The sequence below is a fragment of the Onychostruthus taczanowskii genome, unplaced genomic scaffold (genome assembly GCF_017590055.1).
Source record: "Onychostruthus taczanowskii isolate IOZ18803 unplaced genomic scaffold, ASM1759005v1 scaffold59, whole genome shotgun sequence".
Taxonomy (NCBI): domain Eukaryota; kingdom Metazoa; phylum Chordata; class Aves; order Passeriformes; family Passeridae; genus Onychostruthus; species Onychostruthus taczanowskii.
The window spans coordinates 2,141,072-2,384,864 of NW_024503568.1; the positions used below are offsets into that span (position 1 = coordinate 2,141,072).

Sequence of the window (243,793 nt, forward strand, 5' to 3'; positions counted from 1 at the left end):
AATTTTCTGGAATATTTTTTTAAAGTGTGGGTGGTAATGATGATTAATGCAAAAGACACAAACAGCATTCTCAAAGTTTTTCTCTCATAGATTTAATACTTTCATGTCCAAACATGTTCACTGACGGGAAAACAGCAATTTATGCTGGCTATACCAGAACAGCTACAAAAGTTCTGTAGACTTGTTGCCCTAGACCAGCAACTCTAGAGGAATCACTGAGAATACAAGATGTGAAGAGTGGATATGAATTTCAGTGCCTGCTGCACAAAGCTGCATTAAAGTAGGTTAAACTGTGAAGTCATCTCCAGGAGTCAGGAAGAACATGTTGGTCACAGGTAGGGACAAAGGCAGGGCTGGAAAATGCAATTATTGTGCCAGGCAACTGTAAAGTGCCAGAATAGGATTGTTGGGTGAGCAGGCATGGATGGTCTTGCCATTTGCAGTCCCAATCCCTTTTGCCTCAGGCATGATGCCTGGGTCTGGCCACTGTATCAGAGCTTCTTCCTCAAGGAAAGCAAGGTGCAGAGCAGGAAGGCTGGTGCACTCACCCACACCTGCCACTGTGGATCACACCCAGGTCCCAGACCCTACACAGGGCATAAGAAGAAACCACACTTTTACAGAACAGAGAAAATTTATTCCCTGTTGTCTTGAGACTGGAGAAGTGAAAAGTGCACTAAAGGTTTACCCATACCTATGCAAAGCATGAGTTTAATGGGAGCTGAAAGCTTTCAACATCTTCCCAGAGGCAAGTAGAAAATGCTAGTTTAGAATGCTTGGCAGGATTTGCCGAAATATAAATAAATGTGACAGTGGAGGGAACTCTGTTTACCAGTTCAGATGGGCTTGTGCCAAGACTAGTCAGGTTGAGCCCTGACCTCTGGGCCATGCAGACCATTAACCTCTTGACCTTTACTCTGACAGCTCCTGCTCCCACCTCTGTGCCTACAAACTCCTGTGCAATGTAGAAATTGAGCTTCTTCCTCAGAAAGGCAGGATGGGGGCTCACCCAGCACATCCAACTCTTGCAGTCTGAACAGCACCATGATGGTGAACACCTCTCACCAAGTGCCAAATTATTTGGGCAGCCTAGGTCTGTTCCCACAGGGAACAGGCATGGCTTGGCTCTATAACACAATAGAGGGAGAGTATCCACAATCAGAAACCCAGCAATGACTAGCACTGACTAGCATGAATTGGACTCAGCACTAGCTAAGCCCACCAGCTTAGGCATCTGCCCAGCAATGAGCCAAAGATTCATCAGGACTAGAGTCTGAACTAGAGATGTTCATATATATGAAATGGGACTGGGCTTTGTCAAGGACAAATGTCTGGGCTATGCAGTGGGTGTGCAGCAGATTTACATTTTCTGTTTGTTGGGACTGGTAGTGTGCACTGAATTATATAGGAACAATTCTATTTCTCAGATCCTTTCTCACAGTTCCACCAACAATATTGCTCTTTGTTATTAAAACAATTCTCAAAATTGTGAGGATAATGCATTTACTCATCTAATCTGACATATTGTCTAATAAGAAATGAATCAAATTTTGCATAGTTATTAACCTATGGCCACCGCCCATCCCAGCTTGACTAAGACAGTCCTGATTTTGGTGGGAAATATCTTCAGGGCAGAGAGTAAAGGAACAAATATTTAAATGCTGCAAACATGTAAAACACATGATAGTGAGCACCACGTGTACCCTGGCTCGGTACTTAGTGAGACACTACTTCAGAGACTGAACTTCATTCAGGACCTGTACATTTAAAAAAGGCAAATAAAACCAGAACCAAACTCATAATTTTTGATTGAGCAAAACCAGGGAGAAAGCCACTTGGGATGTTCCAACAAGCATCTGGAGACACCCCTCTCACAAGTGACTATAGAACAATTTCAGAGAATTAAAAATAGTTTCAGTGAAAGTTCATCTGCAAGAATCACTGCCTCTATCCATATATTTGAAACCTCCCAGAAAGAATCCACTCTGAGCAGTACTCTCCAGCCACAATTCTAAAATCCTGCCCTGTCTTCACTGGCACTTCACTGGCACTATATTTTTTTTTTTCCAAAAGAGATTATTATCTTCATCATATTAACCACAGACATCTCTCATGGTACAAACTGGTTTCTGTTTCACCCAAAATCTCATTGCCACTACACCTTATAACACACTGCCCAACTGTAATAGTGTATGGTGTCTGTTCTTAATATTTGTCCATTTATATATTTTTGGACTGTTTTCCGTCCTTGCTTACTACAGAGACAGCCAAAGAGTTGATGTAGCAAGGACAAATCTAATAACACTCTCATAATAAATTATCTTAGTAATTAAAAATATTTTTGTGTCTTAAATATTGATGGTACAAAAATGTTTAAGAACATATTCTGAAAATGATTTTGTTACAGAAATACATTGCATATTGTTCAAGATGTGGTACTGGGCAGACTAACCTGATTGTTCCTGCCTTTTCTGAGCTATGTAATATGGGAACTTGAGGCACTCATAACCCTGAACTTCAAATAAATACTATAATATTTAGCACAACTTCACATACCAAAATATTTTGTATTTACTCAATCTGTAATGATCAATAGTGTAAACTTATGTTTTAGTTTAAAGCTGTTAACCTGTAAATCGCCCCAATTTTTTAAGCTGAATAAAGGTTGAGACCAATAATTTCAAATCTGATTGCTTATCTATGCCCTGGGCAGTAAACCAAATTTGTTTAATTTCATTTCAGTCTTGAGAATTTTGGTCATCAAAGTTAGCTTCAATATCATGTTACTTTTGCTTCAGAACAGATGCTCCTAATTTTAGGACTAAAGTCCTCAGATTAAGCCTTTACTCCAATGAAGTCTTTATGGAGACAAAAATTCAATTTATTATTTTAAACACAAGGCAGCATACTTTGTGAGAGTTCTGAGGGAGGAATTAGAGACTGAGCTAGCATTCTACACTGGAGTTTTTCCTGCTTGTGAATGGATGACATCCACTATCTAAACAGAAGGCTCAGTAATGTTTTAAAATATCTGAAAAAAAAAGGTAACAATTTGCAGGGCTGGGATTAATATCAATTCTGAGAGTAACACGTTAGTGTGGAAAGCCTGAAGAGTTTTTTTCTATCAATTCTGAGAGTAACTCAGAATTGATAGAAATTGACAGAAAATTGACAGAAATTGATAGAAGCTGAAACTACTCTTCAGGCTTCCCACCCGTTAGTGTGGAAAGCCTGAAGAGTAGTTTCAGCTTCTTTCTTGATTGCCACTTTAGTTGCATGGGTCAGATGTGCAGAGGAAAAAAGTTAAGATTTGGATGGGAATAATATAACAGGAAATAATAAAGATGCCATTCTAGCAAGACAGGTTCTTATTTGCAGAAGGTTAGAACCACAAGGTGCAATCTTCACCAAGTTCTCAGTCTTTCCATGAAAATGAACCACCAAGCCAACACGACAGTTTTCAACCACTTTTGACTCTTCTTGTTTTGCACAGCGTTCATATCTGCAGTGCACATCTGGCAAATCACTTGCACAATAAATTGCTATTGCACCAACCTCAGTAATAGTTTTCTCTCAATCACAAGAATCAGTTGCTCATCAAGAATCAGTGTCCCACAACAGTTATTCAACTCAGTTGCTCAGGCTTATAGTTTGACATTACAGGTGAGTTGCACCCAGCTGTATATTGTATAGTAAAAGCTAATTGGGACATAGTTGGAGTTGTCTTGGATGCAGCCTGAGAAAGGATATCTGGAACCCAGTGCCCCCTGGTATGTTCACACAGGCACAATCACATCAAAATATTACAAATATAGCAAAGTCAAGTACTAGGAAATATGGAAAAGATACAGATAATCCTAACCTGTATTTGGGTCCTTCCTATGATGAAACCACTTAATGAACAATTACATAGAAATCTGACAGCATAAGTAATTTGCTCTTCCATAAAAACATTGCACACTGTAGAGTGACAAAGTCTGCTTCACGTGCTGAACAGCAAATGCAATGCTAACAGTGGTCTTCCAAGAGAGGTTCTGTGCATGTAACAAGTTGAGAAAACTGGTGAGGATGAACTCCTGTATGAACAGCAGTGCATCAGCTAATAGTTAAAATTAATGAAAGCAATTTCCCTCTCTCAATGCTGCCTTATCACGAGTTAGATAGAGTATGATAGTTTCAGAAATTATGTTGGCTAGGATTATTTGCATAACCCATGTCTGCCTCAAAATGAGTCAATTCTATTGAATCAAGGTTATGCTTGGTTTGATTTTAACTCCACAAGGTACAGTTCTCTTTTTAGGTCTGTCTGTATTTTAACTCCCACACATGACTGTTATGGGATCCACCTATCACGTACCTTTCTTAGATAAAAGTTTTCTGCAGTTAAGTCTTTTTAGTTTTTCCATTCAGGTATGACAGGTCAATACCACAAGATAGTGCTTCAAACAATCACATTAAATGTGAAACCGTATGAGAATAATTTTCTGAGAGATCTTTGGAGACATATATATATAGGCCTAAAGAAATCCAGCTTTTGACTTAAAGTGAGAAAGATCTAATTTCCTGAAAACTGTGATGTTCTGTTACAGTCCTTATCTCATCACTCTTGTTCTTTTCCAAGAATAGATATTAGACATCGTTTGATGTGATAATGTGTTATGTTTATAAGTCTGATATGAATCATCTTCAAGAAAAGCTGTGGCACCACACTGACTGCACCCTGTACATGATCTGGCATACAAATAAGTCTGCTGCCATAAATTTGGATTATGTCACAGGAAATACCAAATTTACCCACTTACCCATTTGTAAAACCAAAATACTTATCTGGATTATTTGCCCTTAAGTCACTGAAGCATGGCAAGTTTTAACTATGTGTTTTATCCTGGACCTGCTCCACCAAGAAAAACTAGCAGGCAAGAAAAGGCACTTTCTGAGGAGCTACATTCTTAAAAAGATTTAGTGCAAGCCAGTTAGAAATGCTTTTTTGTCTCATGCAGAAGTTATGCTTATCGCCGTGTGTGCATCAACTGTCACACTTAGGGTTCAATGGATGGCTGATCAACACCTATTGCTAGGACCAAACAGGCAGTGAAAATGCTGGAAAGCCACTTGAAACACTTAAACAGTGTAGATATCAGAAAAATCATCAAAGAAAGGTTTCACATGTCATTTGCTAGCAGCAGGTGCCTTCAAAACAGGGAAGAGTCAGAAACACTCCAAAGGCAGTTTTTATTACAACACTGTGTCAAATGAAATTTTCAACAGATTTTTATTAATAAGGAGCTAGATATGAGATTATACTGCAGCAAGTTGAGTGCTGTATTCAATGTGAGAATGACTTTTAAAAGAAGATGGGGGCGGGGGAGGGGAAAGGCTTATATCTGGCTCCCACAACAGTTATTCAACTTACTGGCAAGACCAGTTTGATATCTGTTAGCTATTGAACACTGTACACTTTCACTATGGTGACTGGTGGCACCAGAGTGGTTCACTTGACCATGGCCCAGCTCCAGCCACTGTCATGCAGATCTCCCAGCACACATGCACACAGCAGGCAGTCCCCTCACAAGGAAAGATGGTTAGAAATTGAGTTAATAAGAAGGTAGGACAGAATGAGCTGGCCAGGGACAAGGGATGGCCAAAAAAGCCAATGACTATCAGCCTGGTTACCTACAACCAGCCTTAACTCTATTTTCCCAGACATTTCTTCCTCCCCAGCTTGCCTTTATCCCTCTCTTTCCCTTCCCTAAACCTCCCGTAGTAAACATTGAATGATCCCAAAGTACTCTTCCCGTGCCTGCTGTAACATGTCCCATACCCCTAGGCAGTGTCTCCAGAAGTCCAAAGAGTGGTCTGGGGACCAGCCATCATCAGTGCTGGGTGTCATCCCCAGCACATGGGAATGGAGGCCCTGCTGAGACAGCCCTGGGAAAGCATGTCCCTTTCCCTGACTGGGTTAAGGGGTTCTCCTGCCTTCCATCATGCCCCCAGGCTCCTTTGTGCCTCTCAAAATGTGGGTTTTACCACATAACCTGGAAAAGGAGTTCTTCCATATTGAATCTGATCATTTTTGCGGCTCAGTTTTGTGGCTGACACATGAGGGGACCCTGTTAATAATTCCTAGGAACTGAGGACAAATACTCACCTGGCTGGGCTATGGCAAGCCCTGAAATCAGCCTTTACAAAGCAACTGGAATATTACAGGCAAAAAATTCACGAGTTCAGATTGAATCTTGAAAGGGGCTCTGTCTTTGTGAACACAATGAGAAATCAAATATACCACAAGAGACCTGAGGCAAAAATGTCCAAGGCCATGCTCTCACACAAGGAGTCCCACAAATTAGAGCAAAAGCAGACAGCAAGATGACATGTGATGTTTGAAAAAAAAAAAATACAAGAGGCTTCATAGTTTATATCTCTGTGCCTGAATTTGCATTACCATTCAAGTATGCAAAACTTGGGTAAATAAGAAAGGCAACAGAGTTGCTAGGTCAGGACAATTACTCCCATAATAAAGAGTAAGATTGCAGTAGGAGATTGCCAAACTACTTTTGCCTGAAAGCAGAAGGGATTGCATTAATTTTGGCAGAGATCTGTAGGCCACTGTTGTAAAAACCTGAAAATTTGGATTAAAACACTGGGAATCAAGAAAATCTCTCTGCTCCAAAGTCTAAATAGCTCAACCACATGAGCCATTGTAGCTGGTCCCCAGAATATCCCTCTGCTGCCCAGGCCACAGAGATGGTAACAACTTTTGGCTCCTCTGAGGCGAGCACCACATGCACCAGATATTTCATGCCTCCAGCCCTTAACTCCATGCCCTTAACGTGGAGACAAAAGTAGTAAACAGTTTTGGCTGCTTTGTCTCAGGCTATTTGCAAATGCATACAAAGGCACTTCCTGTTGGTGTCCAATGGCCCTTCCACATCTCCTTGCAATGGCATCCATAGGCGTTTTTTCCCAGACAGCTTTGGGCTGCTGGACACTGCTCTGGGTCATAGATATCTTGTAAGTATTTGAGATTCCCTTGCATACCAACATCCACTGCTAGTTAATAATCCTTTTATATTTTTTGAGAGAAAAGAATGTAAGGGGAGGAGTACCTTCTTGGGAGGCTCTGATGCTTGGAGCCACGTGTATCATGCACAGCCTTTGTTATACAGGAACACTCAGACTGTGGAAAATGTGAGGCTACTGCATCCTGCAGTATCCCTCTTCCCGATATCCCTACCCTCCAACAGGCTCCTCAGTTGTCCAGACAGCATGTGGCATGCCTTGGCACCCCTACAGCCTCTGTCCCCATGGTTGTACCCCATGGATAGCAGGGACATCTTGCTGGGGCTGGTGCATGACCAGGTGTTGCTGCAGAGTGAGAGGACAGCCAAGGCTCCTGGGAGGAGCTGAGTCATGGAGAGAGAGACTCCAAGGTGCTGGTGAACAGCACATGCTGTGGCCCTAACCACCTTTCACACTATAAAGGTAACACACTTCCATTGAATTTTGCACACATCCCCCTACAAATCCGTCACAGTGAAAGCAGTGGGGAAAAGCTCTCCACTACTTTGGCCAGTGAGATATATCAGAAGGAAAATTAATATTCCTTCTGTATCCTCTATTTATGTAATAACTTTACCATTTGCATAGAGTCTCCTGAGGAAGAAGAGATTCCTCCAAATGGCAATGGAGGAAAAAGTAAGGGATAAAACTGCATTTTTTTTTCTCCAGGAAATATATAGTTTCAATAAATTCTTACACAAAGTATTTCTGTATCATTAGTGCTAGGGAAAAAAGGAATCTTGTCTGTTTTCAAAGTAACCTCCAATTCTGTTATTCTGGGGAGTTTTCATGTAAATTATTGTAAAATACAGTTGCTGTTGTAAATTCATCTTTCTGGCTGCTCTGGCAGATATCAGCTTGGGGCCACCAGAACTCCTCTGTTTGGAATGCATTACTCTCCATCTTGCAAAAGGATTTTCCATTATTGTAAGGTACATTTGTGTTGCAGTTAAAGCATTTCTACCCTGAGGTAGTGTCAGAATGGCATTGCCCAGAAATGCAGCCATGACACAGCGATGGTCTTGTTAAATGCTGAATAAAAGATGTTAATATGCTGGAGTGCTGCCTAGGGAAGGGGAAAGAGCTGCACCATCTTGTACCCACTGTACGGTGCACTGTCAGCAAACCCTCTCCTTGCTGTACTGCTCTGCTCTGCCTCCAGTGGTGCCTTTGTGTGCCCTTAAAATCTTTTAGCCCAAGGGGCAAAAAGGTTCTGCTGATTTGGATTCAGTATGATCTTTTGTTTTCAATAGTCAAATGTTCCAGGAGCATTTTTTTAGCACATCTAAAATTATTTTCAAAAAGTAGCTCACAGCACACCATTTTTAGGTTCCTTTTTAGTTAAAATACCAGAAAGTACACCCCGAAGTGCTTCCACTCATGAAACACAAGTGAAAATAATGTAATAATAACCCAAGAAACTGTGCAAGAAACTTTCCATGCCTGTATACCTCTTTGAACAGGGGAGCTGAAGTGGTCACCAGCTTTAAAGTCTCACAGATCCCTCAGATCCACAAGGAAGGGTATAAAGAGTTCCCTAGGAGAGTTTTCTTTCTTGATTGTTGCTTCTTTCTCAAAACTGCATGTCCAGCTTTATTAGTGATCAGTAATCACATCTAAGTCACTACAGAAGGTTCACTTCACTCCTACAATCCCAGTGGCCCATGCTGACATCAGAAACAAAAACTTGAGTCACATGATGTAGAGAGGCATGGATACCATGAGCCACTGACCAGAGGTAAGGTCTCCTGGTGCTGTGAAGTGGAAGAAACAGCAGTGAATAGGAGGGTGTAAGAGCCCCAGGGAGAGCTGGCACTCTGCTGCTGACACACAGAAAGACACTGCACCTGCCTCGGGGAGCCCCCGGCCCCAGAGAGCAGTGGTGCTGAACTTCAGCTGCCAGAAAGCAGAGAGAAAATAAATGCAAGGTTTGCCATTGGCCAAGCCATTGATAAATGCTATCTTCCTGCATAAGAGCAAATCACAAGAAATATGAAATTCTGTACTGCAAGAGACTCACGAGGATTTTCACAGCCTCATTCAGTGACTCTCTTCCCTCCCTCCCAGCTCATGAGCTGCATTACAGAAGGACAGTTTCTGTACCTACACTATGCTTTATCCTCTTGCTAAACATTCCCTGTTAGCCACCTTAGCTTACAAAGTACTGAATTAAGCAGATCAGAGGTTTGACCGACTGTGGCTGTTCTTATGATGCCTTCTCACTCAATTTGTATCACTTGCTCAAAAGACAAGGGTCACCTCTCCCTGGCTCTTGCACTTGACTGATTGTGTGCCCCTTGCTAAGTAGTATTAACTGACCTGTCGGTATAGCAGAATTTTGCACTCACATTTTCGCAGAGCAAGACACAAAAAGTTATAACAAAGCCTTGTGAAATCAAGCTGACACTTCCTACAAAATCCCCTCTCAGAAAGCACAGTCTATTTCCTGACCCTCAGAAACCCACGACAATGGTATTAAACTAAATATTTTAGTATTACCTCTATTAAATTTGCTTTTCACATTTTGTGTTACAGTACCCATGGTGATGCATCCATTTGCTGATGACTTTCCAGCACAATTTTAGCATGTTTCCTGTAATTTTAAGACTACTCAGCTGGCAAAACACATGGCCAAAAGTACCTTTCAGGGAGATGGACTGAAATGCAGAGGGCCCATTTCTTTGTATTCATTCATCTAGAATGATGTCTCCCTGCGGACCATCACACTGACTGCAGCCTTACCTTGCCTGAAGCCCTGGGGGAAAGACACACAAAAATCCCTCCGACATCCAGATGGTGCATTGAGAGGCTGGAGCGAAGAGGAGCTCCGGAGTTCCCTGCCTGCGCGGAAGCAGCCAGAGCCACTTCCAAAAGCTGCACAAAAGAGCCTCTGTCACTGCTGATGAGGGATCCTTTTGAAGCTTAGGAGTCGTGACTGGCAGCATTTTATATCTGGCCATCTTTAGGTTTGGAGCGATGAAGAATGGGAAAGAAGAAAAAGATGGGAAAGGAGAGAGCAGGGCAGAAAAAGGTAGGATCAGCTCAGAACAGCTCTGGCTAAGAGCCTGTCACAGCCACATGCATTTTGCATTTCCTCATGTATAATATTTTTTGCTTTCAGGCTTTCTTATCAACATGGAAATTTCCAGTTTACTTTTGACCCTTTCAGCAGAAAGTGGGCAATTTCTCTCAGCTAAGAAGACATGTTGTAATTCACTATTAAGAAACACAAAACTTTCTCAATGTGAAGGTACATTGTAAAATATAATAAGCCTAAAACAAGAGCATGCAGTTTCATTTTAAAGAATGTATGCATTGCTGCTTTCTGTAGGAGGTTACAGATAAACTGCAAATAAACTGATTATGTTTGACTATGAATATTGTCAGGTTTTAAAAAATTCCAATTCACGTCTTAGCTCCTATTGTGGTATGGTTACAAAATATTTTTACCTCTTTATGTCTTGTTTTTTTCATTTACAAACCATACAATTTTCTTGTTGAAAACAGTAAAAATGCTGTAGCTGATTCTTACACAGCAGTAAGCATTTGCTCTTTAAAGATGAAAAACATTCTAGAAGTTAAAATTCCAATGTTAACAAATCCATTCCCTTAAGAAGTTTTCCTTCACGACTCTCAACTTAATTTTTCCATAATACAGAGAACAGAAAACCTTTTTTATATGTCTGTGAGCAACTGTTCTTCTGGGTATTTTTGTTATTATACATTATTCAAATAAATGCTTTTTACTGTGGCTGCAGTGGCACAAAATGACTCGAAAAATAAATTAAGCTTTCATTTTCAGGTATTTGAATACAAAAATAATCAACAATTAATTTTTAAAAATATTTTATTATTATTTATTCTGTTATTTTTCTCTTCCTCTCCTTAAAATGCATAACTTAGTTCTTATGAGCTAAGAAAGAATCTTAATATTCTATTTCAGAGGGAAAGTAAGCACTAAGTGATTGCTTTTAAAAGGATTCAAGAAAATACTCTCCACATCTAAAACAGGGATGGGGCATGATTCACCCAAGCCAAAGCAGGAATGGTAGAGAAAGAAAAAAACCTCAAGAACTTGTGATTCCATCACAAGTTTTAAAACTTTTAATCTTGCTTTTTGGAAAGTGTCAAATTGTCACTTTCTTCCAAGTGTGCTTCCCAATGCCTTCAACACTTTCACTTTTGTCATAAACTCGTAGGAATTCAAAATCTTATTTATTACTTTACTATTACAGGCTCTCTTGTGAAAAGCTGAGCACAGGGACTCCGTGGCCATAGTATCTGATCTGCATGCAGCTCATAGGTGATGATATACGATATATGATGATATATATACCAGCCACAAAGCCCTGCTGGGGTGCTGCTGTGCTTAAATACCCACACAAGGAGCCCGTGCAGGGCTCAGCTGCCCTCCATCCCACCCACACCCTGCTGGAAGGGTCCCAGGAGACCACTGCCACACTCCCCTGGCTATGAACCACCCTTCTGGGAGCTGCTGGTCCGCCCCATCCTCCAAATAGCTGATGCTGGTCTGGCTGTGAAAAAAAATGGGTGTGAGGGGAGAAAGAGTAAGGAAGGTTGGCTATTTCTAGATTAGTGCTTTCATTTCACTCCAATATGTGAACACCTCAAGACAAAGGAGAAAAAAGGAGAAAAATATTTCAGCAATTTCCTCTTTCTCCTACAGTTCAACACAGGAAAGTGAAATAAAACCACCTGGTAATTAATTTAATGGGTGGAGATATAGAGATTTTTATTTTACACACTTAAGTAGGTGACAATGAATGCTGACATTTTTCTTTAAGGTCTAAAATATGCCCTCAAATTGTTAGGATTAGAAGGGTGAAATTCTTGTTGTGGGAGAGACATAGGAGACTGAATTATCACCCCTGTTAGCCTCAGGAAAAAAAATAATAAAATATTTAAAGCCTATGAATATATTTGTGACTTGCCTACAACTATTGTGTTCACTGATTTCACTTAATGTGCGCTGGCAGAGTACGTCAGCCTGGCAGAAGTGCTGCTGCATTACGGTGCACTGACTCCATTAAAACACTGCACAGCAGCTAAACTGGGGCAGCCCTGCCCTCCTGAAATCCTCAGCTGGCCCCCATGAGCCAGGAGAGAAGTCAGCCCCAGCAGAGGGATGCGCAGGCAGGCTGCCCTCCACTGCACACCTTCAGGAGACTCCGTCTGCCGAAAGGAAGCCCCAGCAACTCCTCCTGCGAGGGGACTGGCTCCTACCCTGCCAGGGGTATTGTGCCCCTGGGATCAGCACCTCTAGCCCTGAGCAGAGCCACCCTGGTTGCACTTCGGTTGTGCTCACATGAACAAAACTTCTTGGTTGCATTCGAACGATCAGACAAGTGAACAAGAAAAACACAGCAGTCATTGAAAGAAGACTTGACAGGGTTCAAACACACCCACTATCTCTGCCACAATCCTCTTGGTGAGGACAAAGAGCCATGACTGAAATCCACCTCATCAGCACCAAGTCAAATATTTGCCATCTTTCCAGGCAGATCCCACCTGGCGTCCGATCTGGCGCCAGCCAGACTTGTGGATATCAGCTGATGAGACATCATAAAAACCCAGAAGCAGCAATTATCTCATATGCAAACAGGTACTTGTTAACATCTGCCTGTTGTGTCTGACACAGTGTAACATGTCCTGTATTCTTTCTGAAATAAGCACACACAGGCAGAGAGAGAGAGCTTTTGTTAAAATTAGCATTACTGTTAGTAGCTAGGACCATTAGGGCACTTACCACCAGCCAATTGCATCCCACCCCGGAACCTCTGCTGGGAGCACCAGGTGGGTGGCTCACCCCTCCTCTTCCTCTAGGACTTTGCTCTTCCTTCTCATGACTATGCAAAAATCACGTCATCATTGCAAGGTTCTATTTCACGCTCTTTTTTTTCCATTTTTACAATGAGGGTTTTTTTGGGTTTTTTTTTGCCTGGACTCCTATGGTACACTTGCTAGATTCTGCTGCTCTGAATAGTCAGACAGAAATTTTACCCAGACAATAATAGCTCCCAGTTTCTGATGAAAGTTTAGGAGGCAAAGATAATTAATTTCACTTAAACAGCCCAGGACCTTTCTCTTGGACTCACAACATTTATAAATATTAATAAAATTCATAAAAGCAGTATTGATTTCTTGCTTCTATCCTGTATCAAAAATACAACCTAGCTTTTATATAGTCTTTTCAGTCACAGCACTTTACATTGCAGCAATTAGTAATGCTTTCTTGAGGTGCAGGAAAGCTCAGTGCAGAAAAGCCAAGTTCCATGCCCAGGATAGCCAAGCTGCTGTGACACATACAGCAGTGAAACCCAGATCTACAGCACGCAGGAGCTTTTCTCTGCAGCACAGCAGAGCTGCAACAGGATCCCACTCCTGAAGGGCTCCTTTAGGATCTTCCACAGAATAAATAAATACAATTTCCCACTAACACTCCAGGCATTTCCTGCTATTAAGCTGTTCTTTGGTTAGCGTAGCAATGTCAAGAGATCAGTTTAAAAAATTTTGGCACCTAGAGCCACAATCAGGCTCAAAAAGATGTTGCCCAGATTGTCAGAGGCAAATAACACAGCTTGCTTTCTCTTGGCTTGCCCAACTGCCTAGATAAAAGTTACATCCTTAGCAGATGTCACCCAAGTCAAAAAACGTTGTTCTTTACTCTAAATTCACATTATTCCTAGCATATGGGATTAAGAGCTATGATAAAGAGCTTTGAGTCTGACTGAAGGAAGCATATTTTTTTGGTCTGATCTGAGCAACAGCTGACTTCTCTGGACCTCTCTCTATTTCATCCAAGCACCTAATTGTCTTGGGAAAAATGACCTGTTATCAACTTAAACAAAACAACCGCTGTCCAGAACAGACCAATAAAACAGAATTTATATGAAGAGCTGTGGGTGTAGTGGCTATTGGTTTAAGCTGTTTGTCCTATCTTAGAAGAGTATAATTTTTACTGGGGGTTTTCCCCCCATTTAAATGGCTATTAACTCCATTGTCATAAATAAGGAGCTGCATTGTTTAATGTGGCCATTAAAAAGGAGGTTTATAGACCACATGACCACAAGGGTTCACTTGGGTCTCATAGTAATTAGTAGAAATGGATGTATAGCAGCAGTTCACAACATGCTCTTGTTTGACCCTTTTGCCCTATATTTTCGACCACTTTGAGATTATTTTATGTAACTTTTCCAAAAACTGACCTTCATTGCCCTCTGCTGGCTGTTTCATTCCCTCAGTGCGGGGCTTGTCGCAGCGCGCAGGAGGCGGGATGTGCCGTGGTTTAACCCCAGCCAGTAACTGAGCTCACGCAGCCACTCACTCACCTCCTCCCACTCGGTAGGACGGGCAGCAGAATTAAAAAAACACAAGTAAAATCTCGGGGGTTGAGATAAATCCAGTTTAATGATTGAAACAAAGATAGTACAATAATAAAAACAACATTAAAAATAATAATTATAATAATAGTGATGGTAATGGTAATGATAATTATATAATGATAATGCAAGAGAGGGAGAGAAATAAAATCCAAGAGAGAAATAATATCCAAGAAAGACGAATTCTGCACAAGACAATTTTTCACAAATTTTCACAATTTGTCCCTGAGCAGCAATTGGCTCATCCCAGCGACTTCTCCCAGTTTATATACTGGGCATGACATCCCATGACATGAATATCCCTTTGGCCAGTACAAGCCAGCAGTCCTGGCTATGCTTCTTCCCAACTTCTTGTACACCTGCTCACTGGCAGAGCATGGGAAACTGCAAAGTCCTTGGCTGAGGGTAAGCACCATTTAGCAACAACCACAGCAATAGCGTTATCAATAATTTTCTCATATCAAACCCAAAAACACAGCACTGTGCCATCTGCTAAGGTAACCAACTCAGTCCCAGCTGAAATCAGGACAGATATAGCTGAACAAATTACAGGGCACCTGAAAAAGGCTACCAGACATAGGAGCTGTCTCAGGGATGCCAGCAACAAAGTTATGGCCTAGCCTTGCTGTTTACTGCAGCCACAGTATTGAGCTTAATGCACAGTTACCTGTAGGTATATCATAGCAAGCACAGTACCACTTAGAGCAGAGATATTTTCTTAGGAACAACCAGTAAATATTTTTAGAACAAAATGAAGTTGTTTAAAAAACCATGTTGCTTCAAATCTGTACAATAGAGCCTTCTCTGACAATCCAGTTAAAAGGCAATCACTGTACCTCACCAATAAATGTGAAAAACCTTTCTTAATGCCTGCATTTAAAACAATTGTATTTCAGAATAAGTGTAAAAATAGTCCATTTCTGCAATACCACAATGTACTTGATGGGGCTTCAACGGAACTGGCCAGGAAACACTGCAGAACTCTAGCCAGACCTGGGTGACTGATTGGTGTTTTGTCTCATGTCAACACTGAATGGCATTTGTGGTAATAAGGTGATTTACGTGAAAGATAGCTATGGGGAAATCCAGCCTCATACCATGCATCTTCATGAATCCAGGGAATTCCATAATTGGGGTTTTGGTTGACAGGGAGAGCTAAAGGGCCAGAGCAGTAGTGAGCATTGAAGCAGAGCTCGTCTCCTAGCAGTAAAGGGCATTATGGGCACCAGAGGAGTAGATACCTTTACTTCCTTTGTGGTTGCCTTTACTACACATAATTCTTGAGCAAGTACATCTTTGTTGTGCCTCCTCTCATGAGCAGCCAATTCACTAAACACTGAATAAACTCTTCCTTCATACAATCTCCATGTGCTTAGCAGGTGGTGATATCACATTCTGTAGGAAGCTGGCTTTGAAAGCGTGATGAAAATCCCCATTCTCACAGAGATCATGTAGCTCATGACACTCTGGCTCTTTTATTTTTTTCAGCCATATCCTTTACCCTGAAAATAGTTCTAAGATTTTTTCACCAAATAAAAGATGGCATATGTGTGCATTTTTCATGAAGCGGTATGATTATATAACAGAAGTTGAACTCTACAGGTACTTTGTGTAGGAAAAAGATTTTACATTAGGAGAACAGGACCTTCTGGGTAGCTTGGATTTTCAGCAATTAAAAGAATATCACAGTGCAGTGAACACAGCCACCTGTGTAGTGGGGTTTTATTTTTTTATATTAAAAAGAAAGGATTACATTCAATAATAAATATAATAAAGAAAGAAAGAGGGGACAGAAAAGAAAGTTATATGAGTCATGTCTTAGAATGGAGAAGTGGGTATTTCCCTTGTTCTGCCTGAGTTCTCCTTTAAAATTAACAGTGACAGTACCCTGTGTTTTTCTTTGAAATTGTTTGAAGACACACAGGACTGCACCCATTTTCCCACAGCTCATCAGTCAATTTTACCAATGCTGTCCATAAATTTCAAGCAAGTTACTGGAAACTCTCGAGACTCTTCTGGGTCTTCCAGGTGAGATAAGATTTTCACACGAGATCTCCAAGTTCCTTGTGCACAAGAAAGTAGGAAAAGTCTCTCTGTGTAGCTGTCATAGGGTCTTTTAATGCCAGATACACTATTTCCTTTAAAGGAAAGAGAGAGGCAGAGATTGCTCTTCTATTAAATTCACTTTTCAGTAACAAGTTTATACAGTGCCCTGGTTCCTGTTCCTTATTTATCGTCATTGAGACTCAGACCATTCTCAACCCATTAGTGGGTATTATGCCATAAGACAAAAGACAGGTTTTTGGTTGGAGCAATAGATGAGATATGAATGACGGTTTAGAGAGAAGGTACTCAGCCTGCAAGGACCTTCCAGGCTTCCCAAAGTCTTTTCTGAAGACCTTGTGAATGGGTTCCTGGAGAATAATAAAAATCTCTGTTGGCTTCCCAACATGTCTCCAGTCAATGAGCTACAAAACTAAGGCCCGAGGTTAAACCTTCATTCATCTGACTCCCTATGGTCTAATTTGGCTGTTAAATCTACACATCTTGAAGGAGAAAACAGCTGTACTCAGTCCTGAGAGCTATATGTGCCTAGAAATGTGAAATATTCTCTGCTGTAGTTCAATAGACTCCCAGGTTTAATCTGTCTGAGGATGAGTCAGAAGTGAACAGCACAGTGTGGGCAGAGGAAGGCTCCTCAAAATGAGGCAACACTGAAAGTGGCCACAGTCAAATTCTTCAGTATCACGATGGTTTCCCACCTATGACTCATCTGTCTGTCTTGCCCTAACCACGTATCTGCTTCACAGAGTCCCAGAAGGGAACACTTCCCATCACACACCTCCTGGGTTTGAAAATAAACAAGCAGCGTGACCTAATGCCTCTTACCCAGGACAGCTTAACCTTAAGAAATTATGTGCTCCTGGAGATTGTTATGAAAGGCATGTTAGAAAGCTAAACAGCTCTCCAGCTATCTGACATTCTGTCTTTACATATTCAGATTCTGAACACTGACTGGAGTTAAATGCCAAAATTGATGTAAGATGCATTAGGGACTTTTTTTTTTAAGAAAACTGAAACATCTTGAAGAGTTAAAAGTAAAGCATTAACACTCCCAGGAGATAAGACAGAGAGACTATAAATTCTTCCCTGTCATTAGAACTGAACATTAGAATATCTGTCCTGTTCAAGAAAACCCACAGAAGTGGGAAATGTCATTTATGAATAATTATCCCTTATTCTTGGCTCTTACTCACATTACCAAACCATCTGTAAAAATGGCCCCACCCCCATCAAAGCAAAGGCAAAAGAAAATTTATTTTTGACAAGATGACAAAATGTCAGGAGGGGTCCTCAGCAGGATCCCAGGAAACTGATTAAAAAGAAGACAGACTTCTTTATAAAATTGTATGAAATCTGATTTTCTAGTGGTATCCCATGGCTTTTTCCTATTCCCCATTAGTCTGGAATGGAAAATGTTCAAAGGATCTTGCCATGAATGCGTTTCCTATAGAATAATGAAAAATGCTGCTTCCATCTTGAAAGCAACATGAGCCTGCAGTACATTAAAACAACAGACAAGGAATGAAGTTTGCATTCAAGTTCTGGAAAAGGGAAATGTAAACTCATACTCATCTCTCCCTTGTCCCTTTTAATGTCATACATACATTCTTGAAAGAAATGTAGAAAAAAACGGAGTGGAGGATAACGAGTCTGAGGAAAAGTTTCTGAAAGTTCTGGCTTCTCTTTAACAAACATCAATTCAGTAACACATCATTAGTTCATGAGAGATCTCATCCAAATCAGTGAAATCAGTGGGAAAGCTCCCAGTTGGCTTCAGCAGGTCTGAGTCAACAAAAATGCAATTAAAATGCTTTTTTGCTTATTTCAGTGAAATCACTTTTTAAATAAAACTTGTTTTTTTAATGAAAAATGGCTTTTTACAACAGTGAAATTGCATTGGGACCCTTTGTTTTCATTTATGTGCTTTTCTTTTTTGGCGAAGCAGGCTAGTTATAAATATATTTCATCTCACCTATCCCCCAAACTTTTTAATTTCACTTCTTTATCTTTTACTGGAAAACAAATGCATGAAATGACAAGAAGTAGAGGTGGGCGCAGGAAAGCAGTCCAGATCAGAGAGCTGGCCCATCTGGAAAGCTGGATGTCTACCAGAAATAGGGGACAGATGATCCCAGAGGAAGTGAGCTTAGCCAGTTCTCTTACTTTTTTCGTTGTCTCAGCAAGTAACTCCACTCTCCATTGCTTTTTTTGATGTTGCACATGAGTGGATTACAGAAGTGCAGAAATCATACTACATGGAGTCTAAAAAAACTCAGAGAGACTTCAAATATGTTGGCAGGATTGCTAGTTTGAAACAAATACTACATTTGAGCAGAAGGAGAAAGCATCAGCTGTTCCTTGGTCAGTTACACATATATGAGGACAACACATGGTCACTCATGACAGCCTGAAGAATTCCCCTTCATCATTCTTCCCTTGTCTGTGCATTCAATTTTGTGAAAAACATGGAAATACTGGAGGATCACCTTGCTGAGCTTCCCTGTAATTTTCTTCTTCAATGGAAGGCACCACGTACACAAAACTGACCCATCTTCAACAAGGGAAACACACTTGCAGAAACGTTAAACGCCTGGTTTCCTGTGTTCAGACAGATACAGGGGTGCAATTTTCTGTGTGCTTTTAGACATGCTCTTATTTAGAGGATTACCAGTTGAATTGTTTTATTTGGTGTCCATACTGCAGCCCATGGAGCACCCAATTCCAAAGTCAGAGCATATTTTCTGAAGGAACAGCAGTCTGTGGAAAGGCCACACAAAAGTTAATTTATCTGAAGGACTGCAGCCAACAGAAAGGACCTGTGCTGGAGCAATAAGAAAATTGTAAGGAACAAGAAGCAGCAGAGAGGGGAGCAGCAGAGAGGAAAGCTTCTGGACTGTCCACAAATTCCCATTGTCCATCCTCCCTGTACTGCTTGAGGTGAAGAAGAGGTATAGGAGGTAGAAATGAAGGAGTGAAGTCTGGGGGGAAATGGGCAAGCAGGGGGGAAAATGCCGATTTATTTTTTGGTTTTGCTTTTCATCATATAAATACCTTCTCATTGGAAATAAATGAATTTTTTCCAAGTAAGGTCTGTTTTGCCTGAGATGTTAGCTGGAAGTGATATATCTCAACGAGAATTTTAATTCTATTTACTCCCCCTGTACTGTTGAGAAAAGGAAGTGAGTGAGCAGCAGTGAGTGGGAGGGTGTCTGGCTGCTGGCCATGATCAACCCACCACAACTGAACATTTTTCTGTTGGTACTGGCTTTCAGTTGCACTGCATGGCTGTCTCAAAGCTCCAGCTGAAACATGAGTTCCTTTATTCAAGATGTTTCACACACAAATCTCTTCTCAGTCTCTGCCAGCCACAAAAATTTAATAAGGTATAATCTAAATCACTAAGAAGTCATCTCAAAAAATGCATTAATGTCATTGGTTTTCACTTTCTTTTCAACTCTAATAAAGTGCTGCATCCCCTTAAGAACATCCTTTCTAAAGAACAGCCATCCCCCAAAGAGCAGTCTTCAGCCTTGTGTTTAGCATTACTAAAATCTGGAGTAAGACTGTCTTTCTTTTCTTTTTCTCCCCTCCAAATGTGCTTTAATTAGCAAAGTCTTCAAGCCTTGAGAAGAGATTTACTGCATGTCAGCACATGAATTCATGTTATTTGAGTCCATAACACTTTCTCTGTTATTTCATAGCCATAATTTACCACATTCAAGCATCCTATTTGTTTTGCTAACTACTGATGCATATTGGCCAAACACATTTGCTAAGATCTCAGTTTAATGACAGGGTTCACGAACAGAGCTGAGAGTTGGGAAGCTCTGGTGATCTGCAGCATCTGAAGACATTATAGCCACAGAAAGCAGGACAGATCCTCAACATTTTTATCACACTCAATATGCCTCTGTTCTGAGCTGTGTTTATAAATCCACTTAGCTGAGTAGTTTTTACTGCAAGAGCTAAGACAGCAGTTAAAGCCTCACAACTTGACCACAGTAAACCAAATTAGAACTGGCTACCTGCCAATCACTTTGGAAGGTCAGAAGTGACTGTACTTAATGCCAGCTGCACTGCCCCCTTATGAAGCTATGACCTGCATAAATTATTCTGTTCCCACTGCCTCCTCTTTTGCACTCCTGTAATAATCCTTTATTTCATGGGAGGAGAAACAGCTCTCCATCCAAACTGATATGGACTTGCTGATTGGCACAAGGTCTTTGTCCCTTTTTAAGTAAATAAGTTTCTCAGCTTAAGACACAGATCTTGAGACTGAATGGGTTGTAGAGGTAACATGCCAGTATATACTGGAAATTTCTATATTTATTCAACACTCTAGTGTTATGTTTCCTGAATACTGCCATATGTCTTAAAAAATATGCAAGATGATTATACTTTCTGTGCATAGAGAAGTATGTGGAAAAAATGTTTGTTTTCCATATGCAAGAACTCTATGAACTGTTTTTCTCTAAATGCCTTCAGAGTTCCATGACCACATGTGAAAATGTTTCCTGTCATCCCTTCATGTTTCCTATAAAAATCCAGTATGCTACCACAAATGTCAAGAATGAGGCCATATAGTTTCAATTACTTGTTTCAAGAAGATGCCTTTTCAATCACAACTTCATACTTAAAGGGCAGCTGTTTGGGTCACATTACACGTCAAGAGGCAGACTTCATGATTATTGAAATTTTCTGTACGTGTAAAGCCTCAGAAGGCAAGGAAAACCACACTGCCTACATAAAAGAGCATTTCATTGTGAGAATTACTTCAGATACATGGGCTACCACTGAGAGGATGGACATCTTGATGAGAATATCCCTGTACTGGACAGTTTCTTTTCATTTGATATGTATCACTGTGGCTAGAGCTCCGTGGATCTGCAGTTACACCATGCCAATGTTCCCAGCTGAGTCAAGGGAGGATTAATAGATGTGATTTCTTCATGGTCAAAGGCAGAACCTTCTTAATTCAGTGAAGGCGCAAAGACAAAGAAAAATTTAGGATGAAGTCATTGTTTTCTGTGATTTAGCTAAGAACTTAAACAAAATGTAAGCAGCAGGCCTTGTAGATAGCCATGTACATGTAATTTTACTTTTTCAGTTTCTTCCCTTTCAATCTAAAAAAAGATTCATGTACATCATGTACTACATTCTCTTCCAGGGTCTGGAAGGCATGCATCACATTATAAACATGAGACACCAGTGTGGTAGAGCTAGGAAATCTTGCTGAGGTACACCATATAAACCAAATCTGCCAGGCAGACATGGATTTGTATTACTTAACCTCTGTTAGCTCATTAATAATCTCCTGAAAAACTGGGATAACACAGCCTGGCTGCAGAGCTTGCTGGTGAGGTGGTTACAAAGGAAGGAAGGCTCCTTTTCCTGCCTGGAGTCTCTAACAGAACTGAGGGCATCCATGAACAAAGGCTCTCCTGCTTACTCAAAAGTGTATGCCCTGTAGACCCACAGTGGACTTCTCATCAGCCGAATAACCCCACAAGCAGAACTCTTCATTGTCTGTTTCCAAAATCTCTTTCTCGCTCTGCCTAAATGTAAGGTGTTTCTGTGAAGCTGAAATCTGCCCTAAAGGAGCAGGTACAGGCCTCCTTCTGTAGGTTCCCTTAAAACTGCTCATTCATTCACACAATGACCTAAACCAACAGCAGTACCTGTGAAGGGATGTGAGAGAACTGACAGTAACCAGTGGCATTAACAAATCAACTCCAACTTTTAATCATTTGATTAAAATAATCCTTCCTTCTCTTGTAATAAAAATTTTTTCTAGAGCCATAAAAAATTTTGCTTTTTGCATCACAATACTGCCATAGTTCTGGAAAAGAAGTCCTGTCTAGACGTTTTCAGACATACCTATACTTGATTCATCGCTAAAAAAAAATAGGGCACCTTGTGGTAAATGCAGTTTTGTTGATACATGTAGTGGTTTGTAAGACTTCTCTTGCACATCCTGTTCTCTGAACCAAAGAAGAATGAAGCAAAGCCAGCTATAAAAAAACTTCAAACAAGTTAACTTTTTGTAGTAGGAAGCGTACTTCTGTCTGGGGTGAGGCAAAACTGACTGCACACAGAACTTCCAGGCAGCACTCTTTTCCAGAGATTTCTGAAAAATACCTTGTCAGTTAATCTCCATCTTGTTAATTCAAGAGATTTCTTTTCTCTTTGTCTTCTTGTACAGTTCCTTACCTGCATTGTATGCTAGAAGTTCGTATCTTTATACAGTTTGTATTTAGACAATTGTTTTTATCACAGACATTGGTCACAAAAACACAAAGCAACCATTCAGGATGAAGTTTTCACATGATGAGGGGACAAATGCAATTAATTAAACATTTCACATGGAGATCTGCTACTTCAGTTAACCTGTTATAATAAACAGTAATAGTGAAAATTTTACTGCTAGGTTTTTTTCAACTTTCCAGGAGTTTCCCTGAAACTGAACTACAACATAATGTGCCATAAAAACTCCCATGGACTTTACATCTCTGTTTCAGAACTGTTCAGTGAAAGATCTGATGGTCATAGCACTGTCTGCAAAACAAAATTATAACTGGAACTGATAGATACTATCACCATGGCACGCAATATTATGAATGTATTACAATTTCCCAGGGGTATAAACATACCAAAAATACTGTGATATAAATGGGTATTTCCAAAATAATTTATGAAAGTGATAGTTCAGAAGCAGCAGAAAATGCAGTTTCTGAGACTCATAGTGAGCATAACCAAAAAGGATCACCACAGAGTCACAGAAAGGATAGCTCAGGCAAACATGGGGGAAATTATTCAAGCCAATATTACACAACAGAAGATATATCCACAGAAATGATAAAATATTGATTCATTGGTAAAATGTGACATGAATATTGAAAGATTTAGTCAATTCCTTGGAAAGCAAAATATCAAAGTCACAAGGACAGAGATTCAAGAAGTATTTCAGATGTCAGGGATAAGAAGCATGTGAAGCAAATGGTAAATATGATAAAACACCATTAAATATATTAGGCAAATGAATTAAATAAGGGATTACAAGAAATCTACATAGTTTTTTGGTATGCTTTTTTTAAATTCATAGAATTGGTCATAAGTAACCTACCTTGAATCTTTACTTTTAATGTAGAGAAGATGAAGCATTATCATGATGTTATAGAGAAGATATAGGAAAAAATTTAATTTTGTAAGTGACCTTCCCAGTCATTTCTTCACTAATGCAAATTATATAAGAACAGTAAGCAGAGGAGGCAGGGACTTTCTTCAGCGATAATTACCATAGAAGAGGTTCACATGTCTGCGTTCACAGCTGTAAAAGATATCGTTTTATGTAGTAATCCTTTCAGATTGAGAATAAAAGAAAATATTTTCCCTTCTAGTCCTGCCCAGACACAAAGGGAATGCAGAGCCTAATCTTTGCCCATTGTGCAGTTGACTGCACCACCCATGCTTCTCTCAACCCACCAGCTTCTCCTCGTCTAGGTTATTCCTACAGTGTCATGTGATGGTGAATATGTCAGCACTACATGTACTTCATCAATCTTCACCTCATGGCCTCCTCCACAGCACAGGCGACCTCCCTGGTGCAGGATGAAACCCATACTGAAAGAAAGAGGACATGGGTAGAGACTGGGGAACAGGAACCTGGTGTTGTGTTTTGGTGTTGTGGTATTGCAGGCATTTCAGAGTTGGGAGTGTTGTGCAGAAAATAATGTGATTGGGAGAGCATAAAGAACCCCTGGAACATTTTTGCATTCCAGACTTCTCTTGTGCTCATTTTTGATAGGCCTGGAGAGATGGCTTGAATAACCTGAGTCAGCTTAACCTAAACCATCATTTTTGGAATTAATTACTGCTTTTGGGGAGGAAATATTATTATTCATGCCTCCAGAACAAAGAAATTACAGAATCATAGCATAAATTAGGTTGGAAAAGACCTTTGGGATCTTCTAGTCCAGCCTGTGACCTAACATCACCTTACCAGCTAAACCATAGCACTGAATGCCTCACCAAGTCTTTTTTTAAACACCTCCAGGGACAATGACTCAACCACATCCCTGGACAGCCCATTCCAGTCCTGAACCACTCTTTCAGTGAAGAATTTTTTTTCTAATATCTAACTTCACCTGCCCCTGGTGCAGCTTGAGGCTGTATCCTCTCGTTCTGTCACTGGTCACCTGGGAGAAGAGAACGATCCCCACCTGACTCCAGCCTCCTTTCAGACAGTTGTGGAGAGCAATAAGGTCCCCCTGAGCCTCCTTTCCTCCAGGCTAAGCAGCCCTGGCTCCCTCAGCCGCTCTTCATAGGGCAGTTGTGTTAATTCAACACTGTACTGAGGTACTGTGAGTTTGTTTTCTGAATTATTTAGGAGTCTCTGAGACAATCAGGTTATCAGCAGGGTATTGGCACCCCAGCAGTGAAACACCATGCAAATCTGCAATTTGGCTGGGGTATTTGACATTTTTGTTCTCTTCAAGACCTTCCACTATTTCTTCTGCTCTTTACTTCATGTAATAACATTATCCAAATGTTCCCCTGTTTATTTATCCTTTATGTAATTTCTCAGTGGTTTTGAAAATACTCATTATTTGCTGCATGTAATGATTAAGAAACAGATCAAGTTACATTATTGTCCCTATTTCACTGAGAAATAAATAAAATTCAGACACAAAGCTCACCAAAGACATTATGGGCATTATTTTTATAAAAAGCAAAATCTACTACCAGGCAGTAGTAGACTGGATGAAAAATTGCCATGGAAGACCAGTAGAGCTGCAAAAACAGACCAACTGGATATTTACAGTAGTCTGAGATGACTAATTCTACATAAAATTCCTTTTTTTTCTTTATAATAAATGCATTTAGACATTTGCAATAGCATTTCTCTCAGTACAGTTGCTTTACTAGCTTCAGTTATGCCTGCTGAGGGGATTTTTTTCCAGATTTTCTGTTTTTTGTCATGTCAAAAATGCTTTTGAGATTTACCTCTGGAACAAATTCTGACAGATATATATATATATATACAGACACAGACACACACACACACACATATATATATATACAGTGATTGATTGATTTATTTATTCACAAACTCATTTTCCATGTGGGAGACATGAGAATATCACAGGTAATTTTAAGAATTGCTTACATGGACAAAACAGAAAAACAGTTTGGTTCTTCACATACCCAAAATCTTTTCATATCTTTATGGCATGGTTGTGAAAAGAGAATGTTTTTTGATTTAATGTTGCCATCATGAGCTTAAAATCTTTAATTGTGAGCTGAAAAATCAAACTGAGAGATTGCCTCTAGGTTCCTGCCTGTTTTTTTTGGTTTTTTGGGTTTTTTTGGGTTTTTTTGGTTTGTTTGTTTGTTTTTTTTTTTTTTTTTTTTTTTTTTTTTGGGTTTTGGTTTTTGGTTTTTTTTGTTTTTTGGTTTTTTTTTTTTTTTTTTTTTTTTTTTTTGTTTTGTGTTTTGTTTTTTGTTTTTTTGTTTTTTGGGTTTTTTTTTTTTTTTTTTTTTTTTTTTTTTTTTTTTTAATTGCATAGTTTTAGTCTGTGGTTGTCCTGTTCTAACGTTCTAACCATTTCTGCTTTTCCACTCTGAGCATTTCTGCTGGTTGCTGTGGGGTGAGAAACTAGATATGCTTTATGCTGAGTATAATTTAATGTGGTTATATTTCTGGAGTTTCATGACATTAAAAAAAAAAATGCAAACTGCTGAACCTGGGATGAGCTAACAGCCTGCAGTGGGGTAGTCTGGAGGCTGAGCAGCTTTAATAGCAGCTCTGGTGAAAAAGACTGGGGTCTTTCTTGGCAATATGCTCTACATGAGCCAGCAGTGTGCTCTGGCTGGAAAAAAAGGCCAACAGCATCCTGGACTGAATTAATGAGTATCCTGCTACTGGTTATTCCCCTTTGCATGGCATTTATTAGCCAGCATATGCAAACCTGTATCCAGTTTTGTACCACCAACTACATGAAAGATGAAGATAAACCTTGTCAAGGGTATGTAGAAAGATTCTGCCGAGAGTCAGGAGCTGGAGCAACTGACCCATAAAGAAAACCAAGAGGATTTGGGCTTGATTAGCCCAAGGAAGAGATGTGTTAGGAAGAACCCAAGAGAAATTGTTGAGGGGTTGGAAAAAGGAGGCAAGATTTTAATTGAGGGAAGAAAATGTAAACTGGAACAAGGAAGGTTCTGTCTGGATTCAAGGACAAAAGAAAAAGAAGCTTTGAAGATAATTTAACATTTAATTAAGTTACCAAGAGAAGTAATGGAAATCCTTTCCTGGAAGGTTTTCAAGACTCAACTGGACAAAGTCCTGAACAATGTTGTCTGAATTCAGTGTTAAATCTGCCCTGAGCAGGACATTGGACTAAGGACCTCCCAAGGCCATTTCCAAATTGGATGTTTCTGTGTTTAAACACCACTAACAAATTTGGAGTAAGTTGGGAAACAGGAAACACATTTATCTTTAAATAATTGAAGAAAACATTGATTTCTCCATTTTAAAAAGCCTGCTTTGGAAAAAGTCAAAATACCATGACCTCACAGCCAAGAAAGAGACTTTTATAAAGATGAGAGGAAGATAAACAGGCAAGAAATTGCTAGGTTTTAGAGCATCATCCTGTTACCCAAATGCAATCTCAGAACTGTAGCTAATGTGGGCCCTGTGAAATGTGCTTGCTATGGTACAGGCACTAACTGATTTTTGCTGTTGCTGCCATGACTGTTGCCTTTGCTTCCTTTTTAATTTGGTGGATATTGTCAGTCTAAGAGACCTCCCTTCAGGAAGAGTCCAGGATCAGTTTTCTGTCCTTGAGGATGGTTTCATCCTGGTAGATGGTTGCTTCAGAGGCTCCTCTGCCCTGCTCTCCCTCTGCCATCCACAACAGAAACATATGGGATAGATTTCCCTGCACAGCTTTAGTACAGATGTCCACACTGCACACTTCCATATCTGAGCTGGTCAACCTCCATCAAAGTGCCTCATTATCAGTAGAAATACAAAATCATGAGATCCCTACAAACCTATTTTAGACTTCTTTATTAGAAGGCACCTAATCAGAGTGCATTTGCCAGAGGGAAAATCCCCATGACATTTGCATCTTGCTCATATTAGAACAGGGGTTTTCCTCCCACTTGGAATAAAAATGCATGGTCAGTTGTGCTGTGGCATCCAAATAGCACTCCCATGCAATTCATGGCTACTGGCAAGCTAAGCTAGAATTAAATCTACATACAAGAGAAGGGGAAATTATTTGTAAGCCACCAGCCCTTCCTCACACGGTCCAGGTCCCACTGATGATGGGCTCTGCCCATTACTTCTGCAGTAACTCTACACTGCAGACCTCGCTCAGCCTTTGTTGTAGTTTGTGCTCGTATGACAAACAACAGACATTCTTTTCAACAAGTTTCCAAAAGTTCACTAATTTCCTTTTCATCATGGAAATGCAACGTGGTAGAAGCTGAGCAGAACCCCAGGGTTGTTGCAACCCACACGGCACCACAAACCACGCTTCCTGGCACATTGCACCAAAATATTTCAGCCAAATAACAATTACAATATTTTACATATATATGCAACAATAACATATTTTTCATTCAATCAAGGGAAAAAGATGAAGTCACTGGAATCTCTAACATCATCCTTTGTGCAGCATCACCATCATAAATAACAAAGAACTGTCAGGTTACACCTGTCTACTAAGACACCTCACTAATTCAAGCAAAAGATTAGCCTTTATTCTGAAAAAAAAAGCATATGTGGGAATGTACCACAGCTGGAAGTTATTATGCAAGCCTTGGAAATGATTGTCAGGAGAATATCAGTTAAACAAATGTATGGTGATAGCTAGGGAATATAATAGATTCACTAAGGTTAGCTTCAGTATTGGTAACACAGAATTGTTTCAGATATCTAGATCCTTGGGCTTAAAATCTGTTAAGTAGGTTTTGAGTTTGGGGATTTTTTTTTTTTTTTAAGATCTAACATTTTGATGTTATTTTGATGTTCGTGCTAAAGAAGAATGCAGATATAATGAGATCTTCCAAAGATGTGACTGGAAAGATATCTGAAGAAACTAACATCAGCTGATAGCAGCCAATCTCCTAGGGTGTCTTTATCTGGTACCTCCCATCCGGATCCCATCTGGCTTCTCCAGATGGTGACTTAGAGTAGACTTAATCCATATGTTTGTAGTCATCTCTGTTCCTCTCCTTTGCCTGAAGAAGTGGCTTTGGGGAGACCAATTGCTTTAGGCTAGGCATAGCCTGAGTGAATACTCCTAGAGAGGAAAATAGAAGATGTTCCAGTTTTCCCCACAGGCCTCTAGGCCAGCTCATCCACATCTTATAAAGACTGTATAAGATGGAAAAGGCACTCATATAGAAAATTCTTTTCACAGAGGTCAGTGACAGATATTTCTACTCAAAGTTTGAGCCTCAGAAATTGGAAACAATTCTGGAAGGAAAAAGATGTGGATGTCATAGGATAGATCATATTAAGATTAATCATTAGTAATCAGTACATTAAAAAAAATCTGTAAAAGATGCAAATGTGACTCAAGGAGAAGTAAAACAATATATTGTCAGAGAGAGAGTATTTGCACAGGCCCATGTGTGGGACCATATCTGTAACATAATCGTACACCTCTGTTCAGGAATTCTGAACTCCTGATGGAATAAATGCAGAAAAGGGCAACTAGATGTGCTAAAGGAAAAAACTCAAAATCCTTTCTTTGTTCCATCCAAAAGAAAGAAGATCAAGCTGAGATATGATTTCCCTGCAGACATACTTGAGAGCAAGAAAGAGAGAGAGAGAGAAGCAGCATTTGGGTCAATGCTGGCAAAAGAACACTTGATCAGAAGTTGCCAAGTGTAAATTCAGGCTAGTTAAATCAGAGTTTCTCCAAAGCAGTCAGTTTCAAAGACAGTCTTGAGAAAGAAGAACGGCAAAATCACTAAGTCATTTAAATGCATATATAAGCAGGATATTATGATGTGGCTGCCTCCAGGAGTGGAGGACAGAAAAAAAAACTGATGACTCAGTTCTATGTTTCTGTCTGTCTCCTATTAATCCTTGGCTTTATAAAAGCAACAGCAAGAAAATACTGTAGCTAGAAGCTAATCTGAAGCTAAAATTTTTTCTGCGTCAATTATGTGGGCTATAAATGTAACAACAAAATAGCAAAAGGTTATGCTTGGCCAGGCTAAAAATATATTCCACACTAAAAGCAAACTGTTACTCAGTGGAAACCATACTGTGATAATTGCCAGTTTATAAAGGCCATGGAGATAAAGAAAAGCAAGACCTTGGATACCTGTCAGCATTTCAAGATAGTCCCACGTATTTTTACATGTTTGCCATCTCCATCTGTGCCACTCAAAGTGAAATTGTTTTCAGTTAGGTGATGCTGACTTCATCCTGCTTCTCAGACGTGAATTGTTGAAAGAGGAGGCCATAGCAAGCCATAAAGTTTTTGTTTGCTTTGGGTTTTATAAATATTATTGTCCAAGTTTTCTGAATATACTAAGTATATAAATAAATATATAATAGTGAATATAAAAAATATCTGTCTGGACAGCAGTGAAAGAGCTCAGTTTTAGGAGAATGGCTGAACACCACCAAAGAGGTTAGTGCAGGCACCTCAGGCTGCAGCTCTATGAGCTGCTCAGGTGCCTGCACTAACCCCTTTGGTGGTGTTCTGCATTGAGGTGGCCAAAGCCAAAGCCAAAGCCAAAGCCAAAGCCTTGCTGTGGCTACAGCAGCATGGTCTGCTCAGTCAGGGAGGAATTATCTGCTGTAGTCCCTTTTTAGCAACTGGCTGCTGGAGATAAACATTACTGCAGCATGACATGTCCACATCAGAAGAGAGGCTTGTCTGGCTTCTTCAGGAGAAGTCTGCCTGGACACTTGCCAGACACCTCAGTCCCATATTCTCTGATCCAGCAGAGACGCTCAAGAACATGCCTAACTTCTAGCATATGAATGGCCCCATGGACATCAGTGGGGTTGCTAATGTGCCTAAAGTGAAATATGTGTCGAGTGCTGTGCTGGAATGGGACCAAGGACTCAGAAGCTTGCAGGATCAAGGTTTGGCCAAAGAACAGAGAGTACAAAGGGAGACAAAAGCTGAGAGATACTGAGTTGCTCTCATGCCCTCTCGCGTCAGTCTTTCAAGGAAGCAAACCCTGGAATAAACCCCTTCATGTAGTAAAAGGAATACCTGTGCAGAAAGCCAAAACACTGCAACTCATTTTGCAGCACACAATGTCTTTTGCTTTTTAGACGGCATTACATTTTAAAGCAGATATTGTGATGTCACTGCAGGAAAACATTGCAAAAACACTGCAGCAACAGGATTTCTTTCAACAGAGGCCTGGTTGACTCACTCTCACAGCTGCAGCAAAGTAGTCCAATGTGTTTCTGGAGAGCATTCTTGCTTGTGAAGTCTTTATTGGGACACTCTGACTGTAGGGAAATGCAGCCGCTTTTCATTTCTTGTGGCAGTCAGAAAGTTTCATTGAATATTTCTGAGCTCTCAATCTCTTCCAAAACACATGCTGGATTTCCTGGCTCTCTTCCTTAAAATCTGGTCTGGGTTTCTACCCCTGTCACCTCTCAAATTACTTGGTGAGCACATATATTTAAAAAAAAAAAATTAAAAATTACTTTTTCAAACTTTGTGCATTTTTATGTGCACTCATTTTTATGTTTAAATTATCTGTATTCTGAACATATCACTAGAATACAGCAAAGCTGAAACAAACAGAAAGATTTGTCCTTTTGCTATTAGTAATGCAACACTGCCAACTAGAGGCACTGGTAATGATCAAATTTTTGTCATGTGGACCAGATGGATAAACTTCAATGGATTGCATACCTATAAATATTAAAATATCATATTTGCACTAGAGAAATACCACCCAAGTCCTTAAACTACATATAATTTCCTTCAGTACATCATTTATTGAGTCCAAGCACCACATCACATCATCCAGAAACAAATAAAATCAAGTCAGATAGCAAATTACTTTGGGTTCTTCAGAGAGTTATGGAGACACTTTAACAGCTTTTGGAAATACACCTCCACGAGACATTGCAGGCATTTTAAGAAAATTTAAATTGTAACTTTCACAGCAAACTGAATTCTAGCTATTTTCTCAATGCATAATTTCAATAAGGCTTCATAATTTAAAGAAATCATAGTCTATTCCGGTGGTCTAACACACAGTTTTTGTATAGGTTTTCAGCTCTGTAGGGTGGCATACACTTTGAAGACAGTGTTCACAGCTGAAGGAGCAATATTGAAAATAGAGAAAACATCCTTGACCAGAAAGATCAGCTACTGCCTGTCCCATGTGGTTCCCTGACGTGTCTGTGGTTGTTAATTCACTGTGTGAGAGGGGCCAGAGCAGAGCTGTGGGTGTTTGTGCTGCAGCCCCTCCTGCTCCCTGCCCTGCCCACCATGGTCAGGCACTGCAGCCCACAGCTGGGCAGTGCATGCAGCAAGAGGCAGCTGGAATGGAGAAGGACAGGGACCTTCTGCAGGTCCCCGTGCCAGCCCAGGTCCAGCAAAGCCTTGGGGAAAGACCCAGAGGCATGGAGTGTGCTGTACTCCTCCCTGGGCTGCACCAGCAGCTTGGGAGGTCGCAGTGGCTTCCCAGACTTTGCCTGGCATGGCTGGAACCATACTGTAACAGAAAGATCTGCTGGTAGAATAGAAAGAAGTCCTGCCTGCCAGGCTCTCACAACATTAAATAAACAGTCCAGAACAGCTCATACTTTTGGACTGAAGGAAGGAGCCAACAACATCTAGAGCTGGTTTCCTTTTATTTACCAAAACACATTTATTCCGTAAATCTCAGCAAAATCCATGAAAAATAATAAATTACTTTTTTCCACTTATAGTCTTCAAAGCTTTGTATCTATAAAAAGTTCTGGGAAATCCGAGAAGCCCAGAGGGCAGGAAAATAATCTTGTTGAGAAGTGGGAGCCAATAGACAATAGTGACTCACAGAGGCACAGAGCTGCAGAGCCGCTGAGAGCGAGGTGTCAATGAAGCCTGGAATCAAGTTTTCCAGGGGCTGTACCACAGGGCCATTTAAGGGTGGAGGGGCCAGCTTCCAAAAAATGCAGAGAAAACCTTGGAGGGGTTGGAGGTGACAGTACTGGAAGAAGTTGAAGGCTTAGAAGTGAAAACATGGACACTGGCCTGGAAAGCAGGGAACACTGTTTGCAGTCAGTACAAACCACTGAAAAAAGTAATTCAGTAAATGCTTTCCTGGTTATATTATTATGCTTATGTTCCATAACAATGTCTTTACAGGAATACAAAGCTAAAAAGGTGCAATGGGGAAGCAAAAGCAAACAACTGGCATGCAGAAAACACTGGAGTAGTTTGTTCACTTGAGCAATACATAGAACCCTGCTTTTAGGGAAGGGGGTGGGGAGGAAAGTACATCTGCTGTGAATCAGCTTCTAGTACCAGAAGAATTATTTCCACAATTATAACTATTTTGAAAGACAGACACAGAAAAAAAACACCATGCCATATCTAGATTTCTTTAAATTTCTTTATTGAAATTATCCAGAAATTGATTTTCGGCTGTCCGTCAGGGCATAAGCCCAGTGAAGATTTGCACTAATTCCTTTTACTGTTTGGCAGTGAAAACTAATGCTCAGCATTCTAAGCCCCAAGAGTAGTTCTCTGCTCTGGTACCATGTGCTACTTGAACGCACACTGAGATCCAGACTCAGTCCACACCAAATGCCAGTGTTAGGAGCCAGAAGTACCTCCCACCCATGAAAATATATGTTCTGCAAGTTTTTCCCATATTGTTTACTGTAAATTTGTTTGGGCATTTGTGGTGGTGCATCTCCACCCTCCAGGCCACATTATGACCTCTCTTTTTGATCTCCTAATTAATTTTGTATTGATTTGCAGAGGCACATTGATCACATGTAAAATTCTTTGGCAGAATTGCCCATAGAGGTTGCAGGAATGGTGCTGAATTGCAGCTGTCACAGGAGCTGTGATCTCATCCTTTGCTCACACAGGAGCTAAGGCAGAGTTGGGCAGAATAAGAACTTCATCAGCAACCTCATCTGTGCAGCATTCTGTAAAGTAAAATTTAAAAGTCAGTCTCACTTTTCATAAATAGGCTACATATATGAATACTTACCTAGATCCGCTGCTGCATGACTCAGACAAAAGCAGCAGCTTGAGATTCCAAATGCCAGTTATCCTGCAACATCTTTCTCTCTCTAAAAGTCTGTCTTTGACACATGCCTTATTGCTGCCTTATTGTGCCCTGCTTTTAGATAGTTATTACATTTCCTAATTTTGACTTAGATATAACTGTGTATACACAGTTAACCCATAGCTGTATCTCCAAAACTGATCTTTAGACTGGAGGAGAAAAATGGAAAGACTTTCCACCACCATTACCCTGGAGACTAAGCTGGCTGAGTTCAATGAGTGGGAGCACACTGGTTCCATGAGGACTCTGCAGAAGCTTGTGCTCTACATTGCAGAGATTGAATTGAACATTTGGCTGGTAACTGCTGCTGCACAGGTCACTGGTTTGACTGCCAGGCAACACAGATTGTGCTGGGATGGAGCTCTGGCTTCACACTCCATTCATGTGTGGATGCTGAACAGAAGAAGTCAAGGACGGGCAGCTGATCAGATCCACTTAGCAAGCAGGGACTGAATAGCAACACTGAAGGTATCCAGCTTGGTTTTATAAATTATAACAATAATTTTCTTTCAGCATTAAACCTTAACAGCATCTTTTTGACCAGGGCTGGCAATATCTCTAGCAAAATCAACCTTCAAAAATTCTGACCTTCAAATATAGAGACAAATTGCTGAACATGATCCTGCTAAAGGGAACTCTCAGGTAGCTCAGCACTAATTTCAGTCTATTTCATTGAATATAGTCTATCCCTTTACACCTTACAATAATAAACCTGTTCCATGAAAAACACAATACCTCAGAATTTAAGAACACAATATCTCAAAATTATTTCCATAATTTTTGAAAAATTTAATATTTCTGAGAATGGTAACCATACAGTCCATATAAAAAAATACACAGAAGAAGAAGCAAAAGAGGATTTCTTCCGATTCCCCTGCAAAAGCTATTCAAGGAGGAGATAAAAGGTGATCCAGTTCATTCCTTCTTTATGCAAAGGTGATGAATAAAGGACTTTGCTTGTATTCATCAAGTTCAGTAAAATTATATCAAGTATCATATCCAAAAAACCAGATATTTTAAAACTACAACTCCCAGGAGCAATACTCAGGTAGTTTAAACCATAGTTTTTAAATAAATAATTTTATTTCCCTGTCAAAAAAAAAGAGAGTTTGTTTTATTTGTTAATTACACTTCTCTACACAAAGTAACCCTTGTGTCTTCCTATTAGGTTCATTCCTATCTTCAAGCACCAGTGAACTCTGCCATTCTTTGGGAACAAAAGCACCTCCAGTTCCAGCTTTCATTGGTGGTTTCTTTTTTCACTGGACATAAGCCAGACTCAAACTGTTCGAGGGGGTGTTAGCAGACACACACAAGCCACTATTTATTTCCAGTCCTCATGCAAGACACCTGATACAAGCTAAGATGAAGAGAAATGCAAGGATTCAGTGCATAAGCATGGGAACTTGCAAGAGAGAAAGTTGGAGGCAAGGCAGAAAAGCAAGGGGGAGGGTAGAAAAACATCATTTTGGTTTTCAGCTCAAAGGTTCCTCTCATTTTTTCCCAGGTGAATGTGGTGCTGCTGCTACACAGAGACCTGGGCAGCTCAGGTGTTCTGTGCTTCAATCACTGGGTTTTTAACTAGCAAATTCCAGGAAAAGGACCTTCAATCAGGAGAACTGGTCGCCGCTGGTGAGCAAGTATTTCTCATTCTTAACTCTCCTTTAGTAAAGCAATGAGGTTTTGTTCACAAATGCCTTACAAGCCTAGTTATACAAAAAGACAAGTGATAGATGCCTAGAGATTAGCTAGCAAATGTTTGTTCTGGCAGGCAATTGAAGGCAATCTATGTAGTGTTGGCCGTCCTTTTTTTATCTGAATCAATTAAATAATATTGGAATATGCAGCATCAAAAATATGGAATATTAAATTTAAGCTGCCTCCACTTGCAGTTCCAAAGTCCTCTTAATTTTCAATAGGATAATCCATTATTAAGCTTCAGATGATTTTACCTGTGATTTAAAGAGATTAGCACTTTCATTTTTTTATTAACACATTGTGAAAGACTACTTCTTACTACAAAATTACAATTTATTTTTAATAACTTTTACATATTTTAATGTACAACTTCTTCTCCAGCCACCTGAATAGAATGAATTTCTCTAATTGAGATTGCCAGTTATTAGAAATGGAGTTTTAATTTGTTCACAAGATATTTAACTGCTAACAGTGATTCTGTGATGTGAAGATTCATTAAAACAGTACTTTTCATGCCTCTTTGTCCTTAAATGCATGAAGCATTTTCTTTTGCCAGTGCTCAGGGTTGCAGTTCCATACTAACATCAATTTTAAATGCAAGTTAGAGATTTTCTTTATCAGTACAGGCACAAATGTCTTGGGGTTTTGGGTTTGTTTTTTTTTTTGTTTTTGTTTTTGTTTTTTTGGCAAAGCAGGGAAGGATGGTCATTGTTATTATTATTCATTTGGTTTGGGGTTTTTTATTCAAGTCAAAGTAATTTCTCAGTGGAGCATCCTGGTAGCTCCTAAAGCGCAACCTCTGAAAAGTGGGATCTCCAGTAAATGACTGAGACAGGTATCCTGACCTACATGCATTACATTTTTTAACTCAGTTGAAACCATTTGATATCCACCTGAAGTATCAGATCTTTAATGCCTAGAAGTGATTGTACTGGAAGAAAGTAAACTTATCAATTAAAAACAATTTGGCTTTGTAATGCTTTTTCTCAACTCTTGCTTCTGTTCTCTGACTTTTATCAAGGTAAGAAGTTACTGAATTTCTAATGTTGATCTGGGCCAGGAAGAGAATACTGAACCAGCCAGAAACACTGATGAATTGTTTTATTCAGAAGGAGTTGAAATTCACTGTAAAAGATGCAATGAAGAACGGGAAATTTTTTAAGTGGAGACTTTAAAAACTACCACAATTTCAACATTTTCGATGGATTGGACAATTTAAAGATTATTATACTTGGGGCAAATTCTTGCCAATCCTCCTACTTAATTGAGAAGGATATTATGAGACATCTTTTGATAAAAAGGGTCCAATGTAAAAATAAATAAAAATCCCATGCTGTTACATTTCACTGAAATGAAAAAACCTTGAGCAGGGTCTTGAAATTGTTATGATCCAGTATTACAACATTGTACTAGTTCATGAGAATCACATGAGAACAGTACCCTGCAGCCTCATTTGGACTGCTGAAAGTAGCATTGCACTGTAAAATTAAGCACCTCCAGTTTGCATTTTCCTCACAAAGACAAGCATTTCTAGAAAAAAACAGAAGTGTCTCTGAAGTACAGATTGTTAGGATGCCATTAACATATTGATCTACAGCGCACCAGGTGATAAATCCATGTGACTAAAGCTGTTTCTTTGTTTTCCAGTTTCCTTGCATTGGAAGGGTAATAATGCTCCATTCCACACTGGCCTTGTCCCTCCTGCTAATTGCAGTCACTTCCAACCTTGCAATGGCAATTAAAAAGGAAAAACGAGCACCTCAGACACTGTCAAGAGGTATTGTGTGTTCACTGAATGTAGTTATCTCCTTACCTCACCACACAGGCCAGCAAATATGTTTATTTTGAGTGTACATTTATGGAATGTGTATCTATATACATGCACACACATTTATAAAACTTACCTAGAATGCACATATATATTTACTGAGGTGTGTTTTCTTTAGTGTTAACTGATGCTCTAATTAATATATATTCTAATTTCACATCACTTGACTCCTACAGTTTATTAAGCATATGACTGAGGGTCTCATATAACCTGCATATTTTAGATAATTCACAGTGACCTAACAGAAGCAAATAACCTAAACTGAGTCTCTCAAATCAAGATGTACATGTAGGACTATCAGTGAAAAAATATTCTTTCATAGACCATTCAAAATATATGTTCTTATTGCAACCTACCATAACATCAGTTGCTATGGAACAAATTTTCTACAGATTCATTTTTGTACACAGAACAGTTTGAACCATTGATGGGGTTTCCTGCATGATTTTTTTTTCCTGCTTTTCATCAGATATCCACTGCAAAGCATGACTGTGTGTAATTCATTTCCCTAGGGTGCATAATTTTCAACCTGAATGTTAAATAAAGACCCTGTTTTAATTTATTTATATCTAATCAATCCTTAGAAATACAAGCAGAAAAATAGCTTAGCAAGGTCTTTTTCTCTTCCCCATCTTTCTACTCCTTTTGGGCCTATCCAACAACAACAAAAAAATCTTCATCTCTCTTCCTAATCTCTTCTGCAAGCCATGTAATGCCTGCAGATCCCACAGGATCTGAGTTTTCCCTATCCTGGCAATGTTGCACATCTCTCAGACGTTCCATCTGAGCCTAATTGCTCAGAGATCATTTGACAAAATCATTCACCACCTGGACTAGCCTAAGAAAAATTTTTGCACAAAAATACTTTTTGCAACCAGTGTCCTTGGGGAAAGGTTATTATCAATATGGAACGTGTTGCCTAGTTTGCCTAGATCAGGATTTATTTTTTCCCAGTAAGCCTAAATGAACAAAAAAGATTAAAAAAATCTTTTACATTATGTCAGATTTGGAGGAGAAAAAAAAAAAAAAAAAAACCAACCCCAGCAAACTACAAAATAGTCACAGAAAACAGATGTAACTTTTCTAATTCTGATTTCAGGCCTATTGGGATGCCTTGAGCACTTTACCTGTAATTTTCACAGACCAAGGGGAAATGCTTAAACATGCTGCAAAATGCCCCCAAATTGCTGTCTCCTGTGTTCAGTTACCTGCATCAGGAGCTGAAGCAGCCAGGGTTGGGAAGGCACTGGTCAGCATGCCAGAGTCCCACCACCAGCCAGACAGAGCTGTGTACTGGAAGAAGACATGATCTAGAAGCATCACAAGCAATTGTCCTGTGAGAAATCCAACAGCAAACCTGGGCTGGTCAAAGTACTGCACAGAAGAAAAACCTGGTCCAGAAATTGTTCTACAATTCCCATGAGAATTGTCATGAATAGAGCCACACTGCCTAGGATACAGGGATCTACTATGCAAGGGCTGGCATCCTTTGGACCTGAAGGCATAAAACCAACTGGACAATTTGATTTTTGAGATCTGCATATCCCCAGCTATGATGAGCTATGGAGCTGATGTTTGTTAGGATTTTGTTTCAGCGGATATTTTTATTTAACAGCCATTCCTTGACTGAATTCTTTAATTAAATGAAGGGCTTGCAACTTCAGGGATTGAAGTTACTTTGGAGTTAAGTGTATATTCCAAGACTGTTCTAATGACATTCATATTAAAGCTGATCTTATTTGAGCTGTCATATTTTCTTTTTATCTTATGATATGCCAGCTTCTCTTTAAGTCCCAGGGTCTACGTGAAATACTGAACAGAAAATATGAAGATAGAAAGGACTTGGGTGCTGATTTAGGGACCTCTGAGCATTTAGAAAGATAACTAAAAGTCTGTCAAAGGACTTGAGCTGGATATGCAACCAGCTGAGATTTTTGGGAGGCTGGGTTGTTTGGTTGAGGTTTTTTAAACTTTTAGTGTATCTATTAGGAGATGTAAAATTAGCATATCCACAATGTTAGAGAATCTTCAACTAAAAACCCCAAATCTTATGTGCATACACAAGTTAATACACATAAACAAAAAAGAAAAAAGAGAAAAAAATGAATTTGTTATGAGTTACTTGCCTGGTCAGCAGCTAGTCCTTTTGTTTCATTTCTAGGGTGGGGAGATGAAATTACATGGGTACAAACTTATGAAGAAGGGCTTTATCAAGCAAAGAAAAGGTAAGAGATTAAAAAGTAGCATGAAGACAAAGTTGTTAATCTGTCTTGCTGGAATACACAATAATGAGACAGAGCAAAGAAACACCATGAGAGCTGATCTGCAGACCACCCAGTTAAATAAACAGACTCTGTCTATAAACAAAAGGACTTCTAGGACTCTTATGACTCTGAAGAAACATCGTGGACCAATAATGTAATGCTGGCATTTCTTTGCCACAAAAGAGTTGTTATTTAAATTATCGCTCATAAATGGATACCATAATTTTTAAATTACCATCTATTGTCTTTTAATATCATGTGATTCTGATTACTTCCTTGAAATCTGTGACTTCTTCTGTATGGTAATCTACTACCTTTGATGTTTCCCCCAACATTTTATTAGCTGAAATATGTTCATTATATATTTTCTCACTATCTTGATAGAAAAGGAAGTTCCAAGCTGTCTTCTCTGAGACCCAGCTGCAAATATATTTGAGAATTCATAACAATACTTATTTAAATATCTTTTACAGCTTCTTGTAGATGACAATAGTGTAGCATGAGCTATTGCTAAATTGAAGACAAATTATTTGTAAAACAAAGGATAATTAATTTAATGTACCCTGTGTGAAAATGGTTAGAAATTAACAACTCCTGATATTGAAAGTAGACGCAGCATTAATAACTGACCTGCTGAACAGTAAATATAGTTTAAAAAGTATGGGAGGAAATGCACATAATTTGTTTATGCTTTGACATCCAAAATATAAAATTTTAACACTTTATCAAGCTATTTACAGAAGATAAGTAATATGCTGAATAGCTGTTCAAGAAAGCCTTAAAACACAAGAAACTTTTCATGGAAAGTATTTGATGATAAGGCCAATCTTATAAAATCTATTTTATTCTAATTCATATATATTATTTTTATTTTCTTAACCCTGGAGAAATTCACACCTAAGCAACATCAAATACCTATTCAATCTGATTATTTAACCTGGGAATGAAATTATGGTGGATCTGTTCTTTCTTTCTTCTAGAATCTCTTACTATAGACAGCCTATTTAGTCATAAAAATTCTGTTTCTCTATCTCTTTCTTTTATGAAGTGCTTATACTCTTTTCCCTTGCTCAGAAATTTCTGTAATATTTTACAGAATATCTACATGGTTTTACTGTGGGTTAACATATAATTAAATGCAATTTACCTTTTTCAGTCTGCTAGTAAAATCGTCCATTTAAATACATGTCAAATGACCTAACTACATCTTTTATTATTATTAATAAAGTAACAAGCCACTGATGGTAATACATCATTTGGAAGACTGTCAATACTGCCAAGGTAATTTTGATTTTTTGTGTGTTAAAATTTTGTGAATACTTTTATAAAAAACTGAACCGATATTTGCATTGCACTTATTGAAAATTATTCAGAAAAACAGGTAAATGAAAAGTGAAAAATTTATTACCATTATTTACAAAAACTCCACTATGAAACTATGCAATAAAGAACATGAAAAATTCTCACTGCTGTTGTGCTGCTATCCCAAATGCAGCACTCAGTTTAAATTAAGAGGCACAGATTGGCTACTGACTCATTGAACAGATTTAATATTGTTTAGCTCTCCTGAAATGGTAACTAAAGAAGGGGGCAAGGACAAGGCTGCTGAAATTGATCTAACAAGAATTTTTTGAGAATAATGCACTTTTGTCAAGCCAAGACATGGTATCCATTGAGACAACAGGCTTCATAAATAACAGAAGAGAGCTTCCATTTTCATAGCCAGAGGTTGCACTGCCACAGGCCAAAATGCCCCCAAAAGCAGCGATAGAGGCCCTAAGTGTCTCCTCAGGAATGTGAATCAGCAGAGAGAGGAACAATGTGGCCCAGTCTCTGGCCAGTGTGGTGACCAAGCACAGATGGAAATGCAGCGTTTGAGATGGATTTCAAAGTGATCCTGTCTTTTCTAGCACTGAAGAAAGCTTTCGCAGAAAATGAAGAAATACAGGAAATGGCCCAAAATAACTTCATTATGCTGAATCTCATGGTATGAAGGGTTTGGGGCGATTTGACTGGTATTGTTTCATGGTCTGTTTTTTCTTTTTCTTTGCCTTGTTTTTTCATGTCATTTTAGATAATATATCTGATATTTTAGTTATTTAAGTAATGCAACTGCGCATGTGTATTCACACATGAGTAGTATTTGGTTTTGTCTTCTGCTACAAGGTTATTCACATGCAGTACTATTTCAGCAAAATTTACTGAAACATTTTAACAACTAGCCTTAATTTTTATACCAGCATGAAACCACAGATAAAAACCTGTCACCTGATGGACAATACGTGCCTCGAATCATGTTTGTAGGTATGTAAAATATTTATGTATCATCGAAGTTGTTATATCTGAATTATGCCACTGTTGTCCTGTGGGGACATCAAAGTGATTCATTTTGCCAAAAGAAAATCTCTCTGCTTCTGTTGTATACTTTGACTCTTGTAAACCTCCTCACATTACAGATATGTCCTGGAGGGTACTAATTTGGTCTTGAGAGCAGAACATTTAAAAGTCTATTAATATCTGGTCTTTTGCTCTCTGTGCTTCTTGCTAGTGCTGTTACAAGACAAAGTTTACTGAAAAAGTCCAATATCTGACTGAATGTAGATGGCTATAAAGTGGACTTTATCACAGAATAAAGCAATAGTCAGTGGCATCTAAGGATTTGTCCCCTTTTAAAGCTGACTTCTGGAATGGACCAAATTAATTATGCCTTGGAGTTCCTTCTCACTCACTGCACAGGGAGCCTGGAGTGACTAGCTCTGTGATTGCATTCAGAGTTCAGCCCACACTCAGACAAAGAGCAGTGTAGTTTCAGCAATCAGTAAATTAATAATAAATTGGAAGGGTAACTGAGAGAAGAGAGGTTCACAACAACTTATTCCCACTTTGGGAACATTAGGAATCAGATGTTCTGAAGGCTCTATGTAAGTCATGATATCTATTGCCATAGATAGGCATGACCCCCACTATGTGTGCATCTGGTCAGATTAACCTTCTGATGTAAACTCAGAACCTGTAAAACAGGATATTTTTCTTTAAACATGAATGTGTAACCTAGCACTTAAAAATAGCTGTGTACTATAAAAATGAGTGTTAGCTTTTGTTCAGGATTTCTCCAAGTAAAGAGCAGTTGCTTGGAACAGAGCGTAACGGCCTCGTAATTGCTGCACTGATGAAATCAGAAACAGGGCTGCCAAAGTAATGCCAAGCCATCACCCTCAGTTGTTGTGGGAATGGAAGGCAGTGTTTAACCCAAACACTTTTTCAGACCCATCTCTCACGGTAAGAGCTGACATCACAGGAAGATACTCCAACCGGCTTTACACTTATGAACCGCAGGACATGATGTTCCGTAAGTGCCCTTGGCCGTGTGACTGTATTTCACGTTGTAAGCAGCCAGATACCCCCCATCCTGATCACTTGGGCTTAAGAATCCATTAGGATCTCCAAGTAAAGAATAAATTCCTTGTGAGAGCATTTGCAATAAATTATAATGGCCTAGCCTGTTCTAGCGAAACAACCACACGCATTGTCCCATTGAATTTATTGGGACTACTCAAGTAAGAAAAATTGAAAGATCATGGGTGAGAACCTTCAGGATCAAGACCTGAGCAGTTTTATGGAGAATGGTGAAAGTCACTATGCTCAGAAGTATCTGACTGTACAATGTAAATAGCCAGTGGTGGGAGGGAATCAGTAAAGAAATGCAGGTGGTTTTGTCCGTACCCCTAACAGCCATATATCAGAAAGGAATGTGATTTTTCAGGTTGAGCCAGTTCTTACTCTATGCCATCTATTTGACACCAATGCAGTGTCTCACCACAAATACACACATCACATCTGATTACCAGCTTGCTGTTGAGAAATGAGGGAGTTGCAAGGATTCTTGTCAAATCCTTTAAGTTAAACATTTTGATTCATGAAATTTTTTACTTTCTGTTTTAGTATCAATCTCTAAGATAAAATGTGTGACCATTAACCAGTTTCATTGTGAATAATTTACTAAACCAAACTAGGGAGGGTTTTTTAATTGTACAAATGTACTTCTAATACATTTTCACAGTTCTTATTTATTTTTTATTTCAGTAATAGAGAACATGAAGAAAGCACTACGCCTCATTCAGACAGAACTGTAACCAGTAACAGTGAAATGATCATAACCTCTACGAGGTGAAGCTGCACCTCTCTGTCTCTACTTGCAAGCTGAACTTTTACCAAGCAGATTTGGTATATCAGATTTCATACGAAATGTATATGTACGACTAGGAGAACAAAAATAGAAAGACTAAAGCACCCATTTGGAAAACATGAGAAGAAATACAATAAACACTTTGAAATTAATTATCTAAATGACTGAAAATTATGGTTATAAGTGCATCAAATTCAAGCTGTATTTTAGCAATCCAATTGTGACTGTTAGGTGAGCTACGACTTCTGAAGAGGAATTATAAACAATCTTTTTGATGTCTATTTGCAATTTATTACATGAGTTAATATCTACATCTTGCCTCCCCATTTTAACTTTTATTGCAAGAAATTTATTAATTGTTAGTGTACCCCTGCTTTATACAGTCATTTTTCATTAAAGGAAACTTTGCTGTCAAATCAGATTGGAAAGCTCATCCTATAAATTTTGGAATAGCTTACATAGGAGAAAAGAAAAAAAACGAAACCAAACCCACAAAAACAAACAAACAAAAACCACAAAAACAAAACAAACAAACAAAAACCCCCACAACAATAGTGTTCTGGGCTTAGCTTTCCTCTGTATAATCCTTTAACTTTTGTTGTGGTAGCTGAAAATGGAAGAGAGGGAGCATACAGTCTCAGTGAGGTGATAATAATCAAAAGGCAGCTACATGTTTTGCTGCAATAAAGACACAGTGAAGCAAGACAGATGGAAGGAGATAGACCCAGAACTCCAAAACTGAGGCTAAGTGATGTTTGTAGATTCTGGCATGAGAAAAATGAGGAGGTTTATCCTAGCTCTTGGCATTTAAATGTCATTTCAGTCACGGGAAGCTCATCCCAGGTCATTCCCTCTTTTTCTGCAGAATTTCCCCATAAATTTGGCAGCTTATTGAGGGAATCTGTACATACAAAATCTTGGCAAAATTTTCACAGGATTACTGTATGCAAGGGTGGACACCTGTTTTGAGTAAAAAGCTAAAGTCAGTTGAAATGGTTTACTATCCCACCAATGTGGGTTTTTGTTAGAGCAAAATTGTCAGCAATTCACCTGCAGCAGGAGCATGTATGTTATGTTACATATAGGAGATGAGAGAAGGATCCCTGCAGGAAAGCTTTACTAATTCACAATACCTAGTATTAATATGTCAGGAGTGAGTTATATTGCACATATCCATGTCTTCACAATTATGTAAAATTTGAATATAGGCATATATTCCAACAGAGTGGAGATAAATGACCTGTACACTAAGAGGAAAAAAAATAGTTCAGTAATTAGGAATGTATTGTCTTTACAATCAGTAAGATCTTTTTAACCTATGGGAAAAATGCTAGAAGTAAAATTATACTGCAAATCTCATTACTTTGATTTGTGCTGAGCTCTACTCATTTATATATTTATCTGTTCCAGATTTGGCAAGATTTCCCTGTCTGTGGTCATACCCTCTTTTGAGCATGCCAGAGATATTCTGGAGAAAGGAATGCAAACTAGCTGCCAGAGATGACCCAGGGTACCCACAGCAGCCATTCATCTCCCTTTTCTCCAGGCTAAACAACCCCAGTACCCTCAGCCACTCCTCATGGAGCTTTGTGTTCCAGACCCTTCACCAGCTCCATTGCCCTTCTCTGGACACACCCCTGCCTTATTGGCCTTCCCAAACTCTTACCCATAAACACTCAACCCTGCCATCACCATCACCAAGCTCTAGGCCATCCAAACTCCCGAACATACAGGGCCACCCCACTGCCTCCCCTCCCTTGCCTGTCCCTTTTGAAGAGTTTATAACCACCCAGTATGGCACTCCCGTTGTGCCTGTCAGCCCACCATGTTTCCATGATGGCAACCTACACCAGTTTTCCTGATTCCCAGTGGCTCCCAGTTCCTTCTGTTTGTTGCCCATGCTGTGTGCACTGTGTAGATGCACTCAGCTGGGCTATTGATCCTGACACCATTTTGAGGGGAGAAACCCTAATTCCTACATGACCATTCCCAGGGACTCTGTGGTTTCTTAATATCAATAACCCCTGTGTCTCTGCTGCCACATGGCTCCATCCCCTACCTCCACTGAGAGAACAGACCAAAGGACCTCATTCGCACACTGTCCCTCAAACATCTGTGTGACACTGCCAGTCTTAACTCCAGGGAGCCTGGTTTTATCCCCTTCCCTCTTCAAATCCAGTTTTAAGTTCTTTATTCCTTTAGTGGATCAATTCATAAGCCAAGAGGTGACTGTCAAGAATGCACAAAGATGGAATCCAAAAAGATTTGTGATACAGGACAACAGTCTAGATCTTGCTTGACCTCAGGAAAACCTAACTTCATAATCTCACCTCAGTGCTGTAAAAGGAAATATATGGTAGAATTACCACTTATTGAAATTGTAGAAGAAACAAGTAATTCAAACCTTAGTTCTGGAAGGCTATGGTTGTTCTGCTTATTTTGGCCTCTGATATTGAGCCAGCAGACAGGAAACAAACTATGTGAATTAGACAAAATAAATAACCAAACTTTCTGAACAATGCAATGATCACTGATTTAATTGTCAGACAAAAGCTAGCCTTTAGATTTACACTGCAGTGAATGTTATTTTAACATCTGAAGAAAATCCAGGTTCATTTCCAAAGGTGTTATTGATAATGATTGCATCTGCAACCTTGAACAGTATTCGCTGCTGTGGAAATTTGCAACAGTTTTTACAAACCACTCATTCAAGCAGAGTAGCTAATTTCTAGGGATGTCACAGGCACATGAGTTATGCTGTGTCAAATGAAATCTCTTTGCAAAGTCAGTAAAGGGGATTTCACCCTCTTCTTTCCCTTCTCAAATCCCCATAAGTACCATGCTAAAATCTGTTCCCAGTCGTAGCCTTCAGAAATGGGACTAAATCTTTGAGATTCTTAAAGACTCAGATCAAGTCCTTTTGGTGGAGCTAGATATTCAGGTAAAAGACACCCTGCATGCACATATTTTTTATTCACTACTCAGTTCAACACTTATCCCTAATTTTAGAGCTGTTACTACATTTCTGCCTTCTCTTTGAAGTCTCTTTTGCCAGGTAATATTTCTGCTGATGGAACAGAAACTCATATCTCAGATTATAGTCTCATTGCTCTGAGATAAGAGAGTAAGCCTGTAACCTGTTCAGTAACAGACTTAACACGATTCTTTCCCCTCTTTTCCTCTGAAATAAATGGCATGATAATCTGCTCTCTTTTATTCCCTGCTTTTCTGTTTGCTTACCACACAAATTTATTCACAGTATTAGTGGGCAGATTTTTATTTATAGTCTTTACTTTCCACTTTCTTAAGGAAAGAGTTGGGAACTGTTCCTTTTGTTCTTAGTTATCTGGAACTAAACCAACCAGGTTAGAGCTGAAAGAAGAGAATAAAAGACTGAAAATGTGAATGTGAGAGCAGTTTTTTACACAGAATAAATTCATTCACAGTAAAAGGGCCAATAGGTGAGAAAACCTATCTGTGCAGACTGTGTGCTTTTACGGAATTCATAACCTGTATTCTCTATGTTTAGATGTTAATATTCACATGGGCATAATGCGGCATCACCTGTAGAAATCCATGTTTTATACAAAAAGATTTCTCTGAGTTTTGCCTTTGGTATGAACACAACATATTCTGGGAAGCAAAATTACTGCCACCTGCTCACATATCCGTCTCTGCTTTACTGTCTGGACTTATCTGGTGTAATCAGACCAAGAGTAGACAAACAAACGTGGACTTAACGTCAGTGAGGTGAGGCTCAGGAATCTGAGAACTGACAGAACAGGATCCTCCCCTGTGTATCCGTCTCAGAGCAGAAAGGCGTTCCCTTTTCCAGGCAGATGGCTGATCTATTGGTCTGTGGAGCTAAAACATTTTCCCATGTGCAAATATTTGCACCTGACCAGAACAAAAGAAAAGGCACCATACCTTTGTGTACCCTGGAGGCGAGAGACTGTGGGACACCTCAGCACTTAAAATGCAAAAGTAACTTGATCTTGCAGAATAAGAGTGATATAATTAGGCTTGTTTCATGTACTACACGTGTTCTTGCCAAAGGCTGACACACAGAAATTTCCAAATGCTGAGGTGTCCTCCACAGGATCAACCAAGTCACTGATCTGCTTCCTTTTGTTTGTTCCTTTTTTCAAATGGATGTAGACATCTACAGTGCAAGTCAGAAGGAAATGAATAGTCTCCATGGCAATTAAAAAGTCCAAAACCACTGAATGGAAGGGGAAGAATACTTACTTTTTTACCAGAAAATCTACAGAATTTGCAGTCTATCTGTGAATTCCTTTTCCTTGCTGCTTAAAGTGTTTAATGCTTAAAAGTGTAATTCATCACTTCCATCTTTGGTTGCTACCATGTATTGTAAATAACTGACCCCTCATCACTAAAAGTGCATCTATTTCAGCAGACTATTTTCTTTTATGAGGTATCAGATATTTTCTGATCCCTTTAGAATCAGAGAATACACACAATAACTACTGCTTCCCCTATTTTTGTGTAATTAGAAAAAAACCTAAATAAGCAGAATCATCTTTTAGTTCACACTGCCATATCAAGGACTGCATTTTGAAATTTCCCTATAATGCCAACTCCAGCAAACATTCATCAAGTCACCCTTTGTACACCCTTTGTACACCCTTTGTCTGACCTGTGAGAAAAAGTGCTATACACAATAACTCTTCTAGTTCATAAGACTCAAAAGACAACACTCCACATGGAGTGTGTTGGTGCTTAGACTGTGTTCTTGGTTTAGGAAAGAGCCTAAAATGGCTTCAAAAAGATCTACTGTGTCTTCTGTTACCTTTCTCAGGTCTCAGTCATTACTCCTTAGCACACCCTGGCTACACGTCCCCAGGTGATTTTTTGTGAAAAGCTGGCACACAAGAACCCACCCTGCTATTTAGCACTCAGCCAGCTGCAGAGAGACAAGTGCACGGATGTATAAAAACCATTGGCCTCATTGCTTATGTTCTCATGCAGGGAAGAGAGCAGTGACTACCTGGAGGAGAAGCTACACCCCATGGTGAGGTGAGGAATATTGCACAGGACAGAGAGAAAAGTAGCTCTGCTCTGCTAAGGGATTTTTTTGCTTCAAGCCTACAAGTAGCTGGGGCTGTGATTTTATACAGCTCTTGAGCATTTTTATCAGAGCATAAGAGTAGAAGAAGAGCATTCATCTTCCAGATCTCCACTGGAAGACAACTCCACAACCGATATATCAAACTATTATGTTATTCTCAATATTATTTGTATTCTCCAACATTTCTGTATATATATTCCTACTGAGGAGCATTCTTGCCCTAATTAAAAATATTCCTCATGGCCTCAATGGCTTCATTCTCAGTAATTCGTATACTCTCGACCTTGACAATTAAAAAAAAAATCCCAAATTCCATAATGAATTCCCAAAAAAGGAATTCAAAAATTCAGAGCAACAGTTGCCCTGGACCTGGAGATTAAATCTTTCCTTCCTTGGAAAAACGCCCTTTCTTATTTACTGACCAAACAAATGAATACAGAGGGAGTCATAGTCCAGTAAAAATGTATTACGGGCTGTCCTGCATTCTTGGTCTCGAGATATGAGATGCGGAATAACTCTACTAAAGAGAAATAAACCTTTAGCATTTGTTTGGTTGTTGTTTATAAAAGCCAAGGAACAGCTCTGTGGATATCTCACAGAGAATTTTAAATTAATAAGCACTATTTCATACACTATTTCTAGAAGGCAACAGTGCAAAAGTGAACCTATCTGAAGTGTTTATGTGGCAGCCACTTTATGAACACCATCAAGAATGACCTCTGGGGATACCTTCAGGCTGCCTTTCCTGACCAAGTGTGTTGACTGCACAGATGGTGAGCTGAGCTTGTACAGCCCTAGGTACAGCTACAGGGCATCTCTGGAGCACAAAGAACCAAACACCTTAAGCACTAAGCAAAGCTGTATCCACAGGCAGCTGTGCTGCCTGAAGGTGTCCTGCCATATGGAGGCAGCATTAAAGAGGCTGACAGCTCCTTTGGTTACTTACCCTGAAGCGAGTTACAGGAGCTAAGGATGTTTAGCTTTCCATATTTTTATAGAGAAGGAACTAAAACACAAGAAGGTTAAGATCACACAAAATGCATGAGGCAGGTCAAGGAACTGAGGGTGCCTTTAGGTAGCTAATATTAATGGGAAAAAGCACCAACTAATTAGCACTGCCTCTTTCTGACTGTGGAATCTCTTTTATCAGTCATTTGAATTCCTGAAATTAAGGGAGAAAAGGCATTGTGCTAAGACAGATGAAAGAGAGCATCCACAATTTTGTAACCAACACATAAACCACAAAACCTTTCCTTCCTGCACTGAAACAAATCAAAGGATACGTGTCCTTTGAGAGGATGACTCACCAAGAAAGCTACAGAAAAGTCTTCCTGCTATATAGTTTCATAACATGGTCTACTGAGCCATAAACCTAGAAGAAACAATGTCTTTGAGAAAAAGTGAATTCCCAAAATACTTTTGGTAAACATAATTCCACAGTTCTATCTACAGTGCTCGAGGTTTTTCATAGCTACCTTGTCTTCAGGTAAAGCTGAAATTCACTTAAAGAAGAAACTGTGGCTCCAAGTCTGACAACAGCAAGCATTCCCAGTCCCAGTAAATACTTTGACATTACACTAGATGTATATTTTAGTCATGTAGGCTCAATATGTTTGTAGCAGTATGCTGATAAATCATGGAAATATTCAAACTACATAGGGACTACAGGGGCAAGTTGCCAAAAAGATGTCAGGCTCATAGCCACATTTTGCAGCAGCAAAGATGAAAAACAAGCAAAATCTCCCATAAATGTAATTATAATAATTTAAAACAGTGCAGAGAAAAATAAAAATATTATATATTTATATACACAATTTGTGAAGGTATTGGCTATGCTTGCTAAATCAAGAATAAAAAATATACTTCTAGAGGTATTTCACTTATGAAACTGTAGATTGCTTTGCACCCTGATACAGGGGTGGAGGGAGGACAGGTGGCAGGATTATGGCTCCCATCCCCTTTGTGGATAACCAACATAACTGGGTGCTTCTCTATACTACCTGCCCACAGACACACACGGCAGGGGGAACAAACAGGAGGAATTAAAAATCAGCATGCAGTTGCTGGGCTTACTAGAACTCTAATGGAAGTGCTCAAGGCCAGCTTGGATGGGGCCCTGAGCAACCTGGTGGAGTAGAAGGTGTCCCTGACATGGAAGGGGGTTTGGAAATGGATGATCTTTAAGGTTCCTCCCATATGGTATTGGTATTACCAAACTACAATGCTGCAACACTCCCAGCCCAAACAATTCTCTGATTCCATGGAGTGAGGGCAGAACTCAGTTCCAACAGCAGCACATATTGCTGACATGAGCACACTTTCCCATTTGGCCATTATGCCCCTCACACTGTACTTGAGATGAGTGATTACTGCACAAAAATGCGCTATTCTTGCTCAACAATACTGGCTCTGCTTGATGAAGGGAAGCAAGGGTAGCTGTCATCATTGTTCTCCCTGGTTCATTTTGACACATGATTAAAGAAAAATCATAATCCCTTGACTGTTACGAGCTTATCTGAAGTTTAACTAGTAGCTAAATGCTAGGTAGCCTTGTACAAATTAAGGGGAGAAACTTGTGTTTCAAGGGTTTCAGAGTATCCACTACAGCCTAAGGCAGGTGGCAGGAGAAATAAAGGCTTGGCACTGTATCTACTAAATATGAAGCTAACTTCTATTTGGAGAGCAACAATTGCCTCAGAGCAGAGCCCTGGCCTTCAGTGTGCAGCTAGTTATCGTGTTCTGAAGTTTCCTTACAAGTTATTTTCTCTTATTTTAGGAGTGTTACTCTGAAATCAGATAAACTGCTGGCATGAAGTGCTTTGGTTTGAACAGATGCCTGAATTCCCTACTGATACCTGAAGGGAAGTGTGCACAATCACTTCCTGTGATTTACCTACACATCAAGTGCTTTCATGCAATGCTAGTACATATTTGGAACATGTTGTCTCTCCTGTATTGGGTTGTATTTTTAATGACTGATTTTATTACCTATAAGATGAATATAGATTTACTGCATGAAACATCAAACATATTGCCAGTGTGTTTCTACAGTTACATTGTGAGTAGTTATAATCTCTTGTTATAAAAAGCTTGATATAGAAAGGCTGCCTCCTCCTGGCATATGTTGGTTCTAATCACTTCTTTATGCACCTCTTCAGGCAACAAACAACATCTCTAATTATCCTCAAAGTTACCAAGGCACTTACTGTGTGATCATTACAGAAAATTTTCAAACTCATCTCCTATATAAGTTAGACTTTGTGAAACCAGAGTAGAACAGCAGATAGAAATTAGCTTGTTTAATAAAGAAAGGCCAGCTTTTACACAGTTGAAGGGACAATGCTAGGCATGAGTAAATCCTGAATAAAACACTGATTTCTTTTTTAATTTTAGGTGCAAATTGATGAAGCAAGTGATAACTTATATAAGCAACTTACATAAGTGTAGCCATTCTACATCTTAAACTTGAAAAACGTATTCTCTGTCTATAGCTGTGTTATTTCCTTTTCATGTTGACAAAATCACTTATACCATATGGACCTAAAATTCATCTTTATGCTTCAACTAATTATTTGGATAAGACAGCAAAAGGGACTATAGGTGGGGATGAAAATTTAGCAACCGGCATTACTAAACCAATTTATTGCAAGACATTGCATACTAGGGAACATAACAGCAATGCACTTCTTTAATTTGTTTTTAAAATGTGTACATGCATCTCAATTCTCCTGGTCATTGTTACCTTGTCTGCAAAAAAATGTTCATCTTCCCTTGATTTAAGAGGAAAAACATGACAGAAAGCAATGTCAAAAGTAAGACTGAATTTGGAAGACAGTAGAGAAAGAAAGGATAAACTATTCACTCAAAAATTCCTTTGTACATCTTAAATGATATTTTCCTGAACTCGAGCCAGAATTAAGCCAAAAACTAAAGCCTTGAGGCTGTCATTCTCTAGGAAAAAACATGAGTCAGCTGTCAGTGGCTGTCTGGGGAAGGGAGGGTCATCACTGACAGGTATTTAAGACAAATATTGTAACATACAGTCTTCTCCTACTCAACAGAAGATGGACTGACACAGGCTGTAAAGAACAACAGTGCAAATCATGCCTTTATAGGTTCTTTTCTCCAGGAAAGAAAAAAAAATGCATCAAAGAGAAGCTGGTCTGAGCTACTTTAAACTGCCATTTCCCAGCATGGATTTCCTAGGGAAGGAGCTCTGGAATCTGGCCTCCTCATTTACAGGGATTACACATTGCTCTCTTTCTCATATTTCCAGACCATGCAGCTTCCTTGTGTAGGCAGTTCGTGCCTATGTCTTGGTCCTTCCTGGAAGGAAGAAGGAAAGGAATTGTGGACATGACCAAAGGAAGGCCACCTGGATTAACTGAGCTGGTAAATTAATCAAAAAAGTCAAGAATGTAGGTTCCACAGCATGGGGTATAAATAAGGAAATACTTCTCCAGTGAATTTCTGTCATAACCGATTAGAAAATTATTTTATCATCAGGGCATATCATATAATATATAATATATATTATATATATAATCTAATATATATAATATTTATAAGTCAAAGGAATTTTCACAATCAGAGAAAAAGTGTTATAATTAAAATAATTATTTTTAGGTAAATCTATAGGTATTATAGGGGGTTTTTTTCACCAAAACAGCACTTTGTGCTTCTCTGAAATACAAATTCAATTGCACAATTAAAATAACCCAGAAACAGGCATGTATCCATGACAGCAAACTTCCAGCTCCTGCATGGAATTTTGATTGTTGCTCAACATTTCTTTGTCATTGGTTTATTATATCACTGATTCTATTTATCTTCATTTAGAGATCCCTCTTTCTGAAACACCTATGAGAACAGAAGGGAGCCCAGCCTTTCACAATGCGGCTATTCACCGTGGACTCTGCTAAGCAGTCACTCAGAGTTAGTCATGTCAGGAGTGGTTGCAATCGTTCCTACAGGGTTTTGTGGGAGGTTTTGTGGGACAGCATCCCTTCCTACACTACAGGAAGTTCACACCATAAACGCATATATCACCATCCTGACTTCTCATTTCCTCCTCCAGCACAAAAGTGCATCCAGGCAGGAAGAGCTGCCAGTGACACCCTCCCATTTTGGCACAGAAAGCACAGGGCAGTTTTCTTCCTTTTCCACCACATGATGACTCCTGTGTTTCATCGAGGACCTTGTGCATGGTGGGCAAACCAGCCCAAGCTCCTATCCGACTTCCCCTTGTCTCCAGCATCCACCCAGCTACGCAAACAGGGCAAGGCAAAGCTGTGTTCAGCTGCAGCAGCTGCCAGCCTGCACAGCAATGCCACTCCCTCTGCAGAGGCACAGCTTAAACTTGATTTCCAGAACACATCTATCCTCCTAGGTTGGTTTGCACAAAGCACTCTGTGTCCCTTCATTCTTTTCAACAGATACAAAACCTTTACTGAATGCACAGCAGGGCCTCAGCCTGAGTGAACTTAATGTGACCAGCTCAGGGATCAAAGGTCTTACTGCACATTTACAACACAAAAAGAGTTGTCAAACAGTATGACAAGAATGATCAAGCATTTAAGAATCATTCTCTACCACTTTATTTGATAGGATAAGCTGTTTCCTATGCTCCCTCAAGACCAGAATATTACAGGGGCCAAGAAGACAGAATATTAATCCTCAATAATCATGCAAGAAGGAAACAAATAGCCTGGGTCAGAATGACAGCCATGCCCCAGCGTGGGTATATTTAGGGGCTTTGTTGAACAGGTTACCATGTGAGAAACCTCTCAATAGTCCTCCCAGCACAACAGCTTAGTGCAGTTATTTAGTCTCTCATTTCTGAGCTCCTCACCACAGAAGCACTATTAGAGCCAGCACGGAGGCATTCCTCAGGCTGGGCTGGCAGCGCTGACCTCCTGCCCTCCCCTCCACCAGAGAAGGTGTGATCTCAGAGGGCACCAACCACATCATTGACATCATTCTATGCACTGTAATGAGACAGCGTGTCCTTTGTCAAGGGGCAGATTCCTCCAACTTGGCAGTCCCCAGTCCCAGGCATGGATTACTGGTTCGGAATAAATTCACACAGAGAGGAACAGGGTTGCCTGATGACCGCAATGGAAAGACCCTCTGATGGACAGTCTTGATGTCACTCCTCACAAAAAAAAAAAAAAAAAAAAAAAAAAAAAAAAAAAAAAAACAGAAAAGTCCATGAGGCTTTTCAATCTTGCAACAGTGAGCAGTAGTCTTAATATCTTAATAGACATCAAATGTTTAAAATGACCACCATGAAAGAAGATTGTTTCCTGTTCCCAAATATTAATTGAAATAGAGGCCTTCTGCATCACTACTCTGGCAAGATCCTTTATCCTGTTTAGAGTCTGCATGTATATAGAGATGATAGATAGAAAGATAGATGATTGATAGATAGATAGATAGATAGATAGATAGATAGATAGATAGATGTTTTTAAAATGTAGATTTGACAGACAGACATGGCAATTTGAAATCTATGGATCAGATTTTAATGATATATAGAGATTTTCATTTATCAAAACAGTAAACAACAAGTATAAAAGTACACAAGATTTGGGACCGGTCTGAGATTTAGGACAAATTATTTAAGACTAATCAACCTATAAATAATTGCTTAATACTAAAGGAAGTTCTTTGCAACTTCAATTAGCAGCGGCTTGACAAATTGAAACCATCATGGATAAATATAGCATGGGTATATTTCTTCCCTGAAACTCTTCTTGAAAACATCAAGTCAGTCAGGAATAGGCAGGCAGCCACTCAGAAGCTGACACGTTTTCTCTCCATCAGTAAAAGTGATTTGAAAGGGATTTGCACTACAAGAATACTCAACAGATTTGCTATTGCTTAGCACAACATACTGCAAATAGAACATTTGCAGCAGACTTATTATCTGACCTAGGTCATCTCCTGATTAAACATATATAGATTGGAAGAGATTAGTCATTAAACAAAGTAGAAGTACAAGTCAAGCTACTGCTTACAAGAAGAAACTATATCCAATTAGCTTTGCAAGTGAGCTAAATGCAGGAATTAAGAGGAAGGTAGTTCCAGGACACTTCCGCCAGCACATCCTGTTCAGGATGCCTGAACACACACCTGCTACACCCCTGCATTATATTGACTTATATTTCCATATTCTATGCCACAGGGACAGTATTTCAAAGATTATTAAATACTGGCATCACTATAATTGGAAAAAATTAAGGATTAATTTAAAAATTTGAGTCAGTAACAAAAAGTGGTCCCACCACATTGTTTTCAAACCAAGACTTATAATCAGAACACATATATCATCATGCCCCCAGGTCATTCAGGGAGAGGGCAGAGACCTCACTCTAAGCTGGTGCTTCTGTTCAAAGCCAGTCCCCAGGAACTGGACAGGAACCAGAACAGAAATGAGCACTAACACATGACACACAAGCTGTACGTCAGACAGCTTAACCTTAAAACCGTGTCTGGCAGAAGTGAAACTCTTCATATAGAGCTAGCAAAGGAACAGCTACTCAGCACCATGGCAAAGCTTACCCAAGAAGAAAGGGGAAGTTCAGTGACTGAAAAGGACTTTAGGAATGAAGGCACTCAGCTAAGCAGTTGACTGATTACCCATAATGGTGAGCCCAGTGCATTTCATCTGTCAAAATGACAGGATGATCACTCCTCTGTCCCAAATAACCCCAGTAGAGCTTAGGTCAATTTTTGCACAGTATTATATCAGATAAGCTAAGATTTACCACTCAAAAGGAGAAGCTTTTCCAAACATTTTTGTGGCTATGCTGTGACCTGCCAATTCCTCCACTGCTGTGTCTACTTACAACAACACTCTGCTCCAGTAGCTCTGGCACAGGGGACTCCATCAACCTCACAAGCACCCTGTGGTTTCACATCTCCATTTATACAATTTCTCTTTTTGTTATTATAATAGCAACAGTTTGCCAACACAGTTTCACTGACAAAGTTCCATAACTGCATTGATCTATGTAAATAATTTTAGAGCTTTCCAGTTGATTATTTGATTTCCTCTTTGGAGATATAAATGGTAGAGCCCCAGTGAAAAACTGGGATTCAAAGTGTAGATGTCATATTAAGATGCCCCACAAGAACTCTGGAATGACCCAAGTTCATATCCAAAACAAACTCCTTCAGAATGGTAAAAGCTGTAGTCATTGTGCAGTGCTAAACTCCTAAACCATGTTTAACAAAGTGTTTCTAATCAAAAAGAACATCAGGGTGACTTAGTAGAAAGTCACAAGTAAATTTAGTAATGGTAGGCTCAAAATGCAAATCCGGGTTGTAGATTCAAGAGTTGAGTCCAATATTGTTCAGATTTCAGGGGCATTTTGTCCTGAAGTTGCAGCTTGAATGAATAGCAGTTTCAAAATTTTGAATCTCTTGCCCTTAGAATTTTTAAAGCTTCTCTACACTTCAAGGAGCATTTAAATCTCCATTTTACTCTACAAGGCAAAATTCTACTATCTGATTTTCTACCAGGAGTGGGAGACTCTATGGAAAATTACAAATTTCATGTGTTATGCTACGTCTTACCCCACCATCTAATTACAATTAAAATTATTTCATCTTACCAATCTCCCACCAGACTATTCAACTCGTTAATAATTCAACTTTCTAAAACATAGACTTTGTAATGACTCATGCTTTCACTTACAGAATTATTCACACTGTGGATCTTCACAAGTAGAATCATGCAAGCAATTCTCTGTGACAGTCTCATTTTGGGAAGTGAAGCAAAAATAATTACTTTTTCTAAATAAATATTTACTTCAATGAGAAATTTTGCAAAAAATCTTACTTTTCACATCCAAACAGATTTTTCTCTTTTTTTGCAAAATGACATCTTGGCACTTGCAAAAATGCAAGTCTTTGATCAAGCACTTCTTTTTTAAAAAATTACCTTTTTTTGTTTAAAATGTTTGGTTAAATGTTTGGTTGACAACAAATAACTCCCTGGACCCCCAGTCACCCTTCCCAAAAATCTTGGCTAAATCATGGTTTTCATCCTTCTGCAGAAGCCTGAGAAAAAAAAGATTGAATGAATGAATGAATGAATGAATGAATGAATGAATGAATGAATGAATGAAAAAAGAGTGGTCCGAATCCGACTCCACTGTTATTTTGAAGTTGCATGGTGCAGAGCCTATGAATAGGCCCAAGGGCAGGGATAGCTTCACCAAAACAAAGAACAAGTGTTACTACTCTAGCCTCCAAATATCTTCCAAAATATCAACCCTGGCACCTGTAGCAAATGGGCAAAGAGATGTTGGTGAGTCTTTCCTTAATATCTTTGCTAAATTCATGACTTAGCATGAACTGGAGAATAAGACAATCTTGAAAACATAGAATAATACAACAAAATCCCCAAAAATGTAGGGTGGAGTTTTTGTTTGCACTTAGTTTTATATCCAATTCACTTCCTGTTGGAAGAATTGCAGTGATATTTTTGGTACAACTTAGCTGCAAGCTCCTGTTCAACCAGCAGAGTAAACCCAGCATTAACTTTCATCCCTCTCAGATTTGCTGACTGGGAGCTGCATTCCTGCATTAGGATGCTGTCTCCAACACATTCAGAATGCAATACCATCTTGCATAGAACACACAAAGAGAAAGTAAAAGGGTATCTTCCTTCATGCATAGAATAAACTCTTTGTCATTTATCTCCTGTAATATTAATCCTCATTAATGTTATATGCCACAGGTAGGTTTGCTCGCTTTCTCTCTCTCTCACTCCCCCTCTCCACTTCCCTATTCAAACTAAAGGTAGCAAGTAGGATATTTTGATTATTAATTAAACAAAGCCACTCCCAATTGCTATGGTGCCACAGAGCAGAGAACCAACACCCAGGGCTATTGCTGTTAGAGATTCCTGCTCGCCAGCTCTGCGAGTCGTCCTGGGCGAGACTCGTACACAAGGCAGATTTCACTGAAACCAAGCAAACTGGAGAGCAGCACTGTTCTGGAACTTGTTAGAAGGTTTTACAGAATTCAACTCCAACACAATGTATCTTCCACTTGATGCAAAGCATTTTATCTAGCAAGGTTTCTATATAAAGCAGTTTGCAAGGCGAGCTGGATTTATCATACCAGCTGATGCAGTCAGAAAAAGCAAAGGGTGCTCAGTTTGAGATTCACTTAAGGGCTGACTTAACATTTACATTCCCGTACAAAAATTAAACAATGACCTTTTGACAAGTGGCCAAGAATAGCGCTTGACTTTAAATTTTTAGAAATAGCAGTAAGACAGATGCACATAGAATTTGGAAGCTGAAGTCTCTCTGCTGAGTGTGAACCAGATCACTTTATGAACTCACAAAAGGTTTGTTTGCTCACCAAACATGCCACAGGAAAGAAACATGGCAACATGGTGCATTCTCATGAAGGCAAAACTCTTAAGACTTTCCTGGAGGGGTCTTTGCTAATAAATTCACCTTGCTAATGGAATCAGGTGCTGCAGAGCAAAAGGAGTAATTTTTCTTTACATGAGCAATGTTAGTGACAGGAAAAAAAACCTCATGATTTTGCAGTACGAATAATACCCCGGAACAATTTTGATTTGAAATTTAAATTATCTGTAAACACAAATCAGTTTCATTTTCTTCAGACTTTGTGAATTTAACACTTCTTCTTTTAAATTAACATCTTTATTCTTTTAATCTGACCATAGAAATATAGAATATGGTGAGTTGGAAGGGACCCACAAAGATCATCAAAGTTCAACTCCTGTCCCCAAACAGAACCCCCCCAAGATCACACCATTGGATGGTGTGCCCCTTTAAGCATCTTCAGTCTTCAAGGCATATGTCAGTTATCTGAAAAAGATTTGTTAAATTAAACTGTTTTTCCTCATTTCCCAAATCCAAAGGAACTAAAAAGTCTGTGAGTAATGTAGACCCAAGCTCTGCTGGACAAATGCACATTCAACAAGAAATGGCCCTACTAACTTTGTTGGAGTGCCTCACAATGGCATCTCCCAGAAACTCTTACAGCCTGCAAGTGAAATAGTTAAAAAGTAGAGCTATTTATATGAGGAGTTTTATATTCCTACATTTTCTGTGTTTAACAGAATAAAATGGGGTGGTTTTATTTCACAACCAATCTGACTGAGTCAAGGAGACAGTTGGAAAATTCTTATTATTATGGTTCATTCATGCTTAAGTTTCATTGACATAGCAGTGTCAATCACCAAAAGGATGGTCTCAAAGTTCAGGATGCAGCTTGCTACTTCTTACAGTAATTATTAGGCTTTTATGATGACTCTACTTTAATTTAACAGCTATAAGAATGTTATTTATTTTTTGGGCTGAGCCAGGACAGTTAAGACCAAAAAGTAGAACTGGTTCTGTGTTAACAGCTACATGAGCAACAAAATCAAGCAAGCTAGATGCTGACCTCATGCACACATCAACCAGGAAGTTGGCAAGGAAATACAGGTGTGACAATCTTACTGGTCAATAGAAAGAAGAAATAGAAGCGTAAGGAACAACTCTCAAAACTATGAAGGCATCCTTAGCTGAACCCAGCATCTGATAGATTCTTTTTCTTCTAAAAGAGGAGGAAAAAAGAAAGATTTTATAGGAGATCATGCAAAAGGTCTCAGCTCCTAGCCACAGAGAACAGCTCTGCACGCACAATGTAACATCTGCAATATCCAAGTGTCCACATGAAGCTCATCCAAAATAATGCAAACAATTTTTAGCTTTTTACGATCTTTAGTTAGAAAGTACAGGGATCTAGAACAGATAGTGGAGCTTATAAGCTAATTACAGTTTATTATGCAATCCTCATATGAACCAGGTGAAAGTAGTGCCTACCATACAAACCCGTAATGAGAATAACAGCAAAAATTACTGATTCCCTTGCTTGTGGTCTTTTAGCATGTTGCAGCCACATGAATATAGCATTGAATAATTGCTCCTCTCCAAATAACTGACATCACCTACATGACTGCCATCCACTACCTTCAGTTTGCCTTTTAACTTTTTGATAAGATATTTGTCATTTAAAACTTAGGATCACTGGAGGGATCAGCACTGTGTCCTGAGCTAGCAGCTTGGATTCAGCCCTGCTAACCAGCCCACCAAAGCAGCAAAGAACAGAGCTCCACAACAGCCAAGCAAAGACAGGCATTTCCTCCATTCTTCCTCTGCTGCTGATTTATGTTCTCTCCATTCATTTCAGAAAGGAGGTGGGTGCTACCAGCTGGTCTCCGGGTACTTCTGCCCAGCAACGCCTGCAGAATGTAGGAGGCTGATGGTTGCAGGCAGCTCTCCACCAGCTGCCTGTTTGCTCTGCAGCTCCAGCAGCTGCATGATACGAAATAGGAGGGCAGGAACGGAAATCCCAGCCTGCTGGTGTTTGTAGTGACTCAATACATTCAGCTCTGAAAACCTAGCAGGATAGCTACAAGTCTCTCAACACAAAACTAGAAATTATACCTTGCTTTTTCTTCTCATTCAGACATGTTAAAAGCAGAAATGGCTCCTAACAGATAATTGACGCAGGAACTCTAGTATATGCATTTTTACTTATGTATTGCTCCTCAGGTAGTGGTCTACTTTTAACTGATCCACCTTCAGATCACACTCACATCTCCATCTTTTTCCACACAATTTTTTGGCACACAGAGACTAGACTACCTTTGACTTGACTATGTGGGAATTCCCTGCCTCCTACAGAATCTCCAAATGATACAGCTAGATACTGGGAACAGCTGGATGCAAAAAGACCACACTGCTTACGCTTGCTTCTATTTCAGACATTGCCAGCTGCTGGAATGACCTTGTGGAGAAGGAGGGCAAATGAGAGAAGGCTGCTCTGTCCCAGCTCCTCTGCACCAAGCATTGCTGAAACATAAATCAGCCTTTTGACCACAAAGTATTTCACAAGATTTGGGATAGCATTGCTTATGCCACCTCCAGAAAAAACATTTTTTAAAAGAGAATTTTAAATTAGCATTTTGCATTTGAATGCCAAGATGGAGCCACGTTATCATCAAGCCATCAGCTGGAACTGTGCCAGCAGGAGAATGGGAACACCCATCCTCTATCAGCTCCCTGTGACTGATACTGCTTGTTTAGTGTCACCACCTGTGGGGGTGTGCTTATTTCCAGCCCAAGACGTTTAAACAGAAATTTAAGTACACGTTGCCTAAAGTCACTCCAGTTGGCTTGAACAGCCAGCTAGCAATCCTGACAAGGACATTACAACTGTGCTTGTACAGTGGATGACCCACACTGTGGTGAAACACGAGCACCTCATGGGTAAAAGTTAATAACCATTCATTACTGTTTCAGAAATAATATTCTAACCTGTGACCATAGTATGGCATTTATCCATTAATTTAGCTTATACTGGGCAACAGATCAGTTGCAGCTGAGAGTAGGATATGTGTGGGTTCAGTTATAAGTTCACCTTTGTACTGTTTAACCTTTCTTTTATACATACTACATATGTAGATTCACCAAATAACAGACTTGTTGAATTTGGCAGGCACCTATGGAGACTGTCTTGTCCAAGTCACCAGCTCAAAGCAGGGTCAGCTACAGCAGGTTGCTCAGGGCTACACCCACATGAGTTTTGAATGTGGCTAAGGATGGGGATTCCACAACTTTTCTGGACAGCCTGTTCCAGTCTTCAATCATCCTCACATTACAAAAGGAAAAAAATTCTACTTCATATTTGCATGCAATTTCTTAAATTTCAATTGACTCTCATCCTGTCACTTCATGTCAGAGAAGAGTCTGGCTTTTCCTTCTTTAATTAGAGTCAAAGAATCATAAAATGGTTTGGGTTGGAAGGGACCTTAAAGACCTTCTAATTCCAACCCTCCTGACGTGGGCAGGGACACCTTCCACTACACCAGGCTGCTTAAAGCCCCATCCAACCTGGCCTTGAACACTTCCAGGGATGAGCATCTACAGCTTCTCTGGACAACATGTCCCATAGCTTTACCACCCTTTAAAGGATTTCTTTCTAATATCTAATCTGGATCTACTCTCATTCAGTTTAAGGCCATTACCCCTTGTCCTATTCCTACGTGCTTTTGAAAGAAGTCCCTCTCCAGCTTTTTTGCAGCCCCTCATTTAGGTACTGGCAGAGGCTGTAAGGTTTCCCCAGAGCTTTCTCCAGGCTAAAAGCCCAAATCAGTCTCCTGAAGACATGGTCCAGCCCTCTGATCCGCTCTGTGGCCTTCTTCTGGACAAGGAGGTCCCCACAATCAGGTATTGACACAATCAGGTATGAGATCCCCCTGAGCCATCTCTTCTGCAGCTGAACAGTCCTAGCTCTCTCAGCTCCTCCTTGAATGACAGACATTCCATCTTTTCACCACCTTTGAACTCTTTTGATGGACTTGTTCCAGTATGTGCATATCTCCTTCACTGGGGAGCTCAGAACTGGACCCAGCACTGTGGATGTGCCCTGACTTTCTTTGTCCTGCTGGTAACACAGTGGTCTGCAACACATCATTAGAATACTGTGTAACAAAAGGAATTAAATTATGTCAATAATTGAAGACAAGGATTGTAGTGAGAAGCTTTTAGAAGTATGTTCAACATTCTGCATTAGGAAGCACCTCACAGCATGAGAGCTGAAACTGGGTGCTGTGTTATTTCAAACTTCATCTTACAAACAGCTGAAGGTCAGGCAGGATAAAAGTATTTTTTCCAACCCCATCCCTATGCATGACCACTGAATAATGGCATTAATAATCAAACAAGTTTGTTAAACTCTGAAACTTGACTGAAAGTTATCCCACCACTTCTTTGGGTAACTTGTGGTAAACTATTCTCACAAACATGAAAAAACAATCCCCACACTTCCCCACAAAAAAAAGAAAGGGGGAAAATTTTAAAAAGTAAAATAAGAAGGTGAAAACATTGAGGATTTTATACCTGGTCTACATTTGGAGAGTTAGTTCTACAACTTTGTGGCTGAGACACAGATAAAAACATAATATTCAGGATGTGGAAAATCCAGCTCAGAAATGAGACTGCTAAATCCCACATTTAACCTTGATAAGGCAACTAGAACTGCCCAAGAAAAGACCCCCATTTCAGACTGAAGCAGAGAGAAAAATGGTACCATGGCATGGACACAGTGAGGATGTGGTGGGAACATCTAAGACATGGCAGCTGTGAGAGCTGCTGCAGAAAGGACTCAGCTCTGGAGTCCACTAAAACTGTGCAGTCTGTGTGGCTGACCAAAACTGCACATTCTGTGATGAATACACAAACCAAGGCAATGTCAAGAACTTGGGAGAAGATGGAGAGTTCTATAGAGCACATCATGCAGGCCAGAGAGCGTCAACACCACGAGGGTCTACACAGCTTGGAGAAAAAGACCAACACTACCAGGAAAGAGAGAAACTCAGCAGAGCATATACATACACTCCATTGCAGAGGTTATGCTCAATATCATGGGATATTGGCCCCAAAGTAAAAGCAATGTTAAAAAAAAAAAAATACATTACCATACAAGCAACAGTGGGGCTAAGAAAGCAACTGTATCAGTGGTTTCAGCTGGAATTTCACTGAGATGTGTTTACCGCTCATTGAAAAAAAAATAAAAAGAACAGGAGGAATCCTTCATCTTTATCTTTGCAAACTTTCAGGTAAGTTAGCAAGAATAAAGAGAATAAAGAGAGCCCCATCCATTATTACTTAAGGACCATGAATTCTGGAGTCAGACTTGGGACATCAAGTCACAGATACTCACTAGAAGCCAAAGGTTTCAGATCTTTGCAGCAAAGCACTAGGAAAACTAAGAGAATCTGGGTTATAGATAAACAGACATAAATTTGAAATAAGAACAATGAATAAAAAGGAGGCCTACAGAGAGATCACAACAAGGTGGCAGCTCTGGGAGACTGGCTGAATTATGAATATTGTGGATCAGCTACTTGCATGTAATCAAGTTTAGCACCCAAGGACCAAGGCAGGCCAGAAACAGAAGGGTTTGTTTAATCAACAGAAAGGGGCTTGTTAAAAAACGCCCATGTCATACTAAATACAAAAATAAGCTGTTCAAAACATGAAGTTTCCCCCACCATTCTCAAATATTACAGTATAACAAAATAGGAAACTGCTGGCTCACAGATTTCAAGTTATACTGAAAATTGGGTGTCAGTTACTCAGACAGGGAAAGTCATTGGCTTTAATTTTGCAGTACAGCAAATTTTCTGGTTTTAGACAGAGCCAGTTATTTTAATTTATTAAAATGCATTTACTTCAGTATAAGAATTTCAGACATGAAATGCTGCTGATCATAACTGACTCGCCCAGTTAAGATGACCAGATATACTTTCTTCCAAAGCTGTAGTACAACCCCAGCTTTCCAATCCCCCTCATCACAGAATTCCTCTTTACTTAGTCACTCCTTTCCTGTGGGATGTAAAAAAAATTTTCAAAGTTAAATCTAAATCCTACCAGGATCAGGCTTTCTCTTATCAAACACAACTGAGCAATTTAGTTCCACATATGCTGAAAACCTTGAAACTCCTTGGTGTAATAGACCATGACAGTTTCCTTATTGTTGTGAAAAGGGCATTAAACAATACAAGAGCAAGTGCATTTAATATGGGTCTTCAAATGACTTAGTGATTTTAAAATGTGTCATTCACGAATGCCTTCCAGACATCTCATCCCATCAAGACTCAAAATCAAGTATGGCAGAAGAACTGGCTGCATGACAAACCCACATCTTCATCTAAAACCATGTAAGGGATGCTCCATGCTTTTCATGACATGCTTTTCAGCTTGTATCAAGTGCTGGTGACTTGTATTATAAACATCCACATGTAAGTGGAAAGAAACGCCTCCAGAGATATCAAAATCCTCACAGATTCTCTTTTGTTTTGCAAGCAGTAATTAAAGATTATCTTATTTTAAAGCCTTAGCATCTCTTCTGCTAGTGAATTTGAAAAATATTACCAATAACTGCAGATAGTGCAAGTTAATTGAGTAATTTATTCAACTAAAAAGAGGAAAATGTTGGGCTGATGTATTTTGGAAAACCATCATTCTTTAGGATAAATCATCAGATTCCTAGCAAAAATTTACCTGAGCTCCAATTACCACCTTTAAATGTTCAGCAACAGAAATCTGCTGAACTTTTGTCTTTCCAGCCGTAGATTGAAATGTGGCTTTGTAATGAAAATAAAGTAGACAGGGAATGGTTGAACCATGGCCTTCCAACTTTCAAGAGAATGTCTGGACCACTTCTAAGACATCATTTCTTCTTTAGTAATGCTTTCCATTTGCAAGTGTTAGCAAATATTTCCTAAGCCAATGTGAGAAAAATCACTGTCTTACCTAACAGATCACAACTAGGTTGGGATTCAGTGCCTTCTCCAGCACAAATGCCTATTACACAAATAAACAGTCTTGGCATGTGTGACCAGGGACATCGATCATCAGGGCACATCCCAATCCAGACAACACCTACATATAATAGTCATGAAAAGATTTGAACTATTTCAGGGCAAGAAGGAAACAAAATGGAACCTGCATCTGCAATAGGTGTAAGAGGGTGTCTCAGCTCCTAAATTTTGGGTATAAGGCTTTCTGGAAAATTTTGGTCAAATTTCCTCCAAGGGGCTTTCAGGTAATAAAAAAACCTGTATGTGGTTAAACACTGAAAACAGAAATTTGACCAGTTCTCAAATTTTGTTTGCTTTCAACCACTACATCTTACAATATACTTCAACGTTAAGAGCACTGGAAGACTGATGATTTCCAGATCTGCCTGTCTCTGGCTTTTTCGCAGAGCATTGGTAATCTGGGACTGAGTACACATCTCCTTCATTACTTCTCATTCTCTATATAAATTTCTGATATTTATTCTAAGCAGTAGATCATAAGTCTTGGAAACATATTTATTATGAAATTAGGATAAATGCCTGAATTCTCAAACTTACGTATTACAAAACACAAGCAATAAAAAAACACATCAGAGAATGCTTTCTGAACAGATGTAACATCAGCCACCTGAATCTGTGCAAATTTCTGTATAACATAATGAACAAAGGCACCTCAGAGCAGGGGAACCAAAGATATATTAAAAATCTGATGACTAGTTTTGTAAAGATGTTAAATATTAACAGTAATAGGGTCTACCAGATCTTCATAGAAAAAGAGGAAAAACATTCTGGAATAGTCCTATTTGATTTGAAGTTCTCTGGGGCAGCCCCTGCAGGAACTGAGGCAGAGAAAGTAGCCCATTATAAAAGGCCAGGAGAAAACTTGGCAGCTGGGTACTGCTCAGTCTCAGGGCCCAAGCAGGGAGCTGTGGGAAAGACTGAGCTCCCTCCTCTCTTCAATAACAAGGCACAAAGCTGGTTTGGAGACAGGTCTAACTACCTGCATTGAGGTCACTGGGTTTGAGCTGGCAGGGAAGCCCCTGTGAGTAGCTGTATTTGAATTACTGAGATTCTTACAGGAGACAGTTCTGTCAGAGTAGAACAAGGTTATGTGGAAACAGGCTGAGATATATCCATCCCCTGAAAACAGGAGAAAGCAAAGGTGCAAGTGAAATGGAGATACATCTAAGGCTGGTGCCAGGAGAAGGTAGGGGCTTAGCTTTGGGGATGCGTTTTTAGACAAAACACAATGTTATTTATAAGGTGTGTGAGTGAGAACCCACCTGCTTATTATCTCTTCATAGCACCAGAGAGCAATTAGAACTTCTTTTACAGGCTTTAAAACTACCAAATGGTCTTACGTGTGACATGAGAAGACAGTCAGCAAGAGTGTGTTAAATTACAATTCTGAATTGTCTAAGCTGAGACCAAAATGGGTACCCAAGGTTAACTTCTACATCTGGACTAAACTGGATTTAGAATGTAACTTAAGCTGTCCAAAGTGAGTGGTCCAAATACAGACCTTGGAGACTTCTTTTGGTGTATGTTTTGGAAAAAAAGCTGAGTGGATGTCGTTTGGATGGACAATATAGAAGCAAACAAATTACATCTGTAAATCTTCAGGGACAAGTCCTGGAGGAGAAAAAGAAATTTATATGCAAATTCTCTCAGGAAAACATACTTATTTGATGAAACATACAGAAAAGGCAGTTAAAATGACTGATATGCCTGGGAGCTTTGGTTTCACCCTCCTAATACATCACGCAGCTAAGCAAAGCATGGTAGAACTCAATAAATTGTTTTGCTTGAGTTCACCATCTTGCTTCTGCATTTTGTTTTCCTAATTACTATTCATTTAAAAAAAAAGAAAGAAAAAACAAAAAACAAACCAAATCCACACTAAGATCCAAAGCTCTTAAATCTCTCAAGTATATTTGTAACAAATTAGTGCTTTTAGCAGCCATCAGGCAGCACTGTGAATTTCAAACAGGAAAATCCATATCTGATGGATTTCATCTACCCAGCTAAGAAATGTTAAGCATTCACTGCCCATGAACACATGATTTTAATCTCACTGAAATACATGAGGCATGCAGCAAGGAGAACATACCGTAGTTTCAGCATTTATTGCTGAGGACAGACTTGCACTGACCTCCGCAGAAGGACTGCGTGCAGTCAGTGCAGCAGTGGGAATGACCATCCAGGTCTCATTTTCCTGGGCATTGCACTGTATTATATGTGCATCTGCAACCCAAGATGATTGGGGCTCATGTTGTAGTTAAAAAATAAATGTCTACACAACTAATTAGTCATGGAATTTAAATTAAATGTTGGCTTGGATCTCTGCTTATGAACATATAGTTTTTTAGTACAGCTTCCAAATACATTTTTGTGGAGACCTTGACAAACATTTTTTCGGTTTGATTACAATTCTATGTGCTGTTATATGTGCATATGTGCACACATATCTGTATAATGTGCACAGTTATTTATCTAATTAACATTCAGAGTTCTGAGTCATCAATTTAACTTTTCCTAAGGAGTAAAAGAACAGCAACCCATACAGATTTTCCAACCAATCAAGAAAAGACAAATCACTCTTCAGGCAAATCAGGAGTCTTGACTTAAGCTTACCTGTACTTGGATCTTTGCCAATCTTTTAAAATCACCTTTCATGAAATACCCCAAAAGTCTACAGAAATGTCTCTGAGCTTTAGATACAGTATCTGACAGGAAACGGTAATGTTATTTAATTACAAAATTAACTCTGAACGTTTTGGTGGGGAAAAACTAGAAAGTTTAGCTCTTTGAAAGTAGTATTCAAATTCAAAACTTGTGGGTGGAGTTGGGGTGTGAAGGTGCATAAATAGGCAGTAGGAACAGCGGCATTCACACTGAAACCAGGAACACCTTCGCATCCTGGCAGGCGTCTGGGAGAGTAAACAAGGTAAGGCACTGCACAGTCCCTGCCCCAGGAGGTACCCGGGGAGCTGTGAGCCCGAGCTAGCTGGGCACGGGGAACCTGATCAGCCGAAAGAAAGGACTGCAGCAAAGCAGGCACAGTCCAGCACAGCTTGTTGTGAAGGGAAATGTCTAGAGAAAGATTGGCTTTGCAGGTTAAAAAAAAAAAAAATACAGGAGAAGAGGGGTTATTTTGGAAAGCTTCTTAAAAGTGCACATTGTCTAACAGGTGCAAAGTTTTTAAGGAGCAAGTTTAATGTTTCTCTGTCTTTCCTTTCTGCATGCTGCTTCTTGTGCCTGATCTTCAATTTCCTGGTTGTCCCTTACTTTTTTATTTTATTATTTTTCTTTTTAAAGAAGCATTGCTTCTGCCATACAACTCTAGCCAAAACAATTCTTGAGGCAACGCTGACAATCCAGAGTTTAACTGAACTTCATGCAATTTTCCTCCTTGCCAAGGAGGCTTTTCTTGGGGCAGAAATGCAGTCTGCTGCAAAAGTGGTATTTCATACCCATGAAAAAGGGACTCTTTGGATGTTTGAGCTCTATTGGACATCCCAGTAGCAAAGAGCATTGTATCACTCATGGAAACTCAGGTTATGTCTCCTCCTGCAGTTCCTACCTGGAAAAACACTTCTGTTTTCCAGGAGTTTAGTTTTCATTGTCTGAATTTTAAAAACAATCAGCCTGTTGGAGTAGGCGTTGTTATGTAGGCTTGGTTTTCCTTTTTTCCCTTTTTTCCCTTTTTTTTTTTTTTTTTTTTTTTTTTTTAATGAATCTTTTCAATGTTCTGTACTGCTTTTAGAACATCTTAAATTTTCTTTTTGTACCCATTATATTGGTTCTAGTTTCTAGGAAGAAATGTAATGAGAAAACATAGGGTCATTTTGCTGAAATTATTTTCCCCTTCAGCTGAAATGCTGAGGAGCTTTCCATCAGACTTGTCTCATCTCCAAGGCCCAGCCTGGCTCAGGAAAAGCTCTCTGCTTTGTGCTGCTTCCACCCTCAAACTCCATCTCAGTTTTCACTGGGCCACACGTCAGCTCCTACCAGCTCCTTTTGTTATACCTTCTGCTGGGTTTAAAGATTAGGTGATATTTTAAGGAACAAAAAAAAAAAGTATTGGAAGTTTCAACAACACCATTAAGCTGTGTCTATGCTAATGTCCACTGTAAAGCCTAGCTTAAACATTCTGACTTCTCATTTGAGTCGCTCCCACAGCGAAAGGGGAGAAGAGCTGAGACAAGTCTTCGTCACCGCAGGTGGGTTACTCTAGCACTGGGAGATCAAGGTAGAACTGTGAACTTATTAGGACTTTTGTAATTGCTGTCTCTCTGTTCTTTTACTGAGCATATTCAATATATGTAAAAAGAAGAGAGGGAAATTAACAAACACAGACATGCACATCTTAAAAGGGCCAAGCCTTCCCGAGCAAACCTCGCCCCGTGCCCCGAGGCCTGCCCGGAGCTGCTCCCCCAGGCCTGCCTCCCCCGCTGCATGTTTGTGACCCGAGCCGCTCCCTCAGCGACCCCGCCCTGCCTGCGGCGTGCCTCCGCGCCAGCACCGCAGTGACCCCGCGTTTCCCTCGCCTCTTCCAGGAGCAGCCATGGAGAAGAGTTACGTGTCCATGTTCTTGCTGCTCATTGTCATCTCCTGTGCTCTGGCAAAGGATGCAGGCAAGAAGGATTCAAAGGACACTACCGCTAAGCCAAAACTGCCTCAGACACTCTCCAGAGGTAAAAAACAAACAACTGAAAAAAAAAAAAAAATCTCCACCAAATGTTTTAAAAAGTGCAATCTTGTGAACATTTCAGCTACTACGCTGTTCTAAAAAAATTAATTTTCTCGTAACTCGTTCTGCAAAACCTTTTCTGATGTTTCCTCGCGCCCTCTCCTCCTTCACTCCTGATTTAAAGCCCTCTGTCAGGGGGTTTGTTCCAAGCCCCCCGGCAGAGGTGGGCAGGGGCAGGACCCTCACCCGGGGTCCCCGGCCCCTTGTAAGGCGCTGTCTGAGGGTGTGTGTGTCCCCTGTCCCTCCAGGCTGGGGTGACCAGCTCATCTGGACGCAGACCTACGAGGAGGCGCTTTTCCGAGCCAAGCACAGGTACCCGCCCCGCCGCGCCCACCCTGAGCCCCCCGTGCCTCCCCGGCTCTAACCAGGGCTCTTCTTTTCCAGCCAGAAACCCCTGATGATTATCCACCACTTGGAAGACTGCCCACACAGCCAAGGTAATCTTTTTGCACTTGGGAGGGGAAAAAAAATAAATGTTGTTCTGATTTTCTGAAAAAACTCTGCTTAAAAAAATATAATCAGCCACCGTTCTGCTTAAACCTTATTGAAGTGCTAGCTTGCACAAGCATGGGGAGCATTCTTCAAGTTACTGTACCACTAAGGTGTTTTCCAATGTGTAGAAATAAAAATGGTAATGCACTATTGCATGAAACAGAATGGATGTGGAAATGAGCACAGGTCAGTAGAGTTTGAACTTTGACAAATCTGAATTTGGTTCACAGCACAATCAGCCAAAATCAATAGCAAAACCAGCAGCAAGAAATAACAATTTGTCAGAAAGACCATATTCAGCCCTTGATATCATCAGTGATTGAGACTGAATCCAGCCAGGGACTAAATCAATCCAGGCTGAAACTGAGCTCTTCCAGGATTTCTGGTAACTGAGACTGCTCTTTTCCCAGTGTCTGAATTTATCTGAGGGCCTCCTTCCTGCAAGTCAGTCCACATGGCAAGATCTTGCAACCATCCAAAGCACCAAAGTAACTGCAGAAGGGTCTTTGTATAAGCATTTACACCCTTCCAAACATTTTAGAAGCCCTACATGCTGTATTATCAAGTGCCTTAAGATCTGGGGACAGAAATCACAATAGTAGAACAGGAGGTTTGAAGGGTCAAATGCTCAAATTCAAACCTAAGCAGAGAATTTGAGAGCCAGCTATACTCTCTGAAGGAAGGTGGGGACATTTTGCACTATTGTAATTACTCTTTAATGCAGAATAGAAATCAATGGGTCATGTTCCAGTGGAATGAACTGAAAATCTTTGTTTGCTGCAGTTGTAAACTGGAAATTCTCATTTCGTTTCATCTGTTTGAATTTCTTTTTGGAGGACAATATATTCCAAAGGCATCTTTTAAATTTTCTTTCCCATTTGTTTCTACCTTAGCACTCAAGAAGGTCTTTGCTGAACACAAAGATATACAGAAACTGGCTGAAAAATTCATTCTCCTGAACCTTGTGGTAAGTTTCCCAACTACACTTAATTAAGTGAAAGCACCAAAGTTCTGCTTTTAATTATGGGTTCTCTAACTTGAGTTTAATAGCTAGGGTTGGCTAGGAAAATGGCCACTTGCTGAAGCATAACAGATTTCATAGTAAGTCTTTTTCATTTGTAGCTATCATAAACTCAGAATGTGAGGGAACGTGAAGTTTAACAATAACACAAACTCTTACCAATTTGCAATTCCAGCTGTTCAAAAACTGCATCCCAGACAGTGTATCTCTTAAACTGCAAAATGTATTATTTGAGCTGTATTTCATAATACAAAGTACAGTAAAGGAAAAAAGTATATATGTAACGTGCCCTCCTTGACTAGGAACCTCCTCTGTTTTCTTTAAGTATGAAACCACAGACAAGAACCTTGCACCTGATGGCCAGTACGTCCCTCGGGTTTTGTTCATAGGTGAGTACCTCAAGCATCAAAGCTGATCTCAGAACAGAGCCCCTGATTAACAGGAATTTATTTCATGGGAATTATAAAGGTTTGGGTTGGTTTTGTGGATCAAATATTGACTCAATACCACCCAGTTTCACAGGTCCAGCATTTCTCCCTCAATGGCTGATGCCACCCACAGTCACTGGAATGGGTAGCTCATCCCACTCCTAATAAACCTGCAAACACAACAATTAAAACTGAAATGTCAGTGACCCTGTTAGAACAATCTCTTAGTCAGCAGAAGCAGACATTCTCACAGAAACATTAAGGAAGCAAGCAGGAGTGCAGAAAGCTTTATTTCCTTTTATTTCCTTCTGCTTGAAGGTTAACCTCTACAAATCCTCTCACTCTTTTTTTCCCCCAGATCCTTCCCTGACTGTGAGAGCAGATATTACTGGAAGATACTCAAACCGTCTCTACGCATATGAGCCCTCTGACATTTCGTTGTGTAAGTAGAGTGTTCTGACACATTCTGGAAATATTCTGAAAGCAGTCACATTTTTCATACGATAAGGAGTAACACCAGGCATTACAGATTCTTGCAGTCAGTACTTGCTGAAAGACATTTAACCAGGATTAAAATGAAACAGGATGCCAGACTTAAACTTGGTGAGATGAAGAAAATGATGGCAGAGCCCTGGAGCTTTAAGCATCCATCTGTTTTAAAAGCAAGCATACGTCAGTAAGAACTTGCATAATTCAGCAGCGTTCACTGCAAGCAACGGTGAGAACTCACACACAAGTCCCAACAGACCAGGTCAGGAAACCTGGGAGCAGGGAAAGTTGTTTGCTACAGCTATCCCTCACTGCTGCACAGCTCCGGTCTCTGCCTATGTGTTGGCATTAATGAATGTTCTCACCAGTAAAAATTAAATCCATGATGTTCACAAATTGCCTGGAAGAGTAAGTGCATCTGAATCCCTATAGCAATAGGCATGTGATTAAAAGCTTTAATAATAATGACATTTTCTCTGCAGCATTTTTGGTTGCTGGCAGAGGAAGTTGCAGCAAAAATAACATGCATGAATATTTCATTTCTAGTGTACTCAAATATGCAGAAAGCGCTGAAGCTCCTGAAGACTGAACTGTAAGGGGAAGAAGAAAGCCCTTAAATATTATGAAGTCTTATCTTCCATCTCTTCTCCACCCCTTGATACTGGTGAAGAGCTATTTAGAGTGATATTTAGTGATGTGTAGTGATGGTTTCTATACATAAACACTACAGTTTTACATTAGCACTTTTGTACTGGGAAGCATTTTTAAAAGCTGGAGGCTTTTATTTTAAGGCGTACAGAAGAATACTGTGTGATTCAACTGTAAAAATGATTTTTTAAAAAATAAATTCATTTCAAGTGTTTACATACAAAACATTGCTGTGTTTCAATTTTTTCCCTTATCTTCATCTACCATTATTAGAAATAGTAAAATCACAATGTTGCTTGAGCCCACATTTTACATTCAAGCACTTTGGGAGGAAAAAGGCTGCTGTGGATCAATCCCAGCCAGCAGCCCAGCCCCACACAGCTACTTGCTCTCTCACTCCACTCCAGTGAGATGGGAGAGAGAATCAGAAGATTAAAAGTGAGAAAACTCATAGTTTTTGATAAAGACAGTTTAATAGGTAAAGCAAAAGCTGTGTGCACAAACAGAGCAAAACACAGGAATAATTCACTGCTTCCCACAGGCAGGCAGGTGTTCAGCCACCTCCAGGAGAGTAGGGGCCCACCAGTTGTAATGGTGACTTGGGAAGACAAAGACCATCACTCCAAATGTGCCCCCCTTCCTGCTTCTTCCCCCAGTTTGTATGGTGAGCGTGGTGTATCCCCTTATTCAGCGGGAGTCAGCTGTCTCAGCTCTGTCCCACCTCTCTGGCACCCCAGGTCTACTTGCTTGGCAGGGCAGTGTGAGGGAGCAGCAAAGACCTCGACTCTGTGTCAGTAATCACAGAAAACAGCCTTGTGTTATCAGCACTGTTGTGGCTGCAAATCCAAATTCACCACACAAGCTGCTGAGAAGAGAATCAACTTTACTCAGCCAAACCCAGCAGAGGAAAGCAGCTTTTTATCTCCAGTTTCAGAAGCTAGCTAAGCTCTCTATTACTCAGCCTACTTTATCTCAAATTATTTTCTAGTAGCACCAGCCTATGTGGAGCTTTCATTACCAGCCCTTTCTTTACAGCTACGATAGCAAGAAGTGAAAATCTTTCACAGGGAAGTACTTGAGACTAGAGAATTGGATTGCTTGCATACAGAGCTTGTTTTTCTTTTGAACTGGCTGCATTCTGACATGATTTAAGATAAGACTGCTTCCCTTAAAATGTCCCTGCTTACATCAGATTTCAGTAAAGCCTTGAGATGATTAAGAAAGGGATACCACATTAACTATTGGCTGGTTTCATGATTGCTTATTTATAAGCCCAAAAGGGACAAGAGAAGTCAGAGCTAAAATAAATGCTGATGATGAACACCATGAGAGTATACATTACATAAAGACTTACATAAAAAGGAGACTTTCCAGCCCCAAATATCTGTTATCTCTGAAGTCAGCAGCAGCATCAGTGAGAAACACTTTGGCCAGGACCATGCCTCCATTATTTTCTCAGCTCTTTGGTATTAACAGCATTCTTACTACTTCTATTACCGTTACTGCCACAACTACAAGAGGAAAACGCTTGGGAAGGCAGGACAGGTAAGAGAAGCAAGGGTTTCAGCTCAAGGGAATCTCTCAGCAAAATCAGAAGGGAGGTACTTGCTAATAGGTCTTTGGCAAGCTGTGCAAACCCCGCCTACCAGCAAACCTTAAGAGCTACCTGGAAAGGGTCCCAGACACAGAATTCAGCATTCCTTCCGGACTTCAGTAAGATGCTACTTTCTATTGCAGCATCCAGAAGACAGAGGAAAAAGAGATGCAGTGGGGGGCAGAAACAGTCTCTAGAATCACTTATCAGTCAGAAAAAATGTGATCATTTAGCAGAGGGACAACACCAAGGGAGGCCAGAGCAGCTGCTTATCAGAATCATCTTTACCTACTTAAGCCAAAGTACTCTTACTAGAGCTATGTGACATAAAACAAGGGCTGCCTGTGCCATCATGTTTTACAAAGCTGTTTTTATAACACTATGGAAGTAGCACCATTTTCTTAAGCAGAGGTGCTGATGCTATGTATAACACCCAGTAAATGGATATGAGGCACAACTACAAGGGTCTACTAATGTACATGCCTAGATGCAAATACACAAGTTAGTCCAGCCTGCAAGTATCAATAAATGCTTTTGAAACTGAAATTCTTCTTTCTGCATTCAAGGCTATGCTTTTCTCATCTACTTTTCACCACAACCAAATCTGCAAGAATCATAATAAACAAACAGCTAACTTAATCCTGCTCTTTTAATCCTTTCTCCTAAATACAGATTTTTTGGGGGGGGCTTAAAGAGGCATAAAGCCAAGCTGAGATACCTAAAAAAGCCTCTTTCAATGTCTTTGGAAAACTTGGGAAATCATTGCTAAAATACGTATGATCGTTAGATAACCTGAAGTACACAGGATGGATATGGGGGATTTAAGAATTCCACTAGCATTCAGACAATCCTCTAATTAATTAGGTCTAAAATAATAATGCCAGAACACTAACTCATTCCTATTCACTTGTCAGCTATTTTACAGATATCACTTCAAGTTATACAAGCCTTCCCTTTTGTAATAGTTACTTTCATGTGTAAGGTGGCAGATACTGTGCAGTTAGTCAATATCTGGATACACTTTCTCACATAGATGGAGAAGAATTAGATTGCTTTATAGCCAATTGTTTTTATATTACAAAAATGCACATGCGTTTTGAAAGAAGGCATCTTTCTACATTTTTCCAGAATAACCAACTTGAAGAAAGCCAAAAGCCATCTAATGTAAGCAGTAAGAATGCTCCAAGTTAAATCATTCCATTACTTTGACACTGTGCTGCTGTAAATAGCTTCTACAAAATCTGGTTACAATAAAGTCCAAATCTCAAGCAGTCAGGTGAAAATTAAAATGCATCTCTAGAAAACAACAAAAAGTCTTTGAGTGGTGAAAACGCTTTTCAAGAAGAGAAAGCAATGAAGTTCAATGAAAAAATGAACCAAGAATAGGTATAAATAACTTCTTTAAGTGCTCTACTTTGGCATGTCAGAATAGTATGGCATTTCTTGGATACTCAAGTGAGTCGGACTTTCTCTGAGAGGCAACACTCTTCACCTTCCAAAAACAAAATCAGACTCATTGTGTTTTACTATCCCCTTTCAGAATCGGGTCTGAAAAGCAAATCCACACCTCTGATTGGGAATTTCAAGGTTTGTGTGGCTGGATGGGTTTGTTTAACCACAATCCCAAAGAGACAATGTATTTTTAATACAATAGAAAAACTTTAATCATTCCGTACAATCCACTGATCTATCTTCTGACTACTGAAACAAATTCACATTATGAGACAAGAGAGTTTTGGAAGAGGTAATATTTTCAGTATTTTTGCATTGGTGCACATTTACACTCCAGTATAATTTACCATATTTATGAAACCAGATCCACCCAAAACTAAGCACTACAAAAACAATCAGGAAAAAAGTCAAAATTGAAGCAGCAATGTGGTATTATTTTAAGCTTCATTAACCCTCTTCATATGACGACTCCTTGGATTTATTACTGTAATGCACAAAACACAGACCTTGTGCAGACCAGGAAAATGAACTGTTCCTAAAGGCAGCCATGAGATCATCACTGTCCTCTTGACACATATTGGGAATGGCTGGAGAGAAACTGAGGGCAACAGAACAGCAACTGGGAGAAGAAAAGCACTCGATACATTTTATTAGACTTCAGCAGGCCTGAAGGCTCTTAAGGTGTTTCAGCACACAAGTGGGCTCTTACCCTGGATCTACAGGTCTGTGTTTGAGCCAGACACAGCTGCTGGGTAGGCACAGCAGCAGCTCCCAGAGCAGCCCCAGAAGAAGGTGCTGACCACAGATGCTGAAAATTCAGCTACACCTGAAGAGAAGCAGTTCTATAGCAAGTTCTTGACATCCCTCTGCTTTCAGTTTCTGCTCTTCCCCTTCAAAACATCAAGATAATTCCTTCTTCAGAAGCACTCAGCTTGTGAAAGGCTGAAAGTGCTTTGATGGGCATGAGTTTCAACTTCTTTTTGCCTCCTCTGCAGGAGTAAGGAGGAATCTCTCTAATAAAGGGCGACTGACTGTATGAGAATCTACTTCTGTCTGCCTCCAGATTTCCTTTCCACCTTGCTCAGGTGCTGTACTCCTCAGCACTGGGCCTTAATACTCTTCCCCTTTTCTTCCTGTAGACTTGTCTTTCAGGCTACAGCAACTGCCTACCCTGCCAGCAGCAGCAACTGAGTGAAGAATGAATGAAGAAAAGGTGCAGTGCAGATCTGAAATTCAGTAAGATTAGAAACAAGTGGGACATTGTGCACCTTGGGTGTTTAGATGCCTGCTGTTTCAGCTGATGCACCACTTCTTTCACAGGCAGCAAGAGGGACCACACTTCCCTTCAGCTCAGACAACACTTTCTACATGGATAATGTACCATTCTAACTTGAATTCTTTGTTTTCAGAAAACAAACTACTGGAAAGCATTTTTTTGTTGCTCTTTTTCTTTTTTTTTTTACATGTCATTCAATCTCTCATGAAATCAAGACTGTTATCTGGATGACACAGAAATTTACACTGCTGAGTTATTACAACAATGACTTTACACCATCTAAAAAAAAATAGCTGTACAACAACTTTCCAGACATCAAGCTTCTTATATCAGAGATGACAGACATTGAGTGTGCAAATACCAAACCTCATTCACTTGTCAAGGGAAGAAAGTTTCAAGTTAATCAGCTGCAGATTACATTCTCCTGGTTTTCTTAATTCGTTCTTCTCATCATGACAATATTTATTAACATTGTTTTTATTCTCAACAAAATTCTAAAACTACCAGACAACCAAAACAAACAGGAAAAGGGAGGGGTGAAGAATACAGTAGTTATTAACATACACTTATGTGCACTATAGAAAATAACATCTCTAGCTTCTATTTTTACCTTAACAGGAAAGTGGGAGACAAAAAAGTTTACTAGAGTACATCCTAAAACCTAAGCAAATCATACCCAACCATCCACCGTAAATTTTTATAATTTTAAAGAGAATTCATGTGAATTTTTGTAATCAATGAATACAGCAGAAAATATCTCTAGGGTTTTGTTTTTACAGTAGATAACCCAGTAGTGCTATAAAACTCATTGTATAGAGTTTACCATAACAATTAACAAGTCTTAACCAGCAGTTCAACTCTGCCCAGCTACTGAATGCACCCATCTACTTCAAGATAGAGATTCTTAGAAGAAAAATAGTCAAAATTAAATATGAAAACTAAGCATTTCTTACAGGACTTGTGTTTTATTTTGAGTACATGTAGAATACCTATTATGGAGAAATACCAAACTATGGAGAATCAGTATTTTTAAGTAGAGGGTGCAGAGAGAAGATTTAGTCCATTATAAACTCATCAAATAAATGCACTAGGGTTTGCACGGGGATCCTTTTGGTTCCTGTATCTGTAAGTCAGCCAGACTCCCAGAATCTGAAAAAAACCCCAAAGATATTATTAAGCAGAGGGTCTTCATCCCATCTTCTAGTTTTACAAAATTTGTTTTAAACATGAAATCATGACAAAGAATTTTCAGTTGAGGATACAAGTTTAGGATATTTTAATGTTGTTAAAATTGTACAACCACACTCCATCTTAATTAGAAAAAAGAATGCACCCTGAGAAAAATCATATCCTAGCAACAGAGAGAATAAAACAAAAACCACAAAACTATGAACAACAAAAGCCAAATTCACAGCGCAATAAAAAATTTCCCATTGTTATAATGAAAGTAAAATTATTTTTCTCCCCTTCCCAAATGATAAATACTCATAAAGCTGCTTTTAATATAATGATAAAAAAATCCTCCAAATTGTTTTGTTTTACCATTACCACTTAACTATATAGCTATTTTTGTGCATTTTCAAATCTTGTCATTCCCCCCAACTAACTTCTACCCTCCCAGCACCTTCATATTTTTAGCTGAGATGGCTGAGATCAGTGTGATTCTGCTTAACTTGCTGTATTCTCTCTTCTTGCTGTCATATGTACACACCTTCTCAAAACTGCACTTAAGCAGCACAAAGAGCACTTTCACGTGCTCTACTCTGGGATTAGAAAAGACCTACTCTAAAAATTTTTATACTCCCAATCAATAAAGCAAGTTATGCATCATCATGGTACTGAAGAGCCAAAATACCTTCTTAATTTTAACCTACTGTTTAAAATACAGTTCACTCCTCGTGCAACTCTATATTTGCACTACAGGTGGCACCAAAAAAAATCCTCAAAGACCTTATGTGTGCTAGAGTGGGTAATAGATGGGAAGACAAGGGAACAAGGCAAAGCAACGGCACTCTTTTAATACTGTTGGAGAATGGTACTCTTGAACAGATAAGTTTCTGAAAAGCTTAAACTTTACAGCACCACATTTTAATGCTGAGGTTTGTTGTCTAAATAGCAAAGCTGCAAGAAAAGCCTTCCTTATGACAGACATAGATCTGTCAGCAAGGTCATAGCTTTGAAAAATTTGGCCTCATTAATTATGTGATTCCTGAGACTGGATTGAGGTTTCCTGTAATAAACGCCCTAAAATTGTGTTTCACAAAGCAAAGCTTCAAAAGTGGGGAGAAAAGCACTTGATTTTCCAACCACCCACTCACCTCTGTGAAACTGAAGAAGAGTCCTATCCCTCCGACAAATCTCAGCACCATTCCAGAATATTCTTCCATTATTGGTGCACATGGTCTACAGTGCAGAGTTCGAAGACAATCCTGCAGCAGATACAGAGAATTGCTTTCCATTTGCTGATGACACTTTGTTGTTTGAAAGCATCTAGTTTTGCCTAGAAGAGACTGCTAGCCATGGACAAAACCACAGCAGTTTTAAAAGACTCCAAGAGCTCAAGTGTATATATAAATGACAGTGGAGTATAAACTTTGCAGGGTGCCCTGTAATTGTCTTTCCAGTAAGTTAAGAGCTTAGTATCACTGTAACAACTACATTGCACATCTGTTAAAATGCTGCTTGCTGCAACTATGGAAACATTTTTGAACAAACATGGTGTGAAAAAGTTATGATTTATCACATTTGAAGGACTTACAGCGGCGCAGGTTTCATTCGGATAAAAAACTCTGAATCCACAACAATTCAGATTTCTCTCAATATCTGTTCTTGCACTGTTGGTGTTACTCCATCCCACCTCTAGAAGTTCACTCTAGAAGCCATAAGCAAATACATATTACATTAATTGAACTGTTTTACACTGCAAGCCAATACACAAAATCTAGTTGATAATGCCCTAACTAAAGCCTTCAAATCTTAATGTTTAACAGGAGAATATAAATATATTAAAGAATGACTAGAGAGTCCAAAGAGGTTGTGTAGCTAACAAAAGAACAGCACCTAACAGCAGCACATTCATGGGTATAATTCCTTTCCTTCCTTTGTTTTTGCTCAACCCAACAAGATCACTAGTAAAGGGACATGTGACTGATCAAGCTGGGACTGCCCAGGCTACACACAAAAAGCACCCTCCCATGCAAAACCCGATTGTTAGTCACTGTGCCCTTACCCATTTCTTATGCAGTAAGAACTGGTCTCCATACCACATGGAAGACTATTTTACTTTCATATGTAACTAACTGCCTAATGTAGTTATGACCTCTCCAGTTTCAAAAGAACAATTCCATTACTTTATCAAAGTTACACCACGATTACTGTATATTTCATTGGCTTATCTGAAATTGCTGAACATGAGATATAGTCAAAATATCGTGCTGCTACACCTGTGATCATAAACCTAGAAAGGAAGCTTAAAAACAAATTAAATTTTTTTAGAAAGTCATTTTAGGACCCAAATGTATTCCTTTCTAGCTACCAGAGCCAAGCATTGACCAAGGTCTACTCTTTAATAAACAGGACAATGCTGATTTTCTTAAAATATGCTCTCCCCATTTTATGGAGGACTATATACAAATACATGTGCCTGTGTACCTATATTTATAGTGTTATGCTATAGATTAACTGAGAAGGCAGGAAACTCTTCTTACCTGCTGTTCCTCATTTAGTGCCAAACAGGCACAGGAGACAGAAAACTGGACAATAAAGACTAGCAGAAGAATAATCATGTACTGGAAACAATCAGTAGTTAAGGATATGCTCTCAAATTCATTTTGCTTTTATAACATATGCACCTAATGGTATTATTTATTTCACCAGGTAACAGTAAGTTAGTAAAACAAAAGAACTATGGAAGCAAATTCTGACTGGATGTGGAAAAGATGACCTAAATAATGTTCCCAAAACCCAATCACCATATATTATCTCTTTTTGACTACTACTATACATAGGTGGTATTTCCTTGTTAGGTATTTCTTGCCTAGCAAGAAAACATGAGCAGAGAGGTCAATAAAAAGAGCTTTGAGAGCAAGATCTCCAGCCATTTTCTCCAGCTTTAGGGACTCAAGTAATTTCAATATACTTTGCTTAAATAAAGTAGTAGAGAAAATATTTTTCTGGGTATTGCATATTCAGATTACTTTTTTCAGTGACAAAGTCCTGCAATTAATTTAAACAAAAAATAACTTTAGTGTAGATTAAAAAATAAAAAAGGTAAGAGTTGCTCTTGGAACACAGCCTCACACACTTTTGGACTACTGCATCTGAAGATGGTATAAAACAAAAAGAATAAATTTTGATACTAAAGGTCATGTTTTGAAAGTTGGGGAGTACTTTCAAAATTTGGCTGCTGTGTTCAGAGGCAGATACTTCACACAATTTAGCTGTTTGTAAAGTGGAGGTCAGTTCTTATTCACAGACCACAAAAGTTAAACATTAATAGTTCACCTACTTTAGCCCCGTGTACGGCTGAGCACACAGTAAGAGGCACCTGTGACACACTGAGCTACCATAAAAAGCTTTCAAAGAATTAAAATAGTCTTATTTTTAAAAAGAGATGTGAATACTTGTATCTTCAGAGCACAAACAATGGAGGGAGAAAAGGAAACTGAAATAAAGTTAAATGGGAAGGAAGTCTAATTTAGACTGCACTTGAGCAAAGTAAGATTGTGAGTTTCTGTTGTTTCTGAAGCACCTCCCCCAGCAGTCTCAGCTGACATAGGAGGTTGTTTACACAGCTCGGACCACACTGCAATCAATGCAGTGCATCACAAGGATACAAAGAACAGCAATACTTGATGATGTTTCACTGCACCGATCAATCCAACTAAGGCAATAAAGAAGAGGAAGACTCCTACTGCGATTACCACTCCAACAACTCTGAAGCTAGAGATGAGGCCAAAGCCAATTCCCCATGCTGCAATTCCAATCAGCAGCAGGCTCACCAGCTGGAGGGAAGAGAAAACACAAAGTCAGACTGCATATTAAAACATGCTCCCACGCACAGGTAATTTTTTTACATTAAAGTTGTTTAAAAAGGTACAATTTTTCTTTCTGGTGTAAAGAGAAGAAACACAACCCTAAACAAACCAATCCACCACATCATTGTATAAGTAATTTCAGTTCCAGATGTTTTAAGGCATACATATTCTTCCTCACTGTCAATGTGGAACTGTTACAACTCAAACTACCTGTAAGTCAAGCCATGTTGTACTATCAGTGACTGACTTAGAGACACTAAACTGTAGATCATAACATAACTGACAAATAAGCTAAAAATTATCAGCTTTAATTCAGAGTGGAGTAAGAACCAAATTTCAGATCTTTTATTAAACTGTGGCAGTATATTTAAAGAAAATAGAATATACAGCCGCACAGCTCTGAATATGTAAAAAAGGGCACTTTGCCAAAACTTACTGTAATCAGCTGTATTAATTAATTAAAGAAGTTTCTACATACTTGATAATGTAACACAACAGTTAACATGGTCACAAAAAAATACAATTCAGATCTGAATTTCAAGGACTTTATACAGTAAAACAATAAAGGCATCCTGTCTCCTCTGCATATTTTTTCAAGAAAATAGCTCTACTATTAAGTGAATCCTATTTCGATACCCAAAACACTTATGCTGTTTCCTTCCTTTGAAACATGGTATTCAGGGAAGGCAGGCAGGAATCTATCCCAGTTACTTCACAGAGATTTGTTTCTATGGGCAGGAAGCTCCAGCCTTTCCTGTTTCCACACCAGAAAAACACAACCCCAAGAAAAAAGGAATTCCAACATGAAAAGCTGCAGAGAAATCTGCAATGAAGTCCAGCAGGAGGGAAGTAGCAGACACAGCCAATCCAGATGTCCAAGGGACAAGATGCCCAAGACTCTGGTTTGAAACAAACCCATGTGTAACATTGCTCATTATATTTGTTAAATATTTGACACCAGTTCAACATGCAAGTTTTAAATTTCCAAAACTCTGATCAGACAAAGAAATACTTGGCTTTAGAGCTATTTTTAAAAAAAAATCCAAACCAACAATATAAAACACTAGGCACTTAGTCTAGTTCAACTACTTGGCTTTGTTTAACAACAGGTTTAGAGCAAGCACTTATACTTGCTCACCACTTCCATTCAAACAAGGCACATTCTCATGAAGCACATTTTACTGCTTACCCAGAGGCAGGAAGAATTTTTATAAAAAAGGAAATTTCCAACTTAATACTTTAGTATACTTACCCTACCTCTGGGAATTCTTGTTGGTATTAATGCCAAATACATCTGTATATTTTTTCCATTTAAGAACATTTTAGAGGACTACCTATGTAATGCAGCTTTTAAAACACGGAAATCTAAGATAACATCAAGAAAGCTTGTAAAACAACTAGAGATGCTCATCAAGATCTAAACACAGCAGGTGGATTTTTTTTTCTTTTTTGTGTTCCCACAGGAATACATGTCGAAACACTTTTTACCAAAAGCCCAGTAATCCACACAAGAAGTTCAAGAGCCTGCAAGAACAAAAGCAGGATATTTGTCATACCTACACTTCTCTCTTAATGCAAAGATACAAAAAAAAAAAAAAAAAAATTCAAAGGAATTGTTCAGTACCAGCAGAGTTTAGGATGATTTCACATTTGTCTTTGTTTCTCTTAAACAAAAAGCCTAAATTACCTAAATTTGGTTTTAAATTGTTTATTTAAAACCAAAACAACAGGCCAAGGTGTCATGAATCAAAATTACAGAGAGGACTGAAGAAAAAATATAAAATAAAACAAAACACCTTGGCTCTTACACAAATTTTCTGCATCCATGCTGCACAAGGCTATAAACTTCCCAATACCAGAACATTAAAAATCAGCCTGGCTAATCAGACAGTTCATTCATTGCAAGACCTACCTTTTCTGATCTACGCCCACTCACTTTATTTCACTATCTCATTTCACTGAAAACATTTATTTTTCCCTGTAAGTACCAGAAGCAAGTAACTAAAGAAACCCCATAGCCCAAATTCCAATCAAAAAGTGCTGTCTGACATCCCATGCTCTGCATCAGTTTCTAAATACTGAACTCACACTTCCACTACATAGGTCTTTTAAAAAAAATCTCAATTTATTTCACAAAGAAGAGCAGATGAAACTTTGTTCCTAATAGTTTTCACCAATACTTTTCTGTCTGAGGCCTTATCTTTCACCAATCTGCCTCCAGGATACAAAGATATGTGTTTGTTCAGTTCTTTGCTCATTTAATAAGAGGTCCAAAAGCATGAGATTAAATTAGTTTGTTCTTAAAATACTGAAATCCAAACAAGTGACAAAATCTGTGCCTCTACAACCTCCTGGATAAACACAGTCTGTGAGGTGCAGGGTACCAGTTGCTTCTTGATGCCATTACTGATCTCATCTTAATTTTCTGCACGTATCATCAGATTAATGTATCTGCGTGACACCAGAACTGTCCTGACACCCTGGCACAAAAAGCTTTTTTGGTAGAAACAGCCACATTTTGAATCTAGAAAAGATCCAGTTTTTCCCAGTTAAGTGGGGTAAAAAAGCCTCTCTGGATTTTAAACCATTTTGAACCATTCAAGTTTTAGAGCGATCAATCAAGTGTTTCAAGTGTTACCTCCATAATACCAAGGCTCTATTTTCTTTCACTTGACAAAATTAGGAATTGTCCAATTCCTTAAAACATCTGGAAATTCAGTGTGATCACAGATCCATGCTACTGGGCTCTGGCTGACAAACCGTATGAAAATGCTATATCCAGTCAGACAGATCCATGATGTGATAGAAATCATTACTGGCCACTCCCCTCTTGCCACTTTAAATTGTGGAAAATTGACAGTTTCAAAACTGAAATGGAGACTACAAATTTACTAATCACTCCAGAAACTGATTTAATATTAACCTTCTGTCTCCTCCACATGTTTACTGAAAGATGAAATTATGGCTATTCCTTCATATTCAGGTTTGGCATAGACTATCTGAATGAGAGGAATAACTTTCTCTATATAGTTTTTTAGTGCCATAATGCAAAAAACTCAAGTAAAAGCACACTACTACAAAAAGGAAAAATAACTTAAGCTGTTTTGAGAAGAGTTTTTTCAAGTCTGTAAAACAATGCAAGGCTCATAGTGCTACGTACTGTTTAGCCACTAGAAATGGCCACTCAACAGTGCTTATTCCAGTGTTTTGAGATTAAAGGATTTAAATGCAATATGTCTAAAATTGAAGCTGCTATGGCTTTAGAGTACAATGTACTCAAAACAAAATTAGTGACCCTAACCACTTAAAATGAGTAACATGTACATTCTAAACATACAAGCTTCAACTACATACAAAAAGACCAAGTATTTCTGTTTTATGAAGGAAAAACTCTCCATGGAGATTCTGAATGTCACATTTTATTTAAGTGAGACCACATTTCACGGCAGCAGAAGCCTTCCAAAGTAAATAGTGTCATCCTTGGAAGACTGAAGTATCTGTGAAACTTCATTTTACCTGTATGAATTTACTGACACAAAGCTAGCTTTGGTTAGTAAAAAAATTAAAAGCACTTAAAATATTTGCTTGATGACTTTACCACAAATATCTGAAATCACAGTCCAGTTTTTAGTGATTAGGCCTAATCCAGTTTCCCACAGAAAGGCTGGACAAATGGCCTGTTAGACTGAACTGCCACAGGCGAGATTGCTGAACTTGAAGAGCAGCAATTGATGGCTCAGCATCCTGCCGGCAGCCGGTAAGCACCACCACAAAGGCTGGAGCCAATATCACACAGTATCTTCATCAACAACCTGAATATAACACAAAATGAATTCTCAGAAAACATGTGGATGATACTAAACAAGGAGGAGTGGCTGACTCTCCAAAAAGAGATTTAACTCAGATATACCTTGATAAACTTGAGGAATAAGCCTCAATTAGGAACCTTGCAAAGTGAAAAATTGTGCTCCTGGGTGCTTCAGTGGAGCCTGGGATCTGACCAGTTGAACAACAGCCTTAACGAGACAGATATGGAAACCAAATTGTTTGTCAGGCTGAATACAAGCCAGGAGTCAGTTCTCACGGCAAACAGGGAAACCAAGAGGAATGCAATCAAAGGAAACACCATGCTGGGGAGACTGAAGCACAAATACTGTGTTCTATTTCAAGTCCCCCAGGCAGAAAAGGAATGTGAGAACCTGGCAGGAGTGAGTAAAATGGCATGGAGCCTTGATAATGAGAGGTTTGAGAAGAGGTGATGGAGCTGGGTTTGTTTAGACTGCCTAGGGGTAATCACATACTAACTAAAGCTGAAGGCACATCACACAAACATGGAAGCAAACTCTTCTGGGCATCATAAGTAACAGCTCGGGAGCTTCAGACTGGACATTAAAAAACACACCTCCAAGGCGGTTTGGTGATGATTTTTGTTCTCGGGGTGTCCAAGTCTCCGCAGGCTAAGCCAGAGTCAGCAAGCTACTGTTACTCATAATCCTGATCAGGGGACTGGACTGATGAGCCCCAAAAATGCCTTCCAACCAACACTGCCACACACCACAGCCAGCATGCCACTTTCTCCACAGCAAAATCAAAGTTTTAACATGTAGATGTAGATAAGAGGTGGATTTAGCACCTACCAAGGACTATCTTCTCCACTAGTTCAAATCCTAGCTACCTTACTTAAAGGCACACACACAAATATAGGCTTAGCATAATTCAATATATAAACTAGCAATTTTGAAATTAAGTAAATGCTATAGCAGAACAAACCTTACTTAGTACAAATTCTAGGTGAAGATCAGTAGTTTTCCCTATGAGATAAGAATATTTCTACTTTGGAGTAAAACAAATGGAAAAAAAAATCAAGCATATTGTTAGTAGACAAAACATTACTCCAATGTCAGTATCTGTATAGGGAAAATTTTAGGGAAGATTTAAGTTCAAGATCGGTGGAAGAGATCAGACTCCAGCTTAGGCAACTTCCCTTTTTTTAATACACATACATACACACATCTGAACTTCAGATCCATTCCAAATATAAGTTTCCTTAACAAATCTCCAAATTTGCTCTGTTCTTTAAATACAAGTTCTCCTGTGCACATAGCTGCTCATTTCCCTCCTTCCTGTACTGGAAACAACATATTTCTTTCCACAAGTGCCCCTTCTGTACTTATGTGCAAGTTTATAGTCCGCATTACAAAAAAGAAATATACTGACAAACTATTTCTCTGTACAATGCCATGAGAAAAAAATCAGATGCTAAAACCACTTCCTCCTTCCTATAACAGCAAGCCACCAGCAAATCTGCTGTCTTGACTAACTGGCAACTTTTTGGTATTTCAACTAGCTTGTACTGCTGGCTAGAAAGGAAGTCATACGCAGAAGCTGCTATTCCCCCTGCTTCCTTACCACCTCAATACTAACAGGAGATGGTAAAAACTACATGTCAGAATTTAAATTTTAAAAACCACTGACTCATTATTCCTAGGTAAAAAGATTATATAGCATTTATTCTCGTATCAGCAAGGGAAATATTTACAGAATAGCTGTCAAAGTGAATATGGAACAGGAACTAAAACCAGAGAGATTACACAAATGATGAAATACATCCTCCCTAACCTCTCTCCCCGCATATACTTTAAGGGTGCTTTAAAATTTAAATGTCAGATGGCTTATATACTTAATCTGGAGGTTTCCACCACTCTCCCCTTCCACTTGGGCAACCATTTCTGCACAGCCACAGAGATTCTAGAAGACAATTCTGACTCCTGGCACTTAATTTAAAAATACCACATTAAAACAACAGGTGGTACATAGCGGTGTAACCACAACCTTTAGCAAGTTAAAATGAAGCTAAATTGGTTTCTGTCACAGCTGTAAGCAACTCAACCTGTAAGTAACTTTATTTCCTTACAGTACTACTTCAGCTTTACTGAGAGCAAAGGAAAGCTCTGGGTACCTCCACAGGATTTCTAACAGAAAGCAAAATCTTCCACCTTTATGAGACTCACTTAAATGAAAAGCGATCAGCAGTCTGATTACTGAACAGCCTTGAGACAGGTAGTGTGGCACAAGCAATCTATGTGAAAGGCAGCATTCCTGGCTCCTATCACAAAAGCCAGTTCTTTCAGCTTCAGGCCTGGTAAAGAGTTATTCACTTTATTGGTCATGTAACAAACTATTTACACACTGAAATGTCGGTTAGATTTAACCCCTGCTTAATACTCTCTGGTCTTCGGAAATGGAAGATTTCTGCTGTGAAGCAGGAACAATTATGTTGTAAAATGCTCACTTTTACTTGCATGTTTGTTCATTGTTTGCTAAGAGGTTAAAAAATGTTTTCACAAAGTCTGGTGAGCCCACAGATCCTTCTTCCACACATCATATATCCTTCAACACAAAAACAGAAGTACAAAACCCCACAACTAATGATGTAAGCTACAGGCTTCTGCAGGACATTCAAAGGGGTTCTCAATAATTGTGCTGGTTTTAAAGTGCCCACCTGCACCACCAGAATGGCAGAAAAGACCAGCAGTATCAAAACACACCGTGTTCCATATACCCTCCTCCTCTGTGCCCTGTCATTCTCCTCTTTCCCTAAGAATAGGCTGCCCTCTCAGCTTCACATGCCACTGCACACTCTGCACAAGACAATGAAAAACCAAAACCCTCTCCTGGCTGCTCTATGGACCCAGCCCACAACTCCATTCTGACCCACCACCGCAAACCACTGTCACTTTAGCTATAAACTGATACACAGTATAGCTGAGGGTCTTTTCAAGCCCTGGAAACATATCTTTAAATATCTATCTGTACTTCTGCTGCATTCTTGTGTGTTCTGAAGCGTGAGTATAGAAACCTTCCCAAAATGCCAATGAAAACAAAAAGGCCATAAGACTGACAAGACCAACATTAGCTTCCCTGACCAATACCTGGGAGCTTCTGTATCAGTTTTATTTACATGTCAAGACTACACAGCCCAGCTTATACTGCCATCTTCAAAATGTTCTTGAGAACAACAGAAATGGCTCCAAGGCAAACTGTCCCATTTACTGAGCATCCAGGCGTGACAATGAGGGAGACCAGCACAGAGCAGGCTGGTGCTGGGGCAAACTCTTGATGCTGCACACCTAAATGCTGACCAGAGCCTGTCAGACAGGGCAAGCAGTGAGTTTTTTATCTTATTTATCTTACAGCTGAAAACAAACTTAGGACAGACCAAAATGGACCTGTGCTCAGAGACTGCAGGTTCACTCATCAATGTGAAAGAATTTGCCACTTGAGGCAAGAACTGTGCTTCTCTAACTTTTGTCTGCTTGTACCTGGCTCTGTGTAGCCACTACGCCAGTCAGAAAATATCAGAGAACACGAAGACACATTCCCTTTCTCAAGGGAAATCCAATGTTCACCCTGCCTCTAACAATAAGTTTCCCCTATGCAGCCAAAAGATGAAACAGACAGATTTGCATGAAAGTTGATCCTGATTCCTCTGCATCAGGAACTCTGAAAGTAAGACAAATATTATTATAAAATACCTTAGTAACTAAAAGCCCTCTTAAAATCTTCAAGGCCAGGCTGGATGAGGCTTTGAGCAACCTGGTCTAGTGGTAGGTGTCCCTGTCCATGGCAAAGAGGTTGGACTATCATGATTTTGAAGGTCCCCTTCCAACCCAAATCATTCTATGATTCCAAGCACACACGGTCCAAATCTGAGAATTTCTATACTCATCTTGGCATGTTTCCATAATACAGAGAAACCAAGTTTGATAAAGAAGGCAGAAAGCCTAAGCACAACTCCAATAATTAAAGCACCCAGAGAACAAGAGACAGTGATAGGAAAAACAAAACACAAGCCCAAAAACTCTTTCAAACACAGTGCTTTGAAAATGGATGCAAAAACCACTTAATAGGCAATCAAAAAATGAGATTCAGAGAATGACATAATATAAAAAGTGAACTATTTTGGTACGGTACTTTCTAGTGTTACAAGTAAATGTGGATGCTTTTATCGAATAAGCTTTGTGCTACTAAAAAAATACACAATTCTAATGGAAAAGGTACTGTATATTTTAACTGAAATCAAATGGCTGCTCTAGGTGTAAGAAAACATAAAGGTTGCTCAACAAAATGTGAGATGTTTACATACTGCCAACAAACATTTCATGTTTCCTGCTGCAGCAATAATTAAGTAGCTGCTTGGGTGACAAAACCAGCACACATCACCCAAATGAACTGTAAGTACTTTTTTATTTGAATATTTAATCTCGTGGCTCACCTACCACTTCAACCTTTCACCGCTAGTTAGGAACTTTCCTTTCCTCTCCGAAAATCAGGTATGAACAAAGACATTGACTGTTTGCACTTCAATACAAACACTGAAGACATCCTTGGAAGCTTAAGTTTTAAGCTACAAACACATCCCTGAATTTGGATTAATTCTGTGGACAGGCACTTTAAACAGTTTGTATAGATTTGCCATTTGATGGGAAATGTAAATATGACTGACTAAATAAAAACTCAATACGCCAGATACCCAAAATTAGTATTTTAAAGGTTCTTGCTTTCAGTTCTTCCATATAAGGCTTTATTCTGACAATATACATCATCATGTACTCAGAGTCAATAAATACATCATCATGTACTCAGAGTCTCAATTATTTTTTTCTACTCTTCCTCTACCCATAAGGAACCATACTGAAGTCACCAAGACTCAGCATAGATGCCAAAATTACTCATACAAAATAGACTGAAAAACAGAATCAAGGCCTAAGGACACTAACTTAAGTCAGGAGAAGAACCTACAGTCATCAGCAAAGCAACATCCGAAAAGAAGATTAAGTGAGCAGTTCGGTTAGTGGGTTTCTGGTTTCTTGCCTTAAACCAGTAACTGATTTATTACTGCCAGGACATATATTTTTCTTGGTGTACTACTACAAAAAAACAAAAAAGGCAGTACTAAAAAGAATTAAAAATAAATTAAGCTCCAATATAATATTTTATCTCAGAGTGTTTTAATGAAAGGCAGAATGTAAATTGAAACCTCCAATATACAGTTTTCAAGGTTAATTCATGTCATAGAGACACATCCGTGCTGGCTACAAAAACATCCAAGAAGTGTCACCTATCCCTTTTTAACACCACTACTCCCTCTCACCATTTATTAGTGAATCAACATTATTTTAAAGAGACACTCATTAAGTATTGCTCTGATTTCCTGTTTTCTGTATTTTTTTTCAGCTGGAAGGAAATAAGTCCATCATTCACTGTGCTGCTTCAACCCTTTATTTCAGGTTTCTGAATAACCAAGAAACAGAGAAGAGCACACATTTTACTAGATCAACTCTACCAGGCCAACTAAGCACTTTAAGTGTTATTTGTCCAATTATGTATTTAAAAGCATTAAGTCTTGCAACTTGTCTATAATTAATAAACAATACTAGCAATAACAATTGGACATTCTTGTAACTATCATTTAAAGACGTCATTCCTTCCCTTCAGCAGAAACAGATGTTTTGTATAGGTCAAGTGACAGAAGACAGAGTGACACCCACAAAGTAAAGTCTACTCAAGCAGACATCAGAGCAGAGATTAAGGTCGTAAATACACTGTACAGGTACCACAGACAATACTACAGAAGTCCAAAAGTTAACCCACCCTTACTAAGGCCAGATATGCCCAAAAGACCTACCAGACTCATGACACCTGGTTAATATATGGCTATATGACTGTAGAATTAATGATGGAGTCATTAGGAAAAAAAACACCTGCTGTCCACATGACAGTATGTACATACAGTATGTATGGATGTAATATGACATTACATTCCTCTGAGAATGATCCAGATTTCTCTCACTCTTCTGTCACTCAAGGAATAATAGCAATAATAAAGAAGTCATGCATTAACTGAAAAGCAAAATTGGGATGGGATAATACACCCATAACCACTTTCTGGCGCAGGAAAATCTCATTGAAAGTTGACCACAATGATCTTCTGGGGACTCTTTCAACCTCAGCTATCTTATGACTCTAACTCAGCTGCATCACTCTACACCCATTAAACTTACCTTCAACTACAGATACCAAACACCTATGTGCTCCCCTCTGTTCTGGCTGGGTGGAGCCCAACAACACGAGGCATCACAGGGATTCAGGGCAACTTTCACTGTGGGTAGGCCGGGCTGCCTAAGCATGCTCCAGACTTTTTCAGGGACATATTTCACTCCTCAAGCTCCTCCAAGGATGGAGAACAAGTAATAGTGCAGCCTCTCTACATAAAGTTTTCTCTTCTTCTCTTTCCTGAGGAAGGGACCTTGTACACCCAAGAATATCAACCAATTCTGGCTTCAGCACAGGTGCGTCCACATCCCTTTGTGCTCCATCAGGTCCAGTTACTGCCAGCTACTGTTTGTTCTGATGGACAGTGTTAGACCCACTTGTTCTCCCATCTTGCTTTCAGCCAAGATCGGGCAGTGCTTTCGGAAAAGCACAGATACAACAGCCCAAAAGCACTGGCTGACCTCAGTTTCAGTCTGCTGAAAGTCACTCCCAAGCACAGTTGTTAAACTTGAAACATTAGAGGACATTCTACCTCTCCAGATGTGCCGTGAGAGGAAGCCACTACACTTACTCCCGTTTCTTGTTATTTCTGAGCCCTTTAAAAATAGATAGCGAGGAAAAAAATTCCTGTAGCTACACCACAATTGGAGACTTTTTCTTCTCTGTTGAAAACAAGCCCTCCAACATGATGGAACAGAATCAGGCACCTGCCTGGAACTCCCCAGCAAAGTCATTTATTTCAGTTTAACATCCTACTTTTTTCCCCCTCCTCACGTGCCTTCCCAGCACCCCAGGCAGCCCGGCTTGGTAACTCCCTGCTTTATCCCAGGAACACCGGGGGTGCTGGGGGCCTCGTCACCGACCGAGCTGCGCTTATTTGGGCGCTGATGCTTGGCTGAGGAATAACACAACAAACCCTTCCCTGCTTCACGCCTGAATTGGTGCAGCGCCCTTTGCAGACGGAGAAAAAGGGCACGGGCGGGCCGGGCCCCGGGGCCGCTCCTTGCAGGAGCCGAGCCAGCCGCCCCCGCCCCGGGCGGGCAGCGCTCCCGGGCCTCCCTGGATTTTGATCCCGAGCAGCCACGTCCGCGCGGTGACAAAGCCCGGCCTAAGCGCTGTCACCTCCTCACCCCTCCCACCCCATCCTCCCGAGACGGAAGCCGCGACCGCCCAGCGGCCGCAGCGCGGACCCCCCCCCCGAGCCCCGCGGCCACATCCCGCCGGGAGAAGCGCAGCGAGCCCCGCCACGCCACCTCCCCTCCCCATCCCAGCCCAGCCGAGCTGGCGGCGGGAGCAGCGGGACGAGGCAGAGCCCGCGGCGGTGGGCGGGCGGGCCGAGCGCGGCGGGCACGCACCGTGTAGAGCAGGTTGAGGGCGCACAGGCAGTTCTTGGAGCAGGCGAAGCCCCCGCACGCCATCGCTCCGCCGCCGCCGCCCCGCGCGGCAGCCGCTCCGCCAGGAGGCCGCGGCCCCGCCCCCGGCCACCAGCGGGTGCGGCCGCAGCAGGTGAGCGGCGCCCGCTGATTGGCCGCCGCGGGGCGCAAAGGTAAATGTATGCAAATGAGGACTGTGACGTCAGCGCCGTCAGCCGCTATCCGGCGACTCGCGCTGTGCGGGTGCGGCCCGTTCCGCTGTCCCCGTTCCCGTGATGACCGCGTCCCCGCTGCTGTGACGACACGAGCCCCGTCCCCGGTCCCCGTTGCCCGCTGCTGTGACTACACGAGCCCGGGCCTCGCCCCCGCGCGCCGCCGCGCCGTTCTGCTCCCCTCACGAGCGGCGGCGCCTTGCCGGTGACAGCGCACCCCTGTAGTCCGTGGCCTGTGTAATGCCAAGGAAAACATCCAGGGATTTGCTTGTACGGACGTGGAAGTGTTCGGAGTGCCGGTAGTTCTACCAGCGCTTCATAGAACCATCAGGGCTGGAAAGGACCATCAAGTCCAACCATCCACCCAGCACTGCTGCTGTCATCTTGTTTCTATTTTTAACATATTTTATTTATCTATTTATTTATTTTTACTAAGTCATCTTTCTACTGTGCCTCCTTACATATCTGTATATTTGCTTAGTTTGAGGGTTAAATACTTTCAATTACAATTATTCTGCTTTACAAACCCTTCCACCTGTACCGATAACTTCCTGCTATTCAGTAGCTAGTTTTTATTAAATGTTCGTACTTGGCTTGAGTGGTGTCCTGGTTCACTCCAACCATCCAAAATCCTGTCTTCACAGTTCCCGTGGGCTGCAGCCTGCTGAGTGATGCTTTATAACAAATACAATAGGTCTAACATCTGCCAGCTATTCCAGCATGGACATGTGTTGCAGGTTTAGTGTCCAAGATAGTTTCTTGTCTTTTTTGCTGGGTTTCACAAAGAGACAAGGACATGCTTGTTCCTCCCTCGGGATGTCTGTAAGGACACATGGCACAGTAGTTTTACTCTGTCAGGTTTTGGTGCCAGAGAACTTGTGATGGTCAGTTCCTAGTAAGAAAAGGAAGCTGCATCTACTTTCTGAAGAATTCATGACAATTCTTAGTAGGAACTTGTCATCAAAACAGTTCAGGGAGGAAATTCCAAAAGTGGGGGTTTTTTTCTATAATTTGGCTGGCCTTCATGTGTTAAGGAAGCCCCAGCAGGCGAATAATCCTTGCCAGCAGTGAGACATTGAACAGCAGCACACTTTGTCTTTCCTAGTCTGTCCCTCAGATCTTTTTAGTTTTAAACATCTTTTTTTTCCGTGCTCTTTGGTATTTTGCTAGACTTCTCCAATTAAATACAATACACTTTTTTTTTTTCTCATGCAGTGACAAAGAATTGTTTATTTTCTATTCATGTATATCTACCTTTCAGCTGCTAGATAGACATCACATGGACATCAAATTCTGCAATATTTAAATTAAATCTGAATGCTCAACAGGTGCTGAAGCTTTATGTTTCTTTGGTTCTAAACTTGACATGCCTGCTGCTGAAGCTTTGTGAAGTGACAGGAAGCGTTAAAAATCTGTGGAGATTGTTTTTCTCTGATAATTAAACTGCCTTAGTGTTGTGGCTAATTTGGCCTATTGGGAATGCAGATTACTGACTGGAGCTACTGCATTACCTGGCCATGCTTCTGATCACTTTGGCCCAACTCTGGCAGGGCACAAACACAGTATAAAAGTCACTTGTTGCAGTGTAATTTTACTAGCAGCTTTATTAACCAGTAAAGACTGGTTTCAGAAATTGTCCACTTGATAGAAAAGTGTATTTTGGATGTATGCCCTTTCATGAACACAGGGAGCCGTCAGCATATCAAATGTTTTTGTTGGATTTTGTTGCAAATGCCAACATCTAAAGTTACTGTGCCATTGTTGCTTTGGTTATAGTGCTGAATTATTCAATAAGATCATCCACTGCCCTTCATTTTAGAAGATCTCTTTCACTATTAATTATTAAAAGCTGTACCTCCACTTTCTTAATTAATGCTCGTGTTTCTTGTTAAAGGACCCATCTCCTACATCCTGTTGTGGGTGGGAAGTACCTTTTACACGTTCACTGCTTCACGTTCAGGTAGGCTTCTAACCATGTGTGGTGCAACATGATCTATGACAAATGTAGCAGGGGTCCTCCCTCCATCCCCCTTCCAGTTTTGTTCACAAGCTGTACTACAAACTTGGAATAATATGGTTTGGATTTAACATAACACTTCTGGTGATAGAGCAGTTGGCTGTGCTGATGTCTGTAATTTCTGATGGTGGTCAGCAGTGTGTCTGTGCTCCCATTTCACATCAGGCTTCAGCACTCAGATTGTATTCTGGCTAGAACTAAATTGACTCTGTACTTTTAAATGGCTAATTATGACTTGCTAGTTGTGAAAGGACTCTCCTGCAGTTGGAGGGAAATCTGTCATTCTTTGTAGGGAAAATATAGATAGCGATACTTTGGTATTTTTAAAGATTGTTTAAGTACCTGGTCCAAGTGAGGATCCTAGGTATTTGTCTTCTCAGCCCTTGTCTTTAGGGGATAAATTCTGCACTCCCATCTGTTACACAAATCTTGAGCTGCCTGACATAACCAAGAGCAGAATACGCCTTTTCCTTTTCTTTCCTCACTTTTTTGTCTTTCTGGTGCTTATTCTCTGCTTCCTTGCACAGTCTTTGTTCTCCTGCCCTTCTATGGTGTGTTTCAATGGCAGTGCTGGCAGCAGGAGGAGCTACAAACAGTGTGGATTAGTTTTTCTTTCATGGGAAACTGCAGAGAGGGGAGAGTACACTGGGCACTTGTAATGCTGCTGACGTGCACTTACAAGACAGTACAAAAAGTAAATGCTTCTGCAAAGGGAGAGAGGAGTGGAAACACAGAGTTACTGGGGCTCAGTGCTGGTGCACTCCTTACCAGTCCAAAAAGCTTAAAATGAAGCTGTTTGGATGGTTTACTCTTAATTTCCCCGTAAACTCGCATCGGCTGGATTTTGGAGGATTGCTGCATGAAGCCTTTTACTGTACTAAATGAAAACTCAGTTTGTAGCCAAATCTATTCTGTTTCTGAAGACTGTGGTCTCACGTGGGTACTGCTGGTTTCTGTTACCTATTATGTGCCTGAAATCTGAAGGCCTGTGTCACTTCTGAGGCACAAATTTGAAAAGTGAAGGCTCAAGTATGTACAAAGTTCTCCTAAAGTGTACACTATTGTCTTAAAATTAAGACAGTGTGACCTTTTTTGTTACTCTCTACTATTATGGAGTGTCTAAAATGTTGTGAGTGAAGCATTGTTTGCAGAAATTGATTTTTATCGCTTTATTTTTCCCAGATTTACAATAAGTCATTGACAGCACTTAGGTATTCATTTCACTCTTTGTCTTGTAAAGCCATTTTTCTTCTCCTCATTTGTATAAAGTCTCTCATGCACATCAAAATCAGGGAGGGGGAAAATAGGGTTTTAGAAAGCCAGGTGTTTCCAGGAGTATATTTATTGTGTACAGTTGACATATTTAGATGTTAGTCTTGAGGTGAATAGTGTACATGCACAACAAGACAGGGTTTCAGCTGGCTTTACTTGGAATAAATAAAGTGCTTATCCTTCCTTGGCAGTTGACCATTAAAACCTGTTCCCATGCCAGTTAAGTATGCCTGAAGTTTGGTGATGACCATAGAATCTGTCAGCAAAGGCTGTGAAGTAAAATGTTGCTTATCATCAATCATTTTTCTCCATGGAGAAAATGAGTAGAGTTTCCAATGTCCAGTCATTTCTTGTGTCACTGGACAGGAAAATCTGAGTCATCTCAGTCACCTGAACTGCCTCAGTTGTTGAGTCACATCAGTTAGTCACCTTAGCTGCCAGTACCCTATGACTGAACGTATAGAATCAATCAAACATACACGTAAAATGTTATCTGCTGTAACAATCAAGTTGTTGTTTTTTTTTTTTTTCCTCAAATTCAGCACAAATGCCCTGTGGACATACCCCAGTTATTTCCTGAGGTGTTAGTGATGAATTGGCTGTGCCGTGGTGTTTGATCGCAGTCATGAAATTCTCCCTGCTTCCTGGAACAAAACCAGTTCACAGCAGTGCTACTGCACTTGTGCCATTCCATCACCACCCATAAAGAAGCCCTTTCTGGCACTAGGCAGTGAGGAATAGCATGAGTTGCATGTTGCATGGATCTTTGCTGTCTCACAGGTTGACACACAAGGTGTTGTGGTGCTGGTTTCTTGTCCATGTTCATTACGAGCTAGACACGGTGGAGAGGTGAGCCTGGCATACAGAATAAATTTGTCTGTGTTCTTTGGAATCTTCTCTGTGGAGAAAAAAAATGTACAAAACTGTTTGGCATTTTTATTTATTTCTTTAGTGAAGTGGAGCACTGTAGATTTAGAAAGAGAAATTAGGACAGGAAAATAGGCCATTTAAGTAGTGTGGCTAGAGTAACACACAACTAGGTCAGAAATTAGCTCCTCCAAAAGCACAAAGACATATCTCCTGTTCAGTTTAATAAATCTAACAAGTGGTTACAAAGGAAGAAATGGTTTGTTCATCTTTGCTCTTTGAGAGACAGATAATGAGTGTATTCTTTAACAAACTTTCTGACCAAAATCCAAATGGCACACAGCTCTTGGATCGAGCCTGGGAAGTTAAATTGCTATTAGGAAACTACCTAGAAGGGACACTTATTCAAGCAGAAGCAGCTACAGGCAAGTGCAAAACTGTTGTTCTAGATGGAGTGGCTGTATGCCCAGCTTAGCTTTTTGAGCCATCCTTTATGAGTCCCACCAGATATACCGTGCAGTGGTGGAAAATAACAGTGCAGTGTAACAATAGCATGTCTCCTTGTTAACTCAGTTGTTGCCCATGTCTTTTGAATTGTCTCATGAATAGTGCTTGCCAGAGAAAATAGGCTTGGTAAAGTTTGTCCCTCAAAAGTTTGTGAACAGGTGAGGGGGAAAAAAAACAAAATTACAAAACAAAGAACTAAAATAGCCACAGGAGACACGCTTTAAAGGGAAAGTGTATTTCAGAGGCCAGCCTGCTAAAAATAATAAAGGACGTAAATACCTATAAGTTCAGAAGCTATGTCTTGGGATTTGTAAAGATCTTAACTGTAAGAATTACCTTTCATCACATTTAAAATCCATTCTGAATTCAGCTGATAGAAGATTAGGATAAGGACAGTTTGTTACATCTAATGTATTAAAGAAACAACCTGAAGCTGAAAATTGCAGTATAATGGTATTTTGAATAGCAATACATAAAAGACTTGACTGAATGCCCAGTCCTTCTATTCAGGACTAGGATTCAGAAATGTTCTGAAATTGGCTGGTTTTAGTTAAGCCTGGAAGAGAAAAAGGGAGAATTCTAGATCCTGGAAGTCAAGTGGTCTAGGGCTTCCTTCAGACAAATCCAAACTTACTTGGCCTGTTATGTATAAGGCACTCGTGTGTCTCTCTGGAGAGGTGGATAGCTAGCAGGAAAGTAGCCTCTGGGAGACTGTGTGTATCATACTTTGTTTCCATGGGAAGGGGATCATGGCAACATGCTGGTACCTGACCCACTGCCACATCTGTTCTTCAGGTCTGAAGCAAACTTCAACAGCAAATATAAGTTAATAACTCTGTGATTAACAGGACATTTTAATGCTTGTGGACTAACACTGGGGTGTAAGCTGTGGGAGGGTAGATAGCTTTCAGATTAATTGCAGGTTTTATTGGCTTTATTTTATGTCTGCTGTGGGTTCTCTTTACCGTTGCATTCTGAAGAGTTCCTATTTGTCACATTCAGGTGGCAACCATCACCTCATCAAGGGAAAATGGATACCAGCTGCTGGACGCCCTTCCAGGTGATTCCCTGGGAGAGTTCCAAGAAATTTTAAGCAGAAATCCTTTAATAAGTACATATCAGAACAGAAGAGGATTGTTTGACCAGGACCTTTTATGGTGGAAGTGTAAGGGTGGGGAGAAAAGATGGGCATCACAAAGGAAATTTGAGCACCAAGGTTGGTGCTGAGGTAAGTTGATTTGCTAAGTGATCCTCATTAGGGGTGTGTGTTGGCTGTGTCACCGTTCCTCCTGTGCACGTGAACTGTGTGACAAGCTGTGTTGTGCCTGTCACGGAACCATGGAGAACACAGGTTGGAGAGGGTTCCTGGGGGTCATATAATCCAACATTCAGCTTGAAAGCCAAAGCAGTTTTCCCAGAGAGACATTCAGTCACATTTTGAATAGCTCTAAGGATGAAGGGCAACCCCAACAATTTCCAGTGGTTGAGTACTCTCACTGTGAAAACCTTTCCTTTATCAGAATTAACCTTGCAACTTGTGGCCACTGTCTTGCTCTTTTGCTGTGTCAAATGAGAAGCTTGGCTCTGTCTTCATTCTAACTCCTTTCTGGAGTCAGAAGAGTCTTCAATTTTCTGGAGTGAAAGACTTCAGTCAAATCTACCCCCAGCCTTCATCTATGTAGACTAAATAAACACAGTTCCATTGTCATTCCTATGTCATTTGTCCAGGAGCCAGAACAGTAATTTTTTTTCCCTGTGATATCACAACCAGTACTTTCCTTTAATATCCTGCTAAAGAACAGAAGAGATATAGAGACATTTCATCCAAATCAGCAATCCCCTGGTGAAAGAAATTCACAGGGCAAAGAGGAAGATAGAATGCCAAGTTTTGGTGTATCTGTCCTTTCTTTCTGTGGTTTCTGTAAAGCACAGTCAGTGTTCTCATCCTGCTCTATTAGCATGGCTTAGCTGTGGTAAAGTTAGCTGCTGTGCTCCTTTGGTGAATCTACAGAAATAGATTATTAGGTTATCAGCAAAACCTTGAAATCATAAACAGTAAATGGCTCAAAATTCAGAAGTAAAATTTAAAGAACCCAATTTCTTTCCTAATATCAAATCTTAAACCAGTGTCATAAGTAATTTAGACACATGACATACTTTTTGAAGTGGCTGGTCCAGTGATAATGCTATATGCCTCTAATGAGTCATCTTTCTTTAAAATATCTCATTAGAATGGCCTAACTTCTTTTCTTGCAAACAGAAGACCTATAGCTGTGAGCTGCCAGTAATGTGAGTTCAGCATTTCTGAGCATGCGTGAGGAGCGTGTAGAAAAAGCTACGGCCCTTTAGTTAAGAAAATGACCTGCTGCTGCCAGCCAGCTCTGCTGCATCACCAGCATCATCTGTGCACAAGCTGGGAACAAGCTGGGAAGCAATTTCATCCTCTGGTCTTTTCCCCTGACGACACTAAAAGCGTACCAGGTCCTCACATAAAAATTTAAAGCAACAAGAGAGCTCAGGAGTATGTTCATCTATAAGAACAGCTCTTTATTTTCCAGTAGTCTTCTTGTAAGCAGATGACACTAACAGCAGAATGGGTATCTAGTAACATGGAATAGAAGAAACAAACCTTGTTTGTTACTTGAAGTGTCAGATGGTAACCCAGGGTTTGACAGCGAAACCCTGGATTCTCATGCTTATTGTGAGTTCTCTGCTTTGCTCTTGAGCTATATAAATCCAGCTCCAGTACAGTGGCAGACATATCACTGTGAAAATCAGCCCATTCCTATTGGTGTGGAGTGCATTTCTGGCTTTATGTAAGCTAAGCACTATATAGGCTTACACATTTGAACTTAGCTTCCCGTTTTATCCTACAAGTTAGCTGCTTATGGAGTCTACTGCCAGTGCTTTTTGCTATCAGTGCCCAAACAGCTGCATTAGGGACATTACACAAGCTGACAGCCAGATACTGGTATCTGCAATAAGTAATTAATCCCTTAAGCACACAGGAATTTTCTGTCGGTCAGAATTGTCTTGGTACAATTTCTCTAAAATAAAGATAAAGCTGATAGGTCATGGCTTATCTTTCACCAAAGTTTCTTCTTGGTGTCACAAGATTTGTCTCTTTTTACCATCTGGCTTCCCAGTTTAGAGTTTGCCCTTTTGAAACTGTGGGTTTCTGTCAGTGCTGATCAAGACAGCCATCAGTTGAAAATGGTTTTATATTAATTGGCCAGGTATTAGCTTTGGTTTGTTACTTTTTTTTTTATATGCAGTTGTTTTTACTATACAGTTTACACAGACAGAAAAATTGTTCTGCTGATGTGGTAATACAGTTTCCATTTAATTTTGTATTTCACATAGGTCAAGAACCCCTCTGTAAGAGGGTTGGAGAAGCAAACAGGAATGAAGGAAGAATAAAGTGGGGTTTATACTGTTATATATATTTTTTTAAGAAAGTAAGTGAAGAATCTGAAAATAGAGTATTTGCAGTTACTGTGCTTTACAGAAAGTACACTGAAATCTAAGCAAATCTAAAGGTAAATCTAAATTTAATTTTGCAGACAATACTGATTTTAAATTATGGTGGATTTTCAAGTTTAAAATAATAAGTTTACTTTCTAGTATCAGCTGGAAAGTGTTTTTGACACCATCTTGTGTTTTATTTCCACCTTCTATATGTGAGTGAGAGGTGGCAGCTCAGGGAGCTGCCAGCCTGTTGCCACAGGAGTGGCTTTTCTCCCAGAGGTGTATTGAGACTTGGTGGCACAGTTTCTCTGGAGCAGCCCAAGTCATGGCAGCTGGCAGTGTGCTTGGTGCTGCTCCCTTGTTGATGCCACCGAGACAGACACAGCTGCTGACAAAGCAATAACTAGGGTGCTGATGGAAAACAAGGCTGCTTCAACAGTAGGAAACCATTTTAGATATGAACCAATCTTTTTAGAGGACTCAGCCTTAAATTAATACATACTCTGAGTAAAGTGATCTTGAAGGCTGATTTTCCCCAGGAAATATACCTTCCTGTGATTTAGGGAGAGCAAGCAGTCAGTCATGTTAGGAGGGGAGAGATGTGGAGCACTGGCACCTCTGGGTGCACTGTGGTGCTGCCTTGCACTCGTTCAGTGGGATTGCTGGCATGAGGGATAAAAGATTGCTATTAGGTGATACAAGTGGTAATAGAAACATGCTGACAAAAGTGGGACAGACTTTATGGTCCTCTTGTCAACAGCAACAGGCTAAGGTTTGTTTCTAGTCTCAATTCTGGCTATGGGTGCAAAGAAGCTTTTCTTTGAGAAAGAAAGGAATGGAGCTCAGGTCTCTTCCTGCTTTTCATTGCTGTACCTGTGACAGCACCCTTTCACCCTGCTAAGTCTCTGCTGTCAGAACTCATCCAGCATTTACAGGCATCTTAATGTCTTCCTTAAGTATCATGTCCATTTCTGAGTCAAAGGACAGTAAGGTCACAGGTCTGACAGAACAAAGATCCCTTAAAGGATTTACTCCAAATACTGGGTAAATCCTTAACTACTGAGACAGTTCTTAATTTCATTTTTTTGTTTGACACTCTTAGTCAAAGGCACGTGCCCTTCACTAACCAAATGCTGCACTAACCAAGGCACCTCTGCATTTGGGGAGTAGAGCACACTTGATATTTTATTCAGCAGTCAAGTTTTTTTCACAGTGCTGTATCACTTTATCTGTTTAATGTTATTTTCCTGAGCTGGATGATTTCTTGGAGTTTTTTTTTGCCTCTGAAGAATATATTTCTCTCCATTACAGATTAGCACAGCAGTACAAAGTGATTGGTGACAAGTGGCTGAGTAATATAATGATGTGTCTCCAAACACCTTCTCCAAACAGGAAAGTGTCTCTGGCTGTGATGAGAGAATCTTGTTCATCTGGGGGGGTTACTGGATTCTTCCATTTTGTGGGCTGGACTAAACCCCCTTGGGAATTCAGAATATCTCTGAATTAAGTGACTTCTTGTGAGAAAAGTTAACATGAATTTCAGTATGGAAACAAAATTCCAGCTTAAAGGTCATCTACAGCATGCTTCAGACCTCCCATTGTTGCAGGACTGGCAGGTTGTTGCTTTGCTGTCTGTTATGTTTGTAGAAGGCCATGCTTTTGTGCTTTTCCTCTAGTTTACATTCAGGTTCCTATCTATACTATTAAAGTTGTCCCTAGTGGATTCTTCCTTTGATATGGGAAGATGCTGTCATTTTGCTTCCTCTCTGAGGATTAGTGTTCCCCAAAAGACCGCACTTTTCCTCTGTACTTTTTTCATGTTAAAACTCCAGGGTTGCTTTGCAGCATCAGCACCACCATGTGTTTCTCTTCAGTCAGCTGCCCATACAACTTTCAGACCTCTTCCCACACCCTGATGAAGCCATTTGGAGTTTGGGGTCATGAGAACCAGTTGCTTTAGGACTTCTTTAGTAAATATATCCATGTCTTTGATTTATCCAGGCTGATTCTTCTTGCCTACATCTGATTCTTGCATTTCATCCATCCTAGTCAAGTTTAGTAACGCATAAAGGTGAAGTCGCACACAGGCAGAGCACAAACAAACATTTGGTGTTTTAGTACTTGAAGGGAGGATAGTTTTATTCAGTTTAAATAAATCATCCAGATGTGTGCCTGTATCATCTGAGCTGCATTTTTCCTGAAGAATCCTTCAGTTTAAAGGATTACCATCAGCTGCTATTTCTAGAAGGTTTCTTTAAAAAGAAATTAGTTGCTGTTACAGCGATTAAATGATAGCATAAATATGACACAAATGATACAAAAATCACTAAATTATAGCCAGTTATTATAAAAACACTAAAACTCACCCCCACAAAACAAACAAACAAAAGATGTAAAGAGAACTGTGGGTGTGATTATGCATAAAATGCTGTTAAAAGCTGAAATAGAGAAAAAAAGTAGAAATAAAGCAGTCTCTGTTCATCAGTAACAGGGATCTGGTGTGACTGTAAGAGGGGCAACACATGGGAGTGTTACATAAGTGCTGTTTAGTGCAAGAAGGGACAACACGTGACCTTGGATGATGCAGGTATTCTGAATTATCTTTCTGTCCTGCTTTTTGCCTCCTGTACGTCTGTTGGGATTGCTACATCTCTCACTCTCTCTCTCTCTCTGACTCTGTCTTTGTCTTTGGAGTGTTTGCTGGCATTTCCCCTGACAAGCTACTGGCCTATTTGGGATCTCTAGGGACTGCATCTCTACAAATCTGGCTGCTGTGATTATTTTAGTACTCGCCGCACATTTCCCCGTGGAGCAGCGGAACTGCGCCAGATGTGGTTCATGTGCTTTGCTTCCCCTGGGCCCTGCAGGGAGGCTGTGTGCCAGCAGCAGGGACACCAGGAGGGGGCTGAAGCAATGGCTTTGGTGCATGCCTCAGCCCCTGGAAAAGGGTGGAATCCCCTTTCCTTCCCCCAAGTGAGGAGCTGCAGGATGTGTCTCTGCACAGGCTCTTCAGCAGTGTAGGAGAGCAGACAGCTCTGATTGCAGGTCCAGAAGTTTAGCTGAGTGTGACAAAATGCTTTCCCAGTCTTTCTGGAAATCTGGGCCAACCTGTGAGGTCGAGGGAAGGTAAGAAACCACAGTAAGTGAGAGGCGATCTGTCTGGGAGCAGAAGACATTTCCATGTTGGATTTATTGAATTATGTGGGGCTTGTGATGGGAGAGAGAAACCAAGACTTTCTCAGCTGGAAACAGGATGAGATACCCTTTCATTAGAAATCAACATTAATGGGTTCTTCTGGAAAAGCTTTACAGGTTCAGTTTTCTGGATTCATTAATTTCTTAAAGCAAAATGCAGAAGATAAAAATTCTGTGATAACGAGAAGGGAAAAAAATGTTGTTTCTATTAATCTCAGAATACCATTGTCTGGATAAAATCACAAAAAAACTGGGGTTTATTTTCAAAAGGTGGGAGAAGTATGATCTTCCACTGCTTCCACTTCTTGACACCAGAAAAATTTGTGGTTGTGGAGTAGAGGGTCATCTCCAGGTTCTTTCAGAAGCTGTCTTTGCTTTGCTGTTATCCCAAGGGCCTGGATCATAGAAACTGAAAGGAACAGAGTTGATGTAGGGATGGGCCCACAAGCCTCATCATAAATTCACCTTCTCTATCTATGTCATCAGTAAAAGACAGAGATTCTGTGACAATTTTTTACCTTTTCTTTCACTGACTGTCCTGCTTATTCCAAAAATAGTAAATTATCTTTACAAATCTTTCTCAAATCACTTTAGAATCTCCTTCAGTGTCACAGATACCATCTATTTTCTCTCGGGTGGTCTTACTGATACAAATCTAACTAAATTTTAGATCAGTTTTTTGCAGTCGGTTTTTATTTTTTCAAGGCTGCTGCTTCTATTTTGGACCTGGGCAAGGAAGTATAGTTGAAAGCTTATTGATTTTTCCCAGCTAGATTAGTGGATTTATTAATGTAGGTAGGTCTGGCTAAAAACCTTATTTTGATCATATCTTGGGATACATCAACAATACTGTTTTGTTATTTCTTCTAGCATGATTTATGGCTGTCAGTGCTATGCAAATATCCCAGCAATAAGTAGTAATGATATGGAGAGTGCTATGTTAGCCCATTTCATCAGGGAAAAATAAACAGGAAAACCTCAGGCAATTGATGCACTTTGAGAGACTGCAAAACAAATGTATCTTGTTGTTATTAAGTTGCCATGATACAGTCTTTTGTTCACTGTGGATTGAATTAATTTCTTTTTTATTCTTGTGTGTTCCTAAATCAGCAGAACTGATGTTCAGGATGTTTCTCCCTGCTGGTGATGTTGCAGAGCAGTTTGCAGATTCCCTGCAGTCCTGTGGGATGGAGGGTGCTGAATAGCACTCAAATCTTGTAACACCATCAGTAGAAGAGCTGTGGTGAGTGTAGGACACAGCAAGCAGTTGTTAACATTGAACTCTTATCTGAGACACTTGGGCTGAGACTCTTGAGTTTCTGGCAGCTGTGGGAGGGACAGATCCAGGTACCAAAATGTTACCTGTCAGTCTGCAGCTGTGTCATATTAGCAGCTCCAGCACTGGCCTCTTCCCTCCATAATGTCCAGCAAAGCCTGTCCGTGGGTGGGGGACACATCCTGTATGTCTGTAAAACAGAGCCAGGCATGGGTGCTGCTTGCTGATGCCTGAGACTGACAAGTGCAACTCTCTCCTTCACCAGAATGGGACAGGCAGCAGGAAAACAAGCACGTCCCCTTCGCTCCCCTAATCCGGATCTCCTCCGATGAGCACTAAGGACACTGCTCTCCCAGCATGGCCTCTGGGGCCCCAGGGCAGCAGGGAGCAGTCCTGAGGTGAGACTCCAACCTGTACAGCTCCTGCTGAAGTTCCTGAGGTTTTGTAAGCTCAGGACTTCTTTCTCATCAGGGAATAACGTTGGTAAACTGGAAAGGAGCACCTGAACCCCCTGCTAGAGTGCGGCATGATGTGAGCTACCAGGCCTCTGTGGGAGGAAACTGAGGCTGTCACCGTGCTGTTAATCAGATTCCCGCCAGGAAAAAATAGCAAGTGAGCTATTTTAGTCATCCAGGACACCAGTGCAGTGGCTCTGTGACATGTACCAAATATAGATTACATGCACAGCCCAGAAGTGCTCGCCTGCCTGAATCGTGTCTTCTGCAGGTGTTGGCATAACTTCCCCTCCTGGGATTTGTTTTCATTTACATGAAGCTATAAAAGCCAATGTGGTTGGTAAGGAGCAAGAACTAACTTTTACTTAAAAAATCATAGCAAAAACAAAACCAAAAGCCTGGTGGAAAAATGGAAGAAGAAAATTCTTGGGGTTTTTTCCCCCTTCAAAATCAAAATATGTGGCTTTTTTGGGAAAATACATACTTATGTAATTTGCCCTAATTTTGGCTCTTAATAACCAGCATAGCTCAGTGAGAGCTGAATGGTTGCTGCAATTAACCCATGTAATGTTATTTGTGGCTCTTTTTGAGAAAGGACTGCTTTGTCCCAGCCCACAAGACTTATTTTAGATAATCACCATTTTTAAGTGCAAATGTGCTTTTAAAGGTAGTTATTCTTGTCCATGAACATGACAGAAGCTTAAAAGCCTGTGGCAGTTCACCAGTGCCTCAGTTAAGGGCATGCTTGGGAGCAACAAGTTTTATTCTCCAAATGCTGTTCAGACAAACCTGGCACGACTGATTCACCACGTGCCCCCCACCTGCAGCCACTCTAGGCTGAGCCCACTGCTTCTGGTAGGTCACATTTTGAGGAAGGGGTTCAAAGCAGAAATCAGAGTTCAGCAACCCCACACCCTTACATTAGTGAACATAAAGGATTGGGTCACTTTTTCTTGCTCCTTGCTTGCCTTGAAGGGTTGGCCTGTCACTGCTGAAGGATACAAGCTGCCCTGAAATAATGCTGTGCTGCTCAAATTCAGACACGAAGCAGCTTGTTTCTTGCTGCTGATGAAATACCAAAGCTGCCTGTCAGTGCCCTGCCCCAGGCACCACCCCTGGGGAGCTGTGCTGGGAGCAGGAGCCCCACAAAGAGCTGCAGCAGCCACCCTCAGCCCAAGTGTTACCTGGAATGGGGAGGAAGGGCCTCCAACACTCCCTGGTCCATCAGTGCTGCTCGCTCGGTGCATGGGTGCTTGTTCTGATCAGAGCTCTGCCTCTTGAACTGTGGATTATGGCAGCACTGAAGGAAAACACGATTCCCACACCCACCCACTTAGGAGGCATTGTTTAATGCTACCTTGTCACTAAATGGACTGGGGAGGGGGAGGGCTTTTAAAGACTTGAGAAAATGGCTCTATTTGCTTTAAGAGCCACTTTTGTGGAAAAATATTAACTGTACACACACACAAGACCACCTACATATCCCTCCCTCTCCCAAGTGTGGTCATGGACTGGACCCTGGGATCTCATAGGGGTTCTCACCTGGCAGATGCTGGTTTCCCTGGGTGTCAAATGCCTTCCTTGCTCAGCCAGCCTGCAGCAGCCATAGGGATGAGGTTGGAGTTTTCCGTCACTCCTTTTGGCACGGGTCTGGCTGCTGGGTTTGGGATGTGCTGGCCAAGCAGAAGTGGGGGATGCTGGCACAGCAGGTCATCACTTTCTTGAGGGTAAATCTTAAATCTCTATCAGCCAAAGCATAGTAAGGGTGAAGCTGTTGAAAACAATGCAGCGAGCGTCAGCTCCTGATGGTTTGTGACCTGTGGGATTACTGACTGCAGTGGGCTGGAAACTCCCTTTGCACAGGGCTTGACATAGTTAGACAAGCCTGCAATGCAGTAAGGTAGTTACTTAAGGTAGTAAGGCAGCACAGAAATAGGAACTTTGTCAGATTCATAACCAGCACTTTAACCAACCTCACTGTTGCATCATCCCAAGGATGACGTGGTCTCTCTCCTGGAGAGCATTTGTACACCAGAGGAATGTTTTAAAAGTAATTGGCTTTCTTAGTTAAAATCTCAGGGAAAGGCCAGAATAGAAGAATCGTCTTCAAATTCAGCAGTCCCTATTTTGAAGTGCACCCTATTGCAATTTATTGTGAAGTAAAAGATGTTCAGTTCTGACATTAAGATTGCAGTTTCAAAATTGAATGCAATATGTTATGTGAAGCATATTTTCTATGAAGTATCTTATTCTTTTTACAAGACAACTGATTCCATATTTAAAACATGTATTTGGTGCTGACTGTAGCTTTGATTTCTCTAGCAGAGAAACAGTAATTCAACAGCTGTGTTGAAGAAATGCTTTGGGTTGGGAACATTTTTAACTGAAATGTAGACTCTGAAGGCTTCAAGGGATGGGCATTTTGCCTGAAGGGTCACATCAAAAGCTCTGACCAGCTTCTAATCTACAGTTTTCCTGAAAAACCTTATCATTACACACTTCTGTATTGATATTCAGTCTGATGCAAACCAGATCTATTTGTACTTGTGCCCCTACCTAGTTCAGCTACCAGCATATATGTGAAATACTGGATGAAAAATACACATGTAAGTTCCCATCTGATCTCAGAGATTAAATTCCTGAAAACTAGACTAAGAAACTGTTAGTGCCTAATAATTTTCCTGGGGGAGGGCAAGCTGAGAGGGGCTCCCAGAAGCTATACATTAGGCATGATATGAACACAGACGATGTAGGGGTTTGGGCATTGCGTGACTGAAAAGTGAACAACTCCTGTCAGCCCAGAGTGCAACTCCTCACCATGCTCTAAATCACAAGGCTCAACTTGGCCAACAGCCCTGTGCTAAAAACCCCCATTTTCTCTCCAACACAATGTCTATAAATGGAGCTAGGACAACTGTCTCAGCAGTCACAGAATATCTCCACTTGGCAGGGACCTGAAACCATCATCGGGTGCAACTCGGGTGTCTGGCTTGGAGGCACCTGAACTTCAGTGCAGTGGATCCACCCAGCTCTGCTTGCACCTGCAGTGTGCTGGGGGCACAGCTGCAGCAGGCACCCCAGATCTGCTGCCTTTGGCCTCGCAGTGCCTCTTGCAGCCGATGAGTTGTGTCTCCAGCAGATGGCCCAGGCAGCCCGCAGCCAGCCGTGCCTGGCTCTCCCTGGCAGTCTCAGTGCAGGAAAATGGGATTGTGATCTCTGCACACTACTAGAGACTGGCACCTTCGACATCAGCCTAAATTTAAGGTTATACAGAAAAGTGCTTTTACCTACACCAAACTAAATATTCATTAGTACCTCAGGAAATAGCAGTTTTGAATTTAAGATGTTTTTAGCATTAGTGGCTGCACATCAATGACTCAGTACTACCACGTCACAGCTGCAGAGTTTTGTGCATGTGTTTTCATGCCCAGCAAATTTATTTTTTGTAATAACAACAAGCAAAAGGGAAAGAATGCAACTAATGCATATGTTCTAATTTTTAACATGACTGGCTCTGGTCTTCTCAAACTTACTGGAAACATCACCATGACATATTTCCCCTTCCAAAGATCGATTCCTGTTAGGAAAATAAATGCTGTACTGGATGGAAAGCTGGCACTTGATTTCCACTTGCTAACTGCTGTTTACAGTAAAGCTAGATACATACTGAGAATCATTTGTGATTTATATGAAGTGTTGACTTTGCCTCAGAAAAATCTGTACTAGCTGTTAGCTTACTGGTTTCTAATGACAAAATACAACCCTTCATTAATTGATTATGCCCTGTCATGCTTTTCCCCCTGTAAGAATACAAGCTTGGCTTTTCTAAACCTGATGTAAATAAATTTCAGATTTCACATGTAATGACTTCTAGTCATGCATGTTTTGAAGCTAATTCTTCTAAAATGAGACAACTTCTCTTTCTAAATTCAGCAATCACCAATAATTGAGTGTAGCTTGAACTGAGCAGAACATATTATTCTATATATCATTTGCATAAACTGTACCTGCAAAATTGAGACTCCACAGATTTGTTCCTGTATATCTTCTTTGAATTAAAGAACAGAATCAATCAATATTTGCTATGGAATATGGTTAATCTGTCCAAAGTTGTATGAAAGGATGGGAATAAAGATTTGGCAGTGATCCCTATACCAGTTAACTACAGCTGCTGATTTTTTGAGGAAGAAATATGAAAATGGTCTGTTGGCATTATCATGTAATTTTTACTTGAAGAATCATAAAAACTTTGGCAAGCCAGAACTTTACATACACACTAATACCACAAAACTAAGATATAAAAGCCATTTATTCAAAAAAATGTGGTGGTGTCAAATCACATACACAAGCCAATATTGAGCTACAAACACAGACCAAACAGTTCTATAAACAGAAATTGGAGTGTTCAATATACCATAGTACCTGAAAAAGACCGTTAATAAAAAGGAGTCCATAAGTATTCATTTCACTTTTTCTATATGGCTCCTTGCTGAATGTCTTTGCCTAAGTTAGTGTACACTGAGCCAGAGGTAGAGTCCCAAGTAAAGCATCTAATGCCTCAGGGCTCCATTAAAAACCTTTATTCTTCTAAACAAAAGGAAAGTCTAGTCTACAGTTTTCTGTATGACACTGAAGTAAAGCCTCTTTGCTTGAACAGTACGGCATTCCCAAGCGCATTTGGCATTAACCTAGATTGAGACTGTGCTTTGTGGAACCACCTCAGTTCTCCTCCCCTTCAGACTCCGACTCTGGAAGAGAAGACAGTGAAACACTTCATGTAGGTTGCACAAGGACACTGATGTGAGTAATTATATAAAAATAACAAGATAACCTTCCAAAACGAAAATGAAAATTTTCACCACACCTAGTACTTCCTAGGAAAGGTTGGCAGATCAAACAGAGAAAACCAGAAAGAAACACACAGCTTCAGGAGATGAAGGTTGACTCTGCTGCCCTCCATGGTGGAGACCTTCATTTACAGATCTGTCATTAAAATTTTCACCATGTTGCTATGAATGATTCTGGTCCTCATCTACAGAGCCACAATGTGTACTGGAGCTGAGTTTAATAAAGGATCAGCATTATTTGCTCACTCTTCTAATCTCTATGAGTAGACTGTACTGCTCTCATCCAGGAAGCACCCTTAAAACTATTTGCTTTGCAAATATCAATCAGCATCATCGTCCACCCTATCTATAAAGGCTAAGTGGTGTTACCCTGCAGGAGGTATGAAACATGTACAAACCAAATTTTTAAATGCTTTTTATAGCATAAGATAAAGTTCATTTAGTAACAGAAGCAGAAGAAGTAGAAGTAACCTACAAGCAGGAATACACATGCTGGTTTTGTAACCTAAAGCTACTTTGCATCATATTGCATTTCAGTGCTCACCTGACAGGAAAGGGCTCACTGCCAACAAATATTACACCACAGATCAGATTTCTGAGGGCAAACATGGGCTGCGTGTTTTTACAGAAACATTTTGTCTCCGTTTGTACTGGACCTTGTAATTAAGGACATCTGGCAGAGGGGACACGCAGGAAAGGATAAAAATAAAGAGCAGCCAAGGCACACAAGCAGAAATTTTTTTAGAAAAGACCAAGCTTTTTTTAGAATTAGACCAAGCTTGCCCATCCAAAATCTAAGCGTGAAAGCAGCTGCCATTTTTATACTGCTACCTGATCTGTTCCTAGTACATATTCCCTCCAAGTTTATAAAACTAATTACATTAAATGGATGCAAATGAACTCTAATAATTCTATCCATATCTGTTACGCATGGATTTATCTTCCCAACTGATGAGAAATTGTTTTTCCACGTAAAAAAAGATAACTTATTCGGTAGAAGTATTTTCCTATCAGGAACATGAGGAAAACCAAGTTAGGGACTAAGGAAACTAGTTCCCCTTCTAAATAACCATTTTAAAGCAGCAAATACAGACCACATAATGTTAACCTGACCATTCAGCTAAAGCCAGTTTCAAGAGCCAGGGTGCAGGCAAGCTCATGCTCTGTGCCATTACACATGACAACAGCAAAAAAGGCACTGAGACAGAAAACTGTTTGGCTGCAGGTGTTAGCACCAATGTACTTGATGCTGTCATCAGTGCAGAGCTCCTCCCTGCAGAAGCTGAAAGAGTTTATCTATAGACAAGTGGTACCCAATGAATAAAGGACTTTACAGAGGCACCATAATCATAATAAAAAAGCAGCAAGTGTTGTTAGGCTTAGGCATGCCTGGAAACAATTGAGATGGTCATGCCTGCTGTTTTGTATTTTGAGTCCTCAATACTGCATATCCTGGTACAACTAAAATGTGGAAAAAAAAAAAGAAAAAATTGTTTTGCAAAGAGACTACCATAGTTCTTCAAAAGAACCCATACCTTCTTCAGCATTTTGCAGCCACTCCACAAATTTCTTCATCTGGTCAAGAAAAACACTTTTGCCTTTAGCAACATGTGCTTCTTTATACCACTTGAGGATAGCTTCTTCACTCAGAACGTCAGCTGAAATACAGATCAGTGTTTGTAAAAAAAAAAAGTATTTTTTAGAGATTAGCAGATTTTGAACATGAGAAGAGAAAGATTTTTTTAAAGGCAGCATACAGCTAATATGATTGCAGTGGAACAAGCTTTGCATGATCTATATTAGGCTACAAATATAAAATATTTGATGCAGATAACGGGTTCCAGATGCAACAAAATGTGTAATGTATGAGGTTTAAAACAGAGTATCAAATATTGTGCTTCTGTCAAGTAGAGTTATTTATTAATCTGTTTTAAATATACCACATAAATTGCTGGATAAAAGAAATATAATAATCAGCCTGCACATCTTGGAAGTTACCACACTAAGAATTACCATGCTTTTTCTTGCTGTTGTGTCACAGAATTGTACACGGTTCTATAAGTCTGAAGTGACAGATACCTCCTGACTGAACACTTAAGGGACAGCCAGTAGGAAAATGCAATCATTTTCCCCTAAAGGTCTTACATTGTTTTTAGCTAATAAGTTTTAAGGTCACTATTCAGACCACCCATTTTAAGGGATTGGCTTGGAGGGACAGCACAGCTGACATTTTAATGTCAAGAATCAGGAACAAAATAGCTGTCAGTGAGGACATGTGAGGCTGAGTACAATTCAGAATAAAGAAATAGTAATAAATAGCAAGGACACTTATTGTTACCAACACATGTAAATTAGGTCTAGCAACAGACCTCTAGCCCCAGGACAAAGTTCCTGTGATCCAGCCAAGCCAAGTATCTCAGTAATTGATGGCTGTAGAGGCAAAATCTGGGATCCACAATGGCATTTTGGCAGTTATGTAATACAAGAGGCAAGAACAAACAACAACATCAACAACAAAAAAATCAAACTGTATTTGTTCTATAAAAAGACTAAAGACAGCTTTCTACACCTCATTAAAATTTCCATTCTTTTTTTCTTTGAACAAACTATCCTCCCTGCTCAAAATCAACACATGTATGTACTTATATGAGCTTCTTGGTGCTGTCCCACCCACTGGGTATTTGCTTGCCAAGGCACCAACCCTGACCATCACCTTCTGCTTCAGCCTAAAGTTAGAGCAGATGTGGCAGGGAAGGGAAGAAGACAAACTGAAATAAATGACACTAAAACCCCAAAGCATCCGATCAAATGAGACAGAGGAGACACATTTCACATACGCTGTTGAATAACAAACAGATGGAAGCAACCAGGGATACGTTTGAACTTAATCAAAACTATTCCAAGACATTGAACAGTAACTGAATGTGAAATCTCCTTGAAAATTAGGAATTTAGTATGAGTGTGTGACTGGAAATTACCTTGTCTCTCAGGCACTTTTCCAAAATAAAACCTCTTCTGCAGTTTACTGCAGCTGACAGTAGTGCTGAGAAAATGCAGGGAAAAAGGGCCTGAGCTGGCTCTAGGCTTTTTTGCATGCATATAACTTGTGCTTAGTGAATCTAAGGGATTCCACCATCTTCCTGAAATCACAACCTGCCACAATGAACTTTTCTCTAATGTTACAGAAATGCTGGAGACAAGAGAGAGATTTTGAACATGTTGCTTTAACTACTTGCTGGTAGTCCTTAGTAGCAGCTCAAAGGCATCACAGTATTTAATGAATCTGGATTTTAACTTAGCAAACCTGAAAATATTTCACATGGACTCATGAACCTGCAGTTTAATGTAACAGTGCATGTTAAAAGATTACATTTACCTCAGAGTCCTTAAGTTCACACAACTACATCTGCAAATTTACTCAGGGTATGATGCATAGGACAGGCAAAGAAAATCAGGAGAGATTTCAGAAAAAAACAAACAACAACAACAAAAAAAACACCCAAAAAAATAACAAAAAAAAAAAAAAAAACAACCAAAAACCCAACAACCAAAAAAAACCAAGTACAGCAACCCTGTCCCAAGCTCAAGCTCTAGGGTACTGTGGACATTCACAAGTATGAAGCTGCTGCATAGAAGGGTTGAAGCTCATTGCTTCATGACAGGTGACATTATGATACTGTACTGTACAAGACAGCACCTTCAGGTAGGCACATAGCTCAGTTCAAAAGTAACAAGACTCAAGTCTGGTTTGTTTTTTTTTTTTATTTGAAAAGCCTGTAAGCTCAATGGTTTTGTTGCCAAAGGGGAAAGTACAATTTCTTTCTCCCTTTCCAAAACCCCAATCTGATAAAAGCAGCATGTAATCTCACTGTGTGCCTCAAAGATTAAAACATTTACAAGTCTGGAAGATGAAAAATTTGCCTGTATTTAACTCCATGGCAATAAATCTCCTACCCTAACAGAGAAGAAAAAAATGCCCTGAACTACCAGAAGGACAACTGCAAGGCTCCTTTAATTTCTAAGGCATACTAAGTACTCTGTATAATACATTCATGCCTCCAGTGCTCATAAGGGATGGCATTCTCCTGCCCGCACAAAGATGCTCAATTCAACAATCATGCAGGACAGGGTGCAGTTAATCATACCTCTGAGTTGCTTTGAAGCAGTGGGAAGGGAAAATGGAAGGAGGAGGAAAGGAGTGACTCATTTTGTATATATATAGTTATTCCTCATTAAAGTTGATTATAGATATATTTTAATGGCTGAAGCAGAGCACTGCGGTTTGTGGGCGTGTGCACATCATTTTCACTGCAGTCCCAGGTGGTGTCAGCCCCAGAGAGCTGCTTTTCCTGCAGGTGCAGCCAACTGCCACTCAAACCACCCACGACCAGAGTCTCCAGGGATGTCCCTCATGAAAAGGAGAAGCTGCAGAGCAGAGAGACTGAACAGCCCAGTCTCTATCCTTCAGGGTTAACTGGAAAGTTACTTGAAGTTCAGGTCTCAGCTTTGCACTCAATCATCCGGTCCAAATGAATTTCTGCTTTTAACTCAAACCACATAGCCACGGGCGGTAAAGGGAAAAGCACACCCTGGCAGCTGCCAACACAGTCAATCAATCTGCAAAATTCAACTCTATTGCAGCTAACTCAGCTGGGAGAACAAAGCCGTCAGACAAGGCTTCTTTCAGTGCAAGGAATGTCACCCACAGTACATTTAAGGCCTTTCTGGTTTGTTTTGGGTTTTTCCCAGGAAAATTTTGCATCAAGTACCACAAAAAGTACTTGAATAATGAAGATATTTAAAGATAATTGTAATCCATCAAAAAACAAAACCCCTGTATGAAGTGAAACTTGAAGATTCATTTCTTCTAAGCATTCCCTGCGGAGCTTGAGAATCTCTGTCAGTCTGCATCATTTGGTTGCTGTATCTCTGTACTGCAAAAGAATATCTCTGAGGTCTAATTATGCCTCAAACTTCACATGCACTTGCAATCAGTTATTTCTTCTTCTATTTTGTAAATGTTGTCTTGAATTCTAATGAAAAAGTACACAGAGGTTTTGTGTTTGCCATTCAAAGGGTGAAATTCTGATCCTCATGAAAGGAACGATCATTAATTTCAATGTCAAGATTTCAGGTTTGAAATTTCAAGGATATACACAAACTAAAAGAAAGGGATTAACAGGTGAGCATGATATATATAGCATGTATTCCAATAACAACAGTGCTTATTTTACCAACAGTGAAGGTACACACTGCAACACAGAAAGAACTAACACACAACATACATCTTACAATGCAAGCAAGGAAGCCAGCAAACTTACTGAGTGCCACTCAGAATTCAGCAATTCTTATTCTGCAACTGAATTTTAGATCTTGGTTAAAATGCAGCTGTCTGATAAACAATTGTACTGACTCAAAGTGAAAACCAGAGAAGCAACATCATAGCTGGGGATCAGTAGAGAACTGGACAGTTTATTTTTCTCTATACTGTCTCAGTAACACAAGGGTAGAGTAATAATAATAATAATGATGATGTTAACAAGCTTTAACCAACTACAGAACTGTTTTTGCAAATTATACCTACAAGCCAGTAAGAAGCTGCTGCTACTTAAAGGAAAATAGGGCTTGGGTTTACACTGGGGAAAAAATGGACACTTCTTGTTTAGAGACAGAATAATAAATTAAGAAAATCAACACCAGAGACTTCAAGATCTTCTAGGTGCTAATGAGTCCCAGCTGCTGTCAACATGTTTAGGTATTTCCAGGTAATTCACAGGAAAGTAATCCAAGGACTATTTCATGATGGAAATATGGAAAGCATTGAGATGCAAGATGCTGGACATCCTGATGATAGTAGTCACAGAACTAAATTAGTCAAAGCGTGACTGGCATTAGGTGCCTATCATCACTGCTGACTATTTTTATGCCCAGGAAGCACTCCCTCGTAATGAGTAATAAGCAACAAACTGTCCACATTCATGCTGGTACAAAGCTGCATTTTTATCTGCCCATTCACAGATATTCAGATACCTTTATTTGTCACTAGATGAAGCTCATTAGGGACCCTGAAACCTCTCCAGATCTTGTGCATGTTACATTTAAGAACAACAGAAAGGGGAACAGGGGTGTCTGCTGCTCCCTCACCACTGACACAGCCAGTAACAGCTTTAGAAGGCTTTTTTCCTCAGCTACTAGGAAACAGAAGATACATTGTCATTGGGAAGTTACCTAAATTAAGTGTATGTCTCTAAAACTTGATGGCTTGTTTTTAGCAGATAGACATGAACTGGGGAGGAGAAGAAGGTGAAATCTACCAGCACTGAAACAAAGAAGAAAGAGGCAGGCAGCATGGCACTGCACAAACCACACCATGAGCCACTAAAGCTCAACAGAGTCATGCAGAAGAAACAGGAATTGAAGGCCTAGTGCTTCCAGAATCTTCTCTGGTTGACAAAGTAGCATGTCCTCACCTAATGGATACTGTTTAACTCCAAGGCTGCCAAAACCAGATGGAGCTGACGCTCCCTGCATCCAAGGCCTAGAAGGGCCCTATGACAGTGGCTGTAAGGTCAGGCTGTAAGTTGCCAGCAGGCAGCAGGTCTGTCAAACAGGGAAATCCAGCTCCAGCCTAAACAGGGCCAGGAAGGGCTGGCAGCTGTGCTGCCACATGACTGCATCAGATGGCAGAGGCAGGTGCTGCAGCATGCCTGCCCCAGATATTCCATGCAGGAACACAGGCACAGCACATATTGGGCATATAGTAGCTCCAAACACTCCTCTAGACATCCAGTGAATCCTAAACAGTATTGAGGCACGTGTAGTGCTGAGGCTGAAGTCTTCTCAGCCCTCCAAACAAGCCTGCCCAAGTAATCTCCTGCATCAGAACAAGAGCACCTGGGGTGAGCAGAGTAGATGGGAACTAGACTCTTCAAGCATAGTAAGTTTAATATACAAGTCAGTGATTAATTTTCTTTTTGATCTTAGAATGCTTTGGAATTTCAGGACTGCTCTTGCAGGCTAACACAGTAATGAATCTACAAAAATTCTGAAAGCAATCCTCCACAAGACTATTTCTGGCTTGACCATCAGTTATGCTCTTAGTGCACAGCAATTATGCCTTTCATTCACCATGTCCGAAGCAAATGTTCTTTTCCAAAGAAAATTGAATCAAGTGATTGCTGCAGCTTGCAGGTTCAAGTTGTTCTACGGTCATTAATAGCATTTACAAATTGTAGAATTTGAGGGCAGAAGGTGCATTGCTTTTTCATTTATCATGGAGGCCACGCTATATTGAAAGAAGGATAGAAATAAATCCACATGACTCACTTCCTTCTGCCTTCAGAAACCATGAAATTATTGCAACAGTTGGAACTCCTTTGCCTTGAACATGTACCTGGACTCAACAGGGTGAACAAAGATCAACATTAGCTTTCTACTCCTGCTGATTTTTCTCCTCCAACTATTTATAGCAAGAACATCAGAACAAACCGTTTGGCACCCACCCATCACATGCGGTGCAAGACCATTAGTCTCTATGACAACCTGATCAGAATAAACTTGTGAAGAAGTCAATTTCACAATAAAAATGAAATCCATCAAAACTATAGCACCTGCAAAAAATTGGCAGGAAAAGAAGAATAAGAAAAGCTCCTTCTGGTAGGGAGCAATTAAAAAACCTCCAACTCCAAACCCCTGAAATATATTCTTGATAGGAGGGTTTGCACTCTCAAGGTTTCTTAAAACCAAGCCCTGATCTACTGTTGAAATCTGCCAGAAATTTATAGAAATGTCTTCCTAGGACTGATTTTATACCAGGACTAAACTGCACTTGAAATGACTGGACAGCGCTTGATCCTGCTCACACTTCTTGAACGAGATGAAAGCAACGGAGGGAGACAAGGGCTTGTTTTGGCTTTTCCTGCTGCCACACACTCCTTTGAACTCTCAAAGCACAAAGTATTCCAGAGTTCAACACCAACACAGCCTTCTCATATGCACTACTAGGTTAAACATCAGAAGAGAGTGGTTGACACTGAGAATCCAAGCACAGAATACAACAGAGGATTCTACACTTTTACCTTTATAAAAGAGTACCACTATCTTCTGAAAGGCTTTCATGAAGTGGATGTTGTCATAACAGTACTCCTGCACCTTCTGGAGTAGGATCAACTCTGACTGGCCTTGAGTGCTGAACACAGCAAGTAGGGGGGCATATTGCTGAAAGGAAGAGAGGGTAAAAAACAAAATGCATGTCAGTAGACTTAAAAACAGATAAACTTTTTTAGAATAAACATCATGAATTTCATCCCTGAAAATGTTTCACTGAAACCTTGTGATTTACTTGCACACTGCGTTTTCTAAAACACATACAAGATATATACACAAATATCCATGATTTTTGTAGCATGTCCTGCATGCTGTAAGCTAAAATGCAGTACCACTTAGTTACTGAATTCTGTAAAATCAATTTATAAAGCCCACAATCTGGCATTACTTCTGTCATACACATTTCACAATACAGCATTCTGTTCATTCAGGAGTGATGCTTTACAGATGTTCATAACGTAAGACAATCCAGGATGAAATACATGAAAAAAAGTCTCTAGTTTCATAGGGGTTTTAGAAGTCTCAGAAAACTGAAATAAAGTAAATTATTCCAAGTTAATTGTGATCAACTCTCATTTTTTTCTCATTACTACAATCAAGAATATCATGACAGCCTTTGGTAAACAGCAACATTTTCCAAGCACAGTTTTAACTGCTAATGTTACTCTGACAAGACAGTAGTGGTACAATTCATAGTTTTTTCCTGGCGTTTATTAATATAATAAAAATAAAGCAAAAACTTATTTGTTATGCAATTTTCCCCTCTTATTTCAGATCTTAAAACTAAAAATTACACTGAAGGACCATATCTTTCCTTAAAAGCTAGTGTTTATACCCACATCTCTCTAATTTCCTGTCATCTTAGCCTCTGATGAGTTCAGCCAAGACTACAATCTTAAAATTAAGATAATATTAAAAGCACTTTTCAGAGATGAAGTTTAATTACCTTTGATCTTTAGAGACCCTAGCCAAATATACATTGCACATTAAAATTTCATCTGCTCTTGCACTAATCAGCTCAGCCTTTCTTCCAAGTTTTCAGTAACCCCCAGTTTGGCATTCTCCAGCTGGACTTGCAACGGCCTGAGATCACAGAGCTGTAGTCTGAGTGACCAGGGCTACTGCTGGTCTCAGTCAGGTGACAAACCACCCATCACCCACAGCACTGATGGGCATGTTTAAAAGTACACTTCAGCACCTCTCCACAAAGGGCTAATCCTGACGGTTTTATCCAATACGGTCCATGGAAGTAATTCGTAAAGCACATGAAAATCAACTGAAATTTGAAAGGTTGTTCCAAAATGGGTTTTGCAATAATTATCAGCTGTTTAAGAGAGCATGAAATCACAATAGCCACAAGCAGCTCAGCAGGCTGGAGGTATTTAGTACTTTTGGAAGAAACTCCCTTAAAATGGCTAGATATATCTAACACTAGAGGCCAAGTTTTCCCACTCCTGGCAGGTATAGCCACATCTTTAGAAACAACATCAGTGCTTTGGTAAGAACTGAAAAACTTGTGCAGGCTGTGAGTAGCTCTTTTTCCCCTTTTAGCCCTTGTAGCATTGAGCTGGTATTTAGGCAAATTGTAGGAAGGCAGGGCAATATACAGTGCAGTTGGTTTATTTAATACCCTCAGCAGAACTCACTCCCATCCACATGTTTGTGAAGTGCTGCTGTCTATAAACATTAACAACTTCCAATAAAAATCCTAGGTTTTCAGTTTGGAAGTAAATTGTCTTCATTTTGCCACATTTGACTTCATACCCTTCACATTCTTTCCTCACTTCTCAACTGGTACAGGCTCACAGTTATGAGTTTCCCAAATGTCTAAATGACTAAGGAACCTTCTTATTGCTGGCTGAGCAGGTGGCATTATTTTCCATTTACGTCATGCACCCACACTGCTGTACAGTTCACCAGAACCTTGCCTGCAGTGAGAATTGTTTGGAAGGTTCTCCTCACCCATGGAGAACATCTCTTCTCTTCACTGGAGGAGGCCTAGGCACTAGCCCCAGTGTCACAGTGAGGTTACTGGGACAATGAGGAGCTTATTCTGTGAGATCCAGCGTTGAACAGCTTGCCCTGTCTCCTCCTGAGGTCAGCTCCTGCTGGTCCTGCCATATGGATGGCACACATGACTCTAACTGCACAGTCCAAGTACGCTGGTTCATGGCTGCCAGCCTCAACCCTGCTATTAGGTAGCCACCCACCCAGTAAGGCTTTTTAAGATCTGTGAACTGGTTCAATACTCTGAGTTCTGACCCATCTCATCTTTTCACCAGGGGTGCCTTGTGTACAACTTACTGAAAGAATCTGGGAAGTTAGAGACTGGTTAGAGACAGATGTCAAAGCTCTGGCAAGTTTGTGAAAGTTACCTGTCATACAAGAATAGGGCCATACAAGCATAAATTCCACCATCTGACATGTCACACATCAAGTATGTATCACATCAAGTATGTATTTATACAGGTTCTGCCATATGGATGGCACATATGACTAACTGCACAGCCCAAGTATGCTGGTTCATGGCTGCCAGCCTCAACCCTGCTATTAGGTAGCCACCCACCCAGTAAGGCTTTTTAAGATCTGTGAACTGGTTCAATACTCTGAGTTCTGACCCATCTCATCTTTTCACCAGGGGTGCCTTGTGTACAACTTACTGAAAGAATCTGGGAAGTTAGAGACTGGTTAGAGACAGATGTCAAAGCTCTGGCAAGTTTGTGAAAGTTACCTGTCATACAAGAATAGGGCCATACAAGCATAAATTCCACCATCTGACATGTCACACATCAAGTATGTATCACATCAAGTATGTATTTATACACATGCTGAACACAGCACCAGGTCAAAGCAACTCCCTGACTGTTTCCTAGGACAGTGACACACAGAAGGGCATAGAACTGAGCTCTGCATCAACCTAACACTGTTAATACACTTTCTGGAGTTGGCTCATACATTGAGGTAGCTGAGAGCCCTTAGAGAAGGATCCAAGATCTGTCTCCACCTATCCTAAGAGGAAGGATGTGAAAAATGCTGTTTCATTTTCAAAGACTGAACTGTAAAGAAGCAGTTATGCAAGTCTAAATTTCTATTTCTATTGCTTCTATTAAAATCTTACCCCTGAGTGCAAATAGTAAATGCCCCATACAAACTTACCTTTGGTTTTAGAAAGTGGATGTACCTAGAGAGATGCCTATCTTATATAGGCAAGATACCTTACATAATTCATTGGGGTGATGCATAGGACTAAACATCCAGTCAACAGGATTTGTACAAAGCCAGCTATGTTTCTCTTTTCCCAGAGTTCAAATATTCCAGAAAGTGTTTGTTAATTTGCCCTGCAGTACTAGACAATAAATCTCAATGGATACTTTGTTACAACTCAAAGAGAGATAATCAAATTTTACATCAAAAGAACAAGAAAAACAATGTCTCTCCTTCTTCTGGAAACTATCTTGTCTTCTCCTGCTATTTGAGCCACTTGAGAAGACTTGAAGGCATTCAGTCTTACCATCAAAGACTACATAATATCCCAAGTGACTGCATTTCTAGGATTACTGATTGGGAAACCAAATTCAGACAAAAGGACAGCAGCAGTAGGAGCGAAACCAGCATGGGAACACCCAAGTATGGGAAGACATCCAATATGAAGAAAGATCTATTTTACCATAAAGAATAAATTCCAGATTGTTTCTGTTCCAAGGCAAACCTCTGAAGCCCTGGCTATGAGGGAGTATTCTTCTGGTCACAGATTACCTGCTTAAAAGACTAAACCTGCTGAAAAGCTTCTGCTCTCAGATCCAGTCTCTTGCACTGCACAATAACTTCAGACTTAGATGAGGAATACCAATGACGTCAGTAATTGATGCTTCTGCACTGGTATGGTGTTTATTTTCTATCCTAAGGTCTTTAGAGTTTTTGTACCAACATGCAGTGGTGGTACTGCAATACTGCAGCCTGTCTTTCTATATATCAGTTCCCTCATCCTCAAGGACAGTAGCTGGATCAGAGAGTAACCACACTGTACGTACACAGAGTCCCAAGCCAGCTCCTGGCTTATCACTTGACAAGTCACTGAGTATCCAGCTACCACAACCAACATTGGCAACAACCAATTCACAGTTCTGGCCTCGGCATTCCTGCCTGGACCTATCCAGCTCTCTGCACACCCAGCACAGGTGCTGCCTTACCATGCTCCCAAAATGTCTTTGCTTCTGGCAAAGACATTGCAAAGGCAGTTCCTGCAGGCTTAGTCAGGTTCACTAGTCAGGTCTGAGCAGGCTGAGTCCCAACAGTCACTCAGCCCTGCCCCAGTGCAAGGAGCCTCTCAGGGACCTGGCACCCTGGGAAAGCACAAGGAAGAGATGCTCAGGCTGTGAACACCTTGGCTTGCCCTGGCACTGTGGGACTCAGGATACTCAATGATCTGCATTACTTCAGTCCTCAGCATCCATTTGACAGTAGTCAGACTATACACAATGCTTGGTATGCTCAGCATCAGCCGTCAAAAATCTGTATCTCCTTAAACAGGTCAACGCTGACAAACTTTGACAGCCAAAGAAACGTATTCTGTAAATTCACAGCGTTCTTCTCCTTTTCACCCATGCACACACCTTTAGATGTTTGAGGGCCTGCTCTGCAACCAGCTCTTCTTTCTTGTTCCATTCCACAGCATTCATGACACAGGTCCAAAGGAGACCAATCACTGCTGGCTCTGGCAGCTCATTTCTTTTCATTTCCTCTTTTACATAAAGCACTACCTGGAGAAGGAAATAAGGGACACTTCCAATGAACCAGAAATGATGCTGACTTTCCAAACACTTGTAGTAATTTACAACATCATGGTGTAGAAGTATTAAGAAACAAAATTAGAACAAGATTTTGACCCTCCCCCTCCAACCTAACAGTTAATGCAGTTAAAGGAAATACATTCTCAAGGATTAATTAAGGAAAACCACCCCCATCCCACAGACAACTACACTTGGAAATACAGAGGATATTTGGTTGCTTTAGTCATAAGCACAGAGTGAACAGATGAATAAATTAAAATAGTTTAAATGAAAACAGAGGCAATCTGTTCCTCTCTACCTAATGTTGATTTAAGTCTTTGATTATTATTATATAAACAAAACAGTTCTAAAAAAACACTTTTACCTCCTTAATTGGGCATTCCTGAGAGAGACGTTCTTGTAGTTCTTTTTGAAGTTCTTTACGAGTCCCCAGTGACTGCTGAACTCTAAGGAAATCTGAGAGCTCTTTCAGACCTGCTTCAGTAAAATACTTGGCAAAATGGTCCACATTTTGCCGGTTGGCTGGAAATAGTTCCTAGACAGGAATGCTCTCTGTTAAATAACTAACTATGACTCTTGACAGAATGGAAAGAACATTTTTTAAGAATGAACAGTAGGAATAACCTGTTACTTTACTGAAAACAGTGCTTGTATCCACACTTGAAAAGTCAACACTTTCATACTGCAGTGTTTCACTGTAGTGGAGTGAAAAAATGATGTCCAGCTACACAAATAAGCTAACACCCACTCCATGTGAAGTGCATGTACTTAGGAATAGCCATGAACCAAACATGTAGCTCAAAGCAGTCCTAAGAGGAACTATACTTTTTCCAGATTCCAAGAGTTGTAGAGAAAGTACAAAGGAATAGATGGCAAAGCACATTTATCATGCCCTCCCAGTGCATCCACACATTTATCACTTAAAAAAAATACACGTAAGTGGCCCAGGCACCCTGGCCTACCACTAATGCATCATTTAACATAAATCACAAGATCCACTATGTACTGTTAACATTAACTCCTGCAGGCATTTCTAATTAAAAGGCATTGTCAATTCATGAAAGTCCAGCTACTTAGAAAAGTTAAAATTATTCTTAAGAATCACTATAGCAAATGCCCCATCTTGGAAAGCATTCAATGGCATTTGCTTACCATTCATTCTTGATGTCTTCACAATGATCTGTGGGATGGATAACACTTTTTTTTTAACAAAGAAGCTGGAGACTTTCCATCTATTTACTTACTGACTAATGAAATTACGAAACTTTCATGAAGGCATCTATGCGAGGCAACATCATCTGATACTTTACAGTTGTTTAATAGAGTAATGAGAGTCAACAGCTGAAAGTTTAAGTCAGTCAAGCTTGAAATAGAAATAAGACGCAGTTTCCTTCCCTGCCCTCCCTGCATAAAAAACAGTGTAATTAGCCCCTTTCCCAGTTAATGGCAAATTATTTATGACTTGGACACTTAAATCAAGTACAAATTGAAGAGATGGAGGGGCATGGGAGGCTCCTTACTTTTGAAAGATACTTGTTTAATTACATATTATTGAGGTAAAAGAGCAAATACTGCTGAGTCTCCAGGTACTGCTACACGGGATGTGTATTTGACTGCATTATCGCAGCAGCAATCTTTCTGAAGGATTAAAAAACCCCAAATGATCTTCAGAAAGACACTGGAAGGAAAAGGCACATGAAATTCCTACATATTCATATATTCTCTGAATACCTTGCTACAAACCCAGAACACAGGTTTTGAGTCCTAAGGCTGAAAGCCTTCTGCACTGTACCTACTAGCTCTGCTGCCACCACTGCAGGACCATTTATGCTACCTAGATGGCTACTGTGCAGAAAATTAGCTTACTATTCATTTACTGTACTATTTAAACACTGGTGCTTCAGAAACTTACATTCAAATCTAACTCTTTATACTTTATATACCATTTGCAAAAGGAAAACACATTTAAAGAAATAGAGCTTCTCATGCCCATTTGCTGGTATGTTTTGTTAGCAGTGGTTAGAAAAAAACCCCATCTATTTAATTCCCAAGCCCCATATATACAGTCTCTCAGAAGGCATCTGACTACAGGAAAAATAGAGACAGAATGTAAAAACATGTGATACTTAATATTCCTGAACCTGTATCAGTGCTACAGCCATAACAATATTGCTGTGTTTCAAAACATTTTAGAAACACTAACAGAGTCTGAGGGGGAGTTAACGTGCTTACAGAAAACTACCATCTGCATTTCATTTCCTTCTTTTTCCCTGGGAGAGATAAAGATTATTGAAAATATATTGTACTTACTAGCAATCTCTTATCGAGGTTGGCTTTTCTTAAAGCAGAGGTAACAGAATTGGCATCTTTCTCTGCCATCCATGCTTTAAAAAGCTTTACAGCGAAAGAGGCTGCAATCCCTATTAGAGGCAAGCACAAAACATGCTCCAGCAATTTTCAACAAAAATTAGAGTTGACTATAAGAAGTTCAAGGTTACAAAAAAGTTACAAGATGGTGGAATGGAAATACATTTATGACAACAGAAACAAACACATTGAGCTGAAATGCCTATTTTCTTCTGTAATGCAAAATTAGTTTCCTGAATTATACTAGATTGAAAATCTTTTCATTTGGTATTGCCCATCTCTGTTCAGTTGTTCAAAGATTTTCTCTGCAATTATTTTTCCTACATTTTCAATTCACAGACTGAGTACAATGCAAAAGGAAAAATTATGCATTAAATGGGTAGGAAACAAAGGCAGAAAGCAATAAAGGATAATCAAGAACAAGAACTAAAAAAAAAAATGTTCAAAATTTTTTTAGCAAATCCTGGAATAGGGTTAAATATAAACTTTGCAAGTTCAAGGTGACTGATTGTACTATGTCCTCCTAGGAGGTATTTAGTAGCCAGTTGTACCAGGCACAAATACTATTTTAAGTGAAAAACATTCCTTCCTCGAGGCAAAACTTAGTAATGTGTGTATTAAATCAAACTAACTATCCCTCCACTAGCTGTGGATTTCCCAGGGGAGTTAATAAACCATTAAGCCCACATCTCCTATTTCCTAGAGCAGCACCACCACCACGATTGCTCCAGATTCTGCACTGCAAACGCAGGGAGCTGAAGGGTCTCAGAGATGGAGCTCATCCTTAAGGAAGGTTGCCATAACTGTAGGTCAGTTATGGTTCTCCATACTACACTCATACCAGTGATAATGGTAATGCATAACAAATAGCACAATCCTATGCTACAGCTGGCCACTGTAGTTTTTGTTTCACCTCCAGATAGTCCTGAAGCTCTTAGAGCTAAGTGAGACCTACTGGTGAGAAGGAACTTCATCACTCTTAGCCACTTTTTAGATAGATATTCTTGATTTTTATTTCTAGCATACTTTGACTAAATTGGTCATCAAACATGAACAGAAGAGACTATTCCCAGACCACTGTAAAGTTCACTGACAGTCTTTACACATCTTCACTGTTATGGCAGTTTTAGCAAGCTTATTTCAGAAGCTTAGTGGTAAGACATGCTCCTTAAAGAAGTACTGTACGGAACCAGGGATGCACAATGCCAGGCCAAGAGAAGCCTACAAATACTTCTTTGGGCTTGTTTTACATGTTGGACATTGTGCAGCAATCCTAAGTGCTGCAAGCTGACTAACCAAGACTAACAAAGCCTGGTCAACCAGTAGAGGACTTAGGCATAATTTCCACTGCAAACACACTCCAGCATATCCATGTGCTTATGTGCTCAATACCAAAATTAAATGGAATGGTCTCTGTCACCAAGCATTATCATATTGTACCAAATTTTTCTAGTTTTAGCTTAAAACAAAACAAGTTTTATGCCAGTGTCAGTATTAGAGGGTGTGCTGTTTTCAGCTGGGGTAGAGTAAATTTTTTTCAGTGGCTGTATGGGGCTTTATTTTGGATTCATGCTGAACACTGGGTTGATAATACAGATACATTTTTGTTATTGCTGAGAAAGGCTTACAAAGAGCCAAGACCTTTTCTGCTTTTCCAACTGCCATGCTGGCATGGAAGTTGGGAGGAGACACAGCTGGGACAGATGACCCCAACTGACCACAGGGATATTCCAGACCATATGACATCATGCTCAGTATATGAAGTGGGGAGAAGCAAGAAAGGAGAACATTTTAAGTGTCTTCCTAAGTACCCGTTACGTGTGATGGCGCCCTGCTCTCCTGGAGGTGGCTGAACACCTGTCCAGGGGAGGCAGTGAACTAATTCCTTGTTTTGCTTTCCGTGTGTGTGCACCTTCTGCTTTCCCCATTAAACTTTATCTCAACCCATGAGTTTTCCAGATTTTACCCCGCCCATTCTCTCCTTGATCCTGCTGGTGTGGGAGTGAGCAAGCAGCTGTGTGAGGCTTGACTGCTGGCTGAGATTACACCACGACAGGGGGAGGCTGTTCCAGGCTTCACTACCCACATATTTTCAAACTTACTTCTCATTTACAGCCCAAATTTATCACTGGCCTGTTCCTGTTCATGTATTCTGTGCACGTGCTGCCACTCTTTTCCATTAAATAGCTCTTCTCTTTTTGTTTGCTTCATTATTTTTCCTCCTTATTTGCAGAAAGTAATTTCAGTCATTTATTTTATTGACTAGTCCCATTAGCTGCTCTTTGCATTTGCATTACTTTGCCAGCACAGGAGACAAGAAGGGTACGCTTGACTCTGGCAAGATTCCACCACCATCTAGACCTTTCTCTGTCTGTATATGAGTATGTCAGCAATCCACAAAAGAATATTTAGTTTTCCATCTACATGTAACAGTAAAAGTAGTGACAACACTGAAATAAGGTAATCTAAAAATAAATTAGCTATTTCCACTCAAACTTGACAGATCTCCTGTCCACACACAATCTACCCTTACCTCACTTTCAGCCATTTCTTAGCCAATGTTACAAGTCCCATGCTGATCAACAAGTCCCTCAGCTCACCTGTTCCCTCGTGTATTTTAACCTCACCTGCCTGCAGCACTGTTTTTTTGTAAATCAAAGAAATCTCTGAGTAATAAAGTATGATCTTTCTTCATGTATGATCTACTTGTTTTGCCTTGCTTTTATCCCCATTTTTAAACTATCTTTGGATCTTCAATTACTCTTGCATAAAATATCTACCCCAGGATACTGACTGAACAATCTTTCCTCAAATGCTGTCCTGGATGCATTTTCAGTATATATAAACCAAGAACTAAAAGTATATGTAAGCTCTGACAAAAGTTTAGGGCTCCTAGAAACCTAAGTTCATAATGCAAATAAGAACTGTATCCTTAAAATGCTAAACTTAAAATATAACAATTTCCATGATTTTTAAAAATTTGGGTTTTCCAATGCCTCTTGTCTTCCCGTAACTAGGAAGACTTTCATTTAAACGCATTGCAGACAATCATCCTAAAAACATGGATTAGTGCTTTTGTTTGAGATTTTTCCTAGTTTAATTCTGATTTCAAAAGCCATGAATGATGACAGAGCAAAGCTGCAGCTGTGGCTTTTCTTTCTGCAGCATTTAGAAAACAAATGTAATGGTTAGCATGCTGCAAATGAGAACATGAAGTTAAAATATTTTTTTTTCAAATGAAAATTAGAATACGTTTTAGCTAATATATAGCTCTTTAACAAAACCAAAAAAAGGTCATGAAAACTGTTCAACACTACCAGTACATTTACAATGGTGCCAGGTAGTCAGAACTGTCAGAGAAAGAAATTGTTGGGCAAGCAGTTGTAAAATCAGGACTACATGGCTATAAATATACAACAAAATCCTTAAATAAAGTAATCTCAAAAAGGCATTGTACCCTAAGACTGAAAGAACTCATTTACTCATCATATAATAAACACAAATTCATGAGAAAGTTCATCAGTCACTGATCACTGTTAGTATGAAGGCAAAATGAGGGACTGATTTTTCTTCTGCAATATCCCATTGGCCTACATGGGATCTGTCTCACTTCTCACTCACAAGATATTAGCAACACTTGAAGAAATGCCAGATCTATCTCAGGAACATATATTATATTCCACACCTTTATAGTACCACAATAATACATAAATCCTACAATTTTGCATACACAAGTATGACTTTCAAAAAACCATGAATCATTTGGGGTTTGCAATTGCTTTGTGGTTTTTTTTCTGTCTGATTGGCCTCTTACAAGATTTCACAAAGTATGTCGGGCACTGCTGTCTGTATATGCTTCTGCTTTAAAATACTGCTTCTGCTGTACATTCACAAGTTTCCAACTTCCATTTTACTGCAACATACATAATATGTTGCAATAAAATACATCGCCTAGAAAACAGCTAAGATAAGAAAAGATATGGAACATTACCTTCTTTGACTATATTGTCAGTGAAGAGGCTTGTTAAAATCGTAGCAGGAAGAGTCCCATTGGCTAACAAGATGCCAGAAAGCATTGCCAGTTTTGTCTGCTCTGTCTCAGTAAAGGCTTTAAGAAACAACAGGAGCTGTGAGCCAGACAAGAAAAAAAAAGTATTTATTTGAGGCACAGGGAGACAACAGGCTTTATTTCTTATTTCTTGAGAAGTCTCAATACAAATTACAGCAATCACATCAAAATCTACCCAGAAGCATGACAGTGTCATTTCACTGATCCTTGTGATTTCACTTTCTCTAAGAACACAAGACAGTACCTGAAGGGAGCCTACAAAAAAGATGTAGAGAGACTATTTACAAAAGCAAGTACTGACAGGAAAATTTGGCTTCAAACGGAAAGAAAGCTGGTTTAGATTAGATATTAGAAAGAAATCTTTACTGTGAGGGTGGCAAGGCTTTGGGTGACAGCAAAAGCTGGCTTCAAACGGAAAGAAAGCTGGTTTAGATTAGATATTAGAAAGAAATCTTTACTGTGAGGGTGGCAAGGCTTTGGGATAGGTTGCCAGGGAAGTTGTAGATGCCCCATCCCTGGCAGTGTCCAAGGCCAGGCTGGACAGAGCTCTGAGCAACCTGGTCTAGTAAAACATGTCTCTGCCCACAGCAGGGGGTTTGGAGCTAGATGGTCTTTAAGGTCCAAAACCATTCCATGACTAAGGTCCAGCCTAAGCCATTTTATGATTCTGTGAAGAATACAGCCTTGGTCAAGTATAAAACCTGTCTTCTCCAAATATATGTATGCACCTGTAAAAATAAAAGTACTGGCCACAGGCGTAAGACACACAGAAGTTACAGGACCACAGACAGGACCCTGCCTATTCACATCTTCAGACTTCCAGCTCTGCCACACAGAGTTAAAATTTCTTTTCTAGCTTCCGAAAATTATTGCTCATGGAAACAATAAAGGATGGGAAAATTTCCTGGTTTTATTTTAGGGAAGGGAACACAGCACAATTACAACAGATTTTTTTACTGGCTATAAAAAGAAATATATTTCAAGTTCAGACACTATTGATAAAGCTGAAAAAGGACAGACATGAACACAGGCTGATTTAAGACCTTGCCATTCCTAGTACTAATTACAAGAGAAAACAAATAGCTTGAGAAAAAATTACAAATCTCATCATCTTGGAAGATCTGAACTACATATACACCTTCTAATTCTAAAACTGGCAATTAAGTCTATTTTTAAAATTTTAATTTCCTATGTTAAAATTATTGACTTGAGAGCATATTGATGAAGTACATAGTGCCCTTTTTCTTTTATATCAGAAAAAAAAGCCATGCAGAATGAGATTTTGTCAACGACATTACTGCTAACAATAATTTTTCCTTAATGTGTTGTTAGTGATCACAATACGGGTGGTGGGAAAAAAAGAGGTGAGACAAAGGACAGCTTCATTCAGTGCAAAAAGCTGCTGATTCCATCAGATGCTAGCTTACAAATTTACCATCGCCACAGAAGAAGGGAAAAGAAAACGTACTGCAGATACAATTTTGCACAGTTAAAAACAATACTCATTTTTTTCTTCATAAGATGGCACCCCTCCAAAAGTATGTCCTGAACTTCTGCTGTCAGGACACCCTTATTTCTTTTCTACATGAGCAACAAATGCAATTAAAGCAAAACAGTTTGTTTTGATAGAAAATTCTCACCAGGTTTCCACATTAGGGTATTTCTTAATTATCAGATTCTACCCATACAAAGGGACAGAATATGATCAATGTCCCTGTCCTTGTTTGTTACCACGGACAGTGAGAGATCCTCTCTGAGATATCCAAGCAGTTTGTCAACAAATGTAAAACTTTCTGAATGCAGTGATGTTTTAAAAGTCCAGGTAACTAATGAAGTTATTAAATCTCATGCAGTGTTTTATGAATAGCTCTGCTCTGCATCAGTGAACAGAACTGAAAAAAAACCTCATTCATACAGTAGTACTTACATAATAACATCAGCTTTAAATTACAGCTTACACAGGACTGAATGACTCAGCCACAGACAAATCACTCAGAATTTTTATTTTTTCCAGTGGGCTTCAGCCAAATGACTGTAACACACACTTTTAAAGAACAATTATGAAACTACCAAATCTCAAGGTGTAATTTTACTTGAGCAAACTGTGCTCAACCACAAAATGCATGAAACTTCAGGATGCAGAAGAATGGAGTTACTATTTCTAAATATATAACTGAGAAACAAATGGTGTGGTGTATTTCCAAATATAGCAACTAACTGGTGTATATGATGGTGTAGGCAATGGAACTCCAGGGCCACATTTAATGGAAAACAGAACATTCTTAGAGAAAATCAATATAATCCTAGTGTATACTGGAAGCCTATGGATTTAAAGCTTTCTTTATACATGCTTTATCAATAATACTGTACTAAAATGAGATCTGCACAAGAAAAAAAAATAATCAGAATTAGACTTCTTTCCTGGAAATAATGAGACTTAATAAAGAGGAAACAGCTTCAGATTTCTGTGTACCCCACTTAAACATTTTTTCTTTTGCTTCTAAATAACCAAGAGATGAGGATTTTGATTAGAAAGTGGTCACACTGACCACTTTAACATAACAGACCAGGTTTTGATATACTTCTGAGCTCCAACCTCCATCCTTTTATCAGTAATGTGTAGATCATGAAAAGTTATACCCATTTGTGTAAGAGTCTGTTTTAAACAGAACCTTTATCTTCTACACATTCCTTGCTAACTAAAGTATTGTTGGTGCTACTTGCCTAATTTTTGTTTAACTAATATTTTGCAAAAGCAGCTCAAAGCTGGACTTGTTCTTTTCTGCTGCTTAAGGATACTATTCTATACTTTCCAGCAGTTCTGAAACATAGTTTAGAGGGAGACTGGGTGATAGGAAAACCCAAATCTTTCATAAACCCATTTTAAAAACCATGAAACAGAACCTAAATTTCAGTTCAAAGTTGTTACTTCAGATTTTCATTGCTGATTAATTGAAGCACTCTTCTTTTAGCATCACAATTAGAAAGCTCAGTAGAGAAGTCACAAAACGTCCAAGACACTTCAGAATAGCTCCCAACCACCCACAGAACATTCTCCAAGCTAACACTTCCCTGCTGTTAGCCAAGCACAGACATTACTGCTTTCATTATACAGATACAAACTGATTCCAGGCATAAAAAGGGCAGCTCTGGCTCATTATCTTGTATTTCTGTGATGTCTATAAGAACTCCCAACCATACAAACAGAAATTCAGAATACCTAATAACACAAGACCAGGCCTCATGCGCTGTTCCAAGTTGTTTTTGTCATTAAAGAGAAAGTCTTTTAAGCACAATTTCTGGGCACAGAAGATGCACACAAATAAACACATTCATGCAACATTAAAAAGCACACAAGAAAAACAAGTGCTTCTGACCACCTCTTGTGATCCAGAAATCTTAAATGGTGAAAATTGAGGAACTCTACCCACACAGGGAGTGTGGTGTCTTTTTATGCCTTCATTATCTGAAATGGTCTGTTGCTGACAGTTTGTCACATCTGCAGACAGCTGAATTGTCAGCAATGGAGAAGGCCGAAAATATAGCAACAGATATCTACTGGCTGAGTCTTGCCTTTCATTTGGCTGATTTAAAGCATTTCTGCTCACTCCCTATTCAATCTCAGAATGTTATTCTCCTCTTATTTCCTAATTCCTAGCTTAATTTACAGTTCTTTCATTAGGAAAATAGGAACACGAACAGTGAACGTCACAACATCTCCCAGCATTTCAGACATCCTCTTGTGACTCAGTAATATTTACCACTGTTAAGACAAAAAAAAATTATCTGTACTTTATCCCAATTCTGATATTAAAAAGTTTATACAGAAAGTTACCTAAACATGCAAACCTACTAAGTAGAAAATAACTACACTCTTCATCCAAGGAAATACATATGTAGAGAAAGAAGAACACAAGTTTGGAATTTAGAATTTTACTGAAATTATTGCAAAATGTCATGGGCCTAATGCCAGTACATTGGGCCATATTCATATGAACTTAAGATGCCTACATGAAAACACAAGCAAGCGAGCAATGCATCTAAACATTGTCTGTCGAAATTGGTTGCACAAAATAATTTAGATGTAAAACTTTACATACATGGTTTGCTGATGCCATTAGAAAAATGAGTAACTGGCAATTTTGAGGAAAGAGATTTAAGAAACAACTGAAAGCTAGAAGCAGAGAAAAAGGGAAAAGATGGTAGAAAATAGTGTCCTAATGAGAAAGTTGTGATCTAGAAGACATAAAGCAAATACTTGCACAGATACTGCTATCTAAGATAATCTCTCTTGAAAGAAAGTCCCACTGGCAGCATCTGCTGCTTTAGTGTGAAACTGCTGGTATTGCCTTGGTTTTTTTGGCATGCCTTTTTCTATGAGAAAAGCTAATTTTCCCCCAAGTGCTCCATCTGCCTAATCAGTCTGCCAGAAACATCACTTTTATTGCTGGGACAATGACCCACAAAAAAATGTCAACGAGTCACTCTCTTATATATCAAACCACTGACTAACTGCAGCCATCTTGGTCTAGCAGAAACACCTTCTGGACACCAGAAGGTGTCCACCTTCTGGACCTCCACGGGCAGCTACTCTTGTACAAATTACAGCATGCAGGGAAATAAAAGATTAAGTGGTTAAAAACCCTGCAGCCTCATAAATGAGAAAACAGCCACTTTGTGGATTCACACAAGCAGGGGAAGGGAGAAGGTAAGGCAAAGGCACCTATAAGTAGTCCTCAAGGGCTATGTGGGCAACGGCAGTGAAGGTGCCACAGTCTCATCTTGTCACTAAGAGAGCAAAGTGAATTTTTGGAAGCTTAAGAGGATGCAAAGCCAAGCAAGTTACAGAAATGAGCGGAGGCGGTTTGAATTGACATGGCATTTACTTAATATGCTGAGCACTCTCTGAAACTTGAATGCTGTGAGTCAGCGCTTCTCATGTCAGTGATTACAGTAATTAACAGCAGGAACATTAGATTTCTGTGGGGATAGAGGTAAATTTAGGTCTTTAGAATGATGTACTGAGTAATCAGCATCAGTTGATAGGCATGCTGGCCACAAGTGTAAAAATAATTTCCTGTATGAGCAAGAATATATAAATCAAAGCCAAATTAATTCAGGCACAAGAAGTGCTGGAGAGCTACCAAGCTCCAAATGAGCCCTCATTTGACCCTTGCAGCAACATTTCTAATGTTTAAATAATATGGAAACACATTTTTATGTGTAACAAACATGATACTTTAGTCATGGGACACGTTTCACCACTACCGCATGCCTGTTAAGTAACAGAACAATACAGTGTTTATTACTTATTCAGGCCATTAGAAAAAGATATTTACATCTCTTACTAGGAGCTCAAAATAGACAAAATAAATCTGTACGTTGTTTTTCAAACATTTTTACCCTGGCTTTTCCTGTCTCCTTAGAATTCAGCATCACAAAGCAAAACAGTATCCACAAATAGCCACTACAGTCTAACAGCAAATCCTGAGCACTCTGCCACTGGTGAGGACTTTCTCTTACACATATCTGTGGCCTCAAATATAAAAAACTTGTGGTTAGGATTCATTCCACAGTGCAGGAGTGGTTTAATACTCATACACCAAGAGACACTCTGCATAGCAGATTTGCATTTATTCTCTGGGAAAAAACAGAGAGATGTTCTATTTGCAGGACAGTAATACCACCTCTCATTAAGAGGTATACCCCAAAGTGTATCAAACTTTTGCACAAAAAAGTCTGGAAGAAGAGAGTGAGTTTGGTCACAGCAACCAAAAGATTCATTAATTCAGAAATATGCTACATCAAGTGCTTCCTGCAGGATTCCCACAGAGCTGAATTTGCAGAGTAAAGCTGCCTCCTGTAGATTCCATCCTCTTTTCCAGTAGATCTAAATAAAACACCTAGCAGCATCACATTTGTACATATACAATTATATGAGAAACATAGTAAAAAATTATCATTCCAGTAAAGACTGCATCAACATTACCTTTTTGATTTCATCTTCAAATGCTTTCTCCAAATATTTGTATCTCCTGATAAGTTTATTGAAGACCTAGAGATAAAACAGATTAACTTTAAAAGTCTAACAATTACAGCCATCCTTCTTTACAAAAAAATTAAAGGGAAATAAGCAGCTTGCAGAATGGTATTTTTCTAGTGTTTTCTGCCACGTGGAGAGCACGAAACACCCTTCTCTCAATTTTATGATTCTTGCTTCATAGAGCAATGCTTGAATGGGAGAATTTACTGCAGTTTCAATCTTTTCATATTTTTCAAGATTTTTTCCCTTCTCTGCTTTTCACCCCATTCATAATAAAACCAAGGGAGAGGAGGTGAAGGAGGGCAACTGCACCCTTCTCCCAATAATGCAGGCCTGGGGAAGCCCTCAGCTGCAGGCTGATGGAGTAAGGATGCTGGGTATCTTCAAAAGATGCAGTATCTTGGCAAATTAACATAAATGTTTACAACAAAACTCACTACCGTCAGAGACAGGAAGAACACTTGCCAAAGCTTCTAAAACAATTATATTATTGGAAACACTTGTTCTCCAGTTTTGACCATTTGTTTCCCATCATGCGACCACAGATTATGAAACCAGATGCAGCACAGGTGCAGAGCTCATTCAAGGTGAAGAAGGAAGAGATAAGAAATTAAATAAACAAATCATCACTGCTGTATGAAGGCACAAAGCACATGACTCACTGTCACAGGTAAAAAGGTTTATGTGGGGAACGAATTACATTATTGCCACACTTGATGAGGGAGGAAGAAAAATTAGGTTTAGAAAGCTTCAATTCACTGTCCATAATATAAAATATATCCAAACATCCTAACTGGTAGTATTTTGGCTCAGAAAAGTGGAAAATCAAGTGTGGCCATACTGAGAAGTAGAGACACACAGAATCCTAATAAAATAAGATAAAGATGAAAAAGTAAGATTCTTGTTAATATTTCCAAACAAAATTCTGCATACTTTTTAAGTCTCTGTAAATGACAGAAGCATGACTTCATATGCAAATAATCTGCTAAAATATCAGTACTAACTTCAGTCTTTTGACTTGAAGACTTTTCGCTTTTAATCATTTCCTTAACTAAATCCACAAAAAAAAAAAACAAAAAAACCAGCCACGCTACTTGGGAGACAGAATAAGAAATTACCTTCTAGGTATCTTCCAAATAAAAAAAAGATCGAACTACTATTTTAGACTAACTCCACATTTTTATAATGCAGTAAGAGCTCTATTTTTCATCATGCACAAAAAAAATGGCAAGGTCAATAAAAGGACACAACTCTTCAGGCAATAAATACAAAATGTTGATTTATTTTGGTGGCTTTTGGTTTGAAGTGCAGAGAATCCATTGAAAAGTCCACTCCTTCAAATCCTGAGGTGAAGCCTTCCTTTCCATTTTTCAATATACAATCTTTTACTTTAAATTTCTCCTTGGAGGACTGGTAGTGCCAATTTTTGTTCAAAAGATCGTTAAAATATTAAAATTCAAGAAGACAGAATCAATGCATTTACTGATAACAGAGATCTTCCTGAAGGAGAATACACTGTTTTCAAGAGATGATAAAGTTGATGTGTAAGAAATATTGACTCCCTTTCCAAAAATAAGTACATTTCACTAATTTAGATTATTAATGATGTTTTTTAAAGGAGCTTTCTGCTATTAAGCAAACATTTTTTACCAATCCAGATTTTGATCCCAGCACTTTTTAAATCAACTATGCACCTTTCCAGAAACTTATCACCCTAAACACCTTAGCAGGGACAGCAGCTTTTATGCTTTTAGTCACTGTCTCCAGCATTCCAGTAATACCCAGTGATTTAAAAAGATAAATACATACCTAATTAACAATAAGAGTTTTGACATATGGGAGTTGCAAGGGTATTGCATTTTTACGCAATCCTACTGGTATCCAGAATTGCACGGTGGCTTTGAACTTTCCATAGAATTCTTACTGTACTTTTTCATATAATTACTACCTTCCATTAATAAGTTATGGAAAGTTAGTTTCTATTGAAGAATCTTTAGGGTTCACTGTTTTTTTGTATTAATTTCACATAGGCCTACTTATGCAAGTCTTATTCCTGCAGGAAGAAATTTCATACATCACATATGTAGGAGAAATGAAAGCTCTTGGAATATATGCTCAACTCCTAACAAGTTATGCAACCAAAGGTTGGAGGCGTGAGCTTTATATTTTTTGTCATTCATGTAACTCATGGAATTGTTTAGGTTGGGAAAAACCTTTAAGACCAGAGTCCAACTGCCAACCCAGCAGTGCCAAGTGCCACTAAACCATGGCCCTAGGCTACCATGCCTACAGACCTCTTAAATATCTCTGAGACTGGTGACTCCACCATTTCCCTAGGCAGTCTACTACAACGTCTGACAACTCTTTCAGTGAATAAATTTTTCCTAATATCCATCTAAACCTCAACTGGCACAACTTGAGGCCATCTCCTCTCATCCTGTGACTTGTTATGCAGGAGAAGAGACTGACCCCCACCTGGCTACAGCCTCCTTTCAGGGAATTGTAGAGTGATAAGGTTTCCCCTGAGTCTCCTTTCCCCCAGGCTAAACACCCCCAGCTCCCTCAGCTGCTCTTCGGGGGGCTTGTGGTCCAGATCTTCTCCAGCTCCACTGCCCTTCTCCCCAAAAGTGAACACAGGATTTGAAGTGTGGCCTCACCAGTGCTGAGTACAGGGACATGTACACTGCTCTGATCCTGCTGGCCATGCTTATAAAAGCTGAATTTCTGATACAGTGCATGTGTTTCTTAAAATATGGTCACATAAATATTTCAGTCTGCACACAGAAAAGGTCAACAAAATTAGTAAGGGTGGTGTCTAGAAATAGATTCAACCAATGGTAGACTGGGATAAGCAAGACTGCTTTTTGTAAAGAAAAAATTCCAACTGTGATCAGATTATCTTAAATATCCTATTTCTTTACCTAAAATGTGTATGTTAGGGCAGATTAATGATTAATGGGATTTTCAATTGGTCTGTAGCTAGCATAGTGCAGCCTAGACAGTCTGCAGATGTTCCACTATAATCCCTTTTGACACATAAATGGAAAACAGTAATCAGCTGTGCCATTACTGACCTGAGCATAATTTCGGATGGCATCATGATCTTCATCTGCAAAAAATACACAGTGGTTGGTCATCTTGGTCTTGTCATTGTCATCTATGCGTGTACCTCCAGGAGCTGTAAGAAAGGAGAAAAAAAAAGGCAAGGAATAATTTCTTACTTTAAAGAATGTAAGCTATAATAAGTCTAGTAAGTCTTACATTAATATCACTGAGGCAAAAGGCCACAGTAACAGTTAGCAGGGGAGAAACAGAGACAGACCAAACTTTGCTAAGATGAGGTGGCACCTGACAGAAGGAATACCTGGCAGATATGCTGCACTGTAGATCACACAGTCCTCACAGGACTGAGTGATTCAGCTCACCTAAGGAATCTCAGCTGGTCTTGAGAACACTGAGCGTCATCAAACAACTATAGGTTGGAGCACAGCCGTTACACATTATTTTAATTCTTATTTTAAACATGACAATAATGTAAATCCTTCCCAAAGAGAAAAGTATTAGCATTGTGTTAGTAATCGGAGCACTTGGAACATCCTGCTAACCCCTCTAATGGGTCAGCTCATGTAAAGCTCATGTAAACATTCAAAACACTGGCTTATTTTGCTGAGAGTTTTTTTCCTAAGTATTTCCACTACCTGCTGCTTCCTGCATTACCTCAACTTTTACAAAAACATCTTTTCTTCTTACATACCAAAGACCAGGAGTCAAAGCAATGTGACCAGTAAAAGGAGATAACTTACTCAAAATAAAGAGGAAAGTGAAAACTATGTTTCAGCCAGAAGCTGCCACTGATACCTGGTAGAAAAGCCCCATGAACATTCACAAAGCACACCTCATTATCCTTCATTTCTCTGAGCTACCTTTTGTTGCAACACCTATAAAGCAAGATTTGCAGCAGCTCTTAACCTGGAGTGCACCTTTTATGCTAATAAATCTTTCTGTTTCCCCTAGTTAGCATCTCTCATTCTCTTAACTGTTCCAATTATATGCTAGTTTAGCTCAGACTGAAGGCTTCTCACAGCAGTATCCAGAAAGTACTGAGGTGTTACTGTATGGCAAACAACAAACAGTGCTATGATATGAGATGCAAGCAGTGAAAATGTAATACAGGCTATAATTTCCACAGTAGAGGAAGATAGCATCTCAAAAGAAGCAAGCAAGGCTGATCATCAAAATTCTGTCAGATATTCTGCAGGTTACCTAACATGCTGCCAGCTACCAAAATATCAAAGAGTGTGTCAGCATAGCGGCGATAATCAAGTCGTGAGCCTGCTGCATCCAGAAACTTGGCTATAGCCTCCAGGTCATTCCCAGCTTCATTGAGGCCTTGGACAATTGTATCCCTGAAGACTGTGGGTTCAAATTTCTCCTTTTCATCTGAAACACAGAGAAAGAAGGAGAGAGTGTCAGTTTTAATATTTGTTAAAATCCTGTATCAGTCAGCAATTGAAAGGACCATGGCACCAAAAATACTCTTCTCATACTGGTCAACACAGCTGAAGTTTGTTTGGCTTGCATAATTTCTGGAAATTCTGCAGTGTTTACCCTTGCCTCCCCTCTCCTCATCATCTCCCAACACCAAAACACACATAAACATATGGGAATATATAAATAGAGGAAAAGCAACTATTGTTTTCAACCTTCATACACTTCTCTTGCTCTGAGAGCAGAATAAAGGGAATGCCAAGCTATGAGTCCATAATCTCACTGTATAAACATTTAATTTTTCATCTCTTGCTATTTTTATTTTAAAAACTATAGTCACATAACTATAATCTTTTCAAAAAGAGTCTTCAGGAAAAATAGGAGATTGAGTTATTAATAAAACTAGTTTTTGTATAAACATTTAAGGCAACAGAATGTAACCAAGAATTTATCTTTTATATTCACAGACCTAAGCAGCACTAGGAACACAGCACTCACATCGCATTTTCCACAGCTGTCTCTTGTTGAATTCAATTAAGGCCCAGCCTGACTCCCAGAAAATGTCCCTGTTTCAAGGTCATTAGTCACAACTGCAACCTCCAGATAACTCTTATGCAGATTTACCCATACCTCCTGCTGCCTCTTTGCCCACACATTAACAGCTTACCCTGGCCACTTGAAGCTTCTTAAGAAAACTCACCCTGCCTTTATATAAGGGTACAAATGAAATGCCTGTTACTGTTAAAACAACTTTGAACTTCAGAAACAAAATTGCAAGCTGTTCTGTGCACCCATACCCGGGATTGTTATCACCTTGTGACACAAACACTGATACAAGTTCTTGAAAAACTGGAAAATACCCAGAGATTTTTATTTACTAAAATAATTGAGGATTGGTTAAATTTCTGTCTAAACGTGCTAATGCAGTCTGAAACATGCCAACTGCAACTCTTGCAGACTTTTTGTGAGAAGTTCTGGCCTTTTTGCATCCTCTGGCTGCAGGCTTCTGTTCCCTGCTACTCAGAGTGCAGCTTTTCATCCCAGGTCTTAAACAAGAGACCTTAGCGTCCCCTTATTTTCCAGAAATCCCCTGATATGCTGAGCTTTTTGTGACTTATTAAGTCTACTACCAATCTCCACATGGATTGCTTCCCCATCCCCCAAATCTGACCTCCTCAGACCAAAACTGAGACAACTCCATGGACACCCATACATATGCTCAAGCCCATCTGCTCCCAGCTCTGGCTCACCCTTAAGTGATGCACACAAACACAGGGCCAACCTAGATTCTCCACAACCACGCTCTCACCACCCTTGAAAAGTAAAAAAAAAAATTAAAATATTTGAAAAGTAAAAAAAAATTAAAAATGCTTGATGACACATCAGCAAGAAGACAGACCTTTGTTTTCAGAGTAGAAAAAAAATCCTATTTTATTTTTTCAAATATATTTTACCTAAAAATTTAAGATGTTCTCATCTAAACTAGAAGGTATTATATGCTTGGCATCATGGGTACACAGTGCTCAGTACAAACACAAATACCATGATTAGTATTTCTTAGCTATTTTAAATAGATTCTTCCCCTGCCCCAGAAGTCCTCCTCTTATCTGTAGTATCCCATTATTTTCTTGTCTATCACAATCTAAAAATTTACATAGGAACAGGAGGTGAATTCATTGCATAAAAAATGATTTATAATTTTATTGAAACATTTTCCTACCAACCTAATGTACTGAAGAGGAATATGCTGATGTATTACAAGAGGGTGAGTAAGAAGCCATCACCAACAAGGGGTGACAGTCTGTTGAGCTGTCAAGTGCACAATTACTAAACAAGCACAGCTCCAATCATGGGCTAGCAGAGGCAGGTGTAGCTTGCAGATGTGATGCACACAATATCCACTGCAGCAGTGCTATACACAGCTTTTCATTTTCAGCATGTTCCTAGGTCCTTATTTCCTATCTTTTGCTTCTAAGAAAATCACAAAGCCTACATTCAAAGCCCTGTCCTTAATTAATTTTATCCCTTCAACAGAAGGCTCACAACTGTAATTCTGTGGAAGAAAAAAGATAACATGAAGTAAGAAGAGGGGCCAAACAAGGTAACATAAAGGTACTAATATTGACTTTTTGTTAGATAATTTTCTTATTTCCATAAATATAGCTTCATAAGCACAAGTATTGGCCAGACACCAACTACTGCAATTCCTCTCTAAGCTTCATGATCATCCTAGATCTCTAGACACTCCTCATTCAGCTCTTCAGACTTATGATAGAATTTGAAATTTTCTGAGAAAGGTTACCAACATTCCTGTTTCTCTCATCCACACTAAGAAAATGCAAATATTTACATTTTCTGCCACAAGACGTTTAGATAAGCTTTTAAGAATGTTAGCTTTTGATCAGAAACAGGAAAGTCAAGATGGAAAAAGTCTGTTTCATGACAGATAGGAACCCCACCTGTGTCTGCTGTAATAATCTACTATTATACCACCAAAGAATGCAATCCTTCTTTTCACAAACCAGACTTCTGGTTTTGCTTTCTTAGTGGGGGAGCAGGAAGGGAATAAAATAATTGCATGTTTTTTGTCACTCTGCCTCAGACTTTTGGGTATTTGTCCCAGCCACCTAAACTGCAACAAATGAATTCTGAGTGTGGCATGAGAGAGCATGTGAGGATAACACCTGCTGTGCCACAATACCTGGATGGTACAATCAGCACCACTCAGCTTTCTTTAAAAATGGATGCTCTACTGCACTTAGTGAAACAAAGTGTTGGTCATGTTTACAGAAAATCAGCATCACAATGAGTAAATTGGGACTCACACACTTGTTTCATTTAAAAAACAATTGAAAAAAAAGACTACACTAACACAGGAGAAACAAATATTTGTGAAAGAGGAAGTTCCTGACCTCCTTCTGACCTGAAAGCAGGGCCAGTGAGATGATCTGACCTCCTCATGGAGAAGGAAGGGGAGAAAATTCCTTTTTAGATATGAAAGGTTCACTTACAGACATAGCATTGATTTGAGTCAAAGAAGTAAAAATGAAAATCAAACCAAAAAATCCCAGGTCCTTTTCTTCATACAACCTTTAAATAAAAGCTCATGTTTTGCTTTCTTAGTTGAAAAGGACATTTTAAGAAACTCCCAAACCAAACATCTAACAAGTTTTCTTTATATAAGCAAATATATTATAAATTCATTCAGCATCTAATATTTAACTGAAGCCTCCACAGGACTTCACAGCTCATAAACTCAAATTTTAAATAAAGTCCTCGGGTATATAGTGAAAATAATAGAATTCAGAGAGCTTAGTTAAAAGTAACATCTTCAATCTTAACACGGCTGAAAAGAAGGGGGGAAAAATCTTTTAGCTGAACTTTCAATCATTCTACCTGCTCTGTTTCTAGTCAAAGAAGAAAATAAAGCAAAAAACATAATGCAACCTACCCCTCTTCCGAGTTTTGAACCGCTGGCCTGTTAGCACCGGCTTCTGATTCTTATTCATAAAATTTCTGGAGAAAGAAAGAAAGGGAAAAATATTTATACTCTACCATTTACAGCAACAGTTTAATCTAAAGGCAAAATACTCAAGTGTAGCAAAATCCCAACATATGACAGGTAAAGAAAGTTCTTAACACATTTTGCAAGAGTAATTCACATTATCTTTAAGATGAAGAGCACTACAATCCAAGGATAACTTCAATGAGATGTGATTCTCTTAAAACCTGGCTGTTGGCATCTCTGTAAAAAACTGTGAAGATTCAAAACTGACCAGGAAGGTGATGGAGTCACTACCCTTACTCCTGGGGCAGGGGTACACAACCACTGCCCATGCAGCTCATGGGGATGCTGGGGGCACAGAAGCCACTAAGGCAGAGGACTGGGAGCCATCCTGGGGAGGCTCAGCATGGCACAGGTCTCACCCTCTGGTCACCAGGCAGATGCATGCCCAGGGTTATGCACTGTCCAGCTCAAGACAAGATTTTGTGGTCTAACTGTAAAGACAGTGCTGTAACCATTAAATTCCAATCAAACATTTCTTACAAGATTCACTGTACCTTAGCAACTTTCAGTTCTGAAAAGCATGTGGGTGTTGTAAAAATAATAGAAGATAAACAAATCTCTCCCCATCAACTTTGAGCATAAATAGAGAGTTAAGGACCTACATGGCAACATCACAGAACAGTAAAAAATACTGAGCTTGTATTACTTCAGACCTTTACAGCAAATCTCAACACACAATGTCAAAAAAATTGGGAAGAGATAATATATTAATGTCATTTTATCTAAAGAAAAAAAAACTATTTTTAAGCTTTGGATATAATCAGTTTCATTGCACAAAACACAGCTTACGCAAAGAGCAGCTAAACCAAGAGCTGCATGCAAACAGCAGCAATTAAAAGGAAGCTCTGCAGCACTAGGAATCACCACAGGTCATCACCCTGTCCTGCCCACAGCACCTGCCAGCCCTGAGACTTAGAAGGGACTACTCCATACCCTGCAGACCTTTAGGTCACTGTTACCTATGAGCTGCTTGTCCAAAATTAAGCCTTCTCATGCAAGATTTTGAGCATGTTCTTCTAATAATTTTAGTTTTACAGAAATCTGTATTGTTTGTATTTTTTCATTGTGGACTCTGCAGGTCTAGTTTAGAAGTACACAGTTTTGCCAACATGCTTCCTACCACAGATGAAAAGAAACTCAAGCTCCATGGCTGAGAAAGAAGCCATCAGTCACACATTACTATCCAAGCAGTGTTTTCTCTACCCCTGAAAGTTCATTTAACTCTCTTAACAATGCTCTAGCTATACAATGTATTCCTGTTCACCAGACTTCTAGTGGCAGCATCCCTAGCTGGTGACTTTTGCAGCATTTCAAATGTTTTACCTGGCAAATCACTTCCTTCTAGTCTAGGTTTACCACTTATCCACAGTCAAAAACTCTGCATGCAGGCACATGAGCTGGAAATAGCCAGCACAGTTCAGAGTCAAGGTTTGCTTCCTGTAAGTCACACAACCACAAATACACAACAAGCAGCTCAACTGAGATTCATACTCATCACTGAGATTTAAAGCTGCAGTTGTAACAGACCAAGGAACATTTCAAAGCAACTGCAACACTTAACAGCCTCCTGTAAAAACATTCTGCTCATCTGCAAAGAGTTAAACATGGCAAACCAGGATATCATGGGATCTTTCAGAGTGCTGTAGGATCCAGGAGTGCCTTCACAGCAGAGCTCAAAAGGCTCTTTCCCCTGATGAGACAGCTCAGTGTTAGAGGAACAGGAGGTGCTTTATAAGTTAATTAGGCAGATAATCTAACAGTCTACAGGGATAAGCAACAGCCCAGCCCCTAGCCAGCGACTGGCTAGATTTGACATACTTATCTGTTTTATCTTTCTGACCTTCATTTATTTGTAAAGGGAATGATCTATAACATTCACCTAGATATTTAAGACTTGTTTCTATGCTTTGCCTGAAAAGCATATTCTAAAAGCACCTTATTCTAAAAACGTTCATCTCAAGAGATGGCAAGAGGAGCCCAAGAGGTGAGCCATACAGCAGGTAAGAACTGTAAGAATCCACTTTTCACAGCTCTTCCAGAGCACAAACACGCTGTCAGGCTGGGGTCACAGTGCCCACTTCCTTAAGGAACACACAAAAGCCTTCAACCCAGCATACTGGCACAGTTTCACAGTTTCTATAAAAGACAGAAAGGCATACACCAAATTTCTAACACCAGACTTCTTTCCTTGGATGCAGTGTATTTTTAACCTGCAAAAACACTTGCATGCACTGAAGCTTGACCATGGATTTAAAATGTTGCCTGTGAACATAAAATATGTCCTTTAAGACAGCAGGGAAAAATATTAAAAAAAAACAACAAACAGTTAAAGCAGGACTCGCAACTTGTGGCAGATTTAATGACTAGAAGTTCAGTGCAACAGAAGAGACTCTTGAATAGTTAATTGCTAGGAACACAGGATATGCCTTCTTCTATATTTAGCTTTAAATGTACTGTGCTTTAATCTGCTCGAGTGAGGGTCTGGCTTTATAAGGCACTGCCTCAAGCAATGGCCCAGGATCCTTCATTAAGAAACAGCATCTTGAGACTGAGCAAAACCAACCCAGTGATCTATACGACAATCAAGAACAGCATCAGCTCCTAAAAATGAGATTTTAAAGTGCTGTTGCTACCACAACAGATGCCTGAATAATAGTTTAAAATTTATAAAAGTGAATGCAATGCAAAACCTTTTTTTTTAATCAATAAGAAATCAACAACAGCACAGAAGTGGTGGCTGAAAGTTGTAAATTCAGGGTGGAAGCATATAATCTTGCCCAGCACATTTGGTTGCATCAGAGAGTGCAGCCTGCCTCCCAGGTGTCAGATAGCTGTAAAACCTTGAAACCACTGAACACCTTGAACTATTACATATATTCTCCAATTTGAAAGGTATAGCACCGGGGCGGCTCAAAGCCAATGGCCAATTTTGAAACAGCAGCTAAAGAAGTCATCCTGGTTTCAGTGGAGCAAGGATCTTAAGGATAGATGTGGGTAGGAAGGGAATAGCCTCTGAAAGAAAAGCCAAAACACCAGCCAAACTTGTATCTTGCAGCCCAACATCCTCCAGGATTCACATGAATTGTCAGCAGGAAAGCAAGCAAGAGATATGGAAATGACAGCTCACTCCTTTCACAGACTCCACTCTTCAGCAGAAGATGGGAGAGGCTCAGCAATAGAAGCTTTACTCTCAATTCACTGCCCAGTACTCAAGCAGATGTCAGAGCAGTACAGAACCTGGCACTACACTCCACAATGGGTTCATTTTCCACATAAACAAAAAAAATATCTAAGCCTGCCAATTACTAACTTGCAGCTACAAAATTCATCAGAAAAATAAAAAAAAAGCATGATTTTAAAGTTTACCAAATTCCACTCCCACTCTTGTTAGCAGGCTTGTATAAAAGAGATTCATACTTAAAAATTCATAAATTGGTGAGTTGGCACATTCTCCTGAGATTGCTTGAAGTCCAGGAGCTAAGCTTTCCCTACAGTTGCTCCTCATTTTCATGCTGAAGACCCTAAACAGTTAAAATAAAACTGAGGGACATAACAGCTGTAGATATACAGACACATATTATACAGCAGTTACTCTAATCAAGTGATCCTCACACAATTAATAAAAATTCTAACAGTTTTAACTCATAAATCCAGCATTAATTAATAAAATTAATTTATAAAACCTGCAACAGACAAAGTAAAAGTTTTTCACCGCTTCAGCAAGTATGAACTCGCTTAATAAGTTAGAAAAATGTAGTCTTTTATCCACACCACAGGGAAATTCTTATGATGATTAACTCCTGAATTATTTAAAGCCTTGGTAAGGCTGAAGTTTCTACCATTTGTTCTTGGAAACATTTTGCTCAAATTGAAAAAAAAAAAAATACTGAAAACCTTTATTCAAAGCAACAGTATTTTTCTAAGCATCATTTTGCACTTCCTTTGACCAAAATACCAGAATCATCTGAGATTCTTCAAACATTAACATGCTCGGATGAATCTGGGAACAGTTGCTTCACATCAGTGAAACTTCACTGCCCTAGTTACAGAGAGAAGGGAATCAATGCCAGACAGCATAAGAAAAAGAACAACATTTTAATAAAAACTACCAGGATTTTATGGCTCTTTGTGTGCAGGGCACAAAATACAGCCCCCAGGGCAGGCAGTGACCCTCCAGGCAGCCCACTGGATTGGAGGGGTGGGGAGGGGGGTCAAGCAGCACAGCTCCACAGGATGCTGCTGCTGTGGGGACTGGCGCCGATGGCGTTTGACTGACAGGGCGATGGAGAGAGCTGCCAGAACACCACCAACACAGCACCACCAGCTTTCACAGGAACAGATGCTTGGCAGGAGTTATTTCCATCTCCTTCCATTGCTCAGATATCACGTAAGACAGGGGCACTCTTCACAAAGGAAAATAAAATAGAAGCATAGAAGGGTAGAGTTGCTATGAAGGAAACATCCCAACCCACATATCAAAGGCAATCTTTTCTTTCCCACCAAAGAATATCCAGGACATTAAAAAGCTTTACTGAGCCTTTTTTATCCAGTAATGTCATTGGGTGTTCTCAGACCCTCACAGTTACAGTTCCAGGTTTGGGGTAAAGAGAGTTTTCCACCACTTTCAGCAGCAAGCCAAGAAGTTTCATTAAATGCAAATCACTGAACTTGAGCAGCACAGAGGAAAAGCTGCCCTTGCACTTTTGCCAGAGAGGAAACATGTCAGCATGCAGCCAGCATCTGTCTCTGCTCTCTGAAAAGAAGCAGACAGCCATATCATGAGCTAACAAAATCTGTAGGTGGAAAACTTATAAATCATTACCAGTAGAGAGGAACAGAGCAAAGTAACGGGACAAGAAGACAGAGCAGATGCAATCCAGACACAGGTTGTCAACAAATCCTTATCAGGTTTCCTGCTTTCCACCAGGACACTGTGCCTTTTGTTCCTAAAACACTGGGATTTTTTGAAGAAGTGGCTAATAAGCTGGAGATATGTAAACTCAAGCATGGCACAAATCACCAGGAAGTGCAGCACCAGCAACCAGATTTATCTTGCAGACTTGCCACAGAGGCACTAGCACAGCTGCCATGTTTATGAAACCTTTAACCCAAAGGTGCTGTTCATTAGGAACAATAAAGCCAGAGCCAGGCTCTTGCTGCATTAAAATCCCTTCCCTGATTTTACAGCCTCACCAGCAACATGCAGGGACAAAACAGTAACATAAGAATCTGCAGGGTAAATACAATCAACAATGGGGTTTTAATGTTTACATGAAATACGAATATTGCTGAACCACATGCCCTGTCTTTCCCTAAACAGCCTTCCAGAAGCTCTCAAGGCACTTCAATATTTAAAAAATGTTTATTTTTTAATCACAGAACAGTATTGGTCCACAGTAAAAAGTGTATCTACTTCAATAAAAATATTGGCCCCTTATTAGCATGCTTAGTGGGAGAGAGAAAAAAAGAAGACGAAACAGAAGGAATTGATTTAATTCTGCAGCAAAATGAATACTTGAAGAGAATGAAACTTACCACACATTAAACAATAAATAAAAATCTGCGCTCATGCAAGGTTCTCCAGGAACAAAAAAGGCATGCAGGTTGTGAAGAGTTATCCTGGAGAAGGAGGGGGAAGGGAAGACCTCACTGCTCTTTGTAGACACCTGAAGGAGGCCAGAGCCAGGTGGAGCTGGTCCCTTCCAAGTACGGAGCGGCAAGACGAGCAAATGGCCTCTCGTTACATCAGGAGAGGTTTAAATTAGGTAGTAGGAAAATTTTCTTCACTGAAAGCATTGTAAAGCACTGGAATAGGCTGCCCAGGGAAGTGGTAGAGTCACTGTCACTGGAATTATTTAAAACACATGTAGATGGACTTGGTAGACATGCAGATGGCACTTAAGAACATGATAAACCCAGAAAAAATGAGAAGACAAGACTCACTGAAGTCTGCACCATAAATCACATCACCTAACAGCTAAACTGGGATGCACAGGAAGATGTTCCTTGAAAAACAGTCAGAAAAACCCCAGTTCCCACTGCCACTTATAAATGTACAGCCACACACAACACCAGAGAGCCACCTCGCTGCACTTATTTCAGGACAGCAGGTATTTCTTAGGTCACTAACCAGGAATTTCTACAGAAGTGCCTCAGATGAGTAAACTACTGAAGCACTTTCAAATGCACTTCATGGTGTCAAGAGAACTGTAAACTGAGCACTGAGACAATGGACTTCTCTGTCGTGTCATCAGGTATCATATAAAAATGCATGAGTCATGGCATAATCAGTGAAAGAAAAGAAAAAAAAAAAAATTCCTAATAATTGGCAGGCAGAAATACAAGAAAATTAAATCACACACTAAGGTTGACACACAAAAAATGTTGTCGTTCAGTAACAAGATTTCTTCCAGCAACTAAAGAGGAGGAATTAGATGTAATTCTTTAAGAACAAGGTATTAGCAGGAGCTTTTCTCACTGTTAAGAGCTCTCTTAGGTGCTATACTCTTAACTGGAATAGGCTGCGATAATGGAGATGGTGTATTGCTACAAATCAATTCATATCCAATTAACATTCATTTGAAGGTAAAATGCCAACTCCAAGCTTGCATTCCTTGCCAATAGGAAAACCTCTTAGAAAAAGAAGGGGATAAACAGCACCAGGCAGAGACCAGGGTCAAGTGAACTGATAAAACAAGTGGAAGAAAGACAGAACTCTTCCAAAGCTAACAAAGTTCTTTCCTCACACAACACACCACTTTCAATGGATTATGTAAATGCTAAAACAGGGCTCTCAAATTTAGTGGCATTACATGTCCTGATCATCCTGAAAAATACAACTGTCTTAGCAATTGCCATAGAGATATTTTGTTATAGGAAAATGGCGTAGCTGAAATTCTGCAAACATGACTGTAAAGGTACTGCAGCAATTTAGTTCAATTCTTCATTAACGTTTGGAGGAGAACCACAGTAGCCACTGTTCATAGCACATTTGCAAGAAATCATTAATGGAGTTACTTTATAGGGTTCCCTTGAACCAGACCTCTAATAAACCAATAAATACAGGTATTTGGAAGAAAACGTGTTAAAAAAAAACTATCAGAGAGGCTTCATTCCCAGAAACAAAGCTTGTTAAGACACAAGCAAACACTATAACAGTTCTGTAATGAAGGCAAGATCACCTTTCTCATATAGAGCATCACTCCTCTATTCAAGTCCATCCTGCTTCTGTTTTTTTAATGTATCAGCCCACTGGAAGTTTTTATAACGTTGATCCTACTCATACAATTTCAGTATCAACAATAAAATCAGAAGATGTGCCTCTTCCATTCTTCTTGCTACCTCAAAGCTCTGAGAAGCAGCAAAAGCACAGGACATCACTAGTGCCTCCAGGACAGCACTGCAACACCTGAAAACTGATAAACTAAGGGGCTAAGATTAAAAATAAAAATAAATACAATCTGTGCATTCTCCAGAAAGCAATGCTTCCCTGATGCTAGCAGCTCATTATTTCATGAACTAAATACAGTAATGGGAGGAGGGATGTATTAATAGCCAGCACCTCCTACACACCTGCAATTGGTGAAGGCCTTGATTTTAATAGAACAACTGCTTTGAGCATTAAAGCAAGTTTCAATTCAGAACTCCCTAATTATTTCTTCAAAGCATGTGCCAAGAGTTCACCAAGATAATGCAGGGTTTTTTTTTTTACCTGAGGGAAAGTGAATCAGCTGCTAAATATCTGAATTCTGATCTTTCTGGCACAAAGAGCCAGCAGTGAAAACATACACCACTTTTCACCATATCTAGTATTCCAAACATACCAGCTAACACTGATTATGCTGTTAGCAGTATTCCCTTGGACAAAAATAGGAATCTGTAACTGACTTGTGTCACTCTGCATCCCAAAAGCAGTCCCATATTCCCTGAGGCTGCTTCTTCCTCCTCAGAGCAGGTGTGAACTAGAACACACTAGTTCTGGTAAATAAATTCCTGGAGCGGGGAATAGAAGCAATCGATGCTTGGACTGCTTCAACCTGCAAACAGTTACTTTCTAGGCAATAGTGGGTACAACTCCTCTCAGATCAAGCTAAAATAATCCCAAGGCAATACATACCAATCCACATCCAAGTTATGTGCTGGGGGGGAAAAAAAGAAATAAAGGCCACCCATGAGGTGCCTACACAATCAACTGTTATGCTAGGTGAGTCAGAAAAACAGCTATTACAGACTGAGCAGACACTTGCTATCCTACCCACTGCTTGGCAGCTCCCACAGTGGCACTCTCAGCCTTACTTCAGAATGCCATTTCTTCACCTCTGTGTGGAAACCTGAAAGCTCCTAGATTAATTAATGGAAGAAGAGTCTACCAAGGGCTATTAAACACATGAATGATACAACCTTCTAAGCTTGAAAATTGCTGTGAGTTTGACAGGACATGAAAGAGAAATGTAGCATTCCCTTCTATCTCTACTGGGTTTGGGTTTTGTGTGTTGGGGTTTTTCTTGTTTTGTTCTTTTTTTTTTTCTCACCTACCAACACTACAGGCCACTTCTAGAGATGAGACTATAGACCCAAGGCAAATTTCTTCCAGTAAGCCAAGCTTTGGTATGAGAAGGCTGTCTCTTAAACCCACAAACACACAAGACATTACTCACCCATGACAGCATACCCCACCCAAGTATTAGCACAACAGCACTGAGAGCTGGGTGGCACCTGAGTAAGGTCAGGTTAGGAGAAGTAAACAGAAATCCCAAGAGGACTATCCTGGGTCAGCTTGTTGTATTGCTAATTTCGCAGGAGGACTTTAGTTGCTTTTTGTAAGAGGAGGTAAAACATTCAAACCAGTTTTCTTCAGAGAGCAAAAATCTTTGAGACATATTGTGATTCAAGCCACATATTTCTTCCCAAAAACTGGGGTGCCCAGAGAGAATACTGTCAAGACTGGTAATGTGAATCACATTGGTATTGTGATTGAATTGTGTGATTGCAGCTGTTTTACTTTGTTATGTGTAATTTACATTTGTAAATGACATTCTCAGTATAATTTGTGTTACTCTGCTAAATCGGAAATCCCACATAATCTCAACTATCTTCAGGTGGGGAAATTAGATATTAAACATCACACCCTCCACATGTAGAATATCTAAAAGAGGCTGATCATAGAGTATTGGACTCTGACACTATTCACATATGAGAAATGGGAGATCAGTTTTGGTTTGGTAACCTAAAGCTCAAATACCAAGCAATGATGTATGGCAGAGTTTCCCTTATTTTGGAATATCATACACAAACACAGTCCTGAAAATTCTCGAAGCACTGCATCTTCTCTCAATTTTGACAGTTTAACTTTGCTTTTCTTGATCTTCTTCCATCATGTATTTAAACATAAATGACATTAAATGCAAGACTTACCTAAAAATATAAATGCATAAAACCAAGAATATGTCTTTGATGGTAATCTATATTCAGGAGACTCTGAAATACATCAAACTGAACCCAAAGAATTCACAGTCTATCTACAAACACAACACTGCAAGCAATGGCTATTATGAATGCTTCTTAAGTTTTGCTTCTCAAAAAGTGGTAATTATATGCAATTTTGATCATAATTGCAATCAGATGCAAATTCAGTTCTCAAAAACACATTTATATATACAGGTGGCCAAAACAGCAGAACTAAGAAACACTGCCACAAAAACAAGTCAAATAAATCAACAATATAAATTACTTGAATTAGGAAAAAAATAGAGCAACTAGCCTGTTGTGTCACTAATTTGTATCTGTTTTCCAGCATTAGCGTCATCTCCTAACAGCTTAATCATGTTACAAGAAGGTAGTAGAAGTTACTGAGACATCTGTTTCACCCAGATGTAGATCAGAGCAGGTATATAATATTTTTCTCCGCTCCACCACAGAGGCAGCAGGCAGTGCTGAATCCACTGCAGTGCTTTGTGCCCACGCACTGGTAATGGAAGCACAGAGAGCTGTCAGTCAGCTCAGTTCAACGCCAAACCCAGCAAGTTAATTGATGCTACTGGTTGTGAGGGCCACTCCCTGTTTCACTGTCGATCACTCTAGAAGGCAATCAGATAAGCAACAAGCCCTATCGACTTTTCTTGACTAAACAGCCAACTGTCAGAACACAAATATGGGGTGCATTTGACTTGCCTTTAAAACTGAATTATGACACCTGGTCTGACCCCGCAATTCTTGCCTATTTTCACCATAAGGAGAAACAAACATTTCCAGAAAATAGCTTATCTAAAATATTCTGCTTGCCCATCTTAGAGTGAGATGGGTGAACAGCTTCACAGCTTCAGATTTATGGCACTTTTTAGGTATCTGAATCAGATCAAACTTCGCACCTGCAGATTGGCCATCTGTGTGAAAGTCTACAGCTCAGTGATACCTCCAAACATCTCAGGCAGAGTTAGGAATTTAGTTACCCACCCAAAATTAACAAGAAGGCCATTACTGTTTGTATACTAATCAGTTCTGTAGTTAATTCAGTAGACCTGTTTATATTTCTGAAATAATTCTCAGAACTTTCGTTGTTGGCTGAGAAGTTTCAAAATCCAGTGTCCCACAAACAAGTTGAGAGCATAGCCTCAGCATCAGACCACAGCCATCCACCCACTCCCAACCCAGTTTCTGAAGCCAAGCATTACTGCAGGAGTTATGGATTTCTAGCCAAAATATGTTTAGTATCTTTTTTAAAGGGCACAAAGCATCACTATGCTAGACAGCCTTGCTTCCTTCAGACAAAGCATGCATCCACTTTGTGGTTGTTTGGCCTATGTCAACGTCAGCTCAGCACAATGACATTTGACACTATTAATAGGGAAATCTATTTTCTTGTTTACAACATCACTGTTCATGCACTGGAAAGACCAATATCAGCAACCTACTTCAGCAGATAACCTAACAGGGGCTCGCTCCATGGAATGTGTATCTGTAGATGTATGCATACATATATTTGTACAAGAGAGCAAAAACACCAGTAAAAGCTACATTAGCTTTCTACAACTCACTTCCTATGAAGATTCAAACTATGAATAATTTAAAAGGTTTACTAACAAGACAGCTAGAGAATTTATTTTTTTTTTTTTTTGCTGGACTGAGAAACCACAATGAAAGAGACAGCTAGAGAATTATTTTTTTTTTTTGCTGGACTGAGAAACCACAATGAAAGGCTTGGCTGGTCCCTCGAGGCCGCAGAAAGACATGGCAGTTAACCTAGCTAAATCCTAGAATGCAGAGCTGCTCAGTCGCTGCACACAGTCAAACTCTCCAAGCCAGTGAACTGACTGCTGAAGGCCATGCAAACTAACACATTTGTATCCCATCTCAAATGCTGCTCTGCATAGTTTGATACACTCCGTAGAGCTGAATAACTACTAAAGTTAGCACATATTCTTTGCTAAGGGAGGATAAAAATGCAAAGATAGAAGTGACAATCTAAATTAATTTTTTTTCAATTCTAAAACAGAAGAGAGCAGATATTCAACATGACTCTCACCTGGATGCTTTGCAATAACTGGGTTTTTTTGCTATTCTTGACAGTGCTTCAAAAATAAAATTGATACTTCAGATAAAAATATGTTGATATGGACCTTTACTAACCAATTGTTATGAACATGAATTAAGGTACTTTACTCAGTAATTTAGTAGCCTAGTTTTTAACATAAATTAAGTAATTTATCTTGGGATTACAAAAAAAAAAATGTAATAAGTATGTTGAAAACAATAAATGAGGAACATGGCATACAGTTCTTGTCCCTATCACCAAGATCTTGCTCTCCCTCAGCTTCAAAAGACTTCATGTTGTCTCCTCATACCGTAACACTGGTTTTGCAGTGATGGTACCTACTAAGAAGGTCAACCATTATTTAAATTGACAGGACAAAAGAAAATGGGGGAAGAATGAGGCCTTCCTACACCTCAACAAAATATAGCTTAGGGAGGGCACTAAGATACTAAACTAATCCTAGCATCCAACAGGCTACCCGTGAAATGCTTTGGCTTGACACGTTTGGCTTCAGTGAGCTGGGAAGCACCGCTCACAAATGAAAGTTCAAGAATCACACAAGTTCCTCACAGGAGAGACCTGAGAGTCTGATGCCTTGACAATTTGGCAGTGTGACTCACCAACCAACCAGTCCACTGTCATAATGAAGAATCTCACAGGCACGACAGCAATGCAAATTGACATACTGATGGCAGAGTACACTGGGAAAACACACTTTTCAGCATACACCAATAAACAATTCAACAGGAAAAAACTGACAAAGTAAAGCCCTTCCCTTGGCTCTTCTAGAGAATTATGTGCATCCTTTCCTTCTTCTAATTCAAGAAGCCTTTTAAGAAGGCCCCACAAAACAAGATAGCCAAAGTCAAAACCTGGCAAAAGACCTGATGCATGTGCTTGAGCACAGAAGTAGGTGTTTCCTCCTGCTGGGAAGGCAGCTGAGACCAACGGGGAGGATGATAAATTTGAAGGGCAGAGCCAAGGATTCATGTGGCCCAGGGGGCACACTGACTGGGGTCTCTTTTCATACAAAATGCAAAGATCTTGGCAGAATATGGTATTCAACAGCACAATACTGGATTGTCATAGCACTGGCTGATGATTTTGGGATCCTCAGGTCACAGTCACAAGAAACCACACATTAAGAAAATAGCCAAAGCAGACCTAATACAAAAAAGACTTAACACAGGCTTCAGAAAGGTGCAGAGACATAGAAAAAACCAGCAACCAGACTCAAACCAAACTCACATCAACCCTGGTGCACACAAAGAAGGTTGTAAATTGAAAAGAATCTCACCAACCCCTCTTCTAAAGGGCTGACTTCTCCTCAACCATTTAAAAGCAACATACTTTGTTTTTCTAATTTTCTGTTACTCAAGGCACGAAATGGTAGGGAAAATAAATTACAAACCTTATATCCAATGCTCAGTAATACATTCCCAAGATTTCACCCGTGTCTTATCAGAAGAAAATGACTAATGTATAACTTGAATGCACTGAATGTATCTTCCCTTTTAAAAACATTTCTAGAGAACTAGAGGATTTTATTTATGAAAACAAAACCTAAAATGAAAGGATTGCTTTAGCTTGCAAATTACAAACTGTTGAACTGCTTAGACTTCTTTTCTGCATGAAAACACATCTAAGGAAAACACATGAGAGAGTAGTCATTACAAGCAAGTACAACCCCAAAGTCATATTTAATTGTTCTGCCTGCAGTAACTGAAGGAATTGTAGAAGGGTGTAACTCATTGAGATTCAAGACATCACAGAAGATGCTTCCTTTCCAATGTCCCTGGCCAACCTGTGTCCCAGACTGTGTCTAGCACTTCCTTTTCCTGATCTGTCTGTCCACAGTCCTAATTCTCACTAGAGGTAATCCATCGTCTTACAGGCTGAATAAAAGCAGTAATCTTTGTCTGCCACTATGAGCCTCCAAAAACTGTAAGTGATCTCTACACAAAACTTCTCCATCCAACCTAAGAATAGCTCAGATTTTGCAGAGCAAATCCTTATACAGAATGACAAAACATACTTATGTATGAAGGACTCGGTGAATTTTAAAATTCATTCTATGATTTCTGTAGTAGGAAAAAACCTAATTTCTAATTTCAAAAACTCTTCGACACATAGCAACTAAAAGCAGGAATAATTACTGACTTACTTCCTGGAAGTATTTTCCTGACTTGCTGCAATTTAAAAACCAAAATAGTGATTATTTGTTTTATGTATGTGTTTTATATATTAGGAAGACATTTTTCTTTATTAAAACCAGCTTAGCCAACACAACTGTATCTAAAGATGGAGAGAACAGTCCTACAATCTGATCTACAAAAGCTGCCACATTTGGACTTAACCATCACTATCACAAACAGTGATCCAAGTCAGAAGTTTTACCAGCAAATTGTTACAGAAGTATGAGCTCCCTGTATTGTGTTTGCACTATACAACCACACTTTACAGAAGACCAAAGCTGTTAAACCCTGAAACTCAAGTGTTTCATTCTGCTCTCAGCTGTACAGCATGTAAGAATGGTAAAGAACACTTCAGTGCAGTAAAATGGCCACCACACCACTGCACGTGGGTACTGGACTCTGCTTGGCTTTTTATTTTGACTTTTGCAGTCTCTTACAAGATGTACAGCTACATTTAAGAACTATGGTACATTAAGTTCAAAAGGGTTTTCAGGCAGGGTAGAAGATTACTGCACTTCACAGACTTTTCTCTAGGGAGAAAAACCAGATTTTTTTCATTTGTCAATTTTCCTCTCACACACCAGCATTACCTCTGAGTGATCCTTGAGTATTTTATCTTTCAACAGGTAGTTACTACTTTAATATGTAAGTACTGTTGCAGCTGAGGAGAAGAGTCATTTTTAATCAACACTGGATCACACAGAAAAATAAACCATTTCAGAAATCAAATCTAAAGTTTAATGGGCAGCCATAGCAGTCCACAGGTGATTTATTGCTCATAAAATATAAAAATGGAATTACTTCACCTGTAAGCTCAAGCAGAGAGACAGATGCAGGTGACAACCTATTGCCTTATGAGCAACACAGATGTAGGAATTCTTGAATTTGCACAGGAGGAATGAGGACAGAAAATGAGGAATAAAAGATGACGCCTCTTAAAGCAACCTGAATTTAATAGCACACATCCATTCAATGCATGATCTAATTCCTCTGTCCTAAACAATAACCTTAAGCCTACAAAGAGGTACATATATCTGAATATGAGTATAAGCAGAATTTAAATAATCCTGTCTGGAGGTTAAAAAATTACTCCTTAATTAGATCTAATTAAATGTTTAACCCAAGTGCCTCCACCATTCTTCACCAAAGAAAGGTTTGATTGTCACCGACTAAATGCTGCTAACACTTTTTCCCAGTACTGCACTCATGAATCCCTAAAACCAATACAAATTCTTTATGTGCTGTAATTTTTCAATCTCCTCCTACACACAGATATATTTCCTTTGCACCTTTATGTAATTTTATTTGCTTTATATCTCTGAAATATTGAATTTATTTTAGGAACAGCTGTCTGAAAATTAATTGTGAACCAACTCTTACAGAAGCTGTGCTCATGCATTACTGGGTTATTGCTACCACCTGCAAAGTTAAGAGGGAAAGAATTTAGTCGTGCAAAGGTGCTCAGGCATACTCTGACACATACTGCTCTGCTGTCACGAAACACATCTCAGTCTTTAACAGCAAAAAGCTGCTTGCATGCCATCTCTTCCAAAAAAAATGCAAATACCTAACTACATGGAATTCATAGTATGAAACAATTTGTTTAAAGCTTAGATTTAATTCAATCAAACCACAGTGACTCAGAGCTACACATGAAAAGCATAAAGCATGTACTGTCTGAGCAAACCACTCACACCAGAACCACCTAGAACAAACAATTAAGAGATTGTGAATTCAACCTGAAAAAGAGCAATTTATTTTTTTCCTGTGCTAGGTATATAACAGAATAGAGATACACATATCTGCTTTTGTTATGAAAGCAATGCTGACTTTTTCAAAGGAAGGCTGTATCCAGGTTGTACAAATGCACATTCATCTAAGGCACTTACATTGCCCATGATCATCATCACAGTAACTGAGCACCTTGAAATTTCTTCTTTGCTCTGTTAATCATCATTCCCTTTGGGAAGAGTCTGGTTGCCCTGGCATGATTAGCAGTTAAAGACACACAAAAATAAAAGCATTTGCTCAAAAATGCACTTTGCAACATATACAAATATGTATAAACATGTGAACAGCTTTCTTAGAAGAAAATTCTACAGGTGACTGCTATTCTGGATATATTTTAGGTGCAAAACCACCAAAGCTGGCTCTGCTCAATCAGGTCAAGTCTTGGAGGAAACCAACACCTAAGTTAAATCGGACTACTAAGCCCAGACAGGAGTGCCTCACAATTATACAGACGTTCAAGCCCCAAACTGGTATTTTCACACTGTTCTGACCTGTATTTCCTGCCAGAGAACACTGCTCACTTCAACTGAGCTCATCTTATAGTCAACATCAGATAATGTTTTGGAAAACACTTTAGTGTCCTTCTGTCCCATATAAGTAAGAATCCTTCAAGTCAGGATTCAAGAGAAGATGAAAGAAGCATAAGCCTCATCTTGCCAGACTTTGGATACAGCTAGAGTCAAGTCCTGGGATTTGTTTCTGAAGTTCAAAGTGTAGAGAAAGCCTAACTTTGTGCAAGGTCTCACAAGGAATTGGTAGCAGGTGGAGATCTCTATGGAGGTCTCAGATTAGCATTTTAGCTACATGAATACCTTGTGTGTAGCTACTGTGGATACACCAGTTGTGCTCAAAAACATGTATCAGTGCTCGCCAGTTTCAGTTATTTTTCTATGTTTTTATAATCTACCCTCTAGTATAAAACAGGCCTAAGCAACACTGACAGATCATAACAAAGATGAGTGACTGCCCTGAGATCCAGAAACAGGTGAAAGTTGAAAAAATATCCCTTACAATATAATAAAAGCACTTAAAGACATCTAAGAGTTTTACAATGCCAATCAACTGGGCTGAGGGGGCACGGAAGTAACTTATCCACAGATTACTATTTTTGAGATCTGAGAGGAAAAAACAGGATGTTTCTAGCAATAAAAACCCCTTGAACTTGCATGAACTTGAATTGATCTAAGTGAATAATCCTATTAGATCCTCTTAACTTTGGCCAGGATATAATTATAAGGATTGGAGACAGCAGGACCAAAACCCAGTGGGGGTCTGTCTGCAAGGCTCAACTCCACTTGAAGGAGATTTCCTATTGCCCAGGGCATGCAGGAAGACAGAGCTAGTTTACAGAAATACACTTGGCAACAATATGTAATGGATTTTACATACATCTAACACTTCAGCTCAGTGAAGACAATGGCAGGGGACACCACAGGTCTGTCAAGGCCTGATTGCATGTCAAGGCTGAAAAGGAACCAATTCCTCATTGGCTCCCAAAACAGGAACTGAGGGCTGGGGATTGAACAAAACCATGAAGCAGCAGCTTCAAAAACAGGAAAGAAGTCGTCTTCTTTCAAGCAGTTGTGAAAGTTATAATCATGGGATGCTGCATACACACAATTTACCTAAATTTAAAAAGCCAACCAGCCTGCTTTAGACTGTCAAATGTAAAGGCAAACACAAAGACACCATGTCTTGCAGAGGAAATCCCTAGCACTGAGCTAGGGAATAGGTCATAGAACTATGCATACTTGTTTGACCTATTATTTCATTTTCCCTTAAGACAAAATGGAGTGGGTCAGACAGGTTTCTAACCCTGCCAGGCCCAGGCACTGAAAGCCACTATGGGATCTCTGACCCCTGCAGGGTACACGCCCAGAATTCAGGCAACCCTCCAAGACAGAAGTGAAGGTAGGTCATTTGAGAGAGAACAGAAACCAGTTCAGCTTTTCCTCTCCCTCTCTTCCATGTCCAATGACTGAGAGTTTCATGGCACACTCTCCAAGTCATAGGGCAGTCCCTTCTCCCCAAACTGTCCCAAGAGAAAGGTTATTGCTCTGTACATTCTCCCAAAATGAATGTTACTTAATTAAAGAAATCCTTGTTATCTTCTTGCATGAATCTTACCACTGACAATTGCACATGGGCCCTTAGGATCACCTACACATTGGTAACAACAGCTGTCACAAACCCCCATGAGCACACCTCCATGCAGTAAAACTAGCAAACTGCTGGGGAAAAATGTCACCACTGGTTCCTGCTTCACAAATCATAAGTACCAGATGTATCACCTGATGAGGAAATAGGGAATTTTTAATCTGTAAACATCTAATTCAAAATCGAGAAAATATTCTGGATCCCAGTGAGGTTAACATTTCCTTCTCCCCCTGTAATAACCAAAATATAAATTATTAATTACCAAGCAGTAATGCACATATCTTAAATATGTGAAACAAACAGATACAGCAGATAAAAGAAAATGCATTAAAGGGAAAGACACAAAGGCACAGAACCTACATTTTCATGTTCCAATTCTCTACTGAGACAATGACTCCCTACATTGCCTTAAAAAAAATCACTTGTTGCCTCCATGCTTCAAACTATGTTCATAAAATGGAGGCAATGCCACTTCCTCACACTCTCACAAGGATAATCTGAAGATTGTGAAATATCGGCATATTACAGGATTGAAGGTCACACAGAAGCCAGGTAAGAGTGAGAAACATGTTTTAACTAGCACTGAAAGTATTTTATTACCCTTGCAGATGGAACACTCCTGTAGCCTTAGTCACCAAGTGAGATCCAGTGAGGCTGCCAAGGAAAAAACTGCCTGCTCACTCAGTGAACAAGGGCACGATGGCAATAATGACATTCTCATATTAAATAAAAGGAATGTCATATGCACACTTTTCTGTGCTGAATGACAGTTTTTGTGGTTTTTTATTTTAATGCAAAAGGAAGCTTGAAGGCTGTTATTTAATAGTGCCACAGAGATTATTGGGGCACTGTAGTACCACAGAATTTGTTCACAGCAGGTAAAATTCACACCCTGCAGCGAACCAACAAAAGACCACTTAAATACTAATTTCAGCCCTCGTGGCTGAGCCAGTGACATACTTCTGCTAGCACTACATGGGGATCGCTTTCTGGATCAGAATATTAAAAGCACTCGTGCTTCAACGGCATTGCCTTCAAAACACTTTTGGTTTCCCACAAAAAAAGTCAAGGGAATCTGTTATAATCTGAAGTCCAAATCACTCTCTTGTTTACACTAATAAGTAAACTTACTTTACTTACAAATAAAACTAGATGGTGGTACACTCCTGTACTTCCATGATTTTAAAATCATGGCAACGTACACAATTTGGCTGTTTAGTTAAAATAAAACTGTATCACATTTTGGGTTTTTTTACCCGAATAGTTGCAAAAATACACTATATTCAGAGAGCATGCTCGTCTATGAGAGAGATTTCACCATTTCTGCAAGTCAGTCAACAAGTCACCAACACGTATCAAAATAGAGAACACGATCAGTATTAAAAAGAGAATTTAAAAATGTATTTAAATATTTCAATATGAGACCTGCAAGTACTAAGGAATGGAAAAATTCGGCTTGCTGATAAAGCCATGCCTTCAAAAATTAGTTACAGGAAAAAAAAATGGGTTCCTTAAAAAGAAGGATACAAAAAAATATACATTTAAGAGTAGGGCAAAAGAGAGTACAAGTCAACCAGGGTCTCGCTCTTTTCTCTGGTATAAACACAGGCAAAAATCAAAGATGGTAAACCTCAGTCTCTGTCCCTTGGAGGGAATCGGCAGGATCGTCCCCGTGCCTACCGAGCTTCCGCTGGAATAGTGGAAAGTTGGATCTGTAACAAAGATTATTTTTCCACCAACAGTTTAATTTTAGAAAGGCGCCAACAAAAGGCACGGCTCTGAACACCCTGAGCGCGCTCCTTCCCCTCCCGATCCATCAGCGCCCGCTTCCTCCTGGAGACACGATGCCGTGGCACGACCACGGCTCCATTCGGCCGCTTTAGCCGAACAAAACGCTCTTCCTGCCTGGAAAAAATAAAACAACAAAAAGCCCAACCACCCAACCAGCCGGTGCCATAAAAAGGCAGGAAAGCAGGAGCACGGAAGGAAGGGCCGGCGCGCACAAGAGCCCGCACCGCCGCCCTCCCGCAGCGGACCCGGCGCCGCCGGTGCTCCGCAAACCCGCGAACGGCGGCATTCCGAACCCGGGCTCGAGCACCCACACCGGGGCTGTGACGCCGCCGCCCGCCCTGCCCCGCCATGGCCGTGGCCGCCGCGCCCGTCCGCCCGCCCGGCCGGAGCTGCCCCACAGCAGCCGCCGTCGGCAGGGCTGGGCAGCGCGGCCGCGGGGCTCCGGCGGGGCTCCGGCACGGCTCCCGCCCGGCGCTCTCCCCATCCCGGCCGCACCTGTCGGGTGGTTGCGCGGTCCGGGGCGGGGAGGGCGAGCGAGCGCGACGGCAGCAGCAACGGCGGGAGACAATGGAGGAGTGAAGGACGGACACATTGACACACGGGCGCCTCCGCCCGCCCGCACCACTCCCGGCACCTCCCCGGGAGGGAGAAACGAAGGAACCGCGGAGAAGCCAAAAAGGGGAGACAAAAGAAAAGAGTAACGCATTTCTAAACTTGAAAACAAGGGATAAAAGCGGACAAGCTCCTTCTCTCCGGCAGCACCGTGTGGGAAACTGGCAGAGGGCAAGAGGCTGGCACGCAGTGACCCCCATCCCTGGGCAGCAATGGTTCGCCCCGCAGTCGGCCCCGGCAGGGCGGGGCTGCGGGCGGAAGGCTCCGAGAGGAGCGGGGCGGGGGCGGTGCCGCGGGAGGGGGCGCTTGGGGCGCCGTCCCGGGCTGATTCCGCCTTACCCTGCGCGGGGGCTGCGATGGCTCCCCCCAGGAAAGGCGACCTGAGCGCGGAGGAGAAGGACTTGCTGGCAGTGATCGCCACAGGTGAGCCCTCCCGGCCCTCGCCGCTCACGGCCCCGGGCCGCAGCTCCCACGGGCCCGCCGGCCGTGCCCCGGGAGGGATTTCGTGTCCCCGCACGTTGGGGGCGGCGGGTGAGGCGCCGTTACCGGCCGCTCGCCGCGGGCTCCCCTCGCCCCCGGCCGCGCTCCTCCGGTCACGGCGCTGAGGGCCGCCTGCCTTCCCGCCCCGCCTTCGGGCCGTCACCCTTCTCCGTGCCGGGGAGAGCGGCTCTTCCCGTGCGAGAGCCGCCCTTCCCTCCCGGGCAGGCCCGCGTCACCCAGGGAGTGCGGTGGGGGCGCGGTGCGGTGCGGTGGGGCTGGGGAAGCTCAGCTGGGCGGGTCTAACTCTGCCAAGGAAAGCTTGCATCTTATTGGAAATGTCTGTTTATATTTGCCCAATTACTGGTGTTAATGTCAGCTGAAAAAAAAAAAAAGTTTTCTTGGGGGTAATCCAGTCTTCTAGTGTGTTGTAAGGTTTTTCCCATGTACTGTTGCCAGACCATGGCATCTTTGCAGGCGTGTTATTCTCACGTTGCCAGCACGTGAGCTTGTTTGGGGTGTTGTGCACCTCTTATCTCTTATAATGTTTTGTTTTACTATTCCTTATTCTATGTTATATTGTCCTCTTAGAGAGAGGAGAGGGGATCAATGTCAATGTGAAGGAAGGGTGTCAAGATGATAGGGCCAGGCACTTCCTAGTGGTGCCAAGCCACAGGACATGAGGCAATGGGCAGAAACTGATGCACAGAAAATTCCACTTGCATAAGAGGAAGGACTTCTTTACTATGTAGTTGACTATGCACTGGAACAGATTAACCAGGGAAGTTGTGGAATCTCCCTCACTGGAGATACTCAGGAACTGTCTGGATGCAGTTCTGTGCAATGTGCTCTAGGATGAACCTGCTTGAGCAGGGAGGTTGGACCAGATAACCAGACTGCTGTGGTCCCTTCTAACCTGACCCATTCTGTGATTTTGCATTTCATGTGAGTGTCACAGTTTCATTGCACTGTCTGTCACGCCTGCTTATTGCCAGGGGAACTTTAACTCATTTGAGTTTCCTGGTCCAGCAACGTCAATTTCGTAACCCCAACTAAGTAGTTACCCTCCAACTGGTATTTTGAAAATCATGAGCAGCATTCATTAGTTGGAGGCAAACTACAAACACCTTGTGTTCTCTGCATTTCCATATGTAGTTTCCAGGCAATTTGAACCCATGAAAGTTTTGCTACAGTTTTGGTCCTTTACTCTCACTTGTATTAAAATGTTCCCCTGTGCCAGAGACACAAGCGTAAGACAGCAGTGAATTTATTGTGGACCAGAACCAGTTTGATTGACTCACTTTAATAAGAGTTTCAGACCTTGGTCTTGCAGAAACCTCTGTCTGACTTACCTGATGCTTCTGATTAGGGTCATGGGATAATTCAGGTTGGAAGAGGCCTCAGGAGGTCTCTAGGCCAACCTCCTGCTCAAAACACATCAGCTGTGAGGTCAAATGTGATTGCTCAGGGCTTTATCCCATCAGGCCTTGAAAACTCCCAAAGAGGAAGGCTGACAGTGTCTCTGGGCAATCTCTTTGCCTTACTGGGTTTGTAGTGTAAATGTTTTTCCTTGTCTCTAGTCTGAAGCTTCCTTTCATTTCAGCTTCTACCTGTTATCTCTTGGCTCCCTACCGTGCCATCAGGAGCCTGCTTCGAACTTTTAGCTCTGGCCAGTTCTACAAGTCTGACTGCCATCAGTTTAGTGTCTTGTTTGAAAATCCTTCAAATACAGAACTCTGAGTTTATAAATGCAACTTTGCTTTGCTTGTGTTAAAATTTACTTGAAGATCACCCCTTGAAGACTTTCTTTTACTGATGTTTGTTCTTTGGCTGGGATATTCTTCTGAAAACTGATCCAGTTCTTAAGAAGCTTCTGACATGTTTAGAATATATGTATGTCTGGGGGACTGATGATTTCCCTGACTCAGTCAGAAGTCTGTATTAAGTGTGTGAGATGACTCAGGTGATTGTCTTTTTTTCCTGAAATTAATGAATTGAAAGAAAAACAGTAAAAGCCCATGTAGTGTAGTTAAACCACACCAAATAAATAAAATAAATTATTACTAGTATTTCAGTGGGATTTCTTTAGCCAAAACTGAAGTTGCAAGAGCTTCTTTTGCTGAAAAAATTGCTGGATGACTTCTGAAAGAGTGAAGATAAACATGAAAATAATTAAAATAAGTGCTTATTTTTATTAAGCACATCACTGCTGAAAGAGCGTTGCTGATGATTGAATCGGTAATTAGAAGTTTCTGTTAATTTGCAATAATATTCTCTGAACTCAGACTCTTGGAATGTTCTTTTATTTCTTTGTGCCTCTAGAACCTGTGTTGGCAATATCTGAATAGTTCTCCAATGGGCTTTAAATCAGGTTCTTAGACCTGTGGCTTAGCCAAAAGGATTTTGGTAATGAATTGAAAACTAGTAGGACAGTAGAATTGAAAAACAGGTATAGCCTGTTTTTTCTGGCACATTTTTTTTTCAGACTTCACTCTACTTATGTGTTTGGCAATTTTTAGAAATGTCAACAATCGATCAAGCTGGGTCCTTGTCCTTTCTCTCTCTATTCTCTATTACCAAAAGCAAATTCATTCCACTCCTGTGAATGTGTTACATTGCAAATTTCAAATAGAAACAGGAAAAATGATGTGAGTAAAGGATAAGGCATGTGTCATTCAAAGCAATAAGTCTTTAAAGTGAGGTAATTTCTTTTTTTGAGAATGTATACAGCTCTTTTAGACAAAAGATATGAAAGCACAAAATGTGTTAAAATACTCAGTATCGTGATCCTCATTTGGAGCTGTTCATGTGCTGCTTGAGTGTCCCATTCTTGTGTGTGTAGGTTGGTTACTTCACAAAGAATGGATGTTTATTTGTAGTTCATGCTTTCCAACTGCTCTTTGAAGTTGTGAGTTGTTGGCTTTTAGCTTCTAGAACATAACACTGTTCATTCATAAGCTTCTTCACTAAGTGCAATTAATTTATTGGTGGTTAATCTACATCCCATGCAGTTAACATACAAAGATTTTGATTCTAATGAGAAATTGAAATGACCATTTTCCTCCAGATTCTCAGTTTATTTTATTTCTCACCCATTTTCTCTCTGTGTCTTTTTATTTAAAGGAAACACCGAGGAGGCTGGAAGGCTCCTGGGGAGCAAGAATGTCCGAGTCAATTGCCTGGATGAGGTACTGCAAAACTGTGCAGGCATTATGCTGAGTTTAATAAGGAAAATGCTAGGTCTGAAGGCCTTCATGTTAAATAACATTTCTTTATTAGCAATTGCTGTAGCCCTGAAAATCAGAGTTACTCTCAAGATATTTCCAGCCTGCAGCTAAATAATGAACCTTTGAAGAGTTCTTACTGTTTCTTAAAGGAAGTTTAAAGATTAATGTTACCTAAAGTACTACACTGTATTTTGTCTGAAGTTCCAGGCTGAGCTTTGTCTGTAAGGTAAGATAAATGCTGCAGCAAAACACATGGGGGTGCTCCCTGACTTCTTGTCACCTTCACAAGCAGTAGTCCCTCTGCTTAGTCCATCTGTGGCAGACACAGCACCTGTCCCCATCCCATGCTTGGGTCTCACACACATATTTGGAGGATGAGTAGCTCGAACAGAAATGGAACCACAGCCTTCTATACAGGTGGGTGTGGTAAACATGTAGAGGATTAAATCCTGAAGTGCTGCCTGAAGATGGGAATAAGTTTGTGGAGAAAGGAACCTTATGTGATGTTCATGTTTCCTCTTCTTTTTCTTTTTAAAATGTTTTTCTAAAGCATGCAACATTAATATGAAATGTAACATGCAAGCAAAACTAATTCCCCATCATACATGTTAAATCTATGTATAATTTATCAATTTAAATGCTAAATTTGTGGTTTTTTTCACAGCTTTATAATTTCATAGGAATCACTGGGAAATTCTGGCAGGATGTCTAATTCAGCCTCTGGCTCAAAGCATCTTCAGCTCCAGGGTCAGATGAGATTGCTCTGGGTTTTGACCTGTCTGGCCTTGTAAATCTCTAAGGATGGCGACTGTCCAATATTTCTGGTCAACTTGTTCTACTCTCTTACTGTGATTTTGGTGGAAAAGTGTTTCACTTATATCTGAACCTCAGCTCAGGCTCAGTGTCTCTTGCCCTCCTACCATAAGTGAAGAGTTTGTCTTGTCAGTGATCTCCCTGTCAGCTCTGGCTGGCTGCTGTTGGGTCCCACAAAAGCCATTTCTTCTCCAGGCTGTGCAAGCCCAGCTCCTGCAGCCTGTCTTCACTGCCCAGGTTCCTACCGTGTAGTGGTGGTACTCCATTGATTTTGTTGCAGTTTATCCATTTCTTTATTGCACTGGAAGGCTCAAAATGGGACAGGGTATATTGTAGATGTGGTCTCCTGAATCCTGAATAGAGAAAAATTGCCACCACTTCTACCAGGTATCTTCATGGGATATTGTTAGTTTTTTTTTTCTGCCAACAGATCCATTTTCTGGTTGTTCTTAAGTCAAATAGTAAACCTGAATTTCTGTTGTATGAATTTCAACAAGTTTCTGTAAAACTAGTCAAACTAAGTTTTACAGTGAACTTCAGGAACCTGAGACACAATATAAATGTTCTTGCAAGTGTGCTTTATTGTATGGACATCAAAAGGTTTTCCTTAAGTGTAATTGCTGAAGTCATGCTGAATGATGGCAGGTTTGTTGCAGTATTAGTGCAACATCCAGGATTACTGTTGAGAGAATGTGGCTTATTCAAAGAAACCATATCTGAGTTATGCCTCAGGCTATTGTTGTAGAAGAATTAGTATTAAAAGTATTTACCTAAGGCTCACATCTGACTAAATACACATAAGGCCCATAAAACTTTAAAAGTTGATGCAGTGGACTTCTTGCAGACTCTTTTTTTACCTCCAAGAGTGGTGTGTAATCATGCATATTAAACAGGAGAGGGTTCAGGTTTGTTTAGGTTTCTTAAATCCATCAGCTATGTGAGTGTTACAATTTTTCTTATATAACCCATTTTCACTCCAATGTGTTATTCTAATATCTATACATAAGTAAGAGTGTGTGAAATCCCAGTTAAACATCAGCTTCATCTGTTACTCACTGTTGCCACAACTGGAGACTGCTCTCAGTGCATCAGGTCTTTTTTTTTTTTTTCATTGTTGCCTTAGTTGCTTATCTTGACATTCACATTTACATTACTATTGTTACTTATTTTGTTACTGTTAAGAAGTAAGGAAGCCCTGAAGATGGAATGCTTAGATAGTAAAGTGGGAGCTCAATTCAGTCAGGAGCTCATTTCCATCCTTGAAAACTTTTTTACGTGAGAGAATCCACAGAACGAGCACAGGTTTAATGTAATTCTGTCTTCTAGCTGTGGTACAGCAAGCATGCAGTCACAATGTAATGATTTCAGGCTGAAGAACACACAGCATCAGAAGCAGGTTGTTATATAGTGCACTTCCTAATTTAAAAAGAACCCGCACATAATCTGTTCCTTTCATTTTTGGTTTGACTGTATATTCTAACTGCTTGGATCCACTTTCTTGTAGATTAAAAACTACTAACAATCAGCTATCTTTTCTCTATCTACCTTTAAACAAGGACCAAGTCACAGTTTATCATCTTCCAGATGCAGTGACCTTTAAAGTCTTGCCTAAAGTTACGTTTCTGCAGCAAGTGAGCTATAATAGTGGCTCTTTTTCAAATCTTTTCCAGTTGTTTTGGCTTCTTTCTTTAAAAATGTACACATGAGCTGGACGCAGCATTTCAGCATTGCTTCTGCTGTTGGTACATGCATTTAAAAATTAAAAAATACTTCTCAAAGTCTATTTGCTTTTCCTGCCCTTGTTCCAAGACTCCCTCATACCCTTCACCTCCTGCTGTCTGCTGAACTCTGCTGGGAGTGTCAGCACAGAGTAAGATCCCTTCACTCAAGTGAGTTTCCCAGATGCCCATCTTCAGAAGGTTGGAGATATCCAGCAGATACAGTCCTGGTTTTTCTCAGAACCCTTTCTGACCAAATCAATTGTTTTGTTGTGTCTTAATCACTGTCTTTATGAAAACAAGTGCAGTGGCTTTTCGGCAGAACTGGTCTTTAACAGTTTGGTGACTTTAAAACTTCAGGGGCATTTAAGTTCAGGTGTTCTCAAACATTGGGACAAATAGATGGGCTGTAGTAATGGATGTAAAATAAAAGCAAATATATTTAACTTAAATGCTTAGTCATTTTTTAATGGAGTGTTGATATTTTGGAAACTTAGTATGGGAGAATGTGTTCAGAACTTTTCTTTCCCCTGAGAGCACAGAGCTTGTAAATATTGTGACTTTGTCAGCACTTTGCTGACTTGAACTCCATCTGCAGCATGTGGCTCAAATATTTCAGATTGTTACAGAAAGGCAGGCTCAAGCACATGGGCTTTCCAGCTGTGGAAGTTTCCTCCAGTCACGTTGGTAGTTAAGGTTGCAAAGGAGTACTGTAGTACTATATCCCCTATTTTCTGCAGATGAAGCCAACAGACTTGACCTGAAAAGTACATAATTTTTCTCTATTTGAAATAACTGTAAGGTTGTTCATAATCTTCTTACATATAGAACTATCATCTGGCATTAGCAACATTACTTTTTTCCTCTAGTTTGGTAATACGTCATTTAGAAGCAGTCCACTTCTCTGTTCTACAGAACTGAACACTTCCTGGGAATTACAGCAGCAGCCTGCTTATTCATGGCTGAGATGTGTGTAGCTTCACTCATACTGAGTATGTTCAGTGGAGGGTTCCTCAGGTAATCTGTCTTGCTATACTAGTGTGAAAATGCTATGCTAGCAGAAAATGCCAGTTCCTTGGCCTTTGTTGAGGAGGAAGGGTTTTGTCTTTTGATGTTTTTTACATAATACTTCAAAATACACAAACCAAAGAAAATTCCCCTGCTAGTTAGAATGATCTGGTTTCAATTCAGGTTGCTGGTTGATGTAGACTTTAACTTTTCGTCACTACAGATGAACTGAAAGATCATCAGAGGAATCTAATGTGTTACATATGTGAAACCAACAGCTGAGCCAGGATGACTATAAAGGAGAACTATAGCTGTGATTGACACTTACTGAACAGTATTTCATATTCTAATTAGTCCATACTTAGCTACAGCTAAAATTATTTGTGCGTGTAGCTGTTGACCTCCTTCCAAATCCTGCTTTTAGGAAATTTAAGATGTATAAGAGCAATCTTATTCAAAAGCTTGAAGGGCGAAATTTCTAGAAGCTTTCATCCAGTGAAGAGTCAAGTTGTATTTCTAGACTAACAGCATTCAGTACAAGAGAGTTGATTTTGAAGAGATACATCAACATTTCTGCCTTGTAGCACCTGTTCTTTTTATATCATTTTTAGCAGTGTCCCAAATAAAAGTAAAAGCCAAACCCGGAGTTATGTGTTTTGTTTATAATTTTCTGACTTGAACTGTTGCCTCAACCTAGAGGGTAAAATAAGACACTCTTTTTGTGTTAATATGGAGCTGCATTCCTCATTGGAGCAATGATTCCAATTCTCCCTGGAGAAGGGAGAGATGGATGCCTTAATATTGCTGACATACAAGTGTCTACAGCAGTTTTTCAGCTAGGGTTTTGATAGCCCTTTCACTTTCCTTTTTTTTTTTTACTTTTCCCACTCTATTTAAATAACTGGTACTCGCATGTGCAGTGCCTTACTGTACTCCAGTACCTGCTGAGGGACTGCTCCAGTGTAATCCAGCCTGTATGCCACATCTTGACAAGGTTCCATGGTTGAGAAGAAGGGTGACATGAGCATGGGAATGTTGGGAGCACTTGGATTGTGCTTTTCACTTGAGTAACGCAGGTTTATGTGGCTACTTCAGTGGTGAATTGTCATCCTCTTAGTCACAAAACAGTATACATGTGATGTCTGTGTTCTTACACAGTCAGCATGAGCGTTTAAGTGTTCACAAAATGGAGAGGTTTTGTGCCAAATATGCATATGTCTCTGGAGTGGGAGATATTGTGTATTTTTTGTTTGTTTGTTTGTCCCACTTCTTGTTCCCTAGCTGGCCTGTGTTTCCCCATTCTTCTGTTGGTGAAGGTTGAGCAGGAGTTTTGTTGGAAACTTCCTTTGTAGGTCCTAGGAGGCAGAAGGTTGCTTTTCCATTTTATTATCTTCATAAATTTGTTTTTATTCATCCTGTTCAAGCACACCTAAGCTGGATGCTGAGAGATTGATCTGCTTTCTTCTTCCTCTGTGCTGGAGGTGGAGTCCCACCCCTCCCTGGTTCTGGTACTCATCTGCCTGCCCCTCCACTGACCCCACAGTTCATTGGTTGGGGTTTTTTTAGTCAATTGACTTCCCCACCATGGTAGCAGTTCTTGGAATCCCATTCCTCAGTCGGCTTTTGGACTATTTTCAACATGAGGAACAGGGAAGATGGTCTGTAATGGCTGGGCTGGCTGTGCCAAGAGCCCTGTTGTGCCAGGGAGGCCCTGTTGGTTGGTGAGCTGGAGAACCCAGTCAAGAGAAGTGCCAGCTAATTTTTAGAGGCACTTAAAATGCCTCTAAAATTGCCTCACCAGCAAACTGTTCCTCTTGAATGGTGAGACATACAGGAAATGCTTGCAGCCCTGCAGAAGAGAAGTTACCATGTAACATACCTACAAAAAAAAGAAAGCTGGGAAGGATTCACTTTTATCCTGGGGAATAAGATTAAAAAGCTCGATTTTTTGGTCAGAAGAATGTTGCATGGTAACAGCTAGAAAAAGGATCCTTCATCTGATGTTTCATAGTGGAACAAAAATTTGTTTCATCTGTATGCTTAATAAGCCATGTGCAAGTTTTGTCTTTTAAGTTCATTGCATTGACAATCCACATGTCATCTGTGAGAAAACAGACTGTTGCTGGACCTGTCTTTGGCATTCAGGCTGAGAAAAGTATTTGCAGTCAATCCGGTTTCAGTGTAGGGACATAATACAGGATACCAAGCATTTCCAGATACATTTGTGTCTAGCCTGACCCTCTTTTGTTTGCTGTGAATGTGAAAAACTGATATGAATGTGAGTTTAAATCCAGTTTTATAGCAACCATCTGATATTTTCTGACTGATATGTTTTTTTGATCCACACCACAGCCTGATGCTTCCAAAATTAAATCAAAGGATTTTAAAAAAACAGTTTTCTGGGAGGAGAGGATAAAACAAACCCAGTTCTTTACTTTGTCATATAATTTTCAGGTCTTAATTGGAACAACTGACTTTCAAGATAAAACCAAACTTAAAAGTAATTGTTTTCTAAAACCGTGCTGTGTTTATATTCCCTTTAGTACCTTTCTGTGCTGCTAAAGGAGACAAATCCCTACTGTGACTCCAGACTGGGATTGGCCTGTAAAGTTACTTTTGATCTAACATTATGAAATGTAATATAATAAAATGTATTTTATATAGTGGGACAGAAAGTCTTTATTCAACAATTGAGACACCCCAAATGAAATCTAGAAAAAGCAGTCTGTTTCATAGTCATGAAGTCATAGTAATTTTCTTTCTTCAATGGCAGTTTATATTGCAGTTTACCAAAATTTGTGGGTTACTAAAATATAATGCATCAAGTAAGCATTTCTATTATTTTCAGTTAGGATGGAGAGTAATGAAACTGTAATACTTTAAAATTATTAACTTGTAACTTTTCCAATTTTTCTCACCTTTAGAATTTTTTTTAAATTATATTGGTAAAATTAACTTACTTGGGTTTCACTCAATCATAAATTGAAACAAGAAATATGTTAAGGCTCAAACTGACAATTACATTGTTTCAGAGTATCACATTACCAGGCATTTGCAGAGCTGCAGTAATGTACACGAATGTACTCAAGCCCACAGCCTTGACTGGTAAAGAAAGGAACAGGATGCCATTTTCATTTTCTTGAGGGACAAGCTAAAGCACTCTCCCTGGTATGCAGTGTTGGAGAGTGTTCTTGGACAGTTAAAGTGCCTTGGCTGATAATGTGAATCCTGACCTGATGTTAAGTGAAAATAAACAGCATATTGGAAAAAGCATGCTGTATTCTGAAAATGGAACGTCATGCAATTTTATCAACCAGCAGCATGCTTCTTCCTGCCCTTGAAGAGAGATAGAGAGAGAGCCTGCACTAACAGTTCACCCTAGTTCTAAAAATTTCCTCTGGGGTTTGCCCAGCTTTATAATCACACCTCAGTCCTCCCATGCTGAAGAGATTCCTTTTTGTACTGGGGCAGTTGATCAAACCATCCAGGATTGTTAAAGTCTGACAAGAGCTGTGTGTCTTTATGAGGGCTTTCAGAGCTCTTCCTGATCATGGACACAGTGCCAAAAGGGTGGAGAAGTGGGAGAGAGGCAGATGGCAAAATTACCGGTAATCAAAACTAAAAATGAGCAAGATGGGTTTCAGAGACTGAAAATCTTTGTAATGTTTAAAACAACAGCAGCCTATTTCTAGTTTTCTTGCTGCTTATCATATAAGCCACAGCAGGTGAGAAAACAGTAACATAGGAAGCTAACCAGTTTTCTAAACCAAGCTTTTTCAACTAGCAGAAGCATTAGTTGTCTTCAACACTAATGTCTTACATAAAAGGACAATGATAAATTGACTGTAAATGGTTTTCATTTGTTAAACCATGCTCTGTTTTCAAATCTATAGCACAGCGTAATAAGAAAACTGACATGGAAATCTGCTGCATGTTAGTAACCATATTTTTTCATTAAGGTTTTGTGAGGTTTTTTGGTAAATAAAATACTACATGCGGCTTTGGTAGTTATATTGAATATGTATTGCCAAGTAAAATGATCAGTGGTATGAAGATCAAGAGATGTAACATTCTTTTTTGTATGCTTTTCTTCTCCTTTCTTTTGCCAGCATGGCATGACCCCTCTGATGCACGCAGCCTACAAAGGGAAGGTGGACATGTGCAGGTTGCTGTTGAGACACGGGGCTGATGTAAACTGCAATGAACATGAGCACGGCTACACTGCCTTGATGTTTGCTGGACTTTCAGGTAACTTATTGCTAGACTCAGATCACTGATTTTTTTGACATCAATGAGTACAATTTGCCATAAGTTAATAAATTAAAAGTAAGTGTTGACATGCTTTTATTGTTCAGGTTTGCTGTTATTTATGTGAGCCACGCAACTACGTCATGACCAGTAAATTCCTGGGGGCAGTGCAACAGGAGAGCCTCTGTTCAGGCTCATGTTAAAATTGATTTTCTTCAGACTTTGAGGCATTCAGTCTACTCGTCCTGTACCTACTTTTTCCTGTTCTAGATCTCAATATTCACTTTCCTAGGGTGGTTTTCTTGTGCAGTGGGATAGATTCTGTTTACTTAGACTGTGCTACACTGAAAATGATGCTGCACCAGTAACTTTTGGTAATATATGACACTTTTCAATCCAGTATTTTTCAAATTTTGTCTTTTTCCTACATTATTTTTTCCAACAGTCGTATGGGCTTTTAAAAATTTATTTAGCAAGTTTTAAAACCATGTTTTCCCAAAATAATTTTCACTCTTCTCCTGCATTTTTTTTTTTTTCATGAGAATGCTTATAGCTGTATATATCTCCTCCTGTCTCACGTGGTGGTTTGCAGCTTTCCTCTTGCTATTCTTTTCCCCTAATGGCTGGAACAGTAATTTCCTTGAGTGAGAAAAAGACACTACATTAAAACATTGTTCCTTCTGGAGAAAAGATTTGATTTGGGAATATTAGGTTATTTTAAGTATCTTTTTACTAGGCCACTTATGTTTTGCCAAAAATGAGATTCTAGGGGAGTCAGGGTTCTTGGCAGGTAGAGTTTAAACTGCCTAAGTATTTAAAAAAAGGCTTATGTATGTACATGAACCTTAACTAGATAATCAAGATTGTTTTTCAGCTGCAACTTGGGTAAAAAGATTTGTGAAATTCCAGTGTTCTGTGGTATTGAGCAATATCACAGCTGCAGCAGATAGATGAGAACCAACTCTTAGAGGCTGTTAAATGATTGCAGCTTTATATAAAGTGCTGTATTTTTACCATTTTCTCACAGCTGAGCTTTTAGCCTGTCATCCTGAGTGTGAAAGCTTCTGAATGTTGACTTTTAGAGTCTAGTGTCTGTGAGCACAAAAGGTACATGAGCACTACTGATGCAGTGACTTTGTTTTTAAACATTCATTTTCATCCACCATCCCCTTTTTGTATTCACTTTTCTGACTTAGCATGTGCACAAAAATGAATAAAGTGAGAATACCTTTGAAAGCAGAACCAGCAGGAGTGGTGACAAGTGTCCTTTTTTAGTCTCTGAAGGGCACCAATTAAGTAATCTAATCTTCCTATCAAATTTTATCTTTATTTTACTTGGTATTTAGCCCAGTCTGAACACCCAGTTCCCACTGTGGAGAAAGGAACAATCTGTTCTGTTCACGGTGTTCCTGCTACATCGTAGTGCTGAATGTGTTTTTCTTCTTAGAATAGCAAATGTAGTTGAACTGTTAAACTAGATTAGTAGAATTTCCTTCTATACTGCTGCCCAGAGGGACCAACCTCTAGTGTAGCTACATGAGTATGCCTCCCATAAGCTCCATGGGAAGCTGAATGTGCATTACAGAGAGCAGAGTTACACCTATTGGAACTCTAAATAAGCACATCTTTCTCTTAATCCATGCTTAAAATAATGACATTAAGAGCATTCATTTTCCTCAGTGTTGTTCCTGGTCTTTAAGAAATTCAGTACATCTTTTTCTGAAGCATAGAGAATTACATGTTCTGATTTGTCCTTGCTCATTCCCCATATCTTTCCTGCAAATTCAGGAAACAAAGAAATCACCTGGATGATGTTAGAGGCTGGAGCAGAAACTGATGTTGTCAACTCCGTGGGAAGGACAGCTGCTCAGATGGCTGCTTTTGTGGGTAAGATGAAAATTATTATCATTTTCTAAACTCCTAAAGAAGTGGAGTGCTAGAGTCTGATGCTTTTTCCTGGAGATGCTTCTTGATGATTTTTCTTTTCAATTACTTGTTCTGAACTGACATGTTATTGAGCTTTGTTTTCCACATCTCATCATGTAACAGTCAATTTGTGTCCTATTCCCATGTTTGATTTCCTAAAAACACAGATGATCTTACCTGTGAGAACAGGTGCTGCACAAGTGTGCAAGTTTTTGCAATGTCACTGCTTTGGAAACAGTAAGAGGAAGCTGGTTGCATTGGAGGGGTCCAAAGTGCAGCACCAAGTGCTAATTGGAGCTTCCCTTGTGGGAAGGGACGACCGTAGTGCCAGGAGTCAGGAACTCTGCTGAGCCTTGCAGCTGTGTGCTGGCAGCGTGCCATCCCCTGCCCTTTTCCCTGGCTTCTGGGAGGGGGAGAGGTCTTGGAACCTCTTCTGAGGTAGTCACTACTTACTGAGCTGAGCTTCACTAGAATAAGGTAAAGATTTATCATTCCAGCATGCAGAATTATCCCTGGCAAAGCATGCAGCAAGCTTTTTTGCTGTTGTTTCTTTTTTCTTTTTTTTTTTTGGTCTTGTTTTTATAAACCCTTTTTAATTTTTTTACCCTTCTTTACAATGCTAGGTTCCTGGCTTAGTGTGCCATTTCTTCTCTAGGAAGGAGAATTGATGAAATATTGTGTGGTCAAGTGGAGTCATTTCCAGTGGCACAGCTATTGCTTCCCAAAAACAAGGACCTGTATTTTCTTTCAAACACAACCTTCTCATGGTGTTTGAATGCCTGAGAATTCCCTTTCAAGTCCTTTTGGTGTTCTGAATTCAAGGCTACCTTGCCATTTAGATTTACTTCCTTGAATAGTGATTTAGTGCTGTTTTAAAGAAGAAAAGGCTGACATTGCTCAAACTTGAGGTTTGAGCAGCAAAACCTTAACTATTCATTTAAGTATCAGAGAAGTCTATTCCTATTAATTATCCTTTGGATTTGGAGTCTTTTCCAATGTGATGGTGTATGGAGTGAATGGGGAATATTATCTCCAAAATAATTTTTGAGAATTCTTGTTTAAAATCTTATCACATCACGAAGGTAGCATAAATATTTTCAGGCATACTGAGATACACTGCTCTCTAAAAGTTTGCACATTAGAATCTGTTCCTGTTCCTTTTTTATTCTTTGTCCAATCAACATTAATTCATCTGCCTGTGTGTAGGAAGTGAGGATACTTCTTCCCCTGTCATTTGTCTCACGCTGTGCTCTATTAGCTCAGAACTGTCTCTTCTAAAACAGTGGAAGATTTTAAATGCTGGAATTTGGTTGGCTATGTCTTCTACTGATTATAGGATTAGTGCCAAGACAAATCAATCAATTTAAAGAATGTGGTTCTGGACTAGAAAAGATAAGTTTTACTTTCCCTTTAGTCAAGTAATCCATTGTATTGTCAGATGTAGAGAACAAGAAGTTGGTGTAACTTTTCTCATCTTGTTACTTTCATTACAGTCCTTTTATTTTTGGTAAACTTTAAGCATCTTCCATTCTTATAACTTCTCCCACTGCAGGTTAATACAGTAATACCTGCTTCAGGTCTGGAAACTTATAAGTCTCAATGCAAATGTCATTAATTTCAAAAGTACAAAGTGGAAAAATCTTACCTTGAAAAATTATAGCAGCAGTATGAGACTATTGGTATAGTATAATCTGGGGGGTTAAATAACTGTTCTCTTAGTTGTGGCTTATCAGGGAAAGAGAATGGAGGAAGGGGACAGGTTATTCAAAATGAATTTTCATGAGGGCATTCCCTGCTGGGAGTCACAAGTTAATAGCACTTACTGAAGATTAAAGCTACATGCAAGAGAATGACAAGAGTTGCCTCTTTGTAGTGCAAAATATATCATGCAAAGCTCCTTTGCATATTAGATTTGGGTTTAGGGGTTTTTTTAAAAATTATTTCACTGGTGATTTTTTTTCTTGTGTGCTTTTAGGTCAACATGACTGTGTGACTGTCATCAACAACTTCTTTCCACGTGAAAGGCTGGACTACTATACTAAACCACAAGGCTTAGACAAAGAACCAAAACTACCAGTAAAATTAGCTGGGCCTCTGCATAAAATTATTACTACAACCAACATGCATCCTGTTAAGGTGGAGTAATACATAAATTGTATGTGTGTGTTGGTGTGGGAGCGGTTTCTTTGTGTCAGAAAGCATTCTGCTCCTCTGCAAGTTCATCTGAGATCAAAAGCATTATCTGCTAATTCAGCTACTTCTGAAAATGAGGAAGAAGCAGGCTCAACATTTAGATGTGATAAAAAAAATTATTTCAGTATTTGTATACACCAGAATTTTGAACTAACACCTTTAAGTACAGAGATTCTTACTTCCTATATCAGTCACCATAAATAGCTGTCTTTTTTGGCTTTATTTCTCAGCTCCACTTGAAGTGGAAACATGCAACAATTTCCTATCTTAACAAAATCTCATTGTTCTCTCAATGCTTTTCTCAGCATGTATCTTCCTACCTTCATCACTGGTTTGCCACAGTAACATCTACCACTGCTGCTGTTCCTGAAAGTATGTGCAAGAGAATGTTTATTTTACTTCCCAGGATATTGCTGACAATAATGTCTTCTATGGTTTGCTGCCCCAGTGTAGTTCAGAAAAATGAATACAGCTAAATTCAAATACAAATTCCTTGGGTTTGCCAATCAAAGTCCAGAATTTGTTAACAGTTTCCAGCCAGGTATCTGCAGTACACAGAGACAGTAGTGCATCAGTGGCAGCTAACTGAGTGAGTGGAGCATACAGTTTCCTCTTAGAATATTTTATTCAGTGACTTACTAGGCTACAGGAAGTACTCCACAATTATGTGAGGTTGATGTGTTCTGTGAAACTGCTTAAATCGTACAAGTCCTTAAATCATACAAGACTAGTGTTCAAAAGGAAAGAGATTTTAATGTATAGTGTAGGTAGTTTCTATAACTTTCTTTAGAAGTAGTTTTGATTCTTCAGATTCTTATTCTAAAAAAACAAAACAAACTTTATATTTTTAATACCAGTCTTAGTTGTAAATGTTTTCTTATATGGGAACTGTGAATTACAGTATATGGAATAAGAATGGTAAATAATGACTGGAAAAAGAGAGGGAAGACTGCATAAGAAGGAAGTAGAAGAATATCAGAAACTCCACTGAAATTTAGCTACAATGAGCTATATAAGCTTTAATGCCAATGCACAAATCTTAACTGGATTACATTTTCTTCAATCTTCTAGATCGTGTTGCTGGTGAAAGAGAACCCTCTGTTGGCCGAAGTAGAAGCACTGCAGAAATGTTACAGGGTTCTGGATCTCATTTGTGAGAAATGCATGAAGCAGAAAGACATGAATGAAGTTCTTGCTATGAAAATGCACTACATCAGTTGCATCTTCCAGAAATGTATTACATTTTTAAAAGAGCGAGAGGATAAACTAGATGGGTTTATCAAAAGGTGAGTATTTCTACAGAGAGGTCTGAAAGCACACGTATGCCCTGGTGTTACAGATACCAGGAAAAGGACAACTGAAGGAACAAATTGAATTGGTTTGGATAAAGGCTATGACAAACAACTTGTTAAATAATCCCAATTGCATTTACTTCACGGTGGCACTGTCTCTCTGTTTTCTGTGTCTGAAGTGACACTGTCCTTCCTTGGGTACAAAGGAATCATACCTAGAATTTCAGCTCTGCTGGAACTGGTTAGAACTTGGCATTTACATATGCACCATGAAGCAGCAGACAGCAATGTGTGATTGAAAAAAAGGGGAGTGGTAGGCTTGAAAAAAGAACTTCTCAGTGTCCAGTATGGTTCTTCTGGGAACATTTCTTGTGCCGTTTTGCTCTCCAGCAGTCATGCAGGTTGAGATTTTTTTTTTCAAAACACTTAAGCAAGTGAGAACTGCAAATCCCACAGACTCTGGATGAGACTTATCCTCTTAAATAACTTAGATCTTCAAAGTCTACTGAGTTACAAACCTGATCTGCCTGATCTTACGTATCAAAGTGAGTGACCTGACGTTTAGAAGGATCACGTTCCCCATACACCACTGTGGATTTTTACTGAAACCCTCTGTGAGACTGAAAATAAATTATGAAGCCAGCTTTCACATAATGAAATTGAGTAGTTCATCAGTGATTCACATAAAAAAATAGTAGCCAAAGAGGTGTAAGGACTATAGCATGTTATTATAATAAAGTGGAATTTGTGTTTTAAGGTATTGTTCATTTATCAGTTTTTATTATTACAATGATCATTTTTAAGCAGTACAAAGCATTTTGATATTTTAGTCAGGTGTAGATAGTAGATGCTCTTTATAGGTATATAGTATACCTATAGATTATTATTTTTCTCTGTGGCTGAATTAGTAAGTCCTGGTTTCAGAGCATATGTTTATATATTGTGTATTTCATAATGATTGTGCATTAGAATGAAAACACTTTCACTTGCATTTTAACATATGAACTTAACTTATGAATTAAACAAATTATTATGAATTCTTCTCTATAATCTGAAAGGGGACAAAGTATAGCATGCTGTATGTGTTTGTTCTTGAGTATTTACTATGTGATTTCTTATTTTACATGCATTTTAAAAAATTTAGCCTCTTGAAAGGGAGAGATAAAGATGGTTTCCCTGTGTATCAAGAGAAGCTAATTCGAGAAAGTATCCGGAAGTTTCCTTACTGTGAAGCCACGTTGCTCCAGCAGCTTGTGAGAAGTATTGCTCCTGTTGAAATAGTAAGTTTTTCCTGTCAAGAAAATTCTTTCTTAGTAACTTGCATAGTAAATCCAGATTGAGACATCTTCCTGTCCTCAGCTTCTGTAACATATTATATTAAGCAAAGGGTTTGATGTCCCTAAACTCTTTGGAGCTGTATTTTACATATTGCAGGAAAATGCTCTAAATTACTTCATCTAGTATTCTTTTCATGTGCCCATAACAAATGCTGAAACACCTCAGCTTTTAAAGAAAACTGATGCAATTTTTTTCTTGTCTCTGAGCTTTCTTTTCCTCCTCTGTTATGTCTGTTCAGTTTTTCTATGCCAGTTCACTTATTGAAATGGTAGGTTCAGATTAAAATGAACCTTAATTTGCACTCTGTTTTCACAATGTCTAAATTCAGTTTAAGGTTGAATAATTTCCTAGATTTAATGCATTCATTTGTTCTGTTGTACACAAGAAGTTGGTAGTATATGATGGTAGAAAAAGGAGAAACATGCAGTGGGGTTCCTTTTATCACAGAGAGGGAGAGGCAAGATGATGCAATGTACAGCAAAATTTATATCTAAATTAGGAAATCAAAATTACAAGTTAAAAATCTAACCTCAGTTGTTCTCTTAGGTCTTTGCTAGCACACTCGTCATTTTAGGACTATTTATTGCTTCATAATAAATTTCACACAAGAGTTGCTGTTCTTTTTTAAGCATGTTCTTTCTGGTCTCTGAGAGCGAGATGTTGTACGCACAAACACTGGGGAATTGGAACAATCTTGTGACGTGTTTGGATTATTCAGAGCCAATTAAAAATAGCCTCCATCTTAAGTGGCTCCAGGTCTGCTAAAATGTCCTGAGGCTTAGTGCAATCTCTACTGTTTGCCTAAGCCTGGAAGATAAACACAGTGTGAAAACATAAGCCATTGTGATGCATTACAACTTGCTTTAGAGTAAACATTTTCCTTCCTGTTGCTTTTTTCTTAGGAGAGCCTGCAGTCTTTCATGCCTTTAAAGCAATGATGGTTTATTCCACTGGATTTCTGTCCATTATGCAGAGCTGGAAAGGAGGAGATATTGGAATTTTTATTTATGTGGAAGCCTTTGACTTTTGTCATTGCCCAATTACTTGGATTCAGTCTGGGCATCTCAGTATTGTTGTAGTAGTTATGATTGTGCATATTCCATGGTTGTCTGGCAGTTTAAGGAATTACTTAGAGCCAGAACAACTTGGCATTTTTTCTTCAAATATTTACATCATTGCCCAAAAGAATAGTTTTAATGTATGGTTACCTAAACCTTACTGCTTGCATTGCATGGGAAGGATGCTGCAAATAACATCTAAATAGATATGCAAATAATTGAAAATTTCAAGTTCTGACCATTTGGTCTGTAGCACCTGTATGCACTGAGCATAACAGTGACAAATGAAACATTTTTTTTTTTATGTGCCAGCCCAGAAACTGAGCTGCAAAAGTCTGCTGCATAGGATCTACAGATGTAAAGAACGTGAAGTTTATTAATAACTTACAGAGGAAATACTACACAAGCTCAGGGCTTAAGTTGCGTTCATATACAAAAGTTTATCTAAAGATAAATCTTAAGTTGTGCATGTTAGTTGAAGTTCTGTGATTTGGTTTTATGTTTTTACTGCTGCAGCAGCTTCAGCGAGACCAGCACTTTGTTCATCATTTCTGGTCTTGCCTTGTGCTGGCTTTTAATCTCGTTACCACCTCTTGTCTTTCAGGGCTCTGACCCCACAGCTTTTTCTGTGCTTACACAAGCGATTACTGGCCAAGTGGGTTTTGTGGATGCTGAATTCTGTACAACTTGTGGGGGAAAGGGAGCAGACAAAAGATGCTCAGTATGCAAAATGGTAAGAATTAAAAAAAAATAGTTGCACTGAGGTGCTGAGGATTTTGAATGCTTCCCTATTTACTGTGTAGACTTAGAAGGAATGGCATTCATGCGTGCACTGAAGACGTTCAAACATGTACTTCTGAGAAAGATGCCTGAAATTCACAAGTAGGAAGGAGCACTTGGATTTCCAAGTGTGTACTCTTAAGAATGAAGAAAGAGCAAAAATTCTGTATGTTTAGAGTTAATAAAAACTGCTCTTTATAGATTCTTATATAGGTTAGAGTCACTCCATATAACCTTTAAAATTGCTTAAAAATAACATTAAGTGCTATACATAGGCATTTAACTTGCTGCACTAAGAAATGCAAGGAAATTCTTTTAGTACATGAAAATGAATTGGTAACTGTGATAACTTTCAGGTTATGTACTGTGACCAGAACTGCCAGAAAATACACTGGTTTACCCACAAAAAAGTCTGCAAGATCCTGAAGGAAATTCATGAGAAACAAGAACTAGAAGCTGCCAAAGAGAAAAGGAAACAAGAAAAGAAGCAGAAGAAAGGTTAGGATCTGTTGTTCCCTTGCTGAAACTAGCGCTGTGTTAACTGCATCACAAAGAGCAATTTAACAGACCTTAAAACTGTAACAGCTGAGGCTGGGAGAAAAATCTTTGGTGAAACATAACAGCAAAGCTAAGTTTGTTGGGATTCTGGCTTTTAAATTGACAAACGCTGTATACTTTCCAAATGTGGTTTTTAATGATGCAGTTACACAGATTTCTACAATGGAAGCATTCTGATTTACACTGCACTGTTTCAAAATCCAGATCTTTAATCAAGCCTAGTGCAGAACTTGAATGCTGCTCTATGTTTGGTTGGAGGTGCTAAGACAAGTTGGATAATAAGCAAGCAGCCTGCTCCTTCCAGTTGCAGAGGTTAACGTAGATGTTATATTTCCCATAATACTTCTCTTCATAACCACAGCATCAAGTTAATTGTGTTGTGCACTTTGAATGTGAGGAAAGCAAGCAGTAGTCTTTAAACTGTTGATGGTGTTTTTCTGCCTTTGAGAAACAAGTAATTAAAACATAATAACCTAATAAACACTGTATTGCCCCTTCTCATGTTTCTCCAAGTGAAATAATAGGAAAGCAGGAGATGAAATCACTTTCTCTCTTTTACAACTTACTAGATTTCCCTTCCTTTGTTTTAAGGATTGTAGAAGTGCACTGCAGAAATCATGGTTGCCTTACAATGGTAATGTTGTTCACTTCAGCTGTACTCAAAATGGCAGGATATAAATCAGTAATAATTAAAGTTTTCGACAGTTACCTCTGTTGATCCTGTTACAAGCGTTGCTGTTGCATGGGATCAGGATGATTGTGGAAGTTGGAGGCAAGCATGTTAGAAATTCCTGGATATGTTGCATACCAGTGCAACAAAACATAATGAGCCATGAGCGGTGATGCCTCATGTGCTGTCCTTTTCAGAGGGAGAGGCAGGATCTTGGTGGATGGCTCTTCTCCCTTCCTGCCTAAAAAGGGAAGCTGTCGTTTTTTGTTATGTTTCTCCTCCATTATCTACATGTTAATCTTCATTAACTGATTCAAGTAGACGGCCAGTACATTACAGACCTTATCCAATTATGCACTGTTAGTAAGACACTGAAGTCATCTGAGCTTCAGGTCACCTTGTGAGTGGTGTTGTATCAGAGCATTTCATATCAACAGCTGTTTTGTTTCAGAAAGTTAGTAATGCCCCCTACAAATCCTGTACATCAGGAAAGTAATAATTAAAAAAACAAATGCAACAGCTGCAACTACAAGCAAACTCAAGAATTTAAATGTTTCTGCTATGCAGGGATGAGTGTCAAGAAAGTCCACGTTTCAGCCTGTGCTGAAGGCTCTTAGCTCAGACCTTGGCAGGGCTTTGCTGGGTTGAGGCTTGCTAGCTGGGACTGGTTTTGGCTGGCTATCAATCACAAGAGAACAATAAACCAAGATATAACTACTTCTCCCAATTAGGCTTTCCCCTCCTTTTCAGAAGTCCTAGCATACAAGCCCTACTTAGTAGAATCAGGTGAAAAAAGTTATTTAACAACTACTCTTTTCTTAGAAAACATTGCTTGAAGAGTAAAGGTGCAGTAGCTTAATCTGTTCCATGTAGTCAAGTTACAAATTTTAGGATGACTCATTTCAACCAAAGTTGATTGTTTTTAAGTACTTAATTTCTTCAGTCTATTTTATGCAGAAATGCTTCCTATGTAGTTGTGTCCATGGCTTTTTGATTTAAAACAAACCCCACCTGTACTCAGTGTTTAACTGGCTTGCAGCCACTCTTTGAAAAGCTGGTGATAAGAATAGTGTCAATACAGCATGTCTGAATTGAAAGGTAAAATAACTATAGTATCCTACTCTGCTCCTCTCTATTAAAAAAAAAAAAAAAAAGTAGTCTGGCAAAAGTGGAAGATAAATTAAGGAGAGCTAGAGTTAGTTCCAGTGTAACCTTGTACCAACTTAAGCAAAGCCTTAGCATTTTGAGTTTTTACAATGAAGATTTTCTAAATAAATCACTTCTGTAATTGATACAAAGTATCCTAGTGTTACTGTTTTTCAACAATAAAAATGTTTGCTTGTGGAGGAGTTCAGTGTTTATTAATTGTGTGATTTCTCTTTTGTTTAGATGAAATGCAGCTAGTAGAGGGTAGTTCTACAAGTGAACAACAGTCAGATCCTGGTCCAGATCCTACAAAAAACGTGGATCCAAATCATCCTACTGATGGAACAGAAGAACCTGAATTTACCAAAGAGATGGAGGCACTAGCCCTGCAACCTGACAGTCCACTGGAGAGTGAAACTGCCTTAGATGACATTGATCTTCAAAAAATTCAAGATTCTGAGGAGTAAGAAGAGGGTAGGAAGGGACTGAGAGTTCTCAAGGGTACTGAAGAATTTTTTATGCTGACCATGTCTGAGTTCTTGGAGCATGGCTTATGCAAGACTTCTTTTAAAAGACACAATGTCTCTGTTCATCAAGAGATAGAATATTGGCTACTTTGTCTATAAATACTCCAGGTTTTGTTGTAAATTGTCAAGATAGGTGTTTATTATCTGCTACAAATTAGTGGCATAGACCCATCTGTATGTATACCAGTAAGCCTAGTGAAACTCCGAGTTTCTGTGGTTAATGAACCACATAGTGAAAAATGAACAGCATTTGATTCGGATTATTCATGTTTTCCAAACTTAAAACTTACTTTAATTGTAATTTAAATTTTTTTTTTCCTGCAAGTACATAGACCTGTAGTTAAAAGCACTGAAAGGCCAACTGTTAAATTGCTTTTTTTTCAGCACTTTATGAAGCTTTACCTGAAGGAATTCAGTAGCAATTAAGTTTCTGAAGATACTCATCTGAACTCTCAGTTTTACATGACATTACTGTAAATATTTTCGACTAGTGAGAGCACAAAAATAATGTCTATTTTGTGGCAACTGTAGTAAATTAAACTGCTGTTTCAGGTGTCTCAAGCTGATGGTGAAATGTGTATTTCACTATTGGTTTGGTCAGAAATATTCAAAAGTCTAATGAAGGGAAGACCAGAATGACTCAAAATATTTTGACTGACAAGAATAATGCATTCTGAATTTTTCAGGTAAAGATGCCTTAGAGCACAGTGGGATCTTGCTTATGAATTATTTCATAAACAAAAAATGCTTAGTATTTTTCATGGTGAAGTGGTCACAGTCAATTAGATGAGAAAGTTCATGTGTGCGTTGATACAACTGTGATTTCACTTCGGCTTTCACCTAAATACCAGATCCAGAAAACGGCTTCCCTCAACTTTGTTTTTCACTCAGATTTATTTCTGTGTCTCATGAAATCAATGGGAATGCCACAACTGAAAATATCACTTGCTGCATAAGGATGGCAAAATTGGAGACTGTCTTATTGTCAGCTGAATCAGTGGTGTTTTAAACAAGGCAGTGTTCTTCTAATTAGAGGAGGAGTAAGGAGGAGTAAGGAGGATCCTCGAAACAGAGAAAACACTATTAATTTTTTTACTATTTAATATGTGGAAAGTTTTTGTTTAATATTCTCAAAACTGTAAGAGTGAGGATACATAAATCCACCTGTGCAGGGAATGTACCTGTGTTTTAATTTCAAGGATTAGTAGATTGTGAAGAATAAAGGGAATTTTTTTAAAAGAAAGGGGCTATGTGGCAATTGTGTTTCCTGCGTCTGTGACATTGTGACATTCTCGTGTGACATGCAGGGGACTCCTGTAGCTTGAGTGTACAAATTTAACTTCATGACAATTGGCAGGCAAGAAATGCCTGCCTGGAGCTCAGATCTGTAGTCATGCTGCAGTCACCCTCCACTCTGAGGTCTGGGAATGCAGAAATGCTGCTGCCTCCCTGCTCCACTCGCAGCATTTGGGGCTCACAGGGGTGTGCTGCTCTTCAGGGATTCTCTGAAAATGCCATCCCCTCAGGGCAAAAGAGTCAGAGTTTTGGATGTGTGCTAAAATACCAATCCTGCTTTCATTCTCCCAGTGGTGGTGCCTTGCTCATTGGAAATCTTTGATTCCCTGACAGGCCACCAGACAACCTCAGGTTTTGGATGTGTGCTAAAATACCCAGCACCAATCCTGCTTTCATTCTCCCAATGGTGGTGCCTTGCTCATTGGAAATCTTTGATTCCCTGACAGGCCACCAGACAACCTCATCTCCACCCTGCTTCCAACAGGAAGGTTGGACTAGATAAGCTCCAGAGCTCCCTGCCAACAGAGACCATCCTGTGGCTCTGTGCTAACTTAGGAGAGAAGGAAGGAACTCAGCAGACAAGCTACAACCTGAAAGGGCTTTGACATGTTTAGAAAGCAGCATTGACTTTAAGCCTTGTCAGAATGGAAGGAGAAATATGTGAGGAAGTGTATTATAAGAAATAAAAGTATTTATCCTTAGTTTCCTAAAAATCAGTGTGCAGTTTAGTACTTTTGGATAACAAAATTATGGTAAGGGTTCCATTTCAATCAGCTTTGATTATAACATTGCCACTATTTATCATTTGTTGTCTTAACTCCTTCACTCTCTATACAACATATGGTGAAAGAAACGTTACACTAACATGTTTTTTCTGGAAATTCACTTAATTGTTTTATTGAGCTGTTAACCTACTTATGGAGTTAACATTAGAGAGAGAAATAGGGGTTTTTTCATCTAAACTGGACTGTCAGCTTCTCAAAGGGCTCTCCTGCTTTGTTTTGAAGCAGTCTTTCTTGACAGGTGGCTACTTTGTTCCAGTCCACAGAGGAAAATTCCATTAGAGATCTTGAGGTTGCCCGTACTAAAACTGCATCTTCGGGGTCCTCAAATGGTACTCTGCAAAAAGAACAAAGCAAGTCCATTTCCTGACCATTCCCAAACCACTTCAGAACTAATTTACAACACACACTCTGGAAAATGAAAGTAGCAGTCATGATGACACTAAAGAGCGAGGATTTAAAAATTTTAAATTTTCAGAAGGTTTTCTTCTACCAAATTTAAGAAAGCAGAACAAAATGAAAAAAGGTCAGTCATGGGATTCTATTTGAAAAAATCATGCTATAAATTATTTAAAAAACATTTATAATAGACTTAAAAATGTTTCTTTGTTTTCAATTTTTTTCCCTGACAAAAGTTGTATTTGTATATTTTTAATGCTCTGATTCAATGGACATGATTCAAGTGACTTGGTACCCATTAATGGAAATGCACATTTATTTCACTGTGGATCTCTTAACTAGCCCACGGGCCAATATCCATTCTCCAAGCTCTGAGTCCAGATCACTGTGAGCTTGTGTTCATGTATCCTGCCACAGCTGCAGTCTGGGAGAGAAAAGCAGCAGATTCACACCATCAAAGCAGCAGTGACAAGGAACCAAAACCTTCCAACTCACACACAAGATTAGAACTTTATTTTATAAGAACTCATTTCTTAAAGATGTCCCTGTAGTAACACACCTCATATAAGCCACAGGACTGTCTCCACTGAGTATCATGCGCTTTGTCATGAAAGCCTCAGCATTTCCATGAATAAGACTTCAGACAGCTGTATATCCATCCTAGCAATGAGGACAGCTAACTGCACTGAAGGCAGGTAAGGTTAATGTTTCAAAAGAAATAACTTGATTTTTAAAGAGCTGTGCTCAGAGTACTGTTAAAGGATATTATATGTAGGCTCTTATTATTTCCTTCAATGCCTTTTTCAAATCTTCTCATGTGTAAAGGTAGAAAGTAAAGCCAAGCCTGATACCTAAAGTTTGTAAATCTGCTCTTACAAAGTTTGTGTCTAAAACGTCATCACATTAAAATGCAACCTTTCTCCTGCCTCAATCCAGACACAGAGATAAAAGTTTTACATTTATTTCTATGATTTTGAAACTGAACAGAATAAAAACAACATCATGTACAGAATAAAACTATTTCATTCTACAAGTCATAATATTTTCCAGAGTGTTTTTGAACAGCCAGTCAGGAGAACATTTTCTGGGACTTAATACAGAACAGCTATTCTGATGCTCTAATACTTTGAGCATGCTTTTTCTAGTGATCAGTGTTTGATCTTACAAATAAATGGCATTTTTATGTACCCATTTCCAAATGTGGAATACCTTTCAATAGTAAATTTTAGACAACAAACCTAGTGTAGAGTTGCAGCTATATTGAAAACAAAGACCTGAAACTTTCAAAAGCTCACTTTTACTGGACATTTTCTCTAGTTAGGGTATTTTTTAGGCATAGGAAGAGGAACTTAAATGGTTCAGAGATGCAAAAGGAAGAAGACACTGAAAACATTACTTACTTATTAGTGTTATTTCCAAATTCATGACCTATAAGACAAAGTTCAAATTACAGCATTAATGGCTGTACAGCAATTTGAGTAGCTGAGAATTGATTGCTTTCCTGATCCTAAACTGCTTGTTCAAATTAATTGAAAACTACCACATGATTTGAAATGTTTAAGATAATGTTTTATTAAATTACTATGGAAGCAAGTATTTGCTGGGTTTTAAGTGTAGGTAGTTTTAAGTTTTTTGTATTTTATTTCCTGTAGACATACACATCCAGGCTTTTTTTTCTTTCACAGAAAATGATGCCACTGTAGGATGTGTATGATTACAGGATAGAGATAAAGACAGCTCTCTACCTGCTTTAATAATCATCAGCAAAACAAATTATTAAATATGCTTAAACTATCCTCCTTTTCCCAGCCTCTTCAAAATCATTGTTAAATACAGTGCTTTCAGTTTTACTACTGTGATATATGCATTTAAAAAAAAACTTGCAGGTATTTGATTACTTTCTTAACTTTCATCTACACTATATAAAGTGCTACAGTTTCAGTTATCTATGCACAATGGTGGTTTTTCAGCTTTAAAACATCAAAAAAGCTGACAAGGTTGTGTGGGATTTCAGAGTTGGTTCTGGATTGTGATACAAGTCTCATGGTTCCAGGTGGTATTCACCTGCTTTCTTGTGCCAGGATCATGCTGCTTTCCAAATCTGGATGTTTTAAGAACTCTAGAAATTGCTTTATATGCTGTTATAAGACATCATTAAAATATTCCCAGCTTGGAGAGCATAAAGAGGAATCTGCTTACAAAACCAGATACATAAAATTTAGAACACTAGAAGAAAATATTTTCTTCAGGAGATTATCTTGTAAAAGCACTAGAGGGCATCAAAACTCTATGATGCTGAGACTGAGAGTCAGAAGTCTATTGAGATGTTTTAAATATAAGTAAAACTAAACACAAGACTCATACTGACAAAAAAAATTTCAGTTATCTTTAAGGACAATTCTGTAATTACAGGGTGTGACTAGAACTTATCTGCCACAATACTTTCAGTAGAAGGGTTCATTTGCTGCTGCTACAACTACTTACTTAATGAAGCAAACCAGCTGAGTTCTTCATGCATTTATATTCTATTAGTAAAACCAATAATGCTTTATCAGATGAATAAAGGAAACCAAAACATTTCTAATCCAAATGACCTAAAAATGTATGCCTTCCTTTGAGTATTATAAATACCTGAGGGCATTATCGGTCTTGTGGCTGGTTGAGTGCATCTGCCAGATCCCACTGCAGTCCCCAGGGATGTGTCTGCTCTCTTCCCAAAAGCTATTGACTGCATGACCCAAGCCCTTTTGGGGTTATACAGATGAAGTGCTGACTCCCTTTCTTTTTGTGTAACTACTGTTAAAAGGAATGTAAAAAAAATTAATTTTATTTCTATCAGTTGAAAAGGCAGCATACAAAAGGTGATTAATATATTTTCTCTGCAGTTTTTTAACAATAATAATGTTAATTACACAATTTCATGGCAATTCAAAATGGGAACATGGAGTGATACTTTCTAAGACTTCAGGGTGAAGCCCTGTACAGTAAAGTATTTTCTTCTGAGTGCAGTAGGGTCAGAAGTTTTAAATGAAGATGCTAGAAAGGAAGATTTTTTTGTGCTGCTTAAATGAGATCTCCTGCAGAAGTAAGTAAAGATTTGGAAGTGTCTTTATGAATAGCAAAAACAAGTCTTGGTTTAAGGCCAGTTCAATTCCCATTGGTCAATTACAGAGAAAACCCTAGCAGTGCAATCAGAAGAAAAGTTTAAATTTTTCCTGTTTTGCACTTCAAAAGAAATAACTTCAATTTTTAAGCAAATAGTTTGAGACTGTTAGATTGGGGGTGGTGGCTTCAATTTTATGAACCTTATACTAATCTAGTACTTCAGCTATGGAACAGAAGTCAGCTACACTTATAGAACAAGTAACTGGCAGAAGCATTTTCAGTTCAGGGAAGTTTTGGAGTCATGGTGTCTAGGGGACCAATTAGGAAGGAACTGCAGTAGTCATGCCTGAAGGTAGCGGAACATGAGCACATGTCTTGTGTGAAGGAGACAGCCAGGACTATGCTGGTAATGTTCTACAGATGGTTAAGAAGCTTTGTAATGTATTAGAGAAATATTTCACTAAATAGAAAGTCCAGGATACAGCTTGATACAAATTACTGCCTCAAGTCTTAATCCAGGACTGATTACAGTAGAACTGTATTTAGGAGATGAAGTCCAGGAAGTTTTATGGAAGTGTTTCTAGACATGTAAATGCAACACGTATTTTTCAGCGCATTAAGCATCAGTCATCACTCCCCAGTCAAAAAGTGATGTTTTAGTAACAGCCTGACGGATGTGTTAAGCACAAGGGTAACAAAAGAGCAAGTGCTCGGGAGGGTGAAGGTACCTGTGCAAAATGACCGTGTGAGCAAATGGGCACCTGGTCAGGTCCAGCAACTCCTCATCAGCCCCTGGCACCTGCTGGGGCCCTTCCACCAGCTTTCCTACAGGACAGCTGCACAGCTTCCCAGCACTGCAGATGTCCTGCATCTGCCTTGCTCAGTCCCCTTTCAAGAAGGTGCTGAGTTTTCCTTACTACTTTCTTCCAGAGCTGAGGTAGGAATCAGCTACCTTCTCAGTGCTCTCCAGTAATTTCCAGTCCTGTCAGTCACACAGTTCTCCAAACACCAGAGATAAAAATCAACAAAGATGATTTTCTGGGTACATTGTGGCATGTTTATGGATTCACTGATTCAAAATCTGACTATTTTTAAGACGATTTTTTTTTCTGTAGAATTTACAGCAGACAAGCTGTGAAAGATCTCTTGATAACTTCTGAATATTTATTATATTTGAACGCTTGTTCTGCATTTACCTTATCAAGAAATGTGCATACATGTACTTAAACTGTACAGAAACATGTACAAACCTAAGTAAGCACACTCACCCATGTGAATATACCGGTCTGAATGCACAGAGGTAGGTACATGTTTCTAAGCACATGTTTTTATCTTCACCCAAATAGACAAAGATACAAGAAAAACCACCACAATTCAAAAAGAAAAATAAATCAAAAACATTTGACAAAGTGTTTATGCCATGCAAACTCTTTTTGCTTGATAAATCTTAGAAAAACCAGGCATCTTGTTCATTAATCCTCTTTCTCTATCAAGAAATGCATATAAAAGAACACATAGGATAATTTCACCTATGTTTCCAAAATGGTTAGAAACAAAAGCAACTGTCAATGCTTTGTGAGAGAGGAAAGCAATCCTTACACTTCCTGTCAAGGAGCTGAACTGAAGGAAGGAAGTATATCACATAAAGCCGGTAGTCTGGATCATATGCCAGAGGGTTTTGGAATAGGTCTGCAAAACATACACAGAAAAAAAAAAGCCCCAGTGTCACAAAAAAAAAGCAAACCCAGCAAAACAACAACTTTGCAAGGCAGGAAAATTAAAGGTCACTAGGAGCCAAAGATTTTGTACAAAATATCAAATTCAAATTGTTAGGCTGCATAAACACATTACACATGTGAAATTACTCATCTAAACATGGACTGCAGGAACTGGCTTACTGCAGAATATGCAAAATACCACAGGCAAGGTCTGAGTAAAGGTGTCATCATGCACTCCAAACCTTACAGCAAAAAACACTGAAATGTTTGCCTTTGATTTTCTTACGTACTGCTAGATAATCCCTATTTTACATAGCAATGGTCTTTTAGGCGTGACAGCTTAAATGTAAGACACAAAATTTGTAGGAGGACGGAGTTATTAATATCAGATGAGCTTTAGGACACCTAAGACTTTAACAGAGCTGATAAGAGGCTGTTTCTCACAGATACGATATAAAATGCAAATACACAGCCTTCTGATATTTTGACAGATGATTAGTTTGAAAACTCCAGAAAGGTAGAATAATGTTTCAGAGGGCTTAAATTCCTAAGAACCTGGGTTCCAGTTGCTTTCCTCAAGGCTGGAGATACCAAGATCCAAAAGCTCATTAGCAAGTTGGCTAAAAGGTTTATGTTCAGGTTCACATTACCTGCCTAACCAAACCTTTGCAACACAGAGAGAGGTATCAACCCTGTGCTGCCTCTTTGCCAGGTGTGGAACATTAGCCTAGCTCACGTGCCAAATCAGTTTGTTTAGTGACAGTGATATCTGAGCTGATTAAAATAGAAACTGGCTTGTTCGCAGATGAGCTAATAAACAAGTGAGTGTTGTGGGGTGGGACCTCTTTTCTAAATAAAAAAACATAATAATGCTTTTTATCTCCTTATACAGATGCTGTTCTTCTAAGACAGTAAAAATAATCAGAAGGCTGTCACCTTGACATGAGAGCAGGGGAAAAAAATCATTTTTACAACTACTGCTACAGTCTACAGTCATCTGTTTTTCTGAGGAGAGGCTGTGGCTAATACTCGCTCTAGGGTAAAAAACTTACATCATTTTAGCAGTTAGGGAGAGGAAGATGGTATTACAGAAGCAAGTAAGAGGTAGTAGACGAAAAAAGTCAGAAAAAATTCCACACAGATTTATAAACTACAAGATGCAATTTCATGTTTTTCGGGACTGCTCAGAGGGCTTAATGCTTGGGATTTAGCAGGTATTTTGAAGATGCAACAAGGCTGGAATGAGCATTTGGACTCTCCTTCATAGAAAACACCTGTTCATGTATTCAGAGGAGGATTTTTTATTTTAATTATTTAACAATTTTTTTAAATTGCTGTACTTAAAATTAGTAAGACACCCACAAGGTGGCAGCAAAAGAAAGTTCTATTTTAACTGAATGAATTTTTTTCCTAGAAAGTGGTAATCAGAAAGAATATTATGTATGTATCTGATAAGTCTGTTCTTGAGTCAAGAAAATATACTACAGCACTCCAAAGAGAAAAATGTTTCAGAAAGATCTCTAAAAGCAGGTATGTTTGGTAGTGGAATAGAAAAAAGATTCAAGAGAGATTTTTCCAAGGCATAAAACAGGTCTGACATTAAACTTGTGAATCTGGGTGCTGCTTGGACTATGTCCCTGCTCAACAACACTGACCTGTAGGTTTGTTTTAGAGAATGTGCACTTTTCTACTACTCATTTTTACAATAAATTCAGCCATGGTACAGTTCAATGTGGTTTTGTTTTACAAAACATCTGGGATCAATTCCTGGCTGAGCTATCTACTTTCTTGTCAAGGTCATGCAATTTTAGTTGTACAAATTAGGATAATGCTTTCTTCCTCCACAGTTTTGTCTGTTTTCTCTATTTGGAGTGTAGGAAAACAGTGTGCCTCTGCCACATGGGGCAGAAACACAGTGAACAAGAGAGTTTTCTGAGGTCTAGCAGCAGGATGTTATCAGCTGTGGACAATAAATCAGTTGAGGCAATTTACAGAGTGTGTAACAAAAATCTTGGATTCCAAAAGGGAGATGTGAGCACAGGGTGAGCCCATAAAGAAGCACTCTGAATCTCCCAAAAGGCTGCGGTTGTAGGCAGCATGTGCAGTAAATCTTTTGAAGCTGAGTGTCTTCCCTAGACACCTGATGAAGGATGGTTGTTATGCTACATATCCAGCGCAGGGCAGTGGCTAAAATCACGAGAGAGCCTTCAGGAAGAGAAATGCAACATTTTGGCAGCTGGAAGCTACTTCTGAAGCAAACAATAACACTGTGTTTTAATAGTTCTATTGTCCCCAAGAGCTACAAAATAATAAAATGTTGTTAAGTATCCAGAAGCTCTGTTGAAGGCTGGCAAGTGACTTCTTTTGTTTTTTTAAATCAGATTGGCAATAAAAAAGATCTACCTCATAACAGTGAGAAGTCTCACTGGTTTTGTTTTATAAAAGCGAGTTATGGGCACAGCCCTTTGCAAAGCTACACAGTGCAAATTCTGCACCCATTTAATACTTATTAATATTGCAAGAAGGCAGATAAATTATACAGTAATACGATATATATGATATGACTTTTAAAATTTATTTTGTTCATTTACTGATTTAATTTACTTCAAATATGACAGGGCATTTTACTAAACCAATAGAGACCTGTTAATTTAAGAATTCATTATTACAAAATCTCCTTGAAGCAAAGACACTGACAATTTTTTTCATGACTGCAAAGGTCATGTAGCAATGATTCTAAAGTTTTGGTTATTAAGGTTGTTAAGCTTCTTCCACTGATTACTGTTTATTCTTGTAAAAATATTTGAACTAAACAATTTTTTTTTTAAATTAGGGTAGATCAGTATATTATATATATATATATTGTTTGGTTGTTTTTTCAAACACTTCCTTTTCTATGGTGGTGGCTGGTCCAATTTGCATACAATTTTCACTGTGCCTTTGTAACTGCCATTTATAATAACTCAGCAGCACTTTAACTATCTGCTATGTATTTCCCACAGATGGTTGCAACAAGTACAACAAACTTCCTGTGCTTGTTGAAGCTCCTTATTAATTTGTAGAGCAAACATTAAATTCAAGTGACTGCACCATTCATACATAGGATGTCTCTCCAGACACTGCCTAATCACTTCAAAAAACTGCATTCTTAAATGGATTAATTTTTCTATCTTGCATGTAATGAAAGACCTTCAGTAGTTTGGCTGGCATGTTGTCTTCCTGAACACTTGATTTGTTTTTCTTAATTTTGGTTCAGGGTCAAGTTGAATTAAAATTCTAATTTTTTGTTCATATTTTCCTTTCCCACAATCAGACAATCAGTTTTCTGAATGCTTAAGGAGGTGTTACGGCCTGGTGACATTCTGACATTCACCTCCTTAACCATATCACCAAGGCACAAAACTTGTTTACTGTCTTCTCCAAGTACCAAGCATTTGGCATGACCTATGTTGACATTCCTTTAGGAATCATGGGAAAAGACTGCTTATATTTCCATTTTCAATATCTTAATAGCATGTAATCCTACCTCCTTATATTGTAACTTCGTGGCACCAATGCTGTCTTGTATAATTTAATTTGAAATTTCAGAGATGGTGCAAATTTCATTTTCAGCCAGTGTATCAGAAAGTATGCTCCTTAACAGACATTGTTATGAATAATACCTAAAGTGCATTTATTCTTAGACTCTAGAAATCCAGAATCTAGAAAGGAAGTTCTATAAGCAAGAGAATTAATGAGGCAAGAATTTGGGCCCTATAACCTATCACTCACAGTCTCAACAGCAGTAACACCCATTTTTCAACTCCTTTCACCTCTATGATAATCTCACCCTACTCCTGTGTTTCACTACAGAGAGGCAGCTGTAAACTGCTTAGACACCCTCCAAGCTATTCACCCAAGCTACTGGCAGCCAGCAGCCAAAAAGTTAACTTCTGAAGTCACTTAGCAGTTTTTCCTCATTTGAGGTACTCTTTGTGGAATTTTCATGTCTTAGAGACCTCTTTCTTCTGTCAAATTTGGCTGAAATTGCTAATTAGCTTCAAAAGCTATTGGCAACTGATGCAGAAATAGTCAAGAAACATCCTGAAAGGAAACTAAAAAGCTACTACATGTTGTTCTGCAAAATAAAAATAAAGTATTACTTAGAGTCTGCAAGCTTATCATTCCTTTCAATTCCTTCACTGTTTTGCCAAGTTTTTTTAGCTCGTTGTTATGAAGAAACAGAATCTGTAATGAACATAGGTGTTTCAGAGCACCTGAAATAAAATGAAAAATAATTAATCATTCTCACCATAGCTGCCTTTATTAGAACATTATTTTGCTATGCTGTACACTGAACTTGGTATTTTAGTTATCTATTTATGCCTGTCTTTTGGTAACACATTGCATGAGATGTTAATTAAGCAATAATTAAAGATATTTCAATATCCTTCTCACCTCTCTAGTCACATCCTTTAAGCACAAGCCTTTCTTTCATTCCAATTTTTTCCATTTGTCCACATCACCCTTGCATTAACAAATCAGCCTCAATTGCAACCTCTCTTCTACCTCCCTTCTACCTCCTCCTATATCCGTATAATCTTTGGTTAATTCACTTCCTTTTAGCTTGATCTAATATTACCTTTGCCTCAGAAACAATAGTATATCCCTCATACTACTTTTGTCTCACAAGTATTAAATAGTGCATTCCTTGGAAAATAGTTCTGTTTCAAGTAATTAGTGATGTATTAAAAAGCTATTACAAAATATTGTTTTGACCCAGACTGTGTTCACATCCTCACACATCAAGATTAGATATCTCATTTTCCAAATCATATACAGTATTTTATTTCTCGACTAATGATATACCCTTCTGTTTATCCGTATTTTGTTATCATCTGTATTGTCTCTTGTATCCATGTTTATGTTCTTCAAAGATAAAGTTTGCTTAAAATATCACAGAAATGAATCAACATCATGTCTCATCCAGCATTTTACAGGGACAGAAAAAAAAAATTTAGCATTTAAAATGTCTAAAATGTTTAGAAATATGTTATGCTCTGGCCTGTTCATTCACAAATTTACAAGTCTGGTAATTTTAATCTACAAGGATAAGCAAAACTAAAATAGAAGTATAAGACAGATTTTTAAAATAAACCAAGTTTGGCAGTAACTTTGCAAAATACTTCTGGTTATAAATTCTCAATATTAAATATGGTCATGTAAGATCAAAAGTATTTCACAACTGCCTGACATAAAGTGAATGACATTTCATCCCTTAAACCAGAATAAACACATCACCTTACTGTCACTCAATTATGTTGGAAAAATTAAATATCTAATAATTAACATGTATTAATTATACGTACATAGGAGCTTTCAGCTAATAAGTTACTTGCTGTAATCCAGTTTTATAACTTTGAATGCCACTACAGAAAAAAGAAAGTACAGGCCTCTGCTCAACAACTTAAAAAGGGAAGATTGGTACCTGATATATCTGTCAGCTCGTTATTGTTGAGATAGAGTTCAGTCAAGTAATAGCTTTTGATCAAGAAGGTTAAATCCTGGATCTGAAATCAGAGTTAGGCAAACTGTTATGTGTCACTCTGAATGTGGTGTTGGAGAATTATAAACGTGGCCTTTTGAAAACTGTTTAACCACAGGTAGTTTCTTAAATTTCTGTTTAAGACTCTTGGTTTAAAGATTCTTTCAACTGAACCTTCATTAGAAGTACTAATTACAAATCAAAACAAGCAGTAGAGCCTTACCTAATTTTTTGAACTACACATTTAACATTTGTATTTGGAAATAGATTTCTTTAAATGACTGATCTCCATATTTTCTCTTCCTTCTATTCATATTTGAAATAATTTTTATTGTTAAAAGACCCTTTTAGAGCATAATAATTTTATGTTGGTTTAAGAATATTCCTGAAATATATCATTTGAATAAACCCAACATTTTGTTTTTAAGTTGTTTTTTCACCAGCAGGTTCAAAGAGCACAAATTTGTTCTTATTTACCAGAAATGTAATCTAATCATATTTAGAGAATCAATTAAGAGTTATAGAAAAAAAATCAGTATGAATATGGGTGTATTCCCAATAAAGAGTTATCTTCAGTGGAAGATATGGAATCACACCTCCTTGTTTGGAGAAGCTCAATTCCAAAACACTTTTGACTCCAGTGGAAGGTGAAGTATCTGCAGTGGGACAGCAAGCTGACCTTTATAATCTCTGAGAACTGAGACTACTAATGGTGCTGAAGTTTTTATCCTAGCAACAAACAAAATTTTATTCCTGACTCTGTAAATTCTGTGATGAAAAGTAATTTGTTAGGAAAGGAATTATTTCAGTCCTTGAATTTTGCCACTGACTCTGAAATAAACGTGCTTTGCTCTGTGTATTAACAGTACCTAAGAAAGAGCCTAAGACAGAAGTTTTTCCACTCTCTTGTACAATGGTTTTCCCTATTTTGGGCAAGTTTTGTTTTCAGAATCATCTGAAGTTTGCTTTCTTTCTGATAAAATTATTGAGTACAGATAAATATGCTGCTCCTATTGAGGCATTTCAGTAATACTTTTCCTATGAAAAGCCACTGTGTGACTTCTCCACATAAGTTATATAGAACAACAAAAGAATGTTCTTTGTTACTGCTTAGGTAGAAAAAGTGAGAGTTGTGCAAAACTCCAATTTATTTATCTTCTTTCATCAGCAAGATCAGTTCTGCTTAGTCATCAGGACATTTCTTTGTTTCCTTTAATGTCCTTTCACTATACAAGGAAAAGCCCTATTATACCTGTGATTTTAGATTAACATTTTAATAATATCTATACATTTGCTCTTTCCAAAAATAGATAGTAGAGATCTTTTGATGAATTGGACATAAGATGCCATATAACTGATGCTAGCCTGGGGCAGAAGATATACATGTGCTCTGAAGTGACATGGAATGCAAATTTATTTTTTCTGCTGCTCGCAGATCTACTTATTTACCTGAGCAAGCAATTCTGGAGATGGAAGAATTTGGGCTCACTGTGGAAGTCATGTAAACTACTGTACAGTAAAAGTTATACCCTGTCATCCCTAGACCTGCAGTGCTGCTTCCTGTGCACAGGGAGAAGCTCATTCCACAGAGTTTTATGTCACTCTTCTGTGCATGACATCAAACAAGAGCCTCACCTCAACCACGAGCCTGCCAGGAAATAAACTATGCATGTCTGCCAGTACATAAAGAAGAGCCATGCATTTCCTGCAATCCAGTCCTGTCCTATAGCCACATCACCCCTCAGTCTGCTCCAAGAACTGCCTGCTCTAATTACACTGGGAGCTCAGGAATTAGCACAAAACTTCAGCTCCTTAAATAAACAAGATTTACAAATGTGATGTGAATCTAAAGGAAAATACATTAGCTTATATTACACTATATATTATATATACTTTACATATACATTACATATACTATATATACATTAGCTTATACAACACTCTGTATTGTAAAAAAAAAGTTTTCTTCAAATCTGTTATCTTGACAGTTAAATTAGCCTGGAAATTAAAAATAATTTATTCGTTTGACAATATATATATAATACTTTATGCTAGAAAAGAGCACAAAATACTAATCAGGGAATATAGATGAATTGTTCTGCTCTTTAAAGGAATAACTAATTACCTTATTGTTGTTAATCCACAAATACCTTAATCTGCGAAACTGTGATAGACTTGGGATACTTTTTAGTCCTCTGATGGAAGAAAAAAAAAAGAGTAACAAATTTCTTAACATTGTGCTCACTAATTTGATAAACATTTTTTTTTCCATAAATAATATCAGACAAGAATCAGAAAGGCACACTTCCTTAGAATTTATAGTAGAGAAAGACACAAAGAGAAGGTGGCAGAGACAGTGTAAGCACTCTGCACACCTGCAAACGTAACAAGGCAGCAGGTGGTAAAGAAACAGGAACAAAATAAGTGATACATTAATTGCTTTTCCATAACAGCATGAGTTATGAGTCTGAGTCACATGTACTTTGCACTTTGTAGAAATCCTGCTCAGAACACAGGAGGAGAAGTTTGGCACCCTGGGGACATGAAGCTAAAAGCAAAACTGCTTTGAAGGTGCAGCAGGGATTGTCCAGCCACAGTGCCAGAGAAGCCAGCAGAAGACAGACACAAAGCATGTCAATGGGCATTTTTTATTCTTTTTCATATTAGTGTATATTGTGAAATTTTGCCTTTTTTCCATTCCTGCCCTATTCTCATAGAAACTTCGTACATCCACTGAGGCTGAAATGATCTCCCGTGTGCTGGTATGGTTTTATGTTTAATTGTGTATCTAGCACTTTGAGCTTGCTAGTGTACTATAAATAAAAAATTACCTACGACAAGAAAATATTAGTAAGCTGCCAAGTGATTTTAACTAACTGTTCATCTTTATTTTCATTGCTATAAATAAATGTTCTTAATTTCCTCTAGAAAAATTATAGATGACTTTTATCTGACAATCTTTAATTGCCATAATAAAAATTTTCTTGTGGATTTTAATGTGTTGCAAGATGAAGGCCAACGTTTCAGAAGGTAACAGGACTGATAAAAATTAACCTCACATCATCAGGCTAAAGGCATGTTTGTTTTCCAGCTGTGCAGTCTGGTCTCTATCTTTCCATGTTGTCTTTTTATTTGCTGGGTTGTTTTTTTTCCAACACACCCTCCAGGTACAGACAAAGGGAGGGTGAGTGCCTTTTCTCATCTTGCTTTTGCAAATGAAAAGTCTGTCAAGAGCAAACCTTACAAAGCTGAGGCACTGTACTTTTAGTCCCTTGTATTAACTGAAAATCAGATTATCCTCTCATGTTGTTACCTTAAACTGTTTCTTTGGCTTCCTCAGATAAACCATAAAAACTAACCCTGCAAATACACACTTAATGCGTCTACTGTCACAAGTAACAGAAAAAGACATTACTGCAAGTAGCAGGGGCAAGCAGATGGCTGTTGACAGGACATACAGAGCTCCTACAGAGCTCGTATCTAAGGCTCCTGTGCATCCCTGAACTACATTTCAGGTAGCAAAGCCAAAATTTCTTATATTCTTGGTCACTGCCACTCTATAACTAGAATACAGCTTTACATGTCATTTGCTTTATTCCCTGTCTAGTAACAGGCTCATCTTTACTATCTCCAAGTCTCAATCTGTTGGGTTTTTTTTTTTGTTGTGTTTTGGTTTGCTGCCTTGCTGCTTTTTTTTTTTTTTTTTCATATTAAGGCATTTAATTTGCCCCAGGTAGAGCTTAATTCCTCTAACATTTTAAAAGAGCCTGTCCTTTTCTACATGCCTTCCAGACTTTGTATGTCTTTTATAAACTGATCCTTTTTGGCCTGCAGCACTCTTTTTCTACCTACTGCTAAGTTAATCAGTTTTCCTGGGATGACAGCTTTTAGTGTCCAAAATACACTGTTTCATGTCCCTTTAACAGAAGTGTTTAAAAATATAAACTCATTCCCTCTTATTTGATTGACTTTAATTTTTTTCCCATTTTCTTATTTCAGCTAGCAGAAAAATATGTCAAACCAACACTAAAGGAGGCATGATCTGATACTGAGCTTGGCTGGGGCTCAAGTTTATATAAACTGATACAGAATAAAAGGAGTTCACTTCTATCCAATCATGAAAGAATCCATCTTGCATCATCTTTACCAAAACGGTTTAATGGGAAGACAGATCACTTATGTATCTGCCATGTGAGCATTTCTTTTTATTCTATAACAAAAAAATACTTGAAAGCCAGTGAGGCCACACATTTAAGCATTTAAAACCAGAAAATACACCAATTAAGGCTGTATACACAGTCTTAATTCTTTACATGTGTGGTATAATAATTGTATTGTTTAGAAAGTATGTATATATGCCCCTTGTAATTTTCTCATTATTGAAACTTCTCCCTTAAATTTTATCTTTTTTCTTCTTTCTAAAATGCACATTTTAAGAAAATTGACAGTAACTGTATGTTTTACCTCACAAAGCATCAAATACTTTCTTGATGTAAATCAGGAGATATGACAAGGAATTTAAACATATTAGTGAGCACATACATTTTCAAGACCATATAATTTCCACTAAAAACAGACTCAACAACACTGAAATTCCTTAATTCCTTAAGACTTTTTTTTCACTCATTGGACCAAGAGACCTTGAAAACCTTGTCCCTGAATTATTAAACTACGTTGGTTTTTCTATATGTTATCAACCATGTGAGCAGTTGTGAGGCTGCAGACAGGTATGCAACACTTGGAATTGTGCCCTGGCCAGAAATTCCAAGCACGCTTTCCTAAAACTTTGAAGTATGTCCTGTCATGTATCCATCCCTCTATGGCAGCCTCTCAGCATGTTCATACTACAACATACACCTCTATCAACCTAGATCACCCACAGGTTCATGAAAGTTTGCCTTCCTTCACTTAGTACGTCTTCTTCTCCTCATCTGCCCTACATCTCAAGCTGTTTCATTAAGCTCTCAGAGGAGATCAGCTCTCCCATCAGTACTGCCTGCCCAAAAGAAGTATTCTTGTGCTTGTATTCACTTTATCTTGCCCTGCCCTCCCTTCAGTTCTTAGCAGCACAGATGCAGGTAATTTCAAGGGTGGTACCACTGAGTTTTGCCATTGCAGTAACAAATTTCTTCAGGGAGGTCAGAAATTTGGCAGTTCCTAGACTGGGCAGGTCCCATGTTCTTTCATTAGCCTTCTTGATGCTCCTTCCACCCAGCCTTACACGCCTGTTAGAACAGGCAGAGATCAGCCCATCAACTCTCTCTCCTCTGCTCTCCATGGCAGAAATTCATGTACAACTCCATGAGCTCACAGACCCTCAAGCAACTCTGGCTTGCTGCAGACAGATTGTGTATCTGGGGATGAGGCTGTTAGCTGTGAGCGCAGTGCTGCTGTGTGTCCGTGTACCTCTACCATGTCTTCATCCACAACATGTATGGACTATGTAAGAATATGATTTACTGGTATTTCACATATAAATTATGTTTAGAGTTCCTGATACAGAAAGCACTGTGAAAGATTTGCATTTACTGCATTATCTACTTTTAGTAAAAGTCAAAACAAGAAACATTTTACTTACTGTCTAGCCAGATACAGTGCTACGACATCCACATTGCTCTTATAGCCACAAATCTTCAGCTGCTTTTCTATTGCCTGACAGTATACAGTACATTTGTCAGTATAATATGCTGCATCACTATGGATTCATTACATTGTAACATATGTGAACTCAGCGTTTAAAGTAATGTGCAGACCACAATTAATATATGTATCACAGCACCTTATTACAGTAAACTGTAACATAGTCTAAGAGAGATAAGGAGGTATTAAATTTCCAGTCTCTATTTTAAATTGATAACAATAGTCTGGTGATTAGGCTACACTTACACTAACTTTCTTTTCCTGTGGAAAATCACAGTTGGTAGGCATGAAGTGAAATTAACATGTATTAACTGGAGAATCAGCTTCTCAGTCAGGTCAGCTAACCCAGTACTTGTGATGAACAAGGAAACTGCTTACTTTGCATTACAGTTGCAACTTTATTTTATGCAGCTTTACTTCAAAACTACGTACATGACCTTTTAAAACTATGCATCTAGAAAACTCTGCTTGTACATTTAACATTGCAAAATGCAGACATAATTTTTATTTTCAGAATATATTCCTGATGTGTCATAACTTGCAAAAGCAGCAAAACCCATTAATGTAAGAATTATGGATCTCTCTTACTAGTGGTTGATAAAAACTAAACTGTGTATGAGAAAAAATGGGTTTAATACACGAGCTACTGTGGCCAACATCATTATGACCACTATTGTTAAAACACAAAATTGATACAACTTCACAAGCACAAAATGGCTTGCAAGCACTGACAGGCGTGTCGAGTGGCCTGTATTGGCTGCACAACCACTCCAGCGTGTTCTGGGTGTGCTAAACCTTCACAAAGTAACTTGCAAAGGTGTGGGACGTGTGGCACTCTCTGGCCAGAGGCAGCCAGGCACCCGCAGGCCGCTTGTCCCCACAGCGGCTGTGGCACCGTGCCTTTTGCCCAGAACTCGGCACGGCCAGCTGTCAACTGCAAAGGGCAAAGGTCTGGCACAAAGGGCCACAGTTTTGTTACTATACGAGCACAATCTGCCCAAGGAACACCAAGCGATCTCTGGAGAAAAGCAGCTGTGACACACCCCAAGTCAGGCCCCGGCAGTACGGGACACACCGATGGGAGTGCCGACGTGACAATGGGGAAGGCGACCTACGGCAGAGAGCACCAACCCGGGGGTTGCGTTCTACAGGAAGGCTGTGCTCAAAGATTCAGATTTCGCATACTCCGTTATGCGACATCTCATCCTCTCCCCACCCTGGAGCCCTGTTCCTGCCAGCCCCGGCTCTGCGCCTCGGCACCGCGCGGCCGCAGGGCTCAGGCACGCTCACTCGCTGCCTAGGAAGGACGGGAAGGGCTGCCCCGGCTCTCTCGGAGGATCCGGGCCGCTCGCTGCCGCCCCGGGGCCGGGCGGGGGACAACGGAGCACGTCTCGTCTCGGGGTGTGGCGGCGGTGCCAAGCAGAGCGAGAGGCCGAGGCCGAAGCCCAGGCTGCTGGGGCCGGGGGGACGCGCCAGGGCAGCCGCCGTGCGGGCGGGGCGGGGCGGGTCTGGGCGGCTGCAGGGCGGGATCGCGAGACGCGGCTGGGCTGCGCTGGGGCGGGCGGGCCGGCCAGGCTGGAGTGAGCTTTTGGGGCCAGGACCCCCAGCACGCACCTAGAATCACGGAATCGGTTTAAGAAAGTACCTGTGAGATCAAGTCCAACCTATGGCTGATCACCACTGCCTCAACTAGATAGTGCCACTGAATGCCAGATGTAGTCTTTCCTTAAACATCTCCAGGGACAGTGACTCCACCCCCTCCCCGGGCAGCTCATTCCAATGTCTATAATCGCCCGTTTTGTGAAGAAATTATTTGTTCTTCTGGCACAGCTTGAAGACCACATTCTCTGGTCCCGTCACTGGTTGCCTGGGAGAAGAGACCAGCTCCCACCTGGCTACAGCTTCCTTTCAGGGAATTGTACAGAGCAATAAAGTCTCCACTGAGCCTCCTTTCCTCCAGGCTAAACAGCCCCAGCTCCCTCAGCCACTTCTCATAAGATTCGTGCTCCAGACTCCTGCCCATCTCACTTGCCCTTCTCTGGACTTGCTCCATCACCTCAATGTCCTTCCTGAGCTGACGGTCCCAGAGCTGGATGCAGTAGAAGTGGTGTAACACTGAAATGGGAGCCCCAGCCTGGGCGTGAATCAAGACAGGGCTTTGTGCTGGGGAAGGAGCTCGATGGTGAGCGAGGGTACCCACACCAGGAGCCAGGACTCAGGGAGGGGTCCTGGGTGGGCCAGCGAGAGACCCCGGAGGGCAGTGGGTAGGGGGAGCTGGGAGAGACCTCTCATACCTCTGGGCTGTCTCCTGGATCATATTTGCTCATAACCCATATTTCCTTGCTTTTATTTATTTATTTTAACTATATTCATGTGGTTTCTTTATTTTTAGGCACAGATCCTATGTCTATGTATGTATATCACAGAATCACAGAATTAATTAGGTTGGAAGAGATCTCTGAGATGACTGAGTCCAACCTATGAGCAAAACCCACCATGTCCACTAGACCATGGCACTAAGTGCCACATCTTGTCTTTCCTTGAAAACCTTCAGGGACTGAGACCCCACCACCTCCCTGGGCAGACCATTCCACTGTCTAATCACTCTTTCTGTGAATAAATTCCTCCAGAATACATGTCACTTATAAAGAAAACACTTGTGCGTTTAATTTACAGCTAATTCACACCGCATGTATTACTCCCTAGCAACTTGCAAATCACCTTGGTGCCTGAGAGCCCTTCTCCCATGCCGGCTCCTGGAGTGGGCCCACTGCTGCGACAGTGCTTTGGATTGAGTTTGGCTGTAAAGGAACACAAAATGTTTATGACATCCACATGTGCAAGTAACTGTTGCCATGTTGCTATTTTTATAACCATTTTACTGCATAGCACAAGCTGAAGAATAGAAAAAGCCATTTCCAGTGTGTGTGTGTGCACGCACTCATGTGCAAGTAGGACAAAAGAAAATGTTTGATCAAGCTACAACAAAAATATGTCTGAAAACTTGGAGCTTTATTTAGAATTTAATTTACGCCGAGTACTCGAGTTAGCAGAAATAGTCATTGTAAATTATGTGTAACTGATATACAAAGAGCAAGGGTTGTGTGTGCAAATATATGAATAAGCTGTCCCTCATGGAATTAATTATGTGCATGCCTCTGCTTGTTCAGACCAATGAAGCTAGATGTAGTGTGTATGATGGAGGAGTGGAACTACAGTATAAGTATTATATTGCAAATATCTAATTTTCTTGGAAAAAATTCTGTGGGTGGCTTCCATTTCAGATAGGTAGCTTTAAACAAATAGAAACCTCACATAAGAAAACTAGACATGTTGAAGGTAGAAAACTGACAAGAGGAATTGCTTTAATCCCTTATTTTAGCTTGTGAAAATATCTCTAGGGTATTTAAAATCATGAAAAGAGGGACTGTAATGGAGAAGAAGAAACTGGTACAAGAGTTCTCTATTTTTTTCATTCTACATTCAAGTTCAGTGTTTTCAATCAACAAGATAGAGCTACCAGTTTAGAATTGTGAAAGGCAAGGTAGCTATTAAAATCACGTTTAATAATGAAAGTGACTTATCAGTTAGTCCAATTAACATGATAGGACAAGAAAATTCAGTAATTAAATATGGGAAAAGAGAGAGAGAGAGGGAACCTCTGGAGGGTATTTTGTTGTATTTCCCCACAGAGGTGTGAGGTATGTGAAGTGAGGGGTTTTTTTGATATGCTTTCAGGTTTTGAGGTGCTTGTCTCCATTAGCAACTGGTAGTTACAGACTTAATCTGGGTGATTAAATAGCAACTATTTCAAATTCAGTAAAGTTAATATCTATTTCTTTCTGCATTTGCAAATTGAATCTTAAAATTCCCAATGAATTTAAAGGAATTTGGGAAAATTAATATTTTTTTTATTCCAACTGAACTGTGACCATATTTTACAGTGGCTTGGTATTGTTTTGTGGGGTTTTTTTTTTTTTTGTTTTTTTTGTTTTTTTTTTTTTTTTTTTTTTTTTTTTTTTTTTTTTTCCCCAATATATGTAGCCTATTTGTTACTATTCCTGAATTAAATTGCTGTCCATAAGTGAACAACCATTTTTCCTTTGGGTTACTCAGAATAATGACTGATTTGTTACACATATTTTTCAAAAAAACTTCTCATATTTATGTAGTAAAATATTTAATGTGCTTATGCATGGATAAGCAGTTGCAACAAGACAACATGACTTTATAGTATGTGATAACATAGAAATAGGGGAAAGCACAGTCAGATTTGCTTTTACTGACAAAGGTGATAGGGCAGAACAGGAGGTTACTGATTTTGTAAATCATCAGGCTACAGGTGCCTTGGGAAGTGACACCTTTTGTTTTCTACTTCACATGCCTCCTGGTATGTCCATGCTTTGGCCAAACACAGATATAGGAAATTGTCATTGTATTGCTTTAAAAACCACATTATAGAAACACAGATTTGCTAGGGACAATAAAATTGAGATTAAACCTGATTTAAAATGCAGTATGTCTCTGTTGGATGCTGTCTTGTTCCGCCCACATGCTTCACCATCTCTGGTGAAAACTCTTCTGTGGAAGAGTTTTATCACAGTCTAGCAACTGACACTTGGGCAATAATGATTTGATATGCTAAATCATTCTGCCATTTTTTAAATTTCCCAATTATTTTGACAGTACTTTACTTTTAGAAAAACCAATATCACAATAGCTGTTTGTAACTTAACCTGTTGTTCAATGGCTGTGAAAGATGAAATATACTAAAACCAATGCCTAATGTGATATTTTTATCACCAAAGTTTATAATTTTCAGAATTCAGTTATTCTTTACCAGTGATATTAGAAAAGGTACTGTGCTGTATGGCTCTTCCACAAGGGTATTTTTAAAAACTGCATATACATTTTATAGACTCGCTTAATTTACATTGGAAGGGATTTCTGGAGGTTATCTAGTCCAACCTCCCAAAGAAAGTAGATTCAACTAGAGAATTACTTGCCATCTCACATGCTTGTGCATTTCTGGTACTTATACCAGAACATCCATCAAAGAATAAAAGCACTATGTGGGATGAATTTAAAATTGCCTATGTTATACTGATACATAGAAATTAGTACAATTAACTTGTTTTTGAGGTTATTAAATACTTTTCACCTGGAAAGTGAAATGCAAAATATTGCACATAAATGCTGTTTTTCTTTTTTTTCTTCTTGTAACCGGAAATATGTTATCAGTGTTTATCAGGTGAAAGCCAGAAGCCTGAGGAAAGATCAGTAGGATATCCCACCTGCATTCCAGGTTTTGCTCCAGAAGAGTGCAGTTCTCTCGTAGGTCCAGTAGCTGCAAGCCCTGTGCAGATGTTTCAAATACTCAGCACCGTCTAAAGCATTCAGGAATTTGAATCACTTCTCTCACTCATGCTATTAATCTTGCTGATGGCACTGATAACATCCCAGTGACCCTTTAGCAGGTTCAGGAGCAGAATTTTGGGAGGTGGTTCTTTTTCCCCCGATAAATAATACAAATTGGGGGGTCCTGTATCTAAACAGTTCAGACTATTTTCAGTTTGAAGGTAATGATTAACTGCAGTGGTTAGGGTGTCCCCAATAAATAATACAAACTGGGGGGTCCTATATCTAAACAGTTCAGACTATTTTCAGTTTGAAGGTAATGATTAACTGCAGTGGTTAGGGTGCTGCCTGGGAAGCAACATTTAATTTTTCTTGTATTATGTGTGATATAAATTAATATATGACAGAGGATGGTTGGTATACAGAAAGAAGATAAAACAGTCCAGATGCAACCTATGGCAAAATTGTCCCAGTAGACTGCATCATATGGATGAACCACCTTGTTTGTATGCAGCTTCACTCTGACTTGACAACTGACTACTACCCTGGAGTATAAAGACCACCACCACTAATGTGACAAGCCTTCTGGAGAGGAGGCCCAACAGCTTTATAAATACTCTTATTTTTCTATCAGCACAATTTGGACATATCTTTCATTTCAATATAGCCAACTCTTAACTTTGTTCCCTGGCCATTCTGCATGCTGGAGTGTTCCCGCAGTTTGGCTTCCAAGTCTGATCAACATTCAGAAAAGAAATCATTGTCTGGTGCAGCTCTTTTATGGGTATGTAAACATTCTGCAAACAACATCCTTATGGCAAATGATCCTATTACTCTAGTCTCAGAAATTTGCATCCTAATCTTTCAGAATGTTGTATGTGCACTTCCACAATGGTTATGGTTTATAGCTATTTTAATATGTATAAAATATATTGACATATTTATATAAATATATACATATACATATATATATACTAATATTGACAGTATTTTTCATAAAAGCATATTGTGCATGTTTAAAACTTTTAATATTGATTCCTAACAAAGTTGACTACCTTAACCTCTAAGTAATAACTGTTTTCTAGAAGACTATCTGCAGAGCTCTCTACAGGTTGAAGTCAATACTGTTCTTACTGATGACTGATCCAGTGTCTCTGTTAATTCAGAGAATTATCTATCAGTGAGCTGTTTTGTAACCTCCAGATACTGAAAAAAGCTCTTAACTTTTCATTTTCCAATAATATTTAATAGTATATCTGCCAATGTAATTGTCAGATGTATACTTCCAGTATTCTGTCTTTTTAATATGTTGACAATGAGACTGTGCTTATATGGTGCATGATTGAAACACAGAGATGCACAAAAGCAGTTCTGAATCAATTTCCTTGGGTGATGGAGGGTCTGTGTGCATTGCTGACCCCTAAACACTGTGGGGCCAGGTGGGTTTAGAGAAAATGCTCGGAGAGTATAAGCATTCCCAATAACAAGAGTAATAACTTAATTGGTCAGTTAATGCCATGAAGATAATACATGTCCTATGCTGAATTCATACTGTAAAATTAAATAGATACAAATGATTATATGCAATACAAAATGAAACTAAAGTCTGAAGAAGAGTTTGAATTTATACATGTAAGAACTTGCATGTACATTCATCCAAGGGAAAAGGAATGCAATCTTAATACTAGGACTCTTAAAATTATAATATGAATTATAAAAAAATCTTTATTTATATAATACTGATCATGCATCCTAATCTAAATATGGGATACAGTATGTCTCTTGGCTGCCTGGCACTGAGATTGGTTCTTCATGAGTTCTGCCTTGGAAGAAATTCCGACTCATCTGTCTCACTGACTTAAGATTTTGTTATCCTGTAACTGTTTAGTCTATCAAAGCTCTAGTGACCTGAACTGTGTGAATCAATTACTTACACACTATGTTACTACTACTTATTCTACAATTCTTGCCAGATACTCAGTACTGTAACTAGGCTAAAGCTTCGATAAGTAGCTCAACTTAGTAAAAGAGTTAGGGCCAAATGACTTCTGGACACCATTGCAGTGCATCAAAGGCAAGTAATAGATTAATATTCAGTTGTCTCTTAAATTTTTGTACATGGAAAAAGCCACCATTGCAGCACTGTCCTGCACAGAAAATAGGATCTAGTCTTGGAACAGATCTTCAGGATCAAGTCCACTGTTTTTCTCTTAGGTTCATGTAATAATGTTCATAAATTTATCATATTTTTGTCAATTAGCAGCAGAATGAATATACCATAACTATGTTTCACAACTGTTTCTGATTTTGTTTCTTGTTTCTTGCATTCATGTTAGAGAAGAAGAGAACAGGTAACATTGAATGGTGAAAAGCTGGAGGAGATACTTGATGAGCAGCTTCATGAACTTCAAGATTTTCACAAACTACATAATTGTTACTGATTTCAGAGGTTTTTCTACAGGTGGTAGGCATGATGATTTTCCTGTCACAGAGGAACAGTTTAATAAATTCAGATTAAAATTTTCTTTTGCCCATATTCTCATTTTTCACAGTGATTTTGTGCAATGATATGTAGGGGTATGGTATGTATATTTGTATGTATTGGCATTATTTACAAAGATACATGTTCAAGTTCACAAAATTTCACTGGGGAGAAAAATATTGAGAGTAATTCTATTACTTGAAGAAGTAATAGTCTGTGTGGCAGAACACAATTTGAATTCAATATGGACCCTTTGGAAATCTGTAAAACGCAGAGGAATTGCTTAAAAAACATCAATTATAAAGAACATTTAGACAATTGGAATTCTAAGTACACTAGTACCTTTGAGAATTTTACTTTTTGTCTGTCAGCATGAATTTATGATTTCTTTTTAAAAAGACCAGCACAAATTATAAAATCACATATCAAGAGATCCCATTTCCACTTCTACAAAAAAATCTATGTTTTTTTAAAAAATGTGCTAGATGTGTTCTGTAAGTATGCCAGCAGATCTTAAAAGGAATTGTCATCCTAGACATTTGTTCTACCTTCAAATAGTTTGGTATTAGTATGAACATGGCTTTAATCCATACTACACCTCCTCTCCTAAGTATATCTGATAATTGCTCCAACCCCACAGTAGGCCAACTTTTAAACTCCTGAGTTATAGGGGTTTGTTTTATTGCAAAAAAGTAGTACTTCATGATGGCACAATCTCTAAGCACCAGCTGAAGTATTTTTAATGCATTTACTGTATTTATATTTCCCCAGGCTCCCACTAGTTTGATTCCTTCTTAGGTGAAACAGTAGCTGCAGGTGTCAGAGCTACCTGATTGTTTGCCTTGAGGGAACAGCAGATTTGCTGTTAGCTAAAGCCTACAAGGGAGTGCCTTGTTTTGTGTGGATTGAGGATTAGACATATTTTTCCATTAAAAAGTATATGTCTCATGCAATAAAAAGAATTGTAGTGTCACACACACACACACACACACAGCATTGGCTTTTGTTATTTTAGCTCATTCAAGGTGATATGATTTTTACCTAAAAAATGATACCCAAATATATTGGTTTGTGAAAACTGAACATTTTTAGAAAGTCCTAGAGATCCAGGAAACGTGTAACTTCAGAATGAAAACACTCCTGCAAAAACACTCCTTTGAAAAAAATGCATTTCACATGTTTAAAATACTTTGTTCAACAAGGGCAGGAATAAAATACTGCGTAGTCTCTACTCTGATAGTTTTCTACAAGATTTCTGTGTCTGTCAGTGTGTTTCTGGGAATTTGCTTGAGTTGGATATATATCTGCAAGCTTTTTACAGAATATCATCTTAACTCTCAGAACAGGCTAAACCATATACTATTAGAACATTATTAACTGCCAGTAATACTTATGATTTTTAGTGCTAATGTTAGGTCACTAGTAAGCAGTGCTGAATATTTAACTGCAGAGCAGATGGGATTGTAGTTAAAGACTAGGTTTTTTCCAAAATAATTGCCAGCAAAAAAAAATCCACCACGAATAAGAACAAGCTGAACTGCTGTTCATTGCAAATGAATTTCTGGTTTGGGGTTTTTGTTGGGGTTTTTGGTTTTTTCCCCTCTTCTATTGCTGTGCTAACCACATATATAAACAACTCTGGCATACAATGTGTGTGCTAAAATTAAACAGTATGTCCTGAACAATTTTCTGTGATGTTTTCCCATACTGCCTAAAAGAACCAAAGGAGTTCCCATTAATGTTTCGAAAACAGTGTCAACAAAGGTAAAAAGCAGTTCTGCAGAATTCTCACAGAATTTCAGAAGTGATTCAAAATAATATTTGGAACTGGCACCTGAGACTTCCCATGGTAAAACAAATGGGTGTTCCATAACCTCAAAGCATCCTCATCCCCCTCATCAAGGCAGTCTGACCTCGTGGCCCTCGCAGAACAGCCAGCATGGACAAGTGCCTTTGCAGGCTTCCTGTTAACGCCATGGTGTGACATCTCTATCATCAATGCTCCGATGGCCTTCAGAACTTCACTGTTGGGCTTTAAAGTTCTTAATTGTGCAGGTTCTCATTATGCCCTGACTCTCAGCAATGCATTTTCCTCAGCAATCCATTATCATTTATGTTGTATAGCCATGCCATTTTGTATCACAGGGATATTGGAGAAACAGTAGACAAAAAGAAAGAAAAAAAAAGTACTAGGTTAAAAGGTAAGATCAAACCTCCCATAATAAGTGTCCCTGGCTTAATAATCCCATTATGAAATGTAATTGTGTGAAAATTTTATTCAATACCCACAAGCAGAAGACTCTTATAGAAGGGAAATACAAGAGTTATAAAACTTAGTATTGCTGTGCTTGATTCACGGAAACCCTCTCACTTACAGAATTTCATAATTTTGAGTGAACTTGCCATGCTGGAAAAATTAGCTGTCCAGAAGGGAATTAATTGAAATCAGTATGCAGTGCAGACTGTACACTGAGCTAGCCAACAGAAAATGCAATTTGCAGCTCTGACATCTGCTAGGTGCCCAAAGCACCCCAGCACCCTCTTCCTCTGCCTGTACAGAATGAGAACATTCAGAGGTAATTTTTTGGGCAGTGGCACCAGTTCCCAATGGGATTTCCCATGTCTCAGAGGCTCTCCAGCATCTGCACATGTCAGTTCCATCAGTTCTTCTGTGTGTACTTTCCTCTGAGAAGAGCATTTATGCCCCAAGTCCAATGAGTATAGAGGACCCCAAATTGCTGCTCTGTCAGATTTGTGGCAGGAATATCAGTTCAAGGCTTCCATGAGCAAAATGTAACTGATTGTTCACTGGATATACTGCAATGGTGAAACTATTCCACTTACAGCTTTGGCTTGGTTTTAGGTCTCGAATTTGTTCTAGGATATCTAGATAACTTAGAGCTTTTCTTGGGAGCCAGCAACCTAAATTAGTCTCATTGGTTTCTGTGAATAGGTATTTCCATCAATAAATCCTGAACCTTAATAAATATTTTTTTTTAATCAGTGCGAAATTCAAAGCACAAAATAGCAATGATGGAAACAAAATTAATATCTACTGACTCTCATCCTGATGCCCAAATAGTAGAGTTCTCTGCAATCAGAAGGGAGAAAAAAATGAAATGGATTGAAAGATATCTTAATAAAATAGTTGTAAAAAGCTTTTAAAATACTTGAATGCATACAGTGAAGTTTGAGCCTGAGAATAATTCTTTGAAGTGCCTGACAATTGGTATGGTATAAACAATTCAGCATTCTTGTTTGATTGGGACATTCACAGGCTATAGTGTTGGTTCCCATGTTCCCTCAGAAATGTTTAAATAGCTTTTTATTCCAAATTTTGGCTGTGAAGCAGGACATTTTTCAGAGAGAGAACATACTCTTCCCTTAGCCTTTTGCTATGGCAAAGTCAATGTGATCACTCTTCTTGAAAGATGTCTCTGTATTTACCACTAACTTTTGAGACAGAATTTTTAAATGGGAACATTGTGTTTTTCTCTCAGTTTCACAAACTAAGACCTTCCTTTATATCTCATTTTGCAAGGGCAGACAGCTTACTATAAGATAATTTAAGAAAAACTGGAAATTTAATTGAATCCAATCCATACTGTGAGAATGTATTTTCATATTTATATGACAGAGGCACAACTTATACAAATAAGCAATTGTAATTAAAAAATGTTGTCAAAATCCTAACTATTTGGACTGGTTTTGATTTCAGACATAAAAGAGTCTTAATTTTATAGAGAAGATGATGAGACCATGTATTATTCAAAGTTCTTAATTGTCAATATAAATATTGTGATCTTGTCCAACAGTGAGGGGATTGTATTCATTTTGGCAATATTCAAAATGCAATCAACCATAGATTATGAATGCCTTTAGACACTGTGCAATGGTGCATAAAACCAATCAATTATCTTTTTTGACTAGGCTTATCTGGCACTGAGACTGGAAACCTGTCTTATTGTGAATTGTATGCACCTCAAAAATACATAGAAGTTATTTTCTTGTTTCTGTTTGCTTAATTAGTATACATGACATTCCTAGCTGATCTGGGCATGGGAATCTTTACCATCCAATTTTCACATGTGTCCTACTTCTATGAAACTTACCCAGGAATTAAAAAAAAACAGTTTATCACTCCTTAGAACCTTGTTGTGTGTATCTTCTTGTCTCAGTCTCATGAGATACCTCACCATATTATTAATCTAAGTATGCAGCATGGAACTCACAATTGTGTAGCATACCATGAGATTCTTGCAGCATTTTGAACCCCACAAGAAAATAAACAAATAAATGTGTTTGCATTACAGTTTCCTGAATAATTACTTGAATTATTCCACCAATATAGGTCAGTCTGGATCTTTGCCACCACTGCTATTTGTAATTCAGATTAGAAATAAGCAATTGTGCCAAACTCTGCATCCTGTCAATGTGCTCATATGAAATTCAGCAGCACCATCAGGGCATCTCCTTGAATGCCATGAAGTGGCCTCCCACAGAGGAATAAAGGAGCCAGAGAAAGATACTGTATTCTCCGAGCTTCCCGCACATCGTTCTGCTTTATTAAAAACACAACCCCCCTCTCTTCTTGGTTAAATAAGCCATTTGTCCAAAACTTGATTCCAATCAATATTCCAGTTCCCCGATATATTACAAATAGCACTTGGTATTTTATCACAACTGTAAGGCTGGAAGTTTTCTCCACATTCCTTACTATGTGTTACATTTAAAGGATGCTCTCTTCCATCATACTATTACTGCCATGACAGTTTAGTCATTGTTATTCATGAGGACTTCTTGATGCTTATCTGCAAGTTGTTCAAAGAAGATCACACAGCGATGACCCTGAAACGAGAATGAATGAGGGCTTTGTGTTCTATAAATCTCTAACAGTCAGCACAATGCTTGTCTTTTTCTCCTGGGAGGAGGAAAAAGATAGTTACCTGTGGACATAAGCTTCTGTGCTTGTACATAATACCTGTTACTAATGCAAAATTAACTCTGTAGCAGATGAGGTGGAAAAAACACCCCTCAAATGAAGGTGAAAAGTATTCAGTCAAAGTTACTAGAGCAGAAGAAATACTGAGTGTCAGAGAAGGCAACGAATATACATGATTCAGAGTCTTTGAGCAACACTTTAAAGACATTCCAGGAGAGCCTAACATAATTAAAAGTGCAGTAGATATAGATAAATGCACTAAAGGAAAAAGCAAATAGCACACTGGAGCAAAGTGTAAGTATTACTGAAGCACAGCTAAATAAAACCTGCTATAGCAAAAATGAGGTACTGTTTAAATATTAAATTTTAAGGATAGCATTACTCATAAAATAGTTGTTGGAAATTAGTAAGGAGGAAAGTCAAACTGTATTCTCCAGAAGTAATTTTTGGACCTGTATGCATAAACAATAGGGAAAAGTTACCTGTCTTGCTAGAAAAGCAACTATCAGATTGATAATATGAAAAGCTTCAGTTTTCTTTTTGCCAGTATAGCAGTTGAATCACAGAGTTGATGAGAAACTCTCAAAAAAATACAGAATGTCTTGGCATTCTGTATAAAACATGTAGCTCTAAGGGGAACTTAAAATAATGTGGAATTCAGCAGCTACTTACGTGAAGAAACTAAAAAGATTGGGAGTCTTCAGCAGCGAAAGGAGAAGGTGGGGAAGAGAAGTGACAATGTCATGAAAATTCTGGATAAGCTAGAAGTAAAACTGCTGTTCATTCTATCTTATAATATGAAAACTTGAAAATAATAGAATATCAGCCTAAAGCAAATTTTAAAAAGTATTTATTTAAACACAAAATAGTGGACTTCTGACACTTGCTATCACATGGGATTTCAGGACATCAGGAGGGTCCAAAAGGAATTAGAAAAATGGGTGGACAGTATCAAAATAGGGTGAGGATGTACCTCTGACAGCCCTGACACAACAGTGGTGTGTCATGGAAAGAGAAAGAGGAATGGACCTCTGAGAACAGCTGGGTTTGTTAATCTCTGAATAACTTTTCCTATTGCCACTGCTGAAGACAGAAAACTTGGCTGGATAGACCATTGGTCTGGCCCAGTAAAGCCTTTCTTACATTGTTAAAATTAAATTTAGAGCTTTAGGTAAATGCAAGGATCAATCTGTGAAGCATTATTCATCCTAAAAGTGACTATAAAGCTTGAATAGTTCAGCTTGTTGTTAAAATAACCTAAGAAATCCATGTTACTTATCTCGGTCTCATAAAAGTCAAAATTGGGCTTGCCTAATAAAAGTAATTTCAGCAAATTATGTCCTCCCTTTACAGGAATACTGCTGCTTTCTGAATAGTAAGAATTTGTGGTTACTTTCTTTTACATATACAACTTGTGTATTTTAAGATTCTTTAATGTATTTTATAATGGGAAAGTACTACATGGTTGCATGTGCTTACAAATTTACAGCTAAATTTAACTTAGAAACCAGCATTGAAAAAAAAAGTATGATACCTCTTTAGAAATACAGTGGTGTTGATAATATTTCCCAACACTACTGCAATGTGGAAAAATCCAGGCTATTTAACTCATTTGTTGGCACAAAAAGGGGTGATTGTGTGAGGTTTTGCTGAGGATGAGCTCACAATAGATCTTCAAATTTTCAGCACATCAGCTATAATTATACACAGATGCAATTCTGTCTCAATTTTTTTTTAGTATTAAAAAGGATGCTCTATCTCTCTTTTCGCATGCTTCATGAGAAATATAAACATAGCAGACAAAATGCATTTTTCAGGCAAATGCATAACATACATTGTCAATAATGCTCTCTTCAAAATTCTTCAAAATTCTTTTTTTGCTGATAGAGAATTCAGTAGAACACTCTCTTTCTAAGGACATCTCTCAAAACATTTGTCCTATGACACCAAGGGGGAAAAAAAAGCATATTCTAGAAATTAATTGTTCTGGACTCTGACTAAAGAGAAAAGTTTTGATCCAGGGCTTTTAACCTAGCTAATACATTACATACCTTAGGTGCACGCAGTGAATCGTCGAGCATAGAAGAGCCTGCCCCAGTTGTGTTTCCGTTTTTTGGTTCGCTTGGCTGAATGGGCTGGAATTTCCATCAGACTGGCAAAGCCCATTTTGGTAATCTCTGCTCTGCAGGTCAGTTGAGGTGAGCCACGTAAATGATGTCTGCTTTAGTGACAAGTGCAGGCTAATGGGAAAGCATTTCTGGCATGAGTTAGTGCTGAGAGCTTAACAGCCACGTAACACATTTCAGGATTTCTGGGATAGATAGATGATAGATAGATAGATAGATAGATAGATAGATAGATAGATAGATAGATAGATAGATAGCCTGGGTCTGTGGCTGGAGAACACTAGGTGTGCTTTTGGAGCATATCTTCTAGACCAATCTTATCTAGAAGCTACCTGGTTTCTATGCTTTGAGATTGTTTTGTGATGTGAATAAAAGCATGATAAATACTGCAGAAGCACAGGCTGAAATTTCAGTGATTAAATGCTGCCGCAGGTATCATCAGCATTTAAACTTTGTTACCATCAATGTTTAAACACAAAGGTCTGATAGTCTGAGTTACTTAGGGACCATGCTTGTGAAGGGTCTTCATCAGAATACTGCTTCTTACCATTAGCATGAGACTGAATATGGCTACAATACTGTAAGATATCTGAGCAAAACCAAATTTTATAGTACAAAAATATGTATTTGCAAATATAAACATTTGTTTTAAGTACATTTATCCACCTTATGGATGGCCCACAACATAGGCCTTGGGACGCACCTGAAGGAAAAAACAGTTGTGTGCATATTTCACAAATACCAACAACAGATACTTGAAATTCACAAACATTTTTTGACACTTGAATGTTCAAGGACAAATTTTACAGTTTATTAAACTGCCATATCTGGAAAAAAACCCCCCATGATAAACAGTGTTCTTTATTGCTGCATTACATTTTGCTCATTTTCATCAGCCAACAAGCAATGGAGTCAGGAAGATCTAAAGTGTCCATATTTTATTACAACCAAAGAAATTCTGCATGGTTTAGAGAATATTGACACTAAATTAATCAATTCAGGCTGGTTTAGGAAAAGACCAAGCTTATATAAATATAAAATACTCAACAGTCTATTCAGTGACACAATTTTGAAAAAGGGAGGCCAGTAAAAAGTGGAAAAATAGATCCTTTTAAATAATGACTCAGTAGTGGAAGAATGTTGCCCATACCCATCTGTGTCCCAGACAGAGTGAAGATGGTTTATCTCCTGCCAGGACAAAAGCCAGCACAAAAGGAAGATCTTACAATACAGCATTCTCTTGAATCTTCACTTATGGTACCCCATGGAGTCTGTAGTAACAATAGAGAAAGGAAATGTGACAGACTGAAAAAATTTCACAGAAAACCACAAGATGAGAATTGAAGGGTTTTTACTGAATGGAGCTGTAGGTATGTATTTGAATGTAATCTGGTTGTGTTTATGAAAGAATACCGTACCATTTTAAGTTCTCTACTAGCAAATCAGTAAGTCAGGAGAAACCAAGTAGAAAATAAAAATAGAATCTATGCTTCCTGTAGTGTGTCCTTCATTATGTATATGTCAGCTAAACTAAACTGTTGCCAATGGCAATTTCTTTGTTGGACAAGTAGATGCAGAAGTCATGGGTAAAAAAAGGTTGACTCCATACCATGTAGATCCCACACTCACAGTTGTGACTGATTTAATTAACTTTGAAGAACGTCAACATTTCTTTTCCTGGTGTACGCTCCAGCATCTGCTTTGGCTGAGGAGGTAGGTTCTGGAGCTGTCATGGTTCAGGAGGTGCATCCACCATTTCATGGCCTCCCTCTGGCCCTGATCTGTGCAGTCCTCCCAAGAGACATTCCCCCATCACAGCTCTATGCCTTGTCCTCCTCCATCTTTCAGCCACTTCTCAATCTCAAGCAGCATGATTCGTGGAGAGTGTCCTTCTATGTAGAGAACTGGCCCAGAATGACAAGTAAATAACAGTTACACGAAAAGGAAAAAAAAAACCAAACCAAAACAAAACAAAAAAAAAACCCAAAAAAAAAAAAAAAAAAAAAAAAAAAAACAAAAACCAAAAAACCAAAAAAAAAAACCCAAAAAACCAAGGGGGAAGAAAAAAGGAAAAGCCCAAGAACTCAGGCTTCTTTTGGCTTAAGTAATAAGATTTCTATGAAATGGTTGAGGTAGAGCACATAATTTGGTATAAAGTGCTTAGTGATGATGTGCAGCTACTTGGCACCCTATTTAATAGTATGCTCCATCCTTTTATTCACTATATTCTGTCTCGGATTTTCTAATTAGTTTCCAATCTTTGTGTTAAATCCTTGTTTATTAGTAGAATTTCTGAGGTTTTAACTTCCCAGTGTTTTCTATAGCACTTATGAAGCATGAGGAGCAATTACATGTACCCTTATGTGGTTTAAAATTCAGCATTCACTGCCTTTATTCCTTGGTATGCTCCTGGACTGTCATGCTCCGCTGGTATGTGAGGCATCAGTATAATTGCTAAGGCCTTCTGCAGATTCATGTGTTTGCCTGATGAAATACAGAAGAAATATAGAAATATACCTCTAGGGGATGAAATTTTGGTCTGAAACCACAGTGCTCGCCTGAACATGTAACTTTCCTCCCAATTCACATCAAATGACACCAACCTTCATCCCACAAGTTCTTGGGAGGCATTTGTTTCATGTCCATGAAAGCACCAACTTCCCAATTTGTGCAGAGCTTTAGAATCTAAGGCAATGTCTGTATAACTTATTCATAAACCAGTACAGTTCAGTGAGATCAGTCTAATGAATCTGGAATTTATACTGCAGGATGAGTCTAGAGAGAATGCAAACTTGGTCTGTGCAGAAGTACAAATTACCAGCATATAGTGAAAAATTAGCAATCAGCCTGAAACAGGCCCAGCTTTTGTTATATCATCTTTTAAAAAAACCCAAAAACAGAGGCAAGGGGGGCTCCACCTCAACAAATTAATTTTCTAGAAGTACCTATCTGCATGATGAAGCAAAGCTTGTAAAAGGTGGAGACAGATATAACTCTTATACTGCTCAGAATTTGACAGCACTGTTCTTATATTAGGTTTTTGTCATGAATGCCTTGATGTTTTGTACTCTGTGTATAGCATGCCTCATACCATATTCTTAGAGACAAAAATAACTCCTTTGTGTTCAGCTGAGTAGCTTGGCATTGTCTGAGAGACTGAACAGTGATAAATGAGAGAAATAAAAGAAGGTTTAGAGATCTCTGAGACCTGGTGTGCCTGTACCTTTATAGGGGAAAATTCTAGGTAGTATTATAGCTGAGAAGTTTTTGTGGTCAAAAAATGAAATCCCAAACTTTCAGGCTACAGATTAGATATATATTCTTAATAACAAGGGAGAAGGTCCAGATTGGCAGAAGGGATGGATTCCACATCTCTGAAGAAATTTTCCTTCACATTTCAGTGACTTTCTGAAACACATGCTTTAGTCAATACAGGTAATGAATTTCAGTACAAAAGAACCTGGATGTACTGTATAAAATCAACTGGCAATATCCCCTTACCCTTCAGTCTTAAACCTTGAGAAATGAAATAAAATTTGATCTATGTTCTGTTTACTCTTCCATTTAAGAAATAACATTTGAATATTTTTCATGTGTATTCATCAAGTATTTTGTCATATCTGTAGACTTTAGAATGAATAATTTACATATATTTTTGTGGCTTTCATTGTCTCAGATTCTTGGGCTATACTGAAAAACAGTGCTTTGCTTTGATGACTGTCTTTTTCAGATAAATGTCCAGGTGATAGAAAATAAACCATCCTGGTGAACCAACTAAAGTGGATAGCTGATTTTCTTAATCTCTTTTAAAGACTTCATCCAAAATCAATTTTCCATTTTTTGTGTTTCTCCTACAAACACAAAATCAGAAACAATAAAAATTTGTATTTAATACACTTACAAAAAGAGTACTTCTCTTCTGTTTTTCTTAACAGTTATCCCTGAAACAAAGCTATACTGTTAAGGAATTTACAGTTTGTGACACAGAACATACAGTACTTGGCCAGTGGACCATGTGTGGAAAGCTAAAAAGTGTTTTCATGAATAATAGGTCCCAAAAAGCAACATCAATTGCAATCATTACTTTCTTTTAAAATGAAGTTGGTCCAATTTTAAGAGAATTCTTCCAAAAACTCATTAAAAAAAAAAAAAAAAAAGAAAAAAGAAAGCATGTAGATTATAGTTTACTTTTTGAAAGGGAAGAAGAAAATGTGTATTTTAAAATGTTTTATATACATGTTTATTATCTGTACCATATGAGTTGTGTATTGTCCCTAAGTGTTCTACTGGTAATTTACACAAAATGTTTGGATGAGGATGGGTCCTTTGGCAGGAGTAAGCTAGCATGGAGTACATAAACCAAAAATCTGTTTTTTTGGGTGAAATACATTCTTACTTTCTTGGGACTTTTGCCTCAATACACAAAAGTGCAGTTTCAATTTGATTTAGTATTTCTAATGCCATGTAGTAAATCCTTTACTTTTCCAGTCTTAACTAACAGCATTTCAGCTTCTCAAGCTACACTTCAGCAAGCTAGATCCTGCCTTACTTATGCACAATTGCAGTTGAACTGTGTGAGAGTTCCTGCTTCTAAAGAAGCACACATTTCAGTCTTGACTTGTGTCAAGCATTTTTGGATCTTCCAAAATACTTGATGCCAAAATACAATGCTACATGACAGTTCTGCAAGCAAACAGAAAGATCACTCACTACATCCTCCATTTTAATTCCACTTTCATGAAAAAGCCTGTGATTTTAATATATACCTTCACCCAATATTATTACTTGTATTAGCTGCTTGTATGAAGTACTTATTTTCTTTCAAAGTTACTGCTATGTTTAGTATTTTTTATTTTTAGCAAAGCATACCAGTCAGGCAAATGAATGCTGGTAACATTCAGTCCATTCTCCTGTAGGAAAGGACTTTTGCTTGTCTGCAGCCTCACTAAGGTGTTGTACTTGACAACTGTCTCAGCAGCATGCAAAGCACAGGAACTAGTATCCAGATGTATCTGTCAAACAAAGCCTAACACTCTAAGCATTAGCTTTAAGATATGCAGACTTTTACTGTTCCAATCCCAACCAAATAATTTCACTGCTTCTACCTTTCCAGGTACTTAGTGGACCAGTAAAATTTACAGTCAACTGAGTATTTTGAAAAATCCAGGGTCCTGGCCATTTCATGTAAATAAAAACTGCAGTATTCATTCAGTAGTGGTAGAGTTTTAGTCTAATGTTCATGGCCAAACTTCTGTAGCCCAAGGTATGTGTTGTGCCTCCATGTCTGGTTGTTGCTCCCCATGCAGTTTAGTCATATTTAGGCCATTTTGATTGAACACAGTTTTCAAAGTCTGTTGGGACTTTTCAGGATGAAAAGCACTTTATAAATGTAAAATATTTTATTATTACAGCTGCCTCCAAGAGAGAAGCTGTGTTTAGCTGAACATTCAGAAAGAAAATTTACAGAAATTTATTAGAAACTTTAATTTCATTTCCAAACCACACTCACTAGAGATTCAAACTATTTGTCTTGAATTGTACCTGCCAAATTTTGATGACATGAAATTCTCCCTCCCCATTTAAAAGAGAGGGATTGACCACAGTCATACTGCAGACATTAAAGTAACCTGCATTATTAGGTTTTCTCCACATTCCAATCTATCTGCCTTAGGGTATTAAACCCTATTTTCATCTCTGTGATGTTCAGTATTGCCAAATCCAAGCCATAAGGCCATGTCTAGACTACAAACTGAAAAGTGGGTTTGACTGCACATATGGGCACCCTAAGCCACATGTCCCACCATTTTTCCATCTCCACTTTCATACATAGCCCACTCACAGTTTGGTTTTAAATAATTTACACTGTTACAAAGAAAACCAACCTCCCAGTACTAGCTGATGAACCATTACTATGATTGATTTTGCCTGGGTGCGGGCCAGGCAGGCTGCCTGAACAAAAGCTTGGCCCACACAAAGCCACTGAGTATAATCAACGTTGCTGAGAGTAGTGAGAGTTTTTCCACCTCCTGGCACTCATCTAAATAACTCCTCGGTATTAGTTTAAGGGTTTGTGGTGTGAATTATGGAAGAGTTAGGTCTTGAGAATATTCTGAGATCCACACATATTTGACAGTAGAGAGGCAAATCCTAGACATAAAATGCATTGTAATGGTCCCAAAATCATGAGATTAGATTAATGAGATATTTTCAAGTACACCGCCATCTTTTTGATGCTGGAGCCCAAACCAATTAAGGTTCAGGATACAGTCTGAACTTTTACCATGCAAAAATTATGTGTGCCACAAAGCTGAAGGCTAGATTTGGAGAGCACACTCAGTGTTTCTTCTTCTCACACGGTAATAGGGTAATAAGGCAAACAATGACTGACTTCAATCCTCTGCAACACCCCTAGCCAAGAGTAATCCTGAAGTATGGTTACATTGAGCACCCTCTGTATTCCTGGGACTCTCTTCCTTCCTTTAATCTTTCTGTGTGGGATAATTAAGATATTTTCAAGTTCTTTCAGGTACTGTAGCTTCACAAAGTGTGATAAGTCTTATGTGGTGACGTGGTATTAAGTCACTGCTGTATTACATATTGTATCAAAATAATGAAATGTTAGTGATACAAAAAGGACAAAATGGGACTGGGAGGATTCCTAAACTTCTTTCAAGGACAGTCCCAGATTTTTTTAATTTATAGTGGCATTACTGCCTGTGGCATGAGGTTGAAATTGGAGCTTCAGTGTTGAATGCCCATAGGAAACAGTGCATATTGCGGGGGGGGGGGGGGGGGGGGGAAGGATATGATACATTCACTAGTGGCCTCAAAACAGACTACACTTCTAACAGGAAGAATGGATAAAGTCCTGCCTCAGATGTTTGGAATGAGTACTTGGGAAGGACTGCCATCACATAATTAGCACAAGTGTGCTGACACTAGTAATAAACATAAAGTAATGGAAACAACTAAAGGATGTAAACTGTTTAAACAAGATGGATAAATCAAAATTTTTATAACCACGCTATTCATAAATATGATGAATCTTTCTTTTTAACAGGGAAATGTGAATCTAATGCTAATTGAGCCAAAGTTAGTAAAAAGACCATTCTGATGGCTGCATATAGAAAGTTGAAGTTCATATTGGCCTTTAAGTCCAAACTTGTTACTTAAGAGCTTTCTGGGCTGGTGGTGACATCATTGCTGCATTTACATTTTAGACTATGAAATCTCATGTGCCATCTATTGGAAAGATGTTTTGGGTTATTTTAAAGCGCACACTCAGAACCTCAGAACTTGGCCAGCTACTCCCTTGGTGAGTGTTTTACTGCATGGAGACCCTAAACACAACTCCCTGTGAGATGATTGAAGGATTTCCATTGACTTCAGCAAGGATCCCTAATGCTGAAGCAAAAAGCACAGATGGCTCTTCATTGTGACAGTTTAGAAAACAAATTATCTAACTTAAACAGTTTTTTTAAAAGTGTTTTCTAGTATGTACAATAAAATGCATTTCATGGCCATACATTCCTCTGTCCTTAGTACGCATCATATCATTTTAGTTTTGTTTATGCTTGTTGATTGAATTAATTGTAATAAAACAACAACTTTCCTCACTTTATAAGAGAGAAAGTCATTAATAGATAAATTCACTCCAGCACTTCAGTTTTAGTTCTTTTCTTAACAGACGTTATATTGATCTATGTCTACAAGAATTATGGATTGGGTTGACCACAACAAAAGAGTTTATTCTGTGTAAGAGATCCTCTTTTGGTTCTCTATATTCTTTGTTAGAAAGAGCAAAAGACATCTATTCTATGCACAGTTTATAAGAGGCTACATATGTAAATGTGGTAAAGTTCAAGTAAGAAGCAGTTGTGAAACTTTTTATCAGCTAGAGAAGGCAAAACCTCAAAGTTCAGGTAGACATTTGAGCTATAACATTTACTGGCATCCTCTACACCTATAAAATACAAAAACAATGCTATAACTTCTTTTACATACATAAGTAATTTTTAACTAGTTTTCCTTTATGTGATTTCCATAAAGTAAGAAAGCCATCATAGATATGTAAGGAGCTCTACAGCAACAGTTACCTTCATAAAATCATAGGAACTTGTAAAATCTCCTCAGAATACCAAATTTATAAAATATGTCCCCAAATTGCCTCCTGGACCCACCTGATCTACTGGCTCTTTCTGACACTGTGCAAGTGTGCAGCTTTTATAGGTACTTCAAATGCTTTTTCTTCCTTGAAAATTCAATTGTGCAAAAAATCTCTGCAGAGATATGCTCCTAGAGCGTATCTGTCTCCTCTTTTGGTTGCTCAATGTGCTTCCTGCACAGAGGAACAAGGTGGACAGACACAGGAATGCCAGGCAGTTGTTATCACACCTCTCACACTCCAACAGCTTGCCAGAGTTTGCAATGGAAAAAGAAAAGGAGGGAGTTTCGGCATGGGGCGCTAATTCCATTCAGCTGTGCAAGAGGTGGATGGAAATGAGCATCTGTGAGGCAAAACTCTGAAGGGAGGCTGGAAGACAAGATTTCATTATCCTACCCTCCTAAGAGGTAGCAAAGGTAGCATGTATTGAGAAAAAAACCCAGAAATTAAACAAAATCCTGTCTCTTACTAGCTCTTTATACTAACGTGACTTGATACATCCAGCCCTACAAAGTAAATAGGCATCACCAAGACTTACAGGAGGCCAGTCTGGTTACCATCAGGGAAGAATCAAACCAGGAATTTTCATCTGCAGGATTTTTCATTTACAGTAAAAAGTGCTTTGTTGTTCTAATCAGGCAAGCATGAATATGAGATGAGAGCATTTTAGATGAAAACTCCAAGAAGGACACTACTCTGGTTTTCTTCAGAGGGAAAATTTATTGGAGATATTCCTCCTGAAAAACAAACTCAGATGTTGACAGTTATGAAAGCTTTATTTGTCTAACATTTCCATGCTAGGATACATTTTAGAAAAGCAACCCTTTGAAAAGCTCTGAAGAATTGCAGAAAGGCCAAGTGAACAAACAGAATGTTCTGACATTTCCTTTCTTGAATACTGTTTATAAGTCATCTAAATCAGTTTGCCATTCCAAAGACTAAGGACTGAAAATAAATGTCGGTCACAACAACGACACTTTGCATTGGAAAAAGAATGTCTTAGTTGCCTGAAGGTTACAGGCATAAACAGAGTCAATTGACTATTGTGTAAGATGTGTTTGTTTGTTGAGCCTGTTTAGCTCCTGGACAGTGATGTGAGGTGCAACAGTGATAAGAGCTGTTATGGCCAGTTTTGAGCAGTATGGACAAAGTTTAATCTTTGAAGAAGTAGTAATTTTAAAATAATAATTGCTGATTATCTCTGCTGACAGCAGTTTCATTGTTAAGTTGTTTTGTAACCATATAACTTTAACTACATTTTAATTCAAAAGTGCTGATTTGTCGTGATGATATAGAGATATAGAGCATTAGATGAAAACTGAAATCCCACTGCACTTCAGGCTAGGGGATTGTTTTGCTTAAAACTGTGAAGCAAGTACTGCTAATAATTATTTTTTACCATGAAGGTATACTGAGTGACTTCTAAGCTTAGATAAGATGAGATAAATTATCCTTTAAAACCCAAGGCAAGGATTATCCTATCCTTATCAGCTGGTGAACTGCCACTAATAAAAGTCAAGATTAATCAAAGAAAAAATAAAAATAGTGACATCTGGCTAGATTTTCTTCTTTCTCTGAATTTTCTTCTGTAAGGAGAGTCAGAATGTGAAGATTTTTTTCTGACTTGGATTGAAGAAAAGATTTTGAAATCTTGACATTTATGGCTGCAAAGAATTGCCATTCTTCTTCTTCCCTGAAGTGTTTTGATATTAAATTTTACATAGAACCTGGAGAATGGGTGGAATGTACTGAATATTCATTCCCACCTCTCAACTTCATGTCAATAACATTTTTCACACTCTTCACCAAACAGACTGCGCATGTGTTTCTATGTGTTATATTTGTGAGTGGCAAGACTCAACTGCAACAACTAAATGCTTTCACTGTAAAAACCTCTAAAAACTATTAGGCATTTAGCCCTAGAATTTTGGAAACTTAACCCTCACTGTGCATTTTGACACTCTATTAGTTAAGGTTTTGTAGTCAAAATAAGGTTTATTAAGCTTTAGTTCAGTAAATATATAATTTTAAAAGAGATTCTAGAGCATTCCACTGAGATCTCAATCAGCACTTCCTGTTATGTTTTCTTTTTACATGTGAATTCAAGGTAGTGAAAATTGCTGGAAAAGAAGTCTAGAATGAGCAGTAGTGTCTGTGTAGTCAGATGATACTTAGTCCTGTGTCTTAATTTCATTCAGACTGATTCATTCATTTATTGCATGAAATGGTTTGGGACTAAAAAAAAATTAGGTGAAACTAAAATAAATTAGGTGAAACAAATTTCTGATAGGAAGGAAATACTCTCTGTATTTCCAGGTAGCCAAGAGTAAAAACCAACACATCAAGATAGATCCTTTAAGAAAGAGACAGATTTCCATTTTAATTAAGGTTCCTTCCCAGTATTTAAAGCTGTGTCCAGGGTGATAATGTGAAAACATTTGCTGGATTATAGCAGATCCCACATCTGCAAATAAGAAATTCTCAGTACTGCACAAATGCACCATCGTATCAGACGGATTAATTTTAATAAAATAAGCTCTATAGACTTTGATCAAGTATATTGAGGTTCATGAGTGAAACCCTGATACTGAGTGTGTGGTAAACCTGTGAATTTTTTGTGCAGGATGGGCCATTTTTGTCTCTTGGCAGGGAAAGGATTATACAGTATTACAATTATTAAAATTCTAATTTGGGGCCAGGTTTTGCCCTCAGGAACTTCCTTAATTTCAGCAAGGAGTTGTGCATGTTTATCTGATTGAAGAATTTGGACACTCTCATTCTTGGTGAAGGTAACTTTTTTCTTTAACAAGAATGTGCACTAGTCAAAACTAAAATCTGAACGTAGCAGGGACAAGTTTCCTATCAGGAGACAAATGTGAGTAAGTGTTCTGTTTTGATAACGCAAAGTGATTTCCTTGTAAAGGGAGTGGGAGATGGAGCAGAAGGAAGGAAAGAGGGATCTTCTTCCAGATACCTTGTAGGCTTGTTTTTAAATTATGACTTTGGATCTAACAACAGGTTTGGCAAGTGCCTGCCTTGGAAATCCTGACACTGTGCCAGATTTTTCTTGCTGGTTTGTAGTAGAGTGTGCATTTTTTAAATACACTGTAATCATTTCAGACCACATAATTAGAAACACAAAGCAGTTTACTGAAACATAGTGATATATTAAGAGTTCAGTTAATTACACATAAAGAAACAAGTCAGACTTCAAAACCTTTACTGAGTTTCTGTTTTATTTGCAACTGGGGCATGCTGATGGGACTTTGCCTGTCCAACATTGAGTAGGAGTTTCAGAATTTTAACCTGAGGGTAAAATTTTCAAAAGCATTTAAGTAACTGGCTCACTGAAAATCAATAGGACTTTCACTCCTTAGGGCAACACTTTACAAAAATATGTAGATACCACAGTCCAGTTCACTTCAGTGTCTATGTGTAGGGGAAAAAAAAAAAAAATCCACCTTTCCTGTTCTAAATTTCTTTAAAAGAGAAGTGTTACATTTCAGTGTCATCTAAGAGTTTCCAAAAATGTTATCACCAGTGGACAGGCTGTTATTCTCATTCTTTTTTTCATTTGTAAAATGTTTTGATACTTTTTCTTCTTCAACACATGCAGAAATCATAAAATATGTTTTTGATGATAAGCCACATTGTCTTCAAACTTGTCTTAAAATCTTACTGCAAATGTCCAAGAAGCGTTCTTCACTCTACTGTAAATTTTCCTAGAATTTAAAAAAAAAAAAAAAATCCCCCCTTTTTGAACTATGTAATGTCTTTTTTGATAAAAGTATAATTTGCCTTCTTTGAAGCTGCAGCCTGACCTAAATTATTTTGTCTACATTATGCATAAGAGTAAGCAGAAAAAAATAAAATTGTAATATGGCATTTAGGGAGATGAAGAAGACATAAATCAGAACTAATTAGTAATTCTTATTAATGAGAATATATGTTATGTTTTCCATAGAATCTTTCAAGTGTAATTTATTGAGAAAATTAAAAAGTGTCAGTATAGAAAAACCTCAGTATTCAAAAAATCGTTGGTTTTGGAATTTTCAAAATTTCAAAAACCAACGATTGGTTTTGGAATTTGCAAATTTCAAAAACCAACAATTGGCAGCATGGGAGGGTATCTTGGTTCTCTAGCATGTTTTCTGTATGAGCTTTAAAACTATGCTAACTTGTTGCACAACAGCTTACAAGTTCTCAGCAGTTGCATTTATTACAATTTTACCTCACTTTCAGACAAGTTCTCTTATCAAGCTCCAAATCACATTTTAGGCAGCTTTGAAGTACATTACTAATATACTTATTGCTTAACAGAAAATATCCTGACAGTCCTTTCTGTTTTAGGTAAAAAGTAATAAATGTCAGCTTATTTTTTGCAATCATTTATCTGAGCCTGTGCTTACTTTCAAAGTATCCAGCTTTGAAACAAGTCAAAAGTGCAGTGGTCTTCTTCTTGGAACTAACAATAAAAATATAAACACAAATTTTGAACTTTCTTTCCATGACACCCTCATTCTAATTCTGGTCCTTTTCTGTCATTATTAAAACTGGGCAGGCCTAAGTGTTTTGAAAAATTGAGGATTCCTTTTTTTTTGTGCACATTCAGTGATCATGTGGTTTGCAAGGCTCTCTGGCAGTCATTTGTACTTGTCAGTGCATACTCTTCTATTCCCTGTGGCTGTTTTGTGCTGCTAGACAGGTGTGTGCACTCTGCACAAAACTTTGCCCTTTGGACATCATTAGAGTGTCTAAGAAACATGGAGAATGGGATCCTGACAGACTTATAAATGACCATGAAGAAGGGAATTCTCTTTTGGGATCTTTATGGAACGTATGCCTTATATTATTCCACATCCATTGAGAGAGAGTGGTTTTTCCATCACAGAAAATGCAAAAAGCAAGATTTAAGGTGCAGATAACTCTGGATACCATTCTCTCTGAAGAGTGATGGATGGCTTTACCACTCTTTTTAGGTTCACTCAGAAGCAAGGCTGTTAATATATGAGGAGCAGTAAAGTTGAAAAAAGCATATAGTTAAACGTAGCACTTTATCCCTGGGTACATGTACAAACAAATTAATCTGGCTAATGGGTTTCTGCCCTGTGTCTTCCCCACAGTCACTTTTCAAGTATCTGAATAAACAAGGGCCTTTGCACCATGCCAAGGAGCAGAATGAAGCTCTCTTGTATCCCTGGGAGCAGTGAAATCCAGACTCCTGGACCCTTCACACTGAGCACTCAACCTCTCCAGACACTCAGGTATAGTCAGTATGCCCCAGCTAATCTTAAGCATCATAATGGAAGATAAAGGAGAGAGAATTTACTGCCTAGGACTCAAAGCTCATAGAGTTTTATAGATCAATAAGAACATCCTGAGTTATGCCCAGGGGCAAAAAGGAAGCCAGTACAGACTTCAAAGACCTTGTGTAATATATTCCTTATGGCCAATATTACAGATTAAGCAGAGCAATGTTCGACACAAGCCATCAAATCTGACTAGAATGAGAACAGACTATACCCTGTATAAGTCTATTTTGGAGGCTACAAGGATAACTTAGAGCCTTCACCTTTGACAACTTATCACAACATTTAACTAATGATAGCAAAATATATTTTAAGTCTGGAAACTCATTCTGAGTTAAACAACAAGAAACACCTTTTTATTCTGAAGTTCATTGAGGAAGTATTAACCAAATTTATCTGATCAGAATTCCTTCAAGCAACTTCTAATCTCTCCCAGGGAGACTCAGAAAAAGTGAAAGACTGCAAGCTCTAGGTTTGATAAAGAAAATATGAATCAAACTGACAAACTCCTCAGAAGCCTGCTTACCTTTCAAAGCAGGGAGGCTCACACTACTGACCAAGAAACTGAAATCACAATATTTTTGTACAATATTTGTAACAAATGGAAATCACAAATAAAATTAAAACAAGGTCTACTCTGTCTAGTGCACAGAAAAACGAGGTAATCTATATTATCTTTCCTGTGGCAAATTCAGGGCCAAACTTTTCCTTTACAAAGGCTGTAAGAGGCTTTTTAATGAGGTCTTCCTTCTCTAAGTGACAAGACCAAGAGATGTACGTGACAAACCTAATGGTTTAAAATCTAGACTAAATTTGAAAGGATGATCATTAGCTTTCATCGAAAGGTTGAGGCCTAGCAGGCTCCTTGTAGACCCAGCCCTAAAACGACTCCAAAGTCCCATTCATTTTCCCTGTGAGAAGATTATATGCCTTATTTCAGAGAAAACAGCTCTCAAGGTAACCTCTGACTTTTTAAAGACTTGTCTGATGTGGGAAAATCTCTCTACTAGGAAGAGGTCTCCTGACTGGTATACACAGGTACTGTGGATAACTGGAAAATCATTTCCATGCTTTTAATTACAGTGGCTCAGTTCAGCACAGAGACTATCCTGCAGGGTAGGTGAGATGTGTAAAGATCTGTATGATTTGTGAATATTAAAAAAAAAAAATGAAGTAGGACTTCAACATCTACAAGGTTCAGTGATGTTGAAAAAAAAAAAAAGCTCAAATATTAATTATCTGCAATGTACATATCTTTTTTGATTATTTGGTTAAGAAAACTTTTTCTTTCTTTTTTTTAATTTTTTTTTATTTTTTTCTTTTTTTTTTTTTTTTAAGGGGAGGTAAAATATACATCTTTGCTTTTGGGGTTAGATTAGATTCTCCATGAGAGTGGAACGTGGCATTTTGTAAGGGGTTAGCAGTGATCCCACTCCTCCATACATTACCCTGCTGAAAGATCTCACTCTGCCTTGCAACATTCTTGTTATTCCAGAACTGGGTTGGGCTAGTCATAATAGATGCAGGCAATCAACTCAACTTCCCCACACACAGCTCTGCCAGTAAAACTCACTTCACCTTGCAACACTCCTGTTTTTCCTGCGTCCTTTAAGCAAAAGCTATCAGTTTGGCACTCACTGTGGATGCGTCCTTAGTCCTGCTGAAATCCAGGATAACTTTCTTAATGATGCAAGAGGAAAGTGTTGTTGATATAGACAAGTGTCTGCTTGTGACTAGGGTGAAACAAAGTTGTCTTCTCTGAATGACAGATTTTGATCCTGGCAATAGATGTAACTAACCTGTGTTCCACCTATGATTTTATTGCAGCAATAAAATCCAGTGTGACTTTAGATACCAACTCAATTACAGAGAGTGTAAGTGAGATTGCAGTCTAATCTTTAGTCTAATATGGCCTTCTGCAAGGCTATACTTTTTCCCAAGAAAAGGGTTTCCTTTCTAGTTAGAACGCTAGAGTTTTCAGTGTTGATCACTGTTGTTTTATTTATTTTGAAAATCTATAGAGCATTCACCATGATGCAGACAAGCACTGGCCTACTGGCAATATCTCAGTTTACACTGGCGTTTGTATCTGGGCTGTGCAATTTTATGTAAAATCAAGTAAGTGCATGCCACAACAAAAAAGTATGCCGAAGTAAGGATTATTCTTCCAAAATTTTGAAAAAAAAAAAAAAGATTTGCATGTTTTCTCTTGTTTCCTTTATCACATGAAATAATACATTAAAATATAAGAATGCTCTAGGCAATGTACAAAATGAAAAAAGACTAGTTTGGTGAATGAGCATGGTGAGAGGCTATGAATATGGATACGTTTGCACTAAGGAGCCTAGAGGAGACACTTTTTATGTGTGGTGATACAGAAATACAGACTTATAACTCTGCACACCAGGGAGAGAATATTCCCCTAAACCAAGTAATTTCCCTTGCAGTACTCCCTGTTGATCAAAGCTGCATAATTTAAAGCATCTAGAGGCAGCTTTAAATTATTCACAATATTTTTAAAAAATAATTTTGGTATATTGCAGATAATATTTGTGTAACCAGCAGTCTTCAGTAAGTTCTATAAATTTTGCATCCTTATAGAGCTCATCTCAGTTTGAGAAGAGGGTACATAACTTTGCATAAGTTGGACAGGAGAGATTCATTCTGTCACTGTGTTAGTCACATCAGCCACAGTGCCAGGCATGCAGGACCATAGGGAATGGCAGGGCAGAGCTGGCAGTCTCTAGGTCTCAGCCTGAATGCTGCTGTGTACTGGTTCCTAAGAGTTTTCTGATACCCTCAAAAGCCCCAAATAGGAATCCTGCAATTAGTGCATCTAACTCCTCCTTTACTGCAGTCTTCTCTCCTATTGGTGAAAGGTCTTCGCAGCTCATGGAGGGACCCCACCCCTTTTGTGGGTTTTCATTCTGAAGCTATCCACAACTTTACACCTGAATGAATGCCAAACCTCTCTGAATATATAAAGGAAACCTGCAAGAGCAATTTCAGTTACACAGAAGAAGCAGAAGGAAAAGATTTCATCCAGCTTTGTCAGACAGCCTGAACCAGCCATGCTTCTCCCTGCCATTCACTTCTACGGCTTTTTCCTGGCTTGCATCTTCACGAGAAGCTACTTGGCTTTCAAGAACGATGCCACAGAGATACTTTATTCTCACGTTGTTAAACCCGCTGCGGCGAGCCCAAGTAGCAACAGCACGTTGAATCAAGCTAGAAACGGAGGCAGGCACTACACCAGCACTGGATCCGACCGTAACAGTGAGTATCCCACCGGCGGCGCTTCCACCGCAGCCGTGGGCGGCAGCCCCGCCTGGCCCGGCCCGGGAGCGGGAGCGGAGCCCCGGCCGGAGCCGCGCATCCCACGGCAGCGCCCCGGCCCCCCAGCCCGAGCGCGGCGCTCCAGGGAACGGGCGCCTGGGGGAAGCCGGGCCACGGGGAGATGCTGCTGGTTCCGGGCCGGGATCTGCCTTGCCGGGCGGCCTCCGAGCCAGCCGCCCTCCCACCCCCGTGCTGGGAAGTCCTGTAGGACCGGCTCTCTCGGGCAGGTTACTTCCTGAGGGAGGTTCATCCAGGAATGCCGGGTTCTATGGCATCTATCCGGCAGGGAAGCGAGATAAAGAAAAAGGACAGAGAGGCATTTCCAGAGCGCTCGCTTTTTTGACTCACCTCCCACTGCGGGCAGGGGAGGTGTCTGGGCTACTTTTCAAGTGCAATAAAAAACTCTGAATTTTGTTCCCGCTGTTTAGTTTTACTTCCTGCCGTAGCACTTACCCGCTTAACACCTCCAGCAAAAGTAAACAAATCAGGTCGTAATTTACCTATGATCTCTGCCCTAACCTGCCTTTTTTATATCCAGTCCTTTCCTTCTGAGTTTTATGTATATAAGTCAGATACGTGGGGATCTGGAAACCTACTGACTTTATCTGTTCCCTCCCCTGCACACCTCCTTAAAATGAAAGAAATCCAGATAGAGAAACATACACACACACCAACCCACCCACAGCAACTTGATAAAAATAGAGTCATCCCTGGAAAGTGAAGGCAACAAGTGACACCGATACCTTTCAGCTAAGCCAGGTGTGTCAGCTTTTATGAATGCTAAAGGGTTTTAATGCACAGGAAACATCTCATCATTATGAGATTACTGGGACAGCCCAGTTGGTATTCATTGTCACTGAGCTGTCACTGGTGAAAAGCTGAGCCGGGGAAGACAGAAAAACAGAAGGAAAGACAAACTCAGATCTGTGACCAGATGCTTCCAGGTACATTCCTGAGTGCAGCTGCAGGAAGGCAAGCCTGAATCTTTTCTGCAAAGCAGGCAGTAGAGCAGCCCTGTCAATATTCCCTGGGATCAGCCTGCAGATTTACAGTCCCCTCTTCCTGCCCACCCTGAGACACAGAGGACAGGGTGAAGCAATCTTAACGCAGTGCCTCCGTTCAGAACTTGCTTCCAAAAATCCAAGTAGAAACAGAAGCAGCCTGTAGCTGTGATATGTAGATGCACCTTCAAAGCCTTTTATGATTCATTCTGAAATGTTTCTAGTAATTACTTCTATTTTAAAAGCGTTAGTTAATTGCATTGTGTGTAGAATCTGTGCCGTAATTGTCCTTCGGAAAGAGGGAGAGCACAGACAGTAAAGATTGCTTATTAAAATTAAGCACGCTGTGGGCATTTATTTCAAAGTATAATTACTGAAATAAACAGTTGTGTTTATTGCAGGGTGCAGAGCCGCACACAGAGACGGGTACAAACATGCCTGTATGAGAAGCTCTGCATGTTGGCTCCGTCAGCTGCCTGAGAGAATTTGCAGGATCCTCTATGTTACACATAATATACAGACTACTACAGTTACAAAGATGGTGTTCTCTTGAGGGCGAAAGGACCCCTCTGAAATTGTTACTGCTAATCATCCAAACTTCACAGGCAGAACCCCGTTCTGTGGTAACTTCAGCTGTTACCACTTCTGCAGTGTCTGCCCGGAGCCGCAGAGTTCATGGGAGAGTTCAGTCCACTATAACAATGGAACGAGAAGAAACACACTGTTTGAAATTAATTTAAAAGCATTTCAACTGTTTCCAAAGCACTGTTTTCCCCCTTGCTAATGATCCAACATAATTGTTGTAAACATCACAGAGCAGATTCCCTAGACTGAGAATAAGCAGGAAACATTTCTTCCCTTGGGGCATTTTTTCTCTTCTAAAAGGTATGTCCCTGAGAAGAAGTATAGGGAATAAAATTGCCTCTTCTACCACAACTGCTGAAGTGCAGGTCATTAGGATTTTTTTATGCTGTGGTATTATCCAGAGATACCATCAGCACTTGAGGCCCTTGTGCTGGGGGACACAACAGTGAAGAGATGTCCTGTAAAGATTAAAGCCTACTTTAACTTCTGTAAAACATGCCTGGTTAATGTGAAAATGACTGGTTAAGGAAATCACTCCATTCTGAATCTCAGTGTTTCTTGTTCTGTGCATTCTGCAGATCGCGTTCAAGTTGGTTGTCGAGAACTGAGATCCACCAAGTACATCTCAGATGGCCAGTGCACCAGCATTAATCCCCTGAAAGAACTGGTGTGTGCTGGTGAATGCCTCCCTTTGCCACTGCTGCCCAACTGGATTGGAGGAGGTTACGGAACCAAGTACTGGAGCAGGCGGAGCTCACAGGAGTGGAGATGTGTCAATGACAAAACTCGCACTCAGAGGATCCAGCTCCAGTGCCAGGACGGAAGTATAAGAACCTACAAAATAACTGTGGTCACAGCCTGCAAGTGCAAGCGATACACCAGGCAGCACAATGAATCCAGCCACAACTTCGAGGGAACTTCTCAAGCAAAACCCATCCAGCACCACAAAGAAAGGAAAAGAGCCAGTAAATCCAGCAAGCATAGTACAAGTTAGAAGTCAAACATTTTCTGCTCTCTCATCTCCCACTCCTTGTGCCAAAATTGAACTCACCTGTAACCATTTGCTTTACCATTCTGACTGCTTAAAGACAAGTCTGCCATTGCTGTGTTCTCAGTTGATGCTACGTGCTTATTGCTTTGACCAAAATCAAAAGGGGCATTCTCAGCATATGGACTTTTTGGGTGATTTTCCAAATGCTCAAGATGGGGAATAATACATGCCTTCCAAAACCACACTATAAACTTTTACAATTTCTCCAGCCATGGAAGCAAAGAAAATTTGCCAAGAGTATTCACTGAAGTCAATTTTGTAAAATGATGCTTTGTTGTGGGTTTTCCTGAGAACATTTATCACATCTATTGCCTTTTATATCATGTTTTATGATCTTCTGACAACAGCTTAAACTACAACACCATGTATCTGCTTTCAGATTAATTCTAAAAAAAAAGTGCTTTGCATGCTCACCTTTCTCTTATCTCAGTATACCAAAAATTAAAATATGCATGGCAGCAATCAAAAAGTAAAGCTGAACAAACTATTTATTTGTTGTTGTAATTATTTAATGAGCTTTTATGTGTATTTCCCTCCAAAATTTCCTTATGTTTATAGCTTTTCATATGTATCAAAGTATTTTCCTATGATTTGGGGCTGGAGTAGAACATACATTTTGTAGATAATGTAAAATAGACATTTTAGCATTTAGGTATATATATTTTAATTTTGAACATCCATAAACTTAGGTGTTATTTTGACATAACAACATAAAATCTGTATTTTTCATTCTTCATCTTGTATTATTTTTGTTTAAAAAGTGTGCAATCAAAAGATATGACTTTCTTTCAAATTCATTGGTTTCTTTTTTTTTTTTTTACAAAAATAAACACTGCTAAAAAATGGTATTGTCTGGCTCTCTGTATGAAAATGTGCACATTTCAACCAGCCACAACACTTAAAAAAAGGGAGAATATTATTTGGTTTAAAAAAGCCTATCCATAAAATTTAACATTGAAACAATCTTTCTCAATGTGAAAATCTTATATGACTGTTTAACAGATGGTGCTTATTAATGGTCCAAGTCAGGTTCTTATTGAACAATTCTCAAGCTCTAGATTTCAGAAGAAGTGTGTATTTGAGAAATTTTACAAGCTAGTGAGACACCACCATTTTTTTTTTTCTTTTCATTAGTAATGATCAAGTCAGTATAATGGTATAAATTACATATGGCTTCATTTTTTCTATGGAACCAATAGAGTCCTGCACTTTTATTCATAGATTCTTATAGAAGGTATCAGAAAATTAGTAATTAATCTACTTTTCATCACATAGTGTATGAATCACCTGTTATTAATCTTCCAAGCTGTATTTAAACACTATGGGCAAGATTTCATCATGGGATTCTGCTGTTCTTAAATCATTAACTTTTACAATCCATTTGCACCCAAAGTAAAAATTACATAAGAGGAGAGTAATGAAAAATCTTACCTGATAAGGTCTCACCCAAGTTCTCTTTGACCTTCTTTTTATC

The 243,793-nt window shown here is 39.2% G+C and overlaps 7 protein-coding genes across 7 annotated transcripts; 4 read left to right on the forward strand and 3 right to left on the reverse strand.

Moving 5' to 3' along the window:
- Positions 1-37,178: 37,178 nt before the first annotated feature.
- On the forward strand, positions 37,179-43,779 carry AGR3 (anterior gradient 3, protein disulphide isomerase family member). The gene is made up of 7 exons (XM_041418266.1): positions 37,179-37,284; positions 39,497-39,560; positions 40,828-40,880; positions 41,510-41,586; positions 41,840-41,903; positions 42,865-42,948; positions 43,683-43,779. The coding sequence occupies exons 1-7, from the start codon at positions 37,179-37,181 to the stop codon at positions 43,730-43,732; spliced, it is 498 nt and encodes a 165-aa protein (XP_041274200.1). The 3' UTR covers positions 43,733-43,779.
- A 25,411-nt stretch (positions 43,780-69,190) lies between these two features.
- AGR2 (anterior gradient 2, protein disulphide isomerase family member) lies at positions 69,191-74,333 on the forward strand. The gene is made up of 8 exons (XM_041418240.1): positions 69,191-69,228; positions 70,841-70,978; positions 71,283-71,346; positions 71,419-71,471; positions 72,420-72,493; positions 72,873-72,936; positions 73,334-73,417; positions 74,011-74,333. The coding sequence occupies exons 2-8, from the start codon at positions 70,849-70,851 to the stop codon at positions 74,058-74,060; spliced, it is 519 nt and encodes a 172-aa protein (XP_041274174.1). The 5' UTR covers positions 69,191-69,228; positions 70,841-70,848; the 3' UTR covers positions 74,061-74,333.
- A 3,012-nt stretch (positions 74,334-77,345) lies between these two features.
- Positions 77,346-95,115, reverse strand: TSPAN13 (tetraspanin 13). Its single transcript, XM_041418241.1, has 6 exons — positions 94,882-95,115; positions 83,270-83,437; positions 82,142-82,222; positions 81,193-81,306; positions 80,753-80,863; positions 77,346-79,583 (listed from the first exon to the last, which is right to left on the reverse strand). Exons 1-6 carry the CDS (start codon positions 94,942-94,944, stop codon positions 79,509-79,511), a joined length of 612 nt encoding a protein of 203 aa, XP_041274175.1. The 5' UTR covers positions 94,945-95,115; the 3' UTR covers positions 77,346-79,508.
- Positions 95,116-112,459: 17,344 nt separating this feature from the next.
- On the reverse strand, positions 112,460-166,541 carry BZW2 (basic leucine zipper and W2 domains 2). The gene is made up of 12 exons (XM_041418218.1): positions 166,406-166,541; positions 146,330-146,394; positions 142,654-142,830; positions 141,465-141,568; positions 138,337-138,402; positions 132,270-132,405; positions 128,222-128,331; positions 126,276-126,446; positions 125,735-125,881; positions 121,094-121,232; positions 114,551-114,673; positions 112,460-112,916 (listed from the first exon to the last, which is right to left on the reverse strand). The coding sequence occupies exons 2-12, from the start codon at positions 146,385-146,387 to the stop codon at positions 112,888-112,890; spliced, it is 1,260 nt and encodes a 419-aa protein (XP_041274152.1). The 5' UTR covers positions 146,388-146,394; positions 166,406-166,541; the 3' UTR covers positions 112,460-112,887.
- A 153-nt stretch (positions 166,542-166,694) lies between these two features.
- On the forward strand, positions 166,695-190,744 carry ANKMY2 (ankyrin repeat and MYND domain containing 2). The gene is made up of 10 exons (XM_041418219.1): positions 166,695-166,945; positions 170,123-170,187; positions 177,875-178,013; positions 179,802-179,900; positions 181,915-182,075; positions 183,204-183,418; positions 184,569-184,704; positions 186,425-186,553; positions 186,957-187,098; positions 189,218-190,744. The coding sequence occupies exons 1-10, from the start codon at positions 166,735-166,737 to the stop codon at positions 189,439-189,441; spliced, it is 1,521 nt and encodes a 506-aa protein (XP_041274153.1). The 5' UTR covers positions 166,695-166,734; the 3' UTR covers positions 189,442-190,744.
- Positions 190,745-191,559: 815 nt separating this feature from the next.
- On the reverse strand, positions 191,560-217,782 carry LRRC72 (leucine rich repeat containing 72). Its single transcript, XM_041418257.1, has 12 exons — positions 217,719-217,782; positions 210,687-210,766; positions 209,182-209,579; positions 208,945-209,076; positions 207,904-208,020; positions 204,451-204,520; positions 202,269-202,350; positions 200,944-201,057; positions 196,683-196,772; positions 194,610-194,774; positions 193,379-193,406; positions 191,560-191,916 (listed from the first exon to the last, which is right to left on the reverse strand). Exons 1-12 carry the CDS (start codon positions 217,780-217,782, stop codon positions 191,751-191,753), a joined length of 1,506 nt encoding a protein of 501 aa, XP_041274191.1. The 3' UTR covers positions 191,560-191,750.
- A 21,381-nt stretch (positions 217,783-239,163) lies between these two features.
- On the forward strand, positions 239,164-243,162 carry SOSTDC1 (sclerostin domain containing 1). The gene is made up of 2 exons (XM_041418253.1): positions 239,164-239,622; positions 241,847-243,162. Exons 1-2 carry the CDS (start codon positions 239,418-239,420, stop codon positions 242,260-242,262), a joined length of 621 nt encoding a protein of 206 aa, XP_041274187.1. The 5' UTR covers positions 239,164-239,417; the 3' UTR covers positions 242,263-243,162.
- Positions 243,163-243,793: the final 631 nt, after the last annotated feature.

What these genes read in the sequence shown, in the direction of transcription:
- AGR3 (XM_041418266.1), top strand. Translation starts at nt 37,179, where the DNA reads ATGCTCCATTCCACACTGGCCTTGTCCCTCCTGCTAATTGCAGTCACT. An exon ending in TCATTATGCTGAATCTCATG is followed by an intron (nt 41,587 to 41,839) that starts GTATGAAGGGTT and finishes TTTTTATACCAG; the next exon opens with CATGAAACCACAGATAAAAA. An exon ending in GCCTCGAATCATGTTTGTAG is followed by an intron (nt 41,904 to 42,864) that starts GTATGTAAAATA and finishes ACACTTTTTCAG; the next exon opens with ACCCATCTCTCACGGTAAGA.
- AGR2 (XM_041418240.1), top strand. Translation starts at nt 70,849, where the DNA reads ATGGAGAAGAGTTACGTGTCCATGTTCTTGCTGCTCATTGTCATCTCC. An exon ending in TCATTCTCCTGAACCTTGTG is followed by an intron (nt 72,494 to 72,872) that starts GTAAGTTTCCCA and finishes GTTTTCTTTAAG; the next exon opens with TATGAAACCACAGACAAGAA. An exon ending in CCCTCGGGTTTTGTTCATAG is followed by an intron (nt 72,937 to 73,333) that starts GTGAGTACCTCA and finishes TTTTTCCCCCAG; the next exon opens with ATCCTTCCCTGACTGTGAGA.
- TSPAN13 (XM_041418241.1), bottom strand. Translation starts at nt 94,944, where the DNA reads ATGGCGTGCGGGGGCTTCGCCTGCTCCAAGAACTGCCTGTGCGCCCTC. An exon ending in CCCTCAACCTGCTCTACACG is followed by an intron (nt 83,438 to 94,881) that starts GTGCGTGCCCGC and finishes TCTTCCCTCCAG; the next exon opens with CTGGTGAGCCTGCTGCTGAT. An exon ending in CGAATGAAACCTGCGCCGCT is followed by an intron (nt 80,864 to 81,192) that starts GTAAGTCCTTCA and finishes TATCTGCTGCAG; the next exon opens with GATTGTCTTCGAACTCTGCA.
- BZW2 (XM_041418218.1), bottom strand. Translation starts at nt 146,387, where the DNA reads ATGAATAAGAATCAGAAGCCGGTGCTAACAGGCCAGCGGTTCAAAACT. An exon ending in TGACAATATAGTCAAAGAAG is followed by an intron (nt 128,332 to 132,269) that starts GTAATGTTCCAT and finishes TGCCTCTAATAG; the next exon opens with GGATTGCAGCCTCTTTCGCT. An exon ending in AGTGGTACTCTTTTATAAAG is followed by an intron (nt 114,674 to 121,093) that starts GTAAAAGTGTAG and finishes TCTGTATTTCAG; the next exon opens with CTGACGTTCTGAGTGAAGAA.
- ANKMY2 (XM_041418219.1), top strand. Translation starts at nt 166,735, where the DNA reads ATGGTTCGCCCCGCAGTCGGCCCCGGCAGGGCGGGGCTGCGGGCGGAA. An exon ending in GAGTCAATTGCCTGGATGAG is followed by an intron (nt 170,188 to 177,874) that starts GTACTGCAAAAC and finishes TTCTTTTGCCAG; the next exon opens with CATGGCATGACCCCTCTGAT. An exon ending in TCAGATGGCTGCTTTTGTGG is followed by an intron (nt 179,901 to 181,914) that starts GTAAGATGAAAA and finishes GTGTGCTTTTAG; the next exon opens with GTCAACATGACTGTGTGACT.
- LRRC72 (XM_041418257.1), bottom strand. Translation starts at nt 217,782, where the DNA reads ATGGCGTTAACAGGAAGCCTGCAAAGGCACTTGTCCATGCTGGCTGTT. An exon ending in GGGCAGATTGTGCTCGTATA is followed by an intron (nt 208,021 to 208,944) that starts GTAACAAAACTG and finishes ATGAATCCATAG; the next exon opens with TGATGCAGCATATTATACTG. An exon ending in TGTGGATTAACAACAATAAG is followed by an intron (nt 202,351 to 204,450) that starts GTAATTAGTTAT and finishes CTCTGATTTCAG; the next exon opens with ATCCAGGATTTAACCTTCTT.
- SOSTDC1 (XM_041418253.1), top strand. Translation starts at nt 239,418, where the DNA reads ATGCTTCTCCCTGCCATTCACTTCTACGGCTTTTTCCTGGCTTGCATC. An exon ending in CACTGGATCCGACCGTAACA is followed by an intron (nt 239,623 to 241,846) that starts GTGAGTATCCCA and finishes TGCATTCTGCAG; the next exon opens with ATCGCGTTCAAGTTGGTTGT.